The sequence below is a fragment of the Strongylocentrotus purpuratus genome, unplaced genomic scaffold (assembly GCF_000002235.5).
Source record: "Strongylocentrotus purpuratus isolate Spur 01 unplaced genomic scaffold, Spur_5.0 spur5_scaffold_7, whole genome shotgun sequence".
NCBI lineage: Eukaryota > Metazoa > Echinodermata > Echinoidea > Camarodonta > Strongylocentrotidae > Strongylocentrotus > Strongylocentrotus purpuratus.
This window is the reverse complement of record NW_022145613.1, coordinates 27,900,541-28,160,799: the sequence shown is the minus strand read 5'-3', so window position 1 is coordinate 28,160,799 and position 260,259 is coordinate 27,900,541. Positions and strand designations below refer to the sequence as shown.

The following is a 260,259-nucleotide window of genomic DNA, read 5'->3' as shown; positions in this document are numbered from 1 at the left end:
ATCAGCCGAGCCGACTCCATTGTTCACCGACTCCAAACGACCGATCCTTGTCCATGGAAGGTAAGGTTTGTCTGGTCTTTTGTTGGTCAGTGGGCCCTTTCTTACACACAGCTGCGATTAATAGCAACTGTTACAAGACCGGTGCCATGGTGTCGATCCCCGTTCGTGTGACTTGGGTTTTCATTTCACTTTCTCGGTTCAGAACACAAGCCAGGCAGAAGCACGAGTCTGAGATGTGTTTTGAATGGTTGATGTTGACTGAATTTCCAAGTGTCTTGCCACCAAAAAATCTTCACCCAGTCCCTAGAAATGTTTCTAGCACTATCGGAAAGGCTGTCATGAACCAAATCAAGGGTAAATTAAATTGCCTATGTCATAGGACCTCTCCATTTCCCCAAAATATAAATGCAGTAAATTTAAAAATGCAATTTTTTGTTTGTCTTCCTCAAATGTATAAATTACTATTAAGATTTGTTTATTACAAATGTTACTGTTTTGTAGGGGGCATTTAATTGCTTTTCAGTGTACCTCTCCATTTCCTCAAAATATAAATGCAGTTAAATTTATATTTAAAAAATACAAAAATAAATAAATAAAATAAATCAATTTTTGTCTTACTCAAATGTATAAATAACTATTAAGATTTGTTTATTACAAACGTAACTGTTCTGTATAGATTTTACATTGTATTCGTTATTATGTATCGTTTCTGTTAGAAATGAAAAAATAAAATGAAATGAAATGAAATGAAATTGCCTGTAGAAATCATCGGCATTCAAAAAGCGCTAAACAATTCAATTAACATTGTCTTAGGTTGTTTGCTTTTTTCTTTATATTGATTTTTTTTTTTTTTTTTTCTTTGGTTGTTTTTTTTGCATTGTCTAGTTTGGTTTTTTAAAGTCTTTGAGATCGTGTTTTCCATTCATGTTCTATTAAACGTGAGATATTAAGAATGACATGTATTTTTAAAGAATTTATCAACATCATTGAACCAAAGGATGATACACACATATATCAGTAGTACAAATGTACCCTCGAGACCCGGACTAAAATATACCAAGCCCACGTACATATTTCATGAATTGCTTACGTCACATAGGTGTGGTCATTATACACCCCCTATAGCTCATACCCACATCGACCAGATGCATACGATTAATATCATATTCTTTTAAAGAACGAATAGTAGCACGAGTCGAGACTCTCAACAATTATTTATTCTTTTCTTGATAGTTTCCGAGTCTAAGAAAGATTAATCCTTGTCATAACTTTGCTGCCGTATTCTCAAAAAATGAAATAGAATGAAAAATAAACGCAACATAAGTTTGTCTTCTTCACCGACATAACTATAACCATTATAATGTCATCAGGGAAAGGAGAAATATAACAAAAAAATATGTGGAAGGAAGTGACATTGCTATATTGATGTCATTGGTATACTGATGTCATAAGCGCTGTTTTATAATCTCCAGAAAAAGGGGCGTACTCTCTTTTACTTCAAATGTTACTTTATATCTCTGTACCTATCTATCTATCTATCTATCCATCTGTCTGCCTGTCTACCCATCCATCCATCTATATATCTATCTTTCTATTTCCATCTATCTATCTATATATTGCCATCTCTCTCTCTCTCTCTCTCTCGCTCTCTCCGACTCTTTATCTATCTATCTATCTAACAAGAGCACATATTTTCACTATACGAATTGTGCTTTATAAGTCAATGAGTATGACCTACTCGCCCATATCTTTGATTGAGATATCGGCATCATAGGCCTATGAAAAGGTCTCTGTAACGTTAAAGACTGTCGCAGTAGCAACAACACAAACAAAGGCCCATAAGCAAGAGTCTCACATTGTCCGTCTACCAACTAGATACCATCAATCTAATAACGAACAGGCCTCTTCTTCCTATTAAAGAGAACGTTGTGATCTGGTAAGAGTGAGCAATCTTCGTGAGCTTTCACATTCTTTCGCTTTAGGCCAGTTTGAGAGAACATCTTAAAACAAAATAAAGTCCTTTGAAAAAGGACAGCTCTACAAAAGCCCTCATATTTGAAATAATATGACTAGAAAAAAAAGGAAAGCTTAAACTAAGTATTCATGTTAAATGTGTTTGTAGTCCCATATACCTTTGCGGTGTGCAGTCAATGTAATATTAAGCAAGACTGCGTCCATTTCTGATTGTTTTGATCAATCAGTGTCAATTCTGAAATGTATTCACTACAAACTTAATCTTCCTAGCTGCTTCCGGACAGTTTATGTCACAATGTTCGCTTGACTACTTTCCGGCTTTACCTTTAAACTTGTCTATCGCATCTCACTTTCTCAAACATGCGCGAAGCGAGTATAGCATCATCACGTTTTAAACTGGGAGCTTTAGAGGTTAAGTTCAAGTCCTGCATACCAGGCGTGCCTACCGCATCACGTCCGTTGGAAACTACTCGGCAGTGATACCTTAACCATCTGTTGTGTGCTGTGTGTCTTCATTCCAAATCTCCCATGTGATATTATACAAGATGGTGACTTTAGTGGGGGAGGGGCGGGAGGGGGGGGGGGCAGATCCCTCTCCCCATGGGGTGCATTGGGACCTCAGTCACACCAACCAAACCAACACTATATTGACAACTGTACACACCGAACAATACCCCCAATGGAAAGAATCGAGCGGTATGGGATCGACGTGGACTTGGTTTGGCGATGTGACTTAGGCATCACACGGATATGTCAAAGGCAAAGGCACCCCAACACCAGTTTTCGATCGAAGATTGTGTTTGTGGTTTTATTATTATTGGCCCTGTTTGAGCCTTTCAAATCTTTAGGAATTACTAACGTAATCGACATGAACAAGATTGCAAAGATTCTCAAAACATTAATATGATCAGCATCAGGCAATTTCCCAGCCGAGTGCTGTCTGTTTATATGTTGCGAACATGAAAATTAAATTGCTTACAACCCGAACATGATTTCTATAAGCAACATGCCTACAATATGGTTTGAGATTGCACTTGAGTCGATTTCTATAAAGTCTTTGCGCTCGTTTTACTACATAGAATACGTATACATCAGAATGAAGCTGTCGAAACCTGCTAATGAAAAATTGATAAATGGAGAACACACTACAGAACTTGTTTTTTTCCAATACAACATTATATCCATCCGGTGGCCCACGGGCTGAATTACATGAGATGTACAATATGAAAGCAAAGAAAAGAAGATATGGTACAATTTGTCCTTGTTTCCACGAAGTGACGGTAGTGAGGAAAATCGTAACGTCGTAACCGTCACTTCGTGAAACAGCGACGTATATTGTTGTTATTATAAAAGTATATTGTGTGTTTTATCGTCAAATCATATTTTTGAGGCAATTTCCGCATAAACATTTGTTTCAATAGCTAAGCAAATACCTCCCACGAACACACACACGCACACACACACACGCACACCCACGCGCGCACACATACACACCACCACCCACATACACAATTTAGGAATAATGAACATAGGCAATAGTTTCGATAATCAAATTCATTTATATATCCCTTGATCTAGTGAAGGACATCATCCTCAATCGATGATCGATATTCAAACTGCCTGGTATTTACGAAAGACTAAATTCTTATCAGAAATGACATTGGCATTTCGGCTATCGCTCATCGCTCCACATCCGACAAACTGGTTTCACTCAATGATCATATTTATTATGAGAATTTTCTGCAAAATTAAGCCTGTTTTGTTACCAATTTAACGCGAACCAACGCATCAAAAGTCAGTGGTATGTTTTTTTATAACAGTTTTACTGTGTTTGCGATACGGCAGAATGTGGCAGTCCTTATAAAATAAATATTACAAAGACCGATGACGTTTGCGTTTTACTTATAACATTCAGCCTGTTTACATGAGTAAAGAAAATAGCATGAACGTGAAACAGAGTGCACCTCCGGATCTTATTATGGATAAAGGCCTAGGCCTATTTATCTTTTACATAGCCTAATACTTAACATTCTCCATGTACCAAAATCCTTGACGACTGTTACAAAAAGAAAGGGAAAATATCAAGTAAGTAACGTGATTATTATCAGGACTCTCTTGTAAGTTGTAACTTGATCATTTCTAACAGGGAAAACTTCACAGCATCTTAGAACTGTGAGTATCTTGTCCAAGGTAATTGACTGATTTTGCAATTCATTTCGAGGTGGGGCCTACGCCCAAAGTATGCAGTTTGATACAAGATAACCAACGCATAAAAGGAAATTAAATATATTTTGTGAATAATGCTTTTGATATATTGAACATCGTTTTTGCTAACTTCCATCAAAAAACGTTTCAAACATTATAACTGAAAGGAATAGTGAAACTTCACAGGCTATAGTACATTCTTGGGAATACGTGTAAGAGAGAGAGAGAGAGAGAGAGAGAGAGAGATGAGAGGGAGAATTCTGTGTCATTTAGACATCATAAATCATAGGAAATAATGGAAATAATGAATTCTCTACGCAAAAGTGGTGACAAGTTTGAAATCGTACATAACGTTCAATTGCAAGCACAACAAAGATACAGCATAACTTTTTTTATAAACAACAGAAAAAGAGAAGAAGAAAAAAAAAATGCAAGGATTATCATTAATTTCATCGATGAGAAAGGAGATAAATAACGACATTCCTAAATACTCACCTAAAAATAGTGACGAATAGAGAAGAAAGCCAATAATAACAATCCGCATTGGATAGCGCAAGAGTCCCTGTAAATCCATCTTTAGATCAGCTGCTATTCAACACAAGCTCACAGGAGCAAGACTTCTGGTTTTCTCTACGAACAAAACACCGAAAAGTCAATCCAAAAATCACAAGAAGTATTATCCAATCACGAATTTGGTCAGTTGAGTTCGAGTGATATTTAGTCGTCGCTAAAGCTCAGTGATATCCTCCACCATAATGTTTCATGACTGCCAATGCCAGGTGGTTGGCACAGGTTAAAAAAAACAAAAGTCAACACATTCAGCAAATTGTCAGACTGGCCGAGATAGAATGAAGATCGAGATCAAACATCACCCGACCCTCCCCAATCTCTAACGAGTTTCAGCGACAACAAACTTTCGCACGTAAAGAAGTTTTGCGCGCTCGTGCCAGTCGTGTGTCGTCTGTGTGGATTGTGCAAGTATTTAATCCGCTGAATTGTGCGAGGCTGCCCTATTGGTTAGTGAAATGATAACGCGCGCGTGCGTGACAGTTCCATTTCCGTCTAGCGGTCATGCACATCGCCAACTTTCAAAGTTTCTTAATCGGTCGATTCGCCACTCTGCAACTTGTATGACTAAAGAAAGACAGGTGGTAGGCAACTTTAATAGAGGCATAATGTATACTAGTGTAGTGTTCAAAAGCTTACATGTATGTTTTCATGCAACTGGAAAACTTCTCTCAACAGTGGTGAAAATTGTACAGACATAACAATTGATTGCGGAATAGAGGAAGTATTAGTCGGACATTGATTAGAGAAAACATGTAGTTCGCGCCCATTATACTTGCACAAATCTCTCGCCTAATCGCAAGGGCATGCTATCGTCTGGAAATTGAAGTTCATTACGTTTGTCATGAACGGGCTGTGTGAATGGTACTGATGTTGTTATTTGATACAGACATCTGGCGTGTTCAGTCTAGAGCCGACAGTACAACTATGTTTGTGTCTAGCCGTTGAAACGGGGTAGGCCCATACTTTTACATGATATTTTTTTTTTCTCGAAGTATAGAAGATGGTTTTGTTAAACGGAGCGAAAGTTCTCATAGAATACGAAGATGATGGGCATAGCCATGTGAAGAATGACCTATAAAGTCGATAGATAAATGAATTAAATGAAAATAATGACATTTTCCAGCTAAACATCAGAGTGATAATGACATTGAACATAATATTAGCATTATCAATGTAATCGTTAGTCATTAAAAAAAGTCATAAAATGTTCGAATTAATGTCACTTTTCTACCTTATCCAAGAAAGGAACAAAATTGAGCGTTTCCAATCTTATTTCGATGATTTTTTGCCAGCACCTTGCAGGAAAATGTTCATATTAAATGATTCATTAACCAGTTGCATTTCACAATTTTGCTCCAGAATGGACATGGGATCGGAATGTATAGTCCTACATGTTGACAATTGGAACAGTGGCCTTAATTCGTCAAAGCTACGGCGTTCAGGTAACATTTGGGTGAATGTTCGCTTAAAATCAGGGTTAGGTATAGTGTTTTGTCCAGGGAGGTTGAAGTTTGGAATTCAATTAGTGCAGGCAGGCATGGACAGTGGCATGTCACGTAACCCAACCATGATTTATACAGGCATTGCAGTAGGGTATTGCCCCTAGGCTGATTTCTCGAAAGTTTGGGCAATCGTGTTTGCAGGAAAGGTCTGCCAATGTGAACATGATGACAAAATAATAATCCATAAACGCACTCTAAGCTGTTCAATCTAATTTTGTTAACGGAAGAGCAATGGTAGAAAGAAGATCAAAATGCTCTCGAGGATATTCTTCGTACTGTATTCTAACGGTTTCCCATTCATTGATTTGCGGGGGGGGGGGGGCTAGAAATATCACCGCTGCGTCTGGGTCAGATAGATACACATGTTCCTATCCGTCTAGCCGCTTTCCTCTTGAGTTACATTTGTTCCAAATTACACTAGAATCCGCTCCGTATATATCGTTTACGAGTGGATATCACTCGCAAAAGCGGTATCAACTCGCAATGTCATCAACAACATAAATACACAGTTCTTTCTGTGTTTTTCTTGACATTGCACTCCAAACAGGAATCCTTAATGGAAAATCTAACCTAAATAGACAACTACTCCAAAAGAAAGCAGGACAACCAGAGAAGCAAACTAATAAAGGCTTCAATTAAATTTGACTCAATATAACAAAGTTATGATTTTTTTTTTAAAGTAGTAATCATTGTACGTATGGGCACTTCAAATTGACTGAAGCGGTAATGTTAATGGGTTGTACCGCCGGATTACTTTACCGTTTGTACCAACATATAAAATGACTAAAGATAATGGCTCAGGAGGGTCTATTATTTTTAGAGGACCTATGATACTTGCTATCTATAATATATTTTTGAGTAGTGTCCCAGGGGAGAAGGAACTTACGAGAAAAACAGAAAGTATTGATGTGTTTGTACACGGCAATGGGAGAGTTATCCACGTCCTACGCGTCACAATCCACTGACCAACCTACCAATTTGAGATTCGCAAAGACTAAGAGATCTCCTATTTCAAACGTTAATAACTTCCTTACTGTTGGTTCGATTCATTTCAAACTTTTTTTCATTCTGTTTCTGTTATTTTTTCTGCTTTCATACAAAAACCAACTTGTGACAAGGGTTGGATTGCCCTTACATGAACCCCCCCCCCCCCCCCCCCCCCTCCCGAAAGTGGAATTCCACTCCTGGACATTGAGAGAGTGTGAGAGATGATAAGTGGTAGGCCTGTTACTAAAGATGGGCTGTGATTGATAGAAATCAATGTGAACAAGTCTATAACTACATTTATCATGTTTAATTCACCATTGTCTGTAGGATGAAGTTTATTCACAAAAACCTTACAACACTCTGACTGCAAGCATGCTCTATTTTGCATTGCCAAGGAGGAGGGTTTGGTCCTCCAAAGTACACGTAGTTCATTCGGTAGCACGTGATAGGAAAGAGAAAAGGGGTACTTTGAGAAGTGGGTATGGGTTTTCCTTTCAACCTTTCATGAACCTCCTCAAGGATATTGCCTTCCACCTAAGAGTCTCTCTCTCTCTCTCTCTCTCTCTCTCTCTCTCTCTCTCTCTCTCTTTCTCTCTCTCTCTCTCTCCGTCGTCTGTCTGTCTTTCTACTTCTTCCCCCAGAATTTGTCTTCCTCCTGAAATGCAGCAAGTCGTTGGTGGGCGATATCCTCTGTCGGAATGAACCTTCGCACGCAAAGATAAACTTACAATTATAGCCTATCATTTACACTCCCATTTTATCCAGAACCATGGACAAATTCTGCAAGTTCGTAAACTAATAGAACTTTTGAAAGTGCTATTTTATCAAGTGTGGATCCGGGACTTTGTAAATGGGGACACAATTCCGAAGAAATACATGTGACAATAACTGTTTTTTTTTATCTCGTTTTGAACTGAAGTTATGCCAATATCAGGTTCCAAAAGGGAGCACTGGTCATTAGTGCCTCCAAAAAAAATTATCCACCTTTAACATTTCTATATTTTGATGCCAGCACCCGAGAAGATGCTAAAGAAGTGGCAAGGCTAGCTTGACCCCTTTTAGGATCATTTTTAGAGAGTAGCACATTTTTAAGAAAGGAATATAATCGATCATTGTAAAAAGTTAAGGACAGGCATTTTACATACAAACAGTCAATACATTCTCACATGCAGTTATTTTATCCCTAGACTTAAAAATCAGAAGTCCTAAAGAAAAAATGTTTTTTGTGGTAATGTTTTGTTTTTCTTCATATTTTGTTCGTTAATATATGAACGTTTATACATGAATTTAGACTTTTGCTGAATGTATGAACATATACCGCGCTTCGTCTTACTACTTTTTTTCAGATATGGTGGAAGTCAACGAGTGATGTCAATATTCATTGGGTTACTTACTTCTCCTTATGGAGCAAAGAGGATGGGATGGAGCCGTTTGCAGTTTTTATTGGCCCAACCTGAATTTTTTCTATCACATTAAAGATTCCTGCAATAGTTTTTAGTACTCTAATATTCAACGACATATGTAAATTTCGAGTGAGAAATTCCATTTGACCTTCAGGCAGCATGGCTCGGAATGCACCCCCGAGATTTCCCGCCAACGAGCTGCAGCTGATTCAGAATATCCTCTTTCTTGTTAAAGTCCAGTTGGCACTTCTTCCTTCCTACGTCACCAGCGATTCCTCCACAGACTACTTAACGTCTGCTACAGTATCCCATCCAGAAGACTGATGTCTTGGGGTACAGCGCAGAGACGTGTTCTCGAGTCTCTGGATAGTGCTTAGATTCCCAGGGTCAAGGTATCCCAACACTGCCAACATCCAGGGCGCTGCTATCGACCATTTTGAACGGGGGTACAGGACCAAACTATACGACTTTATCGTCCTTTTCATTCTCCTATGGAAGAATACCACAGTAGGAATGTCATCTGAAAAAGGATTCCTATTCAAATCTTATTCAATGAATACAATTAGTTTGGACCAAACATCTTTGTGTAGTCCCACATGCCCATTTTGTGTGTCAGTGATAAAAACTGTATGTGATTATCAGCGAGTTCTAGTTAAGATTTGGCCATTTTCGATATTTAAAAACCTCCATAAACATACTACATGAAATTACATACTACATAATTATGATATATTTCACAATGGTTCTTTTCCAGGGCAATCACATCCTTATGCCAACATCCACGAGTGGAACCAACATGTTTTGTGACTTCCTTACACAACATTTTGATGGGGTGTATCACATCTCTAACATTCCTTCCCTTCCTCTGGCGACGGCCGTGCTAACACCGTGTAAAAGATGCCATAGAAAAAAGAAACATATTAACTTTAATATATAAAATACATGCGCTATGGAAAAAGAAAAATTTATTAAGAGGGCTAACAATTATCCAAATATTCCCTACACTTTGTACATAACGAACTCAATTTCTCTTTCGAAATAAAACGCGAATATTTTCCAGTAAGAGGCCAAAGACCATTCAATAAGGGAGTTTACAGATAGCACATGGTACAAATGACCCCAAATATCCACAGATCTTTTACACATGGAGAAGTTCCACTTTGAGCATCTTAGAATAATAACTGCCAAAGTCCTAGATGTGCTTCATGAATACCTTTTGTTTGACCTCTTGAAAAGAATACTTCCACCTGCGTATCATAGAATGTACCGTTGGTGCATAAATGAATGATGTTACATAACTTTCATGAGCACATATTCAGTATTCATCTCTGTGGGTTTTACCATTTTGGTACAAATGACCTTTATCTGCCCATGCGCAAACTGTATTTGTGAACTGGCTTATTGGGGAGAAACGTTCATTTTAGGCGAAACTTCAAGTACACAAGTACTATTACAATTTTCTTATAAAGCACTTTTATGTTGATTGTTGGTATGTATCAGAACATGTGGAATGTTAGGTGTGCGTTGTATTTTAAGATCTAGCAACTACTCTTTTTCCCTATTCAAAAAATTGTTTGGAAATTGAATTGGTCTTACTTTATATTTGTATCATGCTAATTTTCTGTCAAGCCATGCTCTTGATGTGCTGTGCACTATACACACTAAGAAATAAGTGTTGCACCCTTATTTTTTGTAAGTGTGTATTTTAATGTAACTGCTATTGCAACTGAAGAACTGAAACCTTGAGGAAAAAAATGTTTCATGAGAGCAAATGAACGGGTTAAAAAATGTCATGGGCCATGGGAGTAAGGAAGGAACGTATGGGAAATTGGGCATACGTGGTCACAAACAGTCCGTTGTGTTTTCCCTGTAATTTTCACTCTGGAGAATCGTCTCCTCATAGTGGAAATATTGACAGGAGTGATATCCGATCATTCCATTTACCGTCTTTGACAAACCCAGGATTGGGGGTTCAGTGGCAGTTCAGGTAGCAATTGGGACAAGAAACTCCGGAGATTCTCCCTAAGGCACCTATCAATTGCTTTTCAATTGAGGTATCCTTTTAGACGTAACCATGGTAACAGGATGAGATACCTATTCTATCGAGGGACAAAAGTGACGCTTTATGTCAGTTGTTAACCATATTGAAGGGCAAGGTTAGATAATCATGTTCGAAACAAAGAATTTGTGGTGGTTGGTCTAATTGATACAATCTAGTTTCGCTCGTATTTCTCTTGTTAAAACATGTTATGTTTAATGAAAGCATGTTATGAAAGCACATTCTGTATAGGCATAATAGTTTTAGAACGGTAGTCACCGTGTATCGATATTGATAAATGAAGTGACGTATGACCTTTTTGCCCCCTTAATACTAGTAATTGTTTCGCTAATTATTTCTTCTTCGCCGAAACGGTGATGGGTTGATGTTTTGATTAATTTGAATTCGATGCCGTTGAGTCAACACTCAACAATAACATTTATGAAGATTGCATTTAAGTCATTTTGTGTGAAGGAGCATGTTGAAGAGTTGCCGATGTTATGTTGCAGTGAATTACCAATTTTTTTCCACTTTCGCATACTCTGTTTAGGAGATTTAACATTTCGAAAATTGATAACTTTCTCATTATTTCTCGGATTTTGTTAAAATGTCCGCAGTATGTTTTTTGGTTTTTCCTGCTTTTCTAGATATATAGTAACCAATTACCACTTATTATGAGTAGGAAAGCCATCGTATAAACTAGAATTTAAGCATGGCAATAAAAATATCAATGACAGATCAGCCCGAAATCCCTAGGCTTTGAGATGAATTTCACCATCCCCTATCCCCCTCCCCCAAAACAAAATAATAGTTCAGAAAGATAAGCGACAATCAAAATTCATGCGAGTAATCTTTCTGAATCAATGATGTTCTTAGAATAATGATGAAATCGTCATGACGCAAATAAAAATCTCTAATATGTTTCCCTTCAGCTCCAAAAGAAACTGATTTTTTTTTTGACGAACCACCCACGGGAAACAAAAATTTTAGGAAACACATATAGCATGTCTGTTTCTCGATAATTTTATGATTCATTATTTTTTAATTGAATATAAAGTTGGGTACCGGTCATGCAAGTATATTGTGAAAGATTACAAGTTTAAAGGATGATTATGTAGAACAGAGGGATTGTTGTATAATATTAGGTTTTGGACTCATTAAAATAACAAAAAGGTGACTAATTCTTGCATAAAAAAGACAAGAAAATGACATGCACTACACACAGAAGTTGGTACAACATATGTGACTACACACACTTTGGTTCAAACTTTAAGCTATTTCTTGTCTTATTTCGATTATGAATCTATTTAAATACCATTTTTTTATAGGACATTTCTACTTCCAAACAGACAGACGAAGAATGACAAAGCTCACAAATCATTTTCATCTTTAAAGGAACTGAAACCTCAATGGTTCAAGGACATTTCTAACTATTCCTGAGCTTGATCTAGAATGATTTGTGAATACATTTCCATTCACCAAGCATCATCACCTTTCGCTTGTGCTCACCCATCCGGATGATTAAAGGGTAGATGGGAAGCAGCGAAACGGTTTCCCAGCTGCCGTTGGTCATGAACCTGACGTGAAGACAGATGACAAGAGTAGGAAATTACATTAGTCTTGTTGCAAATCTAGCTGATTTCTGTAATTTTGCTGTACAATTTGATATAATTTCGGTACATTTCATTAGTTTAAAAATTGAAAAACTTAATTTTGTTTTCTATAATCCATTTTTTGTTCACGCTTTACTTAACATCTGTCTTTAATTTTGTTCTTCCATTAATCTCTAAGTTCCCTTTTTTCTCGTTCATACCACTGCAAATAAGTGATCGGAGAACTACGTTGTCTTACGTTGTCCTATATGTTCATGATCATTATCACCCTCATTAACGTAGGATCACGAGTGGAAGATATAATCTAAGCATCTGAGCGGTAGGCTAGAAAATACTTTTATGAAAAATGGGACGGAATGAACTGACAAATATTATCCGTGACGTAATCATTCATCGCTGTCGTTATTACGAGAAGAAAGGATGAAAGCTGGTAAGACAGGCACTGTGAAATGGAGTTCGAAATTACTGTAATGATAGATGATGACGGTATTGAAGATGTTTAATTTCCTGCGACTTGGGGCAAGTGTGGAATCGATATCCCTTGTCGGCGGATACGATTCCGCATAAGATTGTTTAGATGTTCTATTTTTTTCTTCTTTGGGGTAGAGGTGAGAGGTAGCAGTTTCAGGAGTGTAGAAGATCGCCGTGATTATACGGTTTGGTGTATAAGAATATGCCAAGTGATAAGACACTACTGATTAGCAAACCCACACTAGTTTGCTGGAATGAAGACCAATAATGCCTAAAATGCTATAAAAAGAAGAAAACACAGATAACCACTACCTCTATCTACCGGTACAATCAAAATATCATTTAAAATACCTTTCTTTAAAACTAATTGAAATCTTATAACTTCTTTGTACAAATATTGTTATCTAACTCCAAATGCGTGACAGGCATATACAGTATGACTTTTTATTCTTGTTTGTTTCTAAATGATCTACAAGTATAGATATATATACAATTAGAGAGGGGGGAAGTAAAATTATTAACTGTTTCATGAAGATATAATATCCTTTGAGGTCACAGATGGCGTGTGTCCAAGTGACCTCTCACGTCATTGTGATATGATGATATGTGTAGTCCACTAGAGTAATGATGATTCATACACGAAAACAACGGTGAGTCCTCTTTTAAAGGTACTATGTCCCTTTTGCTGCCAACCTCAAATGCTGTAGAACTTTGCAGGAATTATGAATATGTCACGTATGTCCTATCTGTGAAATTTAAACGTTAGCAGTGTCCTCATATTCAAATTATGCAAGGAAACCCGTTTACTTGCTAGACTTCACTGTCAGACACATTTGAGTGACTGACTGGCTTTTTTTCTTCTTTGGTAATAACATACATGAAAAGAGTTGTAAAGGGTACTTGAGCATTTGTCTACATCAATAACCCACTTCTTGTGATGGCCAAGATTAAACTGATTGATCTTTGCGCAGCATAAAACGTATGACCATTCGGTACAATTGTCTGAAAATCAAGACTATTACTTTTGGGCTCTATAGCCCTAAAGTCGATTTGACAACTAATAGTCGTTATTTTCCCACTTGAAGACATTTTCAAGCCCCACCTATTTTAGGGAAGTTCTAAATTAGTATTATCTTTCAAATGCAGTTGGAATTTAACTTTTTCATTTTTTTGGGCCTGCAAATGGGACATAGTACCTTTAAGACAATGGGTTTTGCGGGTGTAACATTTTATAATTCGGCGTAAAGTGCTCAATTAGCATGATAATAGTTGCGTTCACACGAAATGTCGTTATATTAATAGTTTAGTGTATGGTAAGAGCTGTCGATTTTTGAAATCGTCCCCCCCCCCCCGGAAAATTTGAAAAAGTGCAAAAAAATAATGTACATATGGAAACGTTGTATCATCCGCTCAATCTGACTTGCGTGCATAAAACAAATACGCATGAAAAAGTGAAGTTTTCTAAAATGTGCGTTTCTTTCAAACATTGGGGCGCCCGGAAGTCACTCGGGTAACATTTCATAAAGTATACTATAAAAAGACCATATGAAAATTGTCTGTACTTTTGTCGGAAAAAATACATTTATCCAGCACAATGTCGTCTCTTTTTGCGTTGGAGAAGAGCAAATAGCGAGTTTCAATCACACTTTGGCCGCTTTCGCAAGCTCTCACTCGTTTCACTGTGGTCAAGCGACTTTGGGGCAAGCGTTAATGAAAATACTAATCGTTAGCTTTCTTCTGGTATTAAACTTGTTTTGATTGATTGTATAATTATGTCGGAATAAAGGAAACAAAAGGCTTGTCCAATAACTTATCAGCGTCTGAATTGACCTTTTGACCTTGAATTCCCTGATGCAAGCGCACTAATGACGTCATCTTCGCTAAATCGGTGTCTTTTATCGTAAAATGCTACACTTTCACAATGTTTATAAATCTTTTTTTAATTATTAGTAAGATATAACATATTTTGTCTGATATCACTGCAGTTTTGGGTTGTATTTAATGAGTAATTTTAAAACAAGAGCCATTTTACTGTTTTAATTTACTGGAACGTACCATTAAAGCCGCAGGGGTAGAAAGATTTTCTTAAAAGGGCTCGTGTTGTTAAGAATCCACTGCTCACTGGTCCACCAAACGTCCACATGCATGGTCGTTTATCAACTAAATTATTCAAATTCATGGATGCTTCCTTCCCAGGTGTTTGTGTTGTTGAAGCATTTCATTCACTTGCTATCTTTCTTTGTACTCCAATTGCCAGAACGCAAATTACATTTTGGTTTTATAGTTTTATCGGAGTCGTTTACCAACTAAATTATTCACATTTATGAATGCTTCCTCCCCAGGTGTTTGTGGTGTTTATACATTTCATTCACCTGTTTTATTGTTTGTACTCCAATTGTTAGAATACAAAAAGCATTTTGGTTTTATAGTTTCAAGTCAATAAAAAAGTATGATCTGCACAATAAAAAAAATGTGTGTCCCTATTGCACAATGTGTCCCCTCATTTCGTAATAGTTAATTTACCCATTCACATAATGGAACTACCTCCCCGATGAAGCCAGTGGCTCGTGACCCCTGAGCACTCAACACCGTGTGGGAGTCAGTTTACGGTCAACTTCTTTTATGAGACAAATACAAGCAAACGTTTCCATATGAGCAAATTAATACTGACTAAAGACTGCAACATACTATTAGGCTTTGGAGTCCCAACAGTGCAGCGTTTAGACAAATAAAAATGCAAAAATATTCTGGCTCGGATGCTATGCTTCCTCGCACAAGTAAATATGGTAGAAAAGTGAAGTGTGAAAAAAGTACATTGTTTGTTTCCATACAATAGTTTTGCTAGGGAATATAATTTTGTAATACAACAAAACTTCAAAACCTGTGAGGGGGTAGTCACTTTCGTCACCTTCACCCCTCTCATTCACTATGCTCACTCACTCGGGCTTGGGGCACTCCTCCCCCCCCCCCCCCCCCTCCCGATAAAATTCAAACGTGGTTTATTTCTAATTCGATACCAGTGACAAATTTACAAATGTTGCTGAATTGCCATGATTTTCCCTGGGCCTCCGGGGGCTCTGCCCTCTGTACCCCACCAAGGGCCCTAAGGCGGGCCCCTAGTTGCTCAGTTGACCATAATTAAATGCCTAAAACACCTGAGCTTCCGGGGGTCCGCCCCCTGGACCCCACCAGGGCCCTAAGCAGGCCACTGGATGCTCATATGACCATATTCAAAAGCCGAAAACCCTGAGCTTCTGGGGGCTCCGCCCCTAGACCCCACCAAGGGCCCTAAGGCGGCCCCTGGATGCTCATCTGATCTTTATTTAATGCCTAAAACCGCTGAGCTTCTGGGGCTTCGCCCCCTAGACCCCAATCCGATTAGTGACCTGCATGCAAGTGTCACAAAAAAGGTATCAAAATATGCTCATCTGACCCTTATTAAATGCCTAAAAACTCTGAGCTTCATGGGGCTCCACCCCTGGACCCCATGCCAATTAGTACCCCACTTGCTTTGCTCTATCTGATCGCAAATACTTTACCCCCTCCCCCCACTCCCACTTTAAAAAACGTTCCGCGGGGCCTGCATGTAACATGTACGAGCGGTGATGATGCGCATTTTTTTCTTTCTCCCCCCCCCCCCAAAAAAAAAAGTTTTTGCTCATTATGTTACTACTCCTACATTTCTCGAATTTCTCCCCCCCCCCCCCCCCCCGGGTCATAAAAATAAATCGCCGCTCCTGGTGGTACGTATCATTCACCTAGCGCACACCACGATCGAGAAATCAGCAGTGGAAGAACCCAATCATCTTCGGTCAGGACTTGGCGTGTCGGCAAGGCTCATCAGCCATCTCTGAGTCATTCATTCCCTTGACTTGTCGCAGCTTCTTGAAATATCTTTGAAGTAGAACAAAAGTGAATAAATAAAAATATTTATATTGTTTAGTTGCAAGTATTGTCCATCTGCCGAGGAAATTAGCGACGAATCATGACGTATTGGGAATGCACGTAGCAAGTCTGACTAAGTAACGGAGAGACGATCTTTCCTACATTGTTCAACCTGTTGAGAACTTTTTTATGATATCAACAAAAATATTCATTAAAATATCATGGTCAGGTGACTGATTATACTTCACCCCCGTACTAAATAGGGGTTCGGGGGGGGGGGTCCCTTCTTTTTTTGTGCTCAAGAGTGGGAGGTGGTGTTGATTTAAAACAAATGGTGCTTTATGCCCTCCTCTCCATTTTGAGAAAAAAAATAGTGCTCAATACCCCCCCCCCCCCCTTCCCCCGCTTATTCGCCGGCTGATTCGCCACTAAATATTTTCTCGTGAAGAAAACAAATTAAGTGCTCCTTACCCCCTCGGCCTTAGTCGCTTTGCTCCCTCACAATGTCTCACTTTCACCTCTGGCTCAAAGCTGGCAACCCTTAGAACCCCCTAAAAACAAGCTTGTACGGGCTGTCACTTACATCCATATCTTAACGAATAATAACATTTTAATTGTTTTTGTTTTTTTACTGCTAGTCAACATACTTCTGACTAAGACTTGATTTACTCAATATTTCATACAGCTCCGACAATAATTAACCTGAACATGTATGAATTGTTTATTCGGAAGTGATTAATATTTGTTAGGATCATGCACTTCCAGTGGAAAGGGGTTGCGAAAGCATAGATGAAGAGACCTTTCGATATTTCAAACACACACATGGAAATATCTTTTTATAATCCTCCAGTCTCATATTCCTGCAAACCTTCCTAATTCCAAATTCCAAATTTTATTAACAGATCTTTCCATTTCAGAATTCATTCATTCGCTTTAATAACTTTAGAGAAGCCCTATCTAGCATGACCACAATTCGCCCATAGCAATGCTTCATTGTGTCAACTTTTAAAGATAAACTTGAGTTCTGGTAAAAAAAAGTAAATAAATTCTCACAGAATCAAACGAAACTTGCACTGAATGTTCAAGATTACAAATAAATGTCATTTGTCAAACCATTTTGGTAGAAAATGTATAATGGCTGAGAAATGAGCATAGAAAGATAAGGAAATCAAGGTGTCAGGCCCCGACACCATACATCTTTCTGTGTAAAACGCTTGTTACTTTACCAAGACTGGGCCAAATTTATTATTATTTTGATGACTCCAGAACCTTGCAGTAAACACCATTACTTATATGCTAGATGATCGATTCCACAACGTTTCTTTTATAATGCAATCGCATGACCAGAACTGGTCTATATCTTTAAGCGTTTCAGGATTTTGTCCACTACAAATTAATAGATGGTTTCCCGGCAAAATTTGTATCATCACGTATTGATAGTCAAAACATATTCTTTCACATGATTGGTGATAAGAGCTTCCATTTCATTTTTTGAGAGGGGGCGTTTCTAAAACTGGTCTATACCTTTAACATGTTTCATGTCTTTTTTAGGGGGCATCCCTGTGATGAACTGTATGAATTGTCTTTCGTCGCCACTGAGGCCAAGGTCTAGATACATGTACGTTACTAATGAAAAGCGAATGTAAAAGAAAAAGGAGACGATTCTACATTCGCTGCAAAATTGAAGATAGTCATCACAATAATCGATACTACGGCCATGCCATGTATGATCAAGTCCAGTTATCACGAGAATTCAAGTCCTAGCCTTTGATCCCGATAATCCCCATTCACACGTAAAACTACCACAGACAGGATGTTTCACACGGAAGCTAAATAATAACTCAAGTCTAGTCTACGTATAGACATAACTCATAACAGATATATCATAGCCAACCTGTCTACTTCAACCATGGACCTATCTCGATACGACCTTCATTGGGAAAATGGAAATGTAGTACAATCCTCAATGTTTTAAATTGACTTAAGACAAGTTTTTTTTTAAATAATGTTATAATTGATGTCATTTTATTCTTCAAATCACTTGAATACAAACAAAAAACATAACAAGCACAATATTCAACAAGGGCTGAAGAGAACATTTATGTTGCCCCCAGACATAAGCTACATCACCCTGAACAAGAATCACATTACCGAGTTGGCTCAGTCAGTAGAGCGTCCGCCTCACAACCGGGAGGTCGTGGGTTCGAACCCCGGCCGCGTCATACCAAAAGACGTTAAAAGTTGGGGGTTGTTGCTACCTTGTTTGGCGTTCAACAATAAGGGATAGAGCAACGTCGATCTGGCGCTGCTCAGTGGCTGCCGGGCTCACGATCAATTGGGCAAAAGAATTTCCGTTTCGGTTTAATAAAATTTGGAGTGGACTATTATTATTAAAAAAAAAAAAAATCAGTTAACCTTTTATGTTAATGTCCCCTGAAAATGGATTGCTCATTCTAGTGCCTTCATATTCGAAATATGACAAGAAATGATCAGAATATTTGGACGAAACTGTGTTGGTGCCGTCCGATATATATATATTTATATGTGCAGCAAGACAGTGTCATTTTCTTTAATACACATGTATTTTGATGATTCCAAAACCTCATAAAATCTACGGCCTATTGTTAACAACAAAATTAAGCTTTTTCGAATAGCTTTCATTACAGTTTCTTTCATAATACAGTCGCATGACCAGAAGTCAGTTTTATCTTTAATCATGCAAAAAAAAATAGCAGATGTTTCTGCATTTATTGATAAATCAAATATAAAACATTCAAATAACAATAATAGTATATAATATAATTGATTTACATAAAGAGTGACAACTTAAATACACACAAATAGAAAATACATAATTCAAAGCTTGAAAATATCGAGGTAAGTAAAAATAGTCAAGATAAATGCAGAGGCCAACTATCATAAGCAAGAATGCTTGAGTCGATAATTCACGACAGTACCACGATTATTGTTATTAAACTATCCACCTGAAACCGTATACAGTCAACACAGATTCCATTCAAGGTCTCCGGATACCCAAGCACGTGTGTGATGAGATTCAATGAGGCTTAATAAGGCGACCGACCCCAAAATCTAAAAATCTACGATTGGCTTTTTATTGAAATTGAGTTTTTTTTACCGTTTTTTGGAGAGAAAAAAAACGTTTAATGTTTTTTTAAAAATGTGTTGAAGCCTTCAAAACTGAAAAATATCAGCCCGAAAAGGGAAGAAAAAAAAATCGACCTACCGAGCCACGTAATACAACATCTCTTTTTTAAAGGCCTAATCGTCAATAGGATTGTTCTAGAAATCACATCATCATTATTAAAGGTGACGTCCACCCTGATATTAAGTTGGTTTTAAGAGAAGCAGAAAAATGAGAGGAATAGGTCAGCAAAAGTTTGAGCAAATTTCCGATTAAAATTAAGGTTATGAATGTTTGAAGTTGCGATCAATCAAACACAAATTGGCAACACTGCGAAGCATGTTACAAGGTCCTCTCAGCTGCCTATACAATTTCATAAACTTTAATTTCTTCATTATTGAATATTGGTGATACGAGTTGGACATGGCTGCCGACACATCGGGACATTATGAGCAGCAGATGGCAGTATATTATGTAAATATGAAGCAGTGTCGGTAGAATATCCTGCCTTCATTTAGGAAATGATCCGTATCAAAGTTGTACCCTACAAAAGTAGATTTCCTCTCCTCTGCATTTTAAAGCCAGAAGCAATCATTATTCTCAGGCTGTCAGTATCTATCTCAAGCTGGTATTCATGTTTTATGAATGCAAATTCTATATGCGTTCTAGTCTGTCTTGATGTAATGTATGTTCCCATCGTTTTGTTATGCATTACATGAAACTGATTGAAAATTGTACAATGTCACGGTTATCATATATTTTTACTGTCATACTTATTTCTTCTAGAGGTAGACGTGGATAGCGGTATCAGCGTCTTCTGGATATCCCCTTCTGCACTCCCCACTGGCGTACTGATAGGAAGCGGGGGCTTGGGGTGGGGAGGGGGGGCAGTTGCCCCTAAATAAAATTCAAACGTGATTTAATTCTAATTCGCTACCAGCGATTTACAAATGTTGATGAAATGAAATGATTTTCCGGGATTTTTTCTCATTTTTTTAAAAATTATACTTTCGTATGAGTTTGCTCCGCGCCTTTACCCTCGTCGGGGATTTTCACCTGGATCTCACTCCCACTCGCTACGCTCTTCCTGATGGTAAATACTTTAGCCCCCCCCCCCCCCCACCTTGAAAAAAACGTTCCGCGGGCCTGCATGTAACATGAAAAACGCCACTGAATCCCCCCCCCCCCCCCCTAAGAAAAAAAGTGCAAGAAATCGTTTGTGGAGTCGAATGTTCATCAAATCGCCGGAAATTTCAGATCTTTTTGGGGGACAGCCCCATTCCCCGCTAGAAAAATAGAAGACAAAACGTAGCACAGTCGAGTAAGCAATCACCACCCCTCCGACCTCCCCCCCCCCCCCCCATCTTTAAAACTGACTGAATGTAATAAGTATAGATGGTGACTTAAAGAAAACAGAATATAGAAAGGAAGAGGTGTACAATAAAAAGGATACATATTTAACAGTAAGGAGGATTTTAAAAAATACTGATAAAGGCGGGATCAAAAAGACAAAAGCAAACACAAAATTGAATGACAATCAAAGTCTACGGATCATGATCCAGGCCTGTAAAGTTACTTATCAATACAAGTCCCATCGAGTAATAATATGCCTTGAGCATCGCTGAATATTACTAAAGAAGACGTTGCAAATTTGGCTTTTTCGATGAGAAATGGCAGGTTTGATAGAACGCTTTGCATGACTGCGGATCGGTCATCATGCCCGCTAGAACTAATTATGAAATCAAGCACGTCTATGGACCAAGCGGTCATTCACTTGGCCATATGGTTACTTGTACACAACGTTCATGTCCTACTTCTTTTGGATTAACGTCATGGTTATCTCCCAATGACAGACTAAAAGCTTCTGCAAGACGTCCTCTACACGCTCCAAATTCTCTAACGTGTAACTATTAAGATACACTGTACAAAGTTGGTATGATCGAGTGGCGGGTATGGCGGGCGGAACGTGCCGTATTCATGACAACTATACAACTATACATCCATCGAATGGATGTATAGTTTTAACCAATCAGAACGCAGGAAACTGTACAATTAAACAACTATATGACTATACGGCTAAGCATCCATCGAACGCATGTATAGTTTCCAGCGTGCGGGCCGAAGTGCCATAACTGTACGACTATACAACTATACAACCATTCGACTACACGACTGTACAGCCATCGAATGGACGAATAGTTTTAACCAATCAGAACGCAGGAAACTGTTCGTGTTTATAAAATTGTATAGTTGTAAAACAAGTAAAGTCTAGTTGTAAACACGAATAGTCTAGTTGTAAACAAGTATGAACGGGTCTGCGCGAGCAGAAAGAAACTACTGCACGTGCAGTAGTTAAAACCCCTGATCAGGAGTTTCTCTGCTCGCGCAGAGAGAAACTACAGCACGTGCAGTAATTTTTTTTTCTGCTCGCGCAGTGAGAAAATACTGCACGTGTTGTAGTAAAAACTCATAATAAGGGGTTTCTCTGCTGGTGCGGTAGTTGAAACCCCTGATCGGTGGTTTCTCTTTGCACGAGCCCCGCCCCCCCCCCCCCCACTCAGTGTTATCTAGGGTACGCATATGCTTGTTCCCTCTTTTTGAAAGCACCCCCTATCTGAGGACTGCCAACATTTTCAAACCCCCCTTTCGCGAGCTTTTTCTGCCTTGGAGACCCCCATTAATTAGGAAAAATGCTTTATGTACCCCCCTAAATTTGGAATAATTTCTCAGGAGTCCAAAGAGATGAGAGAGAGAAAAAAAAACACCCCCTTTTTAAAGAAATCTCCGGGGGGGGGGGAAGTCAAATAAACCCTTTTTTTTTTACAATTCTCGGGCCGGACTTTGTCGCACGAAAGGTACCCCTTTACCGGACATTTTGGCAACACGCATGCGGTCATTCCGACCTCTGAGTGGGGGGGGGGGGGGGGGGGGGGGGGGGGGGGGCACGAGCAGAGAGATGTTACTGCACGTGCAGACGTAGTTAAAACCCCTGATCAGTCATTTCTCTTTGCACGAGCAGAGAGAAACTACTGCACGTGCAGTAATTAAAATTCCTGATCAGGAGTTTCTCTGCTCGCGTAGAGAGAAATTACTACTGCACGTGCAGTAGTTGTTTTCTGCTCTTTTATACATCCATCGAATGGATGTATGGTTGTATAGTTGTCATGAATATGGCACATTCCGCCCGCCATAACTGGGGTGGGGCTGAATTGTATTGCGTTTAATTTCTTTATGAAAAAAAGTTGACATGGATTGTTCGTTTTACAACTGACTAAACAAAATTCATCACATTATAAGAAAATCATGAAGACAGTGTAATATGATATGAAAGTAAAGTTCTACACAAATCCATATAAAATTAAGACACTTAATTCAGAGAAAGGGTTCAAGAAAGGGGATCAAGGGGCACACCGCCTCCCCTATTTTGATGCCGAAAGAACAATTACAAGACAACGAATTGTTAAAAAGAATTGGAGAGGAGGACAAAGAAACATGGGAATATATGATGACATGAACCTCACCTCGATCTTGACCCATACACCCCCTCGCCTTTATCCCTCATTATATTTTCACGCTCAAAAATCAAATTTAAACTCACATTTATTGATTAAAATCCAAACATGTGCATTCTCAATTTTTTTTTAAACGAAGGATAACAGAAATCAAAATTGTAGAATAACAAAGATAATTGGGTGCAAATGGCAAATGTACAATAAGCAGTAATAGCCAAAATTTACGTACTACAATATGCCTCGTAGGGAATAAAATAGAGAAATTATAATAAATAACCTAATTCTCAAAGTATTTTGTACAAATTTCAGTGATAAAGATATTTTTCAAATATAAATTATATGAATTGGCATTTTATATAAATAAGAAGAAAACAAATATTATTAGATCCCCGAACCTCCATCTCACCCCCCCCCCCCCAAAAAAAAAAAAAATCAAAAAAAAAAATCGAATTCCAATTGATTTTTATGTTGCTTTAAATACAAATTTCTAAGGGCATTCTTAATAATATACTGTTTACGTATGATAATGTAGTATAAAAATAGTGGAAAAAGTACCGTTAACATGAATTGCAAACAAAGGGTAGTTCCAAGGGCCACGGGCCTCTTCGGAAATAACTGAAGAAGATAGATCTGGAAGCGCGAATTTGGTATATAGAGCAGCATAAACCATTGCTGGCGCTGTTAAAGGATATTTCGCAGTACAGTTGGAGTGTCAGGAAGTATAAAGAGAACACCAAGCAGCCTGAGGGCCGTCATTCCAGGCTGATGAAATTCGCTTTGAAATGTTAGTAGCGGAGGCGGACAGGTAATGGGTGTATTACGTTACTTTTTGATCAACGAACTGGCTCTTAAGCCAAAATTTCGCGCGGCCAATGGGTAAAAATCCCCAAACTCCCTATGGGCAATCTGGCAATGTTGTTTTTGTCTTTTCTTTTATTTTGATATGTAAAATGTATTTGCAAAAGAAAATAGGAAAAAGGATATTACATGTATACTGAAGGCGGGAGGAAAGATGGGAAGTGGTCATTGGCTAGATAGAGCAAGACAGAAAAGAAGAAACATATTAAAAACAGGGGAAAAGGAAGAGGCATAGCTAGCTAAAGTTAATAGCTTAAATTTAGGAAGTAGGAGCGAGGGTTATGTATGTATGTGCATCATGGTGTATGTGTATCGGTATGTGTGATAGGGAACAGAACGAGGGAGAAAGGTGACGTAGGGGAAAGGGAGATATGAGAGAGAGAGGAAGAAAGTTGGTTTTCACAGTTTATATACCTGAATACTTAGTTTATACCGTGTAGCATTCGTCAGCGATTTTAGATTTACCTAATTGTGTTTGTGCATAACAAGCGCTAGTGGCATGGCAGCCATACAATGATGTATCGTTTATTTTTTAACGCGATGGATTCCATTTATAATCACATAGCTATAGCTTTCAAAGAAAACGGCGGTAAATTTGCCGATCATAATTGTGAAGCCTTTGTGCCTACTCACTAGTGGTAATATTAAATTGAACGCATGCCAAACCTCAGGATTTACACAGTATGTGTCTTATCATTACATGTTCAATGTTGCATCCAATCAATGTTATTATCACTCAATAGCTGTTGTTATGGAGACAAATGTAAACTGCATTATTATTCAATAAAACGCTCTACTGTGGGGGGGGGGGACACAACCAAAACAAAACCCAAAAGGAATTTCGTCAATTGAAAAATGCATAAAAGATTATAATTATTCTGCTTGCACAGAAACCCCAAACTCCCTACTAGTCCAGTAGACGGTACCATATACCATGTACATGACCTGGAAGTACAAGTTTTTTTGTATTTGTGTTAAAGATGGGTATTAAAGTAAATTCAGCTTGGTTGCCAGCTTGGCAACCTTGGGCAACTTTTTTTATAGCCATATTAGCATAATAATCTAATTAACATAAGTGCAATATGTAATAATGTTGCTAATCTCAATCCAGGAAGCCTGAAAACATGGATAATACGACTTTTTAAGGGAGTTCTATGACGAGGAATTCATTTATGGCACCAGTTTTTCATTCCAAGTAATGCAATTGTCTTAAATAGCATAATTAGCATATGTACAATGTATGGACTTCATTGCCATTGTTTATCTATATAAAGCCTAAAATTGGTGCAATGCAACATTGTAAATCACTTTTGAAAGACTAATCATTAACTCATGTGAAGATATTACATGTATATGTAGTATACTTAGCATAATCATCTAATTAGCATATATGTGCAGTATGTAATAATGTTGCTAATCTTAAACCAGGAAGCCTGGAAATATGGATAATTTGACTTTTCAAGGATTTTCCATGATGAGGAATTCATTTATGACACCAGTATTTATTTTTAAGTAATGCAATTGTCTTAAATAGCATAACGAGCTAATTAGCATATGGACTTCATTGTCATTGTTTATCTATAAAGCCTTAAAATGGTGCAATGCAACATTGTAAATCACCTTTTGAAAGACTACACATTAATTCATGAGAAGGTATTCCATGTAGATAATAATTAGCACATACACATTATGTACAATATGTAATAATGTTGCTAATTGGCTTAATATGTAATAATTGTACCAATAGGCCTAATTACCATACATGTAGAATATCAATCATTTGGGACTCTATTTAGCTTCACAAATTGTATGTCCAATGTACAGTGGGGGTTATCTTGGTCGCAGGGCAATGTTGTCGAACCTCATGAATGTCTAGGAAATGACGGGGTCATCGTACGCATTGATGGCTGGGCTTCAGTCATTGGATTTAGAGAGACTGTCGGAAACACACTGAAGATGGTTAAAGGCCAAATCCACTTCAGAAATAACTTACTTTCAATAGAAGCAGAAAAATCAGACAAAACCAATCAAAACGAGTTTGAGCAAAATCGGATAACTAATACGAAAGTTGTGATTTTTTAATGACATGAAAAACTTTGAAAATCACTAGACAAATTGGCAACTCACTCATGAGTCTGTGACGTCATGTCCTCACTATCCACTAATTATTTTTTTTATATTGATAATACAAATTTCCTATTTTCTCCCTAATAATCTTTTTTCTTCACACCAGCATCCAAGTTAGATTGATAGTAATATGTTTTTGTGTGGATGCACTAATATAGAGTAATTTTTTCCAGTTCATTCAGGAAAAATTTGGATTTTGATAAACTATTTATATAAAAATCAATAATTATGAATATACAATTTTCAGAAAATAGTATTAATATTTTGTCAAATGTCAGGCACGCAATATGATACAAATCAGATAACCTGGGCAAAGGCATGGGGAAATCAAGTTTTGGGGGATAAAAAGGGAAATTTATGGGATTAAACTATGTAATGCTGCCAAGGGAGTGGAGAATGTGCATACATGACCGGGGTAATAATAGGTTTTGCAGGGCCCTCAGGGAGAACAGTATGAATACTGATGAGGTACCCTGGATAAACAAGACATATAATTATTATTATTATTAAAGCAATTGATAAATAGTGAGGACAAGACGTCACAAACTGATAACCATACTGGCAATTTATTTTGTGATTCCTATTGTTCCTTAATAGTTTTACATACTTTTTCAAAAATTCATAACTTTCTTATTAGTTATCCGATTTTTCTCAAACTTGTTTTGATTGGTTTGTCTGTTTTTCTGCTTCTATTGAAAGTAAGTTATTTTTGGAGTGGACTTGTCCTATGATAATGATGAAATTGATGATGTGGTGAGACATGTACTACATAGGCCAGGGATGTTGAATACAACAGTGCAAACTATGATCTGTCTATGTTTACCAAAGCCAGAACCATTGAGAGTACAAGCCCGACGTTGCTCGAGCTGGTGACAGAATTCCTGGAAGAGTCATATTATCCATTTTTTCGGGCTTCCTGGATTAAGATTAGTAACATTTTTACATATCGCACATATATGCTAATAAGATTATTTTGCTAATTAGGCTAATTATACTACATAATTATACATGTAATATCTTCTCATGAATTAATGATTAGTCTTTCAAAAGTGATTTACAATTTTGCATTACATCATTTTTAGGCTTTATAGATAAACAATGACAATGAAGTCCATACATTGTACATATGATAATTATGCTATTTATGACAATTGCATTACTTGGAATAAAAAAAAACTGGTGCCATAAATGAATTCCTCGTCATAGAAAACCCTTGAAAAGTCGTATTATCCATGTTTTCAGGCTTCCTGGATTGAGATTAGCAACATTATTACATATTGCACATAATAGATGATTATGCTCATATGGCTATTAAAAAAGTTGCCCAAGGTTGCCAAGCTGGCAACCAAGCTGAATTTACTTCAATACCCATCTATAACACAAATACAAAAGAGAGCGTTGCGGATAATTTTTCGTAGGGATTATTTAACTATACAATTTCACTTGCAGAATCTCAATTACAAAGATTAGATGAAAGACGCCAATATTTATGTGTTACTTTCTTTCAAAAAACATTATCACTCACTGATCAATTTAAACAATTTCTCCAACAAAAACATTGTACTAGAACACTTAGAAATTCAAAGAAAATTCCGGATTTTAAATGTAAAACCAGTCGCATGCAAAATAGTCCTATTCCAAATTTGTATATCGTACCGGTATGTTTTAATGATATTGAATTGCTTTTTACTTTTAAAAATGAATAATTATTTCAATGAAGTCCAAATGGGAGCCAAAATTCAAGGAACCTGCATAAACATCTTACGTTTGGCAGACGACATCGTCTTGATAGCCGGGACTACAGAGGAACTGCAGACACTGGTTGATAAAGTCTACAAGGCAAGCTGTGACCTTGGTCTCAAGGTGAACATAGCAAAGACAGAAGTGCAAGCTATTAGCAAAAGCAAGTGCAACCTCAAACTTGACATAGCCAACGACAGACTAAAACAGGTGGAAGATTTTGTGTACCTGGGAGGGAAAATAGCAGAAAACGGCTCAAGTACAAGTAACATTAAGAATCAAATCAGGAAAGCAGGGGCAGCTTTCCAAAGGCTAAATAACATATGGACATCAAAAAGCATTAGTAGTCACACGAAGATGCAACTGTACCAATCGCTTATCCTCTCTATACTGCTTTATGGGGCAGAATCCTGGACAGTTAAAAAAGAAGATTTGAAATGGCATGCCTTCGTCGCATAATGGGGGTGACAAGACTAGATAAGATCCGTAACACACACATCAAAAAATCCCTCAACCTCGATCAAGACGTTATGGACAAAGTCTCCACTAAAAGACTCAAATATTTCGGCCACGTCCTAAGAATGAAACCTACAAGATACCCCAAAATTGCAGTGGAAGGAAAGGTCAAGGAAATCGACCCAGAGGCCGTCCACCCAAAAGATGGCTTGACTGCATCTCAGAGGACTGCAAAGCAAGATCTATACCAAGGTTGACAGATGCATCAAGACTGGCTGCGGACAGAAAAACTTGGCATACCATCACCATACAGAAGCCATCACGAGGCCCCTGGCCTGCTCGGACGGCATAACTCAAGTCAAGTCAATTATTTCAAATATTACTAAATGTTCATAAACCCTGCTCTTGCCCCTATCCTTGATTATTTTGCCACTATACCCACAACTGCAATATTGTAACATGACGAACTGTTGTATAATTTGCCTTAGTCCATATTATGTTGGCATGTAATTATGTTTATACCTTTTTTTCCTCTTTCTTTGGTAGAAATTATGTTTATTATGTGTTTTTTAATTGTTTATGGTATTTAGGCAGTATAGTAACGTGACACGTTTGAATAATTTTTATCAAAATGTTATGTAAGTTTTTTACAATGTATATATCCAATTCGTGTAATTCATGTGCAATTCAGTTGTGAAACTGCCATTCATGAAAGATGCAATAAAATACCATTTATCTATCTATCTCTCTATCAAATCTACAACAAAACCTAGTACTTATCAACTTTTTAAGGTCTGAAAAACTTCTACAGGACTATACGGGCAATCTGCCATTGTTGTTTTTGTCTTTTCTTTTATCTTGATATGTAAAATGTGTTTGGAAAATAAAATAGGAAAAAGGATATTACATGTAAACTGAAGGCGGGAGGGAGATGGCCGGGAGTGGCCACTGGCTAGATGGAGCAAGACAGAAAAGAAGAAACAGAGGAAAGGCAGGGGAAAGGGAAGAGGCATAGCTAGTGAAAGTTAATAGCTTCAATTTGGGAAGTAAGAGCGGTGTTTGGGTGTGTGTGTGATTAGGAAGAGAACAAGTGAGAAAGGTGACGGAGGGGGAAGGATATATGAGAGAGAGAGAGGGAGAGAGAGAGAGGGAGAGCGAGCGAGCGAGGATGAAAGAACAAGAACAGTTATAGACTTAATCACACAATGCCTTAAATAAGAAAAAGAAGAATCACCATCAATTCATTGGCTTGCAGGAAGAAAGTTGGTGCTCACAGTTTATATACCTACATACTTAGTTTATAACACATAGTTACCGTGTAGCATTCGTCAGCGATTTGAGATTTACTTAATTTTGTTTGTGCATAACAAGCGCTAGTGGCGTGGCAGTCATACAATGATGTATCGGAATTCTTTTTTTGACGCGATGCATTCCATTTATAATCACATAGCTTTCAAAAAAAAACGGCTGTAAGTGCCAATCATAATTTTGAAGCCTTTGTGCATACTCCGTAGTGGTAATATTAAATTGGAAGCATGCCAAACCTCAGGAATTACACAGTAATGTGTCTTATTATTACATGTTCAATGTTGCATCCAGTCATTGTTATTATCACTCAATAGCTGTTGTTATGAAGAAAAATGTAAACTGCATTATTATTCAATAAAACGCTCTACTGTTGGGGAGGGGGGGGGGGGCGAACACAACCAAAACAAAACCCCAAAGGAATTTCGTCAATTGAAAACCACAAAAGATTATAAGTATTCTGCTTGCACAGAAACCCCAAACTCCCTACGGGCAATCTGCCATTGTTGTTTTTGTCTTTTCTTTTATCTTGATATGTAAAATGTGTTTGGAAAATAAAATAGGAAAAAGGATATTACATGCAGCGCTCAAAATACACGGGGGCGGTGGGCGATTCGCCCCCGTGAGCTCCATAATCGCCCCCGTCAGGTTGCTCACGGGGGCGATTGCAAAATTAAAAATCGCCCCCGTGGAATTATAAAATTAAGATTATCTTTTCTGATATAACTTTAACACAATATTGAGTATTAATTTTCAAACCTTAAACCAATGAAATGGAACTTAGATGGCGCTTTCTCTACCATCTCTACGAGTATTTCCGATACAAACAACGGAAGCTCGCGGTGCGGCCGTCAGCACAGTGGCTATACTGCGCTGGTAGTACCGGTGTGCACGCTGACGCCCAGTATCTGCTGGAGCTGAAGATCGACAATCGCCCAAGGACTGAAACATGGAGAAGTTTTTCGTTGTGAAAGTTTGAATCCTCTGAAATCTGGTGATTCTTAAAGACCAGCAAATAATGTAACCCGACCAGTAAATCAATATTGAGAAGAAGAAAAAGGCATAAGATGTTGCAGGGGCGGATCTAGGCGGTTTAGGAGGTTTAATCCCCCCCCCCCTCCCCCTTGGGCTGCCAAGGAAAAATGTGATGCGCACATAAAAATGATATCATGTGTCCAGACCTACACAGTATTAGTAGATGTCAGTAGATGCCAGGAAAACATCACTAACGGGGGTTCAAAATAGCAACAACAAAAATCGCATCGCCGCTACGCGGCTCGTTGACGATGCTCTACATCGTATTTGGGGTACCCCACCACCTTAGCAAAAAGCTTGATCCGCCCCTATGTTTTGGAAGGATATGGTAAAGACTAAAAGTAAAGAAAGAATGTAAATAAGGTTGCTCCGAATAATGAGGAGGAAATTATGTGCAGAACGGGAAGAAATGGAGAAAATGTCCTCATGGGGATAAAAGTCAATAACAACTATGTAACAAGTAAATTTCTAAGAGGAAAAATACCGACATAAATAAATGGTAATGATAAAATACCAAGGAGTTTCATGGGTACCAATTCAATGGAAATTTGTATTAAAATAAGAGCCCCCGTCAGCACTAAAAGCGCCCCCGTGAGAAGGCTCACGGGGGCTCTTTTTTTTTTGGAAGAGCCCCCGTGGGCAAAAAATTAATTTGAGCCCTGATTACATGTAAACTGAAGGCGGGAGGGAGATGGCCGGGAGTGGCCACTGGCTAGATGGAGCAAGACAGAAAAGAAAAAACAGAGGAAAGGCAGGGGAAAGGGAAGAGGCATAGCTAGTGAAAGTTAATAGCTTCAATTTGGGAAGTAAGAGCGGTGTTTGGGTGTGTGTGATTAGGAAGAGAACAAGTGAGAAAGGTGACGGAGGGGGAAGGATATATGAGAGAGAGAGAGAGGGAGAGAGAGAGAGGGAGAGCGAGCGAGCGAGGATGAAAGAACAAGAACAGTTATGGACTAAATCACACAATGCCTTAAATAAGAAAAAGAAGAATCACCATCAATTCATTGGCTTGCAGGAAGAAAGTTGGTGCTCACAGTTTATATACCTACATACTTAGTTTATAACACATAGTTACCGTGTAGCATTCGTCAGCGATTTGAGATTTACTTAATTTTGTTTGTGCATAACAAGCGCTAGTGGCGTGGCAGTCATACAATGATGTATCGGATTTCTTTTTTTGACGCGATGCATTCCATTTATAATCACATAGCTTTCAAAGAAAACGGCTGTAAGTGCCAATCATAATTTTGAAGCCTTTGTGCATACTCCGTAGTGGTAATATTAAATTGGAAGCATGCCAAACCTCAGGAATTACACAGTAATGTGTCTTATTATTACATGTTCAATGTTGCATCCAGTCATTGTTATTATCACTCAATAGCTGTTGTTATGAAGAAAAATGTAAACTGCATTATTATTCAATAAAACGCTCTACTGTTGGGGAGGGGGGGGGGGGGCGAACACAACCAAAACAAAACCCCAAAGGAATTTCGTCAATTGAAAACCACAAAAGATTATAAGTATTCTGCTTGCACAGAAACCCCAAACTCCCTACGGGCAATCTGCCATTGTTGTTTTTGTCTTTTATTTTATTTTTATATGTGAAATGTATTTGGAAAATAAAATAGGAAAAAGGATATTACATGTATACTGAAGACGGGAGGGAGATGGCCGGGAGTGGCCACTGGCTAGATGGAGCAAGACAGAAAAGAAGAGACAGAGGAAAGGCAGGGGAAAGGGAAGAGGCATAGCTAGTGAAAGTTGATAGCTTCAATTTGGGAAGTAGGAACGACGGGTATGTGTGTGTGTGGGTGTGTGCGTGTGCGTGTGTGTGTGTGTGTGGTGTGTGTGGGTGTGTGTGATTGGGAAGAGAACAAGTGAGAAAGGTGACGGAGGGGAAAGGGTACATGAGAGCAAGAGAGAGAGAGAGAGAGAGGGGGAGAGCGAGCGAGCGAGAAAGAAAGAACGAGAACAGTTTAATGCCTTGAATAAGAAAAAGAAGAATAACCATCAATTTATTGGCTTGCAGGAAGAAAGTTGGTGGTCACAGTTTATATATACCTGAATACTTAGTTTTTAACACATGAAGTTACCGTGTAGCATTCGTCAGCTATTCGAGATTTACTTCATTTTGTGCATAACAAGCGCCAGTGGCGTAGCAGCCATAAAATGATGTATCGTATTTTATTTTTAACGCGATGCATTCCATTTATAATCACATAGCTTTCAAATAAAACGGCTGTAAATTTGCCGATCATAATCATGCTTTGAAGCCTTTGTGCATATTCCGTGGTGGAAATATTAAATTGGAAGCATGACAAAGCTAAGGAATTTAATCAATTGAAAAATGCACAAAAGCTTATAATTATTCTGCTTGTACAGAACTTGAGTGTGCTTCATCCGAGAAGAATTTATTTCTATGTAATGAATTTATTTATCGGACTGTGGGGAAATACAAGTATCAAGCAGGCGTTGCAAGAATATACGAAAATATGTCAGCAATCATGGGTGTCGATCTGTAACTGATACCTATTCATCAGGGAGAATGATCTATTCATTCATCCCCCCCCTGATGAATATGTATTACGTAAGGATCGACACCCATGTCAGCAATATTCCTTTGCTCCGTGTTTTCCAGTGTCGATGATTTAAGTAATTGATCTTTGGGCTGCTATTTAAGAACCATGATACTTCGTTACTAAAGCTTTATTCTTATACTTTTTGTTAATAGCACGATTGTAAAAATAAAGCAGCAATTAATTAAAGAAAACATTCTTTTGTACAGACGGATATTAAACACAATAAGCCCTTATGTCTGTACATATCCATGTATTCAAAGCAAATTCCTGACATATTTTTTTAATCCCAAAAAGGATACTACGTATTTGACATGATTTGTTTTGCTATATACTCTTAAAGCTCTAATCTTGAGCTATGGGCCCTGTCTTATAAATAGTTGCGATTGATCCAAATCAATCGTAATTCCTCAAACCAATCGCATGTATTCAATTCCCTATTCTCTTATTTACATAGTTATGATCGTTATCAATCGCATCTCCTTATAAGACGAGGGCCCATTTTGGATTTGTTTGTGTGTGTATGTCTATTTTTCTAGTGCGCCTCGGAATAGCATTGTCTAGATAGACGACGCTATACAAATGCCTATTGTTATTATTATTATTATTATTATGTAAGATAGTGATATATTCGCTTTCAATTATCATTGTAATTCCATCATACCTTGTAGGTTATGGTACACAATATAACCAAAACAAAATTGGATCTGCCCTATTCCAATTTGAGGCTTGTTTCGTGTTTCGTGGACACGATCTGCCTGTTCAGAGACATTTGTGTTCAATAATAACCAACCTAAAATGCCGTAAATTTTGCCAACCATAAAAAGCTATCGTGCAAATTCTATGACGAAAATATTAAATATGTACCATTACTAAACCTCAGGAATTCCATAGCGTAAGCATGCGGGTCCGCGTGCTATTCGTAAGGACTGTTATTCATAAGGACCACCATTCGTAAGGAACGCTATTCATAAGTACCGCTATTCATAATTTGAGAAAAGGGGTCATTATTCATGATACGAGAAGATTGAAGACGAATATGGACCCTCATTTCGTATTATGTATAGCGGTCCTTACGAGTAATGACTCTCAATAAAAATTATGAATAGCGCCCCTTCGTCTTGCTTATGAATAGGGACCCTCATTTCGTATTATGAATAGCGGTCCTCAAGAGTCTCAATGTGAATTATGAATAGCGACCATTATCTCACGTTATGAATAGTGGTCCTTGTCAATAACGGTCGTTAGGCGTTTATGCAATATTAGTGAACCCCTTTCTGTTTTATGAATAGCGGTCTTCACGCAGAGGAAGTTCCGCGTTATGAATAGCGTTTTTTATGAATAGCAGGTTCTTATTTTTTATTTTATTTTTTATTTATTTATTTTTTCCACATATGGGAAGGATCACCCTTTTCAGCTAAAAGCTGGTCTTCAAAGGGGTCCATCCACAAGATAAAAATACAAATTGTTGATAAAATACATTTGAAATATGATTACAATGATAAACAAGAAAAAAAAAATTATTATATATACATAAAGAAAAACAGAAATGTGCAGGATAGGGGAAAGAAAGAAACAAGAAATAGAGAGGTGAGAGAGAAAACAAAATATAAAATTATTGCGTATAAAACAATCAAAAAATAATAAATGAAATCATTTGATGGAGTTACTCTGAAGGAAGGGTTTAAATGCTTGAATTGAGACTATTGATTGAGCGATGGTACTAAGTGAATTCCACAGTTTTGAACCTCGATAGGCAAGTGATCGTTTACCGTAATTTGTTTTGGGCTGGGAAAGTTTCAATTTACGTGGGCCAAATCTTGTATTATATTTTGATTGGTGGAAAGAAAAAAAAATTCTAAGATAGGTTGGGCAGAGTTGGTGAATTGATCGGTACATGATACAAGCTAGGTGTTTTGACCATCGCTCATTCAGACGGTCTAGTTTTAGTAATCGTTATAAATCATTTGAAGGAAACATATAATCCACTTTTAACACTGTACGGAGAGCTCTATTTTGTAGAATTTGTAATTTTCCAAGATATGTTTTACAGGTATTTGTCCAAACAGGACTGCAGTAATCAAAATGGCTTTGCAATATGGTTTTGTAGAACAACAGTGTCGTATTTTTGGTTAATGTATGGTCGGAGCCGTCTCAGAAGATAAATATACTTTATAAATTTTTTCTTAACATATTCAACGTGATTTTTCCACTGCAAATTCCAATCAATAACGACTCCCAAATATTTACAACATTCGACTTGTTGAATTTTTATGCCATCGATAAAGATATCAGAGTTATCAAATACATGTTGCATTTTCTTCAGACGTTGAGCTGTTCCCATGAACATGGCCTCACATTTTTTTCAGATTAACTATCAACTTATTTTCAGACAACCAATTAGATAAACTTATAAGGTCATTATTCAAATTACCTACAGCTTCCTGTAGATCTTTTGTTGATGTATATAAACATGTATCGTCAGCGTACAGTGCGATTTCACAACAGTTAATACATTTTGGCATATCATTTACAAAAAGAGTGAATAACAGTGGGCCCAGAAGTGAGCCCTGCGGGACACCACAAATAATTTGTCCCTTTTCAGATAAATAACCATTCACAGATGTAAACTGATATCGTTCATTGAAGTAATTTTTAAACCATTCTAAAGACAATTTATCAAATCCATACATTTCTAATTTTTAGCAATAAAATAGAGTGATCGACCGTATCAAACGCTTTTTTAAAGTCTATCATCACCAAGCCAACAATATTTCCCTTATCAATTACATCCAACCATTTATCTGTAAAGTTAAGAAGGGCACTCACAGTAGAATGTAAAGGCCTAAATCCCGACTGACAATCAGATAGAATTGCATTATTGGTTAGATAATCTTGAATCTGATTGTAGACAACCTTTTCCATAATTTTCGCAAATATAGGAATAACTGATATAGGTCGATAATTCTCCATGCAAGTTTTGTCACCTGACTTGTAAATTGGCGTGACACGTGCATGTTTCCATTGACTGGGCACAACGCCCATGCGTAGTGATCGATTCAAAATATGTGTTTACAATGGAGCAATGGTTGTGGCAATAGGCCTTAAGAGTTTTGCTGGGATATTATCCGGACCAGTAGCCTTATTCACTGGGAGTGTCCTTAATATGTTTTCAACCTCACTAGTTAGTACATCCCTAAATTCGGACAAAATTGCATGAGGGTACATAAATCGTGTAGGTTCAGTTCATCTACAGAGTGTCCCGAAAAAAACTATACACTTTTGAAATGGCTGCCGAATAAAAAATATATGATTCTAGGGGAAAAAGTTGTATATGTATGGAAAGCCCATAAACTCAACTTTCATATGACACCAACAAGTTTGAAAAAAATTCATGCTTGGGTGAGCACTGCTCACTTTTGTAAAGGGTATGAAAATTAGGTTGCGCAGGAATTAGCCTTCCAATGTGTGAGAGGTAAATCCTTTGGAGCTTACAACATTGAGGGTGATATGATAAATTCATGATTTGCTGAGTGAATTCCATGGTTTATTAAACCAAACTTTTATGCACGGAACAGGAATTTCATTTTTCTATTGTAGCATTGTAACTTTCCCTGGTAGACTCAGTGGTGTGTTCATGGGAGTCAGGATGGGGTGATGGTACATGTTGTAATTTCCATGTTACAAACTGTTATTTTTTACATTTGTGACTTTGAATAAAAACCTTCACCCCACATTTCAGTTACCATTTACCTGAAGAATAAGTAGCCGACATCTTGGACATTCCTTTTTTCAACAAACCGTATTTGAATATTCGATTTACATTATCCCTACCTGGGTATTGAATAAATGAATGAGATGTTCAACTAATCTTACAATTGAAATGTGGGGTGAAGGTTTTTATTCAAAGTCACAGATGTAAGAGAATAACAGTTTGTAACATGGAAATTACAACATGTACCATCACCCCATCCTGACTCCCATGAACACACCACTGAGTCTAACAGGGAAGTTACAGTGCTACAATAAAAAATGCAATTCCTGTTCACTCATGCATAAAATGTTAATCCCATAAACCAAACATTTCACTCAGCAAACCCAAACTCATCACAATTGATCATAAATTGGTCATATCATCCTCAATCCTCAAAAGCTCCAAAGGATTTACCTCTCACACATTGGAAGGCTAATTCCTGCGCAACCTAATTTTCATACCCTTTACAAAAGTGAGCAGTGCTCACCCGAGCATGAATTATTTTCGCAACTTTTGGTGTCATATGAAAGTTGAGTATATGAGCTTTCCATACATATATAACTTTCCCCCTAGAATCATATATTTGTTATTCGGCAGCCATTTCAAAAGTGTATAGTTTTTTTCGGGACACACTGTATAGGGTAAATATGTTTTGTGATTAAATACAAAGCTTTGGTATTTTACACTAAATAAAAGATAAAGAATTATATAACGTAATATTTACAAAAAGGCAAGAACCTTGGTTCAAAGTTAAAAACAATTATTCTATTAACATTTGTGATATTATAGTTCTACGAAAGCAAGACACTGATGCTTTCTTCCGTACTGATAGGGGTAGATCATTCCAATAGCGTGTGCCTCTGAATGACATTGAAATTTTACCCTGCGTTGTCCTTACTTTAGGCACACTCAACTTCTTGCTTTCTCTTTGTCTAGTCTCATAGTTGTGCTCTATGAAACAGCAATACTGAATTAGAGACTGCGGCAATTTATCATTCAATAATTGATACATGGCTGAATTACCCTCAAGGCCACGTGGGTTGGTGCGTTAGAGGCTGTAAGCTTGCATGTATAGCTCTTTGGATTGGGGTCTTAGGTGTGGACCCACGTCAGTAGAGGTTTTACCACTTTGACACTTTGTGATCACGGGTGTGCACCTCCAAACGTGGACTGTTTCCTCTGTAAAGAGCGTCATAGGGTTGTATATCTCATAGACATCGATCGAGTTTTTAAGTCGTTTAAAGCCGAAAGACGAGGAAGATTTTGACGAGCGTGATTCTTTAGAGATTACCTCTTTTTGTACCTGTATCACATCAGGGCAAGGGGAAGAGTAGCCATGGATATAGAACGTTCCTTCAGGGTTTTAACTTGGGTATCATTGATTTGTATTATAGTGAACCTACGTACCACAGCAGCCCCAGGAGATTCACGTAAGTATAACATACGGGATATTGTTCCCCTCGTTGTCGATATCTTTTAAAATGCATATCTTGTTGTTGTGCATGGTTAGTATTTTTTTTTTAAGCAAAGAAGAAATTGTAATAGTTTGTATTTTTAACCATACCATTTCTGTAATAGTTTGCTGTAAATTATGTCAGTTTCCCCCCTAAACCCCAAGTAATCCAGGACTCTATGGCAAGATTGATTAACCCGAACTAAGAAATACTCTCACAAATGTCTTAAAGCAGTAATACACTGGCTCCTAGTCCGGTCAAGAATTTTTTTTTTTTTTGGTTATCAGTTTGTGACGTCATGTCCTCACTATATATAAATTGCTTTATATAGTTTAATCCCATTTATTTCCATTTTTCCCTCAGAATCTTATTTCTTTACACCAGCATCCAAGTTAGATTAATGGTGATATGTTTTTGTGTGGATGCACTAATATAGAGTCATTTTTTTCCAGTTAAATCATGAAAAATGTAAATTTTGATAACTATTGATATAAAAATCAATAATTATTAATATACAATATTCAGAAAATAGTATAAATTCTTCAAAGTTCATAAAAGATTTTATGAAATTCCATGCATACAATATGATAAAAATCATATAACCTGGGCAAAGACATGGGGAAATCAAGTTTTGGGGAATAAAAAGGGAAATTAATGGGATTAAACTATATAAAGCAATTGATCAATAGTAAGGACATGACGTCACAAACTGATTACCAAAATAGCAATTTGTGTTGTGATTCTCATTGTTCCATAGTTTTACATACCTTTCCAAAAATTCATAACTTTCTTATTAGTTATCCGATTTTGCTCAAACTGTTATTGATTTGTTTGTCTGATTTTTCTGCTTCTATTGAAAGTAAGTTATTTTGGAGTGGACTTGCCCTTTAAAGCAGTAATACACTGGCACCCAGTCCGGTCACTTCTTTCAAACTACTTCTACTGACTTTTCAGTGTCTTCATCCAATAGCCCCAGAATATCTTAATGAGTCGTTGGTAAAGCACGTATGCATCCTCACGCACTCCTGGATCATCTCAGACAAATCTCGTGCAATGTCGTTTTTGTTCAGACCAAGTTTTGTAGCGAGTGATCATCAGCTCATGCTGCCGCTTTACTTTACATCACCCCTTTACATATGAAGGAATCATCCACTATCTATAAATTTAGAAACCAATGTTTGAACAGCATTTTTGAATGAGTTTCGGTCAGGCAATTACAGCCCCTGCCTTTTATGTGTGTGTGTGTGTGTGTGTGTGTGTGTGTTTTATTTCACAAGCGCACAGAGAAGCTACGGCAGTGATATGCGCATAGTATTAGTATAATTATCGCTATATTCATATTTTGACACCTATAAAAAGTAACTACTCTTTAGTTGATCTTTATATTTAAAGATGCAATTTAAATAGGATTTACGTTATTGACCGTTCAGAACATATGCCTTGAACATTTTCATTGATAATATGTAGAGACTATAGACATTTCTTTTTAAATCGTAATATCTATTAATTAATCTTATATTGAAGTATAATATACAGAAGGTAATTCGGTAACAACTTTGCGGTAACGTCATCAAATTTAGCCAAACGTGGCAGACAGTTGTCACGTGCATGGATACTATTACGTCTGCCAAGTTTAATTGATGCCAAGTTTGATTTTCCTTCAAGATTTAAGAAATGAGAAATTGAAAGTTCAAATGATTAAAACACGTTTGAACGCTTTTGCATATGGAGAAAAACCTTCGAAGTTTTTCCTTAATCTGGAAAAGAAACAAAATATTGAAAAAACAATGTCATCCATAACTTTAAATAATGGATTAGTTGTTAACAATCCAAAAGAAATTACAAACGAATGCAAGAATTTCTATTCAAAATTGTTTTGTGATAAAGACTCTGTTTTGGATATTGAAGCTATTAACGATATTCTAACAACATTTAAAATAAACAAATTAGAAGATTATACAATAGATACACTAGGTGGGCCTTTAACTTCTGAAGAAGTGACTAAAAGTTTCAGAAAAATGAAGAATAGAAAGACTCCTGGACGGTTTCAGAACGAAATTCTATAAGCATTGGCTCATGTTTTTGTAAGAGCAATCTTCTTTATTAATATTCCTAAAAATTCAAGAAACTTTCTAATTCTCAAAAAATGGGGATTATTTATTTAATGCCCAAAGGAGACAAACCTAGGCAATATTTACAAAATTGGAGACCTATCACTCTTCTAAATACATCCTATACAATTGCATCTTCGGCTATTGCTCATAGAATTAAAAAGATATAGCACCTAATTATCCATGAAGATCAAAAAGGATTCATGGAAAATATATATACAGGTATTGGAGAAGACATTCGTATAATTTATGACAGTCTTTACGAAACTGAAGAATATAATATTCCTGGGATGTTGTTATTACTTGACTTCGCATTCGATTCGGTCTCACAGAGATGTTTGTACAAAACATTAGAAATATTCAATTTGGGGTCTTTATTTAGTCAATGGATTAAAACTTTCTATAATGAAAACAAGTCTTCAGTTTACATCAATGGGCATTTATCTGAACGTTTTTCTATAAGAAGAGGTTGTAGACAAGGAGATCCATTATCGCCATATCTATTTGTGAGGTGTTCTGAAATTTTGGCCATTACAAAATTAATATATTAAAGGTATAGATATTGCAGGAAATGTCAAAAAAAAAAATTAAAGTATGTTGATGACGGATAAAATAAAATTTGTCAAATACATTTTTTTTCAATTAATTTTTTTTTTGGAATAAGATATGTCAAATAAAAGGTGTTAAGTAAAATTTATGTCGAATACAATTTATGTAAATTATTGTTTTTTGTTAAATAAGATATGTCAAATAAAATTTGTTGTTAAATCAAACTTGTCAAAAAGTTTCTGAAAGTGTTCAATACATAATTTGAGTGAAATATATTTTTTGAAAGTGTCGCATATATTTATTTGTTTCCCTAAATACGTGCCATAGACGATACAACCCTTTTTTTTAGATGGTTTAAACGAGTCTCTGCACAGTTCCCTTTCCGTGATTGTGAAAAAAAAATTCACGATTAAAAATTAATGAAATTAAAACAAAAGTAGTTTGGATTGGATCAAAAAGTACAGCCCTTATATACAGAATAAAAACCAGAAAGAAATTATTTTGGGTTGACGATGATTGCTTCACATCTTCAGGACTTAATTTTTCTTTAAATTTAGATAACATGGTATCTTTAAATAATATGCCAGCATTGAATAAAGTGAAACGAATAATCCAAGTTTGGTCAAATAGGAACATAAACCCATTAGGTAAAGTAACTCTTGTTAAAAGACTTTTTCTTTCACAATTTAAGTTTCTAATTCTATCCTTGCCAAACCCGTCACCATTATTCATTATTAAGAGCTTGACAAACTCTTATTCAGTTTTTTGTGGAGAAGGAAACCTGATCGTATCAAAAGAAGTCAGATATGTAACTCATATATGGATGCTGGTGTGAAGATGGTCAATACGGAATGTTTCTTTTCTTCGCTAAAAATAACTTGGATACGAAGAATGTATATTGGATTCATTGACAGTATATGTTTAATATCTCTTCTGATGTATGTCCCATTCTCAGATTGTAATTGTTTACTTTACGGTTATAGTTATTTAGAAAAGTGTATTGACTTAATAATAAATCCTTTTTGGAAATATGTAGTTTCTTCGTGGTGTATTTTGGGCATAGCAAATAGATGCTCCAGCTAAGAAGGTTTTTGCTCTGAACTCCTTTTCGACAATGAAGACAATGTAATAAATAAAAACCTTGTTATTTGTTGACACTGCAACCAGAAGGGTGTAAGATTTGTAAATGACTTAATCGGGGCTGATGGTCAAGTTTTAAGCAGACAAAAAAAAATCATTGAAACCTAACATATTTCATTAATAATGTGTTATGGTTATAGCTTTGTAAGCACAGTGGAGAGTATGCAGATCGTGCAATGCGATATCCACACACTGATCTTCCCCCTGAACCTAGACTGACAGGCAGACCAAACAAGAGAATGTTTTGACACAAGAGTCTGGTAGGACAATGACAGGGATCAAAGATGTCAGCATTCTGTCATTGTTATGGCACATCAACATTATAAGTAGCTTTATTCCAGACTACATGCATGCTGTATGTCTGGGTGTGGTCAAAAGATTCCGTTATATGTGGATTGACTCTGCAAATAGGCATGATGAATATTATATTGGGAACAAAAATAATGTTATTGATAACAGAATCAAATCAGTTCAAGGGACAAAAGAAATCACAAGACTAACAAGGTCCCTTATTGATTGCAAATTTTGGAAAGCTAATGCATGGAGGACATATATGTATTTTTCTCCTACACTTTTGAAAGGTATTTTGCGTGTCAAATATCTAGCCCATTGGTCTATGTTGGTGATTGCCATATTTATACTTAATTCGAATCATATAACAAGACAGAGTCTGAGGTACAGTGATTGTTTTGCTCCGCAAGTTTGTGATATGTTGAACCGTTATATGGCAAACGAGAATGTACTTACAACGTACACCTACGTATGCACATGGCAGATAGTGTAAACAATTGGGGCCATTGTCTTCGAGTCATTTAAAGGGTACATGAAAACATTATTTTCAGGCACTAGGTTCTAGCCTCAACAAATTTTTCAATCAATTTGTCGAACTCAGGATTTAGTAGCAAATGTATCGCATATTACTTTACCAGCTGCTGCAGAATATGTCCCTAAAATGATGAGCGGCCATAATCTTGTTAAACATGTAGAGAAAATTAGAAATGGCTTCGATGAAGTTGTTTGTTTAGGCAGGTCAAGACTCTTGAAATTAAGTCAATTGCATATAGGACTGCACTGGGAGAATTTTTAGGAGAGATTCTGATAATAGACCTTGTAGACTGCTTCCATAGATTTGTAGTAAAAATGTTCTTTTCACAACAAAGCTGTATTCCAGCAAATATAATCGCATTGATTCAATCATTGGTGCAGGAGAGCTTTTGGGAGAAATTCTTTACCTTATCTCTTTTAAAAATCACAACTGTGATGATCGTCACCACTGTAGATGTACTAAACACGTTGTGATGTTAGTGGAAAGAATATCTGTACTAGATCCTGAACTAGGATGTGCAATTTACTTTATCAGTGAGGTTCCAGGGGAGATATGTTTGTTATGAATTGTAGTGACATGTCTAAGAAATGTATGCTCATGAAAACCGATGATACAGAGTATGTAGTAGATTTGCCCAACTTAATAGAAGGTGAATAGAATTTTACCTGTTATTTCACTTAATGATGATCTTCGTTGAAGGAATTTTTATAAATATATGCATTCCTATCAGTTTTTATCAACTCATAGGTCAAAGAGTTAATGACTTTTATGTTGTATTCATTATTGTTATAACCATATACTTTAAATCAATGATAAAACCAAATGCAAGGTGTTAAACACAGTATTAGGTGTAGTGTATCATATGATTACATGTTTAATGTTAGTACTCATGTTCATGTTTATGTGACTATTTTTACTCGATTTTCCACTGCGCCATGGGCATCACTATTGCGATGGATACCGTCGCATTATAAGTGTTCATAATCTTCATATTATTTTTTTATTATTCTCAGGTAAAGAGCCATGTAAATTCATATTCAACTAACGAGGGTTTATTAGAGTTTATATATACAACATTATACATTCCATTGTTGTTTTTTGTATATGTATAAAATCTACTGGTGATATGTGAACAAAATTCTATGACACATAAATTCAAAGATATTTTGAATATTTTGAAGCATGTGAGGAAATATAAAGACTTACATTTCTCAAAGCTATCAATGCAACAAGATTATACTCAGCCTAAAGGAGAAGTCCCCCTGATAATTTGGTGGGTTTTTAAAAAAAATTAATATATATATATGTAAATGAGAGAAACAGATTAACTTGGAAACATTGGAAAATGTTTTTAAAAATTGTATTCAACTTGTTAATAATGTAACTGCTGTGAGTTAACCATCATTCTTGTAGTAATGTTTAGTATGTAACGTGTTAGTGGACCACTGATGTAATCGTATGCAATGCAAATCTTCAACATATCAAAATGATCATGTCACTTCAATGGAAGAAAGAACAACATATAATAAATTGTACAAGTTATAAATGGAACATCACACATGAATTTCCTTGTTTTTCGTCTCACAAGTAATGTGTATTTCACAGCAATGTTGATGTGGAAATATTGCTGTGTGTACATGTTTTAGGAAGTTAGTTCAATAAAGAAACAAAATCAAGAGAAACAAATATGTTGAAATGTGAAGAATAGAGTCCAATAAAGGAATTTCAAAGGTTCAAATTAATGATTTCATTTGATCTGTTGTAAAAAATTCATACATTTCTTGTTTCTTGAATTTATTTGATCATATATGTGTCTTATTTATTTACATATAGGACACATGAGTTTCAAAACCTCATTACAACAATTATTATCAACCAATAACATTAAGAATTCAGAATGTTCGTACATTTAAAAGAAGGATATAGATCTTGCATAAATTTATTATGCTTTATTGGATTTTCTTGAAACTTTCACATTTTAATTTATCCGTTTTGCCGTGAATACAATTAGAGAATGATAAATAAAATAATAAATTGAAACGTAAAAAAATGTAAACGTAAAAGTACATGTAATGAAATTAAATAATATTTTTCCAGATTGATCTGTTCTAAAGGACTCCCTGCGAAAACACACACGAAAAATGACATCACACGTTTTGCGTTCACGATAACTGAGGAACATATTTGAAGTCAAGCATTTTTGTGTATATATAATACAATGGAAGTACCAGTAATACCACGGAAATACAAAGATAATTACCACGGTCGTACCATACAGGTGTATCGGTAATGCGGTACTACCATCATAGTACCTGTGATTTTCCACACATATCACAAATTAAGTACCTAATGTTATGTACACTATGCTCCCTCGTCCCTCGCATTTCGACCCCCCCCCCCCCCCCCTGGTCATGAAAAGAATTCGCCGCCCTGCTTTCGCGGTACTGATGGTAACCGCGAAAGCAGGGGCGGCGAATTCTTTTCATAACGGGGGGGGGGGGTCGAAATGCGGGGGACGAGGGAGCATAGTGAACGAGAGGGGCGAAGGTGGTGGAAGTGACTACCCCCTCACAGGTTTTTAAAGATTTATTGTATTAAAAATTACATTTCTTAGCAAAACTTTAGTATTAAAAAAAGCAATTTACTTTTTTGCACACACTTCACTTTTACTTTGCCGTTAATTAGTGTGCAGTCCAAAAGGTTGTAATTTTATATTTCCCCTTTTTACTCGTACATTATGAAGGATATTATGCGAGGGAGCGTACGTAGCGACCGAGCAAGATTATTTTTACACTTTTATTAGTCTAAACGCTGCACTCTTGGGCCCTCGAGCATAAAAAGTGTGTTGCAGTCTTTAGTCACTTTTTGCTATTTGCTATACATTTGTTTTGGCACTTTTTCAAATTTTCCGGGGGGAGGGGGCAAGATCCCCCCTAAAAAACATATAGCTCCGTTTAGTCTCATTTGACAACGCCCCCTATCGTCAGAGTCAGCAGCCTAACATGTTAGCCTATGGACTTTTACCCAAAAAAAATCGTTAAAAATTCATTTTTTGTTTAAACGAAAAGCACATCCACCCCGACGTACGTTATCACTAGCTCTTTCATTGGAACCCTCATGTCTCATTGACTTTTTAAAGTTCACCCACCGTAATTTCATCAAAATAGGTCGCAAGCTCGCCATTGCCTATATAACACATGTACAACAAGTCGAACTTTGGACTCAATTTATCACGCGATTGAAAAATTATAAGTCAAGTTCACGAAGGATAACAAACATGAATTATCATAGATCAGTTCTGATTTGTTCATTATGTCCATTTCATCCAACCCTCACCGTAATTTTTCCATTTAGTAAAGGCAAGCAATTTGCCGAGGTAAGCAAAAACATGAATATTCATGAACGGTCAGACAATACAGCCTTCTAGTACGTAACGTATAGTTAATGGGAATGGGCGATGATACGTCCAGGAGGTAGAGGTCAGTGGTTTGTGCTGGCAATGTTCCAGCGAGCGAAAATGAGACAACCGGAGGAATATGTGGAGGGGGAACGAGCCCCCCCCCCCCCCTGATCGCCTCCCCTGCACGACAGTACCATGTTAACACGATAGAAAACTATGGGTACCACGTGTACCATAGATGTACCATCTTTGAAGCTTAGTCTAACCATCGTTACCTTTGTTTTTATAACCATATTTAACTTTATAAATGTTAGAACAAAGAGATACCTCTTTGGTTGGAATCAGATCATGGCAACACAAAAAAAAATGCAATCGTGTCAGAACGATGTGCGTGCAATGACGCCATGTTTCTACGTGTGAAACGAAAGAACATCTTTCGGACTAGTTATGCAGAGTATGAAATAGCATTTAAAATGGCCTTCTTGGCAGATTTAAAAAATCCTGCTTCGAGATGCTCTGCACTTGGCCACTTAGAATGTGCCTGTCCAATAACAAGAAAAATAAAGATCGTTCTGGGGGCCAAAAGCGTGAACCCGATTTGCCCCACAGACAATGCGTGTAATGCATGAGCGAAAAACGTACAGGATCTGTATTATGACTGGACTTAAATTGTTTTTTTTTTTCTCTCTCTCTTTATGTCTCTTTATGGGCGGTATTTGGTATTATTGGAAAGAAAATTTCATGTTTGTTATTGTAAACCAATTTATTTTTTTCTATGATAATCCTATCGAAACACGTGATTTAAAATAGATTTATAGGACAAAATGACGTCTTAAATGGCCCCCTTGACCAATTTTTAAAAATCCGGCTTCAAGGTACCCTGCGTGTTGCAACTCGGAATGTCACTGCAAATTTTCAAGGAAAGAAAAGGATTTTTAGGGGGCGAAAAGCGGGCTGAAAAAATGATGTCATGGCCGATAAGTGTTATAATCGGGCGGAAACTCGGTTGAATTCGTATAGTGGCCCTTGTTCAAATGCGATTTACTCACAATTTTCTGTTTGAACATATACCATACTTGGTATCATTCGAAATGGCACTTCATTGCGGTCAGTTTGACACCATTGTCATCTGCGCGCAACGTACTACACGCATCAAACGCGCTATTACGTAATGCATAGTAAATTCATCATTTTTGGCGATAACATTGCGCTGACGTATTCGAATTTTACCAAACTTGGCAGACAGTTGTCACGTATATGGATACATGTGTCCGTCAAGTTATGTAGGTATAACATATGAACAAATTTTGGGCATCGATCTGCTCACGCGGTCTCGCTCCGCGGTCTACAACTAGTGATATCGTCTTTGAAAATGCGTTTAATGTGCAAAGAAATGCTCCTACGAGGTAAACAAACTTTGATTACACACCATCTCGGGTGGAAATCACATATTCAAATACTGTTCTTTCCACTGATACCAATTTCGAACTGATTTGAATACCGGAAAATAGGGCCTTTTCGTCTTCAAAAATGGACAACGATCATTCAATTTGTGATTTCTCTATGGAGGTCACAGGAAAATTCGTCTTTTTCACTGGGGTTGTGTACTTCAAGGAGCTAATGCTCGTAACTGCGACTTAATGTTATTGGGCCATTTCGGGCGCCAAATCATAGGGTATGATATAATCCCGTGTCGTCTGATGTAAGACATAATTTGATTGGTTGTCGAGAAATTAGGGCCAATTTCAATCCAATAAAAAGAAGCTTTCAGAAATTTACGCATCGACCTCCGTAATGTATGCATTGTGCGTAAGCGAGGTTTTTACACAGCGGACAATGAGGCTTACACACCGTGCTCGCAGCCGTGCGTATTTCGACCATCAAATTTGACTCAGCTCCGCGGCGATGGAAAAGACACATTTTATGTTAATTTCAGCAATTTACTGAAGGGAATTTAGATATTATTGACGATATGTTACAAAAAAAGATGTGTAGGGATTAGATTATATCTCTCACGAGACACTGAATTCTTTAGTTTTCCTGAAATTTAGCAAATTAGTGGCACTCTGAACTCGCTTTATGAGCAAATCCATATATTCATGGTCGATCTGCTAGTGAAGGAATCGCGTATTCATATTGCAGGGTGATCCCGCCCATCTTAGACGGAGGGATGACAATGGACTTATGCATTGTGATGTGCATCTGCATTTACTAGACTAACCAAGGAGTGTAGTAACTCCTTGGACTAACATATATAATTTCCTGATTTGTTTTCTTTTTTTCGGGAGAAGAAGAGGGAAGAGAGAGAGACACACACACACACACAGAGTTGACAAGTCACGCTCGCACAGCGGTGTTGACATTCACACTCTCACCAGTTTTCTACGATAAACCCCTATTTCATATCGACGAGTCAGGTACCTTGGTGTTACGCTCTAGTGCACTCGAACGTTCGTCGTCTGTGTGGGAGGTACACAAAATGCCTCATTGATCTTTTGGCCGAATGTGGGTCAAATTAGTTCATATGAGATCGCAATTTTAGAGTAAGTTGAAGTTATTTCGGAATTTTCTTGTAATGGCGAATTTGGAGGGCATTTTTCTCAAATTTGGTCAGTGTTAGCTAGCTGGAAAGGGCATATCTTCAAGCAGGGCACTCACCTCCCTACTTCAAGTATCTAAATCCAAATGAGAGATTTTTGACGGAGTCGGTTTCAGATTTGAATTTTGAGTACGAAGATGGCATTTTGAAGGTCACGTTATACGTCGCAGATAAAAAAAGATTTAAACGCAACTCCCCCAAAATCAAGCGCAACTCTGGCGTTTAACTATGCAGTTGCGTTCAATCCTGTTGCAAGAAAGTTGCGTTTAAACGCTAAACCCCAAAATCAAGCGCAACTCAGGCGTTTAATCGCAGATCAAGCGCAACTTTGCAATAAATTTGGAGGTAGCGCAAAATTTGCAACTGATTTGGCAGTTGATTGCAATTCTTCAAAATGGCGGCTGCAAATGAAGGAGCTAGGAGAATTGTGGAGGATAAAATAGATCCCTTTGAGCAGCTATCCGACAAGAAATTCAAGAAGAAGTTCCGATTTTATAAAGAAGAAGTCAATAAGATTTGCGGCATGCTGAATGAAGAAGATCTCGACAGAAAAACAGCAAGGAGTAAAGCCCTTACCAAAGAATTGCAAGTGTGCATTGCACTCAACTTCTTTGCTAATTAGGGCTCGATTTTTCGACGAAATTGCCACAAATTATTGTGTAGATGTGGCAACAGTTAGCCGCAGTCCCGCCCCCCCCCCACTTAGTGTTATTTAGGGTACGCATATGCTCGTTCCATCTTTTTGAAAGCACCCCCTATCTGAGGACTGCCAACATTTCCGAACCCCCCTTTCGCGGGCTTTTTGCGGGCTTTTCCTGCATTGGAGATAGTGCGGCTCAGGCTCTATGCAACATCAAGAAAGATGTGAGTATTCATTATGATGTTAATAAATTTATTAATTATCAACAAAATTGTTGAAAAACCAACAATAGTATGGTGGTCATGGTAACTAGCTCAGTTGTGTACAATTTTTGTAACTCATTCATTGATGAGACTCCTTCACTCTCAAGTCTCAGTCTTAATTCTTAATTGTCATTAATTTAGACTAGGGGTTTATCTACACTTATTTTTGTAATTGTAGCAATGATTTTCCACAAAGCAAGGAATGTACTAGTCTAGCCTACCCTTAAATGGGTTATATTCTTGGCCCCCAGAGAAAAAATAAAACTGAGAAAAACCTGAGGGGGTCTTGCTTTTGTACGATCACAGTAGGCCTACCCAGCTCTCCCTGGCCCGTCGGGCAGGCAGCGAGGGATAACTGCGTTATACTCCTTGCACGGCCGTGGCAACTGCCAGGCACTAGGATCTACACGCTCAGTATGCAGCGTTCGGAAATCTTACTTTAGGGATCTAGAAAACATGTCCTAATTCCATGATTGGGAAACAAACTGTTGATAAAAATTAGAATAGTGTCTTACCAAGTAGATGACAGTTCACTTCTTAAAGAGAAGGTTGAGTTCTGGGAAGAGGTGAAAAATAATTTGTGAGCATAATCATTCTTATTATGCGAGTGTGGAAGAACATCAAATAAGACATGTTCCCTGAAAAGCATGGCTCTTCAAATGCCTTCATATTCGAAATATGTCATGTAACATCGTAAAACTCGGGGGTAGGATTTTTACGCCACGTGTTAGTGTAGTCCCATATACATCTTTCTGTGTACAGTGTTTGTATTAACTTACCAAGACTTGGCCAAATTTCTGATTATTTTGATGATTCCAGAACCTTGCAATACACAAAAATTCTTATATGCTAGATGATCAACCTTTTCTGGTCGATTCCACACCGATGCTTTCACAATGCAATCGCATGACCATGCAGAACTCAACTTCATCTTTAAGTTCTAAAGACGCTGAAAAGCTAAACAAATGGCACGATATCAACCTAGTCTAGTGACTGTTTTTTTTTTCTACCTACTCCATCTATAAAACTGTAACACAAGTACAGGTGTCGGTACGAACTTATATTCATCCGTACGTACGGGACCGGGGGCGTCTTTTATGGTATGAAAAAAATAAGACGCGATCGGGGCCGGAGGCGCCAAAAACTAAGCTGCCAAGTCGATGGCTGGGGGCCCAGGAGATTTTTTATCAGACCAGGACAATTACCCCCTGAACAATCACCTCTGGAAAACACCCCCCCCCCCCCGCAAGGACAATTACCTCCATTACACACACATACAGCTCAGGCTTCTAGTTAATACATCAGTATTTTTTATTTTTTTTTGTGTGTGTATGTTTTTATTTATTTATTAGTTTGTATTTTGTATTTACTTTTTCCACTTTTTTTCCCCCCAGTTTTGTTTAATACCGGTAATTTTTCTATTTATTTGTTATTATTATGATTATCATTATTGTTTTGATAGGGGGTTAATAGTATATTTAAAGGATCAGTTCACTCAAACATATCAGGTGGCTAGGTAATACATCAACGAATGGGGGGGGGGGCTATGCCGCTATGGGGTATTACAAGTATACTGAATAATTAACTTGAATGAAATATGAACCATTTGGTAATGGTATGGGCAAATATTGGATCAATTAGATCAGATCCCCCACCCAAAAGATCAATAAAATGATTATCAATATAAGTAAGGGGAATAATGTAGATTAAAATGTTAATTAAAATAATTACAACCTAAGGAGAGTTACACAGAAGTTCAGCTTATCATGGATTATTGTTATAAAGGTAGACCTGCAAACAATTGTGATTGGTTAAATTGTGTTAATTATGACTCATTACTAATAGCGATAATTCACAAATTGTTATGTAACCATCATTCTCAGGTCTATGTTGCACAAATGGGTTATCTTTATATATTTTTACATTGGGGTGGGAGCTAAATTCCCTGGATTTGTCACGAACACAGATGCACTTTAACCATGATTTATAATGAATATTCAGTTTTTATTATAGTTATATGTACTCTCTTAATTTCTAGGACTTAAATTTTAAATCCATTTTGAGACTTAAAATATTTCAAGTCTTTAAGACTTAATAAATTGGGAATTCGACTAAAAATTTTATCGAAACCAGCTTCTAGATATAAATCTTGGAAAGACTTAAACTTCTCGCCAATAAGATGTGCATATTTCCAGTTGCACCTGTTGATGACTGACTGTTGGCATATTTCCAGTTGAACCAGCTGACACCAATTAATTTGCATATTGAATATGGGGTGCGTGCAGATCTATGTTTTTTTAACAATTTTTCTGAATTTACAGCATATTTCTTAATTACTGATGATTTAGGTATATGCAATTCATTTCGAAAATACTACAAATATAAATTACAAGTTATTAGGACATTTCGCTACTTCGTATGAATTCCATTTAATTAAACATGAATAAGGGAAACATTAACTATGAACTAAAATAATTTCAATAAAATACAAGTATATGAAAAAAAATTCGATTAATTAAATTATGTATAAGTCTACTTATTACCGATGCCTTTACATTGATAATACAGACGTACCAGTATTGAAGTGTTGTTGCCGTTCAATTGGTTGGAAGTTTTACCAAATGGTTCTAATGGCTTAGCTAGACCAGTAAATCTAAAAGACTTGAAATATAAATACAATTGACTTAAACTTTAAATCTTTCAGGGACTTAAAATTTTAAGTCTTAGCATAGATTTATTTTTGAAATGAATCCAAGAAAGGTTTAAATAAATATTAAAAGACTTGAAATATAAATCCAATTGACTTAAATTTTAAACCTTTTCAGGGACTTAAAATTTCAAGTCTTAGCTTAGACTTATTTTAAATCCCAAAGGGTTCGTCACTAATATCAGTCTCTGTTAGATTTAAAAGTAAGACTTTAAGATTTAAAATAAGACTTTCAAATTTAGAGAGTACACAAAATAATACTCAGTATATCATCTTATATTAATCATAAATATATACATGCACAGTATACAAACACAGATATACATGAATTATAAAGTGAGATTCATCGTTTCGTTAAACATTTAAATTTATATTAAGAACAATTATTTTTCTTTCCCTAAAGGTCATCAAGTTCCCAAAAGAAGACGAGGAAGTGCAAAGAAATATGGCCGATTTCCACCAAACTGCTGGTTTTCCACGAATATCGGGTGTCATTGACTGTACGCATGTTGGCTTGCATGGTACGAAACTTGGTGAACACGAATACCAAAACCGGCATCCAGGCGCGGATCCAGAGGGGGGACCGAGCGGGCCTTGGCCCCCTCCCCCCCCCCCCCCGCAACAAAACAAAAAAAAAAAAAAGGAGAGAGAGAGAAGGAAAGAAGGAAAAGGTAAAGAGGAGAGAAAGGGAAAAAAGAAGAGGAAGAAGAAAAGAAAAGAGGGCAGAAGTAGATCGGGGGGGGGGCAAAAGGACTTGCCTCCCAGGCTGTCCCCCCCCCCCCCCCAATCAAAAAATAAAAGAGAAGGAAGGAAAGGGAAAGAAAAAAGGAAAAGAGGAGATACAAGAAAGGAAAAAAGAGGAAGAAGAAAAGAAAAAAAGGGATAACGACACAACAAATCGTCTTCTTTCTATAATGATTTAATGAAACGTAAGCTTCCGCTTAGCGCGGGAGGGGGAAAACTCAATTCAGATGAGGATTATTTTTTGGGAACGGTACAACAAATCGTCTTCTTTCTCTAATAATTTATTGAAATGTCAAAGCTTCCGCGTTTCGCGGAGGAGGGAGGGGGAAACTCGCCCCTCCGTCCCTGCACCCACCCACCCCCAATTACGTCACTGCTGGTCACCATTACGAACCAATATTTGGCTCGCATAATTTCAAATTTCCCCCCCCCCCCCCCCAAGAAATCCTGGATCCGCGCCTGATGTATATACAACGCAACAGTTTCAATATAAAATGTAAGTTCTTCTTACTTAAATCATTGGTCTGGAAACAATTATTTGCCCATTGTTGTGTATTGTATTACATTTTCACTGACAATGAATTCACATTGTAATGCAATTTTCAAGTTTCCCAGGCTTATTTAGGAGAACAGAAGATTGATATTGTTTAGTTGTACGATAAAATCACTCAGTTTGATTTGATTTGATTGGAGATATATCTCATTAAAAACAGAGTAAAGGCTATACAGTTTCAAACAAACCTACACCATTAAACTTCAAGCTCACTCACACATGATTTATTGCGACACTTTCAAGGCTACTTATTTTCTCAAGTTCATGTATATACAAAGGGCAACAGCTTCAATATTAAACGTAATTAAATTAATGGTCTGGAAAATGTTAATGCCCATTGTTGTATATTATACAACATTTTCCATAACGATGAATATACATTGTATAATGCAATTTTCAGGAAAACCATACTTGTCATTACTGTTATATTTGTTATATGATACTAAAGCAAATCGTTTCGCTAATCGATAAGATAAATCAATGTGAAGTACGTGTCAAATAATGAAATCATTACGTGCTATTTTTAACCGGACTAGACATTTGAAACGTATAAAAAATGTATACACTATTGACAGCAAGCAAGTTTTTTAAACAAAGAATTCAGAAATTGAACAACATTGCACATTTTAGTCTACACGGCATGCTCTACACCCTTAGCTGGACTGTAAACAGTTGTCTTCTTAAGTCTTCCATATAAATATAAATTTAAAGGAGGTCAATAATCATTATGAAAACACCATTTTCGTAAGGTTGACACATCAATATATATTGTGCACACATGTAACAGTGTGATAATTTTTTTCTTGGGGGGGGGGGGGACGGGAGGAGGGCAATCCAAAAAGGGACTGATATGTGAACATTAATATTGATAGGTCGCTTCACAAAAGGGGCATACATAGTCCTTTCTTGTGGATAGTTTTTTGAGCAAAACACAAAATAGGTGGAAGGACGGGGTACACGTCTTTCCTCAATTTTCTGAGGGGGATCGTCCCCCATGGATAATTTGAAAAAGTGCACACCAACAAAATGTATAGCAAATACTGACTAAAGACTGCAACACGCTTTAAGGCTCTGGTGGGCCCAAGAGTACAGCGTTTAGACTAATAGATATGCTAAAATCTTCTCGCTCGGTCGCTAAGCTCCTTCGCATAATATCCTAAAAATATACAAGTAAATATTGAAGAAAATATGTATTCTGTTGGTATCACGTATGTACAAAATACACTGTATGTTAACAAGATTAAACGTTATAGAAATAGATCAGTGTTCCAAAAATGAATATTCAGCTTGCTCTTTTAAGAAGTCCCTTCCTGCTCAGTCAAACTAAAATTTACCTAGTAAATATTTACAACCCTTCGGACTGCACACTAGATATCGGCAAAGTAAAAGTGAAGCGTGAAAAAGTATATTGCTTGTTTTTATGCTGTAGTTTTGCTAAAGAATGTAATTTTGTAACACAACAAAACTTCAAAAACCTGTGAGGGGTTTACATATAAGACTTATCATACAGCTTTATGGGGGTAGTCCCTTCCGTCACCTCCGCCTCTTTCACTGGCGTACTGATGGGGGGGGGGGCATTAACCCCCCCCCCCCCAATACAATTTAAACATGGGTTATTTTTAATTTGATACCAGTGATTTACAAGTATTGCTAAAATGGCAGTATTTTTCCATGAGCTCCCGGGGGCTCTACCCCCTGGAACCCACCAAGGGCCCTAAGGCGGGCCCCTGTTTGCTCATCTGGCCGTAATTAAATGCCTAAAGTCCTTGAGCTTTCGGGGGCTCTGCCCTCTGGACTCAACCAAGGGGCCTAAGGCGGGTCCCTAGATGCGTAATTTGGTGCCTAAAAGCCCTTCCGTTATGTATTTCTTTGTCTTTCTTTCTCCATGTCCTCTGCACTCTCCTTATGTATTTTTTTTTTGTTTTCCCTTTTCTATTACCTTCTCTTCCCTGGGTATACGTGCTTGCACATGTACTATATATGGCTAAACAGTTTTGTAAAAAAAATATGCGTGAACGGTCAAGGAGTAAGAAGAAGGCAAAAAGAGAACAAAGACGGCATCCATGGAAGCCATGTGAGAGTGTCCACTTTTTTCGCTTTTACTTTCACCCTTGTATTCTTTCCTGAATCAGAGTTTTCTCACACCTTGTAGACTCGTGCAGGTTATGATCTTGTGTGTGTGTGTGTGTGTGTGTGTGTGTGCGTGTGTGTGTGTGTGCGTGCGGGTGTGTGTGTGTGTGTGTGTGTTAAGATTAATTAAGATTTGCTTTCTTCTCCACCGTGAGCCTGTTAAAAGCGTAACTCGATTTTGCGGCCTGGATAACTTATTTAGTATATTTTTCTTGAGTTGAGAATGTTGGCAGACATCCACTGAGTGAGTACTGTGTGTGTGTGGGGGGGGGTGAGTATGTGTGTGGGTGGGTGAGTATGTTTGTGTGATAGAGGGTGAGTATGTTTGTGTGATAGAGGGGGCAGGGAGGGGGCAGGATTGTTTCAGTAAAATTACCTCCAGATTTGTTTAAGTTTTTTTTTTGTAATATATAAGTAAATAACATTTACAATTGACATATTATGTTTAGGTACTTATACGTTTACTTTGTTGCTAAGTTATATTATACTGCAAATAAGTTTGTGTTTAATTATGTTTATGTAAAAGCATCAATATTGAACACGTTTATTTTATTCAATTGTATGTCATGGTTTGTATTACACATCTGGAGAAATAAAACAAAATTGTTGAAAAAAAAAGTGTGTGCGGGTGTGTGTGCGCGTGTGTTTGTGTGTGTTCGTGTAACGAAATAACGTATACCATAGCTTGGCAATTATCATGGTCTTGAGATACAATGTGAAAGGAAATGAGAGAATAATGGTCGCGTAGCTTAAATCAAAGTTCCCCATCGCAGTCCTCTCTTTTTGGATATTTTTGCATTTTGTTTTTGTAAGAGGTGTAGCGCCAGAAGAAAGAGGAAGAAGAAAAGAAACGGGTGAAGAAGGAGATCGGGGGGGGCGAAAGGGCCTTGCCTCCCAGGCTGTTGCACCCCCCCCCCCCCCCTCCAATAAAAAAAATAAGAGAGAAGGAAGGAAAGGGTAAGGGTAAGATGAGATAAAGGGAAGGAAAAAGAAGAAAAGAAAAGAAAGGGGATATCATTTGCAATTTTCCCGCCGGTGGATCGAGGAGGGACAAAAGGCCCTTACCTCCCCCCGACCCCGCTATATCAAAGAGAGAAAGAAGGAAAAGGGAAAGAGGAGAGCTAAAAGGGAACAAAAAAGAGGAAGAAGAAAAGAAAAGGGTAAAAGAACGGGAGATCAGTTCCGGTTAATCCCGCCAACAACGTGTGGATCGGGGTGGGGGCCGAAAGGCCCTTGCCCCCCCCCCCCCCCTCGGCAAACCTTAAGGAGGAGAGAAAGGGAAGGAAGAAAAAAGAGAAAGAAGAAAAGGGGGCACTGGCGTACTGATAGGGGGGGCTTGGGGGAATTCAAATTGAAACGTGGTTTATTTTCTAATTCCATAACGGTGGCTTACAAATAATGCTTAATTCATTCCGAGATTTTTCCTCAGTTTTTAGTAAATTATACTTTTGTATGCGTTTGTTGGATAATGACAAATTCCTAAATTTACAGCCAGACAAGAAATATGATTCTTGAGAAAAGTTAGGGCCCGGGGATCGGCTGGAATCGCAAGCCTCGAGCTCCCCCCCCCCCCCCCCACCTCCAATTTTTGTTAAAAGGTATAGTAAAGAGAAATAGAAATAAAGAGAGCAAGAAAGAAAGAATAATTAACTAGCTGCTCATCTGGCCGAAATTAAACGCCTAAAAACCCCTGAGCTTCCGGGGTTCCGTCCCTTGCACCCCGCCTAGGGCCCTAGACTCCCCTGGATGCTAATCTGACGGAAATGTAATGCCTAAAACCCCTGTTTTCTGGGGGCTTTGCCCGCTGGACCTCACGCCAATTAGTGTCCTGCCAGTGTCACAAATAAGGTATGAAAATATGTTCATCTGACCGTAATCAAATGCCTAAAACCCCCGAGCTTCTCGGGTCGGACAAGGTATCAAAATTTGTTTATCTGACCGCAGGCGCGTAGCCAGGGGGGGGGGATAGAAAAAAAATAGAGAGGAGAGGAAAGGAAGAGGACGTAGGGAGAAAAGGAGCAGACAAAAAACATCTTTGAAATTCAGACAAGAATTAAGAGTATAGAGAACGGTACAACGAATCGTCTTCTATCTCTAATAATTTAATGAAACGTCAAAGCTTCCGAGCTTCGCGGAGGGGGGAGACTGAATTAAGGCAAGGATTAAGAGTCGAGAACGATACAACGAATCGTTTTTTTTCTCTAATGATTTAATGAAACGTAAAAGCTTCCGCGCTTCGCGCGAGACGGGGGGGGGGGGGGGGGGCTGAATTAAGACAAGGATTAAGAGTCGAGAACGGTACAACGAATCGTTTTCTTTCGTCAATGATTTAATGAAACGTAAAAGTTTCCGCGCTTCGCGCGGGAGGGGAAAATTGCATTCAAACGAGAATAATTTTCGAGAACGCTATAACGAATCGTCTTCTTTCAATAATAGTTTAATGAAACGTCAAAGCTTCCGCGCTGCGCGGAGGGGGGCTGAATTAAGAGAAGGAATAAGAGTCGAGAACGGTACAACGAATTGTCTTCTTTCTCTAATACTTTAATGACCGTCATATATATATCTTCCGCGCTTTGCAGAGGGAGGGGGGAACTCGCCCCTCCCTACATCCCCCTGCATTACGTCACTGCTGGTCACCATTACGTACCAATATTTGGCTCGCATAATTTCAAATTTGGGCCCTCCCCCCCCCCCCCCCTAAGAAATCCTGGATCCGCACCTGCCGGCATCAACATTATTCCATCAATGTACAACTCGTGTGTGATTCCCACTACAAAATAACCAATGTCGTCGCTCGTTGGCCAGGTTCGACACACGACAGCCGGATCTTGCAGGTACTTTTAATATATGTGATTGTTTAGTTATCATTATACATTGCAATTGTTGGCAGATTCACAAGTGTTTTTCATAATAATGAAGGAATCAATTACAATATAATACGTTAGTTTTTTATAATTAATGTACAAAAATTATCCATATAAGACATGGAATATAGAATGAATGAATAAATTAGTATATATTATTAATATATAAATAACTTCAGGAAATATTTCAGTACTGATTAAATTATATTTCTATCCATTAACTTTTTTGTGCTCTCTATCATTACATTACAGAACAGCAGGCTAGCAGCCAAATTTGAAGGAGGCATGCTTCACGGAATATTACTGGACGATTCAGGATATCCCCTTCTCCCATGGCTCATGAACCCGATACTGAATCCCAAGACTCCTGCAGAGAATGCTTACAACACGTAAGATGAATTGAATTCTCACGTTTTTCATTTCCCTAAAAGTCAATAGGAAATTCAATTAAGCAATAATTTTTTTTTTTTTAATGCCTTAAAGGGACTTTGTAACATTGTTCAGATGAGATAGTGGTGCTAAGGTAGTGACTTCAATGCTAGATGTACAATTAAAGATAATCTGAAAATTTGAGTGAAAACGGATCCTTATTCATGGTACAAATTGGGAAAAACTGATCTGATCGATTCCTTAATTCTCCCAACTATATTATTCTACTTCTTTTCTGCTACTTGTCAAAGCCTGTTCAACATCAAGACAAGGACAATTTAATTACATTTTAGGTGAATGTAAATCGTCACAAAGCAATAAAATGGCTCTACATTCCATTCCAGAGAGTTAAGTGTTGACAGATTTGTATAGCCTGTTTTATGTATTTTTGTCATGGAAAAACGGTTGGGAAAATTCAAAAATGGTTGGGAGAATTTACTGTTAATCACTGTAAGAGGGTGCCTCACATCGACGCCTTCAAAGGAAACTATAGATATCTTTGTGGTTTGAGAATTTGTTCAGGATTTTTTGCATGTCAGAGGGTTAGTATAGTAAAAGGAATATAGTAAGTAACATTTTATACAAAAATTAAGCAATTTTTTTCATCAACCTTCAACAATGTTACCGAGTCACTTTAAGTGGCTCACCATGTCTGAAGTAAAGTCAACTTTGCTTAAGTCGATCATGAGGAGACTGAATGAAATGCGTCAACTTCAGGCGTTCCTCAACTTGGGCCATTTCAATTCAATGCTTTTTTTTCGGATATGTTCTGGGTATTTGATAAAGTTGTGTGATTACTCGACACCTGCGGCTTCGACTTGAGCGAGGTTGACAGTATATCTCACACAAATCAAGCATTTTGTTTCATTTGTGATCCTTTAATACTTAATAAATAGTTATTAAGTTAACATGAGAAAATGGCTATTTTTTTTATCTAAATTTAGGGAAGATAGTAAGTTGGTTGTAAAAGAAACAGAAAAATGAAAAGCACCGGTCAGTGAGAGTTTAAGCAATTTCCGATTAAAAAATAAGAAAGGTACATATTTCTGAAGTTGTGATTAATCAAACACAAATTGCCAAATCTGTGTCGTCCCTTCCATGTGCTCTGTACATCTACATAGATTCCATAAAAACTTTGTTTTCTTCACTTTGGATGATGAAATGTTTTCTTCCTGAAAAGAAATAAAAATTTATAATGTCTTAGAACTAAGAAAATGGGTAGGGCGCTCATATGATATGTTATTACTAATCATGGCCCTGAAATTTTGTGTTTTCATTTGTTTAACTTTCAGAGCACACAGGAAGACCCGTGTCATTATTGAAGACGTTAACGGGCAAATCAAGAACAAGTTTAGGTGTCTCTTGGGACATGGCATGCAAATTCAGCCACAGCGTGCATGTCCTATCATCACGGCTTGCTGCGTGCTTTTTAACATCAGCAAAGATCTGCAAAAGGAAGCTGCAACTGGCGAGGATAGCGATAATGATGATGGTGAGAGGCAGAGGGAGGAGGAGAGATGCGCCGACAATGGACATGACGTAAACAGGGAGATGGACCCCACAGGCATAGCTGCGCGTGCAGAAATTGTTAGAACCTTCAAGACCTAATTTTGTCTAGCCTTGCAATGAGATGGTGGTCTAAAGAATTTTGTATACAAAGGAGTTTTAAGAGCTGGAGTCCCAACTGCCAACAAACTATTTCAATTAGCAGCCTTACATTGTATAATATGAGTTCTAATTTGTGAAAAAAAGTAAAATTGTATAATCCTAAAACCTGCAATTTGACACTTTACTAAATACTTTCAGCACACAAAAATTAAAAAGTGAATTTGCCTCTGTATAATTCTTTATGATGTTATATTTTTAGATAAGTGCCCACACATGCTACGGGAGAAAATATGAAAGAAAATTGAATGTTTTTGATTTCTTTTATTTCTTTAACACTCATTTTCAAACTTTTTTTCAAGGATATTCTGTATTTTTTCGACTGCGCATACCTCCCTCTCTCGTAACAAGAGGCATTTTTGTCTACCCCCAGCCCGGCCCCCACTCAGTGTTATTTAGGGTACGCATATGCCTGTTCCCTCTTTTTGAAAGCACCCCCTATCTGAGGACTGCCAACATTTCTGAACCCCCCTTTCGCAGGGTTTTCCTGCCTTGGAGAACCCCCTAAATCATGAAAAATGCTCACTGTACCCCCCTAAATTCGGAATAATTTCTCAGGAGTCCAAAGAGATGAGAGAAAGAAAAAAAAAACCTTTTTAAAGAAATCTCCGGATGAAAAGTTAATACACCCCATTTTTTTTTATAGTTCTCGGGCCGGACTTTGTCGCACGAAAAGTACCCCTTTACCGGACATGTTGGTAACACGCATGGGGTCCGTCCGTTCTCGGAGTGGGGGCCCGAGACCTCCAGTCTTTCTTTTTTTATTCTAAGACACTCCTCCTCAAATGAAGAAAATCTTTTCTGTCTCATGTTGGTAGCTGTCTTCTTGTTGGTTGCTGTCTTGTTGGTTGCTGCCGTTATGTTGGTAGATGTAGTCTTCGATGTGGATGCTGTCATGTTTGTGGCTGCTGTGAAGATGGCGGCTGGAGTGCCCGACATCACTGCCAATATGTTCGTCGCTGCATCATCATCTGTTTCCTGTACCCCCCCCCCCCAAACAAAACAAAAAAAACACACAACAACAACAACAAAACAAAACAAAACAAAACAAAACAAAAGCAATAATATAATTTTGAAAGTGAATGTAATTTATACCATGAACCTCCATGATGCTTTTTGACCTGATAATTATCAAAAACAGCTTTTAAAGTGACTCGGTAACATTGTTGAAGGTTGATGAAAAAATAGCTTAATTTTTGTATAAAATGTTACTTACTATATTCCTTCTACTATACTAACCCTCTGACATGCAAAAAAATCCTGAGCAAATTCTCAAACCACAAAGATATCTATGGTTTTCTTTGAAGGCGTCGATGTGAGGCACCCTCTAACAGTGATTAACAGTAAATTCTCCCAACCATTTTTGAATTTTCCCAACCGTTTTTCCATGACAAAAATACATAAAACAGGCTATACAAATCTGTCAACACTTAACTCTCTGGAATGGAATGTAGAGCCATTTTATTGCTTTGTACGATTTACATTCACCTAAAATGTAATTAAATTGTCTTGATGCTGAACAGGCTTTGACAAGTAGCAGAATAGAAGTAGAATAATATAGTTAGAAAAATTAAGGAATCGATCAGATCAGTTTTTCCCAATTTGTACCATGAATAATGATCCGTTTTCACTCAAATTTTCAGATTATCTTTAATTGTACATCTAGCATTGAGGTCACTACCTTAGCACCACTATCGCTCATCTGAACAATGTTACAAAGTCCCTTTAAGCAATTATGGTGATTTTTTTTTCAGGAAAAGTTGCAAAAGTCATAGCTGAAGATGAAACGTCCAGGCATTTTCTGCAAAACAGAGCGTATAATTGTATTCCCAGAGTGGGCTCAAAATTTCACTGTGAACTCACAACTCTTGCATCAGTTTGAAAATAACTATGGCTTAAGAGACAATATTATAGTTCTGTCAACTAAATTAAATTGCTTAAGATGTCTGTCACCATTTACTTGCACACAGTAAAAGAAGATGCCATTATAGACCTACAAAATAATGACTTAACATTGCTCAAAATTGTGCCATGTGACTCTTTCTATGGGCATATTTATTGCTGTTTTATAGGGGAAAAGAATTGGTTAAATTGACTTCTTCATCATGAATCTCTAAAAAAGGGCGTATTGGTTCTTGTTATTTAGGACGAACATGTACAGGATTTTAATTTTCATATAGGAGTAAAATTATTTATAATTCATTCTCTCTGTTGGTGTAAATTATTCAACACATCAATGATGTATGGGTGGGGGGAGGCAGTTTGGTGAATCTAACTGTATTTTAAAAATAAAGCTTCAATTCACCTGGGATGAAAGCAGGCCTGCTTCTGTGTTACTTCCCAACACGCCCACGATTGCTTGTGGACACTGTGCCTGCAGGACTGCCTCGAACGTAGGATGTACGGAGAAGGGCCCGCCACCTATGTAGTCAGTGAGAAAATGATGATAAATAAAACACTTGTTAGCTAATTATTTTATACTGGTTCACATGTCTAAATGAGAAATGTGTGAAACATGCTTCATTAAAAAAAATTGTATACAAAATATAAATGTTTTCTTCTTCAGTATTTGATTCATACATGTACATTTGTAAAACCTGATATAGTTTTGAAAACAAACAATTGATATAATACTCTATTGGGGGAGGGGGGGGTAAGTAGAAAGAGATAAAGACAGATCAATGTTTTTTCTATCTGCTATATGTAACCATTCAATTCTGGCTACAAATGAGAATAATGTAAGATAAATTTATATGGAATAAATTGCAAAATATAATGCACATATTCAACATTGCTACTTCCTTCCTCTGTTATGTTTTGTTTATATATTGTAAAGAATTAGGAATATTTACCTGTCTTGCTCTTCTTGGTGAGGTATTTGTTGGCCCTCACCTTCAAGTCAGTCCACTTCCGCTTGATATCCTCCCACCTTCTCTCCCTTAGCTTCTAGCAGCCGGGCGCACTGCTCCCACGTCTTACGTTTTCGCTCTTCAACCTGCACCAGATAGAACATAAATATCACAGTGATTCTATCACATTTCACTGCAGTGGGAAAGGAATTATAAACACAATTCATAAAAAACATCAGTTCTCTACAGATTAAAAATAACATTATCAACATTTAAATTTTAAAAAAGGACATAATGTCAAATTCCAGACCAGTGCATTAGAACGACACTAGCCACTGCTGCATCACAAGTATCTTGAAATTAAGACCTATTTCACAAAGTACTTTTAAATTAATAGCAATTAATTCCAACATAATAAAATATGATCTTTTCAAGTCATGAAATTTTCTCAAAGCTCTTCCTTCTCTTCAGGGGAAAAAATACACGGGGGCTCGGAGCGAATTAGCCCCAGAAATGCCCAAAAGAGCCCCCGAAAGTCTTAAAAGAGCCCCCAATTTTGCATAGAGTTCAAAGCAATACAAATTAAAGAGTGTTATTGCAAGCAAGCTTGAAAAGGGGCCCCCAAAATTGATATGGGTATCTGAGGCAAACTAAAGAGATATTAAATTTTGCTGTATTAAAAAAAAGATACAAGAAAAAGCTAGAATATAAGTTTGCAATTTCACACACATCAAATATCTAATTTCTTGCATTTACTCTGCAAGTATCTATGGTAAAATGTACGATACTTACTGTTTGTGTGCAGTGGCCTGTGTTTCCAAACAGGCTGGAATGGTGCTCTGACCCCGCCCCCCCCCCCCCCCCCCCCACTCAGGGTTCGAAATGACCGCATGCGTGTTGGCATAATGTCCGGTAAAGGGGTACTTTTCGTGCGACAAAGTCCGGCCCGAGAATTGTAAAAAAAGGGGTGTATTAAGGGGGTGTTTTTTTTCTTTCCTCTCTCATCTCTTTGCACTCCTAAGAAATTATTCCGAATTAAGGGGGGTACATTGACCATTTTTCATGATTTAGGGGGGTCTCCAAGGCAGGAAAAGCCCGCGAAAAGCCCGCGAAAGGGGGGTTCGGAAATGTTGGCAGTCCTCAGATAGGGGGTGCTTTCAAAAAGAGGGAACGAGCATATGCGTACCCTAAATAACACTGAGTGGGGGGGGGGGCGGGGCTCTGACACAAAGGTGCAGAGTCCTAGCACCTCACTGTCGCTCCAGTTGGGATTTCTTTTTTTTCCCTGTAGGAAAATAGTGGATAAAATTTCATCATCTCCTCATTCCACGTTCTCCTGTTATCTGTTATATTGGCTGGTATGGCTTGGGACTGCACTATCTTGCTGTTGGATTTCATCTCTATATGACACAATTTGCTTGATTTTGCTGAATATTTCATATAGTCATACTTCAATGTGTCGCCTAGGCTCTGTTTTGGATGAATCTGCCACCCATGTATGCTGTGTTTCTATTTTTATTTGAATGTGAACTTTGGCACGTGAGCACACTTGGAACACATGTCCTGTTTATACTGCCCCATGCACATACCCGTTTTTGTGTTAGGTGAGTTAGTTGACTTGATATTATTGAAAGAACATTGAAAGATTGTTTAGAGCAATGGCAAAGGTAGCAACAAGTTTCAGGCTCTCCCCGTAGAAGATGATGTTGATATCACCTCCAAAATCGAAGATGTGGTAGCTAGTGCAATGGCACTCATTCCTGATCGTCCACGTGGAAGGGGTACTGCCGCTAATACTCGTGATTCCAGCAAGGAGCTGGTCGGCGATATCGTGAAGGCTGTTGTGGCTGCCGTCCTGCCCATGATCCACTCTTTGTCAACACAGATTGCAACCACCACCCACATATCGAAGGAAAAAACCCAAGCTGTTTTCCCGGTGGGGTCACTCCCCTGCAAAGAGTGACAATATGACCGTTACCACCAATGCATATAACCCCCTTTTGCGGTCAATTTCAGGACTTTTGTGAAATTTAACCCCCTTTTTTACGTCAAAACAGGCACAAAATCGTACTTTGGATACCCTATTATAGATTGTAAGGACACTTTCGCAAATTTACCCCTATTTAACATATTTCAAGGACAAGACTCGGCTCCGAGAATTTTTCTTCCCCCGTTTTCTCTTTTCCATCCCGGGTTTTCTCTTTTCCCTTTTCCTGACCCCTATTTATTAATTTCGGGATATTTTGTCCGCGGACATTGCTTGAAATCTTTTTCGCGATTTTGGTAACGGTCATGCGGTGAAGTCACATTGAGTGACTGTTTTACAGCTTCACGACAACAGCTCGACGATGTTGAGCAATTTCAAGACGGTAACGTATTTTTTCGAGGGGTGCCTGAAAAAGATGTTGAATCAACAACTGCAGTGGTGATGAAAAATATCAGCGAAGGCTGGTGTTACTCTCAGCGAGGCCGACATCAGCACTATAGCCACCGCGTCGGCAGGCCACAACCATCAAAGCCCCGCCCAATCGTAGCCCGCTTTGTTAGAAGGGATGCCCGCACCGCTTTACTGCGGAAGAAGAGACAGCTGCGGGATACCGAATACAAGGACTTATGCTGGGTGAGCATTTGGCCCCATCACGCGCCAATTAAGCTCCTTCATGTCGTTAAACGAGATGAAGAAACTGAGAAAGTGTGGACAGTAGACTGCAAGATCTTCTGCACTCTAAAGAAGGATCCGCAAACGAAATATGTACTTTCCTCTCCAGAAGACCTGTTCAAACAGTTAGGATGGGGGGAGGAGAAGCTCAAAAGCTCAGGTCTCTTCATTGATGTCTCTGGCTAGGGAAACGAAGACCCCCTTTTTACATGTCTTACCACAGCCGTTTCTGTACATAGCCCTATCTTGCTTTCTGTTGTAGCATTAAATGTTAATGGTTTGACCAGTAAGCTAAATGCTGGTATAATTGATGTGTATTTGAAAACTTATGATATTATTTGTCTCTCGGAAACTTTAACTGATTCTATTGATCTGTCTAACTCCTTTTTACATGATTTTGAGTGTTACTGTTTGTCTAGAAGAAGTGAACAGAGATTAGGAGGGTTTGTGTATATTAATGAAAAAACATATTTTTGCGTATTCAGAAAGGTTATGTGATACCATTTCCCCTTCAATTATTTGGGTCAAGATCCAAAGAGAAATCTTAGGTTTTGAGTTTATATTGGGTGCGGTATATCTACCCTGCGAAGGCTCAATTTATCACAACTATGAGGTCTTTGATCGTTTGGTACAGGATATTATTAACATTAAAAGTAAATTTAATGTTCCATTTTGTTTAGTTGGGGATTTCAATGCTCGCACAGGGTTTCCTGCTGATTATTTAGATATTGATGATAATGCTGTATCTGACCTACTTGGTTTGAACTTTTGTGATGATTCCAGTCTGTCACCTAGTACATGTATGGATAAGTCATATATGCCCATCAGACGTAAAAATATGGATGTTAAGGTAAATAACAATGGTAGTCATGTAATTGACATATGTAAAACTTTAGGTCTTGCTATCGTCAATGGTATGATAATGGATTTCACATGTTTCAATAAGAATGGGGGTTGTAGCACAATTGATTATGCTATTGTTTCTCATGAATTGTTTTATAACATACAAAACTTCCAGGTTTACTTATTTGACAAGTGTTTATCGGACGTTCATTGTCCTATTGTTATGACTTTGCAATCAAATCATACACACCAAGAAATACATGATGTTAATACCATTTGTGACTCGTCTAAACCCAGGTACATGTCTTTTAAGTGGGATCGTGAAAATGCAAATGAATACTCTGATAGGCTGCACACAGATTACCTTACAATTGTCAGAAATTATGGAAAATATTCATGGAAATTTAAGTAAGGAATCGGTAGATCATTGCTACTCTGAGATCTGTAACTCTTTTTTACAGGCTGCACATGATATTGGTGTGTGTAAGTGGAAACAGTCAAAGACAGCAAGGAGTCATAAAGAACAATTATGGTGAATTCGGCATCACAATTATGGTTTGATGCCGATTGTGAAGCTGCCCGTAAAGAGTATCTTAAAGATAAACTTTAGTACTGATAATGCAATTGCATTGTGAAAGAAAAGGTGTGGAAAGGATCAGAAACAGTTGATCATGTAGCATGTAAGTATTGGTGTGCACTGCAAGGTTTTGGAGTCATCAAAATCATAATAAATTTGACCGAGTCTTGGTAAAGTAACAAGCACTCACATAGAAAGCTATATATGGGACAACACACATGTTGTCGGGGCTAGTACTACCTTGATTTCCTTGTCTTTCTATGCTCATTACTCAGCCAGTATACATTTTCTTCCAACATTGTTTGGCACATGTCATTTATTTGTAATCATGAACATTCAGTGTAAGTTTCGTTTGATTCTGTGACAATTTTTTTTTTTTTTTTACCAGTACTGGAGTTTATCTTTAATTTAAGGAATAGGCTAAGCAGGAAAATTCAGCTAGGTAGAAGATTAGATGTTCAAGTAACAGATATTGATGTTTTACAAAGTGACTTTCTTTTGGCAAGTAAAAATATAAAAAATTGCTAAGGTACAAAAGGAGACGGTATGGTAAAGACTTTAGTGCCTCTTTACGGTCCTTGAAAAAACAAGGAAACCCTAGAGCCTTTTGGGATTTATTAAACAATAATGGTCGTCGAACTAAAAGTGTAGTCAATGTTTTTTTGGGGATCTTGTACAGCATTTTAAATCTCTAGGAAATGTATGTAAATCAGAGGATAATTTAGAGGAAAGGATGCCTTTGGATGCTGATAATGTAACGATACAAAATGATAGTTTGAATGAACCTATCACATTAGAAGAGGTTGAATTAATGGTTAATAAATTGAAAAATGCCAAAGCTTGCGGTAAAGATTTGATCAGAAATGAATTTTTGAAAAGTTGCCCCTTAGAAATGCGTAGGGTTATTGTTGATTTGTTCAATATTGTTTTAGATAGTGAAATCGTTCCTTCTGAATGGTGTATAGGAGTGATTATCCCAATTGTTAAGAATAAAGGTGAAAACACAAATCCAGATAATTATCGTGGAATTACCTTGCTAAGTTGCCTTGGTAAACTGTTTACCTCAGTCTTGAATAAAAGAATTTTTAGATTTCTTGATAGTAATCGTATGTTAGGTGAGGACAGGCGCGTACGCAGGATTTTTTCAAGGGGGGGGGGGTTAACATTTATAAGTCGGTCCGAAAATTTCGCAACGACTCAGCCAGCGGCTGAATAAGCGGAAGGGGGGGGGGGGGGTAAGAGGACACTTTTTTGTTGTTTTTTTGGTCTCGAAATTTGGAAATTTGACATTTTGCTCAGTTGGGGGGGGGGGGTAAGGTCACCTTTTTTAGGTCGGCCGTGGAAGTATTTTTTTTTTTTTTTTTTTAAATCAAAGGGGGGGGTGGTTTTAGGTTGTTTTTTTTTAGGGGGTTTACATACATAAAATTACCAAAGGGGGGTTAACCCCCAACCCCCCCCCCCCCCACCCCCTCCCCTGCGTACGCGCCTGGGCGAGGAACAAGCTGGGTTTCGTTCAACATATTCAACCATTGATCATGTGTTTGTTTTGAAGACTATTATCGATTTTTACCTACAGAAAAGGAAACGCTTATATTGTGCTTTTATAGATTATAAAAAAGCGTTTGATTTAATTGATAGAAAGTTTTCTTCATTTGTTTTGGAAGAAGACAATACTTGATATATTTAATTCTATTATAATCATTTATAATGTAGAAAAGTGCTATCAAATTTTTAAATTTCCATTAACTTCCTACATATGAATATGAAGTGTACCGGTACTCAATATCAGATGAGAACCTAGGGATATGCCCTTTACACAAATTGACAACGTCACATCTCTCCGATTGGAATGATAGGTTTAATACCAATAGGGTGAACATAGAATCTATTCAAATTGATAGTGTGAAAAAGTCATGGAAATAATCATAACTTTGCCTGTAGTTTATCACATTTTTTCAAAAACATTCATTAAACATTTAAATTTACAAATTTTAACACATCATAGCCCTATCATGTTTCTAGATTGCCACTCTGCAATCCCGTTTGAATTCTTCAGGTACTCACTTCAGGTTTGGGACACGGAGCCTCTGCCTGCGAATCCCGCCCCCCCCCCCCCCCCCCTCAGTGTTATTTAGGGTACGCATATGCGTGTTCCAACCGACCCCCCCCCCCCTTTTCAGCAAAAGTCCGGTGTGTAAAGTCAATACGGCTCGACCTTTTTCTTTTGTATACGAGCCTTTTTCAGCACCCCCCCCCCCCCCACCCCTTTTCAGCAAAAGTCCGGTGTGTAAAGTCAATACTGGTCGACCTTTTTCTTTTGTTACGAAAAGGACATTTTGGCAACACGCATGGGGTCCGTCCGTTCTTGGAGTGGGGGGGGGGGGGCCGGGCTGCGAATCCATAATTCTGCAAAACAAATAATATTGAATGTTATCATTTATCTATAACCCAACCTATTACCTAATATTGGTGCTTATTAAATTGTGGATGAGACAACAATTATAGCTTCATTCCTTTCAACTTTCTTGGAGCTTCACTGGATTTTGATTTGTATTGTTAAAAATTGGAATGCCCCCCCCCCCCCTCAAATAAAAGTTTATCTATTTTCAAAAAATTATTTATTTGTGTTTTATGATATTGCAGTTGTTCTTTTGTTCCAATACTTTCTTGATGATGAAATGACATCTTTTTAATTTATGGTTTTAGTATGCATATTTTAATGCCACATGTTTAGGCAGTGCATGCCATTAAAAAGTGGAAGGGGTGCTTAGATCCTGGGGCGGATCCAGTCGGCGACAAGGGGAGGGGCCAAATATTGAGAGAAAAAATTAGTGGGATGGGTAGTAAGAGCACTTAATATTATTTTTTTTTGGTCCAGTTTTTGAGGAAAAATTTAGCACTGACTCATCTGATCAGTGAATAAGCGGGGGGGGGGGAGGGGGGTATTAAAGAGCATGTATTTTTGTTTTCCCAATTTTTGGAGAAAATATTTAGCAGCGATTCATCAAGCCGGTGAATGATCTTATTTTGAAAATGTGAATAAAAGTTTTTTCAATGATAAATAACATATTTCATCTTTCAACTTGTTACCGTAATCTTCACCACCCCTCCAACATTTTAAAACCGCATCAGTGTATTTGTTGGGGGGGGGGGGTGCAGAAAAAATGAAATAAAAAGTAATCTAGGCTAAATTTTGTTGGGAGATTCTTTTTGTTAGAAATTCTGACAAGCACACACACAAGCAAAATTATCAAGATTGTTAGGTCTATTTTTCTTCTGAAATTCTCATCACTCCCAACATCCTCACCAATGTAGGGGGGGGGGGCTGTAGGCCTGTAGGCCCAGGGTTGGCTGAATTAAAGTACTTTTTTTTACAATAAAATTCTTTCCCACTCTTGCACACACACTGACACAGAAATGAATTCTACCCATTTCAGCAAATCTATTCTCAAGACCAAATCAAGGCAAGCCTCGAAACTGAGGTTGTCTTTTATGTCTAAAAGTAAAACCCTGAACTGCCCGTTAATAGACTTTGGCACTTTTGTCTTGAGTTGAAAGTTGAATTTGTAATGAATTGTTGCCTTTTGTTTTGCAGTGTTGTCAACAATTTCAACACAGGTCAAAATGACACTACCTTCATTCTTCTGAAAATGACATTGTTTGTTTTTTAATTTTTAAAAAAATGTGACACTGACACAGTGACAGTGACAGATTAACAAGTTGAAAGATGAAATAGGTCTAGGATCTAGATCTAGACATTACTCTGTCAGGAATAGGGGTCTAATATAACATTAAGCAATAGACCTATTAGTACTAGAGGAATCAGAGATAATTTCTTGTTGAAATCCAATTCAAATGTAGGCCTATAGATTCTAGATCTAGGCTGAGGCCAAGGCCTACATCAGAATATATACGAGATGCAAAAAAAAAAAAAAAAAACTAGATCTAGACAATCTATATCTAACACAAATAGCTATATGTAGGACAATAATTAAGGAAATGTGTATGGAAGGAGTTTTCGCGACGACCAAATTCTCCCAGCGATATAAAAAATATTCTCCAATATTTCAAGATAAATCTATTCCAGAAATAGGCAAAAAATATAGTTTTTTTGTATAAAGCATACACGATGAAGCGAAAATACGATCGAAATTGAATATTTTTCCATTTACTCTGCTCAGAATCAAAGAGATCGCTCAGTCAAAGGAAACAGCAGACAAGTGCTCCCGCCGGCCGCGCTTGCGAATTGCACATAAAATTGAGAAATTTGCTGGGCTCGGCCATCCAGTCGTTTTCACAAATACAAAATAACGCCGATCAGTTGCAAATCAGTTGCAACTTGCATTTGATTGCTAGCCCGCCCCCCCCCCCCCCCCCCCTCAGTGTTATTTAGGGTACGCATATGCGTGTTCCAACCGACCCCCCCCCCCCCCCTTTTTTTCAGCAAAAGTCCGGTGTGTAAAGTTAATACGGCTCGACCTTTTTCTTTTGTATACGAGCCTTTTTCAGCAAAAGTCCGGTGTGTAAAGTCAATACGGGTCGACCTTTTTCTTTTGTTACGAAAAGGACATTTTGGCAACACGCATGGGGTTCGTCCGTTCTCGGAGTGGGGGGGGGCCGGGATTGCTAGCTAGCTTTCTTGCAACAGAAAGTAGCAATTGATTGCAACACAACTTTCTTGCAACGCCCCATTAGACTATCTAGAGGAATTTGTTAAAAGTTTGTAGGATCTAGGACAGTGAAGATAGGAAGGAAGAAAGAAAGGCCTTAAAATGGACCAGAAATGGACAAAATGGCGCCTGGACGGTTATGAGTGATTTCGAAAATCGAAGAATGTAGTGACCTTGATAAGATGTTAGAGACTATGCCTATGAAATTTGAAAGGAAGGGACATGAGGAAAGCACCTAACTAGGAATAACAAGCAGTATATCCCATACTAAGAATCTTGCAATCTGATTGGTCTAAACGAGGTCACATGATAAAATATAGATAAGTACTATCTACCTAATTTTTTGCTGCTACCCCACTTGCCCACCCTTGCCCATTGAATACGCATAGCAAAGTAGGTTACGCGCAATGTCAAAGTCAATGCCAATGTCAAATGAGCGCGCATCGACTGTATTACATGTATGCATGTTGCGCTTTGTAAAATCTAGCTGAAGCTAAACTGTCTGCAGAATCAGTTCTTATTATTATGTAAAATTCACTTTAAATAGACCTTTAATTGCCGATGTGGGATATAAAACAAATATTAACCTCCTTTACTCGGGCAATGGATACAAATTATCATCGCCTCGGTGATCTCGGGGCTACCATCATCCCTTCCCTCGCCTTGCGGCTCGGGATGATAGTAGCCCCGAGATCACATCGGCGATGATAATTGCACCATTACCCTCGTAGTCGATTAATATTTGCTTACTATGTGCAAAACGAAAGTGATTTCCTGACGATAAGGAATATAAGGAGAATATTAATGGGGCAAAATGTGAACGAAAACAAGGCAGTGACGAAGGTCGTCATTGCAAACACGGGTACTACGTGTACCATTATTGTTACGACCCTCCATCTTAGAACGGGTCCTGGATACTGAGGGCTGGCCTGTCCCTTGCCTTTATCACCGTCATCTGACGAAGAATGTGCCATCCTGAATAATGCGAGCAGCTTCTATTTCGCTTGTAGTTTAGAGGCCCGGACGTACGTGGCTCCGTTTTCCCAAAATACATGAGTGTGGAGATGAGAGGTGTTTTGGATAGGTGGATGTGTATTCTCTATGAGAGGGTTATATTACGTCAGTCTATGGAGACTCAACTAATAACACGTTATGAAAGGATGGATTGTTTAACTGTATACTTAATAATACAAACATAAGTCAACTTCTCCAACACGCTATCATAGTTAACACCGACACCAATTACCTGGATTAATCTCAACAAGTAGTTAAGGCAGGGATTGCCTTTTGTAGGAACTCTATTTCTCGCTTCCAGTCCTTTTCCTTATTTTAGCTCAGTTGGAGCAAAGCGGAGAGTTCGCTATCTGACCAAGACGAGAGCCAGCGTCGAGTGACGAAATTACCGTGAAATACCCAGCGCGTAGCCACGGGGGGGGGGGGGGGGGGGGGGCACGGGGGGGCACGTGCCCCCCTAAAATTTCCAGGATCGGTTGAAATTTTGTAGACCCCTTTTTTGACCTCGATCGATTACATGTATGTGCCCCCCCAAACATCAAACTCTGGCTACGCGCCTGGAATACCGCTATTTATAGCCTCTGAGACGCTCTGAGAGCTGCTATACGCATGGTGCGTCCGTAATCGCGCTCTGAGCCCTTACGCCCCAAAAGCTTACTGCGCCCTCTACGTTTTCTGAAAGATAACTTAAATTGTGGCGAACTGGTTCGTTACAATATATTTACCATGCGGGTACCATAGTTGTACCGTGGTTACCATGGTACATTTTAAAAGGGAAGAAGCACAACTTTGGGTAATTTTGTTAAAATAGATTCGTGAAATATGGTTCGAATTCATCTATACATTGATATTCTAGCCTCAATGCCACCCTTAGGCTGTTGTAAAGCGCTGTGATACACATGTATGTCTGTAAGAGCGCTATATAAATGCCAATATTATTATTATTATTATTATTATTATAGGCCCGTTGCTGGTATATAATTAAATGACACTCATGGATGTAGATCTAAAGCTAAGGGTCCCGCGCCGGCCGCCCCCCCCCCCCCCCCCCTCCCCTTTTAATCCAACACGGGCTTATTTATATTATAGTACGCAAGATTAATGTTGTCATTGTTGTTTGCCGATATTTTTTTCGTATAGCTCTATGCCCCGCACTTTATAGAACCATTATATAGATCCGCCCATGCCATATGGTTCAGACTAACGATTTTCCTTTTTCCCTTTTCTCTTTTATTATAGCATGTACAACTAATACGGCCTACATCGACCTTGCTGTAGAAAGCAACATCACTATAGAATACCATTCGCCACGAATAAGTGGAAAATTTTGGAGAGCTTAAACCTCCCACCAACTCATTGTTCCCGTCGGAAAGGCCAGTTTGGAGGTTACCTTTGGTCCTAATCCATTATATACCGTAACATGCACGCATTACGTTCGGGTAATAGGTAAGTATTACAGCGTGTCCACACACAAAACAATTGATCCCGAAACTCTATAACGAAACGTCGTATATAAAAATCATCGTTTAAATTGCAGGGTGTCCACACAAAAGAAACGTCGTATAAAGAATCATCGTATAAATACTAGGATGTCCACACACAGAAGAAAGTAATCCTGAAACTCTACAGCGAAATGTCGTATAGGTGCTTAGGTTGCTACTGCGATCATGAAATGGAAACGGAAATGAGAGGTCAGGTCTCCTTTCGCTCGAGGTCACGTTATATAATTAAGCCCCGCCCAGTTACACCGTTCTATAGTTCGACTAGTTATACTAGTTACGTCCATGCACACACAACACATTCCGTGAATTAGGCGTGACTATTTATACGTCGTATAACGAAACGCGTCCACACACAAAATGTCATCGTATAACTATCCCGAAATGGTATAACTATCCCGAAACAGTATAACTAATCACGCCTTATCACGGAAAAATGTGTGTGTGGACACGGGATTACAAGTATACTATATTTTTTAGTGAAAATGAATCTTTTATTGTAAAGTAGGTTAGCCTACAATACATGTTTTTCCTTTTTCCATGTTTTACTTTCAACATTTTCTTCGCCAAGGAAGAGTCACTTCGGTATTGTGATGATAGTATTAAATTTAACCTGCGCTTAAAGGTAATACAAAGTTTTGGGAATATTTCATCAGGATTGGATCATGAAATTTAAAATTTGCATTACTATTGTGAAACATAGTGTTAGAACAACCAACTCTAAAATAAATTGGGCTCTAAAAAGCTTTTGATTTGGAGTAATTAAAAAAATTAAAATAAAAAAAATTACCGGTACTCCCGGTAAATTTGTATAGCTCCCTCTCAGTTCGAAAATTTACTTGTCTTCTGAACAGCATAATACATATATAGCACTATTGTCAAAGTGTAATAATTAACATGTTTTGACACCAAATCATATTACCAGACTTTAACAATATATATAATCGTGCAGATAATTATTTTAAAGTCGAGTTGCCTTAGTGTAAGATTTTTAAACTGTCTTCTAAATTTGAAGAAAAAAAACACTTGTCTGTACACTGTAATCGCAATATATAATTTTTATAATCGATCGGACCGCCGCCATCTTTACTGTACTTACGTACGTTAATCTATGTATTTCCTGCGCGGGCCGGAATATTCTGTGTTGTTCTCTTCAACTCATTTTTCCATTTCCCTCTCTTAATCGTTTCTGTGTTTTCAACTTTGAAATGCATTTGTTATTGCTCGACTTTGATAAAATTGTTGTTCGCCAGCTCTGTGAACGAACGCACATATTGCCTGTATTTTGGTCAAGTCAAGTGGTCGTGATGAATTGCAATGATCTTGCATTGATCCCTGTGCATGTGTATTCGACGGCTTTCATCGAAAGGGTGCGGTGCGGTGCGGCGCGTGTGTGTTGCTCAACGCACCCATTCGATAAAAGAGGGGGGCCTTTTCTCGAAAGGGTGCGTTGAGAGCGGAGTACCGTTTTAACACACCCTTTCGATGAAAGCGGGGGGGGGGGCTTTCCTCGAAAGGGTGCGTCGACTAGTCTTTCGCATCAGTCGTTTAAAATGAGGATCTCGGACAGAAGGTAATAGTTGCCAATTTAAGTATATCGAAAATGTATTAAATAAAATGGAATGGTCTGATTACAGAGTGGTCTCTTTCGTTATTACTATGTTGATGGGGGAGACAGAGAGACGGAAAAAAGGGAAAGGGAAAGGGAAGATAAAGGAAAGAAAAAATAAGAAGAGAAGAGGGAAAGGGCGAAGGGCTTTTGCCTCCTCCCCCCCCCCCCCCCACAAATAAATAGTAGAGAGAGAGAGAGAGAGAGATAGAGAGAAGGGAAAGGGAAAGGGAAAGAAAATATAAAAGGAAAGAAAGAAGAAGAAGAAGGAAAGAGGGAAACGGGGGAAGGGCGAAAGGGAGAGAGAGAGAGAGAGAAGGGAAAGGGAAATGGAAAGAGAATATAAAAGGAAAGAAAGAAGAAGAAGAAGAATAAAAAGAAAAGAGGGAAACGGGGGCGAAGGGCTCTTGCCTCCTCCCCCCCCCCCCCCGCCAACAAATAAATAGGAGAGAGAGAAAAAGAGAGAGAAGGGAAAGGGAAGAAATATTAAAAGGAAAGAAAGAAGAGAAGAAGGAAAGAGGGAAATGGGGGAAGGGCAAAAGGCTCTTGCCTCCTCCTCCCCCCCCCCCCCCCACCAAAAAAAAATAGAGAGAGAGAGAGAAGAGAGGGAAAGGAAAGAGAAAGGGAAAAAGGAAAAGAAAAAAAAAAGGAAAGAAAGAAAGGAAAGAGAAAAAAAGAGGGACACGGGGCGAAGGGCTCTTGCCCTCCCCCCCCCCCCCCCCCCCCCCCAAAAAAAACAAATAAGAGAGAGAGAGAGAGAGAGAGAGAGAGAAAAGGGAAAGGGAAAGAGAATATAAAAGAAAGAAAGAAGAATAAGAAGAAAAGAGGGAAACGGGGGCGAAGGGCTCTTGCCTCCTCCCCCCCCCCGCCAACAAATAAATAGGAGAGAGAGAGAGAGAGAGAGAGAAAGGGAAAAGGAAAGAGAATATAAAAGGAAAGAAAGAAGAATAAGAAGAAAAGAGGGAAACGAGGGCGAAGGGCTCTTGCCTCCCTCCCCCCCCCCCCCCCCGCCAACAAATAAATAGGAGAGAGAGAGAAGAGAGAGAGAGAAGGGAAAGGAAAAGAAAATATAAAAGGAAAGAAAGAAGAAGAAGAAGGAAAGATGATACGGAGGAAGGGCGAAAGGTTCTTACCTCCCCCCCCCCCCCACCCCCTCCCGCCAAAAAAATAAATAACAGAGAGAGAAGGGAGAGGGAAAGAAAATCTAAAAGGAAAGAAAGAAGAGGAAAAGAATAAGAAAAGAGGGAAACGGGGGCGAAGGGCTGTTGCCTCCTCCCCCCCCCCCCGGGCAAAAATAAATAAGAGAGAGAGAGAGAGAGAGAAGGGAAAGGGAAAGGGAAAGAGAAGATAAAAGGAAAGGAAAAAGGGGGAAACGGGGCGAAGGGCTCTTGCCCCCCCCCCCGGCAAAAAATAAATAAGAGAGAGAGAGAGAGAGAGAGAGAGAAGGGAAAGGGAAAGGGAAAGAGAAGATAAAGGAAAGGAAAAAGGGGGAAACGGGGGCGAAGGGCTCTTGCCCCCCCCCCCCCCCGGCAAAAAATAAATAAGAGAGAAAGAGAGAAGGAAAGGGAAAGAGAAAAGGAATATAAAAGGAAAAAAAAGAAGAAGAAGAAGGAAGAAAAACGGGGGAAGGGCGAAAAGCTTTTACCCCCCCCCCCCCCCTCCCGCCAAAAAAAAAAAAATAAGAGGGGAGAGAGAAGGGAGAGGGAAAGAAAATATAAAAGGAAAGAAAGAAGAGGAAAAGAATAAGAAAAGTGGGAAACGGGGGCGAAGGGCTCTTGCCTCCTCCCTCCCCCCCCCCCCCCCCGCCAAAAATAAATAAGAGAGAAAGAGAGAAGGAAAGGGAAAGAGAAGATAAAAGGAAGGAAAGAAGAGGAAGAAGAAGAAAAGAGGGTAACGGGGGCAAAGGGCTCTTGCCTCCTTTCTTTCCTGTTCTCCCGCTTTTTCGTTTTTCTCTTTCTTTCTTTTCTTTCTTCTCTTTTCTTTCCTTTCTTTTCTTTTTTTTTTTTCTTTTCTTTTCTTTTTTTCTTTTCTTTCCCTTTTACTCTCTTTTTTCCCCTCCCCCTTTTCTCTTTTTTCCCGACGGCAGCGCAATTTTACCGACAATATCTTGACAGATGGGGGGGGTGTCGCACCCCCACACCCCTTTGGAGACGCCCCTGCCTTCGCCACTGTTGGCGACCACAAGGCTATCAATACAAATTAAGACATATTAATGAAGATTCTTTTTTATGTTGCAGAGAGATAAGTATTATCTCTATGAACTTGTTTAATGGACAATAAATAATATTAAAAACATGAATACTATAGCGGTATAATGGTGAGAGAGATGATTTAAGTCATACTTTTTTTCAATGTGATTGGAGTGGACTTGAGGGTGGGGTGGGGGTCCCCCTAAGATCTCGGCCGTTTCACAACCGATCGCCGCGAAAATGCATATTTATGGTAATTTATGCAAACAAGGTCAGAGAATTCACATTTTTACCCATAAATCATATATAATTCATATTCGAGCGTTCTTTTCACTTCATATATTCGTTAGAATAATAATACGACAACAAAGTTGGAAGAGCCAGTTTATCCCTATGTTATCTCTTGTTTTGATAATTTGTATTTATGTATTATATTATTTTGTTATTTCATTTCATTTCTAACCACAATTCCAACTATTTTTACCCAAAATCAAACATTAACTTGAAACGAGACCAAATAACCAATGTTTTTCTTTTTTTTTTAAAGAATAAATGGTATTTCCATATGTTTGGTACATAAATCACAAAAATGAGCGATTTAGGGCTGACATGCAAAACAAAAAGGTCACGTGACTCCGCAATTATACGTCCGATTTTCAACAAAAAAATGTTTCAAAAGATGCGTAAGACTCGAAAGAAAAAAGTCATGAAAGAAAAACTTTATATCTGCCGCGGTTCCGGAGTAGTCGCGAAATTACTAGAGAGCACTAATCTTTTTGGGGGCCCTCAAAAATTTGAAAAATCGTACCCCCCCCCCAAACGCCAGGGGGGGGGGGGTATCTCCCAAAAACGGTAAAAATTAACGTGTTTTTTTTACACGTTTTTTTTCACAGGGCGGAGCCCTCAGAAGCTCAGGGGTATTAAACATCAAAATTAACGTCGGATGAGCATAATTTTATACCTTATTTGTGACAGTGGCAGGACACAATTTGGCGTTGGGTCCAGGGGGCGGAGCCCCCAGAAGCTCAGGAGTTTTGTCCATTAATTTTTGTGACACAGGGGTCACGAATTGGTGTGGGGTCCAGGGGGTGATCACCGGAAGCTCAGGGGTTTTGGGCAATAAATAACGGTCAGATGAGCATATTTTTATATCTATTTGTGACACTGGAAGGACACAGATTGGTGTTGGATCCAAGGGCGGAGCCCCAAGAAGGTGAGGGTTTTATACATCAAATTATCGTCAGATGAGCATATTTTATATATCTTGTGACACTGGCAGAACACAAATTCTTCTTCCTCTTCCTCTTCTTTCTTTCCTTTTATCTTCTCTTTCCCTCTTCTTCTCCAACATAAGATGCAAGACGGATATATATCGACTCACCTTCTTTCCAAGAACCATACGGGCCTGGAATTTACTTTCCCCCCCCCCCCCCCCCCCCCAGCATCTTTGCCTGCGACGCAGTCGAAACCTTCAAAGCCAGACTCTGGGAAGCCATCCAAGGGGGTAATATAATCATAGTCCCTCCCCACAACTGCAATGTGATGGGACTTAATTCTAAAATGTTCTAGAAGCAACAAACACTCTCTCTCGAACGATAACGTTCTTATTGGTCATCTTTATATCCCTCTTGAGGATCAGGACCAAGATCAGAACAGATTCTCTCTCTCTCTCTCTCTTATTTATTTTTTGGGGGGGGGGGAGGGAGGAGGCAAGAGCCCTTCGCCCCTGTTTCCCTCTTTTCTTATTCTTTTTCCTCTTCTTTCTTTCCTTTTATATTTTCTTTCCCTTTCCCTCCACTCTCTCTCTCTTATTTATTTTGTTGGCGAGGGGGGGGGCAAGAGCCCTTCGCCCTTCCCCCGTTTTCCCTCTTTCCTTCTTATTCCTCTTCTTTCTTTCCTTTTATATTTTCTTTCCCTCTCCCTTCTCTCTCTCTTATTTACTTTTGGCGGGGGGAGGCAAGAGCCCTTCGCCCCCGTTTACCTCTTTTCTTCTTCTTCTTCCTCTTCTTTCTTTCCTTTTATCTTCTCTTTCCCTTTCCCTTCTCTCTTTCTCTTATTTATTTTGTTGGCAAGAGCCCTTCGCCCCCTTTCCCCTCTTTTCTAATTCTTTTTCCTCTTCTTTCTTTCCTTTTAGATTTTCTTTCCCTCTCCCTTTCTCTCTCTCTCTCTCTTATTAATTTTTTTGGCGGGAAGGGGGGGGGTAGAACCTTTCGCCCTTCCTCCGTATCCATCTTTCCTTCTTCTTCTTCTTTCTTTCCTTTTATATTTTCTTTTCCTTTCCCTTCTCTCTCTCTCTCTCTCTCTCTCTCCTATTTATTTGTTGGCGGGGGGGGGGGGAGGAGGCAAGAGCCCTTCGCCCCGTTTCCCTCTTTTCTTCTTATATTCTTCTTTCTTTCCTTTTATTTCTCTTTCCTTTTCCCTTCTCTCTCTCTCTCTCTCTCTCTCCTATTTATTTGTTGGCGGGGGGGAGGAGGCAAGAGCCCTTAGCCCCCGTTTCCCTCTTTTCTTCTTATTCTTCTTTCTTTCCTTTTATATTCTCTTTCCCTTTCCTTTTCCTTTCTCTCTATCGCTCTCTCTCTCCTATTTATTTGTTGGTGGGGGAGGAGGCAAAAGTCCTTTGCCCACGTTTCCCTCTTTCCTTCTTCTTCTTCTTTCTTTCCTTTTATCTTCTCTTTCCCTTTCCCTTCTCTCTCTCTGATTTATTTTTTGGCGGGGGGGGGGGCAAGAGTCCTTCGCCCCCCCCCCCGTTTCCCTCTTCTCTTCTTATTCTTCTTTCTTCCCTTTTATCTTCCCTTTCCCTTTTTTCCTTCTCTCTGTCTCCCCCATCAACATAGTAATAACGAAAGAGACCACTCTGTAATCAAGACCATTCCATTTTATTTAATACATTTTCGATATACTTAGATTGGCAACTATTACCTTCTGTCCGAGATCCTCATTTTAAACGACTGATGCGAAGACTAGTCGACGCACCCTTTCGAGAAAGCCTCGACGCACCCCACTGGCTGAGTCGTTTATCGAAAGGGTGTGTTAAAACGGTACTCCGCTCTCAACGCACCCTTTCGAGAAAAGGCCCCCCTCTTTTATCGAATGGGTGCGTTGAGCACACCACACCGCGCCGCACCGCAACGCACCCTTTCGATGAAAGCCCCTGATATCTCCTCACTTGCATGCGGATCTGTGTGTTAATCTTGTGTATATACCCACCTCCCTCCTGACAGCGATTGTTTCCCCTGACTGTCCGGAGAACGTGATGGTATACGAAGAGGGTGGCCCCGGTATTGCAGTATCAGCAAGCTGGCAACCTGCTACTTCGACACTCGGTGAAGAGTTCCCCATTAGCTACACTCCAGCCAATCGGTCCTCCTTTTCCTCTTTGGAAACCATACTGTCACTGCTTATCTGACTTGTTATCACACACAACTACAACTGTAACTTCACGGTCACTGTAGTGGGTGAGTGTGTGTTCATAACCACATATTAGAGAAAGAATCATATTGAAGTGTAATCATAAGAACGTATTATTTAGATCTAGAGGTCTGTAGCATATGGCACAACAAACATATTTTTTCAATAGTTATTAGATGATGTAGCCTTCCTCCCGTCTTATGATCTTCTGTTACCATCTACTTCATAAATTCAGGGATTGGCATTCCAAGCATCTTGTTGGCAGATAAATCAGTGTTTTCTGGGAGGCCTACTATCATGCATCATATAATCTAAAGAATTTGACATATCTAGGAAATTGGTGGTACAAAACAAATGTTTTTAAAAAGGCCAACTTAAACATAATACGTGAATTAAGTTATGAAGTAAACAGAAGGTTCTCTTATAATCCCCACTTTTGAAACTTGAACCTCCTTGGTTTTCACAAGTTATTATTTGCCCAATATCAAACTTTCGCAAACTTCCTTTTTTCACTCATTTTTGCCAATTCGATCTGTAATCGCAATCAAAGGCAGTTCTCTTTGACATCCCTCTGAATACCTCTCCCATTTGAGCACCAAAATCGGTAGCCTATATTGCAGCACCTTGAGAGGTGGATATGTGTGCTGTATAAATATTAAATATTATTATTACAATTTTCTGAAATTCTTTCTTTGATAATATGATAGTGATACTCATTTGTAATGCTTATAATAATTCAAAAAATCATTTACAGGGTGAATTATTGATTAAACCATTTACCAACCTACTTCATTCCAACCACTTTCCGCGATGGCAGCCCAACATCCACTTTTTCATGTCAAACTTTGGTTGAATTAATGACGTTCCAACATCAATTCTCTAACCATTTACCGACCAAGAGTATATTAAGTAGTAGTAGTAGTACGGTGGGTAGTAGTAGGAGTACATTAAGCAGTAGTAGTAGTGGTAGTAGTAGTAGCAGTACAGTAGTCACTAGAGGGCGATATTCAATTTGATGTCATCATTTGAGGACAACTCTTCATGCCTTTTGTACATCAAATTTCACAATTCTTTCGTTTTTTTTTGTTGTATTTATTTGTGTTCTTGATAGGATTTCATAACATGTGAAGTAGAATATCATCTTGCATTCTATTATCTCAATCACTAGAAAGAAGGAAAAACATGAAATTTGATGTACAAAAGGCATGGAGAGTTTTCCAATGATGTCATCAAATTGAATATCGCCCTCTAGTGACTAGTCATTTAAAAAAACTTGAACTTCCTTATTCCTTGCCCGATTTTGTTCTAATTTTCACTGATTTTATTCAAATATCTTAAACTTTACAATAAAAGTAACTTGTATGAAGGTTTTGGTTCCCAGTTGCTAATTACAATATTCATGAATACCTATTAATTAGCATATGAACAAAATGCCCTTTGTTTGGGTGTGTAAATGTATGCAGTGAGGATTTTACAAATCTGTTTGTGTGTTCCTATTATGATTTTGTGCTGCTAATTATTCAGAACAATATTTTTAGTTATGAGGCTAAAAACCAAGTAAAATTATTAATAAATAGAGAATTAATATCATATTTCCCGTTTTTTACATATTTACCGGACGCGCATCTTATTTACCGGTATTAACAGCCACCGGTATTTACCGCCCAACCCTGTCGATCATATCATTAGATCTACCTGATATCTCCTCACTTGCATGCGGATCTGTGTGTTAATCTTGTGTACATGTATATACCCACCTCCCTCCTTACAGCCATTGTTTCCCCTGACTGTCCGGAGAACGTGATGGTAGAGGGTGGCCCCGGTATTGCAGTATCAGCAAACTGGCAACTTGCTACTTCGACACACGGTAATGTGTTCCCCATTCTCTACACTCCGGCCGATGGGTCCTCCTTTTCTCTTGGAAACCATACTGTCACTGCTTATCTGACTGGTTATCCACACTACAACTGTAACTTCACGGTCACTGTAGTGGGTGAGTGTGTGTTCATAACCACGTTTTAGAGAAACAATCATATAGTGTAATCATAAGAACGTATTATTTAGATCTAGAGGTTTGTAGCATATGGCACAACAAACATATTTTTTCAATAGTTATTAGATGATGTAGCCTTCCTCCCGTCTTATGATCTTCTGTTACCATCTACTTCATAAATTCAGGGATTGGCATTCAAGCATCTTGTTGGCAGATATTATATAAATCAGTGTTTTCTGGGAGGCCTAGTATCATGCATCATAATCTAAAGAATTTGACATATCTAGGAAATTGGTGGTACAAAACAAATGTTTTTAAAAAGGCCAACTTAAACATAATACGTGAAGTTATGAAGTAAACAGAAGGTTCTCTAATAATCCCCACTTTTGAAACTTGAACCTTGAACCTCCTTGGTTTTCATAAGTTATTATTTGCCCAATATCAAACTTTCGCAAACTTCCTTTTTTCACTCATTTTTGCCAAATTCGATCTGTAATCGCAATCAAAGGCAGTTCTCTTTGACATCCTTCTGAATACCTCTCCCATTTGAGCACCAAAATCGGTAGCCTATATTGCAGCACCTTGAGAGGTGGATATGTGTGCTGTATAAATATTAAATATTATTATTACAATTTTCTGAAATTCTTTCTTTGATAATATGATAGTGATACTCATTTGTAATGCTTATAATAATTCAAAAAATCATTTACAGGGTGAATTATTGATTAAACCATTTACCAACCTACTTCATTCCAACCACTTTCCGCGATGGCAGCCCAACATCCACTTTTTCATGTCAAACTTTGGTTGAATTAATGACGTTCCAACATCAATTCTCTAACCATTTACCGACCAAGAGTATATTAAGTAGTAGTAGTAGTACGGTGGTAGTAGTAGGAGTACATTAAGCAGTAGTAGTAGTGGTAGTAGTAGTAGCAGTACAGTTGTAGCAGCAGCAGCAGTAGTAGTAGTAGTAGTAGTAGTAGTAGTAGAAGTAGCACAGTGGTGGTAGTAATAGTAGTAGAAGTAGTAGTATAAGTAGTACATGTACTTAAAGTAGTAGTAGTACGGTATTAGCTGTAGTAGTCATAGGAGGAGTACATAGCGTAATATTATATAACGGTGGTAGTAGTAGTAATAATAGTTATTGTTGTAGTAGTAGCACGGTAGTAGGAGACTAGGAATACATAAAGTAGTAGTAGTACGGTAGAAGTAGTAGTAGTAGTAGTAGTAGTAGTAGTAGTAGTACGGTAGTAGTAGTAGTAGTAGCAGTAGTAGGAGACTAGGAATACATAAAGTAGTCGTAGTAGAAGAAGAAGTTGTAGTAGTGTTATACTAGTAGCAGTACATAGTAGTATAGTCGTTGTTGTTGTTGTTTGATTAACTCAATGGTTTTGTGATTTTGTCAAAACCTGAACAATGCTAACTTTCCAAACGCCTTCACTCATTAACCCTAATTAGCCATTTTTTACAATAATTTTTCAACGCCAAAGAATCTTTGAAAAATTGGACCTACCGTTGCAAAGTCACATGACCTTTCGTCTTTGCATGTCAGCCCCAAAATCGCTCATTTTCGTGACTTGTGTACTAAACATGGAAATTTAATTTTTCCAACAAAGATATAAAACATTGGTAATTTGGTCTTGTTTTGAAATTACATGGGGTTCAAAATAGTTGAATTATAGTTAGAATTAATATATAATTTTTTTTTAACAATGAAATACATTAATTAAAAAATCAAAGAGATACATAAGAAACTATCAAATTAATAGATAAGGAATAACCTGGCTCTTCCAATTTCTTTTGTTGTATTATTATCCCAAATGATCTGAAGAATATATGTAGTGAAAAATAATGTTTAAATACACAGAATATATGATTTATGGGTAAAAATGAGAATTTCATTACCTTATTTGCATAAATTACCATAAATATGCAAATGAGTCAATTTTGCCCCCCCCCCCCCCCAAAAAAAAAAAAAAAAAAATTAAGAAATTACCATAGTAATCTATGCACTTCACTTGACATGCATGCACATTTCCGCGACTGAGATCATAGGGGCCCCCCCGGCTATGTATTTTTTTAAAACCCCGGTCTAGATAGGGTTAACCATATTATAATGTTGTGTACAATTGTTGTAGGAAATCCATTACCCTGACTAATGCCATTGAGCAATCTCTCTATAAGTTTATTCAATTTTGTTCATGAAAATTATCGTAAAATTAGAATGAGGTTCCTTAAAATCCTTTAAATGTTGGTTCCTCATTTGTGTAGCATGTACAGTACGTTAAAGAGTGATGACAAGACATCTTTTAAGGAAGCTCTTTTTTGCCCAAAAATAATTAAATGGATGAAGCTAGGTACCGGTAATAATTCTTTAATAATTATATATGAAAAGCTCTCGTTAAAAAATACCCGAACACTATAACACAGGAACCACTTTTTTTGAAAAAGTATATTAAAGAGAAATAGAAAGAAAGAGAGCAAGAAAGAAAGAATAGTGAACTGCCAGTGTCACAAAATAATAAAGTATCAAAATATGCTCCTCTGACCGTGATTAAATACCTAAAACCCCTGGGCTTCTGGGGGCTCTGCCCCCCGGATTCCACCTAGAGCCCTAAGGTGGGGCCCTTAGATATTCATCTGACGGTAATTAAATGCCTAAAACCCTTAAAATTCAGGGGGCTCCGCCCCTTGGACCCAACGCCAAATAGTGTCCCGCCAGTGTCACAAAATAATAAGGTATCAAAAAATGCTTATCTGACAAGAATTTAAACGCCTAAAAACCCTGAGCTTCAGGGGGATCCGCCCCCTGAGCCCACGCCAATAAGTTACCTGCCATTGTCACAATGACCGTAAGTAAATGCCCATACCCCTGAGCCAGGGCTTTGTCCCTAGACCCCACGCCAAATTACGCTACGCTCTACCTGATCGTAAATACCCCCACCCACTTTGAAAAACGTTCAGCGGGGCCTGCATGTTAGAGAATGGGGTGATGCAGAGTTTTTTTAATGCCTCCCAAACGTTTTTGCTCGTTACGTCACTGCTGTTCACCATTACGTACCAATATTTAGCTCGCATAATTTCAAATTTGGCCCCACCCTTAAAAATCCTGGATCCGCGCCTGATGTCATTATCGTGGCCTGTTCCGGTTGACCGACAGTCGATCGTAAACACAGATAGAAAGCATGCTGCAAAGTTGACATATACTTCCTTGGTCTATCTGCACAGTGTGATGAGCAGTGGCTAGGCTTGAAATGAGCGAGAATTAATCAGCATCGATGAAAAATCTCTTGAACGCTTTCCCGCAGTAACCATGTTTTTTAACGACCTTTTGATTTGTGATTCGTGATTCTAGCTTCAAAAAATCGCTTGAACGCACCCTGTATCAGGCGTGTACACAGGATTTTTTTGAAGGGGGGGGGGTTTGAAATTTGAAAATCGCGCTGCAAATTTCGTAACGACTGAATAAGCGCTGGGGGGGGGGGGGTAAAAGCACACATTTAAAAAAATAATTTTGGTCCAGGATTTGATGAAAAATTTCGCAATGACTCAGCCAGCCGCTGAATAAGCGCGGGAGGGGGGGGGAACACATTTTTTTTCTTTTGGCCGATCAATATTTTGTTCCGTTGGAGGGGGGGGGGGGGTCACCTTTTTTGGGTCACTCATTAGCACAATTTTTTTGAAATTATTTTTTAATTAAAACAATGAGGGGGGGTTTCGTCCAAAATACACAACAACAAAAATTGGAGTGGGGGGTTTCGACTGCCAACCCCCCTCCCCCCCCCCCCCCCCCCCCCCCCCCGAGTACGCGCCTTCCCTGTATCACCCCATCAAGGTCTTGGCGGGGGGGGGGGTTATTACAGCGCTAGTGATTACTTAGGACTTATCACAATCTCAGCTCTACGTAGTAGTGATGATTTTGAATGCTAGATTCTTGCAATAAACATTGAAATAAATTTACCATCATAAAAAGCATGTTCTTCAAGCAATGTGTGATTGAAAAGATGTTTTTGCCACTAATGAGACATGGGCACAGCAAGAGTTAGGGCTTTTATTATATCATAATCATCATCATCATCATCATCATCGATATCGATCAGTATTAGTGCCTATATACTGTTAACTTTACGTGTGGTCATCGGCAGGCGACTGAGAGGGCATATAACACAATCCAAACCATACCTCATGAATATAAACATTTACAAGAAAGTAGAATTCACTGAAAGGAAAGTGTTATTTGGGGTGTGTATGGCCTATCCCCCGCCCCTTCCCCCGGAGGTCGCTCCTATAGTAGGCTATAAAGTACCGAAGCTTCGACATCATGAAAATATATTTTTACAATATTTCCATTTTTTCTCAATTTTCCAAAAGAGCATCAAAAATAATGTCTGAATGTCCATCTGAATAAATATATGTCCTACAGGAACTCAGTGTTATATTGCTCCGGCTCGTAATGTTATGAACCAGAGCATATAACACTGAGTTCTTTTAGGAAATCTATTTATTCAGATGGTCATATCTCAGCCAGTACTTAACATATTCAATTGGTTTTCAACATTCGGACATTATTATTGATGCTCTTTCGGAAAATGAAGAAAAAAATTGAGAAATTCCAAAAATAGATTTTTTGATGACGTCACACTTCACCACTCTATAGCTGCTGAAGAAGCACACCTTTTAGTGATATTGCATGAAATGGTTTTGTAAAATGGTTTGGATTCATCTTTATGTTGATATTCTAGCCTCAATACCCCCCATATCTCAGGCCTGTATACAGTATATAATTCAATTTTAAATTCAATTTGACACTGTTGGATGTAAAAGGGAATAGTCAGCCTCTGCCCACCTCCCTTAGCATAGCATTCCTTAAAGGGAGTCACTTGTCAGTTTCCATGTGGAGAAGGCCATAATTTGCTGACACCAGACTTGGTGGATAATAAAAATCATAAACGTGTGTACAGGTATTAGGCCTGCACACAGCGAACCCGGTGGCCAATCGAGAAATACCCCCTCGTCTATTGAGAGTCTTCGGGTGTCGGGAAAGTGAGATAATGACTTTACCATGGGGGGGAATGCGTGGGAAACGCAGTACGTTACATAAGGCCTGGTGTTCATAAAACTGATGGCTAATTCTGGTAATTGACAGCACCTCTTATTGGGTACACCCGAACGGTGTTGAATTCCCCATGAGAGCTAACTACTGAGTGTCTTTAAGTACGCAAGAGCAATGTTAGTATTGTTGATTGTTGGATATTTTTCGTATATGTCCAATGCTTACAGAACCCTAGATCCGCCCTAGTTGTGAGAGTAACGATTTTCCCTTTTCTCTTTATTTAGCACCATGTGAAACTAATACGGCCTACATCAACCTTGCTGTAGAAAGCAACATCACTGTAGACTACCAATACACTAGCGCATACGCACCAGGGTCATCAATTTCCGCATTTGTGGCAGCTGATCCCCCAACCAATTCATCGTTCTCCATCGGAGTTACCACTGTGAACGTTACCTATGGTGGTTTGAGTAATTACTCCTGCATCTTTAACGTTAGTGTAATAGGTAAGTAACAGGTATACTTTATTTCCAAGTGAAAAATGAAGTGGAAATTCTTTTATTGTAACGTAGGTTACATGTATTTCCTTTTCCTTTCCTTCAGGGCACTTTGATTTCAAATGATTATTTCATTAATAAGTTGTGAAATAAAGTAACATATGAATGGTAAATATCCACATGGCAGTCACATAGCCCAGATACCTGACAATCTCCTCCAGTATGTCTTGTAAAACGAATACATATTTTCAATGGGTGTGTTAACACAATTCTGTCCCCAAAAATGGGAAATATAAGTTTACAGTTCAATCACTTACTAATCAATCGATCATTTGACATCAAATTGCACCTTAAAGCTTATCTGCCGTAGTTTACAGGAGGGATTAGAACGCCCTGCAAGGTCACTGGACAGGTGGTTATCTCATCAAATCAGCTCTCAGTTAACATAAGAAAAGGAGGATCATGGGGGACCAATGGTCACCGATTAGGCATTGTTTGTTATTTAGAGGGCGCAAGTAGCTACAAGTAGTGCAGTGGGCCTTTAAAGAACTATAATATTATAAAACTCGGATTTGCTCATTGTAAATTTGAACTGAATTGAGTTATACACTTTTTGAGTTATTTAAAGGTAGGAGAAAGTTTTGTAAGGGGTCATGAATTTGGTTAAAATGAACATACTGGAATCATTTGTGATTTTACAATATTCAATGATTTTTGTTGCGGTTGAAATCAAGTCTAAAGTGATGACATTGTAAATAATAAACTCTTTATGTTGCATAGATTCCTCTCAAGACTGAAATTGCTTTAGATTTAAAGGCATATCGACCGATTTGCTATTTCCGTTTGGAAATTACAAATCAGATCTGCATATTCTGAGATTTTCATGGTCGCAGCTACAATGTACATGTACCATGGAATAGCCTTAGGCTATTTAAAATTCACCTGGAGCACCGACAAATTTTTGATTATTCAATTTCTCGAAACTTGAAGTGTTTTAGGGGCTAAATTTTCTAGTGCTTATAATCCATCTACAGGGCATCCAAATATCAAAATTTTTAAAAATTACTATCCATCACGTTTTCAAAATTTGCCAAAACTGTGCACTAGGTCAGAATGTAAATTTAAAAAATTCTGTACAACAGATCATGTTAGGGCAGCAAACCTTGGTTTAAGGGTACTTTGGTGTATTCTTCTGGGGATTGTTACAGCCCCTACCCGATAGAAAACTTTGTCTGTTTTTGTTGTTGTAATGTACATACAGCCATAGCTCTTCTTTCTGACAAAATTTGGTGAATGGGGTTTAACCCCAGGCGAAGATCCCCCTCCCCCCCCCCCTCCACCCCACTGAGCAAAATGAACAGTCCCAAGCGATTTTCAAATTGCCGGGGGCAAAAAAAAAAAAAATATTCTCACCCCCCCCCCCCCCCCACCCCGACTGAGCGAAATATTGGTTGGAGCAATTTTCAAATTTAAGTCCCCCTTATTGGCAAATCCTGGATCCGCCACTGCTTTACCCTATCTAGCCTGGGGGGAGGGGGCAGGCGTTTTAGAACCTCCCCCTACACTTTTGCACTAATTTTTTAACGCAAAAGAATGTTGTGCTGCAATTTTATTACTTTTTTTCTTTCCAGTCTTGCGCATCTTTTGAAGTAATTTTTTTGAAAATCGGACCTACCGTTACAAAGTCATGTGACCTTTTGTCTTTGCATTTTAGCCAGAAAATCGCTCATTTTCGTGATTTGTGTACAAAAAACATGGAACTCTCATTCTTCCAAAAAAAAGAGATGAAAAACATCAGGTATTAGGTCTTGTTTATAGTTTAAGTTCAAAATAGTTGAATTATAGTTAGAAATTAAATAAAACAACAAAAACATCAAAATACATAATTAAAACAAAAGATATACATACACTGTATCAAAACAGTAGATAACATAAGGAATAACCTGGCTCTTTCAATTGTATTTCTTTTAATTATTATCCCAAATGGTTGAAAGAATATATGTAGTGAAAATTAATGTTTAAATATTATTGGATATAAGATTGATTCCTTATTTGCATAAACTACCATTAATATGCAAATGAGTGAAAATTAAATTACCATAGTAATCTATGCACTTCACTTGACATGTATGCAAATTTTTGTGGCAATCACCCGATTCACGGCTGACCTCATAGGAGGGGGACCTTAGTTGGTTTCTCACACTCGACTTTATGATCACATTAGCCCAGTTTTAGAAAAAATCCATTGGCTGCCAGTAAAACAACAGATTCATTTAAAGATTTGGACACTGGTGTTCTTGTGCATGCAAGGATAAGGCCCTGATTACTTACAACAATTGATAACAAAATTTTGCCCGGCAAGAAACCTTCGCTCTCAGTCAAAATCCTTGTTAGTTCCTCCCTCAATATCAACACATTACTATGGTGCAAGACCCTTTCAACTGGCACCTGCACATGGAATACATTACCTAGTCATCTTGAGCAGGTTGATTCAGTTAAACATTTCAAGAGTCTCTTATAGACACATTTGTTGGTTTGTTAAATTAGTACAATGTTATGATAAAGCAGTTATTCTTTCTCGTCTTTTCCCTCAAGTCTGCTATTATCTCTTTTTTCTTTGTTATGACCGCATAGGGACTTAATTTATTTTTGTGATATGCACTATATAAGAATGGTTTATCATTATTATCATTATTAGAAGCCCCCCCCCCCCCAAAAAAAAAACTACGCATTTTCAAAATAGCCCGGGCTAGATAGGGTTAACCCTAATAAGGCCGGGCTATTTGAAGTCTTACTACGGCCGGGGGGGGGCCATTATGGCCCCCCCCCCCCCTAAGATCTCGGCCGTGAAACGGCCGATCTCCGCGAAAATTTGCACGCATGTCAAGTGAAGTGTATAGAACAATATGATAATTTCAATTTTTTGAAAAAAATTCCTCATTTGCATATTTATGGTAATTTATGCAAATAACGTCATAAAATCACATTTTTACCCATAAATCCTATATTATTCATATTTAAGCATTCTTTTTCACTACATATATTCATTAGACCATTTGGAACAATAATACGACAAAAAAAAATTGGAAGAGCCAGCTTATTCCTTATGTTATCTCTTGTTTTGATAACTTCTTATGTATTTCATTGTTTTTTTAACTTATTTATGTTATTGTTTTTTGTTTTTTTTCATTTCTTCCTACAATTCAATTATTTTGACTCCCAAAACAACTACTTAAACTTTAAACAAGACCCAATAACCAATGTTTGATCTATTTTTAGGAAAAATGACATTTCCATATGTTTTGTACACAAATCACAAAAATGAGCGATTTTCGGGGTGACATGCAAAGACAAAAGGTCACGTGACCTTGTAACTATAGGTCCGATTTTTTTTTTTTTTTTTTTAAAGATGCGCAAGACTCTAAAGAAAAAAGTCAGCGAGCGGCGAGGCGCCATCCATATGCGTTCTCGAACAATCAGAAAAATCGTGGAGGGGGGGGGGCATAATGGCCCCCCCCCCCCCCGGCCTTATTAGGGTTAAGGGCCAGACAAAATAATTGACCCTGATTTTTTAAGGGCGGTCAGACAACCCATCCTTATCGTAATTTTGGCCAATTTGTTGGGGTGTTTTGTGATGGCCAGTCGAACTACTTCCTACTGACAAAGTGGTGCATGGGCTAGATGGAGTAAAATCGACCCTACTACCGACAATTTTTTTTTTTTTTTTTTTTAAATGTCAAAATCAGGGGTGCGGCCTATGCGGCGGTGCGGCCTTATCGCCAATACGGTACATTATTATTAGAACCGATGGACGGATTACCATTAGACTTGGGTCATGTATATCTTGCAGAGCTACCAATGAAGTGATTAGATTTTGAGCTCATGAAGTCGAAGTTCAAAGGTCATGAGGCTCATTATGTATGCAAAAATAGCTTGTGAACATTATCAATAGGACCGACAGATGGATTACTATCAAACTCCAGACATGTATGGCCTATATACCTCAGAACAAGTTACCTCCATTAGACTACATTATATACCTCACTTAAGAAATCCAGCAATCTGATTGGTCGAAATTGCATTCATAAACTTTAACTGTTCCCGAAAATTCCCAGTAACCATGGTTAAAACAGTTCTAAAATCCCAATAACCATGGTTATTGGGAAAATAGGTCAGTCTCCATGGTTACCCCATAGGTTTACATGTTAAAAAATGGTTTGAGCGATTGAGGATACCGTACGTGTGCGAAGATTTGGTCGGTAATTTCAATACAATTGAATCTCGATCGATCTTACCGACAATTTTATCTTGCATTGTTGACATGAAGACGAAAATAAACTTCCAAAACAAAAAAACAACATCTGCCGATAGATCTTGATCTAAGTTTGTGCCAATATGCATTGCAAAAGTAAAAGAAGGGCCCGTTTAATGGAGCTTTTGCGAAGCATCCATCACGCGAATCCGTTTTCAATTCATTTTAATGTATATATTGGAGAAAACTGCCAAACATGTTAACAGTGCGCGATGGCCGAGTGGTCTACGGCGTTGTTTGAAGATACATCACCTAATGTACGCAAGAGATCGAGTCCCATCTTCGACCAAAAAAAAAAAAAAAAAAAAATTATTTTTTAGTCTATTTTTTTTTGGCATATAAAAGTATTAATGACTGCTTTAATATTCGAGAAATAGTTGTTTTTATAGGCTCTCGGGAAGGTTACAATTGGGCTATTCCTCTCGGCACGCCTCGGGGAAATAGCACAATTCAAACCTTCCCTTGAGCGTATAAAAACAACTTATTTCTCTCAAAGCAGTCATTAATACTATACTATTATATTACTAGGCAAGGAAGTTAACCACATATTCTCATAATAATTAGGTGTTTTTGCATATTTAATGAGCTATGACCTTTCACCTTGAGGGGGTAACGGGGTTGATTTTTCCCCCAATGAAGGTGATCGAAGCCATTATGTTACTGCACGATATTACCTCACTGGCATGCCTCTGTGTGGTAATCTTATGTATATACCCACCTCCTTCCTTACAGCGATTGTTTCCCCTGACTGTCCGGAGAACGTGATGGTAGAGGGTGGCCCCGGTATTGCAGTACCAGCAAGCTGGCAACCTGCTACTTCGACACACGGTGTAGAGTTCCCCATTCTCTACACTCGAGCCAGTGGGTCCTCCTTTTCTCTTGGAGACCATACTGTCACTGTTTATCTGACTGGTTATCCAAACATCAGCTGTAACTTCAGGGTCACTGTAGTGGGTGAGTGTGTGTTAAAGAAATGGTCATAGTGAAGTGTAATATAAGAACGTATCATTTAGCTCTAGAGGTAAGTGTAGATCGCTACATGTATTCACGCATAGTAGTGGATTCTTCATTGGGAATTTGACACCAATCTGGTGTTTATACCCAATAACAGGTATTTTGTCAGTTACCAAGAGTGGAGATCAGTTGCAGATCTTGTGTAAAGCACTAACTGTGCCCTAGCCTAGCTATCACCGTATGGAATTCTCATCATCATATCAAATTTCCCTCACCCTCGAGATATAGGCAAATTGGAGTATTTTCTGATGGGACCACAGGTTCGCTGCTTCAAAGACCTTTGCACATACAGAAAAATCAATTGGTAATTTAACCAAATCTAGTGTCAGCGAATTACGATGCACATGGACGCTAACTACCCTGTGGCTTTAACAAGCATTGTCAAAGTCCTTTTGGACCTTAAGGTGAATAGACCTAGTTCTAGAGAGAGTCAGCCATTGGCAGATTGACATGCCCATGCATGCCCCCCCCCCCACCATATTTGAAACCCAAGTATCTCCTGGAGTCAAAAACATGTGTAACTGCTACATGAATCTGTAGCATATGGCACAACAAATGTATTATTTCAATAGTGAAAGAGTATTTGCATCTTGTTAACCATTACAAAAATGTGTGGCCCTATTACTGTCTTAATCATGATCTTCTGTTACCATCTATTTCATAAATTCAGGAAATTGTACCAACGTCAATTCTCTGACCATTTACCTACCAAGAGTATATAAAGCAATAGTAGTAGTACAGTAGTAGTAGTAGTAGTAGTAGTAGTAGTAGTAGTAGTAGTAGTAACAGTAGAAGTGTAGTAGTATAGTTGTAGTAGTAGTAGTAGTAGTAGTAGTAGTAGTAGTAGTAGTAGTAGTAGTGCGGTAGTAGTAGTAGTATAGTACACAAATTTATCGATTGATCATGAATACTGGTAGAATTCCTCATCTTTGGAAATTCTCAATTATATATTATTCCAGTTCCTATAAGATGAAAAACCCTAGTTAACTGAATCAGTATAGACCAGTAGCTCTTACATGCAATCCTATGAAATGTTATTGCTGGTAACGGTTACTGGTAACGGTTGCTGTTAAGATCGACATCTGAGAAACCAGGTTGATATTTTTGACAAGACTCCGTTTGCATATATCAGAATAATAGAGGTGTAGAAGAAGCAGAACTTGTTTTTCTACAGGGTCTGTATCAGCATTTGGATACTCCTAGGTCTAATGTTAGGTCTGTGTTCATAGATTTCTCAAGTTCCTTTAATACGATTGGACCTCACATACTGATAGATAAGCTACTAAATATGAATGTCACACCCTGTCTTGTTTATAGGATGATTCATAATATTCTTATCGATAGACAACAGTGGGTTAAGTGCAATAATCTGAACTCTATCATCAAATGTCTGAATCTTGGTGCTCCTCAAGGATGTGTAATTTCACCAATTCTCTTCTCGCTCTATATTAGTGACTATACCATCACCAATGCTAATCTATAATAAAAATTTTAGGAGCTCCATCGGTCCGATTGTGGGCGGTCCAATGACGTCTTTCGCGTCACTTAACGAGGGTCATGCTCGACATCGGGAGAGTTATCTCCTCCCGGACGACGGGTCGAGGGGGGAAGGGAACCAGACCCGGGGGTGAGGAATTCTTTGCTACAAGGCAACGACCGGGTTTTAAACCATTACATTGCGCCATCGACCAGGAAATCGTCAATAAACGATGTGACACGCTTAGGAATAGTATGCATGACCCTGTTGCATGTATTCATGAGCCTCGAACTGTTTCAATCCATCGTCCCTAAAAAATTGTTCTTATTCTGACTTGATATTGTTCTAACAAAAAATATTCAAAAATTGAAGAACATGTTTTTATTAAGTTCATACAGTCATGAGGCCACATGACTTCGAGCTGAACGGACGGTTTGAGCGGAGCTCCTGCCACCCATTAAGATTACACGTTACACAACGCAAATTATGGCATCCCATGGCCCGAGGCCCACTACCCGACAAACAGCAAGTAAGCAGCCGGCCCCATCGGCTCCCCCGACTGACAAAGTTCGTTCGCCTACCTCGACTGACAAAGTTCGTTCGCCTACCACCCCGGATCCCTCTAATGCGGTTTTACAACGAGACATTGCAGACTTTTCAGATAAAATATTATCTAAACTTGATAATATCAATACCGAGCTACAATCATTTCATCGTCGCCTAACAGATGTGGAATCTTCAGTTGAATTTAACTCTGCCAAAATATCTGAAGTAGAAAATTCCATACCAGCTAGCATCGCGCCCCTTCAAGAGGAGATATCTAATCTAAAAGAAAAACTTCTTCTGATGGAAATCTACAACAGAAAACCAAATCTACTATTCTACGGGGTTGAAAGCGAACCAAACGAGGATATCTATCGCACGCTTTGTAAAGTTTTCATCCATCTTGGAATAAATGAGGAAACCGCCAAACAGATCCAAATGATCAACGCCCACAGATTACCCTATCGCAACCAACCTAGGACCCCAGACGCCGGTGCCCCAGCCCGTTCCCGACCCGCTCCGATAATCGCTAAATTCATCAAGATGCCAGACAGAGATCTCATTCTTTCTTCTTTTGAGAACCTAAGACGCCCGAAGGAAACATCGCAGCAACTAGGAAACGCAGCGGAAATGCGACATGCACCACCGCCTGCCCCTCGCATAACGGTCAGGACGGACCTCCCTCCCACCCTGAAGGCTCATCGCGGCCATCTTGCTGAAATTGGTTACAAGTTGCGAAAGGAGAAAAACCAATCTACGAGAATAAAGTTGCAAGGTGCTAAAATCGTCCTCCAATGGAAGGAGAAAGGTTCTACCACATGGAATCCCTACAGAGAATGAGCAAAATCAACGTTTTACCAGGTGACACAAACAATTATTCATCTTTTAATTTGAGGTCCGAAAAACGAAATTTGATATAAGTGAGTAAAGTAAACGAGAAGTTTATGAATCATACTTATAATTATATTCTATGTCACTTTAATATCACTGTACATTGCTTGCATCGAGTTTCAAATGCCTTGCTTAGAAATAACAATAATACATGAAAAGTAAATCTTTGTTTTGAATTTTGAATTTCTGAAGCAATTTTGTAATCAGGACTCTGATTTTTGCTTATGCTCTAAGATAAAACTAAAGTGCTTCCTTTTTTCATATTTTTTGTTACAAAAACCATGAATTTGGTCGATATATTTACAGGAAGCCATTTCATGTAACGTGTGAAGAAAAAAAGGGGAAAAAGAAAGAAAGAAAGAAAAAAATAAATAATACTGTTAAAACCCTAGAGATCAACGAAAAGTACACCCGTTAGGTTGGAGGCATGTATTTTCCATCGCTGTACTTGATGAATGGAAAGTTTAAACCCAAGCATTTGCCAACTCCAAACTCTTTACCAAATGTTGGAGGTATTACATTATATTATTACTGCAATTTCCAGTGGTAAAACCTGATTATAAACATCATTCAATTCGCAGTCCACTGCAGGATATATTTATAACTAAGAATGTACATGTAGCTCTGTATATTTTTGGCCCCGCCCACCTTTTTTCTCATGGGGTATAGACCACCCTATAGACCGTAGAGTAGTACATGGCCGATAAAGCTACCATCTAACCATGGACCCTTGGACGTCACTTAATTCGCAGGTTAGAAGTTACATATTTTCCAACCCCTCCCCACCCCCACCCCCACCCCCGTTGGGTTATGGGCAAGTATTTGTGTCAAAGTACATCTTGCTTTGAATTACGGAAGCTTTTTGTAACAGGATTTTGATTCGTGTTAACCCCTCTCTTTTACAGCATATTTCCACGTTAGATTGTTCCATTTACAGCAACATTAACCTTGAATATAGTCGTTAAAGCAATATATAAACCCTTGGACTTAAATACATGTATCTGAACGGGTAACCGACCATGGGAATCATTGCATACTAGACCATTAATGTCACCCAATTATGGTTAAATTTGCATGCCGACAGAAAGGTTTAAAGAAAATCTTTGTTTTGCAGGGTCACCTGTATCAATCACAAAGCCTATATTTGTATGAAACGCTTATCAAACTGTATCAAATATTTGGGCTCGTCGTTCAAGTGCGTGTTACGTTGGAACAGGGCGCGGCTTTTCCGCGCCACGGCTGACCGATCCTCACATCGGTCCGCTGTGACGCCCTATCACAAAGATAATTGACGCTTTGAGCGACGGGTTCATTAATTGAGCAGCCTAACCTTCATTTCAAATCTGCATTTAAAAAAGAAAAAGAAAGGATGTTTTTTGTGTGCGTGTTTTACTTTTTTGTGACTGGAAAATTCTGGAAAATTTTGAAAAATTCGATTGTCCAAATACGTAAAGCAGTCGAACCCTGGAAGAATTGTACGTTGTCACGAATACTAAATTGTCATGATTGTATACCTTTCAGGAGTCATACGGTAACATTTTTTTTTTTTTTTAATCATACAGGAATTTATTGCATACCCTCCACTGGGCTGGGGGCTGGAGACAAGTTTTTTTTTAAATGTTTTTTTGTTATCAACCTTTGATCTTGATTACTGGGTTTGTCAAGAACGAACTCCTAACTCTGGGTCAATAATTATTATCTGTATAGCATTCAATTGTTTTGGGTCCATCTGTTTTATTGTAGTTGACTGAACTTGTTTTGATGACCGGGAATTCATGTCAAAACCCTCTTTGCCACTTAATAATTGTACTCCGAATTGTCATTGCTATCAAGCATTATGTCATGGTCTGCTTTAGCATGCACGAATATTTTTCGTCTGCACAACGAATCTCTTAGTTTTGCAAAACACCCGTGTCAGTCACGCGATTCGTATATGATGGGCTTATTAAAATGTAACAAATACATGGGCTTATCGTTCACATGTGTCTAACGTTTGGGCGTGGCTTCTCCGCGCCACGGCTGACCAATCTTCATGTTGGTCCGCAGTGGTGCTCTATCTCAGAAATACTCGACGCATGGGTGCGATGGGTCCATTGTTTGACCAGCCTAACTTTCTTTTCAAAACCGCATTAAATGTGTTAAGCTTTTGAATCTTAAGAGAATTGTATTGTTGTCACTAATCTCAAATTGTCATGACCTTTCGGGGGTCATGCAGCTCCATTTTGTATCATGCAGGAATGTATAGCTTACCCTCCACTGGCCTCGGGGTCGTAGACAAATTTGTATTAACCTTTGATCTTGATTACTGGGATTGTCAAGAACGAATTCCTCACCCTTTATCAATAATTATCTGTATAGCGTTCAACTGTTTTGGATCCATCTGTTTTATTGTGGTTGACTGAAATTGTTTTGATGACCGGGAATTCATGTCAAAACCCTCTTTGCCACTTATTGTACTCCGAATTGTCATGCTATCAAACATTATGTCATAGTCTGCTTTAGCATGCATGAATATTTCTCATCTGCACAACGAATCTCTTTGAATTGCAAAACACCCGTGTCAGTCACGCGATTCGTATATGATGGGCTTATTAAAATGTAACAAATACATGGGCTTATCGTTCACATGTGTCTAACGTTTGGGCGTGGCTTCTCCGCGCCACGGCTGACCAATCTTCATGTTGGTCCGCAGTGGTGCTCTATCTCAGAAATACTCGACGCATGGGTGCGATGGGTCCATTGTTTGACCAGCCTAAGTTTCTTTTCAAAACCGCATTAAATGTGTAAAGCTTTTGAATCTTAAGAGAATTGTATTGTTGTCACTAATCTCAAATTGTCATGACCTTTCGGGGGTCATGCAGCTCCATTTTGTATCATGCAGGAATGTATAGCTTACCCTCCACTGCCCTAGGGGTCGTAGACAAATTTGTATTAACCTTTGATCTTGATTACTGGGATTGTCAAGAACGAATTCCTCACCCTTTATCAATAATTATTTGTATAGCGTTCAACTGTTTGGATCCATCTGTTTTATTGTGGTTGACTGAAATTGTTTTGATGACCGGGAATTCATGTCAAAACCCTCTTTGCCACTTAATAATTGTACTCCGAATTGTCATGCTATCAAACATTATGTCATAGTCTGCTTTAGCATGCATGAATATTTCTCTGCACAACGAATCTCTTTGATTTGCAAAACACCCGTGTCAGTCACGCGATTCGTATATGATGGGCTTATTAAAATGTAACAAATACATGGACTTATCGTTCGCATGTGTCTAACGTTTGGGCGTGGCTTCTCCGCGCCACGGCTGACCAATCTTCATGTTGGTCCGCAGTGGTGCTCTAGATCTCAGAAATACTCGACGCATGGGTGCGATGGGTCCATTGTTTGACCAGCCTAACTTTCTTTTCAAAACCACAACGAATCTCTTTGATTTGCAAAACACCCGTGTCAGTCACGCGATTCGTATATGATTGGCTTATTAAAATGTAACAAATACATGGACTTATCGTTCGCATGTGTCTAACGTTTGGGCGTGGCTTCTCCGCGCCACGGCTGACCAATCTTCATGTTGGTCCGCAGTGGTGCTCTATCTCAGAAATACTCGACGCATGGGTGCGATGGGTCCATTGTTTGACCAGCCTAACTTTCTTTTCAAAACCACATTAAATGTGTAAAGCTTTTGAATCTTGAGAGAATTGTATTGTTGTCACTAATCTCAAATTGTCATGACCTTTCGGGGGTCATGCAGCTCCATTTTGTATCATGCAGGAATGTATAGCTTACCCTCCACTGCCCTAGGGGTCGTAGACAAATTTGTATTAACCTTTGATCTTGATTACTGGGATTGTCAAGAACGAATTCCTCACCCTTTATCAATAATTATTTGTATAGCGTTCAACTGTTTTGGATCCATCTGTTTTATTGTGGTTGACTGAAATTGTTTTGATGACCGGGAATTCATGTCAAAACCCTCTTTGCCACTTAATAATTGTACTCCGAATTGTCATGCTATCAAACATTATGTCATAGTCTGCTTTAGCATGCATGAATATTTCTCTGCACAACGAATCTCTTTGATTTGCAAAACACCCGTGTCAGTCACGCGATTCGTATATGATGGGCTTATTAAAATGTAACAAATACATGGACTTATCGTTCGCATGTGTCTAACGTCTGGGCGTGGCTTCTCCGCGCCACGGCTGACCAATCTTCATGTTGGTCCGCAGTGGTGCTCTAGATCTCAGAAATACTCGACGCATGGGTGCGATGGGTCCATTGTTTGACCAGCCTAACTTTCTTTTCAAAACCACAACGAATCTCTTTGATTTGCAAAACACCCGTGTCAGTCACGCGATTCGTATATGATTGGCTTATTAAAATGTAACAAATACATGGACTTATCGTTCGCATGTGTCTAACGTTTGGGCGTGGCTTCTCCGCGCCACGGCTGACCAATCTTCATGTTGGTCCGCAGTGGTGCTCTATCTCAGAAATACTCGACGCATGGGTGCGATGGGTCCATTGTTTGACCAGCCTAACTTTCTTTTCAAAACCACATTAAATGTGTAAAGCTTTTGAATCTTGAGAGAATTGTATTGTTGTCACTAATCTCAAATTGTCATGACCTTTCGGGGGTCATGCAGCTCCATTTTGTATCATGCAGGAATGTATAGCTTACCCTCCACTGGCCTCGGGGTCGTAGACAAATTTGTATTAACCTTTGATCTTGATCACTGGGATTGTCAAGAACGAATTCCTCACCCTTTATCAATAATTATTTGTATAGCGTTCAACTGTTTTGGATCCATCTGTTTTATTGTGGTTGACTGAAATTGTTTTGATGACCGGGAATTCATGTCAAAACCCTCTTTGCCACTTAATAATTGTACTCCGAATTGTCATGCTATCAAACATTATGTCATGGTCTGCTTTAGCATGCATGAATATTTCTCATCTGCACAACGAATCTCTTTGATTTGCAAAACACCCGTGTCAGTCACGCGATTCGTATATGATGGGCTTATTAAAATGTAACAAATACATGGACTTATCGTTCACATGTGTCTAACGTTTGGGCGTGGCTTCTCCGCGCCACGGCTGACCAATCTTCATGTTGGTCCGCAGTGGTGCTCTATCTCAGAAATACTCGACGCATGGGTGCGATGGGTCCATTGTTTGACAAGCCTAACTTTCTTCTCAAAACTCAATTTATTTGTTTATTTTTATTTTTTTGGTTTTTGTATGTGACAATTATCATGATGGAAAATTCGATTGTCCAAATGGGTAAAGCATTTGAATCTTGAAAGAATTGTACGGTTGTCACTAATCCTAAATTGTCATGATTGTATTCCTTCCAGGGGACATGCAGTAGAACTTTGTATCATGCAGGAATGTATTCTTTACCCTCAAATGGGCTTGAGACAAGTATTCGTTATCCTTTGATCTTGACGACTGGTATTATCAAGACCGAAGTCCTCACTCTTTATCAATAATTATTATCTGTATAGCATTCCAAAAATTTGAGTCTATATGTTATATTGTAATTGACTGAACTTTTTTTTGTTTTTTGAGCGGGAATGTCAAAACCCTCTTTGCCATTTAATATTATTGTACTCCGAAATGACGTTATTGCTATTAAGCATCATCTCAGAGTCTGCTTTAACATGCATACATTTTTCTCCTCCGCACAACAAATCTCTTTGTTTTGCAAAACTCCTGTGTCAATCACAAAATCCATTGTTATAGACTGAACTAGTTTTGATGAGCGGGAATGTCAAATCCCTCTTTGCCATTTAATAATCGTACTCCGATTTGTCATTATTGTTATCAAGCATTTTGTTTCTTCCCAGCCCCTCTATTTTGCGTGTCAAAAATACACCCTTTACTCGGGCGGTCGGGCTCCGCTCTGTTGCTCCTAAGCAATTATTGTAACTGTGACCAAGATGGGTCTTATTGTATTTTTATTTGTGTTATATTTTGAAGTTACCCGCACACTTGCACTTCGTACACACACAAACGCACCAGCATCACACATGCAGTTGTTCATCCTCCAAATTTTCGGTACTTTACATAATACGTATCGTTAAATGAATTCGCACGCGCACACTCCCGATATTCTTGTCGACGATATAAACGAGAGCAAATACTACACACCCCAAGAATTCAAAAATTCATTTTCTTACAAACCAGACAATATTTCACTTTTACATATAAACTCCAGAAGTCTGAACAAAAATTTCGAATACGTTGAAAACCTTTTACACTCTTTAAATAATTTTGCATTTTCCGTCATTGGAATAAGTGAGACTTGGTTACATCAGAATTCTCCAGATATGTTCAATTTGCCTAATTATAAGTTGATTAGGGCGGACCGCAAAGGAAGAAGAGGTGGCGGTGTTGCGTTTTATATTACACAAAACATAAACTTCAAAATCCGTTCAGATATTAAACTAACACAAGCTGAATCTTTATTTATCGAAATTAATAACTCAAATGCCAAAAACGTCATCATAGGTTTGATTTATAGACCCCCTGATTCTAATTGTGATTTATTCTGTGACGAACTGGATTTTTATCTTCATAAAATAGGGGATGAAAATAAACACAATTTTATCCTTGGTGACTTTAATATCAACTTCTCACCCTCATCTGATAACAGTAACTCAACCAATTGTATGCAGTTGATGCATTCATACGGCTTTTTTTCGATTATTAATAAACCCACCAGAATAAATCCACATTCATCAACTCAGATTGACAATATTTTTTCAAACGTACATAACAACAAAACCATCGGTGGAATATTGTGTTCTGAAGTGTCGGATCACCTACCCATATTTTTAACTTGTGAATGCAAACTATCTGGCCGTAAATCATTTGATGAGCTTATATATCGCAAAGAATCCAAACGTAATATAGAATTGCTGAAACAGGATTTATTTTTCGAGGGATGGACTGAGGTATATAGTGTAAATGATGTCAATACTGCATATAAACATTTTAGTAACAAATTGCAATATTATTATGAAAAGAATATTCCTTTAGGCAAAATGAGTAATAAGCGAAATAAACCCAGGAATCCTTGGATAACTAAAGGTTTATTGAAATCAATACAAACACGCAATCGCCTCTACAAATTACATTTACACAATCCAACTGACACTAACCTAAACACATATAAAATTTATCGAAACAAATTAACAAAACTTATCCGTACATCCCGTAGATTGCATTTTTCTAATAAAATAAAAAAGGCCAGTTCAAACACAACTGCAACTTGGAAAATTATCAAAGAGGTAATGGGAAAAAAAAACGAATCCCCCACCCACGGATAATATCACATTAAATGGCACTAAAATACATGATCCTAGTCTTCATGCAAATTCATTTAATTCATTTTTTACGAATATCGGCCCAGAACTCGCCAGCAAAATTAATAGAACTCACGCACACTTTAAAGACTATCTTTCCAATCAAAACCAAGAGTCCCTCTTTTTAAATCCGACAAATCCTAGCGAAATTATTAACATTACCCAATCTCTTAACAACTCAAAATCGCACGGTTTTGATAAAATAAGTATGTCTCTCCTAAAAGAAATAATGTATCCACTTGCAAAGCCTTTAACTCACATATTTAATCACTCGTTATCGCAAGGTGTTTTCCCTGATTTATTAAAACTAGCTAAAGTCAACCCCATTCTCAAAAAAGATGATCCTCACGAAATTAGTAACTATCGTCCAATTTCCCTACTCCCAAGTATATCTAAAGTCTTAGAAAAGATCGTTCATAATAGGCTACACAAATTTATCACTAAACACAAAATACTCAATTCAAATCAATATGGCTTCAGAAAAAATTACTCAACTGACTTAGCATTAATTCAAATTTATGACAAAATTACAAGTGCCATAGCTAACAAAGAGCATGTTATAGGTATATTCTGTGACTTGAGTAAAGCATTTGATACGCTCAATCACGCTATTCTACTCTCCAAACTCAGTCATTACGGAATTCGGGGTCAGCCACTCTTATGGTTTAAAGATTATTTAACAAACAGAAGACAATATGTTACATTTAATAGTTATGATTCTGATCCTCTTTTAATTCAATGCGGTGTTCCTCAAGGCTCCATCTTAGGTCCACTGTTATTTCTTCTTTATGTAAATGATATTATCAATACATCCCCCCTTCTTTCTTTTATCTTATTTGCCGATGATACAAATATCTTTTATTCCCATAAAGACCTTAATTCGTTAAACAATACTTTGAATTATGAAATTAACAAAGTATCAGATTGGTTTAAATCCAATAAACTTTCACTTAATACAAAAAAGACTCATTTCATGTATTTTAAACATCATTCTCATAATACAGAAACACCTATATATATTAAAATCGATGGTATGCTACTAGAGAAGAAAACTAATTCCAAGTTTTTGGGTGTTCTTATAGATGAAACCTTGACTTGGAATGATCATTTACACCAAGTTACAATGTGCATTTCCAAAAGTATTGGAATAATCTCCAAGTTAAAGTTTCTTCTACCCCATGCAACCTTATTCCTACTATATAATTCGCTAGTTCTCCCGTATATAACATATTGTAATAGTGTATGGGCAAATTGTGGTTCGACAAAAATCAATTCTATTTTCAAACTGCAAAAGAAAGCCATACGTATTTGTACAGGTTCGCATTTCTTAGCTCACACTGATCCTTTATTCTATAAACTTAAAACACTAAAAATTTTCGATCTGAACACTACTCAAGTAGCAGTTATTATGTTTAAGTACATTAATAATCTGCTTCCACCATCCTTTGATAACATGTTTAGGTTTAATAATTCCGTTCATTCATACTCTACTCGCATATCTGGAAACTTCCATCTTACAAACCCCAAATTATCAATAACACACAAATCTGTTAGACATTCTGGCCCGGACATTTGGAATGATTTACCCGACAACATAAAGTCTTGTTCAACCATCTACTCCTTAAAAGCTACACTTAAACGACAAATAATACAATCATACGCTCCCCCTCTCTAAATTAGTATAACAAAACCGTGACTTATTTATTCTTTATCATGCAACTGCTCACTGCACCTGCACTTGCACCGCACCCTCTTGGTCACTCAGTTTTTCGAAGAGAGTTATGTCGCCAATTCTTTTTACGAGGCCGCCATCCATCTCCAGCCTAACCGCTCACGATGGCGGTCTCCTGCGTTCCAAATTACCTCTCTAATTTATTGAAAATATTTCATATTTCTTATGTTATTGTATGCTTCGTACATGTTTATCGAATGATATAATTGAACATGATTTTTCATTTAATTACTTTTGTAAACATTGTATTCATTGTATTTGTTATTGTTCGAAATTTTGTACTTTGAATTTGAATTTGTATATTTTTGAACGCAGAAATAAAATCAATCAAACAAACAAACAAATAACAATAACAATTGACAACAGACTTAACTCCGTTTCGTTGACAATCAGCCATGCATGAAGTCTTTCTTCTACGGCTGATTGTCAACGAAATGGAGTAAAGTCTTTTGTCAACTCTGTTTGTTGCTACGGCAGGCACCCAGTGAAAACGAATTTGTTTGATAACATTTTGGAAATGCAAGCACTACTTTAAACAAACAACTTTGTCATTCCTTGCTCATTTTTCCTAATTGAGGTGTCATATGAAAGGGCAGAAACTCAACTTTCTAGAAATGTGATTTTCTCCTTGAAATTCAGATACCATCTGTCAAATTACTTTTTGATTTCCTCTCTTCAAATTCATTTTAATCACTCATGCGTGAAATATGTATTATATGAGTTGCATCTTATGAAAGAGGAGGATCTAAGCTTTGCAAATATACGCAAGATCAATGTTGTTATTGTTGATTGTTGGATATTTTGTGTAATGTCCCCTGCACTTACAGAACCCTAGATCTGCCCTAGTTGTAAGAGTAACAATTTTTTCTTTCTCTTTATTTAGCACCATGTAAAACTAATACGGCCTACATCGACCTTACTGTAGAAAGCAGCATCACTGTAGACTACCAATACACTAGCGCATACGGACCACGATCATTACTTTACACATATGTGGAAGCTGATCCCCTACCCAATACATTGTTCAACGTCGGAGTTACACCGGTGAACGTTATGTACGGTGCTCAGATCAATTACTCGTGCATCTTAAACGTAAATGTAATAGGTAAGTATTAAACAGGTATACTATATTTTCAAGTGAACAATGGAGTCAAAAATCTTTTATTGTAAAGTATTAAGTTACATGTATTTCCTCTTGCATTCCTTCAGGGCATTTTGGTGTCAAATGATTATTTCATTAATAAGTTAGAGATAAAGCTTGTGTGCGTAGTATAGTACGTGTAGAGGTTAAAGGGCTCGTGTGCATGGGCCTATTCTTGCGCGCGCAGCACTATGCGTAAATGGGTATAGAGGTAAGTGCGCTTGCTATATCTATAGCTATGTGTGCGCACTAAAGTAAGCCGTATTAAACTTGAAATTTATTTGTCAACCATATACTGTCACGAAACAATCTTGAATTCTTTTTACATCAAATAACAAGGATGTAGGAGTTTCACTGTATAAAACTCATTCGTTCATTCTACGATCTATCCGCCCTCGTTGATGCTGTGTGTTTCTATCGCACTCACCCTAACGGCTTCGTGCAATAGATACACAAAGCCTCAACTTGAGTGCGGATAGATCGTATATTGAACTCATGCGCATGCATCATTTGTATACTATTCGCTTTTCATAAGGACCATTATTCATAAGGACCGCTATTTATAAGGACCGCTATTCATAACGTGTAACTTCCCATAACGGCAGGTCCGCTATTCATATTGGGAGAAGAGGGTCACTGTTCATAAAGAAATAGGGTTCGTTGATCATAAGGATTCATAATGTGAGATGAGAGTTGCTATTCATAATTCATATTTAGGGTCATTAATCATAAGGACCGCTATTCATAAGGTGAGATGAGGGTCGCTATTCATTATTCATATTGAGGGTCATTAATCATAAGGACCGCTATTCATAATATGAAATCGGGGTCGCTATTCTTAAAACGAGAAGAGGGTCGCTATTCATAATTTAAATTAGGGGTCACTACTCATAAGGATCGCAATGAGGGTCTCTTTTCATAATACGAATAGAGGCCCTTTGATGGCAACGCTGCTACCCCTATCGCCCCCCTCCCCCGTGAAACACACACAGAGGCTACGCCATCAAGAATTGGCGGTCATATGCACTTGTACCAAGGAAATACTTCGGGGAGGGTGGGTCGAATGGTGCAGCGTGGTTGAAATGATGAGGGGGGGGGGGGGGGGCTGGGGCCGGGATGATGGGTCATGTATATATTACAATATGTTTTCAATAAATGTTTTCTACAGATATTCGGGGCCATGTGGCGTCTCCCCCCCCCCCCCATGCCTAAGCCACAACAGTTGGGTGTCCCACATCCATCATTTTGCTTTCTTATTATCATTTTATGAATAGCGACCCTCTGATCGTATTATGAATAGCGACCCTCTTCTTGTGTTATGAATAGCGCCCCTTTTCTAGTATTATGAATAGCGACCCTTTTGAATAACGACCCCGATTTCGTATTATCAATAGCGACCCTCTTCTCATATTATGAATACCAACCCTCTTCTTAAATTATGAATAGCGCTCCTTATGAATAATGACCCTTATGAACAATGACCCTTTTCTCAAATTATGAAAAGCGGTCCTTATGAATAGCGGTCATTATGAATAGCGACATTGACCCGAGTGAGTTACCAGGCCTGCATGGCAAAGCAGCGATGGACCATTTTCACGTGTGGCTTTTGTCTTTCATATTAAATACAGCAGGGATTCACATTATTAGTATTATTTGTAACTATCATATAATTAAGTTTTAATTTTGTTAGATTTTCTATGTACATGTAGGTTATTGTTGTTGGTGTTGTTTTGTCCGTACGTCTGTACGTCCCATTCTCGTGATTGCGTTATCTCAAGAACCAATTGATGGATTACCACCAAGTTTAATTGGGTCCTGTATGTATCTTGCAGAGCTTAAGAATTGATTAGATTTTGGAGTCACAAGGTAAAAGGTTAAAGGTCACAGGGCTTATGTATGCAAAACTGGCTTGTGATCACGTTATCTCAAGAACCGATAGATGGATTACCGCCAAACTTGGGTCATGTATGTATCTTGCAGAGCCAATATAAACTGATTAGATTTTGAGGTCAAAGGTCATGGGGCTCATTATGTATATGAAAAATTGCTTGTAAATAAGATATTCTGTGAACCTGTTAATGGATTACAATCAAACTTGAATTTTTTTGTAATTGCTTGTATCCAATATTCTGTGAACTTGTTAATAAAATCAAACTTGATTTTTTTTTTATTGCTTCTGTTTTGGGTTTGTAAAATCGCTCTATGGCAGAGGCATCTTTTTTGACTGCGTGCAGTCGAGCATTTATCTAGTTATTTTCATCATCATCACTATCGTCATCAATGATCATCACTGTCGTCATCATTATAGGCCTACCTGATATCACCTCACTTGCATGCCTCTGTGACCTGCTCTGTGTGTTAATAATCTTGTGTACAACTGTATATACCCACCTCCCTCCTTACAGCGATTGTTTCCCCTGACTGTCCGGAGAACGTGATGGTAGAGGTTGGCCCCGGTATTAGAACAGCATCAGTATCAGCAAACTGGCAACTTGCTACTTCGACACACGGTAATGTGTTCCCCATTCTCTACACTCCGGCCGATGGGTCCTCCTTTTCTCTTGGAAACCATACTGTCACTGCTTATCTGACTGGTTATCCACACTACAACTGTAACTTCACGGTCACTGTAGTGGGTGAGTGTGTGTTCATAACCATGTTTTAGAGAAAAACGGTCATTTATTGAAGTGTGATATAAGAACGTATTATTTAAATCTAGAGGTCTATACACGAATAAACAGTGTTTATACTTATAGGTAAATGTAGATCGCTACATGTATTCAAGCATAGTAGTGCGTTCGTCATGGGGAATTTGACACCAATCTGGTGTATATACCCAATAACAGGTATTGTCAGTTACCCAGAGTGGACTTCAGTTGCAGATCTTGTTGCTTATCTGGTCTTCATTGGTTATAAGTCTCAAAAAGAATTATGTATAAGCTATTACTCATTACTTACAAAACACTTGTTCATTTTTCGCCATTACTTGTATCAGATTTTGAAACCGCACACCCCACAACGGAATTTACTTTTAGGTTCACAGCTCCAGTTATGTACACCCAAAACCCATAACAAATGGGGGGACAGGGCTTTTGCTAACGTTGTACCCAAATCATGGAACACTTTACCATTATAAGACAATCATCATCAATTGAAATATTTAAGAAGAAACTTAAGCACCATTTGTTTATGTCGTAGTTTTAATATTGTTATAAATATTTTGATGTTGTACAACAGCGCCTTGAGCAGTCTTTTAGAATGGATATGTGCGCTTTATAAGTTGACATTATTATTATTTTTAAAGCACTAGCTGTGCCCTAGCTTATCACCGTATGGAATTCTCATCATCATATCAAATTTCCCTCACCCTCAAGATATAGGCAAATTGGAGTATTTTCTGATGGGACCACAGGTTCGCCGCTTCAGAGACCTTTGCACATACAGACAAATTAATTGGTAATTTGACCAAATCTAGTGTCAGCAAATTATACGATGCACATGGACGCTAACTACCCTGTGGCTTTAACAAGCACGGTCAAAGTCGTTTTGGACCTTAAGGTGAATTGACCTAGTGCTAGAGAGAGTCAACAATTAGCAGATTGACATGCCCATGCATGCCTCCCCCCCCCCCCCCCCACCACTACCCTTTTAGAAACCCAAGTATCTCCTGGAGTCAAAAACATGTAACACTGCTACATGAATTTGTAGGATAGGGCACAACAAACATATTATTTCAATAATGAAAGAATATTTGAACCTTGTTTAACCATTACGAAATTATGTAGATGATGTAGCCCTTCTCCTGTCTTAATCATGATCTTCTGCTACCATCTATTTCATATTTTCAGGAATTAGCACTTCAAACATCTTGTTGGAAGATATAAAAATCAGTGTTTTCTGGTAGGCATCCTATCATGCATCATATGTTCTAAAGAATTAGACATAAAAGGACATTTTTGATGCAAAACAAAATTTTAAAAATAGTTCAATTCAAACATAACTTGTGAATTAAGAACTTAATGAGAAGGTTCTCTAATAATCCCCAATCACAAAAATTGAACCTTTTTTGCTCTCATAAGTTATTATTTGCCCAAAATCAAACTTTCGCAAACTTCCTTTTTCCACTCATTCTGTAATCAATCAAAGGCAGTTCTCTTTGACATCCTTCTGAATACCTCTCCCATTTGAGCACCGAAATCGGTAGCCTTTCAGAGCGGGGGCAATATTGCAGCACCTTGAGCGCCTTCTGTGGGGCATATGCGCGCTGTATGAATATCCAATATTATTATTACAACTTTCTGAAGTTCTTTCTTATGGTTCATAATCACACTGTGCCACATTGTATGTACCTTGGCACCATGAACTTGTATGATCTAATGCAAGTTAACATTTAATATTTCTTTAATCTTAAGTATGTTGAATATTAATTTAAATTATTTGTATTCGCCTTGAGCATCTCTAGAGATGGATGTGTTGTGCTTTATAAATATTGTTATTATTATTATTATTATCAAATTTTCTTCCAACTGTCACTGATTTGTGCCTCTCATTTGTTTATACTTTAAATAATGCAAGATTGTTTTTTAATTCTCAACTCACTAATGGTTTATCTCATTTTCTTCAAATTTTGACTGATTTGTATGTGCCTCAAACTCAAATTTGGTTATGCTTGTAATAATGCAAAATCATTTACAGGGTAAATTATTAATTAAACATGACTTGTACTCTCACTTCTTTATTAACTCTTTCCATTATTATAGAGGATTTGTCACCACCGGTGTTCTCGACGGACTTAGATGTTTTAACTTTTCACAATTCCCAAGCACCAAGTTGGGTACTGACTGCCAGTGATAACTTGGGTGTTGTCACGCTGACATCATCACCTAGTCCTGGCTCATACTTTCCTCTAGGCGAGACCGAGGTGACTGTTACGGCCACCGACAATGCCATGTTTACCTCAACCGAAATATTTACAGTCCGTGTCGTATGTAAGTTATTCACAAGATTCCTGGGAACTGCGGGAATTGAATACAATATAGTGAAGCAAGCACTTACCGTTTTTGACAGTTTTGAAACTGTTCATCCCAAGATCATTTCAGTGATTCTTTTTTTTTAAAGATTTACTCTGGATTTTATGTTATTTTAAGTCATATATTATTAAGAAATGTGTGTCTCATCAGCTAGAGAATTGAAATGAAAAGTAAGCTTGTTAGATACATGTTTGTGAGAAAAAAAATCTTAGTAGTAGTAAAAACTCAATCAGTATTATTTCCTATCATTGATATCATTAGCTGACGGTTCACCACAAACGACAAACTGTCCAGAAGATCAACTGCACAAGGTCGCACCGTCTGAAGTACCTCGTGCAGTTACCTGGTCAGTGCCAAGTGCCACAGGATCAGGGACTATTACAACCACCAGCAACTATAGTCCGAATGACATGTTTAGAGAAGGCACGACCAAAGTCACCTACAAATTCACAGATGATGCTGGCAGGAGTTCCAAATGCTTTTTTTACATCAAAATCACAAGTATGTGCATATCCAGTATTTATACTTGGTGATATCCACCATGGTCCTCATGTTATAAAACAATGAGGAAGAAAAAGCTTAGTATATGAGATACTTTGGAATACTATGATGGTACAATTTCAGGGTATTAATTAGATACTGTTAGATAGCCTTCAACTCTACAGAATTTACCTACTTCGTTTTTTAGCTTAAATGAAAGAATGAATAAATAAATGAATGATTATTATAAAAAAGATAGATGAATAGATGGAAAAATGAATTAATTGAAAAATGAAGGACTAAATAAATAAGTAAATAACTAACTGGCTAAAATTAAGGAATAAAGTAATATTTTGAATAGATGTATTTCAAAATTTGTGAATTTCACCAAAACCTAATTCCGTTTCCTCGTCAATAAAGGATGTGTTTATTTATCTTCTTGAAACACAGAAAAATTACTGGACGCATGAAATAATTCTTTTTTAAATCAAAAAATTATACAAAAATATTTTTTTAAAGGGATATCGATGGTATCGCTTCCCGATATTGCGAGCATCCAGTAAAATTATCTACATAGTAATTGACCAATCCAATTGCAGGGATTCTTCTACCCATCATTCTATAACATGTCTTTATCCATCAGTAAATGCTGACGTAATAACACCAGACGTCACTTGTCCTGGCGATGTGACAGTTACGAAGCCCGCAGGGACGGTACTTGCCTCAGTCACCTGGAACGAGCCTGTGTTCAACAACCTTGTAAGTCGTGCTGATCTCGTTTATATACAGCAGTCAAAGCAATCCGGTTCAAGCTTTACCGAAGGCTCCACTGAGGTGCTGTACTCGGCTCTGGATGGAAAGTTTAACAGGGCATTGTACTGCATGTTTACAGTGACTGTAAATTGTGAGTATTATTGTACCTATACATGTGTTAGTGGCGGATATGTAACAAGCAGGCCTGATAATTCCCATAAATCTCCATGTATAAGATGCACTTTTTCCCGCCGAAAAAAAAAATCGAAAGTGGGGTACAATTTTTTTTATTTTTTTAAAGTTTTGATTTATGCCCTCCACCTGGCAATGTCCCCCAGCTCAGTCATACCACTCGAAAACTAGAACAACACTACCTGAATGTCAGGATTTGTGTTTGGACTTAGAGGAAAATTTGTCTGTCATCTTTAGCTTTAAAAACTAATTATCAGAATAATGAACATTTGTTTTTATAACTAAATGTTCATTATTATGATACCTTCATTGTTACTAAATGTTCATTATTCTGATAACTTCTTTGTTACTATTTTTTGTGACGAGATCATTATTCTGATAACTTTATTGTTACTATTATTTGCGACAAGTTCACAAGCAAAAAATTGGCGTCTCCAACTGCACCTCGCAGTAAAATGAAGGTCCTTCCCCGCATACGTTTTTGAACACAGACCTGGCTTACTGGCTACGAAGTCGGGCAAAAAACCTTTAAAGACCCAACTATATGCCATATTTGCCAACAGAAATACATTTCATGAAGTGATATTTACATATATACAAGAAGAGAAAAATTGGCTGTTAAAGGGGGTCAGTTAAGTATATATTGACTGCTATGAGATGCATCTCTGTTTCTATAGACTCGATGTGCGCCGTTATACATGTACATGTACCTAGAATATTAAAGCAGTCCATATATCTTTTAAATACCAAATTCATGAACAAATGTACAAAGAATTCTTACCTTATCCTTTTCTTGAGTAAAGAATAATTAAATCTTTACAGAAAATTTGAGACACTGTCTGTAAATCTTCGCTAGAAAGTTGCCTGAATGTTACGATCATTTGGGAATTGCACACACACTTTACTGTAAGGTATCCGCGCTCGCTAAAAGAAACTTATTACACGTAAAGCAATTTAACCATTCGGCCCGGCATCTTTTCTCATTAATTATTGACCGTTAGGCGGGCATGGCTAAAATCACGGCTCCAATTTTGACCAATCATGATGACCAGATTTATTCAACATACTAAAGAGAGGTATATAACACATGTTAGCGCTAGTCGAACCTAACCCCATACAGCTAAACAAAGTATTCAGGTACTAGTATAAAGACTATTTTCATTCATGATTTGTTCAATGTGTTGTAACAGAATTCTGACACCTATTTATAAATCTAGTTAAGCTGACATTAATAGGTACCGGTAATCTATTCCAAAATTCACTGCCCACAAAAGAAAATGATTATTAACCATGTGTTGTTCTAAATTTTGGAAGACATAATTGTCCACCAAAATCTTGCCCCAACCTCTCCTCTCCTTTGCCCTTTGTGTCCCCCCCCCCCCCCCCCCCCCCCCCCCTTACTGAGAAAATATGCAAACATGTTATTTCTTATTTGTCAGAGATTTTTCAGAGTTTTGCCACCCCACCCTAGCTTGTAGACAGGTGTACTGAAGGTATGCCACTTTGGATTTTAAGGGGGGGTATAAGCCAGTTGTGCCCCCCCCCCCCCGCCCCACAGCCTCACATCCACCAGTGGTCCTAAGAGAGCTAATGTACTTCTTGTGCAGATTAAGGAGCTGAGTTGTAGAATTGATTCGGAAAGTAAATGAATAGATAAAAATTAAGCCTTTCACTCTTTAATGTAAAAACTTTCCTAAGCAGTCAGTTGAGTTAACTCCTTTGAAAATTTCTTTTTCAGTGGTGGAAGACAACGATAAACCTGTGATCGTAGGTTGCCCTCAAAACTTCACTCACTGGGTCACTGCTGGACAGACCACGGCACCCGTTTCATGGGTAGCTCCGGATATTACCGACAATTCTAGCTTCACCGTTCAAGTCTCTCATGAACCAGGCAGCGAGTTTACAGTCGGAATGGACACCGTTGTGTCCTACGTTGCTACAGATGTTGTCAACAACATGGAAGACTGTACCTTCACCATATCTGTCAGAGGTTAGTTACCCAAGTCATATTTCCTCTGGAATTAACAATTGATTGTTTCACAAAATCCCTTGCAATATTAGCATCTTGTACAAGTTTCGAATTTAACCTCAGCATCTTACAATCCTATTTTCCATTTAAACATCGCTCCATCAGACTGTGTTCATGTTGAATGATGTCAAAGGGAATCATATCATAAAGGAAATTGATATAACTTAATTTACTATAAACAAGAGGAATCCTATATATCCAAACTGGATTTATATACATCTGCCTGGATTTAATAATTCTTTCAAAAGAATTTGCAAGAAACATCTTCTCTCTCTTTATAACGCATAATTTATTTAAGACCACACCTATATTACTAATACTCCTCCTTTTTATTTTTCCTTCTTTTTTTTCCTTTTTTTTTTTCTTCAAGTATATGTTATTATTACTTCTGCGCCTGGTGCATTCAATTGTCAAGCCTTACTGGCTTTTACGGATGCACCATTTTCCATTTTATATTTTGAATGCTGTTATGTCAATTTTATATGTAATTTTGATATTGTTACATGTTATGAAATTCCATATTTTATCTTTGTATATATTGTCATGATGATGGAAATAAATTTCAATTCAATTCAATTCAATTCAAACATTTATTTTCAGCAGAATAATGATATTGGCAAAAATTGAAGAGCCCTAGAGAGTTCAATCATTCTGAACAAGCGAGTTTTGAAATAATTATAAGGCGGTACAAATGATAAATAAAATTATTATAAAAAAATCAGTACAAGATATTAAATACTAGTGAACATTGTATGGCAAATATGGGACAAGAATTTGGGACAAGGGAGTGTGGAAATGATCATAAGGTGATAACTAAACAAAATCATATGACAATTTCCTTCTTTTCAGCGGATGCTGATGATCCGATGCTTCAATGTCCATCCAATGTCAATATTCGTGTGACCCTGGATATGACTGACCAAGTTGTAACCTGGCCGACTCCAAATGCCACTGACAACTCCGGGGGTGTCACTGTCAACTCAAACCCGGAGTCTGGGGCAGCATTCCAGGCATCAGTGGCTGGGCAAAATGACACAGTGACTGTCACGGCTGCCGATGCTTACGGAAATTCTGATACGTGTACCTTCCTCGTAAATGTCCGTTGTACGTATGAAAAACACTTTAGGCTCTTTGTTGCAGTCATATCAAAAGTGTGCATCTCTCATTAATATCTTTTCCAACATAACTCACTTCAGGTAGGTTTTAATATGGACGAGATCTCCCTACTTTGTGCCATTTTAAGAAATGCAGCATGTGTATCATGTTTACTAGCCTTCAAAACGTTGGCTTGAACACTTGATTTGTATCGATTGGTTTAATACGCAAGTCCACTTTAGTATAAAATCATATATTTATATTTGTTTGTGGCAGAAGGTTATATTCCTCCTTCATCCAGTTCAACTTGTAGGATTTCCATTTTAGAAATTAAAACCATGAATGTAGTCTTAATTTAAATTGATACCACTTCCCTCTCTGTTCAGATGATGTTCAACCAGTGCTGACTTGCCCCGATGTCAGTCAAGAAACAGCACCTGGTCAACGGGATGCCACAGTTACATGGCCAGATGTAGTTATTACTGATGACTATACTAGTGTCTCAGCGCTAGTGGTAAGAAAATCATTCCATTTCTATTCTAATAATAATAATAATATAATAATAATAGCCTAATAGTCCACTCCAAATTTTATTAAACCGAAACGGAAATTCTTTTTGCCCAATTGATCGTGAGCCCGGCAGCCACTGAGCAGCGCCAGATCGACGTTGCTCTATCCCCTTATTGTTGAACGCCAAACAAGGTAGCAACAACTCCCATCTTTTAACGTCTTTTGGTATGACGCGGTCGGGATTCGAACCCACGACCTCCCGGTTGTGAGGCGGACGCTCTACTGACTGAGCCAACACTCCGGTTAAATCCTTTTCAGCTACTATGTTTGACCTCACTGGGCCCCTTGTTTTGTGTCCCTTCTGAAATCATTCGAGTCGGAAGGGTGTAGGAATCGGGAATTGTGTTCCCTTCTGAAATTATTCAAGTCGAAAGGGTGAAGGATGGGGCCCACGGGGTGTGTATATACGGCCCTTCTGAAATCATTCAAGTCAGAAAAGTTTACATGTCCCAAGCCTAATGGGCTTATACATGTATATGCCAAACCTGCTCATTATTTATGCAAAAATAGCTTGTGATCTCAAGAACCAATTGATAGATTCCTGCCAAACTAGGTCATGCATGTATGTATCTTGCAGAGCCAATGATTTGATTAGATATCGGGGTCAAAGGTCACAGTGCTCATTATGTATGCACAAATAGCTTGTGATCACGTTATCTCAAGAACCAATTGATGGATTCCTCCCAAACTTGTCATGTATGTATCTTGTAGAGCCAACAAATTAATTAGATTTGGGGGTCACAAGGTCAAAGGTCACAAGGCTCATTATGTATGCATAAATAGCTTGTGATAGCATCATTAGGACCGATGGACATATTACTATCAAACACAGGACATGTATGTTTCTTGCTAAGCCAATGAATTGATTAGATTTCATGGGGTCATGAGGTCAAAGGTCATGGGGCTCATATATGCAATAATAGCTTGTGATCGCATTATTATTAGAACCGATGGACGGATTACCATCAAAGTCATGTATCTTGCAAAGCCAATAAACTGGTTAGATTTTAGGGTCATGAGGTCAAAGATAAAAGGGTCATACATGTATATGAAAATAAGCTTGTAATCACGATATTCTGAGAACCTGTTAATAGATTACAATTAAACTTGAATTTGAATAATTGCTTCTGTTTTGGTTAGTGAAATCGCTCTATGGCGGAGGCATCATTTTTTTTACTGCGCAGTCAAAGTTCCATCTAGTTACATCTAGAAATATTCAGCCCAAAGTTCATGTTGATCAAGTAGCAGATTCAGATATCTTATCGTTCTTGCCAGTGTTAAATAGCACAATGAGAATGGAAACAAAGGTAAAGAGAATATTTCAGAGTATATATGCCCAGATAGAAAACTCTTGGAGTATCAGGAAGGCGATTTCAGATGAGGTGGCTGCCGTAATTGAACATGCCTTAAAAAGATCACGGTTAGACTGTAAGGCTGTACATAACCCTTGAGTGGTGAGTTGACCAGAGATGCCAACCAGTACAATTAAATTGTATTTAGTACGATAATAAGAATGAAATACGATATTACGATATCACCTCTTAAAATAAGATTTTTCATCTGTAAAAGAAAAGAAAAAAAGCCATATTTACTGGGGTAAGTCAAATTTTGTTATGTCACTAGTCAGCATGATAAAGATAAGAATAATAATATTATTTGTCTTTGTTTTCATGTGATACAAGATTATGTTGCTCTTGCCATGACAATATTGGACTCGTCTCCGACTCGTGCAATATTGTCATAGCTCGAGCAATATATTCTTGTATCACACTCCAGGGGGGTGCAAAACAGCCGCGGGCCCCCTCCCCCCCCCCCTATTGGCAGCGCCAAAAAAAAGAGGAAGAAAGGAGAAGAGAAAAAAAAAGAGGAATAAAGGAGAAGAGAAAAAAAAAGACAGAGACAACGGGATCGATATCCCTGAATTTTGGATGCGTACGATACGCCGCGATGACACTCCCCGTCCAGCCAGCCCGCACCGAGCCAGCGACCCGTGGATTAGTTGAGCATGCTATTGTTCTCGCCTGGCAGGCGAGCCGACAAACGAAAATCACAAGCGATATTATTTTCCATACTATACCCGCAATGAGTAATATATTTAGCTTCATGTATGAATATTGGTTCAATTTGTAATAAATAAGATATATATAGGCTGATCATTTGATAATTTGACCATATATGCTTCAAAATAAAAAAAGTCTTATTGAATTGAACACATTGTTGCAACAAAATCTCTTTTTTTTGTTTATAAAAGCAAAACGAAGCAAAAAAACATGGTGCTGAGCGCTTTCTCAGATCATCTTTTGGAGCTCAATCCTTGAATTGCGCTTTACTTAGACCAAGAGTGTTGCGATAACAAATAAGCAATCAAGTTAGAGACCATCACTGGTGTGAGCTAGAACTTCTGAGTGGACCTGAGCTGTAACTACGCTAGTCAAGCTTCTTGAAGAGTGATCTTGGACGTACGTTTATTGGCTAGCCAACACAATAATGTCGGTATCTGTTGTTTCTGACGAGTAAGGGCCAATTGTTGCTCAAAGCTAGGTCAGCGGGTGGGCTCTGCGTGTTGTCGGTAGCTAGACTTCGGTCGCGAGGAGATGCGTGTTGCAGACCTGCCAACCAGTACGATTTAGTCGTATTTAGTACGATTTTTAGAAGCAAATACGACAGTACGATTTTCCTTAATAAAATACGATTTTCAACAACAACAAAAAAAAAAAAAAAAAAAAGTGTTTTTTTTTATTTTTTTTATATTTTTTTTTTAATTAATATTTTGTGTGTGCGTCCGCCATTTTCAATGGCAAAATGTGCATTCTGTCCTGTACAGTATCCTACAAGCATATCACATCAGCGATTTGGGGATGTTCATTGGTTCATCGAACACACCAGTCATGACGAAATCATGCATATTCAACCAATGATCAATAAAAAAAATTCTTCCTGTAGGTAAAAACTGTAAGAGGCATTTATCCGCGTAACAATCCGTGTTTATTTTCAAGAATACAACTTTTGTCAGTAAAATACAACTTTTGGGACTAAAGAATACAGTTTTTGAACTCCAGAGGTTGGCAGGTCTGGTGTTGTGTAGATGTGCCTTCATGGGTTGGGGATCCAGCCTAGAAAGGGGCAGGCATTCCACGGCTATCTCTCCATTTACCAGCAGAAAAATGTAGTGTATCCTTCCATTTCAATAAAAAAAATTCTTCCTGTAGGTAAAAACTGTAAGAGGCATTTATCCGCGTAACAATCCGTGTTTATTTTCAAGAATACAACTTTTGTCAGTAAAATACAACTTTTGGGACTAAAGAATACAGTTTTTGAACTCCAGAGGTTGGCAGGTCTGGTGTTGTGTAGATGTGCCTTCATGGGTTGGGGATCCAGCCTAGAAAGGGGCAGGCATTCCACGGCTATCTCTCCATTTACCAGCAGAAAAATGTAGTGTATCCTTCCATTTCTTTTTCTCTTCTCTATCTAACTTGGTAAGATCATCAATCACAAGGGCTCATCGTAACGGTCCTAAAGATAAGGATTTTCGAAGACATATGTTGTTGAAAATGCTAAATATGAACATCCCAAATGGGATGTTCAATCATTTTTAACTGCATTAACTAAAAATGAACTGTGCAGATGTAGATTAACATTTTTAATGCAAAGTACATTTTTTGCCATAATTTAATTGAGGTGATTGGAAATATAGTCACAGTTTGTTAAAACATAAGGAAAAACTGTGGGCATCCTATCTGGCACTTCATATTCAAGTCGTTCATAAATTCATGCGTACCTTTACGAACAGCTTTATGAAACACCCCCCTGATTTAATAGCATTTTCACCAACATATGTCTAGGAAAATCTCTTATCTTTAGGACCATTACGATGAGCCCTCTCGATTACGTCAAGTGCAATTTTTTAGGGTTTCAATATTACACCCTATCACAGACACTGATAACATGTATGGCCATGCATCTAATCAATTATACCTTTTCAAACGAAGTCCAAATACATGGTTGACTGGTTATCCCTCTTGGCCATAGTGATTGCTGTGTATTAATAGAGCTCCCACGTACACACCTCGACTTGAAAGCCAATGTAAGCCAATGTAACGTTTTGTTATTATTATTCTTGTCCTGCAGATCACCAAGTCCCACGGGTCAATGATTGCCAACATGCAGTACGATGCCGACCTGGTAACCGTCACCTTAACAGCTCAAGATGAGCTGGGTAACATAGGGAGATGCACATTCACTGTTGATGTTGTAGGTGAGTGGGAAGGACTTGATGGAATCCATAGGTGTATTTACGAGATGGGGTTAAGCTTTGCCCCCTTAGACAGAATCTATTAAATTGAATTGAATCCTGACTTGAATTGAACTAAAATGCATTGAATGGAAATTAGTTTGAGTTGAATTAAAATTATCGAACTGATTTGAATGCAAGTGAATTGAATTGAATTAAATTAAATTTATTCAACTTTCTCATAAGAAACATGCAGAGGCGAAAAATCCATTAAAGATTTCCCACAAATATAGTCAAACAGTTGTGGTTGGATTTATTTATATATACCAGCCCAATCACACTTTAAAAAGGTGATGCTCCAAAGGTATAGGGGACATTCGATACTGTGCCCCCTCCCACCACCAAGTTTAGGAAAAGCCTAATTAGCATGAGGGGAACTTGCATGAAATCAAGAATAGTTATGTTTTATGATAAAAGCATAGTCTTCATACACAAGAAAGCAATTGCTAGTCACTTGGAAACGTTTGCTTAGCTTTTGTATCAAGTGTTAAGCTCTCTTAGCTAAACGAATTTGGCCCAATTTGATTCAACCTTGTTTTACACAGACACAGAGAAACCAGTGTGGTCAGCGTGTCCCATGAACGTTACTGAAATGGCCGAAATTGGAACTAACTCCAAAGTTGTATCTTGGGACGACCTTCTGTTAGTGATAACTCAGGCAAGGATCCCATCGAGACTAACAACCCTCCAACCTCTCAGCTCTTCTCAGGGGGTACTTGGCCTGTGGTCTATACGGCTACTGATGACTCCGGTAATACTGGAACATGCGAGTTCTACGTCACTGTGATTGGTACATACTTATATTTAGTTCAATTTTAATATAAAATTAAACTTTTTTTTTAACAGCAATCGATGTGCAGGATATGATTACAAGAAATGTATGTTCGCCGGGGACATAGATCTGCACACTACAGGAAAATTCAATAAATTTGTGTGCATGGCAATTAATGCCCAAAGCATGCTTTACTAGCTTTTGATTTCTAAAATGAGCAAAAGAAGACAGACTACAATAAAGAATACACAGATACCATTGTAAAACAAACAATATTTCTGAATATTTCATTAGGCCTCATTGTCAATGTCATGTAATTGAGTTGGAAATTCATGTCAACAGATTTTGCAATTTAATTTTATGATATGGATGCTAATTTTGATATTCCTTTCAATTTAGAACATTGATATTTCCATTCAATATCCTCCATTATTCTAGTCGACGATGATGTGCCAGAATTCACCAACTGTCCGACGAGTCCAGTGAGATTTAACTCGGACGCGAACACCAACTCAGCCGTAGTCGACTGGGGTGATATCACTGCTACAGACAACTCTGGGACCCCTACGGTAACATCCAACTATGCCAGGAATCAGCGTCTTGACATCGGATCATACGACTTGGTGTACCAAGCTCGAGATATCCATGGCAATGTAGCATTCTGTAGATTCAACGTCTTAGTGATTGGTGAGTAGTTCAGCCACAGCAGTCCAGAGTTTTCTGCAGCTCTACATAAATCAGCGTTTCCTCCTCAAAGTGGCAGCAAATTTTGTGTTTTTTCAAGTCTTTTATTTTTTTGTTTTTAAATGTATATTATATGAAACAGTGTGAAGGAAAATTACCACAAATCAAACGAAAAATAGTTTTGTAAACAAAAATTAGTGATCATAAATTCCTGTGTACGTTGCCAATTTAGAGGCTTCAATGATTATTTTGGATTAAATCATCCTTGTTCAAAAATGATACAATATACTGCAAGAAAAAAGTTTTATTGTGATTTGTTCACATTTTGCACATGTACAAGTTGTAATTCAGAACATTCTGGATCAAATGATAAACTTAAAATGGTACTGAAAGGTTACACTAAATTGCTCTGGGTTCCAGGGGAATGTTAGCCCCAGCTTCCTTGTCATGGATGAAGAATCCTGCCCAAGACTTTAATGTGTTCCAATGAAGAATGACTGCATGTCTGTTTCTACCTTAAAGGTACTACGGGATAATGTCCCATTTGCAGCCAACGTCAAATTCTGTAGAACTTTGCACGAATTATGAATATATATATATGTAAGGTATGTCCTATCTGTGAAATTTAAACGTTAGCAGTGTCCTATGATTCAAGTTATGCAAAGAAATTAACCCGTTTACTTTCCAGACTTCACTGTCAGACACTATTGAGCAACTGATTAACTTCTTTTTTTCCTTGGTAATAATTCAACATATATAAAATGAGCTAAAAGGGTACATAAAGCATTTGTCTACATCAATAACCCACTTCTTTTAATGGCCTAAATTAAACTAATCGAATCGTTGCGCAGCACAGATGGTACGACCATTAGGTACAAGGGTCTGAAAATCAGACAATTGCAATCACTAAAGTCAATTCGATTCAGTGGTTTTTTCCCCCCAAAAGACGTTTTCAAGCCCTTTCTTTTTGAAGGAAGCTCTAACTTAGTATTATCTTTTAAATGCCATTGGAATTTAACCTTTTCATTTTTGGGGGGCCTGCAAATGGGATGTATACCTGTAAGGCACAGTTTCACCTTTTTCACTTTATTTGAATGAAATAGAATTCGATAGTCAAACAAAGACCTAAAAAACATGAGCAATTGTTTGGATAACGATTGTTGCTGGCTGGTCGATCGTATAACGATGCTGACCGGCTTTGATTTCGGTTTTCAAACACCCTGAAATAAGTACAGTGGGCTTTACGTGAAGTAGATGGTCTCCAAGTATGAGTTTCGATGTCAATTATAAAACACTGTTCAAAGGTTCACTGTTCAACAAAAAATAGATAGGTGATCTTCCTGTATTGGTATATCTATGCTAAAGCAGGTTGCACATTCCTCTCTGTCTCTCTCTTTCTCTCTTTCTTTCTCTCTCTCTCTCTCTCTCTCTCTCTTTCTCCCTCTCTTTCTCTTACTATCCCTCTCTCTCTCTCTCTTTCAGATGGTGAGGCCCCAGGATTTGTTGCATGCCCCGATTCATTCAGTGTATTCATTCTCAGCTCACAGCCTTCAGTCAGAGTCACGTGGACAGAACCAATGTTCATGGACAACTCGTTTGCGGGTCCCGTCACAGCAATGCCATCACCCGGCAGTAGTCTACCAGGATCACAACTGGCTCCTGGCGCACATCTCATTGAATACATGGCAATGGATGCCCAAGGAAACACTGCCTCCACCTGCTCATTCACTGTCAATGTCATAGTTCAGACAGGTACTCATGTCACTTTCTTTATCTTTTGTCTGTGTTCTAAGTGCTACTGCCATCATCATAATAATCAGGTTAAATATGATAATAATATAAATATAATGACTGCTATGAGACAGATAGTTGTTTTTATAGGCTCAAGGGGACGTTGCATCCTGCTATCACTTGAGGCACGCCGAGGGGTGATAGCAGGATATAAAGTCTCTGAGAGCCTATGAAAACAAATATGCCTCAAATATTAAAGCAGTCTTTATATCCTTTATATACCTAATTCATAACAAAATCTATAAAGAACTCTTACCTTATCCTTTCCTAATTGAGTAAAGACTGGTTAAAACATCACAGAAAATCGGAGTTGTTTGAATGTTGTTTGAATGGTACAATCATTCAGGAATTGCACACATTCTGCACTGTATTTTGTCTCCGCACTCACACAAAGAATCTTTTCACACGTAAACCAATGGGGATCTCACCAAAAATTATTTATGCAGCCAGTTAACCGGGGCATGCGGGGATCTTTTAAAAGACTATTGACCGTTAGGCGGGCATGCCGGCATCTTTTAAAAGACTATTGATCGGTAGGCGGGCATGCAGGCATCTTTTAAGAGACTATTGATCAGTAGGCGGGCATGCAGGCATCTTTTAAAAGACTATTGACTGGTAGGCAGATATGCCTAAAATCACGACTCTAATTTTGACCAATCAGAAGGCTAGGTTTCTAAAGAGAAGTACATTACATTAATTATGATATTGTTAATATGATGGTGATAGTACTGAGTATAGTACAAAGACTATAGGGGCTTGATGCATCCCCCCCCCCCCCCCCCCCCCCCCCCTCAGATTTAGGAAAAAATGTCATGAAAGTTGAAGAGAATTTTACGCGTGTCTAAGTACCAGTATTCGCATACTTTTTCGAGCGGGAGAGATGCTTGAGGCCCTGATCATTTGTCAGGGCTAACCTATTGAGCCACATTTATTGATCTGTAGTTTTCATTGTGATTATGAATTTACTAGTCATACAGAAAGGCAACTCAATGGCAATGGCTAAACACATTTATATTGTTTTCACACTGGCAAAATTTTGCTTAACCCTGGACTATAGGGGGGGGGGGTCTTAAGCCCACCTATAGTCCGGGGTTATAAGCTTATTCCACTTTCTGTTAAGACACAAATTTACCAAAGCAGGCTAGCCCCACCTTTAGTACAGGGTTAGCTGGCCCTGCTAAAAAGCAGGGCTACCCCTGCAATTGTGGTGCTAACTCCACAATTGCGGTGCCAAGCAAATGAATGAGAACAGAAATGAAAAATAGTCTGGTACTACACAATGGAGCATATCGGAGCTGGCAAGATGCGAAGCAAGGAAGCTACTGTCTAACCAGAGATGACATATTCATGAATAAACATTTCCTGTAAAGCACTAATTGTGCGAAAGGTCAATATGTTAATCGCGCTTATTGTATACTAAACGTACTATTCATTAAGTTAAGCAAAACTAGTGTGAAAAGAGTATTACACACACTGTTGTCAAGTTTATTCTTCTTTGATATTGGAGACACTGAAAACAGATGTATATTTCTCTTTATTTCTGTTTTACAGATACCATTGAACTGGATGGTGAACTCTTGCTTGATAGCGTGCGTGGAATCAATGGCCAATTCAGCCCTACGGTAGCTCGACTAGGTAGCCTGTGGAACGACGTAAGCTGAAGATTTATGTTGTTATATTTATATCATAATCGTAAGATGTGATAAGAAGTAGAGGGGATTGATTGGGAAAGCTTGATGAGGTAGTAGTTACATAGGAGAGAGGAATATAGAGGAAGCAATTCAAACTTTTCTTTTACCATTATTCATGAATAATAATAATAATAATAATAATCCGGTTTTTTATATAGCGCTCAATACACCGATCCAACGATGTACCTAAGCACTTTACAGATATATTATTACCCCGGTCATCGGATTCAGGCTTACCCGCACACAATGTGTGCACATTTTCCACTCCCTGGGGAGCATTCCAGCTAGTCGCCATTTTACAGGCCGGCGCACACTTGCTCGTTCAACCACATGAACGTTCGCATCCTACCGGGTACCCATTTAACACCTGGGTGGAGAGTAGCAAGTGCAGGTAAATATCTTGCCAAAGGATATTAGTGCCGTGTCGGGATTTGAACCCTCAACCTTCGCATCTACAGTCTAGCGCCTTAAACCACTCGACCACGACACTCCCATGAATGGAATAAATTCAAAAGAAGGATATGAAAATTTAAGAGTGACATCAGGTACTTTTATCAGAAGGATTAGTTTGAGTTGAACCATCATTTATAGCATGTGAGAATGGATAGAGAAAATAGAAATGATACTCACTATGTGGCATGATCAAATAATCATCAAGAGGAATGGATTTGAATGCAATATTTCTAAGAGGACGAAAGTTTGAAAGAGTGACAAATAGTTATCAAAAGCCCTAGTATTGATTTGAAAAATCTTTGTGACATGTTGTGATAGAGAAAAGGGAAAAGATATAGACACATTATTCAAAGGACAGAAGGAAATATTGAGAAAGAAATGTTTGGGAGAAATGAGTGATCACAGACCTTTCAGGTGTACGTGTAGTTCATATGTGTTGATCCCAAAAAAACATTTCTTCAATCTCTTTCCCTACAGCTCGACGATCTCTTCAGAATCTCCTCTAGCTTAGCCGTAAGTTTTGTGGGAATAGAAATCCTTACTTCAAGTTTTGATACATCGAGTAACTTCCAGATCCAGTTCCGTCTTCATCTCAGTAATCCGTCATACTACAATGGAGAAGAAATTAAGCAAGCATTTTACTCGGCTCTTACTGACAACCTTCACTTTGCCACCACTAATACGATTGTACCAGAGTCATTCAATTTACGTAAGTTTAATTCTGTATTTGAATTGATGTTGGTGCATTTACTATTATAGCTTTAAAAAGTTATTTATCATTAAATTATTAAAGGAGAATACAAAAATATTTGCAGAAGTTACCTCGCTCACATACTTTTTATCTCCACTTTACTGTGCTTGACATACAACAAAAAACACAGTTCACTGCAGCACCCTGAATGTGAACACGCCTTATAGGCTTGTTGAGTGGCGTCATTTCATTTCACTTCATGATTTAACTCTGTGATTTGTTTTAGGTGTAAGGGAATTCCGCGGCCAGATTACCCTGAGGCAAATTGTATCTTCACCAACAACTGAGGTGGACTTTGTTACCTGTTGCGGAGATCTAACCAGTCCTCAATATCTTGCTTTGGAAGAAAGAATTCATGAAAAAGTAAGTTTTAACTTCTTTTAATATATATACTGTACAATTGCAAACAACAGTCATTCAGGTATCAACAAGGTTGTGTGGAAAGCTGATCACACCAGCAGTGCTTGTAAGGAGAGTCCAAAAAAGGCCAATCAAGTTTGTTTGCTGCTGCTCAGATGATGTTATGTGCCACTAATCTGTTAGGGGAAAAAGTAAGTAAACATTACTAATACCTTTTAATATAGGGAATTACACAAGGTAATAGTGTGAAAATGCATGACCTCAAAAAAGCCTGACATTACCAGAAGAAAAATAAAGAAACAAAAAGTAAACAACACCAGGTGTTAATGGACTATGCGCGTACACAAACAGCAGAGTTTAAAAGAAACTTAATATGTTGGTACATTGTACATTGTAGGTTATATCTTTTCTGCTGAAAACATTTTATTATTTTTGTAACCATTATTTTTAGACATACCTTCCTTAATTACTTCTGACGTTTAATACAATCATGAAATATTGTATATACCGTTACACATGATCTCACATGAATTTATTTGATAATGTGTAATCATTTGATTGTAGCACATTGTTATTCATATATTTATGCATCAGATTCTACAGTTTCTTTAACTTTGTGTACATTATTTCTACCATTATCTATTGTATTTTTATTTGTATTTGAAATCCAACCTAAGGTTTTGGTTGCAGTAAAGAAATGATTAATTAATAATATAAAATTATTTCATTTCTTAAGTTTTAAGTCACGCTAAAAGGATCAGGCTGATGTGCATGGACAATGTTGTGTTGCATTTGACATATCATCTTAACTGTCCTGGTCTTAGGACTATCCAGGAACAGGAAGATGGTATTTGATTCGAAAGGGTCAAATAAATTACAGACTTATACCAGTATTCTACTGATAAATAAACCCGACGTTGGGTTTAGGCTTTCGTTCAAAAAGATCAGGAAATTAGTGTGAGGTCTAAATTTTCCTCTTGTAACACACGATTTTTGACCAAGGGTCGGGTTTATAAAGTGAAATAGTAGATTATGGTCCTTTCATGAATTTGCTTTGTAATCATGTCTGTGTGTTCATGATTCTTTCCATAGTTGTGGTCAACCTTTAGGGGCTTGGGGAACTTCAGGATGGTGAAATCACTTCGGTTTAGATCCGGCAGCGTCGTTGTACCCTTCACGGTAACACTAAGTGATGATTCAACGGCAACCACCCAACAGGCTGATACTTTCTTTACCAATGCCATTGATGGGTCTTCCCTGGAGTGGATGCCGGGTGGAGTGTCATCAGAGCTTTTCCTTGTAACCCTTTCACCACCTAATGTACTTCCGATCACAGGTTAGATGATATCGGTTGATGTTCCTTATACAGTGAAACATGTGTATGAAAACCACCTGAGGGAAACATAAATTAAGTGCTCCAAGATTTGCTTTGCTGACAATTGCACTAGATGGCTTTTTTATGTCAGCATTATACGGTTTAGGTTTATGTTGCAATGTGGTATTAGGTTAGGTTTAGGGTAAGGGTTAGGATTACGTTGGATCAAGGGTTGAAGTTAGAAAATCGGTTGGTGTATAGGAAATTATGCTGGAGCAATTGTCGCAAGAGCAAGTTTGTCGTAGGAGCAAGTACGTTTGTTGTCAAACCAAATAAAAAGGGGATCTTTTGTACAACATCTGCTCCATGCAGTGACGATTACTCCGTGGTTAATTTCTATCTCTAACCAAGTCTTCAAAATTCAACCTGGTTCCAAATAACATAACTAATCCTAATCTTAACCAATATCCTATATGTAAAAAAACCTACTTGAAGACTGATCCTAACACCAACCCCTATCCTACATGTAAAAACCCAATGTGAAGATTGATCCTATATCCCTATACAGTGTATCATAAACAAAATCAATCTTTGAGGGAATGTTGTGGAAGCATGTACTGCTTGAGCATCTTTTATAGCTAAATAGTAGAACTCTTCTAGAGGTTTCTATAATACATGTACACGTTCCAATCATAAAAACTTTTCAAAGGAAACAAAAAATGTTGTCCATGGTCTTCATACAGGTGAATTTTATATACAGGGCCTTGTTGCATAACACTTCCCATCAATATCATGTGTTATAAGTCTTTGACAACTTTGCTCTCACCCAATCAAGTGCAGAGGTTTCAGTAGCTTATAACAGTTATTATGACGCCTTATTAATGGCAGATTTTATTAAACAGATTCCAGGGGGTCGCTATAGCAGGTTGACTCTACAATGATGGGTATATGCATGAAAAGTGCTTCTCCAAATTTTATGTTAAAGAGGCATAGTAGTGGGCTCTCACATGATACTCCCGAAGGCTCTCCGAGAGACTATAACCCCGTGTCCACACACAACAAATTTAATCGTATAGTTAATTGGGATAGTTATACGATGAAATTGTGCGTCTGTACGCTTACTATAAACGATATGTCGTATAACGAAACGCGGGTCTGGGCATTGTTTCTGACTAGAACTCGATAAAAATTCATGGAATGTGTTGTGTGTGGATGTAAGTAGTGTAACTGGTCGAACTAGAACTGTATAACTGGGCAGGGCTTAACATGACCGCGTGCGAAAGGAGACCTGACCTCTTGTTTCCGCTTCCGTTTCACGACCGCAGTAGCAAACTGCGCACCTATACAACGTTTCGCTGTAGAGTTTCGGGATTACTTTCTTTTATGTATGGACGCCCTGGAATTTATACGATGATTCTTTATACAACGTTTCTTTATAGAGTTACGGGATAAAAAAAATTGTGTGTGGACACGCTATGAGGGGTATTTCGTGATGGGACCACAAGTTTGCTGTTCGCGAGACATGTACACCCAGTGTTTCCACTGAGTCTGGCGTCAGTGAATTATGACCTACTGCACTTGGAAACTGACTACCATGTCCCTTTAATATTATATATACTGAAAAGTCCATTGAGGATATTCTCGTTTCTTTATAGCCTGGTCGATTTAAATATCATCGAGAGCAAGATATCTTTGCTTTTTGTGTCTTTTACATGTACTATAATTGTTGTGTATTTAAAGATTTACATGATTTTCACATTACTCTCCCCCCTATCCCCCCCCCCCCAAAAAAAGAAGTAAAATGTGTGATATTCTTTCTCCTCTATAAACTGGTAAATTTGATTCAGTGTATCTCTCTCCTCTTCTCTACATTCCCCATATTTCGTAATCAATCGCTCATTAACTGTCTCATTTCTCTTGTTGGAAACTGTTATCACTTTCCTTCTCTTCTTTTTCTCCTCAGAGGTTTGCCCTTCTTCATTCGACTGTTTATCAAATGGAGGAACATGTACTATCTTGAATCATATTGAAGTCTATGACCACGAATGCAGGTATGATTGTTAAACCCATAACAGTTTTGTGTGCCTTTAAAGGGGAAATCCACCCAGACATTAAGTTAGTTTTAATAGAATCAGAAAATGAGAGGATAGTTTAAGAAAATTCCTAATAAAAAAAGAAAGTTTGAATTTTTGAATTGTTGCAATCAATCAATCAAAAATTGACAACACTGTGACGTATCTTACAAGCTTCCTTCCCATTCGCTATGTACTAACAAAATAATTCAAATTATTTTTTCCCTCAAGAAATTTTCAGTCATACATTGCACCCTAAATATAATCATTGGAAATATGTGTTTTCATTAATCCACTGTATGGAAACAAATCTATTCCGTCAACAATAGCAAAGAAATTGAAAATTTATGAAATGTTATTTAAATTACTTTTTGCCTTCCAAGAATACAACCATTTTTGCAGATCTCATAAGCATTCCTAAGAAATGAAAACGTGACACAACTTTGCTTTAACCCTATTTAGCCCGGGCTATTTTGAAACTGCATAGCCCGGGGGAGGGGGCTTCTAAGGCCCCCCCCCCCCCCCCCCCCATGATCTCGGCCACGAAACGCCTGGTCGCCGCGAAAATTTGCATACATGTTAAGTGAAGTGTATAGAATACTATGGTAATTTCAATTTTTTGAAAAGTTCACTCATTTGCATATTTATGGTAATTTATGCAAATAAGGTCATAAAATTCACATTTTTGCCCATAAATCAGACATTATTCATATTTAAGCATTCTTTCTCACAACATATATTTTGGAATAATAATACAACACACAAAATTGAAAAACCAGGGTTATTCCTTATGTTATCTATTGTTATGATAATTTCTTATGTATTTCTTTTTTTTTAACTTATGTATTTTATAGTTTTTGTTGTTTTATTTCATTTCCAACTATAATTCAACTATTTTGACCCCAAAATAAACACCTAAACTATAAACAAGACCAAATAACCAAAGTTTTATCTCTTTATTTGAAAAATGAGATTTCCATATGTTTGTACACAAATAAAAAAAAATGAGCGATTTTCGGGCTGACATGCAAAGACAAAAGGACACGTGACTTTGTAATGAAAGGTCCGATTTTCGAAAAATTTCTTTCAAAAGATGCGCAAGACTCGAAAGAAAAAAGTCAACAAATTTCAGTGCAAGATTTTCTTGCGTTAAAAAATTATTGCGAAAAATGTCGTGATCGCGTTATCTGAAGAACCGATTGATGGATTCCTGCCAAACTTTGATCATGTATGTATCTTGCAGAGCCAATGAACTGAGTAGATTCTTGGGTCATGAGGTCAAAGGTCAAATGTCATGGGCTCATTATGTATGCAAAAATAGCTTGTGAACGCATTCTCATTAGAACTGACAGATGGATTACTATTTAACTCAAAACATCTTGCAGAGCCAGTGAACTGAGTAGATTTTAGGGTCATGAGGTCAAAGATCAAAGGGTCATACATATGTATATGAAAAAATTGCTTGTAATCACGATATTCTGAGAACCTGTTAATGGATTACAATTGAACTTGAATTTGAAATATTTCTTTTGGTTTGTAAAATTGCTCTATGACGGAGGCATCATTTTTCGACTGCGTGCAGTCGAAGTTCCATCTCGTTAAATTTACATTAATGATCTTACACATTCAGCTGCACCTCGCACTTAAAGGATTTTTTTTTTTTTTTTTAAGGGCGAAAAAGAGGGGTGGGGTTAATACACAAGGGCGGTTTATACACCGTTAATTACGGTATATAGATACCCAGTATAAAACTAACTGCACATTTGCTCATTTTGTTGCGCCTGATTTTTTCGTTTTATGTCAATGTGTTTTGTTTTTTTTGTATTGTTTTTGCTTTCTTTTTTTGAACAATTATTCAACATGGGATAATAATATTATAATTTTTTCGTTCTGTGTTCCATATTGATGCAGCTGTCCGTCTGGTAGATCGGGAGAAAATTGTGAAAATGGTAAGTAAAGGCAATAAGCTCTCATTACAAAAAAAAACTCTTTAAACTTACCAATAACTTTCATGAATAATCATGTAATACTGTATTAGCCAATGTTTTGCGTAAAGATATTTGCAGATTAAGGGTTCAAGGACAGATTTGTGAATTATTAGATTCATGTAAAGCCACAACCTGCAACCACAACCAATTATATGCTTTTCAATATTATCAATCTATTTCCGTGGATCGTAATATTGTGTACAGTAATATGCATGACTTAAGGCTTAATAAAAGAGAATATGGTACAAGCTTTATATGAAGGTTTTATATTTTCAAGCTTGCCTCATTTAGTATCTTATAAAGGAAATTGTATAAGCAAAGTCATCACAATACAAGTAATTTCACATTTTAATGATTACAAACATTAAGAATCTCTAATTTTACCATGAAGTTGATTAATTTTTGTCATCTTTTCATCCCATTAGAAGCTGATCTGAGCACAGTGGCGAACATAGGAATTGCAGTGGGCGTGGCCACTTTCATCCTTCTCTTTCTCTTCATCTGCTGCTGTCTGTACTTTTTTGGAGCAAGAAACTCCAAGGATCCCAAGTATGGTCGGAAACCAGCTCCGCTCATGCTCATGCCAATTAGAGTAGGTATTCAGTATTAGTAGTAGTAGCATTAGTAATGGAAATGGTAATAGTAATAGTAATGGTAATAGTAGCAGTGATAGTTGTAGTAGTAGTAGTAGTAGTAGTAGTAGTAGTAGTAAAAGTAATAATTTTTAATGATATTTGATATTGATAATGATAATGATGATGAAGATAATAATAATCACAATAATAATAAATAACAATTATAATGATAATAATTATAATAATAATATTGATAATGATAATAATAGCAATGTTATTGATGATAATGAAAAATGCATAGAATAATACTAATGAATTAATGATAAAAATAATAGCCATAATAATAATACTGGTACCAATAATAATGATAATGATAATAATATGCAAATAATAATATTAATTATGACAACATCAACAATAATAGTAATAATGATGAAAATGATAATGATAATAATAATAACAACAATAATTCTAATTATAACATGGGTAACATTAACAAAATTAATGATAACAGTAACAATAATGATAATAAAAACAACAACAATATAATAATGATAATCATAACAGTAAAATTAACAATAACAAAAATAACAAAAACAGTTATAATAATTATTATAATTATAGTATTAATAGTTATAAAAAATAATAGTAATAATAATAATGATAATAATAATAGGGGAAGGAAAAAAGAACCTTGTGATATTTAACACTTCAATATGAACTATAAACTCTGAAGCAAAGAAAATGGTTATTATCCATCCAAAAATAGGACCAGCTAAATACACCAGCTAAAATTCAAGACATGCTAGTGACACTGTATGTTCCATGTGTAAAATATGTGGGAAATAAGTCATGATGCCCTAGCCCCTTCCCTAACTTCTGGTCATTCCCCTTCTCCTCCCCCTCCCTTCCTTAATGCGGAACTACATGTATATCCACCATTGTCTAATGTCTAAACTTTTTTAAACTACAGTAACATCTAAATAATAACAAAATAACCACAAAACACAATGATTTCCATCTAGGACGACTACTATTATCGTCGACCCCCAATCATGGATCGACATGGCCCGATCATCACCGAGATGGAAGAGGGGCTCGAAGGCCCTTTTTTCCATCACGAGAGAGAGGACTACCATGCCCCAGCCCCTCTTCCATTTGCCATCGAACCCGCGCCATTCCTCCAAATCCCTCGTCCTGCCATAATTGGTCCACAATGTCAGCACGAGTATGGGGATGCTTATCGTGCACCTCGACGAGAACGCTCCAGGAGGAATCGCTCTCGGGACGTGCTTCCGGTGAGACCCAATGGAACCAATCCAATCTTTGTTTAAAACCAGTCATTACTTTCTTTGTTTGAGTTAAGATTTCCCAATAAATGCATGTATATGCCCCAACAAGAAAATAATATTAACCATGTACAACAATTTATCAAACCTCAATGTATGCCTACAGAGTAATTATAACTATCAATATTATGAATGTATCTGTTATGGATAACGCGATGCAAATTAAAGAGATGAGGGTAGAGCTGATGTACACCTGTACAGCATCTATGTTATCATGACAATAACGATAATAATAACAGTAATAATAATTATTATAATTATAGTATTAATAGTTATAAAAATAATAGTAATAATAATAACTAGACTTTAATTCGTCACTTTGACGAATTAGGTGATACGTAGCTATTTTTGTATCATGAAAGTGTGCCGATGATGATCTAATGATAATATTCATAAATACGATGATGATGATTTTTGGGTTTTAAATGACGATGACCATGATGAAAAGTGGTATAGCGCCCCCTTCAGGTATTCGATAGAGAATTGTTATATGATTAAACTATTTATTTACTAAACAAGCTCAAATTTTCGCCTGATTGCAGAGCCTACCAATCATTGAATTTCGACGCACTACATACGCAACATAATGAACAAGTCTAGACTGGAATGTAGTATCAATCACCTCCAATAGGCATAAGACGCATATTAAGCAAAAATCTAATGACGTCATCAAAATGAATAAATATTGGTAATAATCTTGTGAAGAATTGTCTCAGCTACAACATATCAAAATTTAGAAGAAAATTGATCAATATTTGCAGAGATACAATCATTTTCCGTAAGTATGTTGACGTCATAATATGCAAATTCGTATTTTGAGTTCCAAGGTCAATATGATTATGTAAAAATATACTTAATGGCCAAATGAGACATGAAATCATATGTCCGACTCATACTCTATCTAAATATGAACAAAAAATGGCAGTCCTTATTCATCCCGATGTACTTTTTATAGGCATGTTTTTGCCCATATATGCTATGTAATACATGAGCTCGCACACACAGATATTTATCTTCAACGGACGCTCATTTCCGTTATTAATAGTGATAAAGAGATGAACATGGTATCAAATTGTTCAGAAAAGTATGAGGAATATCCTGTCAAAAAAATTTTGGGTTAATTATTTTTTGTTCGGCCGTGACGAACGAAAACGCGCAAAATGCGTGTTTTGCGCAATTTTTTTTTATGAAAAGCTTATAATGGCCTAAAACGTATGCAAAAAAAATTTAAGACGATTTTGAGCAATTTAAAATTTTACGCGCGCGTTAACGCGTGCACAAACGCGTACGCGCATTTTTGCGCGCATTTATTGACCTGAAATTGACCGGACGGATATTGATTCTAATCCTGATAATTATAAATGAGAAATTCCTTTCCGTTATAAAGATATGATCATAAGTTAATTTTCACAAAATGGCGCCTGGATGACGTCACAATAACTGACTCTCTAAAAAATCATGCCGTTCTATGTTAGACTAAGATCTATCTATAATAGCTTTATTCAGTCTTGAGATATCCTGCGAACAAATTCGAGGAAGAATAATAATAAATAAATAATAAATAAATAATAAAAATCTTGACGAAATCAAAAGGTGATACGTCTACGTACGTTTCACCTAATGATGATAATAATAGGGGAAGGAAAAAAGAACCCTGTGATATTTAACACTTCAATATGAACTATAAACTCTGAAGCAAAGAAAATGGTTATTAATAGATCCTCAGTCTTTTTTTCACTCTTTTACTTGCCCATCCAAAAATAGGACCAGCTAAATACACCAGCTAAAATTCAAGACATCCAAATCCCTCGTCCTGCCATGATTGGTCCACAATTTCAGCACGAGTATGGGGATGCTTATCGTGCACCTCGAAGAGAACGCTCCAGGAGGAATCGCTCTCGGGACGTGCTTCCGGTGAGACCCAATGGAACCAATCCAATCTTTGTTTAAAACCAGTCATTACTTTCTTTGTTTGAGTTAAGATAACCCAATAAATGCATGTATATGCCCCAACAAGAAAATAATATTAACCATGTACAACAATTTATCAAACCTCAATGTATGACTACAGAGTAATTATAACTATCGATATTATGAATGTATCTGTTATGGATAATGCGATGCAAATTAAAGAGACGAGGGTAGAGCTGATGTACACCTGTACAGCATCTATGTTATGACATACTTCTACACACTGAAAAATGGACTTACAAACATTATACATGTAGTAAAACTAAACAAAATGCAAAGTCTTGTTCATTCACAATAATCTTTATTTTTTAGGTGTACTGTATATGTACAACCCGCTTCAGTTTGCCTTCTAAAAGTAGCAATAGGCTTATTTTTAACATGTGAAAAGTTTTGATAGTAAACAACTTTCTCAAATAGATATATCTTTATTTTTGTTCTTTACTGATACTCAGGAGCGTCTTCAAGGAGGTCGATATCGAGATCATGAGGGACGTCACTACCAGCGGGACTCTATGCCTGAGAGGGTATGTCTTAAGCCTTTACTTTTAAATGGCCCAAGGGTTATAAACCTGTGCAGGTCCATATTAAGCTATATGCACCATGCAAAGACACTCAATGCCGCGCTTACAGAACTTCTGAGGTGACTGAGCAATGAATATATCATTGAGGTTTGCCCTTTAAATATTGAAATTTTCTTATATATCTCGCCATATTATCAATACCGGTAGTTTTAAAATCAAGGTGAAATTCACATTAGTCAGCCGCAAAAATAAAGATTTACATTCATTTAAAGGTAATACAAAGTTTTGGGAAAGTTTGAGAATTGGGTGGATAGTGATTTTTTACAATTTTGATATATTTGGATGCCCCTGTGGATGTATTATAAGCACTAGAAATTCAGCCCCTAAAACACTTGTGCTTTCAAGAAAAATTGAATATAAAAATTTACCGGTGCTTCCGGTAAATTTTGATGAATTTGAAATGGCGCCTACGGCCATTCAATGGTAGCTGCCACCATGAAAATCTCAGAATATGTAGTTGTGATATATAATTTCCAAACGGGAATAGCTAATTGGTCGATTTTAGTCAAGAAACATTGTTTTTTAGCTTAATTAATATCTTGACCTTGAGAGGGAGCTATACAACATACAGGTAAAGAGTTAATTATGTACAATTCATAACTTTAGACTCGAATATGCATCCAATATGTTCATTTGAACCAAATTCATGACCCCATACCAACACTTTGTATTACCTTTCCATGTGCGTAGCTTATGCCCCCCCCCCCCAGTCATACATGTACACCTACTAACATACAGGAATATGGAAACGGTAATGTTTTATGTTCAATATATGCCTCAAAATATGCGAGAGAGGATAGATCCTATATTTTACTCCTATACTTTTACAGGATATTACCCCAAAAAAGTGTATTATGCTTATAATAGTAACTGCCTTAACATATCCTTTACCAAACAAAAGCATTAGCATGATTGTGTTAATGAGCTCTTCGGTTAATTTGATTTTTAGCCCTTGTACATGTACTTTTAAAAAGGTCAGCTTAGAATTTTTTTAATAATAATAACAAATAATATATTTGCAAAATGGTCTACCAATAGAAACATGATCAAATATGGACAGAAATCTAAATTTCATTAAAGTAAAACAAGGCATATTTTATGTAAAGGCTGTCAAGAGGAATTAAGGTGCCCAGAAAAAAGTATATACACATGTAAGTCTACTGTCTAAAATCTTATTGTGGTTAAGGAAAGCCAATCTCGCAAATATTTCCGGTATTTGATGTACTATGTTCTATTATGTAATAGAAAAGGTCAGATTATATCATGCGTTATGCCCCAGCGGTGCGGCCGGGCCGACTACGGACCGGCGGGGGAGGGAGGGGCTATAAATGTTCTTTACTTCTTGGCCTCTCTCTTTCCATTTGGTGTCGGTCTGATGGTCGTATCGTCTATGCGGCCGGGGTATACAGAAGTATCATGCTATGTTTTTTAATGTTACACTGAAATGTGAAATCACAAGATTGTAAGTGTGAAACAATATGATTATTCATTATTTTTTTACAAAACGATATAACACATATTTTGTAAATCATTGTGTTTTCTGACCAATAAAACTTATCAAGATAAAAAAAAAAAAAAAACGCTAATATAATATGTAGGCATAGGATCTATGAAATCCTCGTTCTACAGAGTTTGTTTTGTATCTTAATCCTTTCATAAAAAAACTATTGTGCAAAAGTTGATTTATTTTGTCCCTCTTTTTTTGCTAGATGGAAGATATGAAGCAGCGGCTGTTCCAAGAATTCAACTACTAGACAAGACATCTTATCAAGAGACCCAGTGTGAAAGGCTCACCGCTGAACCACTCCCTGAAATACTGTCTTCCTTTTCAAAATCTTTCAAAAGTGTTTGATAATTTTTTTCTTTTGATATGAAGCTGTATTAACAGCAGCAGTTTTTTTAAACTACATGTAAATGAATGGTAATCGCAAAAAACAATGGTCCTTTACTATGCACTATTCACTGAACTCTATTTTACTAGAGATTAGAGAAATTTAAAGTATTTTTCACTACCGCTAATATATATATATACATTTTTAAGTGCAGCAGTTCACTGCATCATATATGAATGAGGCCTAAAAAGTGAATGTTACAATTACTATAAAAAAAAATTAAGTTACTGTTTGGTATTTCAGATTCTTTTTTTTTTCCTTTTTTTTGCAGGTCTAATAATTACATCTCAAAGGTCAACGCTTTAATGCCAACACATTTCAATTTTAGATTCTTTTTGTTCAATTGTAATATATGAATGCATATCAAAATGAGCATATATTTTTAAGGTTTGGCTCTGCATTCTGTTGAACACACATAAAACAGTATTTACTTTTGTACTTTCATTCATTTTTTGGGATTTTTTTATTTTTTGCTTTACATGTACAATGTACAATTCTTATTTTGGTTGTGGGGACTAAATATGATACATGTACATTGTAAGTAGTGAAATTCGTAGTGAGCTGTAGTATGGCGTTTTACTTGTTTTAGGTAGATGTCTTGCTATCCTGCAGGAAACATTTATCTTTCTGTTTTATAGGAAAGTGCGGTGGAGGAAATGGTAAATTTTTGTTTTATTTCAATAAGAAAGAGTATTTTGAAACTGCACAGCCTAAGGGTGGGGCTTTTTATTCAATTGTAGTATGACAATGCATACGAAAATGAGCATATATTTTTAAGGTTTGGAATTGCATTCTGCTTTATACATAAAGACAATCTATATTTTTGTACTTGCATTCCTTTTTTTGATTTTGTTTGGATATTTTACATGAACAATGTACAATTCTTATTTTGGTTGTGGGGATTAAATAGAGGCCTATGTTACATGTACATATACATCGTAAGTAATGAATTTCGCAGTGAGCTGTTATATGTCATTTTACTTTTTTTTAGCTAGACGTCATGCTACCCTGCAAGCAGGAAACATATAACTTTCTGCTTTATAGGAGATTGCGGTGGAGGAAATGGTAAATTTCAGTTTGATGAAACTTAAAAAAGAAAGAGTAACAAAATCACCCCTTTTTAGCCAGGAATCAAGTTTTTAAAGTGTCTCAAAGATACTTGATTAAATATTGGCAATGATGGCATTTCATGGTTCCATCTACAGCTTTGTACCCAACAGTTTTGAACCCCCGCACTGATCTTTGATCAAAAAAGCAACCGTCACGTTGATATATCACATATCCAGAGATGCCACAAAAAAAACAGACTGAATATCCTAAAAATCAAATTTTGGGAAGAAAAATCAGATATTCATGAAAACTCGACACTGCCACATGGCCCGTTGGCCCGGGCCAGTGAAAATTCAAAAAAATGTTTCACTTTTAAGAACGGTCAAGTCAAATGTTTGCTCTTTCATTAAGATTTAATGAGAAAATTATAAAGCAAAGTTTTGTTGGGGGTTGCGGGAGGTTGACTTGTACATTTTTCTATGCGATTCTGCGTTTTTTATGGGTTTCTATTGTTTTTGGTTTTTTTAATTGAAATTTTTTTTAAATTGCATTATCGTATTTCACTCTTATTGTATTAAATGCGATTTTAGCGCAAGATATTTTTTGCGCTTAAAGATTATTGCAAAACATGTAGAGAGGGGGTGCATTATCGACCCCCCTCTATTATTGAGTTGATGCTTACACATTACACTTTAACATTCTTTTTATTCAATTGTAGTATGAGAAAGCATACGAAATTGAGCATATATTTTTAAGGTTTGGAATTGCATTTTGCTTTATACATAAAGACAATCTATATTTTTGTACTTGCATTCCTTTTTTGGATTTTGTTTGGATATTTTACATGAACAATGTACAATTCTTATTTTGGTTGTGGGGATTACATGTAAATAGGCCTATGTTACATGTACATATACCTCGTAAGTAATGAATTTCGCAGTGAGCTGTTATATGTCATTTTACTTGTTTAAGGTAGACATCACGCTAACCTACAGGAAACATTTAACTTTCTGTTTTATAGGAGAGTGCGGTGGAGGGAGAAGAAAAAAAATCAAAAAAAAAAAAAATCAAAAAAAAAAATTGTATCATCATATTTCACACTTATTATTGTACTAAATGCGATTTAATCGTACTGGTTGGCATCTCTGCATACAAAACGTTTTTAGATGATGAGTATATGCCTGTTCGCTGGTGGCTGTTTTAATTTCTTTTCTCAAAAAATGTGAATTAGTGGTTCTTTTGAGGGTGGTTGCTTTCAATTTCTTTTTTGGGGTGTAAACTACTCAAGCATATATACAAAGTATCCACAGTATGTTAAATACAATATCTTTACAACACTATGTTAACAGCAGCCTACAACTGAATGATCCATATTCTACTAACTGTAAAGTAGATGCTGGGTTTAACCCTATATAGCCTGGGCTATTTTGAAACTGCATAGCCGGGGGGGGGGGGGGGGGGCTTCTAATCCCCCCCCCCCCATGATTTCGGCCGTGAAACAACCGATCGCCGCGACAATTTGCATACAAGTGAAGTGTATAAAATACTATGGTACATGTAATTTCAATATTTTGAAAAAGACACTCGTTTTCATATTTATATGGTAGTTTATTCAATTAAGGTCATAAAATTCACATTTGTACCCATAAAATGTTCTTCATATTTAAACATTTGTGTTCACTACATACAGTGTGAGTCCAAAAAAAGTTTACACCTAGAAAATTGCTAATTATTCTAAAAATCATCTGTGAACAGTAAATTAGTATACATCTTATGAAAGAGTGTTTTATCCAGAATCATTTAGTATCATTTTGTGTGGTTTGTGTTCACGCTTGGATGAACAGGAGGCATTGTTTTCGAGAGTGCAAAAATCGACTTGCACCAAAGTTGCATATGTTTGAATAAAACAATTGAGATTTGGGTATAATTTCAGATACAAATAACATCCCTAACAAATTTAATCATGCTACACATTTCAAATATCGAATATCAAATATCAACCAACGTGTGTGTGTGTGTGTGTGACTTTGCTTCTGCAAAAAGCATATGCAATGCATCATTTGATACGTTCAATTCATTCTCTCACTCCGCTAATCCCAATATAATACATACTGTATCAGTTTGGCGCAAGTCGATTTTTGCACTCTCGCAAACAATGCCTCCTGTTCATCCAAGCGTGAACATATACCACACAAAAATGATACCAAATGATTTGGGATAAAACACTCTTACATAAGATGTATAATAATTTACTGTTCATAGCTGATTTTTAAAGTAATTAGCAATTTTCCAGGTGTAAACTTTGTTTGACTCACACTGTATATGCTTAAGACTATTTGGAATAATAATACAACAACAAAATTTGGAAGAGCCAGGTTATTCCTCATGTTATCTATTGTTTTGATAATTTCTTATGTATTTCCCTTTTTTATACTTATGTACAGTATATGTATTTTATTGCTTTTGTTGTTTTATTACATTTTTAACTATAATTCAACTATTTTGACCCCCAAAACAACACCTAAACTACAAACAAGACCAAATAACCAATGTTTTATCTCACCTTTCGAAAAATGATATTTCCATATGTTCTGTACACAAATCACTAAAATCGCTGGGCTGACTAAAGGGCATGTGAGTTTGTAACGGTAGCTCCAATTTTCAAAAAAATTGTTTCAAAATATGTGCAAGACTCGAATGAAAAAAGTCTTTAAATTTCAGGGCAAGATTCTATTGCGTTAACAAATTTTGCAAAAAATGTAGAGGAAGGGGGCTTCTAAAGCACCCCCCCCCCCCCCCCCACCTCCAGGCTATATTGGGTTAAACTTGATCTAAAGTAAATTTTAACAAATTTAAGGAAGATTGACTGAGGTTTTCTACCTGTTCTCAGATACTAGTAAACACAAATTATTGTATACAGTCCCCCTCAGTATATTTTACCCTAATGTTGACATCACAAATCAATAAACAAACTTTTGGATACACTAAATAGTTATGCATTTGTGTATTTCGATGTTATTACTTTACAAAATCTCTGAAAAGTTACATGTTATGAACCGAAAGGAGAACAAGAGATGTCGAGATGAAGCAAAGGAAGAAATGGAGGGACAGATAGGGAGAGAGAGAGAAAGAGAGAAGGGAGAGCTGGAAACAATAACTGGAGAGAGAAAGGAGAGAGGTAGTAGATCCAACACTGAAAAAGAGAAGGGGAGTAATGACAGCCGAGGAAGGAAGACAGAGAGAAAGAGAGAGATATATGAAAAGGGATGACCGCTAACATTGAAAAAATAGAGCTTTAGAGATACATTTTATCCCATTATATGCATAATATACACAATTAACTAAATTATTCATACCTTCTGTAAATTTGAAGTATTTTTTTTCCTTCATAACTTTAGCATGAAAGGTGGGCTGATTGAATTAGGGCCTTTAATAGTTGAATACCTAATGAATGATTTAGTTGCTATTAAACTGTACACACACTATGAACATGACGGACAAAGAAAGCGGCAAAATGTTCCTCATTCTACCCTCAACAATTGCTATGGTAGACAAAGGAACATCCCTTCACTTCTATTATGTAAAAATGTGTAGAACAGGTGAATATGCATGTGACACCTGTTCTACAGATTTTTACATGATAGCAGTGAAGGGCCGATGTTCCTTTGTCTACCAATGAGGATCGAGGAACTGTATATTTTGTCCGCTTTCTTTGTCCGTCATATTCATAGTGACATGCACTGTAGGATAGAATTGTGGATGGTTCTGAAAGGAAGGGCTTGTTTTGGTTTCAACAATTCAACAAAATCTTTGGTAGATTGTGAATATACTCCAAGGACTATACATATCAAACCCTCAAAAAAAGTTCTGCAATTCAAGTTTTAGCGTTAATATCTCTCTTGTTACTATGTCATTATACCTGATGTTGGTATCAGTGAATAGCCTGTTAATTCCCCTTCACAATAATGCCCTAGTTATAATGATTATGTGTTTGTGGACTGTGCAGTACCGTAGTCCTGAATATGGAGCCAAGTCAAAGGTGATATTTTGCAAAAAATACATTGTTATTGTCAATGGTGAATTCTTCAGACAGGGGTGGAAAGGAGTTTGCCTGCACTGATGCTCGAGTGCAGAACAACTTGTAGAGGTGTTGTGGTCTAGTGGACAAGTCTCCAGACTGTGCACCACAAGGTCCGCGGTTTGAATCCCTGCCGTAACACTAATGTTCTTTGGCAAGACATCGATCTACATTTGCCACACTCGACCCAAGTGTAGTAAGTGGGTACCTGGTAGGATTTATTCCTTGAATGCACTGAGCGCTAAGTTTGCCAGAGCTACAGCCAGAGTGATATAATATGTCAAGTCCTTTGGAAGCGCATAGAGACATAATATCGTAATGTGATATGCGCTATACGAGAAAGGCATACATGTATTATCATTATCATAGTAGTAAATGAGCCTACGGTATCCACTTCAAATATATGAAACGAAAACAAAAATTACGATGCCAGAGAAGAGGTCGACTAAGTTGCACAACCAAGTTATTTTTATTGTTTTCTTGTTTCAAAATTCAATTGAAAACACATTACTTTTCGTATATCCATATGTTCATAAATAATTCATTGACAGAAACAATACAAACTAACAAAAGATTTATTTACATGTAACCAACATTAACAATGTACCTAGAAATTCTATGTAAAGATATTACATTTTGTTTACACATATACATGATTACAAGTCATACTTATATTTTGTCTATATATTATGTTTTAAGCCTTTAAAATTAGAGTATCTTATTTGACACTCTAGACTTATTATCTTTATATATGTAACACAATATATTCGCATTTTAGAACAATTATACCTGTACCTACATGGGCAAGTAAATTTAATCTAATGGATACATACCAGAGTATATCATGTGGATTACATCAACATTTTATTGAATAACTAGTAATTTATATTTTTTTTTCCTACACCAACATTCATCCCTAGATCAACTAAAAAGTTTGCAAAGTACCAAAGCAATTTAATCGCATCTAGTGTATTCAAGAAGTGTTCCAACAGTATACAATTGAATTGCAAGTTCATACAGTACGATTCAGTCCCCGACTGGTAAGATTTACGGCCTAAAATTGAAAGATGCTTCATGAAAGAAATTTCTAAAAATTGAATTCACCATTTCATCAGGTCAGAAAGAAGTAAAGTTTATATACAAAACTGTGTGTTCATGGCATTCTCTATTCTAAAACTATGAAAATATTCTCAATTTTTGTATTCATACATGTGTATGGCTTCATATAAAGTAGATATACATGTATATGTAAAAAATGCATGATTACGAATGGGAGAGGGTTTTGTTTTCTTCATATTAATTTTATTTCCAAGAAAACTTTAATAACTGAACTGTGTCTAGATTGATATAAAATTACAATAAATGTTACCATTATTCACTGTCATATGGTTTGTCAGTGACTTAACATTGGTTTCCATTATTGTCTTTATAGACGCATTGCTTTCAGCTTTAAAAAAAAAAGAAATGGTGTTCTAATACAATCCCCCAAATATGAATTATCCTGTTTTCACTGCATACATGCATATTTTAATTTTTCAATCATCATAATTCCCTCAAATATAATAACAATTATAATGTACCAATAAACTAATATTTTTAACATTAAATACAAAAAAGAACTGAATGGATCTTTACAACACAATCAAAATGTATATCAAAAGAAACATAAACAATCTGTAAAACACAAGTAGAAAAGCTTATAAAAAGTACAGTGTAATTATGTCAAAAACAAAAAAACATACCGTATTGAAGAGCACTTTGATGTATGCATGTGTAAAATGAATGAAAAAATACTGACTTTTTGTCTCTCACACCATTACATCTTCCACTTCTCTAAATTGCACAAAATGCCATATTAGTGCAGTATCAATTAACCAGCTTAACTGGGAAAATGATGTAGTTTCTGGTCAGACAATCAAAGTGGCATTCATAACAGATCCTACAGTTGAAAGTTCATTCTTCAGCCACTTGTTCCTAATTCGCATCCAAGCTTAAAGGTTCTACTTATGATTTTAAAGGCATCGTTAAACAATGTAAAATCTGAGATGCACGGCCCTTCGTGTTATTAGTGTCTCTGATATGGTGTACCGGTAATATTGAAGCCCTAAAAAAATTGCGCTTCAAAATGATCAAGAAGTGCCTCAAAAAAGGAAAAATCTGTGAGTGACCGGTTGTACCAAACCGTACTCGTTTTCCCCAATACCGGTAGGCTGTAGTGTTATGAAAACCTGTTAGGAAAACGCAAAATTTGATTTTGATTTCCAATCATAAATATTTTGATAATCAGACAGGCAATCGGCTTGTAAAAGTCATGGGGTTCCTGACTGACCTAAAAATTTATAAGTATCATTGCAGGATGAGCTAAATCCAGGATTTTGTTTCAGAATTTGAGACAAAGTTACCCAATCCCTTTAAGCAAAACAGGTCTAAAATGGTTTGGGCAAAATGATACCTAAACACCAACAGCATTTCTATGAGTTTACTTCCTACACTTCCTCCCGACCTAGCAGCAAAGAAAATAAATGATCCTGTCTTTCATCCTTTTTTGATATGACAAAGGTCTGAAAAATACTTATTGAAGAACATAATAAAGCACACATTGGTTTCCTTACATCATTCTGTATAAATTATTTAGAATTTGGGGATTTCTTTCAACAACTAAAAAGAAAAGATAATACATTATACTACCACACAAAAGAAAGACTCCTCCGAACGACCCACCCCCGTAGTTATAACCTTGATAATTTCAACCTTATAAGGTTTGCATAGAGGTTCTTAAAGATGGGAAATTCCAATGTAATTTTACTTAAAGATCTATTTCATTCTAAATACTCGCCGTCTTATGGGACTAGATCATTATGAATGATGAAGCATGGGTCCAAACTGGCCAACAGGTAATACAATGTAATCTTATTATAATTCTATTACGAGCAAAGGAAAGAGTCTTCAAATATCGAATTTGCAGACATGAGGGCTTTTTTAAAAGAAACATTATTGAATTGCTTATAAAAATTACTTGCATGCCTAAAGAAATATTTGAATAGGTTTGGGTGTAAAATTCCCCATCCTCCCAATGATGAAAGACCCTGGACAAATATATTAGAAAGTAGCTACACTATTAATTTACTTCTGGGCACTGTTGCATAAAACTTACCACTGATGGTAACTTTGCCATCAGTATTAACTTTCGTGGCAACATCACTCAACAGCCAATCAAATTAAGGTTTCCATGGAAGTTACCATTAATGACAAAGTTACGATCATTACCATTAAGTTTTATGCGACAAGGCTCAGAAGTATATACATAGTACAAATGCTTCCCATTCAACATATTTGCAAGACTGCAAATCTTTAGGTTTGTTCTACAAATCGTGTTTAATAAGATGATTAAGATCAAAGTTACACTTTTAATCTCAGTACAAAATCTTAACCTCCAAAATGTTGAGCTATTCAGCTCAGGGGTTATAGTGAGTTACGATCAGTTATACATGTATATAAATGATGAAGCATGCACGTCTTGTTATATATATTTTGACCTGTCTCTGAACAAGGTTCATCTTTCATTCAAATTATTCTATAGCTTTATACTCAGCAATAATGGACATTGGAAAGAACTTGAGATTACTCTCCACTAATATGTGACCCCATGCAACATTATTACATTTATCTTTCAACTTACACCTTCTATATGCATGATATCGTATCCTGACAGCCAGAAGGCCCTTAACCCTCTCAGGTCAGGAATCATTTTTAGGACTTAATTGATCACATAATGTTCTTCAAATTGGCAACAATAATATTTTTTTTTCTTTTATTGCTACATTGTTGAAATAAAATCTAAAACCAAGTAAGTGGGTGAGAATAATGTCAAAAGGTTGGGGAAAAATGCAAAGTTGTATTGAAAAGCAATGATTTTGAACCTCTCAACAAGTTGCCAATTTAAGGATTAAAGATTTTATTTTGCTTTGTACAATTCCTGGCATGAAACGCAATGTAGTCATGAAATAAACATGGATACAGTGTGTGCATTAGTTTTAGCTCTTTCTACGCATGCATCTGGGATAATTTGTATGGCTCTGAATCAAAAGATGTTTTATAATCAAACCACAAAAAAGTGGAATGATTGTCGCGAAAAAGTTAACTCGTATCCTTTTCTCCCTTTAGCTCTGAACAAATAATATACCGTAAATCTCCATGTATAAGCGCACCCCTATTTTGGGGGCAAACAAAACAAAAAAAAATGTTTGTTGTTGTTGTTGTTTTGTTGCCGAAAACCCACGCGAGGAAGGACCTTCATTTTACATCGAGGTGCAGTTGAAGGTGTGAACTTGTCAAAAATAATAGTAACAACAGTCTAAGGCTTCATGATACCAAGTGTCCCACACCAGCCTCCTCACATCACCTAGCAGAAGCACTGTGTTCTATGCCAAATATCAATAGTCATGCATGATATGAATAGCATCCTCTAAATTTCTGACAATGGAGTACCTAGGATAGAACCTTGTGGTACACCATTTGTTATAGAAAAAAAATTGAGGAATTTTTATTATAAACTACATATTGAGATCTATTAGAAAGATTACTTTCAAACCAAGATGACAGACAAACTTGAGTGTTGTTGTAGTTTCCGAGTGGTGAGTCACCACACTGATTACTGAGCTAGGAGACATTGCCAGGCATAGCGCCATAAATCAAAACTAAAAAAAAAAAAAAAAAAAAAAAAACTTTTTTTTTCTGTACCTGTGTATAAGACCAACCCCTGACTTTCAAATTTTTTCGGCGGCAAAAAAGTGCGCCTTATACACGGAGATTTACGGTACATGTATTACATGTATCTTTCAAACATACATCTACTACATGCACATCTGCCAAAAGACAATAGGGCTTTACTTGTATTCTTATAGACATGAGCGCTATACAAGAACCCACTATTATTATTATTATTATTATTATTATACACACAGCTAATGCCCTTCTCACTCTCAATGAAAGATACATTGCAAATTTAAATCTTTGTGAATCTCAAATGATACAGTATGGAAGAATGTTGAACGAGTATATTATGTCAAAAGACATTCTGTGGAATGATAGTACTTAAAGCTTTATCTGGTCTCTCCCCTCTATGATGAAAGCATTGAAAAACAGACTGCACCAAATACCAGGGCCCTGTTTCATAGAACTTGTTATCAATAACAAGTTGCAATAGCTGTTATAAGCTACTGAAATTGCTGCATTTGATTGGCGGAGAGCAAATTTGTTTTAGAAATGTGACACTTGATATTGATATCAAGTCTTGTGAAACAGGGTCCAGTATATCAGGTATCCTTGTACATGAACACCTGTCAATAAACCCCTAAAATATGGACACTTCTGACTGAATAGGAAGTTTTCTGTATTAATAACCATATCAAAACTGTTACTAGATAAAAAGATGCTGCACCATATTCTTCATTTTATATATATATATATATGTAGATATAGGAGTTGGAAGGTTACACTTTATTGGTACGAGTTATACAGACTGTTTCGCCAGAAGGCTCATCAGTAACTAAATACATAATACAATCATGGCGAAGTTAAAAACACTCATGTGCAGTCAGGCAAGAATACAAAAGAGACACAAATAATACCCAAGTAAGGGCGAACGCAATAATACAATAGTGGAATTAAGGGGTTTAAGGGTAAGGGGAAAGGTCATGGTGGTACAGGGGGGGGGAGGGGTTTAACCATATTCAGAGAGTAGAAACTTTCTCTTATGTTTACATGTGGAAATGAGTTCAGTTCTAGAGTTAAGGATGGTGGATTTCTCAGCAGTGATGATGTGGTACTTTTCCCATAGGCAGAGATTGCAGCGATTTGTTCTGGGTGAGTATGGTTGGGCGTGCCGGATGATTCTCCATGATATTGTGTAGGGTATCCCGTCGTCTTTCAGCATCCAGGTGTGTTTACTTAGCTCGGTCTGGTATCTCTTTTCTTGGTGGGTGAAGCTTGCTTTATGAGTTGCATATCTGGCTTTGAAGGATGTGGATGTGAGTCCAATGTAGAGTTTCTCATCGTTGGGGGTCACAACCTTGGCTTCATAGACGATATTTTTGGTTGTGCATTTTCCTGGGAGGGGGCAGTCGTCTTTCTTTCTGCAGTTGCAGGTTTCTGGGTCTCGGTTGGGGTTGTGGTTGATGATTCTATTGTTGTGGGCCTTGGTTATGGTTGCTATGTTATCCATGCAGCTGTAGCTGATCTTCAGTGTGTTCCTATTGCAGATTTTGTGTAGTTGGTGTTCCTTTGGGAAGTGCTGGTCTACGAGAGCGAGGAACCTTCTGCCAATATTCGTCTTCGCGTGCTTGCTATATGGGGGGTTGAACCAGGTTATGTTGCGTTTTCGTTTGTGGTGCTCTTTGTTGTTGATGTCACTGGTCTTGGGTGTGTAGGTTAAGTTGGTGTTGTGGCCGGCATCACGGAGTGCTTTTTCATACTCCGGTTTCGCCTCGTTGAATACCTCTGCGCTGCTGGAGATCGTGGATAGGCGGGTTTGTATGGAGTGCGGAATCTTCTTGGTGACGGTTGGCGGGTGGTTGGATTCTACCCCTTAATTCCACTATTGTATTATTGCGTTCGCCCTTACTTGGGTATTATTTGTGTCTCTTTTGTATTCTTGCCTGACTGCACATGAGTGTTTTTAACTTCGCCATGATTGTATTATGTATTTAGTTACTGATGAGCCTTCTGGCGAAACAGTCTGTATAACTCGTACCAATAAAGTGTAACCTTCCAACTCCTATATCTACATTTGCTCCTACAGTTGAGCACTGTCAGAAATTGCAGTTTCACTAAACTTGCTTATATATATATGTATATATATTTTTTTTTTTTAAATCAAAGTATGGACTACTGCTCAGAAGTTATCAATGTGACCCTACCTGTATATGCAAGTGATATAACACCTGCCTAGATCAAAAAGGGCATTTTTAAACTCTAAACTCTAACTCTAGACCGGTGTTGCATGAAGCTACTATTCTTTATCCCCACTTGCCAATATTCCACAAAAACAAAAAAAAATGCTGAGGTTTACCGGGTCATCTGTGAATGAGCCTTTGGTTTAGAAATCAGTTGTAAAGTTTATTTACTAGAGAAATAAATGATAATCTTAGGTAGATTCATACCGGGACTTAGTTGACAAATGACAGCACCTGTATCGAAACACTCGAATGCACATGTATTAAATACACACATTCCACTTTTATATTAACAAGTACAGTAGAACCTGGTTATAACGAGGTTTAGGGAACCATGGAAATCACCTTTTAATATTAGGAATCCTGTTGTATCAGAGTTTTTATAAAAGATATAAAGAGCTGGGACCAGCAAAATCCCCTTGTTATAACAGAAACCTTGTTACATCAGTGCTCTTTATGAGGTTCCATTGTTCTTATATAAGAGGAATCTTAAATGAAGAAATGAGCCCCACTTATCATACTTTATGTCTAATTTATCCAAATAACAACCGTCACGTCTGGGGCAAGTTTGACGATCCGACTCAATGAATTTCATCAAGCTCAGATCAAGTCCAAACATGATTATGGACACATGGGACTAATAGCCCATGGAAATGAAATAAGATACTACATGATCGCAATAAGAAAAATATAGAAACAAATGTCAAATTGTTGGTACTGGTGAAAGATTTGGTTGGAACAGAATTCCTGATTTTGAAAAATGCTTCTCTAAAGATGTTCATCTTCTCATGATGGATAGATACTTTCTAATCCAAAAATATATCTATACAAAATATTACTGATTCAAATTATAGACATGTACGTTTCTAGCACTCATTCATGACTATACTCCACTATTGTCTTTATTTCTAGGAAAAATACAAAATTTGAGAGTTATGCTGTGACCAGGTTACAATCTCAAAATTACTTTCAGTCAAATTGAAAATATGTTAACATAGTCTGTCTCTGTTCAGGTACCAGAGTATTCTCTTCATGTACAAACATTAAATGCTACTGACATCAAATGGAGTGGGTGGGACCAAGTGCGAGGGAAGAAGACTACACAGATTGGAGTGCACGGGACTGGAAGTGGCAAGCATGGGTCAGTCGATGACATGTACAAAGCACACAGGAAACACCCCTCTCCGTGACGGTTTGCCTTCTATCTCTCCAATCTGGAAATGGAAAAGAAAAGAGTGGTTAAATTGAGAAAAGTAAATGACATTGTCAATGATTATCTGTTCATTTTGTTTCCCAGACTTTATATTTACATTTTTTTCTCTTTCTGTTTTATTGATATTCTGACAAACACATTTATCCTCCTTCACCCTTTAATCATCTTCATCTCCCCAACTTCCTCTTCTACTTTCTTTTCTTATCCTCTTTGAGCTTAATAAAACAATTTCTTCTCCTTTATTTCTATTCTATGTTGTATATTTTAATCTTTCTTTTGCTCTTGCTTTTTTTTTCCTCTCTTTCTTCTTTTCCCTTTTCAATGACTTTCTATCCTCCTACCTAACCCCCCTCGCTCTTTCTCTCTCTCTCTCTCTCTCTCCCCCCCCTCCCCCCTCCCCCTCCCTCCCTCCTCCTCCTCCTCCTCCTCCTCCTCCTCCTCCTCCTCCTCCTCCTCCTCCTCCTCCTCCTCAAGCCGATTATCAAGATGATAATCTCCTGTCACTAATATAGTCTCTCCTTCTTCAGATTACTCACCCACCACTCTGCATCAGCCTCTCCTGTCACTAATATAGTCTCTCCTTCTTCAAATGTGAGCTCATCTTGATAATCGGCTTGACAGTCATACAGTGCCCTCACTCTCTTTGGTCTCTAGAACAGGAAAGAACAAAACTATGTGAAAAGGGTAAGTTTAGCCCGTTGCCTACAGGACACAGTGCCCCTATATCAAAGTCTACGCTTGTACATGTATGGGAATGAGAGGGACTTGGTAACATTGTTCAGATGAGAGATAATGGTGCTAAGGTAGTGACTACAATGTTAGATGTACAATTAAAGATAATCTGAAGTTAGGGGGAAAACAGACCATTATTAATGATAACAATTGGGAAAAACTGATCTGATCAATTCCTTAATTCTCCCAACTATATTATTACAATTAAATTACGGTACATGTTACATGTAGGTGAATGCAAATCGTCAAAAATTAATGAATTGGCTCTATATACCATTCCAGACATTTAACTGTTGAAAGATTTTTAAAAGCCTGGTTTATGTCTTATTTTCATGGAAAACGGTTGGGAAAATTCAAAAAATGATTGGGAGAATTTACCGTCAGAGGGTGTCGCACAGTGACGCCTTCAAAGAAAACCGTAAATATCTTTGTGGTTTGAGATTTGTTCAGGATTTTTTGCGTGTTAGAGGGTTAGTACAGTATCAGATATATAATAAGTAACATTTCATACAAAAATTACACAGTTTTTTCATCAACCTTCATCAATGTTAACGAGTCACTTTGAGAGATTGACCACAGAAGAGTTGTCATCACAGCACACGTGTGGAATGCTCCCCAGGGAGTAGAGAATGTGCATACATTGTGTGCGGGTAAGCCTGAATCCTATGACCGGGGTAATAATATATATATATATATATATATATATATATATATATATATATATCTATATATCTGTAAAGCGCTTTGAGAGGGCCTTCGGTGCTGAAAAGCGCTATATAAGAACTAGCTATTATTATTATCCAAGAAAGGGAAGAGTAATCATCTCTCACCGTCTTGGCGCCCCTTGGTGCTGGGGTAGGTGGACCACTGCTGCTACTCTTGCTACTGGATGCATCATCAGTGGAGCTGCCGTGACGACTCTGTGAACGGCTACCGGGCGTGGTCGGCAGGTCCTGTTGGCTGTTTGGTCTACTATTAGAATGGAAGCTGGCCTGGGAACCTGGTCTGCTACTGGCACCCATCGCTGTCCCATTGCTGTCGGATGTCAAGTATTTCTTTGGTGGAACTGGAAGAAGGGCAAGGAGAAAGGAAGTGATCTCTATCTCTGGTTTATTACGAGATCAATTATACTTCACACTTTATAAATAAATAAATAATAATAAATAATAAATACAAACGTTACTTATAAAGCGCTTACCACCGAAGTCTCTAAGCGCTAAGCTGCTAACCATTTCAATAACATGTCAGTCACTTCGATGAGACAGACACCAGACTGACAAAATACCAAACAAATATCACGTTATCATGAATGGCCAATAATTGGTTGATTTAGAGTTGGCGTAGAGTCAAGATGGCAGTGTGACTAAAGTTTTACTATTAGAGTAAATCACATGCATATTTTTTTTAACAAGTACAACTGTCACACTTACCCTTAAAGGTACTACATGTATGTTTCATTTGCGGGCCAAAAAAATGAAATGGTTAAATTCCAAAGGCATTCGAAAGATAATACTAATTTAGAACTTCTCTCAAAACGAAAGGGCTTCAAAATGTCTTTTAGCAAGAAAATAACGAGCATTAGTTGTCATTTGACTTTAGTGATTGCAATCACCTAAGTAATAGTCTGATTTTCAGAACCTCGTACCGAAAGGTTGTACGCTTTCTGCTGTGCAAAGATTTACAGCTCATTTTATGTACGTTATTACCAAAGAAGAAAAAAAAAGTCAGCCAGTCAGTCACTCAATAGTGTCTGACAGTGAAGTCTAGAAAGTAAACAGGTTTCCTTACATAATTTGAATAATAGGACACTGCTAACGTTAAAATTTCACAGACAGGACATACGTGACATATTCCTAATTTCTGCAAAGTTCTACAGAATTTGATATTGGCTGCAAATGGGACATACCGGGTAGTACCTTTAACATAAATGTATTCTTGGCCATATATACATGAAGCTATGGTAAACTTTCTAGAAAAGTCAATAACACTCGCACACACACAAAAAATCAAATTATTATATGCACCTGAACAGTATGATTAAAATTTTGCTATGTCGAAATATTTCATATGGTACTTCATTCATAAGCTCTACTTTATGCTCATATTCTTAACATCCTCTTTCCTCTTTTATAATATCCGGCTAATATTCTATGAATAATTTATTTAAAAGCATTAATTCCTTCCAGCATATGCTATCAACATAAGATATTAAGTCAAGTGAGACTTACTTGCTGGAGGGCTGTCAACGCTCGGTGGCCGTGGTAATAACTCTGGTCTTGAGCTGTTGAAAACAATTCAGAATATTAAAAAAAAAATTGCAAAAATACAAATATCTTATGACGTAATGTTTGGATTATAAATCTTATACTTAAAACTATGTTTTAATGATGAAAATTTGATGCTGCCTTCAATGCCACAGAATTGTTGACCTTGGATGACCTTTGATATCAAAGAAATGGCTATGTATGGCAATCAATGGGTATCACAGATGTGTGACATCAAAGGATTATACATGTTATACGTATCTCCCATGTTATGCATTGTAAACAGGCCTGTAAAGTACATTACTGTATGAATGAGTTTAAACAATCTCAAACTACATGTACAATTGCGTTACAGTCAATTTTATGTACCGGTAACTTGATTGTTCTTCCAAACTGGCACTTAAATTCAATTATTTAGTTATCTTTGTTATTTGTTTTGGGCAATGGAATAGACAATATTTTTCTTCAAATTTCCACCTTTGATGATTAACGGGATAGAAATACACGAAATACACACTGTATAAGAAAATAATGAAAATTACAAGGGCAAGATGCATCAAGCCATGCTTTAATATGTTAATAGAGTCAGTTTGCAAGAAGCATATTAATCAGGCGTTGGCTTAAGAGCACACATTGAGTCTACCTGCTGACATTTGAGGTGGGATTGTTTAACTTTGTCATTATGTGCAATGACAGAGAGGAATGGAAGGTAGGAAGGATTATAGTGCAGCTAGCCACAGCTCTGCGGGTGCGAAGTACAAGAGTGCAATAAATAGAAGGGCCCTGACAGTGTGGAAAGTATACTCCAATGGAGGGGGGGGGGTGTTTCACAAAGATCCTAAGTCAAACTTAACTCTAAAGTTGGACTTGAAAAATTATGGAGAGCCATTTGTAGCCTTAAAGTAAAATATATTAAAAAGCAAAAATTGAAGTATTTTAAACTTTCCATAAATTCTGCATCAAGAACATGAAATCAACATTTTATGCCTTTAAAAAAAACTTTTACAAAATATTTTCAAAGATGCTAATGGCTTTTCATAATTATTAAGTCCAACTTAGAGATAAGTTCAACTTAAAATCTTTGTGAAACACCCCCATGTACAAGTTCAAGTACCTTGATGAATTGGTTGGTTTGGCAGTATGATAGAGCTATGAACACCTTTCAGGGCCTGTATTCAATTCAATACTGTCAATAATGTCAGAAATCTGAGTATTTCATTCAGTTTCTGAATTAGGTTAAATGCTTAGCTAGCTTTGGTATTCAGCCGCAGCTTTTGGCTAAGTAATTTACCCTAAGTTTAAGAACTTTGAGCAAAATACTTTTGAGGTCTTGATTTGCAGACATATGGTTTTCATATGCAGTCATCATAAGCTCATTAGCTGAGCAAAATTGTATTTGCGCAGATTTAATGTGATACGTAATAATTGATAAATAATTGGATTGACAATATGAAGTCATAATGATTGTCGTTAAGTATTTTACTTTAAAGGTAATACAAAGTTTTGGTAAATTTTGGCTGGATAATGATACTTTACAATTTTGATATATTTTGATGCCCCTGTGGATGTTTTATATGCACTAGAAAATTTAGCCCCTAAAAACTACCTAAAATGGTAGCTGCCACCATGAAAATCTCAGAAAATGCAGTTGTGATATATAATTTCCAAATGGGAATAGCCAATCGGTCGATTAAGTCATGAAACATTGTTTTATAGCTAGATTAATATCTTGACCTTGAGAGGGAGCTATACAACACGAAGGATGGTATTCCGGTAGTGGATACTAAGTTAGCACGTACTAAGTTAGTCCACACTTTTATGGAGTGCCTGTTGCCAATCCTTTTACCCTGTACAGATTATTTTAATCCTGCAATGAAAAGTGTCCACAAAATTAAATTTGCAATGAAATGGGAAGAAAAAGATAATATGAGTGTGGACTGAATTTCAAGAAAGTCTTTGGTAGATTATCTTTGTCATGAATATTGAAGGAGGAAGATGACACCTACATGTAGCATTCCATAGAAGTGTGAACTAATATTCTTGTTTAGTCTGGACTTAGTCCCTGCTTTACTTATGAGAATACCACCAAAAGAGTTTATTATTTACTATTTCATCACATTAGACTTGACTTTAACCGCGACATCGATCACTGATTACTGTAGGATCGCATATGCTTCCAATATGTTCATTTGAACTGAATTCATGACCCCATACCAAAACTTTGTATTACCTTTAAAAGTCGGCTTGCTAAAAAATTAATGCTTAGATGTGATCTGAAATAAGAGCCAAGACATATTACTTAGGCAAATAAAATGCTAAGTAAAATGCTGATTTAATCAACATTTCAACAGGTAGTGGAAAACTTGGTTGCTGTCAAAATGCAACAAATAAAAAGAGCGATTCAGAAACAAAAGTATTTGGCCTGTGAAAAGTGTAATGAGGTGCTAAGACTTTAGAAAAGAATTACAAGAGAGACAAAACTGAAACAAAAGAAATAATTTTTTTCACTTTTTAAACTTTTAGCATACAGCAGTACAGGTTTTGTAACAATTATTTTTCTCAGGAATGTTCATATTGACCTTGTCTCATTTGGTCATATTTTTGCAGATGACAATTGATAAAGAGTTTAACATTATTTTTTTCTTTTTTTGTCATCTCAATTATTCAAAATATCAATGTACATGTATATTTCACGTCAGTGTATTCATAAACTGTTGTCTCTTTCGAATGACTTATGGAAAGTTTGACTTAAACATGATTCAGTCGTAGGTAACGCCTAAAAAACAAACAGGATGGTTACATAATCTGAGCAGACAATATATATCCCAGTGAACTAAGGTCAGAATAGTACTATAAAACTGAAATGAAATGTGTGACGATCAACTGCCATTTTGTACTGGTTTTGCTCAAAGGAAAGTCACATGCACATGCACTACAAGGCTGGAAAAAAAAATGATGTCAAAAAAAGTTTGAAAGCACACATGTAAAAGTAGACTTGCCATATTGTATAGCTATAAAGAAAGATGGGAACTCGGTATAACTTTTTACATGTAATCTGTCTTAAACGATATACATGTACAATTTATGATAGTCACACTATTAGTTGTTCTGATATAACTCCCGACAATAGCAAAATCTTGCAATTGTCAATCATTGGCATCATTGAACATTCCCTCACTGCTTCACACTGTGCAAAAAAAATTAGGCTTTAAACAAATCAAAAGTCTCTGAGGCAAAATCATATTTCAAAGCTTTTGAAGTATTTTCTTTTTAAGAAAAAAGAAAGAAAAAAAGCATAATTCTGCAATTGGCAACAATTACAGTCTCCGTGCAAGACAGAAGCTCAAATACAGATGCAGTGATTACCAGCGGCCATAGGAGTGGGAGTATGAAGCTCGTCTATTTTCCCAGCTGTTTGTTGATACATGGAGGAGGGAGGATGACAAGGGGAAAGGGGGTCGTTGTCATGGAAACAGGATAGGTACATGTATTAGAACATGGACCCTACCACAAGAAGATAGGGTTGACTTTACAGCATCACCTTTAGCAACAACTATTTGGTGAACTTTGACCTTCTAAATCATTCAGTACATAATTTGATCTTGAGATATTAAAATAATGAAGTAATCTGATTAAATAAACATTTCTTTCGATTTAAAAAAAAAATCTTCCTAATATGAGAGGTGTACAAATGTTTGACATTTTAGAAGAAAAAATATAATTTCATTGAAATCATCACAGACAATGATCAAAATCCTCTGAAATTTGTAAAGGTGATACCATGTTATGATGTCATGTCATGCAGATGAATACATTCCACAATCCATAGACATGTGTGTGAACAAACATGGCACATGTATTTGTGAGTACGGAATACATTTAAATGCCTGGGTGCAATTGCAAGACAATGGGGGTATTGCATCATCAGTTCATAGGGCTTTCCAACATCCCAAATTTCCCAATTTACAGAGATACAATCACTAAAAAGGAACTAAGCTACCATCTTCTCAAGGCTAAGCTATTATGCTAAATATATACATGCTTTAATAGTTATTGTTTATTGGCCATTCATTTTATCTAAAAGCACAACTGTTATGCATAATATGTGAAGTACTTGTAGGTACCGGTATGCCTAACTATACATGGTAACATGACCAGTCAATTTGTCTGGAGGCTAATGTATTATAATGAAACATGAATAGGTACATGAATGCATATTAATAATTTCATAATGATGGCTCAATTTTCACAAGGCAGTATTGATTTGCTTGAATATCTATGCTTAAGCTACGGTCACAAATGTTCGTACGGACGATGCGTTCTTCCGAATCTCCGTTTTTTTCTTCCCGAATTTCTATTGTCTGAAAATCGTTCGTACGGCGTTCATAGCGGTTCGTAATGGCATTTGTGACCGGGGCTTTAGATGTAGTTGAGGTTAAATTATCTTCCCTGCTCATTCTAATGTACATTTTTCAAGTTGCATACAGGTTAGATTAATTCTCTCTTCATAAATGATTGCAGTTAATTTAGCTTGATTAAGAATGATTAGATCAATAAATAATGAGCCTCAACAAGACTACTGGATGAGGATGGAACAGTATAGAGAAAAGTCTACATAGTACAAGAAAGGAGAACAGAGAAGATTTAAAAAAATTGCATTGCTTTGCCTGTAGAAATGAATGAAAAAGGTAAAAGGGAGAGAAAGGATAAGATAAGAAATACATTAACGAGAAATATATGAAGAAATGTATAAAGAAGAGGAAGAAAAAGAAAGATAAGGAGGAGAAGGAGGATGTGAAGAAGAAGAAGATGATCATCATCATCATGAAGAAAAATGAGGAGAGGAAGACAAAGATGAAGAAGAAGAAGAAGAAGAAGAAGAAGAAGAAGAAGAAGAAGAAGAAGAAGAAGAAGAAGAAAAAGAAAGATTAGGAGGAGGAGAAGGAGGATGTGAAGAAGAAGATGACGATGATCATGATGAAGAAAAATGAGGAGAGGTAGACAAAGATGAAGAAGAAGAAGAAGTAGAAGAAGTAGAAGAAGAAGGAGAGGAAGAAGAAGATAAAGAAGAAGAAGAAGGAAAAAAGAAGAAAAGGGAGAAGGAGAGGGAGAAGGAGAAGGAGGAGGTGAAGAAGAAGATGACGATGATCATGACAAAGAAAAATGAGGAGAGAAAGAAAAATGAGGAGAGAAAGAAAAATGAGGAGAGGAAGAAAAATGAGGAGAGGAAGACAAAGATGAAGAAGATCATATAGAAGAAGAAGAAGGAAAAGAAGAAGGAAAAGAAGAAGGAAAAGAAGAAGGAAAAGAAGAAGGAAAGAAGAAGAAAAGGGAGAAGGAGAAGGAGAAGAACTACTTACGCAAGGAACTGTTTCATCTGCTCTACTTGGCTGTTTGACTTTGGGATTGGAGGCGGTGCGGAAGATGATGAGGATGAAGTAGAATCTGATGGTTTGGCTAGAAGTAAAAAAACATGAAAAGAAAGTCAAACATATTGCTATATGCATGCAAGATAAGACAGAAACATATCTACACATTACTAGAGTAAGATGCCACATAACGCATACATTAGGATTCTGCATATAAAAAACATGTACTTGTATTGCTAACTGCAATTACTGTACAAGACAGTATACACAAGATTAAAATAGAAAGGGGAATAAAAACAATTGATTTGGTTGTTGTTTCCTTTACATTTCATATTTCTCACATGATATAATCCCTCTTTCTCTTTCTCTCTCTTTCTCTCTCTCTCTCTGTCTTTGTCTTTCTTTCTTTCTCTCTCTCTCTCTCCCTCTCCCTCTCCCTCAATTTATCTCAAATACACTGCTCTAAACTTTGCAAGAGAGTAGCTACAATTCACTTACCATGAATTAAGAAACAAGATTCTTTTCACATTTTCAAACAAGCCTCTTCCCTTTATAATACTACTTTATTTCAAAATAAAGCAAAGCTTAAGATTCATATAATATTCAACCATCTACTGCTATTAGATGATCACTTCAGTCACTTAGACTGGCCAATGAGAAACTGGGACAATGGACATTTTTGCTTTCTTTTGGGCACAGTCTGTCCATCAAAACGCAGGGGCGAGACCCCAAAATTCCCTCTTCAAATGTTTTTAATCTTCATCAATCATATAGGCATGAACCCAATAGTTTATATGAAAACAACAAACAAGTTTGCAAAGTTTGCAGAATTTCATTGTAAAAGCATGAACATCAGCAATGATAATTTTTTAATCTAAATGCAAAATGCAGAACTCCTACTGCAACACCATTAAGTTGCTGACAAGCAAAATTTTACATCTTATGATGTCTTCTAAAACCCACTGGCAGAACTACAAACAAAAATACAAGTTGCAGCATTTGTATGTCTTCAAGGCATAGATATCAGCATCTTACTTCTCTCTCATTTAAATGCATACAAGGAGGACTTCCTACTACCAACAACAAAAGCAAATCACTCTGTTTGTCTTTCCTTTTTTCAATTTAGTGATGTCACTTACTTTATATACTATTTGTCAGGTATTGTGTTTTGTTTTCCTAATGTTAAGGCTGACTGGCCATGGATATGATATGCTATCCACACAATATTTACATCAATAAAATCATATCATGTGATTTGATTAATACTATCTCATTATCATACTTAATGAAAACAGCAATAATTAAAGAACCAATTTTAAGGTTTACCCATGAATAATTAACTATCCCATTTAGCCCATTTCAGAAACAACATGTAATAGCAATTATCTGCTCATAATCATATGAACTACTTGCATCCAAAAAAATTAATTTTGTTTTATTTCAATATTGGTTTTATTTTTGGGAAAAAATATTAGTGTAACTGGAATGGCACAGAGAGCACTACAAGGTACCGTAATAACAAAGCTGCATGATAACTTCTTATCATATCAACAGGAAAATTTGTGTTAGTTAACTTAAGTTTACAGCTACAATAACAAGAAATGCATCTCAAGAAGGAAAATATTTTCACAAACCCACAAAACTCTCTTCTTTGCCTGCATTGTTGTCGCAATAACACAATCTCTAAGACTTTCAAAATATCAACCGAAGGAAATTTCAAGAACCTTGTCCATCATCATTTGAACTGGGCATACATTGCAAAGATATTTTATGCAAGATTAATGAGATTTCTATGGGACATACAATAGGGCTTTAAAACCGCCTTGAGTTGATTTCTTGAAGGTCTTTGTGATCATGTTCCAGTAAATATGGAAATAGTAATATATATATTCAATGTTTAACTCCTGGATGATACCTTTTACCCAAAGCATGACCCCAATAACAATATGATAACTTAAAATTTATGAAAACAAAAAATATAAAAAACCAAGTTCATGTACTAGGTGATATGAATATTCATGGGCTGTATTGAAAAAAGAAAAAAAAATATTTCTTTTGTTTTTTTGAATCAGACAGAGCTCTACTAACTGATGTATTGCTTTATGAATGATAAGATTTCTTAACTTAGCAAATATAAAAATTAAAATATATAAATAACTTTTTTTAAATATATACCGGTAATCACTGCTACAGGAACAGAACCAATGCAAGACTTAAAAACATTCGTTTGTCATTCTTTTTTAAATCATGAGCTCAATGAAAAGTAGATACTTTGGAAATTGTACATTGTTCAATCTACATAGAGCAAAACAAAAATTGTTGTGAAATGTTAATAAAGACCAACAGCTCTACCTACAGGTGATATCAACAGCATATCTTGCATTAAAAAATATCCAAATTGTTACAGATGCTACTCCATAATTCTTTGATTCAATAAGCATGAAACAAATTTTAAAAAGTTTGCAGTATCCAGTACATGTATTTTAAATATTGCAACTATCCAGCTCAGCTAATGAATATAAGAATTTAAGTATGCACTATTTTAGCAGATATCCTTAATACGAAGGAAAATAAAAATGTAAATTTTGTATCATATAAACATCCCAGTAATCATATGAAGTAAGCTCATAGTTGGCTTTAATAAAGCAGATACTCAAAGGCGCATGTACTATTCAAAATATCCCACTACAGATCTAAATAAAGAATAGAAGATGCTAAATAATGCATTATATTGCTTGAAAAACACAAGTTTCAGTGAAATGATCACCTATAACTGTACATGAAAAGCTTTTTTTCTTTCTTCTAAATTATACTATTATTCTCGGGTAGATTTGAAAAAAAAAGCAAATGGATAAATATCTCAATGTACATGTACATGTAAAGCTAATATATTTTTTTCTTCAGACATTTCACTAAATATTGGTTCAAATTTATCTTAATACCGATAATGCATATATAGATTGGTTATTTCACCACAGCCTTCAAAGATTGATTTTTAATATGATAGAGAAAGCACCAATGTTTTTAATTGCTCACCAGTACCAAACAAATCCAAGAAATATTTTGAAAGAAGAAAATAAATGCAGATACTTAAATGAATATATGCCACGATGGTTACAATACTTGTTTTTCCTAAATAATAAAGCAAAAGAATGAATCGTATTTCTACCTGCTTCTGGTACTTCAGTACCTAAGGTTGCTAGAAAGAGGCAAATAAATATATGCAAAAACAAACAAAAAGGTAAAAATGATTGCTTACATTTAATGATCATTAGTAGGCCTAAGTACTAAAATGGTCAATGAACCTGTGATATCAAATGCTAAAAATGCAAGATGTCTTCAATATACAGTAATAAACATAGTGATATTGATTTCTAACAAAGACCCTACCAGGTAATCTTAACATATTATGCTGTGTTACTGATGGAGAGAAAAAATACTGATGAAAAAAGGAAACAGTTCATAAAAAGGGTAGTTAGTACATTTGAATCATTGAATGAATCTTTAACAAGCCATACATACATGTATCAATACATTCAACCATTTCATTTGAAGAAAAAGAAAAATGAGAAAACATTATGTGAAACGAAAGAAAAAAAAGTTGGAAAATAATATACATGCAAAATATTGCTTTATACTTGATTACTCATTAAAACATACTATGTAGTAGTACTGCATAACATTGCGGGTAAAGACAGAGCCATGATTGGGAAAAGAAATAAATTAAATTTAGCATGAAAACACAAAATTATCAGAGGTGAATTCATTTTGTACATGTACCTGAATCCTACTGATTAGACGATTTGAAATCATCTAAACTCACAGTGACAAATAACTTTACCATCATGGTAAAACCTTAAGCAAAGTGCTTGCACAAGTATACTTAATCTTGATTGACCAATGTTTGGACAGCTGAGTTTGAATGCAACAGAATATTTGCTGCTTATTGACTAATGCAGTGGATATTGACAGCTGTGTTTGATTGTAACAAAAATCTCGGTTCCTGATTGGTTAATAAAGAGAAATTGGATACGCGTGGTTAATTGTAACAGAAACCTTTACTCCTAAAAAACTTATACAGTGAACTTTGAAAGCTATGTTTGAAAATTAACATCAATCATTGTTCCTGATGGTCAATATAGTGGACTTGGAGAGCTGTGTTTGGATGTACAAGTTACCTAAAGCTTTGTTCCTCACTGATAGGACAGCTGTGTCTGATTGTTAGCCAATCTTTTGATTCTGATTGGCTAATACAAAGTACTGGGATAGCTGTTTTTGATTGCAACAAAAACCCTTGCTCCTGATTGGGTAGCCGTGTTTGATTGCAACAGAAACCTCAGTTCCTGGTTGGGTAGCTATTTCTGATTGTAACATAAACTTTTATTTCTGATTGGCTAATACAAAGTACTGGGATAGCTGTGTTTGATTGCAACAAAAACCCTTGCTCCTGATTGGGTAGTCGTGTTTGATTGCAACAGAAACCTTTGTCCCTGACTGGCTAATACAAAGTACTTGGATTGCTGTGTTTGTAACAGAAACCCTTGTTCCAGATTGGCTACCAGTAATACAAAATACTTTGAAAGCTGAAACTTATTCTAACAAAATCTTTGTTCCTGATTTGCTAATTCTTCAAATGAGGGGTCTGATTGTAAATGACAATTTTGGCCTTATTATCTCGTGCTTGGACAGCTGACATTGATTGTAACAGAAACCTCTGGTTAAGATGGGCTAGTACTTAAGAGTTGAATTTTGAAATGGTCAATATTTCAAGCCTAGTTTAATTTTTAATTTCTACAACAAATACTTTCTTCCTCATGAGCTAATAATGTATTTGGATAGATAGTTTTGACTGTGAAAGAAACCCAAATTCCTGAATGTCTTATACTGGAAAAATTATCACCGACTCCTGAGTAAAAACATGAAATAAATCTGCCTGTGCTCTGGATAAGAAGATAGCTCCATGAAGAACGGAGAATGGAGATGGATCAAATGGTTGTAGGACATATGCTCCTGTGACAATCGCTCCATGGTAATTTCCTACACAAACTGAATGCCTAACTTCAACCGTAGACAAAATTCTATATCTTACCCCCAATCTTAACCTTAATATTAACTCTAGTATACTTAACCTAAAGAGAAGTTGCAACCCCAACCCTGATCCTTTACTTTTGATAATAAAAATAAAGCCGAGAGCAATTGTCGACGGAGCAATGCCAGATCACAGGAACAAACTTTATGCGTACTCCGAGCACTGATGACAGGAATGTAATCAATTTATTATAAATACATTAGTATGCAGCATTAGGCAGGCATTGCCATTATTCATACAGTATGAATGATAAAGAGAGCACAAGTTCATGAGATTGACTGCAAGATAAGCAAAGAGTACAATCAAACCTGATGGATCTATCCAAGAAGACCAACGTTGCAAGAAATCTACAGAGGATCATACAAGATGTACAATAGAACAAACAGTGACATGGCAATGCATGATTTACCAGAGACATTTAAGATTAATTGACATCTAAATTCAAGAATCATTTTAATAGCTATGGTGTTATAGTGAGTGCAATAAAGTATTTTGCTGCTGCAAATGTTAACTAAATCTGCAAAAACCTAGCACTGATGGTTATTGGACAATGGATACATTGTTATAGGGGAAAGTTTTAAAAGGATTAGAAATGTTTTACTTGATGCAGAGAATTAGTGAAGATGGTACACAGTCATGAAATTTGCAAAATATTAGCAATATTTTGGAGGGTGAAGTACCATGAGTACTTCCGCTAAAATTGGCATGGTAGGGTACAGTGTACGTACATAAAGATGGAATGCTATAAACGTAGATCATAAAAAATGAAAATAATATGACAGATGAGATGAAATGTTGGCCCAGAGACAGATGATAAGAGGCACGATGGCTCAGTGCTAGGGCAGGGGTCTCGTAACCGGGAGGTTCAAAGTTTCAAAACCAAGGTGATGCGCTTGTGCCCTCTGGTAAGGCATTGATCCTCATTACAAGATCCCATGGTGAGGAATAAAGCCATTGGTTCCCTGGTGGCTTACTTAAAAGCATACACATGCTTTTCTAGCCGTCAGGTAAAAACTGACCAACCAAGCAAGCAATTTCATAGCCAAATCTCAGAGCTAATTTCAATGCACTGTAGTAAAGCAGTTTATCAAGATACAGTCGTAAATGAATATGTGGAATACACCCATGGAAAGGACATGGTAGAAGTTAGGTTAAATAACCCTTAATGTAAGTTTACCGATAATATTGAATATAGCTGGGAGCACACTTTACCCATAGATAACAATTAACCATTTACAGCATTTTATATAACAATTTGTGGTTGAATTGTTAAATTTGAAAAGTACTTGGAATTTAGCCAAGGACCAAATGTTGCTGGAGCATAGTAGTGTTGCGCAATCAGTAATTCTAGTCATTAATGGTTAATAGTTATGACTTTAATTACTTATCGTTATTTAAATGAACCCTCAATTCAAGCTGTATATTCAATATAGTCTGGAGCACATCTTTCCTATTATTGCGCAACACTACTATGCTCCATCAACTTTTGGTCTTTGGCCAAATTCCAAGCACTTTTTAAATTTAACAATTCAACCACGAACCCCACAAAACATACTACCTAACCCTAACTATCGACCTAACCTAAACCTAATCTTAAATCTAATTGCAACCCAAATCCATCAATTCTAATCCCTGTTCTAATATTTTACATGAGGAGGCTTACCTAGAAGGAAACCAAACTGGGGCTGTCGTATTATCAAGCAATCTGCTTAAAATGACAGTCCTTCTTCCGCAAACAATTTTATGTTTGAGGAAATTTACTATTTATGACAGTCTATCATTTCGTTTTTGAAAATAACAATTTTCATATATATATATATATATTCGCTCTTTTATGATTCAATGTCAGAAAAATACTTATTGTACTTTATATTATTATTGTTATCGAAAAACTGTGTACTTACATGAATGCAGAAGAAGATCAAATCAAATCAAATCAAAAACATAACATCTACTTTTGCCACTCAAGATCCGGGTCTTAATTGAGTACCTGGCAGGTTTGCTCATGTAATAATTGGTGAGCTTACTTAATCATTTTCAAAGCACTTTGGAAGCACATTAAAATGCAATATGCAAAATCAAGATATATATTTTATGCAGGTTTGATAGACTAAAAGACATTCCTAATGATGATTCTCCACACAAGCTAGCATGTCACAACTTACCCTTAAAGGTAATACAAAGTTTTGGTATGGGGTCATGAATTTGGTTGAAATGAAAATATTGGAAGCATATGCCATCCAACAATATTAAGTGATCGTTGTCGCAGTTGAAATCGAGTCTAAAGTTATGAAATTGTAAATAATAAACTCTTTATGTTGTATAGCTCCCTCTCAAGGTCAAGATATTAATTAAGCTATAAAACAATGTTTCATGACTAATATCAACCGATAAGCTATTTCCATTTGGAAACTATATATCACAACTACATATTCTGAGATTTTCATGGATGCAGCTACCATTGTACAGCCGTAGGCGCTATTTAAATTTTTTTTTAATTTACCAGGAGCACCGGTAAATTTGTATATTCAATTTATTTCGAAACCAGAAGCGTTTTAGGGGCTAAATTTTCTAGTGCTTATAATACATCCACAGGGGCATCCAAATATATCAAATTTGTAAAGAATCACTATCCGCCCCCATTTTCGAAATTTTCCAAAACTTTGTATTACCTTTACTTGTGAATTCAGTCTTTATCACATCAATCCCAACATACAATATCCCACGACAATCACACATCAGCTATGGAGAATTCTAATTCTACATACCCCATGCATCACAATGATAAGACACAATAGCCACACAATACCTTACAAGAACAAAATGCTATGAATTAGGGTCAACTCTTTGAATTTGCAAAAAGAAGTATTACTGATCATGTGCAATTTTCAACAAACAAAACAAAGACTTACAGTTCGCTATAAAGAACTCGACAATTTTGAACCACTTAACTTAATACCTGAAGATAGGTAATTTCAAAATACATGTACTCAGATGAGCCAACCCTCCCCCCCCCCCCCCTTTTCCCTGTAATATGATATCTTGTGAAAATATTGTTCTCATAATGCATTTCAGTGCTAAAACTCAAATGACTTAATTTACAACTTAAACCTTGGAAATTATCATCTAATACTGGAGTATTGAGAATAATTAGATTTATTAGTCTATCATTAGTTAACACAAAATCCTTTTCATTTTTCATTTAAGGCTTTTCTGCCTCTATTTGTAATGTGAAATGACTAATATAGCAACATCTCCATTTATCACAATATTCAAATAATGAGGTATAGTCAAAGTGTCTTGCTAATGATTCATCTTTTAAATTAATTTTATGAACTTTGCGCTGAAAATTTTAAAATGCAAACCCATATGCTCATAAATATGAATAAATACACCCCAAAAAATAATATGCCTCTACATGTATATAAGTTCAAGATCACATGATACTGTTCTAGTCCTGTCTAGCACATTTTTTCTACTCTCACTACTCTAACATGTACTTGAATTATCAAGTTACTTTTCAAAACATCTTTTTTTATAATTCTTTTCTTTTGGATCAGCATGCTAATTGATCTGTGTTTCTCAAAATAGCTCATGCATGAATTTATTAGCTATGTGCATATAATTAAAATTCTTTTTCACATGCACTCAATTTGATTAAATTTGTGTTGTAAAATCTTTCCAATGGTCTCACACACAATCCAAAACAGGATATGATTTACAAAAACAATCCATAAGAAATAATAGCCTGATTAAAGGTACTCTAATAAAATTTAGATTATATGTTTGTAAATAAATCCAAAAGATAAAAGGGAAATAAGATTATATGGAAATTCACAAAGGTATGACATTTCTTCAAAACTATTCCTCTAATTCAATACAATGTTTACAATTTTACGATTTTTTCCTTCCTGTGGTAGAAACATAATTTGATATACTTATTGAAAACACTACTTTCATCACTTTTTTAATACTAAACATTGATCTGATATTCTAAATTGAATAATGACTCCTTTTATGATCATGCCAGAATGTTGCGTGCAGCATTTAGGATTCTACAGAAACATACCTACATGCTACATGAATAAGAGCAATCAACAGCAAAATGTAAAGAAATACAAAATCTTTTTAAAAGGTCAAAACAAATGCATGGGATTTTTTTTATTTGTTATTATGCTACATTTTTTTTTTTTTTCTTTTTATCATTTCGTCTTTTTCATTTAAAAGAGCATCTGTTTAGCCTTAAAAAGTAAATTAATGATGTCACAATCAAACAAATCTATTTTAGACACACTGCTTCCACTACACACTAAACACTAAACACATCATGCATGTTTTTGTTAGGACAGCAAACCACTCCCCACAAGCCAAGAGACAATAGCGTATTGAAAGCGATAGTTGTGACACATGCACATCTATGCTTTTGCAGTAAATCATGTTGCTCCAAATAGCTCCCTCCCACTACACGTACAATCTTTATGTGAGGGAACTACTTGGAGCTTAATGAAATGACCGACTAATAAATCAGAAGCAACTTCCGATGGCCTAACTATCTCTCTCAAGTAGTTATGCAACAGACCTGATACCCCCTTCCCCTCCCCCTCTCGGCGATAGCTTTTAACAATGCCTGGGGGGTGTTTCACAAAGATTCTGAGTAAAACTTAACTCTATTAAATTTAGACTTAAATATTATGGAGAGCCATTTGTAGCCTTACAATGAGATATATTCAAAAGAAAAAAATCAAGTATTTTTCGACTTTTCATAAATTCCACTTGAAAAACATGAAATCTCCCATGAATGATTTGAATCAACATTTAATGCCTTTTAAAATAACTTTTACAAAACATTTTCAAGGATGCTAATGGCTTTCCATAATTGTTAAGTCCAACTCATGGATAAGTTCAGCTTAGGATATTTGTGAAACACCCCCCTGCTTAGGTACTCCAATGGTAGACCGAGGGTGTTCTGAGCTTGCAGACTCCAGAGCGTAAGCTTTCCTACTATAAAACCAGAAATGTTCGCGCACATGAAATGTTCTCACTTTGCGAGTGGTTCAGATTTGCTAAAGTTTCATGCTGTAAAATCTGAATCACAATTGACACAACACTAAACTTCTTGCATTTTACATAAGTGTGTTGATGTGAAAATGGTCATCCTGAAGGATTCCCGACAGTGTCAGGTCGTGAAAGTTTCTGGAAGTAGGTCTTACAGTATCTCATACATCCCTTATATTCAGACATTTTCTGCCACCTCCCAGTTAGCAAGTTTGCTCATCAATAAAGAGACTTTGGTTAAAATATACAAATGAACTCACAGCTTTGCTTCTTACTATCAGCACAGACCATGCATTGTGAGTACCGTAGCCCTTTCTATCAAAGTAGAAAGGCTCTTTTCAAAGGCTACCTAGCTCAGCAGCTAATGCTGGTTCCAAATCTTCTGCAAATTTTCTTCTCGTGCACTTTTTCATGATCACAACACAAGATGCCAAAAGACAACACGCACAATCGTGAGTGCAGAATACTCATGCATAAAAAGTAGAGAGTGAAATAATCTGGTTGACGTACCCTGGTCGCGTATGGACGTGATCCTTTCAGGTGGCTTAGGGGGTGTGCTATTGAAAGCATGAGGGTCGGACGAAGTTCTCTTGTGGCCCAAATCCACGGGGGGAGGGGGCGCTTTTTTCTTGACACTCGCCGCTGTATTATACACGCACACACACATACATTTATGAATGACCACAAATGAATGGGGAGATGAAGGTAAGAACACATATGTGAAGGGGAAGGAGTGGGAGAGAAGGGTAATAGATGGGGAGGGGGGTGGGGTAGGGGGGAGTGGGGTAGGGGGGAGTGGGGTAGGGGTGGGGTGGGGTAGGGGTGGGGTGGAGAAGGTATGGGTATGGGGGTATAGTATAGTTTGGGAAAATAGATATAGATATATTTTGAAAGGGGGTTTAGAAATGACATGTCAAACATAAAACATGGACAGAGTTAAGATAGTAAATGAACATTGGATACAAAGATAGAAGGAAATAATCGAAAAGAAACGAGGTAAAGGAAGAAAGAAGAACGGAAGAAGTTAAAATGGATAAGGAAGGTTAATTGATACGGATGAAAAAAGAATGAAGGAAGGTATAGGAATATAGAGTAATGTTTATTGATGGTTTATCCAATGTTAGGAAATGAATGGCAGTACCAAGATAGATGAAATGTAAATAAAAGTCATTAATGAAAGAGTTTTTTCAGTGCAGAAAATGTAGGAGTGAACAAGAGATTGGAGATTTGAGGAACAGCGTAGCATTTGAGATACATGTTAGACGGAAAGGAATGATGTAGATTGTTACAACAAATCACCACAAATAACAAAAGAACAGAAGATAAAAATGGGAGAGGTAATTGAAAAGAGAGGGGGAGGGGAGAAAAGAACAATGATATTGGGATGAGTATGAATGAATAAGACCAAATTATTACATGACTCAAATCATGGATTCTGTTACCAAAATAATCATTATGACATGTTAAAGAATATTCAGATTAAACTCATGGAGGGATGGGGGTTAATGGGTGAGACTGAACTATTTTAGGATGAGGGGGAAAGGGCTGATTGGGGACTCATGTACCTCAGGGTGTGGGAATAAGGGGGAGGGAGAAAGGGCCGAGTGGGGACTCATATACCCCAGGGTGTGGGAATAAGGGGGAGGGAGAAAGGGCCGTCTGGGGAATCATATACCTCAGGGTGTGGGAATAAGGGGGAGGGGGAAAGGGCCGAGTGGGAACTCATGTACCTCAGGGAGTGGGAATAAGGGGGAGGGGGAAAGAGCCGAGTGGGAACTCATGTACCTCAGGGTGTGGGAATAAGGGGGAGGGGGAAAGGGCCGAGTGGGAACTCATGTACCTCAGGGTGTGGGAATAAGGGGGAGGGGGAAAGGGCCGAGTGGGAACTCATGTACCTCAGGGAGTAGGAATAAGGGGGAGGGGGAAAGGGCCGAGTGGGGACTCGTGTACCTCAGGGTGTGGGAATAAGGGGAAAGGGCCGAGTGAGGACTCATGTACCTCAGGGTGTGGGAATAAGGGGGAGGGAGAAAGGGCCGAGTGAGGACTCATGTACCTCAGGGTGTGGGAATAAGGGGGAGGGAGAAAGGGCCGAGTGGGGAATCATGTACCTCAGGGTGTGGGAATAAGGGGGAGGGGGAAAGGGCCGAGTGAGGACTCATGTACCTCAGGGTGTGGGAATAAGGGGGAGGGAGAAAGGGCCGAGTGAGGACTCATGTACCTCAGGGTTTGGGAATAAGGGGGAGGGGGAAAGGGCCGAGTGAGGACTCATGTACCTCAGGGTGCGGGAATAAGGGGGAGGGGAAGGGCTGAGTGGGGACTCATGTACCTCAGGGTGTGGGAATAAGGGGGAGGGGGAAAGGGCCGAGTGGGGACTCATGTACCTCAGGGTGTGGGAATAAGGGGGAGGGGGAAAGGGCCGAGTGAGGACTCATGTACCTCAGGGTGTGGGAATAAGGGGGAGGGGGAAAGGGCCGAGTGGGGACTCATGTACCTCAGGGTGTGGGAATAAGGGGGAGGGGGAAAGGGCCGAGTGAGGACTCATGTACCTCAGGGTGTGGGAATAAGGGGGAGGGGGAAAGGGCCGAGTGAGGACTCATGTACCTCAGGGTGCGGGAATAAGGGGGAGGGGAAGGGCTGAGTGGGGACTCATGTACCTCAGGGTGTGGGAATAAGGGGAGGGGGAAAGGGCCGAGTGGGGACTCATGTACCTCAGGGTGTGGGAATAAGGGGGAGGGGGAAAGGGCCGAGTGAGGACTCATGTACCTCAGGGTGTGGGAATAAGGGGGAGGGGGAAAGGGCCGAGTGAGGACTCATGTACCTCAGGGTGCGGGAATAAGGGGGAGGGGAAGGGCTGAGTGGGGACTCATGTACCTCAGGGTGTGGGAATAAGGGGGAGGGGGAAAGGGCCGAGTGGGGACTCATGTACCTCAGGGTGTGGGAATAAGGGGGAGGGGGAAAGGGCCGAGTGAGGACTCATGTACCTCAGGGTGTGGGAATAAGGGGGAGGGGGAAAGGGCCGAGTGGGAACTCATGTACCTCAGGGTATGGGAATAAGGGAGAGGGGAAAAGATGCAGCATGCATTGATTTCAACATAGAAGGGTAAAAAAAATGCCCTCACGCATAAAAAATTCATTTATATCATAACTCATCATCTAGCAGTTACTGACAAAACAATGACACTGAAGCACTTAAATCAAGTCAAGATGCATGCATGGTCAATGTTATCAAACATTAAACCTGATTTTCTGACATACATCTACTCTAAACTATGGGTATTAAAAGTGCTCCTACATTTTGTAGTTTATTTATGTTGGTATGTTCACTGAGACTTTATTTTACGAGAGCCTACATGTAAATGCATGTATTCTTCTTGACTACCGAGTACATCTTCTCGTACATGTATCTTAGACAGATGTGAATATTTGTATACATATAGCCGTAAGTCATTTTCTTACATTGCCACTCCTTTGAACAGAAGGAAATGCTATGACATAGACTGAAATGTAATACTTTGGTCGAGTATTATTAGGCAAATGTTTGCCATGTGGTTGGTAAGTATGTTCATATTTTAGACGATATCTACAATACCTATAACCAACCCTGATTGAATGTTTATGTTATGATTGTTGCTCTAAATCAATAAAATATACTATACTTTCTCATTGAAGAAGGATGGGATCAATTGTATTCTATTCTAGAATGCTTTATCAATACTCATGAACCCAAAGCAAGTGAAGAGTTCAAATCTTAGTCATCTAGACAAATAAACCAGATGGACTGTCTAAATAAGTTAACAGAGAAAAGGAATATGAAGTCCCAGTATTCTTGGCATTTAAGTATTGATCTATCAAAAGTCTGTTATTGAAAATACACGTACAAAAGTGATACATATGTAGGCCAAATACTAATAAACCTTGCTCTTAAAAAGATGCTAGTACTAACCCAAATCAATATCCCCATACAACCCTTATGCTCAGTACTACCAAAAACAGATACATGCAAACTCAGATATAAGAAGAAAAACGTTCATATCGAGGTTAACTCGGCTATGTCAAGGGTCTTGAAGGTCTATGATTTTTTTAACAATTACAAACGAAAAATTCTCGACACTACCCCTAAAATAACATACACGTCAATGTAATCATCAACGTACCATTTAATTCCCTCAGAAAAAAATACTAAGAGGATTGCTAGCATGCATGTTTCACACTAAAAAGGAATTACCAAGTTTCCAAAATCAAAAAAGAAGAAAATGTGAACAAAATATTACTAAACAGAATGAAATTTTTTTAAATAACGCTGACCCTTACATCATCAGTGTGTATCTCTGGGGGTACGGATATAACTACTTTGAACAAATCTTAACAAAATAAATCTTAGAATGACAATAAAATAAGGAAAATACCCAACTGCTGACTTAAAATTTGGAAAACATGAATGGAAAAAAAAGGAGAAAAAATAATCCATGAACGGTGTGTGTTTAAAACCATATGAAAGGGTACATGTACATGTACATGTATAACAGGTAGGAACGGGGGAAGGGGTATATCTTTACTGGTGAAACACTAATCAACTGAAGTTAGCATACAAATTGTTTGTGAGTAAAGGTGGGAAGGTAAGGGATGTACAATAAACTAGTTCTGTTTAAGACCAACTAAGATGTTAGACCTGTATCTATGCTAAAAAACAATAAACTTTCATGCCTGAAATCATAAGATATTTCAACAATTCAAAATCATACACGAGACATGGACATAGAAAACAGGTATGAAACCATGCAGATTGAACTGAAATAAGCGCTTCACCTCTCCTGCCCCTCCTATGGCTCCCTTCGCGTGGCAAACACAAAAAGAAATTTTTTGAGGAAAAAAAACAAAACATAATGGCACATGAATGCAAAGCTTGAATAATTTCTGCCAGTGAAATGGGCTTGCAAAGAAACTCTGCGAGAGCATGATATAGTCACAGCAAGTCTGGGCCGATATTCAATTCAATACCTAAGTCAGAAATATGAGTATTTTACTCGGTGTTCAGCTTAGATAAAATACTTAGCCAACTTCAGTATTCATTGGATGCTTCTGGCTAAGTATCTTACCCTAAATTTAAGAAAGCTCCCTAGCAGTCTTAATCCAATTATTTTGGAAGCATTGATTGGCAGGCTTATGGTTTTCATACGCAGTCATCTTAAGTTGGGCACAATTATATTAGCCATATTTAGTGTGACGCATTAATTGAATCTTTTTTTTTAAATTGACCATGTGACGTCTGGATGCTAAATCAGTAATTTGCATTAAAGTTGGCTTGTGAAAGTAAAATGCTTGCTTAATCCACATACTGAATTGAATAGGGGCACCAGATGTTTCATCTGTAATGGCTTTAAGTAGCAATAAAAAGGCAGCAATGTCAATGAAATCAAGATCACTAGAAATTAGGTCGATCAAAGCTCAGCATCAAAACATAACAGGCACAAAATTGTTGGTACACTGTAGTCCTACCAACCAAATCAATATATATATATAAATATTTTTAATGAATTACATGAATGAAATAAATGATTTAATGATGGCAACTGTATATTAGCACCTTCCTATAGGACAGGGAAAATAAGCCCTTTCTGATTTTCACTGTTAAAAAAAAAAAAAACGACAACTTACAATTAACGCAAGTACAACAATTTTATCAAATAGACAAGTGTATGTAACTGAAAGCTTTAGAATTTACTACATTACTTCAATAAAAACATTTCAGAGAATAATTCTCCTAGGAAAATAGTCATCAGATGCATCTAAACACAAGTGGGTTCCTGTTTCAGGGGAATGTAGATTCACAATGCACTTCCCTAAACAAGACAATCTGAACACCCACAGAAACAGATCACATGCAAAACATACACTGCACATTTGCATGCGACATAAGAAAGGGAATTTCCCCCTCTCATTTTTTCAGGGTAATTAACAAGAAATGGTCAGAGTAGGGCTTATTGCTTCCTACGACTTAAAGAGTACATGGGACTCTCTTATCACAAATAAATTTCAGTTTTATTGATTAAAAATCCAAAACATTAAGGATCATTTTTATCTATAAGATAAATTGAATGGCTTTAAAGTGTTAGTTTGTTTTTTTGGTGTGCGTGTTTTGTTTTGTTTGTTTGTCGGGGGGGGGGGGGTCTGAGGGGATCAAAATCAAGCTAATTTAATCCTTGAATACAGGGTACTACTCATGATACTATATTGATGTGATGGCAAATAATTAAACTCTATTCCTAAAATTGAAGACTAAATGTGACTCTAATTTATCAAATCTTACTATTTCCTGCAGTTACTAGATCCATGATTTGTGTTTTAAGTTCATGCAAAGGTCAGAAAGGGAAGAAAAATCGATGAAATGCAAAGCACTTTTAAAGTGAATCTTCTTTCCCTAAAATTTACACATGGAAATTGAAAACTACACATTGATAAATATTCTGTGATTTATTGGTAACTTGGAAACTTGAACAAATTTTTTTTTTATCCAGTCCTACTTCAATCATCAAGGTGAAAGGAACAAGACATGCAACATGCAGGCATGGATGCAAAGAAAAACAAAAATTCTAAGTTTCAAAAGGTCATTAATAATTAAAATGGTCTTAACCCCTTCTGCCATTCTCTCTTCCATCCAGTCAGATATACACATAAAAGGACAACAACAACAAATCTTTCTTTCCACTTCCCTATTTCCCTAGAATCATTTAAACAATCCCCTACTTAAACGAAGAGACACCGACTACAAATTGAACAAAAAATACTAAACATAATATTTCTGACTCAGAATTTATAATGCCCTTGCAAATCAATGAAACTAAACTGAAGAATCATTGATCATCCTCTATATCTTTTCATTCCCAAATGAACTCCAAAAATATCAGTCATGACAATTCACAGCCCCTTGGATTATGATGTTTATTTCTTCTTTTCTTTTTTTGGGGGTGGGGGGGGGGGGTGGGAGGGAGTATGGGGGAAGTACATAATTATTTTCCTACAAACAACCCAGCCCAAGATATCCCCCCAACATAGTATTCAACAAGTAAACAGTAATGGCAAAATAAATGGGAGCTAATCAATTTGTCAAGCCCAATCTTTGCACACAGACCAACTATTGGATACATGCTCAACAAGTCCTAATTGTACATGTACATGGCCTTTCTACACAGGTGTAAATGCAGTCTCTTGGTATTAGATAAAAATCTTTTCAGTGAAAATCGCCACTGAAGCACATTTTTCCAGCCCTTTTAAAATACATATTCCGTTCCCAAGCTAGATGTTGTAATCACTTACTACTTCAAAGGAAAATGTTGGAAATCTCATATTTCATACTTTTGCATAACAGGCTGCACTTTAACCCAACTAACCAAAAAATGCACCTCCAAAATGCGTGATCCTGATTGGTGGAAATCTAAGTTGCATGTATCAGTGATTCATTTAGCTGCATTTTATCACAACTTTTGATATGCAAGAGGACCCAAAAGCTATTCTGATTTATGGCAGGTTGGTTTGAGAAAGAAATAGGCCAATGACAATAAATTTGGTGGTTTGAAACAGCAGAACAAAATCATAGGCAAACTAAATCAAGCAAACAAGGCAACTAAAGTAGGGGGAAAAAATGCTAGAATTGAAAGTGAACCAATGGGATTAATCATGCAGGATTAAAGGCCCCAACAATTTTCACTCTAGACTCAAAATTAAGGACCCCATGTGTAACAAGTTAATGTGGAGCCCTGATATAAGTGTATTTTGTGTCACATCTGGGGCCTCCTATTTGTATTAGTGCATTGGTCTAAAGAAAGTAGTTAGAACCTTTGATACAAGAGACCTGTGCTTTACACCAGAGCCTTACATACATTGTGTTGCCTATCTGGTTCCAGTGAGGCAACACAAAAGTATCTACAGTTAGGTTGGCCAAACTCTGTGAAAAGAAGGCTCTGGGACTTATTACAAAAATGATTTAATTATTCTAAAGGGGGATACTGGCAGGTTATAAACTCCACAGGTTCAACAAAACATAGAACTTCCTACAGTAACAGAGTTTGGCCAATCAAATGATATCGCATGCTGAAAGCTTAAAGGACATAAGTTCCCATTTTATTAATGCACATTCAATGCCCTTTTGGCTGTTATTGGATGGTGTACTGTTTGATCCACTGAGTTTATCATAATACCTTACTGTGAGAGTGAGAAGCCAAATACCATGTATAAGAAGGCTCTGCTTAATATACACTTAACTCTCACCCTCTATAGGAAAGTTGGTTCATTCTCAAGCTAACTACAAGTAGAAGGAGCAAGCTCAATTGGTTCACTTTCAGTCTAACTAAAGGGAGCAAGATAACGTGAATGCCTTGCATAGCAGCAGCAGAAATCATACCAGAGTAAGACCAATGATGGTGATGACCAAACGGAAGACAAAACATCACTGAGAAAAAACAAAATTTCACCAAAATCATTCTGGACATCTTACAAAGGCTTTAAAATCAACATTAAAACCAGCAATAATCGCTAATTCTGGATGTATACAGGAAGAAGATACATGTACATCACTAGAGCACAAACTTTCATTCAAACTTCCCTATAAATAGAGGTTGGAAAGAGTTATGGGCAAAGATTTACATTAAAGAAGGGTGTGTCTTGGTCCAAAGTAACCTTTAAAAGGGCTGAACTTCCCTGTAGTAATCTACTCATATGTCTATACAAAAATGTTAATATATCAACAAAACAATCAAAACAAATCAATTGAGTCTGGATAAATTACAAACAATAGTATCAATTTCTTTATGTAAATATTTCAAACTGTTCTAGCATTTTTATTTCTTTTGTTGGGGGGGGGGGGGTAAACAATCAGTTCAACTTGAAGTGAGATAGTTTAAGTATCATTTCAGATACATTTTTTCTTCAAATTGTGAAAATATGTTCACTCTTTTGTATCACACTGTTCCTTCATACAAAATGGATTCCATTGCAAAGCATTTTTTGTAATACATTACTCCATACTTTTGAAAGTGCAAATAGTGCATTTGTGATAGTAAAAGCAAATAAAGCTGGACATGAAGAAGTATGAAATGCGTTTACAGCAGCAAGAGGCTTGAGAAAAAACATGTTATGTTTATTTAGTTATATGATTATCATGAGCAGCAACAAAATATTTACATTTGTTAAAATAAAAAACAAAAACAAAAGAGCAGATGGCAATGTTTTGTGATTTGCAGTGGATCTTCAAAGCACAAGCCTGATCTGCTCTTAACACAAAACAGGTACAGACTTAGCATTAAATGTAAAGATAAACAATAACTAGAATCATATTTCCATAAATCAATGAAAGCTCTTAGTCCTCAATTCCTTAAAAGCATAACAAGGGTTGGTTCTTGAAGCATAAAGACCTGTATGCTTTTAAAATGTTAACCCAATGCTGGGCTTAAGCTTTTGTTCAAAATCGGTTTTACCAGAGGAAGTTAGTCCGAGGTCAAAGTTTACCTCTGTTAAACATGATCTCAGATTTGACTGAATTAGTAGAATACTGGCCAAAGATACATCTGTCCTTACAACAAACATATTTACTTCCAATAGGGGCTGAATCACATACACATGAATGTAAGAATCTTCATGAATTTGGTGTTTCTTCGAGAATCAAAAAATTATCTCTACATAATCCATAATAATCCTTTTTTTTTTATAAATAATCTAAATGACGTGCTTTCCCCCGCTATGATTGCTATACTCACTTCTCCTTGGCGGGATAGGTGGGGGCGGCATTTTGAGTTTATCTGAGGTGCTATGGTCCCCTTTGTTGACGTTTGCCATCAGCATATCGGAGAAGCGATCCCGTGATGATCTAGGCAACGTGCTAACAGGTGAGTTTGGCAACGTCTGTGGTCTGCTGTTTGGTCTTCTCGGACTCTGTGAGGTAAAAAAAACAAGAAAAAGAAAACAGTGGTAAAAGTACTCCTTTGGGGCTACAGCCTACGAGACCGACGTGAGCCTTGTGACAATTCATCACAGAGTTCATGCGACCGTCGGACAAGGAAACTGACCAGTCAGTCTCATGGACATTGTTACCACTTTTCAGGAGAGGGTTCCTTGGGTCTACTAGGATGTCTTCGTTTTGTTCCCCCCAAGAAGATGCTTTGCTCACCCAATGTTTTCTCCAAAATAAGATTTTGCACATTTTCCATACTTTGAATGAGTTCATCTAAATCACTTCCAACACACACATGTAAAACAGTACTTTTGTTCTTTTTTTTAAATGCCCCATGCACTTTTACATGTACTATTAATACAGGAGATACATCATATATGCTGACTGTCAGTCCATCTGCCACATACGGAATACAAAGCTAAAATGCAGAGTCTTGTTTTTTTTTTATTGATATGGTAATTAAACAGAAATAACAACTCATTTCTCAAACCTGCAATGGCTTTTTTTCCCGATCGTCAAGATCATCATCGCTGAAGTCTACTCCATCCTCGTTACCCATCATGCCCCAGCAGAACTCAACATGTTCACACTGTGTGACCTTGCCTGACGTAGCAGAACGCAGCACGTCCTCACACTGATTGTTGCCACATTTTATAGCGATGTCTAAAGCCGTCTCCTTTGCTTTATTTACTGCAGTTCAAAGCAAAGCAAAGCAAATGGTGATTTAATATGGGATAAAACAAAAAAAATTATTCTGTTTTAATTTCTCTACTTTTGTTGGCATAACCTTTAGTTAAGAATGATTCACTGCTGGCTACTTGTACAATATATCTCTGCCACACAAGAAGGGTAATGCTGCTCCACTATCATTTCAGTATTGGTGAAATATTCACACTGCTCAAAGCATTTAATTATTATTTTTTCTACAAAGTACCCATTTATCCAACCGGGTTTGGAGAAAAATTTTCAAGCAAATGCCTGTCAGTTTTTCAGTTTCATTTTTAACTAAACATTTTACAGACAGCAAGTTTGTCTGTAAACACTCCTTTTCCTGAGTTTTTTGGAACAACCTGGACACCCAAATAGATATACAAGGCACTTTACACCAGACTCATACCTGCCAACCTTTTACAGCAAATATACAGTAGGGAATCTTTCAAGGCAAAATGAGGAAGATTTCAAAAAAAGGAAGGAATCTAGGGTTTCTAACATTATTCTGAAGGCCAAAAAATAGGGGGAGGGGAATCACTCAGGGGTTTTAGTGAGAGTTTAAAAAAAAGAATAAAGGTTTTACTATCCATTTTTGGAGGGAATAAATCCACAAAAAATCCACAAACACAAAAAATAATCAGGAAACTGATTTAAATCAGGAAATTATCAGGCTATATCACTCCTTTAAAATAGGATTGGTTGAGAGCTACATGTATGAAGAGTGTTAAGCAGGTGCGGCATCTCTCACATATTTCTATATTGGCACTTCCTCGTAGCAGTAGCTTGACGCATTCCACCTTGTCATACTTTGCAGCCAGGTGGAGGGCGGTGTTACCATCAGTCATCTGCTGGTCAGCGACGGTCGTATTCTGGATGATGAAGTCTACGATGTGGAGGTTGACATCGTCCTGCTGTTCGACCGCTAGATGTAAGGCTGTCTTATTACCAGCCTGGATGGTATATGTAGGGAACACATGAAATAGAATAGATTCAGCATGTATGACAAGTTAAAAGATGTTTCATGAATGTTCAGACTAAACTAATCATGTATTTGAATATAATACAGTCTATTCAAACATTCACTACCCTCCAATCCTTTCTTTTCCAACATAAAGGCTAGACTACATATTCCCTAAGATATGACTTCTGAATACACTTGAGGGCCACTCACTGCTTTCAGGACATCATATGCAGTTATAATAAAAACCACACGCTAGTCAGAAACAAAGTAACTTATCAGGCTCGGATGAGGTCCAAATTTGTCTCCATTCTCAGCAAAGACCATGGTAATCTAGAATCCCAGTAATATTAAATTCAACCAGACAATCAACTCCTTCATAACGAACTATTTTTGAAAGAGCCATCCGGAGGATGACACCCTTGACCATGCGAGTCGTGAAAGTCATTAAATTACTTTAAGTGGGCGTGGTAGGAGTACTGGAAGTGTAGAATTAGGGAAGGGGTAGTGGTAAGGGGTGGGAAAGTATTTGTGGTAGAGAACGAGCAGATATAGATATAGAAGTTGTGGTAGCAGTCTTAATTGAATAGCAGATTTATAACAGGGCTATTCTGCCTCAAGGACACCGACTCCAAATCAGCATCCTGGATAGAATACAGTCACACAAACCACAAAACAACCAAGTAACTCACCACATTTGGAAGAGGTGCAACAAGATCGACCCCTTCCGCAAAGACCCGTAAGACCTGGATGATCTCAGAGAGGAGCACAGCCTGCCGAAGGTCAAACAGAAGCTGACTGGGTTGCGCCGCTGTCTTCAGGACAAATTTCTTCTTCTCATACTTTGCCCTGATAAACTCTTTCCTAGTGTCCCTGCAGGTCAAAGGTCAATGGTCAATAAGGTGTCGTGGGGGGGGGGGGGACGGCAGCACATTTCCGAGCATTGTACATTTTAAAAAAATTCATATTGTCACTCAATTTCTGATTGTAAAAAAAATTCTTATAGCTTTCCCTTACTAATGCCACTCCTGCAATTTCTACAAAGATAATATTCAGTTTTGATGGCAGGAAGGAAATAGGAAAGAAACATATTCAACATGCTTTCCTTTTCTCCTATCATATAATAAATACGCCAGATATCATACATGTGACATATATTGAGATGTTCAAAGGTAATAAAAATCAAATCTATCGCTCAACTCTGCTTCTCCTAAACCTCATCGCACTGCAACCTGCTGGGGAGAAGAGTTTGACTTACATGGAGCTGGTGTGCGTGGGCTTGTTTCCTTCTAATGTCGCTTCATAAACCTCATTAAAATCTTCATTCCCTACAGTTATTGCAAGCTGCGGACAACAACAAAATAGAGGAAAACATACATAAAACATTACAAAATGCATGAGCAAGAAAATGTAATACATGCTCCCATACGTCATGGCAAATAATACAGCAAATTTTCAATGAAATTGAGCAGCTGATTAGTTAAGAGTCATCTTTAACTGTCTGATATATAGCTAGCCTGAGCAGGAATGCACCATTTATGATGATTTATACGGATTATAAAGATCATAGATAGGAAAGACAAATGTGATAGGACAGATGCGTTTTTTTATCTAAAAGCTTTCACTCTTACCTGCCACTAAAATTGGCTAAGGTACTTCACACATAAGCCTTTCACAGACCATAAGTCCTTAGCATTATGATTATCCTTTACAAGAAATGAGAGACAATGTAAACTGTACTTCTGAAAAGGGTCATGCAAAACATGTCAGGGTATGGAAACGTATATATCCTTTTTAATTATCACCAGTTCAATCAAAATCAAAATCAAAATCAAAATCCTCTAAAAACACTGCATCGACCGAATGTCTTTGGGCATGAGTGAAACTCACCAGTAGTTGTGCCGTGCTGAGTCTATCAAGTTCTAAAGACTGTACTCTTGATATGTGGACACCCATCTCTCTATGGACACCTGAACATTCTATACACGTCAGGATACCTAGATTAGTAGACAACCACTGCGGATCTGCAAACAAGCAAGAAATAAAAACATAACCAGTAAGAGTAAAAAAGAACAGAATTGAATGAATAGGATAAAAGTGATATTTTTGCTCCATCATCAATATATACATGTAGAAGATGAATATGAAGAATTGGAGAAAGAATTTTCTGCAAATCATGCTACCGTGAGAAAAGTAATCCTGAAGTTATTCAAAGATACCTGAAAGAATTTACCACATATAAAAACATTCATGAGTCTTGCAGAGCTGTAACAGCTGTTCATTTTGTTTTCTAGTGTTTAGATTCTGAAAAGATTGAACTAGCCATGACTGCCAACCTTCCATTGAAAAAAAATTAGGAAACTCTTTAGAAAATATTAGGATACAGAGTATTCTGTATGTTTTCACAAAGAGGTTTGTATGGTACATACCCTTCCAACAATTGCTCGGCAGTCCATTTATGTAACACGAACCGCTTCTCTAACTCCAACAATGAACCTAATACCATATCTAACCCTCCTCCACCTACACACCTGAGCCTAACTTAACACCCAACCCAAGCCCTAACTTTATGACTTTGACAAAATAAAGCTCAGAGTGTCCCAGCAGAAAATACTGGATCACCATCACAAGACATTTTCCCACCTGCTGCGGTGCAATCACAGCATATGTTGTTGCCGGGCAACCGCTTGACTTCTTTCACGATGCTCTGTGTGAGATCCTGCAGCCCTCTATTGGCGACCTCCGAAGGCGATGACCCCTCGTTAAAGACTGCTTCCAGGGCAAACTTCTTGCTGTTGTTGAGAACCGAGATCCACTCCTCCGCCTCCTCCTCTGTATCTGCCATGAAGTGGTACGTTCTATCTTCTGCAAATCGGAGAAGAACAGCAACACAACATTTTGTGTTATGGTAATAAGGAGATGTTTTAAGGCATCAGGATAGTACAGATGGATAAGAGCATCATATTTCATAGAATACCAATCTACTATATCTTTAATCTCTAAATATGAAATAAATTCTTTCTCACAAGCAAAATAGCCGTGTCAGAATGAATCTCATTTCGGGGAGAGGGTAATCATACAATTTGAATGATTGCTTTCAAGCGCTTTCAAGCAAATTAATCTTCAAAAACACAGTTTCATGATTTGCTTCAAATATTCATTACAAAATATGACATTTTTAAATGACATATCTCTCTTATTCATCCTACAGGAATGAAAGAACTCATGAGTTATGGGTAATAAGAAATTAAAAACCTATCTTTTTAGAACTAGCCAATTCATTTCATTATAACAATATCTATGCATGCATTCCTGACATAGTATAAAATAGTTAAGTTTGCTGTAACTTTGAAGTAAAGGCTCATGACCACTTACGCGCAACAAGGTCAAAGTACTTGCGGCTGGACTCTTCCGGAGACGGTTTGACCTGACAGGTGAGGAGGTTGAGCTTGGCTGGGGCACGGCTCGGCGTGGAATGTGATATTTGGAGGTAGCCATCGCAGACATCACACTTGCGCTTCTGGTAGACCTTGCGCAGTCCCTCGGTGCGCTTGTGGAGGTAGCCGGTCTTCTCCGTGCCAACCTCGTTGTTGGTCTCGAGCTGATGCAGACTGTAGCCTTGCTTCTCTGGTGGAGTCTACAGGAGATAGAATTTGAGATTCAAGAGTCGAATTTTATTGGCCATAAGAAGAATAATAACAATAGTAGGCAATTGTATTGCGCCATCTATCTAAAATGAGCACAAGGAAAAATAATCAATGTTGTTTCATCAAGTCTTTATTTCAAAAGAACTTGTCATCTATAGATAACAGGAGAATGGACACATTCCAGACTCATGGCAGGTCATACAAGTTTTACAATACTATACAAACCCGTAACATTATTAGTAGTATTATTATTCTTACCTCTTTTTCTATATTCAAACTATTCTTGAGGGTCAATTTCAGCTCTAACAGCTGCCTTCTCTCTTCATCTTGGCGTGCCTTGATTTTGGAGACATGTGAGGAGAGCTCATCGATGTACGACTGGAAGTGCTCAACGGTCTTTAAGCCATCTCGGAAGTAGCTGTAAGCGGAACGTGAAGAGAGAAATGAAGAAGATAAAATGGACAGCAGGGAATGATTGACTGGCACATCATTTGTTATTCATAACACAAAAGAGCATTGTTCAAACTTGGGGGTGTTTCACAAAGATCCTAAGTTGAACTTATCTCTAAGTTGGACTTAACAATTATGGAAAGCCATTAGCATCCTTGAAAATATTTTGTAAAAGTTATTTTAAAGGGCATAAAATGTTGATTCAGATCATTCATATTTTGTATTATCATGGAAGATTTCATGTTCTTGATGTGGAATTTATGAAAAGTCTAAAATACTTCAATTTTTGCTTTTGAATATATTTCATTATAAGGCTACAAATGGCTCTCCATAATATTTAAGTCCAACTTAGAGTAAAGTTCAACTTAGAATCTTTGTGAAACACCCCCCGGACTCATTAAATCATATCCAAGACAACCAAGGCACAATGAAAGTCACTTTAGGTGTAAATGAATGGCAGGTGGAGATGGAAAGATGCAACAAGGGCCCCTGAGTGCATCTTATCTGTGTGTTTAACAAAAAATTGAAGTGTGAAGCAAATTATGCTAATTCCATTTCATTCTAAAACCAGAACTTTCGAAACATGAACTCTTGTGGATTATCAGTGACTGCAAATTTTACACCAAAAACAGAGATGCCAACCCTATAAGATGGTTGTCGGGAACATTTTTCAGGAAAAAATTCCTTGAAACGCAGCGCGCGTAACAGCTGCACTGCTAAAGCCAAGGTAATTATGCTGCGTTATTGTAGAGCGCTTAGAGACTTCTGATAAAGTAAGTTTTGGGCGCTATACAAGCAATTATAATTATTATTATTTCCGGAACACAACACAACGCAGCATGTTTTTCACGCAAAAACGCACACAAACACCCAATCACTCTTATTACTGCATTTTGCACCTACCATTTTTAAGTTCAAAATAAAGATGTGCATCAAAACGTTACATGAGATGGCAGCGGACGATCTGTTGGTGGCATCATAGACCATGTGCGCAATAAGCGTGTCGTGAGCGAAAGTGCCCATCCAATGTAGTCAAATTCAGTGAACTTGTGAGTGAATGTGTGCGACATGCAGCGCCGTACCGAGCTGTGTACGGAGGCTATGTGTAGATAGGCAGCATACGCTATATTGTACTTATTTATCATTTCCCCGTAAACGTTTGGTTGTTTACCGTAACACCGGAATAAGAATCTTCCATGAATCACAAACAATTACCGGTGATTCAATTATTTCACAACATGAAAATTTCACAAATCCATTTCCTCAACTTTCCTCAACCTAATAATCTATTCTTTGTAGCATTTCATAGCAACAGACCTGCTAACCTCTGGAGTTCAAAAACTGTATTCTTTAATCCGAAAAGTTGTATTTTACTGACAAAAGTTGTATTCTCAAAAATAAACACGGACTGTTATATGGATCAATGCCTCTTACAGTTCCTACATACAGGAAGAATTTTTGTATGGATCATTGGTTGAATATGCATGACTTCGTCACGACTGGTGTGTTCGATGAACCAATGAACATCCCCAAATGGGGGGATGGGCATTTATGGCGCACACATAAACAAAATTTAAAGAAGAAAAAGAAAAAAAAAAGAAATGCGACTAAATCGTACTGGTTGGCAGATCTGTAGCAACTGACCTGTTTTCTACTCTGTAGTACTCCACTAGATGTTGTACAAGCTAATATAATAATCTATTCTTCTATATATTTCATAGCAACTCACCTGTTTTCTGCTCTGTAGTACTCCACTAGATGTTGTACAAGCTCCGCTCCTTTCTTTGCCTTGATCTCGTTAACTTTGAATAAGTACTGTGGGGTCAAAGGTTTTTTTAAAAAATGCTCAGTTTTACAAATGCAAGAAGTTTAAAATCACAAAAATTATATGAAGAATAAATGCAAATTGTCTCCTTTAGTCTCACTGTAGTTGATCCATTCAGGGGTGATGTGTTCATCCTTTTTGTGCCATAACTGTGATTTTGCACAGATTAAACACAAGTCTCATTGAATAGTATTTGTTCTGGCATTTTAAGATTTCAGGACTCATTAAAGCAGCTTTTCCTCTTTAAATTGGCAATAACATTTTACTGTTGATAATGCCCTGCTAAAAAAAAAATATGCAAAGAGAATGAATGTTCATGGATACGCAATCTATAAAGCAGCACGAAACAGCAACTTGTGTAAAAAGTACAAGCAAACAATTTTACATTAAATGCTTGTGAGTGTTGCCATATTAAAATTTGCGACGATTTCAGAGAATTTATTTGGAACCACAAGCATTGTAAAAGAAACAAGCATGTATTTTCTGGTGCATGTTGCTCTTTTCCCCTGTAAATTCTGTAGTTTATGCTATCTCATTCAAATGATAAAGGATCAAAGGTCTGCCTTTTTCATTGATCTTCTGTCATAGGATATGTAGCAGCTTACAGGGACAAAGCAAGATCAGCGAGCCAGGTTTTCACTGATGGGTTTCCCCCTACAACTCTAGTAAACATCCTGGTAGAAATTGAGTAACTTGGTGCTATGAAGAACTATGAACAATGAATTTGAAAGTGCAAACATGTACCTTGCCTCAATTTTATACATATTTTGCTACTAGACCTACAGCTTATCTAAAACACTGTATCCAACCCCCCCCCCCCCCCCCGAAAAAATTTGGGGCAGGAGGGGAAGACATTTGCTTTAAAGCACCTGTGCGCAATTCTTTGAAAATGCAAAAATATCCAAATTGCTTTCCTCGAATTCTCCACTCCAGAAAAGCAAAGAGGAACTTGTTAATTAAAAACTGAAATCTTAGTTCCTGAATTTGTCAACTCTCAACATGTCATGCATATCACAAAAACAACAAAATTGCATTATCTTGAGGCAGAAATGTCTAAATCTACATGTAAATGGCTTTTCTTCTTTTTTAAGTGTGGTATTCAAGTCTCTGTGTTGCCTCTAAGAAACATACACATACCATTCTCATTTAACATTTCAAACCTGTGCAACTAGATTTAATATTCATCTTACTGCTCTCACCTCACACATTTGTAGTTGGAACATTCTCCTTTCTTTCTCCATCTCTTCTGCAACCTAGAATAAAGACAAAAAAGGATGCACACAAATTAATTTACTAATTAAAAGGTAATGCAAAGTTGTGGGAAATTTCGAAAATTGGATGGATAGTAATGCTTTAAAATGTTGATATATTTGGATGCCCCTGTGGATGTATTATAAGCACTAGAAAATTTAGCCCCTAAAACACTTCTGCTTTCGAGAAATGGAATAATCAAAAATTTACCTCCCAATAAATTTCAAATATTTCAAATAGTGCCTAGTGCCATTCTAGCTGCGTCCATGAAAATCTCAGAATATGCAGTTCTAATACATATTTTCTGAACGGGAATAGCAAATCGGTCGATTGTAGTAATAAAAAATAAAAACATTGTTTTAAAGCTAATGTAATATCAGTCTTGAGAGAAGGCTATACAACATAAAGCTTTGAATATTTACAATTTACAACGAACATAATGTAAAATCGCATATGCTTCCAATATGTCCATTCGAACCAAATTCATGACCCCATACCAAAACCTAGTATTACCTTTAATCAATGGAATTGTTTGGGTGGCCTTAGAAAGAAATCCACTGAGCATCACTTGGCCCATTCTGTTCTATAATTACTCATTCTTAGGTTTCGTATCCCTATATTCTGTAATCGACCTGATTGGCTTCATTAATGATAATGTAAGTCAATTTACAGGATATTAACAAGTAGGCTACATTAACAATTAGATCCTGGCTCATATGGTTTCTATGCATTTGACATTATGAAGAGATGGAACAAAGGTCATTGTATAGCCAACTTTAAAAAAATACAAATTCCACTTCAAGGTTCATTGAATTAAAAACTTTGAGTTTCACTAAATGATCTTTATTTCATTCATAATGAAAACATCATTAAAAAACATGAAATACAAAACATAGTGTACTGTACAAGTTAAAGAAAAATGTTTACAATAGAATACACAACGACAAAAATGTCATATGAATGTGGAGACAGCTATGAAAGCCAAAGGCTTTAATGGTGCTACCACCAAAACAGTATAAGTATAATATTGATGTTTAAAAAGGTGATTTAAAAAAATAACAATAATAATGCCTAAATAGAGGGGGGAAAAACAAAAACAAAACAAAAACCTGTACAGAAAAAATCTTTATTTCTATTGTTGGATTAAAAATGATTTCCATTTCTGTAAGACTGTAATTATCCCACCCTCATGAAAAGAGGACTACACATGTATACAAGACACTACATGTACAGTGTACATCGTTACAGTCATGATAACAAGTCAATAAGGAGTATATACATACATGTACATCCCTGTGCAATAACAGCTTCCATTCCAACAAAAACTCCTACAGATATAACCCTACATCAAAACATCAAAATATAGTTATAATTATACAGGGCAAAGCAATGCCCTGTACCAATGCCCTGTACCAACCCCCCCCCCCCCCCCCCTTAACCCCAGCCATCGGCCCAGCTGGGCTCAAAGCTCCACAATAATACATCAGTCTTGTCACCGACTGACTTTAATTAATTGACCGGGTAACTCTGCTTAATAACATGTTTCCTTACCTAGGGGGGAAGTGTGGCATTAGGTACATGCTTAAGGTTACACCAAGATTCCTCTGTATGGTTTACATTGCCAAGACACTCCCGTAAATTTCGCGGAACAATTGACCGCGCTAGGTTATCCTGGATTCAGGCAGCTAGCAAAGGTAGGTGAAATAATTCCCTGGTTCAGCTAGGCAAGTCAGACTGCCTGCGGTCTACTTCTGACGTAACCACTTCATCAACATGGCATGGAGTAACACTGACGTTGTTACATGACTGGGTATCAAGGGGCGTGGACAGAAGGGAAGGTACTGTATGTGCTATGGGTCGAGAGAGACTCTCCCCCCACCCCCCTCACCCCCACCCCCTTCAATATTTTCCTTTGGCTTATCTAAAATGTTTATAAGCTGTCTGCAAATCTAAACAAATTGTGACAAATTTTTCCTTCTTTTTTTGTTTCCTTTTTCTTGAATACATGATCCGACTGACAGGTCTTTTGACAATCTATCTGTATTAAACCCCACATCAAGCAAAAGCATAATCTGCTTGTCAAATTGGCAATGCATCTTCTAACAACAGAAGGTTTTGACTCCTTTAAATCCAATCTTTCTGTACATGTTCAAATTTAATTAATACAAAACTTGATGAAAAGAGATAGCTCGATAGCTGACTTTTGTTTTCCCCACGAATGTAGATTCTTCTTCCGTGTAGATATCCCTGACAGATAGTCAAGTCCTTGGTAATATAAAGCCTTGATCATTGCGGCCTAATACCCCCATTAGAGACAATTTAATATTTCTGAGAGACCATTTGGCCTATATCATCATGTCACTGTTACGAGACAGTCAACCTACTTCTTGAAAGGTTAACTACAAGTTAAAGCTCCAGTACTAGTCAACTTTTAAAAACACTATCAAAAATGTGATGGGGAAGCAGGATAATATGGACGGCAATAAACCCAATAAAACCATTTATATTCCTTCAAAATTACTTATCTTGATGATATCTAAATGTACTAAAACGGAGCTGTACGTACAGCAATACAATCTAATTATCTTTATTCATACTAAAGATGGATACTAATATTCCCTTACTATTTTTACTAGCATTTCCTTAAAAAAATTGGGAACTGCTTTTGCTTACATTCTGAAATAACTAACAAACAACTATTAAATGTACATGTACATGTACATTCATGACTGTATCAAAAATGTTGGTGTTGGGTATGGGCTATCTGGGGTTTTTTCTCCACAGAGAAGCATAGTTGTACCATTTGCAACATTTGTCAGGACACTTCATGTTATATGCCTGACTATACATGTTATATTCCTTCCCATAATGACTTTTCTCTCCAATGCAAAGCAAATATGCAGATATTAGAAATGATTTCACAAGGAATTCTATTAAAATATTCCAATGTTCTGGGCAATTTCAAACATAGCTTACTAATTGCTCAATGTATTAAAGTACTGGTATGTCAAATTGAACATTCTATCAGAATTTTATGACTGTTGAAGCATTCATAATCATATTAGTCCTACAGAAAGCAAGGTATACAAAATATTTTGTATTAATATAAAATCGTTGAGAGAACTTTATTAATTTCCAAAAAATAGATCGTAAAAATGCTATTGTATAAATAAATGCAAAGAGATATGACTGTGTGTACAAGACATTACAAACATTATAATAATCTAACTCTAAGCATCGATCAAAAATGTAACAGTGTATAAACAGACTAACTAACTTGAAACAAACAACAACAAAATGAAAAGAGCATTTCATGTGTATGTGGGTAAAATTTAGTAAACGTGGTGGGCTGTGGGTTTAGCTTTCTTATCATTTTATTTTACTACATTTTAACATTACATGTACAGGTAACTCTTGTCATTCTTTGAAATAGGTCAGTTTTTATTTATTTTCTTCTTTTTTGTGGTGACAGTTTAGAAGGTCAAAGGTACAGGTACAGGTATGCCATTTTTTTAAATAATTATTTGCTGTTAGTAAATATATATATACTCAAACTCGAATATGTGAATGAAATATCAAACCTGGAATTAATAATAGATACATTTACTTTTGCTATTTCATTTAGTAAGCTATACCCCTCAGATAATACACTGTAGGTTCATGTCTTCTTGTATGCGTGTACATTCACTGTGAATCTGTCTGGTTTCTTTGCTGTGAGAAGAATGAGACCGTTTTCTTTTTCATTTGGCTGTTAGTCAGGAAATTACCCTCTATCCAGAACTTCATTTCCTTCCTATCTTCCTCACTCCATCCACCAATGTACCATTGGGGCGTGATGTGCATGGACTTTGACAGTTCCTATCAGCGGCATGGGGATGGACTTTTATAGCGCTTATACTACCCGTCTGTACGACAGTGTTTTTGTTCTTTCTGCTAGGCTCTGTATGAATTTCATGGGGAAGAAAGACCGGTGGTGCTTCTCATAGGGTTAGCTGTTCTATCAGATGTATTAATTAATCATATTTATATTAGCAACATGTTCAAAAATGTGGATATTAATTCTTCACAAGGAGATGTAAATGCAGGAAAGGGATTCCATTCTTAACTTTCTTTGTACTCCTTATCTGTTTAGCCCATAGAAAGCCAGATAAAGTTGTTTTGTTTTAGATTAATAAAACGTTCTAGCTGTATACAAATCCCTTTTTTTTTCTCTTTTTTTCTCTTTTTTTCTCTTTTTTTTTAGGCAATTGGTACACTTTCAACAAGATCTTACTCTTCATGAATTAAACAAAAAAAATCCATTATAGGTTTGGGTAAGTACCAAATGATGATCATTTTTGTGAGTTTTCCCCCAAAAAGTACATCCAGGCCGAAGGTTAAAAAAAGGTCGACGAAGCTGTTCATGCATCTCACCAGGCGGGCATCTGGGAAATTGAACTTCTGAGAACAGGCAGACAGCTGGATAACTACGAATGAACCATGTGTTCCGCAGATGCAATGGCAACTGCAAATTAATGAGTCTCATGATCCTCTGAAAACCAAGTAATTTGTGAAATTGCTCCATCATATGGCCAATCTGTATTAAACTAAGAGGTGCATTTACATTAGCCCGAACAATCCTCTGAAAACCAGGTAATTTGTGAAATTGCTCCATCATATGGCCAATCTGTATTAAACTAAAAGGTGCATTTACATTAGCTCGAACAATCCTCTGAAAAACCAGGTAATTTGTGAAATTGCTCCTTCATATGGCCAATCTGTAAACTAAGGAAGCATTTACATTAGCCTCAACAAGGTATTAGACCAATTAGTGCTTCCCTAGAAAAAGGCTCAACTTGAATTTCTCCATCTCCATTATCCCAAGTCAAGCAATGCCTACTAATAGACTCAAGCTCCAGAGCATAGCATTGACCTAGTGCATCAACTTACATTGTAGTTCATCATCACCTGCAAAATATACTTTGGGCTAAATAAATGAATAGCCAGCTATTTTATAAATGAAATCTACTTTGCTTTAGGTAATAGCTTTAAGGTATTAAAGGTATCTAATGTGCAAAGGTAAAATGGCCCACCATTGTTGTCTTTGATGTGGATTAGCTCAAGCTAGTTGTGATCTAAGGAGAATTTTTCCTGATCGGAATAAGCAAGATATTTTGACAACTTTGGCTAATGAAAATGGGCCTACATATGTATGTTTCAGTACAGAAATCCCCTGTTGGCAAAGTGCAAGACCATCAGGAACAGGAAAGTAAATCCTTCCATGGATTCTATAGGAACTGTATGTAACACTGTATATAGTTTGTGTGTGCTATTGTCAGTTTAAACCACCCACATTTTGATGAGGTACCTGGCATTCTTGAGCAGAGAAGAGCTTGAATGAATCTATCATCAAACTTGCTACTCAGACCACAATTTCCTCTTTTATCACTTCTAGAGTGCCTCTTCAAAACTTTGTTTGACATTCTACAGAAATTAATCAATCTATCTACAGTACATTTTCCAATAAAATGGGATGTGATCCTTACTGGAAGCTTCATGTAGAACGGTGTTAACTCACTCAAGTACACAGACTTGACACCCTTCTGGCTCCTAACAGATAATCTTTTTCCCCTCTCAGTTAAATCAAGCAATATAAAATATTTTGTCTTATTCTCAAACTTAAATGTATTTTGTAAACTTATTTGATTACGAACATACTTGTCAGTATTTCGTTACTTGTATAATTCATTTGTTCTATTATATATATTGTATTACTGTATGGTTTATATACCGTAATTAACGGTGTATAAACCGCCCTCGTGTATTAACCGCACCCCTCTTTTTCGCCGACTTTTTTTTTTTGCCGACTTAAAAAACAGTAGAGGACCTAGGATAGAACCTTGTGGTACGCCGTGTAATAGAAGAAAAATTGGAGGAATTATTATTATAAACTACATATTGAAATCTATCAGAAAGATTATTTTCAAACCAAGATGACAGACAAATTTGAGAGTTGTTCTAGTTTCCGAGTAGTGAGTCAACACACCGATTACTGAGCTGGGAGACATTGCCAGGCATAGCGCCAGGTGGAGGGGCATAAATCGAAACTTTTTTTTTTAAAAGGTGCGGTTAGTACACCGTTAATTACGGTATGTCATTTGATTTATGGATATTTGAGTGGAAATAAATCAAATCAAATCAAATCAAATCAAATCTCTACTTGTCATTTGCAAAGAGCCAGAAGGGCATTAACTCGTAAAAATCACTTTTACATTGCAGACAATATACTTGGTTTACTAGTGGGCTACGTGTATCGTGGAGTACCTGTCATGTTACTATTAATACAACCAGGCTTCCCTTGGAACTCCTTTCCACTGACTCACTTTCCGTGTTTAAATAGTCAAGTCTGAGAGCAAGCACTGATGGATGGATATTTCATCGCCGTGGGCTTGCACCATGCAGACACCGTATGGGATTCCCATTCCTGCATACGTACAAGACTTTGGTGAAGCCAGCAGTCGTTTGAAGAAAAAAAACATAGTCTGGCCTAGGCAAATTGACTGGTCCCATTCGAAAGGCTTGAATGAACCATTTGCTGTATTTTACAGAAGGGATGGGTATAGACTGGATCTTAGATATATGGCTATTCCTCCCATGTTGGTTTAGTAACCATTCTGTTTATTGACTGATATGAATATGATCTAAATTTCTTTTGGCTCATGCATGATGTATAATTATCTACAATATATCATAATCCAAAGCCATTTTGATTCTAAATTTCCAACTTTTCAGTCAACTGATGCATTATTGGAACAACAAGTATTTTATCACCTGATGAAGTGTAGCAGCGGCACACAAAACGTTGTGATCTTTTAGATCCCTTGTTGACCATATATTGCGAGACAAACAACTGTCACTAGCGATATTATTTTTGATACTATATCCGCAATGAGTAATATATTTAGCATTTACAAGTATTTTACTATTTTAAATGGAAGGCATTTATCAGCACAGGAAATTAAAGATTCATATATAGTTTAAACAATATTTTAAAAGAATTATGCAGATTTTCCTCAATGAAGAATTGACCTTATGCAAATGAGATGACCCATATATGCAAATGACTTGTCAAGAGAGATGACCCATAGAAGAAGATGGAACATAATAGATTCTTACCTCTGGCCCAGATACAACTTGTCTGATGAGACCAGCATCTTTGGCTTGCTGTTTCTTCTCCCTCTCTATCTTTGAGCTGGAGAGAAAAGTAAGAGATGAGAACAAAAAAAGACAGACCACAAGTTAAAAGTACTGCAGTACTGTCTACTTTTATACACACGTACCTTTCAAAGAGTTTTTAATATAAACTGAAATAATATGCATTCAAAGCCCCCGAAAATACATCATTCAATGTCATGCTTCAGTAGGCATCGTGTATACATCTACATATATTTAGTTTCAACTTTCAAGGTGGAAGCATTTTGATGTCATGACTCCATTACAAGCAAAAAAGCAGGGCATTTTTCAAATTACTCCGCATTCAACACAGACTTTGTTTGTACAGTCCCACATACTCAGATAAATGTGTGTCTCAATAAGTATCCTCCCACGCTTGAGTTGTATTACTCTGACAATCCATTCATCACATTTCCAGCTTCCAGCCCCAAACATTGCTTCCATCTAGCCTGTCTTACAAGACCAGTGTTTTTTGTTCAGTTTTCAATAATTAATTACACTGTATTTTCCTGGAGTCTGGAGAAAAGCCTCAACCAACACTACCACACTTTTCATACTATCTTTAGAGGGAAAAGAGAAGGATGCCTAGTTTATATTAGTTTTTATTCCAGTCTTGGCAAGCTGAGGCTTGGGACAGAGCTGTCTGAGTGGCAACAGAAACAAATAATCACTCCTCCTGGAAGACAGGCCATTACTAACAGACCATGTGATTGGTAACGACCAAATAAAGACATCAGGAGAACTCCACTCTCCATAGCGGTATTCATTTACAACCAAAACACATTCATCATGTACAGAGAGGCTTTGCAATATAAATGTCAGGCATAATTAATTCCAAACTGGCTGGTGGCTGGAAGAAACAAGTTCCTGTATACTGTAGGCAGCAGACATACATTTAGTCCATTTATTTTTCACATTGACTTTGAAGTAATTAATTTTAACTCCTTATGATCTGTTTGTGTTTTATACTGTAAAAGTGTCATTCCAGATATGAGAAATAAACACAAGGAGAAACTAGGTCCAAGAAAAGGAAGCTCAAAGGTATAGCATATATTAAAATGAACTTTATTTTTATTTTTTTTATATAATCTAGCATGTATTGAAAATATTTCAAACAAAAAATACTGTCAAGAGGTGTAGTACCGGTATGTGACATTTCATCCATCTATTTCCCTCTGGTCTAACAAAGTTGACCATTGCATAGCATAATTTCTTCTTTTCAACTACCTTTTGGAAAACTCCAGGACTCATGTGAAATGAATGGAAAAATATTAAGTGAAATTATATTTGTCTGCCAATGAAAATGTTTGAAAGGGGGAAACAAATGGTTTTATATTGGAGCAGGAACATGCTGTGTCAATTCTCTTCCACTTCCCCTTTTGAGTGAAGAGCACATGTTCTTCCACAATTTCTCCCTCTCTCTTTGAATGAAAAATGAAAGTCCATTAATGTTACTTTACCCCCCCCCCCCCCACCCTTATTCAGTATGGCTGAACAGAGACTTTACAGAACATCATTTCTAATGTCTTGAAGTAAAGTGATGTGACCTGAACTGGAATTTACTCTAAGGTCATCACATTACCTCCTATGCTATCATCATAAATGATGTACATGTATCTATTAAAGTATTTATGTCTAAATGTGAATGCCAATGTATGTCATTGCCATCATAAAACAATACACCTGTTTTTTCAACCTCATAGGCCCGAATTCACAAAGGAGGTTAGGTTTGTCCACAAACCTCCTTTGTGAATTCGGGACAGACATAAGGCGCGTCTTCATCATCTCGAGATTGCCAAATAGGCCGCTATTTCTGCAGTTGTGAGTCGGTCAAAGGAGGTGCACACCGTCTTATTTTTTGTTTGTTCGATCCTATGTTTGATCCTATGTTTGACCTCTTGTATGTATGTTTGTTTGATCTCACTCTTATCTTATTTTTTATTATTATATATGCATGATTTATTGAATAAAGAACAGATGTGTAAGTTGTGTGTTTATTATAAGTTTTGGTAAATAATTGTTAAGTCAGAATATGGTGCACTTAGAGACACCAGTATTAAGCGCCTTATAAATATTGTTTATTATTATTATTATTATTTCTGATTTGGGAAATAATCCCGAAGTTACAAATTGCGTCTTCATTAGCTCGAGATTCGACCTCGAAACTAGAAACTCAACCGTGAGAAATTAGCTTGAGATATTTTGCTCAGCATTAGCGCATAATGCGAAGTCTTCAGTCTAGTGAAGACGCACAGGACAAATAGCTGGATATTTTGCCAAATAGTGGGATACTTTGCAAACTATCCCAAGATATCTTGGAAAGACAATCCCGACCAAATATCCTTCTAATTGCTACTTCGGTCTGATGAAGACGCAAATTAGCTGGATATTTCAAATAGCTGGATATTTGGCAATCTCGAGATAGTGAGGACAGGCCTATTGAGTTTTGTTTTGGGTTTTTTCAACTACAAACAACACCATCCTAAGCCACAGTGTATCTAGTGTTTATTTTTAGCATTTTCAAGGGAACAAATGTCTTCTTGTTAGTAATACTAGTTTTAAAAGGGAAGAGTATCCCTGTATGCTGTTCATATTCCCTATCAATTATGTATTTATATTTTGTTCTTCTTCTTCATACAAAAACAATTGTGAAGGTTTAATATGTTTACAGCATTTACAAAACCAATCAATGCCACCAGTTATATTAAATTTAATAATAATAGAAAATGTAATCATCAAATTCTTAAATCAATTTCAATTAAATTTAAAAATTGAAAATGACATACAGTTGTTCTGGCTCAGAAAAGGTTTTCCTCCATTTTGGAAGGAAAAAATGAAATACTGCTAGAAGCAAATTGGTGTTAAATTCAATTTCGTTTTCTTTCACTCAAACCCCTGTCTGAAAAGTGCATAATGAAGCATCTGCTGCCCATCTGAATCATACACTGAAAGTATAATCAACTCCTCGCCCATCTGGACTTACCCTTTATCCCACCTACCAATAATATTAGTATGGTACCAATGTCTAAAATAGCATTCTGGATTGAATTAAAACCCTGTCTAAACACCATCATCTTGTGTGAACACAGCTCCAATAATAGTAGTAAGATCAGTTCCATCTTAACATTATCCAGAGCTGCCAACCTCCAGAACAGAAAATCAGTAATCACAAGGCTCAAAATCAGTAATTTGGGGTATAAATCAGTAATTTCTTATGCGGCGCTATGAATCTAAAAAAACGGCACGCCAACACTGCGCGGACGCATGATTATCTGAAATTTTCGGTGATTTTACTCACACAAAGATGTTAAATATTGAATTTCAGGTCATCACAACACAGTTTATCATGAAACATGGCTTCTATTCACAGCACTCGCTACGATAAATCATATTTAATTTATTTTTAAAAAAAAATAAAAAAAAAAAAAAAAAAAAAAAAAAAAAAACTTTTTTTTTTTAAAATCCGTAATTTGAGACAACATTCCGTAATGGTCGTTAATTTCCGTACCAATTACGGGAAATCCGTACTAGTTGGCAGCTCTGATTATCCCTTATCCCACCTTCCAATTTGTATGATACCGATGTGTAATACAGCATTCTGGATCAAATTAAAACACTGTCTGAACACCCCATCTTGTGTGAACACAGCTCCAATAATAGTAGTAAGATCAGTTCCATCTTAACATTACCCTTTATGTCACCTTCCAATTTGTATGATACCGATGTGTAATACAGCATTCCAAATCAAATTAAAACTCTGTCTGAACACCCCGTCTTGTGTGAACGCAGCTCCACTAATAGCAGTCAGATGAGTCATAATCTCCCCCATCCCAATAGATGTAGATATATATGTGCGTTTCTCCGTATCCCCCCTTTTCTGGTCCCTTGTTTTGGTTGAGTGCAGCACAAAGTAATTTATGGCGGCATTAGAATGACAGATAAATAATTGCGCCTCCGGGTCCTACTCTACTGATATGAACGAGTTTTTTTATCAAGGTATCTCCATCGTGCTAGGATCAGAATTAGTGCGTATGAAAGAGAGAAATCAATCTACTGGCCTCTTCCTACAATAGAGATTTATGAATAAAGCAATTAATGTGAATGAATACACTTCACATCAATAAAAGTATAGGGTAAACAAACTATGCTGTATCTTTATACAGTTGTAAATAAACAACCAGTATTTCTCTCGCGATTCCATTCAGTATTTCAGTATCGTTTAGAATAAATCTATTTTGCATACCTCTATGATAGCTTCATTCATAAGAATTTCATGCCCAATGCATCCCGTAACAGCTAATCTAGTTTCACTCAGTATGCTCAATACAGTCAAACCTGTCCATAGCGACCGCTCAAGGGAAACACACAAAGTGGTCTTTGTAGACAGGTTCCTTTAGTACATGATTCAATGAGAAACCATTTTCAAGGGAAACACAAAATGTGGCCTTTGTAGACAGATGGTCACTAAAGCAGGTTTGACTGTACATGCAAAACATGAAGGTCACCCTGAGATTCATCAGAAATATGGATTCCTATACTTTCTTTAAAGCTGTACATAAGACATGAAAGTTCCTTTACATCATTATATATTAATAATAATATTGCTAGTGTTCACCTAATTGTTCTGTTCTTGTGGAGAGAAAAACATAAAAATATGAATTTAACCAATATTTTCCTGCAAATTGTACAGCTTCAGACTATTAAAGTACTAGATACAAGACAAGACATGAATATACTTACTACTTTGATTCATAGTCTTTCCAAGCCTTCTCAAAAGGTTTTTTGAGGTCACCCTTCTGTCCCTTTAAATCTCCTTTCAAGAGTGAATCCAGAGGAAACATGATGATATTGTTGATGTTCTGGACCTGCAGAGACAAAACAGCACATCATAAGCATTGATTGTAGTTCAAGCACTTTGATGAGGGGAGGGGGGCACAACCAACTTCTAACCCTCCTTCATAAAACCTTAGAGGCATACCCTTACAGTACATAAAGGAAAGTGTGTGTCCAAGCACCCTAGTTGTGTTCTTGTATCCCCTTTCAAAATTTTAGATCCAAAAGGGAGCTGCAAAACTTGTAAGAGAGAAAGAGACTTTTAAGAATTGTGCAAGATGTGTGAAACTGTGGGAAACTTCCAAAGTACATGAGCATATCAATAAACTTGGATTTATCTGGAAACTGACCTATCCTGCAAAGATTAATAGTGGTATTTATAAAGAAATCAGTCTCAGAGAAGTTGATATCCTTACCAGATTCTTGAGGAGTGCTGCGAGCTCTTTGGTGACGACAGAAAACTTGAGGAAGGCGGCTCCCAGGTCAGGCTCCCTCTCCCTGGTGAGGGAATTGGATCCAAGCTTCTCTAGGTTCTCAGAGAAAGACAGCAGGTTTCCTACGTATGCTGCAAGAACAAGGAAAATTACGCAAACGTGAACAAAAAATATATGTATTAAAGAGCAATAATCGATTCTATAATCAAGTACAAAGAATAAAATATATCTTTCAAGTTCTCTAAAACATGCATGAAATTAACTTTACAGAATACTTAAGGAGACGCAATAGCTCAGTCGGTAGAGCAGTGGTCTTGTAATCCGGTGACCCGGGTTCGAAACCAAGGCGATGCGCTAGTGCCCTTTGGTAAGGCATTAGTCCTCAATACCAGGTCCCTCGGAGAGGACCTAAAGCCGTCGGCCGTCTGGTTGCTTACTTGCTTTCTTTTAGCAGTCAGGTAAAATAACCACCACCATTCATTCATTCATTCATTCATTCATTCACCATCTATACTATCTAACTCCACTGTTTGACAACTTATTGAATTTCATGAGTATGTATAGTTTTTTTTTATTCTATACGGTTAAATGTACATATAGAATATATTTTAAAATCAAATTCCCCTCATTGTTTTAATCTTATTTGCATGTTATACAAATTACGATTGTATAAAAAAATGACCATATTATTATCCCCCTGTCCACACACAACATTTTCCGTGATTAGGCGTGATTAGCTATACCGTTTCGCGATAGTTTTACGATGACATTGTGTGTGAGGACGCTCACTAACGATACGTCGTATAACGAAACTAGTCTAACGAAACGCAGGTTTGGGCATCGTTTCTAACTGAAATTCAATAACTAATCATGCCTAATCACGGAAAATGTTGTGTGTGGACAGGGGGGCTTATATAACGTGACCTCGAGCGAAAAGAAACCAGACCTCTCATTTCCGCTTCCATTTGACCGCAGTAGAAAACTGCGCACCTATACGACATTTCGCTCTAGAGTTTCAGGATTACTTTCTTTTGTGTGTGGACATCCTGGAATTTATACGATGATTATTTATACAACTTTTCTAGTGTGTAGACACTCTCAAATTTATACGATGATTCTTTATACGACGTTTCGTTATAGAGTTTCGGGATAAATTGTTTTGTGTGTGGACACGCTGTATGAAACGGCTTGGAAAGTCTAGCGGCAGGTTATGAAGAGCATTGCAGTTCTTTATTTTAGTAGGTATGTTTGACATGAATGAACAACATGTTCATGTAAACAAATCTTGGATTCTTAATGTTGCCAGGGACACAGTCGGATCAGTTACAGGTACCAGCACATAAAATTTACTTGCACTTCCGTCAACCATGGACCTACTTCAACGTGCCACTGTATGCCCTTCATACTGTACTTATGTGTGCCTGTCAACTTTCCCCTTTCAAAACCTAAGATATTTTCTGAGCATTCATAAGATTTGGTCTTGGGAGAGCTGCACCCTCATGCCAGACATTTGACCGTTACATGTACATCCCCCCCCCCCTTCCCCCACTCACTGTTATAAAGGGTACGTGTATGCATGTTCCCTCCCTTTGAAAGCACCCCCTATCTCCGGTGTGTAAAGTCAATATGGGCGGGATTTTTGTGTATTACAGGCAGGACTTTGTTACCCCTTTACCAGAGATTTTGGGAACACGAATGCAGTCCCTCTGACCCCGGAGTGGGGGGGGGGCCGGGATGTACATGTATCTTGGTCTTGATTTTGCTTGCTTTGGGTTTCTAGCATTTAAACATACACTGCATGTTCAATAATGTTGTTTCATTTTGTGAGATGGGACTTGGGAGTATACATGTACATGTATGTACAGTATTTCAATCCTACACTGTCGATACAATATTAGAATATTCTGTACACAGCTAGAAGGGCATCAACTCTGAGCTACAGCATATGAGTTAAAAACCTTCTGGCTGTATTAAGTGTAAACTGAGTATGTATTCTGCCGTATGAAAGACAGGAGGGTGTTAGTACACACAGTCGACCCCTCCTGGCTTTCAGCGGATGATGGATATCTAGCTTATCTAAAAATCTTTCAAACGATATTACATGATTAAGGCTGATTGAAAACCCAATTTGTTTACAGGTCATTAGCAAACTGATGATGCAGAGATTTGATTGAGGGATATACCCTTGACAGAATAGATTATGGTAGTACCATCTACAGGGCCTGCATGTACATTGGGTGTGTTTATAGTACATTTTTTTTTGCCTAGAATCAGCGTTTTCAAACGTCTTTCAGGCAATTTTCAAGGTGATAAACGCAAACCCTTTTTCAAACGTCTTTAGATAGGGTATATTGAAACGCCGAAAGAAGTGTGTTTTGAATGTGACATAGAGCCAGAATAATGATTTTGAGAGATGATAAACGCACCCATTATTAAATAAATTCTCAATAAAGGAGTACACATTATTATTTTTAAGAACCGTAAATACTTGTGTGTGTGGGAGGAAGAAATCCTTAGAACCATAGCAACTGTTGATTTATATTAAAATATGTTACCATGTCAGTGATATTGAAAATATTACTACCAGTATCAGCCCATCATACAATTGTTCACTGCATGAAGTACAAGATAATACTGATTTGCTAGAATAATCATAGCTGTAACATTTACATTATTATATGCAAATTACGGACATTTAGGCAAACAATAAGTACTGGCCCTAGTAACACTACATCTTTAGGCAGTTACGGGCTTTGGAGTTATTTATTATCTATATTAAAGGTAAAGACCAGTATTGGAAACGCCCCAATTTCAAAAAATGAAATGGAAGCTCTCATTATCAATCATGTGAAAGAATATGTTTTGAATAATACATGATGATAAAAAATTTGCCGGGAAACCGCCTACTAATTCATATATTTGGTAAATTTGTTTCTCTCATGGTCTGTGAGAGATATAGGGTAGTCCCACATACATCTTTCAGTGTATAGTGCTTGTAACTTTATGAAGAATGGGCCAAATTTCTTATCATTTTGATGATTCCAGAACCTTGCAGATGCTAGATGCTAGATGATCAACCTTTTCTGATCGATTCCACAACGTTTCTTTCACAATGCAATCACATGACCATAACTGGTCTTTACCTTTAAGGCTTCCAAGTGGTACAATAAATCAGTGTATTTCATATATTTAGCGCAGTACCCGGATGACAGATCAATATTATTTTCGTATTGCTCTGTCATCCAGGAAATTCAACTGTCGATACAATATTGCTTGATTATTGAAAACCAACAACACTTTTGCTGGTACTCGGTCACTCTACCCAATGTGCAAATTGATTGGAACATTTACTGAGGTAAGTCAAATTTTTGTATTTTGCTAGCTAGTCAGCCTGATAATGATATTCATGTAGGTAATACTAATAATATTTGATGGCTTTTTTTTTGTATGATACTATATAAATATTGTCATAGCTCGAGCAATATATTCTTGTATCACACTCAAAGCCGTCCAATATTAAGTATTGTACAGCCTACATCATATTCTTCAGTTCTTAACCCCTATTTCACAATTTATATATTTTTAATTTAAATGCATGGCAAGAAGTCTTCAAACATGATTCTATACTCTGTATGATACATGTATTGAACATACAGAGGCCATCATCATATGTCTTTACACAATGCTGTGACATAATAATATACATACACAATGTATCGCATGGACCATTACAAATCTGTGCATTACATACAATGTACTTATTATACTTAGTGGGTTTGGCAGTGTCATGATCAATAAATATGCCTCCATGAAAATGTTGCAGTGCTAATTAATTGCCATTTCCTGTCCATGAATAAGGAGATATGACAGTGGATTACACACAGGGATTATATGTGGCTGGGGAGTTGCCCAATGTACATTGCATTTATAACACAGTAGGTCTACTCTGTTCAAATGAATTTTGCTTGGAGTTTGAGCCAACGATTTCCTCTCCTACAGTTGTAAATATCACCTAAAGACAATAGACCAGGTCACGCTTAGCACACGTCCCAAATGACCCCGAACATATCCACAGATCTTCAAAACATGAAGAGGTCACACTTTGTACATTTTGAAATAAAGTAATTTGCCGCCCATTACAAGAGATGACGTAATTTACATGAACCATGAAAATACTACCCCAGTATTCAATATTTTGGGATTTTACAGATTGCTATTTTAGGAAGATATATGATAACAATGTACCTCCACTGACCTAGTGGTAACATAAAAAATAAAAAATAAAACATAATGCAGAAATGGTAAGTACTTACTAAGTAGTCAGATTTCTATTATGTGTCATCATCGGACTAACTGAATTTTTAAAAACATTAAAAGACTTTAAAAGATATCATCATGTTGTATGCATACATAATGTCTGGATGTGATTGTAAATGTCAAAGAAATGCATTTATTGAATCAAACCAAATTTCTAAATAACTTTTCATGTTTTTTAATAGAAATAACATCTGTTATTCTGTATAACATTTATTCTTTTTTTTTTTTAATTACTCCACACTGTTTATATTTTGTGAAAAAAGTAATTTTTGCAAATTTAAAAATTTGTTTGCTGAAAAAAAAGATAAATCTGCAGCCATTTCCATGTCATAGATCGCCTTGGGTCATGAATTATTTCATATCTATTATTGATGGTTTAAGCAATTCATCTAAAGAAGTACATCAGGACCACATATTGACTTACATGAGAGTACTCTATGGAAAAGTTACATCAATATTTTTTGTACAGAAATAGCCTCATCTGACTTTCATGAGAAACCGCGATTGATTTTGAGGCTGAGTGCACCACAACACGAGTTTGTAAAACAGTGCAGGTCAAAATCATGCAATTCTAATGCTAAAGTTTAGTATTGGAATAATTCATGTGAATATGTCTGTGGCTACATGTAGGCCATGAATTCAAATGATTTGATGGTTTTAAAAACTAACAAAGCTATCAATCATCATGTTTAAATTATTTAAATATTAAAGAAAAAACACTTTTATGTACTTTAATGTACAGTATGCATGTGTAATGTGTGCACAAGAAATACAAATTCAGTCCTCATATATCAGGAGTACTGTCACAAAGAAAACTAAGGAAAGTTTTATTCTGTAATAAATTTAGAATTAGTACTATTTACAAGCTGTATACATGTAAAGTACCCTACAGTGTTCACATCTTACAAGCTAAACTGTAAAATCTACTTGCATATATGGTTCAAAAGAACTTTTGTGGATTGCTTAAAACTTACTTCTCTTGCAGCATGATACATTCGTCACCATATTACATTTGTGCTTGCTGTCATTTTTCTTCACAGCACTTATTTAACAAGTTTTCCAAAACAATCTTAGAGCTTTCAAGAGCTACAAGTACATGTGTACATGTATGTTTAATTTTTATCATTCTATTCATTTTCAATTCCAAATAGGGCTAAAAAATATGAATGCACCTTTGTGAAATACCAAACTTTGTTTTTAATACAAAAGATATATGTAATCATAGTATAATCATAACAATAATAATATTAATAATAATGATAATTTTAAAAATGAATAATAATAATAATAATAGTCAGAACAATAATAATAACAGCTATAATAAACATAATGTAAGTAATGATAATAATAATAATAATTAATAATAACAGATGTTTTGTATTTTTATTTTTATTCAGCATTTGAAAGAATTAAAAAAACACACATAATGAATTCAAAATCAATATAGATATTGGCCTGCTTCTCTAAACTTTCGGCAGAACATGCATGCACGCACCAGTAATGAATAATCCCACATCTTCCCAGCTATCTAGCAAGGGATAGCGCTCTTTTGTTTTGATTTCAAAGGGGCCCTAATCCTTTGCATGCTTCACCGCCAATGCAAATTCAAGGGAAAAAATCAATACCAGAAAATTGTCACGTGTGAAAAGAGGCTCCATGTCGAGATACTGTATATTCCCTGGGTACAGATATCTCATATTCATTATAGGCTACATGTAGATCATTAGTTGAAAACAGGATTTATATCTATATCTATGTTGGCCAGTGGCCTTGGCTAGTAGTAGTAGCAGTAGAAGTAGAAGTAGTAGAAGTAGAAGTAGTAGAAGTAGTAGTAGTAGTAGTAGTAGTAGTAGTAGTAGAACTAGTAGTAGTAGTAACATTAGCAGTAGCAGCAGCAGCAGCAGCAGCATCAGCAGCAGCAGCAGTAGTAGTACTTAGTGGTAGTGGTAGTGGTAGTGGTAGTGGTAGTGGTAGTGGTAGTGGTAGTGGTAGTGGTAGTGGTAGTAGTAGTAGTAGTAGTACACAAAGTTCAAAGTTAGGCATGTATTAAAGCCTGCGTTTTTCTTTTCTTTTTATTGGGGGGGGGGGCAAATATCACATAGAAATTCTTAACAATTCCTGAGTTTTAAATAATTTCATTATGCACATGTTAAGAAATGGAGAAAAAATGTTTAGTAGTAGATGTAGGCCTATAATAACACTACAGTGTACATTACATCATTACTCTGTTTGTACTAACATTCTATCTTTGGAGATCAATTACAAGCTCATCTTCATTTAATAGCAATATCTTACTTTCCCCACTTGATAGTATTATCTAGCAGGGGAAATCAAATATTCATTGCATAAACTACACACAAAACTTGTAGACATGTTTCTTCCTCCATAATAGAAGTTGTCAGGGCAACTAAGCAGACATCAACCAGCAGTTCATTGCAGTATTTGCAAGATTAGGAAATTAATAGTGCATATAAAATCATAAAAACCTACAGTGCATGAACATATACTTGCAAATACTTACACAAATTAAAATATTCAAAATCAATTTCAGTTGATACCAACAAATTCCCAATGAGAAGGTACAATGTTAAAGATAATCATCTAAATTCTTTTCCCTTTTTTTAATGTCAGAATAATCTCAAATTTTCTGAAAAATGCAGAAATCACTGTAACATATTTACAGAGCAGATTTTCATCAACTGCTTTGTACTTAAAACGTCATGAATTTTAACTTTAGAGAAAAATAATACATCTATTCTCTTATCAACAACCAAGAAGAGGGATTATTTTGATAATACTTGAAAAAATGCAAAATAAACAAAGAGCTGCTCACAAGGGAATTCAAAGATGGAGTTGTTGAGGGATTACAACATATTAAACTAACTTTATTCAATTCTTTATTGTAAGTAAAACTGTTTCTCTCCTGTATTCTGTTTAAAATATATATATATATATATATATATATATATATATATATATATATATATATATCAAGGTGAACTGATTTCCCCTTTAAAAATCTAATAGACAGACTTAAAACAGGACTCTTTTACTATAAAAATACTCATTTTGCCTGCCTAACTATATCCAATATCACAATGTGATACGTGTAGGCCTTAATGCAAGTGTATGCAAGTCATGTGAACAATTTGGGTATCAAAATCACACTCCAAATACATACTTGTGGCAGTAGAGTGAAAAGGGGTATTCTAGTCACGGATATGATGAATATCAATTACCCACTTGTCACAGCCTCATGGCAATAGGTAAACTGACACTCGGGGTGTGGGTCTTATTTTTCTGTGCATTTTGTTGTAAAGTTAGACCTGTGTTTGTTACACCAAAATCAAAAGCTTTCTCAGGCCGTCCCAGACAGGTTTGGATTTGGTGTAAATGTAAACCTCTCCCACAAACCTACAAGTATCCAAGACAGCTTTTGAGTACTGCTACACAAGCACGAATGGAAAGATCACGTCTTGCAGGATGCCCTATAATGTACTGTACGCCATGCCTACGCAATACTACGCTACCCTACGCCAGTCCAACGAAGCAGTAAAAGCGTATAAAGGCCAATGGCCACACTCGCGGCTCCTACGAGCATCTATTGCGTTTTTGCACAGCACTTGCGCACACAGTAAGAAACCTTATACAACCGTAAGCAAATCTATGTACCCTTTAAGCCAGGCCTACATAAACGTACGCAACCCTTCGCCTATACGCAATCGTATGCGTAGGTACGCCAATTGCATACGACATAGATATTATTTTTACACTCCAACAGAGTTAATATACAGAAGAATCCAAACTATACTTACTGTTCCCTGTGTTGTATATTGCCTTGATGCTTTTTCTCATCTTATTTAACCCACTTCGGTCTGTGTCGAGGGTCTGGAAAGAGAAGAAAACAAAAACAAAACATTTATAACATAGTTCCTACTTCACAATACGGCATTGAACTCCGCCTCAATGAAAACATCCTGTTTGGCAAATTGATGAAGAACCCTTGTTTATGTAGTATCTTATTGTCAAATGTTAGTGATTTGAAGAGTACTAATTAAACTAAGCTGTCAGTTTTATGATGCATTTTACAATATAATTTGATAAAACCTAAACTTCATAATTCAGTTTCAGAATGTCATTAATTCTGCTATTTATTCATTAACTTGCCCTTAGTAAAACCAGGAAACAAGGACAATGTAGATGTACTTTACATGTAGATAGGCCTGACCGGTAGGCCGTCTTAGAACTTCCCTGTTCTAGGATTAAAGAAAGACGTTCAGTTCAGTTCATTTTATTCAACCATTTAAAATCAAAGATACAAAGCATGTAATACAAATAAGAATACCACCAAAAAAAAATGGTTAGGATGCCCCTAAAATCCAAGGCTTCATAAAATGGAGCACCCAATAGAAAGAATTATACAACAAAAATACATAAAACATTACACACTATTAAGAAAACAGGAAGAAGAAAAAGGGAAAGGGGGAAACAGAGTAGGAGATGGAGAAAGAGTGAAAGTGAAAGAGAGAGAGGGGAGGTGGAGGGGTGGGGGTATTAAGTGTAAGTGGAATGTTCATGTTTATTGGCAACTAGTTATTTTCATTGTTACTATTGATCATCACTAAATGCCATTAACAGAAGTCCTGCAAAACACCTACTGGGAACTTGTTTGCATCTTCTTGTTTTGCCGTCACGCAGCACATTAATTACATTAAAAATTAATCAAAAAATTGGTCAGAACTAAAACTTTCCACAAATGAACTAGCCCATAATAGCCACAGACTCATTCCAAAAGATAGCCATATAAATAATTTCATCTGTTGTTATTTCTTGTTTAAAGTCTCTAAATGTCCCGTACGTCACAATCCAAATAGCTTGGACCTGCCCATTTATTTAATTGATGGTGATAGATAAATGATTTTTTGAAAGACAACAAAATAATGATTGCAGGATGACAGTTAGCAGCAGGCCTACATTTTTTTTAAATGCCAATCAGTACTCTTGGAAGAAAAAAAGATATGTTGGAATCCAAATCAGGGATCCAAAATATTGTTTTCAGTGGTCCAGTATGCATGGGGCGCCTAGCTGCCACATTTTGGGGGCCGAGAGTTAACTTTTTTTGAGCCAACGGGTACCACGCATCTGCTAGTGTACTGAGCCCTGCCTGTGCGTCTATCATGCATACTAAGTGTGAACATTGTTGACAACGTAAAGCACACTGACGACGAGTGACTGACCCCTCCTCTAACACCTTAACTCTTATTGCCATAAGAGGCGTTAATTTTTCATCTGAGTCTCTCTGGCTGAATCGAGAAGAGGCAGGAAGATCCATCGACATAAATCCACAGTGGAGATTTGCAAGCTATTGCCTTGGCATCATTAATATTTAATCTAGGCTCGATGACGAAGAGAATTGGAATGGAGTGAAAATGAAAATGCTTGAAGGACAGTTGGCATTTGCATCTATTATTTCACGTACAACGTACAGTCGTACACTGATGCCACACCTTATTTCTTGCACAATAATAAATGCCAGTTTCTGTTCTACATGGGTTGCGACAGTGTACTTCCCTTACCTCAATTTTTTCCCCTCATACATCTAATCACACCAAAGTTTGTTTCTTTCTTTTTTTCTATCCCGATTTTTGTTTTTTATGAGAAAGCAGGAACAATGTCTTCACAAATAATCAATTCATACTGGTCTAACTGCCATGAATCAAGGACAGGAGGTTTAGCCATCTCAGTGCGTATTATCTGGTTCTCGTCTCTGATGATATCCCCCTCTTTTCCCCTATTTTGTAGTTACAAATTTGTTCATTTAATTATTCATTCTTCCTAAGTATCATTTGAGGGGTCCACAATTGTAAACGCATTGCTTTTTTAGTGGATCCCTCGGTTTTCAATACATATTCCTAAATTGTTGTAAATGTTTATAATTGATCTGTAATGTTTTGTTTCGAAACATAAATAAATTGAAATTGAAATCATAATCTCCTTGAAAGAAGTGCATATATATATATGTATGAAAGTTGATCATCTTACGAGTTTGCTGTCTCAAATATTACACTAGGGATGGTCTAGTATATTCTTTATCAATTTTTAATCAATTAGTAGAGATGCCTGTATTAGATATTAGCATGAAGGCTAACAGTGTACAGTGTTACCACCACCATGGTGCAAAACTGAAAGCTTGATAAATGATACATGGACAGATCACTTCCTTGTAACCTGAAAGACTATAACTTCAAGTTTAATTGGAGTTTGTCATTTCCAATATTACACTAGGGATGGTCTTGTATATATTCTTAATCAGTTTTTAGTCATTAATTAGAGATGCTTGTTTTCTGTCAAGATGTACACATGCGAACTTACAGTGTACAACGTGACCACCAATGTAGAGCAACACTGAAAGCTTGAGAAATGACACATGGACAAATCACTTCCTTGTAACCTGAAAGACTAACTTCAAGTTCAATTGAAGTGGGCGATACCCACAGCTGGTGAAGCCATCAGCGGGATAGAAGGAGATGAAGAGGATGATGATTGGTAGTGGGCTCAAACAGCCTGTTCAGACGAGAGGACATTTATACCAAACTTGCATTTGAAACATTGTATAAAGAACCATATTATACTAGCGAAAGGGGTGTACAAACTCAATAACAACATGGTATTAAAGGTAAAGATCAGTTTTGGAAACGCCCCCCTCTCAAAAATATGAAATGGTAGCTCTTATTACAAATCATGTGAAAGAATATGTTTTGACTATTAATACGTAATGATACAGATTTTGCCGGGAAACCGCCTACTAATTGATCCGGCCTGGATAGATATCGCGTAGTCCCATATACATGTGTCTGTGTACAGTGCTTGTAACTTGACCAAGACTGGGCCAAATTACTTATCACTTTGATGATTCCAGAACCTTGCAGTACACCTCAATACTTACATGTACATGTATGCTAGATGATCAACCTTTTCTGATCGATTCCACAACGTTTCTTTCACAATGCAATCGCATGACCAGAACTGGTCTATACCTTTAAGTTTGTATAAACTAGCTTTGAATAGGTCATTTGACACTACAGTTGCCCAATCACAGGTGCATGCTCTCACGACAAGCCTCCCCTAGTTCCAGGGTTTTGTAGTTCAGAATACAAAACTTGTGATTCTTTATCCACTTTCCATTCAAAATGATATTCGAACATCCATTTTACTGCATTAACATGTTTCTATACAAGGTTCATGAAAGACCAATCTGAATTACATATACCGTATTTGCCGGCGATAAGGCCGCAGCGCCGTATAGGCCGCACCCCCGATTTTGACATTTAAAAAAAAAAAAAAAAAAAAAGTGTCAAAGTCAGGATTTGTTGATCTCTTGCGTACAAATGTTGATGTGACTAAAATCACCGCATAAGACCGCTCGGAAAAAAAAAAAAAAAAACTTTTTGTTGAAGTCTGGATTCGATCTCTTGCGTTCAAATGTTGATGTGACTATAATCAGCGCCTTAGACTGCTCGGCCATGCCGCACTGATGCTAGCATATGGAGTTTTCTGTGATGTACATGTATACATTGCGCCTCTCTCTTGTGTATTGAAATGGATTCAAAATAGCGACTTCGCGTGCGAGATGCTTCGCGGCAGCTCCGTTAAACGCGCCCTTCTTTTACTTTTGCAATGCATTGGCACGAACTTAGATCAAGATCTATCGGCGGATGTTGTTTTTGGAAGTTCATTTTCGTCTTCATGTCAACAATGCAAGATAAAATTGTCGGTAAGATGTGTGGAAATGTATAGTTATTGTACTGTTCGTAGATCTAGTCCCATATGTGCAAATTCGTGTTGGTTTTGACTTACTTTTTAAATTTTTTTTTACTCTTTCGCCGCATAGGCCGCACACAAACTTTTTGATATTTTCTCTACCAAAAATACTGCGGCCTTTACGCCAGCAAATACGGTATTTACATATTAGCTACAGTCAATCCTGTGTTAGTGGTCACCTCTCTATAAAGGTCACCTGCTTATACTGACCATTCGTTTTGTCTCCCACGAGAGAGAGAGAGGAATGTTTGTTGTAGAACCTGTCAAGAAAGGTCGCCTGTCTACAGTGGCCGTCTTCTCTGTTTTCCTTTGGTTGCCTTAATAGACAGGTTTGACTGTATTTGGTTTGTGTCTTAAAGCTAAATGTATACAATGAATGTTTGTAGTGTGAATGGGACGGGGGATGCTTTCTAGCAAGTGTGAATGTCAGCAGGTGGAGGTTGTTGCTAGCTTGGCCATCAAACTACTCTACCAGATGGACCAGTGCATGGGATGGGTTATTTTCATCTTCATCTCAATGGAAGTGATTTCAGCTGGGAGTTGGGAAGAGTCACCTGAGCCCAAAGTGTTATTCATTCTCGAGAGAGGAAAAGGGGCATGGGTATTACATTTTGTGATCTTGACTTTCCAAAATCCACAACTGTATGAATATGATTTATACCGTAACTCAACTTCTAAAGTATTGTTTTTGCTGATTATTCTACTTTTGTTTTAGCTATATTAGAAACATCTCCACATGGAGGTTTAAATCTGAAAGGAGAAAAGCATAGATAGTTTGCACATGAAAAAAAACATGTAGACCCAACATCCTACAGTGTACATCAAATTCCATTTCCAAAGATGTAAGTAAAATGATAACCTTGCAAATTATACAATTTGATTAATTGTAAAAAGGCATAAATTTCACAACAAAACTCGTTCTCATTGATCTTATAATGCAATGTTGCACAGATCGATACAGGAGTCCTACAAAACTACATTTAAACATATAATTAGTTGGAAAAATATGCTAATGGCAGAACATGTATGTCTAAAAGGAAAACAATAATATTCAAAGGTTTCTTTCTCTGACTAATTGAAAAACTGACATAAATATTCTTTTAAAAAGGGCCTTTTATCGTAATTATAATTATGAAGATGGGCCATCATCACATCTACATGTAGCTATCAGATCAAAATGGCATGTCCCTTGCATGCATGGTTGACTAGAGTACCAGTAGATAGTAAAACAAAGCATGTTGCAGATCATTTCGCATCCAACGTGAGATACAAGGCAAGGGACTGAGAAGCGTAAATCATTTATGTGATGCTACACTGTAGCTCTGCCTAATGTCATGTGAAAGGAGACAATACTCGCCGCTCACTTCTCGCCCGACCGAAACCCTGAGGCGTTCTTCGGCAGATGGACCCAGCATTGATGGGATCAGTCTTGTCGCAACCATGTACCATTATACCTTTGTTTTTAAATGAGTGTTTAGAATAGATGCCAGTTAAACAGGCATCCTAGCATACGTTTTTCACTTGTTTGTATTCCAACTTGAAGCACAATTGATAAATCGTATCTGTCACATTACATTAGACTTTTTTTAATTTATGAATAATTACTGAAAGATTACGAACTATGTGGAACCTACAAGTGAAAGAGATATTATGTAGACCCTAAAAAAATATGGAACATCAATACATTTTTTAAGATCACCTTCAGTTCAAATGCCCCTCCCCCCAAAAAGGCATCCTCAAAATGACCTCATACAGTACGTTTTCAATAGAATTATGTCAAAGTCAATAAAACTCAAGAGGGGGTAATTATAAAAAAAAAAAGGACCATTTCTGTTTCTGCTGATTTTGATAATCTATAACATATGTCTCTGCATTCGCACTGCAAAATTAAAGTAAGCGGCAACCCTTTTCATTCTTAATAGTATATTACGTATGTTTTAAATCAGATTTGCGAAGGGGTGAAACACGCTGAATGTAAACACAGCAGCTCAACGAGCTATCAAAATGGGGGTTATTTATGGGCAGATGGATCAGAGGATTATCATGATGCATGTCCTATCTTTCTAATTGTGCATATTTTATGGGAACAAAGGGCTTTTAGGGTAATAAATCTTCATCAAAACTCTCTTTAAAAATGCAGGCCATGGACTGCACATAGTCATTGATATATTGCTTTAATACTTCTGTATTTTATTAAAATATACTACAGTGTAAGCAGTATTCTGAAATCTATGACTTTGAAACAGTTACTGTATGTAAATAATGTATTAAAATTTCTATTAACTGAGGTGCAACTCTATTTCTATTACTTCTGATTAATGTACAGTATAAACATGTCCATAGGCTAGATTGGTCATTTTGATGACGGTGTTTTGATCTGAGGGTATGCATCTTACATACATGTATATTTCCCATTAACATCCAGGTCTAATTAGCACCTCTATGGGCTCCACAAGCCATCAAATATTAACGACCTCTCATTTCTTCCTCCCTCCATCCATTATGCAATCAAGCTTTCCTTGAAAACTAATTAAGAAATTTACTTGTAACAGTGATAATACAGGCATCTGATAGTACAGTATGTCTATGTCTTAATGGATTCAAGAGAGTCTGAAAGCATTCTATTGGATAATTCAAGCAACATGTATAATGTGACAATTTCGTATGTATTCAACATTATCTTCATAATAAAAATTTCATTTTCCCAGCAGTGTAGTCGCCTTATAATTCACTCGAGATTCCCAAACGATATTGTCTTATATTAGTCAAAGCAACACTCCCTCTAAACCATTTGAAAGAAATTGATGTTAAAAAATACATTTGATTCCATGTACACCTTTAAAACACTCTTTCACTCCTTTTATTTAAGATTATTTCATTATCTATTCCTTTCCTTTGAAAAAGTTGAATATGGTGCAATTACACGATGTATGTTGATATGAGATTCTCTACATTTCCACACTTTAAAAAATGGTTCTCTCTTATTCACCGATATGATTCTAGAAACTTTGATATTCTAAATTAAACTTTTAAAGGGGGAGTCCACGCCCATAGTAAGTTGGTTTTATTAGAACTTAGAAGCAGAAAATGAGAGGAACAAGTCAGTGAAAGTTTGAGCAAATTCTGATTAAAAACCAGAAAGTTGAAGTTGCGATCAATCAAACACAAAATTGGCACCTCTGTGATGCGATGTACTGTATGTCGCGAGCTTCCCTCCCATTTGCTCTGTAAAACAAAAATCAGAACTTTCTTTTTCATTTTCCTCAAGAAAGTTTTCAATCATACATATGTCCCCTAAATATATTTATTACAAATATGTTTCTGTTCAACCCCTGTATGAAATAAAAATCTATGCCGTCATCAACAATGAAGGAAATTAAAGTTCATGAAATATTAGAGTGGACAACCCTTTAAGTTCAAGTAGAGGAGACAGATGTAGCAAAGGTAATCATATTGGCAACTTCACAGCTTGGAGTACATTGGATGTGTATTTCCAAGGTCATCTCCCATACGGAGAGGGTTAATTACAAGCAATCATGGACTGTAATACACAGCAATCAATGGAATAACGAATAACAATGAATTGAAATCCTTTTCATCTGCAAGAGTCTATTGACTTCATTCATACACGATTTCAATTCAAAGAGGCACGCTCTGATTTGAGACGTTTTTTATGATCATAAATTTGACTAAGCAATATGTACCTTTAACTGCAGTTGGATTTTGTTTCATAAGATGGTATACCGGTAATGAACGTGATTGAGAGGAAAGTGTGCAGTTGTGAATAATTTTATTTTTATTCATCAAAAAGACAAAAAACCTTTATTCAATTTTTGTCAAAGTATTTACTGGTAATACCTAAATATCTGTTACATACATATATTTTGCTACATTCTCACATATGAAAATATCATTGTATAAATTGTGTCCCTGTCACTGAAGAACTCATCTAAATGTAAGACTGTCTAGACAAAGCCTCATACTTCTTCCTTATGAACACAGAGATGGACACACTTCATCACACAGAAGCCACACGAAAACCGCCATAGACTAGCAATGATAGACAGGAGCCATTGATGCATCGGTAAATATGATAACAATAGGTGGTAGGGAGACCAGGACATATGCTAGCTTGAATCATATCATCGGCATGATATCACTGCAGCTTCGCTTTCATAAAGAGATTGAATTACTGCTTTTTCTTTTGTGTACTCTGTGTCTCCTTTGTATATAAGTTATCATCATGTATGCTCTACAGTATGTATGTATGTATGCCAGTTGCCCTGGGTTTACTTCAAATCCCTTTCATTTTTAATGAGGATTTTTTTTTTTTTTCTTTTCATAAGGAAAAATGTATCATCACCACGATATAAGAAATGTCATTACATCCTACACATGTAGATTTAAGAAGAGGCTGTTTTTCACATTTATGATCAATACATACAGTTTGTACATTGCCTACACCATTTATAATGTACTATATTTTTAGAATTTGGTACTGATTAACACTTTTTTTGGTAGTTGAATTGACTCTCTCACTCTCTCTCTCTCTCTCTCTCTCTCTCTCTCAGCATATTTTGGCTTATAAGTAGTTTTGGGCCGATTTGATAGCAATGTAAAAATAAAGTCCATGAACTCTATTAAACTACAGCATATGAATGAAGTTAATGAACTGTCACCTAAGCCTACATTTATAAATACCACTATATGAATAAAGCAATAACATCAATGTCAACAGTCCTTAAACACTCCACAATAAATCCTCATCAAATTAAAAGAGTCCAGCATACCAAATTCCCAATCAGCTCCAAGCTGGCTTTGTTTTTTAATTGGATTCGGCATGCAATTAGAGAGAGATCCCGATCTCATTATCCCGCAGCCTAGTCTTCATTAGGCACTAGTCTCCATTAAGGTAGATAGACTTGATGCATCTATATGCATTAAAGGCAGTCATCTGTAATTGATTTCCCCGGCGAGGATATGTCGAACTGTCGATGATGAGCTTTGGAAGCTATTTTGACTGGTTCTGATCCCTAGGATGATGATTGGGGAGGATTGGGTGATGAGGGCGGGGTCAATATGGAATAATAGGTTTACCATAGTGAACAGGCATATTGCCAGAATCGGGGCCCTGTTTCATAGAACTTGATATCAATAACAAGTTACAAGCTACTGTTATAAGCTACTGAAATCATGGCATCTGATTGGCTGAGAGCAAATTTGTCATAGAAATTTAGCAGTTGTTATAGAAAACAAGCTTTATGAAACAGGGCCCTGAGATATGATGAGGGAGGGTGGGTGGAGCTGCTGTTAGGAAATGACAAAAGAAGTAGAGATGCCAAACATGTACATGTAAATGTAGTTTGCTGGCATAGTCTACCAACTTTGATGAGGGTAGGGCAGCTGATGGGAATTGAAAATGGAGATGCTGTTCACGTCATTGGCGGACAAATAACCCTCTGCATTTTAGGATCGGATAAGGGTGGGGCTGCTAATTACAGAAAACAACAACTAATTATAGAGATGTCATGGTTTGCTGTGGAAAAAAAAATATTTGTAGAATTCTCGGCAGTCAATGATAGCATGAGGGTGGGGCTGCAAAAGGGAAGTGAGAATATACATGTAGGTACCAAACATTGAAGTCTGTAGGCACGTAATCCGCAGCATTCATCACGCATGATCCCGGCTCTCTGTACTCAATGTGATTTCATGGAAATGAAGATTGTAGACCTACCTCCACTTACAGGTATAAGAATGCAGAAATTGAATGCCTCCCTAGAAGTCATATTACATTGTACATTTCAATCTGTAATATGGGGAAGGAAAATTGAATCTGGAAACTAGGCTAGCTCCTTCAATATAAAGACAAGATAATTATGAGTATTGGTACAGAGTAGGACTTCCCAATTCTCACTTCCCCCCCCCCCCCCCCCCTCCCCTCAAATTTAAGACCAACAAAATTCTATCGATTGGAAAGTACATGTACATGTATTAGCTTTGAACTAAAAGATGCTTGAAAACCGAAAGACAACTAGCAAAACTGACACACACACACACACAAGGGTCGTCAGACCTGCAAAACTAGAAGACGAAATCTCAATGATAACAACTACACAGAAAGAAAGGCTTGTTCACACATAAATGTATATGAAGCAGTGAAACTATCTCATTTTTTTATGGCGTTTACAAGTGTAACATGCTTCACAATATCTCTATCTTATGATTAGATAGTGAGTTTACACGCATTGCTCACATGTAGATAATTTTGATCAACTCCACTTGCCATTCATCAGCGCCTACACAAAAAGCAACGGTTACTGTCACGTTTTCCTGCACCATGTGAATGAGCCATAAGCTAGGAGAATTCCCAGATGATGTACATGTACATGATGTACCTAGCATCTATAGAAGGGCCCCATCCATAAATAATTCATGCAATCATGCTTACTATTGGCCTTCTAGAAACTCCCCCAGTGAAGGATGACTCATAGACTTTACCTGGCTGTCTTCAACTTAAAGTAAGAGGATTGTTTTATAATTCATCGCGCTACAACTTGGGACAACAAATTGTGCCAAATCAGGCAAAAACAAGCAATGTACAACATGTACAGCCTTCATCCCTCAGCGCCGCTGTCACGATGAACTCCTCCAAGTCATCCATGGGAAAACTCTTTAATTCTACTTATGTTCACATAATACAGAGATTCATACAAGGCATAAGAACAGAAGGATGCACATCATAATCTTCTTGTAGCTGTAAAAATGCAGGATGAACAAAACCTTGTAGAATTTGTTCATAGCTTGGAAAACGATTTGGTTTATATTTGTCTAGATTCACCCACACTGTATTACCCAGGTTACAAACATGATTCGCACGGATGAGATTTCATGAGATGACTTTTAAATTATGCTTGCTTTCTTCATTATTCAGTTGTTTATACGAAATCAACCGGATTTTAAAAAAGACAAGCGCTTGGTCCTAGTTTGCTAGATAAAATATAAAAACTGTGGGTAATTTATAACTTTTTACCTCCCTAGGCCCTACACATGTAACAAAATGGTTAATTTGGGTGATGAGTAAACTGATTTTCAATCCATACAGGTTTTTTTTTTTTTATTGAGGTACACTACTACACTGTTTGCTATTCAACCCAGGTGATGTACATGTAAATGGGTACCTGGCAGGAATATTCCTTGAAATGCTAGAGTGCCGTAATGGCCGACTTGCTAAAGCCAGGGTAATAATCGGGGCAGCGCCAGGAGCGTCACAACGTGACGAACATGTGCGCTATATTAGAAGCCACCATTATTATTATTATATGTAGTTCACTAACTTATCATGGGGAATGAAGTAAAAATTTGGAAAGTTTTTCTTTCTAGTTTTCATTTTTTTGAAGGGTGGGCGTGGCTACAGATAATAACATGTACATGTAGTAGGGCCTAATGGAAAACAAATTATCATGCATGGTATGCTTTCCATGTAAACAAACTTGTGTGTAGGCCTACACACAATGTACAGTAAGCCTACAAATGTTCTGTACAAGAAAACCTACAAAAACAAGGCTTACAAGTGCAATTTGTCTGCAGGCTAACATATACTTTCTAGAAGTTCTAACAAAATAGGAAGAGCATTCATGTGACCTCGATCAACAAACATTCATGAATGGCCCTACTCCATACTCAAAGGACAATTAATACATATAGTCTATAGACGGACAGTGTACTTCCTGAAGTTTGTTTGTGCACAGGTAAGAAATAAGGAAGTGATTGCAAAGGTATTCTATACATACATGTACATTGTATTTGTGTCAGGGCTTTTTCTCAAGCTTGTAGGTGTCTGAAGATGGTATACAGGGATATAAAAAAAAACATACAGGTTTGTTTCAAGAGTTAAAGGCCTTGGCGCATGAATAGACTTAAGGATTCGCATGGATTATTTACAAGTTTGGGATATGAAACTAAGTGCAGTTCAATAGAAGGAAATCATCAAGATTAATAGCTACTCTGCTCATACTGTTTATAATAATGAGCTTTTGGGTCACAAATGTTCACATTAGCTTTTTAATCCAGACCTAATCCTCTTCTTCCCTTCATCCAACATCTCATCATCATTGATATTAGCTTTTGGATCCGTGCTCGACCCTCTTCTATCTCTAAATGTGAAATGAGTATATTAAAGAGAAAGTGAGAGTAAGCCTTTCACCTTAGTTTCATTTGGGTCCAAACCAGACCAGATCCTCTTCTATCCTTCACATAATAGGTCCAGACTTGACCCTTTTTGACCTCTAATGGGGTGTAAGAGATAGTGAGAGTAAGCCTTTCACATTAGCTTCATTTGGATCCAGACCCGATCCTCTTCTATCCTTAATACCATTCATATTAGGTCCAGACTCTAATATGAAAGGGGTATAAGAGAAAGTGAGAGTACCATAAGCCTTTCACATTAGCTTCATTTGGGTCCAAACCAGGTCCAAACCAGACCAGATCCTCTTCTATCCTTCATATTAGGTCCAGACTTGACCCTTTCCAACCTCTAATATGAAAGGGGTATAAGAGAAAGTAAGAGTAGGGAAGGGATCTGGGGTGAACTAGACAGAGAGGTCATAAGGTGATCCAATGAAAGCAGGAAACCTGTAGGGAGTAGCAGGAAATTTCAGAGGAAGACAGTCAACTATGTGCTAACGTGTTATGTGTGAGCACTTGCAAGCAGTCTGATACATGCACATCAGAAAGAGTAGCAGACAGTTCCAACTTGACACAGAACTTGCTATGCCGTCGAGTGAGATGCACTATATTCCATTCACTTTAATTCACTCACTATATCTATGCAGGTCTTCACACCCTCTTTCCGCACTGGAATTCTGGGTTGAATGTGTTTTTTTAAGTCTTTGTGCAAGAGGAACAATTTTTTTTTTATTTTGAAAGCTTTGGGTTCAAGAGCATCAACCTCTTCATCCTGGAATCCACTACCATTGAGAATATTTTTTTAAAGTCTCCATGAAAATCAATCTCATTTTCATTTCACGACCGAATTCCTTCTTCCTTTTTTATGTGCGTGTTATTTACAGTGTACATGTACAAGTAAGGGTTGGAACAAGGCCTTCCATTATTCAGTGGTCTAAAGTTATGCTAAAATAATTTTAAGCTGCCATCAACTCATAATATGGGCCTAATGTACATATACATGCAAATTTAGTTCTAATGAACATCTGACTCATTTGATTGGACTGAGGGTCTTTTTATTACTGTCTGTGCATACAGGCCAATGAGGCTATTTACACAAATGACCAAGGAAATGCTGTTTAATCTAGATACAATAACAACTAAAGCCTTTTTGAGGTCAAGTCTATTTGATCTAGGCTACTTCCTGCTATTTTACACAATTAACCAACAAGCTCCTATTCCTACAGTACTTTGACAGAACAGCTTTGCATTGAAGTTTCAAAGTGCTAACCAAATATAGACAATGCCACAAAAGTGCTCCGGAGTGAGTAGTGTTTAGTGTTTAGATAACACCATATGCCAGGGAATACCTTCATACGGGATGTACACAGGGGGGTTGTATTTGTTTGTAAACAAAAAGTGTAACATTCATGTATATATTGAAATGAAGTCAACGGTACATGCACAGTGATGCGCAAGGACACGTCCTTATTTATCGAAACTGTAGGTCTTAGTAAATAACTTATAACAAACATTTGACAATTCTATTTAAAAAGAGATAATAAGTGCATTTAAACATACAGCACATGTACTGTACATTTATGAAAAAAATTGGGTAAATTCTCTTCAAAAAGAAAATGAGAAGTCCATTTCAAGGACTCTAAATTACATGAAATTAATGAAAATGTACCGGTAAATGTATATCTCTCTCTATCTCTCTCTTTTTTGTTTTTTTAATCAGTGTATCATATCGTTTTGACTAATGTGATAAAAATCACTGATTGAATCGCAAATTCTTTTTTTAGTTTTTACTGTAATACTTTTTTATCACAAATCGTGTGTAGGATTCCTGTTTCTTCTCTGTATTTTGCCACTTCCTAGTTTAAAAAAATATACATGTATATCAATCTTTATTTTAGATGAATAGTGCAATGACCTGGAAAATACAGATGATGATTTCTGCATAAAAAAAATAGTCAATTGATTATCATTAATATTGGGTTACTTTTCTACTCTATCAAGCGCACATTAATCTGCATTTCCCGCTTTGATGGACAAGCGCACAATGCAAACATATTTCTGTGAAAATCATATCATATTCTTATCTCTTTTTGAGTTCATTTAGAAAAGACAATAACAATCACCATGATGTCGATCATACAGCATGCATGTTTCTACAAGAGACCAGGAAAGTAGCAGTAATGTTTGCAGAACAGACCCAGAAAGTCATCTCCCTATTAGAATATTTAAAGGGGCATGTTCCCCATATTCCAGAGGACGTTCAAAATACGTATCCGCTGGCGGACGGTGCTAGCTGCCTATTGACACCAACAGAATACAGCTCTTACGCAGATGGCATGTTCCAAATGCCCGAACAATGCCGATTATCGCATACATGTGCCGAAGTAATACCAATCGCAGTTCGGCTCTAAGATTCGGCTGCTGTTTCCGCCCACTTTCGTGACATCACAATCGGCAGCGATCAGCTGGCTTGGCGAAGGCAGGCCAGGATGCGCGTACTTTGATTGACAGCTGTATGCAAATAAGAAGTCGATCTTCGGAACCAAAATGGCGATGACTAGAGCAGCGATAACTACACTGGCGGGAACGTGCCCCTTTAAGAACGGACTCAATAGAAACTGTGATAAACCACATATTCATACAGCTAACCAAATTTTCCTAGTATTGTATACTGTAAGATGCCCCGAAAAGTGGGCGTTGCGTGCAATATTACATACATTGTGAAGGGCTGGAAGCCCCAGGAATTTGATGGCAAAATTTCACTTAAATCGTATCATAATGTGAAAGAGGATGTCATTTAAAGGTAATATAAAGTTTTGGTATGGGGTCATGAATTTGGTTCAAATGAACTTATTGAAAGCATACATGTATGCGATCCTACAATATTCAGTGATCGTTGTCGCGGTTGAAATCGAGTCAAAAGTTATGAAATTCTAAATAATAAACTCTTTTAGTTGTATAGCTCCCTCTCAAGGCCAAGATATAAATTAAGCTATAAAACAATGTTTCTTAACTAAAATCGACCGATTAGCTATTCCCGTTTGGAAATTATATATTGCAAGTTTGCAACTACATATTCTGAGATTTTCATGGTCGCAGCTACCATTGTACGGCCTTAGGCGCTATTTGAAATTTATTAACATTTACCGGGAGCACCGGTAAATTTTTATATTTAATTTTTCTCGAAAGCAGAAGTGTTTTAGGGGCTAAATTTTCTAGTGCTTTTAACACGTACACAGGGGCATCCAAATATATCAAAATTGTAAAGAATGACTATCCACCCAAATTTCAAAATTTCCCAAAACTTTGTATTACCTTTAAGACATATTTCTTGAAGGACTTTCAAATCAAATGTATTTGAAACTTTGAAGTCCAATATTGATGAAAAAATACAAACTTTAGGTTTTCTGTGTACAACAGACAATCCAATTTTAGACCCTATGTATTCTTAATTTCTTTTCTCAATATTTGTCTTCAAATACATTTTTGGGGGGAAAATCTTTGCAGAAAATGACATTCTCTTTCACATTATGAAACAATTTAGGTGAAATTTTGCCATCAAATTTTTGAAGAATTTGGGGCTCCCATGCCTCCCAACACTTTAGAAGGGCCTTAAATAATTGCTTAGGCCTACATTAATTGAACTCTTTGCAAAAACTCAAACAGCAAGTAGCCACGTAAAAAAATTACATTAAGAGATGGGTATGCTCTTCCATGACCGGAATAGCTTAATGGGATTATTGTGTTTTTCTACAGAAGGGTATACCAGTACCTAAAACTAATAGTAGATCTATGTTGGCCTTGGAAAGTTAAAGAAAATACCTGTAGGGCCTTGTAGAAACACTATGTCGATCCATAAGTCAGGATATAACGCCAAGGTTACTTGGGTGTGCAGGTGCAGGTGCAGGTGCAGGTGGACCACTACACAGGGGTTCCCCCTACTCTTAGACGAATAGTTCAGTGGGTTCTTAACATCCTATCCGAGGACCAAGGAACTGATTGTTTTTCAATTTAACATAGCCTGCGTCTATGAAACAAGGGGAGGGGCATGCTAACACACAATGCAGGCTTCAGTTATCCGCCTGGGTAGAATTCGAGATCTTTGGTTTGACAGGCAGACGCTTTAACGACTGAGCCAACTTGCCTCCTGCACTGATACAAATTCACATAATTTTTCCTAAATCCCTAATATAAACTGAATAAAAGATAAATACAACAGTTTCCAGAGTAAGGCTTAGAGTACTGCCGGGCGAATTGCATCAAAATTCAAACGTGATTGTGAATGTGATCACAAATTAAAATTGACGAAACTGCTGATAATCATCCAAGCATTTGTATCACTATCAATCATGCTAGAAAAAATGATAAAAATAGTTTCTAGCCAGTAACAGAAGATGGAGTTTCATAAAGTTTAATTCTAATAATCCGACATGTACATCTATAGAGTCTAGAAGTACTGCAGGTCGAGTGCCATATCCAGGCATCATCACATCACACATTCATTTCAATCATTAGAATCAGCACTAAATCTGTGTGACTCGACTGTGCATCATTCATGCATCAGAATCTATCGACTGCAACCCACCTCTTCTAACGCGGAAACAACATTTCGGCAGGCTCCCATCCGAGCCACAAAATTCGACGTCGTCGGCGAACTGATGTCATCTGTGGTCTCCGCCAAAAACTCGGCGACGGTGATGGTGTCCGGCATGATTTCCACATCAGAAATTGCACTAAAAATGGAAGAAATCCTTCAATTTTCCCAATAATTTTAGAACGCTTCCTGTACCGTTATCGCACAGAAAATGTACGAGCAGCGCCTATTTATTTCGCCGACTATACTTTTACATAGCTAGCTAGCTAACTAGTCTGGGGCCACTAGATGGCGCTATACTTTTTTGCGAATATGTTGGGTTTTTTGCGTGTGAGGTTATGTTTATCGGGGAGGAGATTTTTCTTTCGGGGGGATCCGTCGTTTAGATATACATCTTTTGTCATAAATTAAATAAGTCCAAATGTAGGTAAGCCAGCACATCAACCTCTTATAACATGTTTAACAACAGAACATATGATGTGTTGAGACAGGGGCGGCGGAGCAACTTCCAAAGGGAGGCACCAACAAAAAGGGCACTTTCTGGAGAAAAAAATGGGCACATACGAAGGGAAATCTCAAAGCGAAAATACACCATTTTGAATACATTAGTATATACCCCTGTAATTTTATTACATTATCAGGGATGATTTCAATATTTGTTTCTCTTATAAGCATCATACTTTGCAGTTGAGTGTGATGGTCTGAATATTTATTTGCAAGCGAGCGAGGACAAATTTTGAGATTTGTGAGGTCGCAATACGAAAAAATCTTATAAAGAGGAAAACGCAATCCTGATGGCACAGACTGGAAAGACCTTTGATAAGTAAAACAATTATATGCTCCATAAATGCGGGCGTGTGTAGCAAGCAAGCTTTGGGGGAAATTGCTCTTAGTCGCTTTAAATTAGGGGCACGTTTGATGATGACAGGAAAAGGAGACACTTATCAAAAGGGATCAGATACGTAAAAGAAAAGAAAAGGAGCATGTGTCAAAGTCAAAATACAAAGGGTTGTTATCGGAGGTAAAAATGGGACACTTCTTACACCTGAAAACAAACACTAACCTGGGATGAAGAAAGGCACTTATGAGAGTGGGAAATGGGCATTTGTCGACGGAAAGGGGCACCCATCATTTGTTGATAGGGGCATTTATAAGAGGTGACAAGGGGCATTTATGAAAAGGGGCTAGGTACCTTATTTATAAGAAAGGAAAGTGGCATGTATCATTGTTAAAAGGGGAATTATCAGAAGTAAAAAGGGGCACTTATCGCACCTGAAAAGGGGCACTGACCAAATATGAAAAGGGGCACTTATGAGAATGGAAAAGGGGCATTTTTTTTTAAAGAAAAAAAAAGTGCATTTTTAAAAAAAAGAGGCACCGATCAGATTTTAATAGGAGCATTTATCGGTAATGAAAGAGGGCTTTTATGAGAAGGGAGAAGTGGCTTTTATTAAAAAGAAAAGGAGGCACATGTTAAAATAAACGGGGCATTTATCAGAGATGAAAAGGGGTAATTATGAGGAGGAGCACTTATAAGAAGGAAAAAGAGCAATTATTAGAGGTGAAAAGGGCCACTCATCGGATATGAAAAGAGCACTTATCCGGAAGGGAAGGGGCACTTGTCAAAGTAAAACGAGCATCTCTCATATTTGAATAGGGGCAATTATTCGAGATGAAGGGGGCATATCTGAAATGAAAAGGAATATAACTTCTCGTACCTGAAAAGGGTCATTTACCAGAGATGAAAAGGGGCACTAATGAGAATGAAATAGGGGCATTTATGAGAAGGGAAGGGTTCTTTTTTTAATTTAATGGGGGCGCATATCATAAAGAAATGGGGCACATGTGAAAATAAAAGGTGCGCTTATCCGAGTTAAAAGGTGTATATGTATAGTTATTAGAAAGGGGAGGGGAACTTTTCACAAAGGAAAAGTGGCACTTGTGAAAGTAAAAGATACGCCTCTCAGATTTGAATAGGGCAAATATCATAGGTGAAGGGGGCGCTTATTAAAAGTGGAAAGGGGCACTTCTCGTACCTAAAAAGAGGTACCTACTAGAGATTAAAAATGGCACTTATGAGAATGGAAAATGGACACTAATTGCAAAAGAAAATGGGGACTTATCGATGGAAAAGGGGCACGTGTCGAAACAAAGGGAGCGCTTATTAAAGGTGAAAGGGGGAAGGGGCACCTTTACAAAGTAACAGAGGCACTTCTTAAAAACTTAACAGGGCACTTTTCCTATGTTAAAAAGGGCTCTTTGGAGTATTTAAAAAATGGGGGACTGTGCCCCTACCCCCTTTCCCTTGTGCGATGAGGTTACTTTAACTTTATGGCCGTAACAGAGATTTGTATTTATTTATTTTTTCATAACACGAGGGTTATAATTCTTCCGATGACTGAACTTTTGGAAATTTCTCGCCCAAATTTGGTAATCATTTTTTGCTAAATTATGCTAAAGGAGATATGCTCGAAGCCATAATAATGAGAAGGAAAAGTGGACGGTAAACATGGAAGAGGTAGACCAATAATTGGGATGGTGCCAGACTTGACAGGGGAAATATCGTATGACAAAATAAAGACGAAGATAGAGAGGGGTCGAGAAAGAACTAAAGCGGACCTGCCCTTGGTAGATTACACCTGGAAAAAAAAGAGAAAGAGAAAGAGAGAGAGAGAGAGAGAGAGAGAGAGAGAGAGAGAGAGAGAGAGAGAGAGAGAGGGAGGGAGGGAGAGAGAGAGAGAGAGAGAGAGAGAGAGAGGGGGGGGGGGGGAGAGAGAGAGAGAGATGGTAAAACAGGAAATTGTTCCAAAATGAACAAAGTCACCGTTATCCAAGTTGGACTCGTCGTTACCATCGACTTAAAAAACTTTTTATTTCCAATAATATATAGACCCTTTATATATGTTTATAATATACCAGTACATATATATAATAAAGAGAAGATAGTGTTCTGCGACGGAGGAGATTTAGAATAAGACTCAACAAAATATCTTTAAAAAAACTCGGTTAACATAATGGTGTAACAATAAGGATCATGGAGTTTCACTATTACACCGTTTTCACCATCAATATACTTTTTTTATTTTTTTTATTTTTAGAGTGACATTTCTCTTTCTGTAATAAAACGAAACATACACCCACAAAAAAGGGAATTTGAAAAGGGCAAGGTCTTTTCCACTTTTTCAAATTACTCTTTTTTTTTTAGAATGGAGATCTAAAAATGAGTGGGATGATTGAGGATTCTCATCCCATTCTTAGACAAATCATGCAAGTTATTCACTTCGGTAGAGCAATGGTCTCGTAATCCGGTGACCCGGGTTTGAAGCCAAGGCGATGCGCTAGTGCCCTTTGGCCACGGCATTAATCCGCATTACCAGGTCCCTCGGAGAGGACCTCAAGCCATAGGTCCTCTGGTTGATTACTAACAACAAGCATTTATGCTTTCTTAGCAGTCATGTAAAATAATATCTACCATCCCCATTTCACTTTCCCCGTTCTTAGAATAATGAATGACTTGGACGTAAATTTCTTCTTTCTCTTTTTCATTTATATGTTATTATTCCTCCCCAATTGCCTTGCACCTGTAGCATCTTACTTACTTTCAGGAATTTACATTTCTGTTTTTTAAACATAAAATTAAGGGGAATTTTTTTTTAAACAAGAGACTCCTCGTATTTCTGCTTCAACCTTGTGAAAAATGTGAATCCCTCACCTTGCAAATCTTATCGTTTATTTCCATTTGCTTGGGTTTTATTCTCTTTTATATTCTCTTTTCTCTCTCCCAATAGCAGTCAAACATATACATTTTTTTTGGCAAGACAAGGTTTCATAGAACATGCCATGTTGGCAGCGTCACATATACTGGATGTTTAGAACGTTATCGCTCTCTTTATCTAGTACTTTACTACCCTTCTCCTTCACTCTTCCCCTATCCCCAATTTGCATTAGTTTACGTTCCTCTCAGGAAGTCACTCCTTTATCTACCCACCCCCCCCCCCCCCTCTTGAATTTTTCATTGTCCACCTGCCTTCCTCCTTCTCTTCTATTTCTCTCCTTCTCTCAAAATATGTCAGTCTCACAAAACTGCATAACAAAAGCTGTAAAATGGTGAAGAGATGAACAATAAGGAAAGAGAAAATAAAACAGGGGAGTGGAAAGGAGAGACAGAGGTTAAGATACAATGGAATGAAAGATAGATGGACAATGGGATGAAGGATATATTAATAGAAAGATGGATTGACAGAAAGACGGAAGACAGAAAGACGGAAGACAGATGGATATACAAGGGAGAGATGAGGTTTTTTTTTTATATACATGTATTTTTCAACTTCTAATCAGTGTAAGTTTCTCATTAAATCAGCCCATATGAAGACACACACGATTTATGTTTTCAACTTTATTTTAAAAAGACAATTCCACATGTAGTAATCAATTATTTTTTTACATATTGACATGATAACAAATTAGCATATTCTCTTTAAAAAAAAATGTAATGCATCAGTCTGGTTGCTTTGATTCATTTTAAGTTTGAAATCTTGACATCAAAATCAAAATCTTGAAGTGAAGGAACAAAAATAAATATATTACTTGAACAAATCATTGTTTAACAAGAAAAATTGTAAAACAGAGGCATGTGGTTGATCTCTACCGAATGTTTAGTTCATGGCATATAAAAGAAAGTCAGATGAAACTTCCTCAATCTATAAAATCTACACTGTCAATTAACCAGATACAAATACATGTACATCTAACTTATATGTGGGCCTATTTTGATCTGTGATGATTAATAGTATTGAAGAAAGATCCATTGAATCTAAACAGAAATTGGTCTTGCAATTCCAAAAGAGCTACTGGAGTCCGCTCTACTTGAAGCTCATGATGTTAGTGAACAGAAAGGTTTGATTTAACTCTTCCTCTACAACCTCAGTTTGTGACAAGAACAACAAAGCCATTATGTTAATACCAGCTATTGCCTATTCAATATTAAAGGCTTATCCACTACTTCCCTGTTCTCTTCTTTCATGTACTCGTTAATTTCCTTTAATCTGCTGTGTTTGGTTTATGCAATACAATGTACATGGTCTTTCAAGCTCATCAATAGAACAGCCTATGGCACTGGTTTTTTTTAACTATGACCAAATACCTAAATGGCCTTTTGAGAGCCTGAAACTTTTCAAAGATAAAGAATTAGAAATCAATTACAATTTTTTTCTTGTAGCATGGACCTAGATTGACCTCCCATAGCTTAATGAAAAATTTTCAACATTGCTTTATGTGCATCAGCTATCCCTGAACAGCCAATTGTTTACGGAATTTTGTAACAAAATTGACATACCTTTTTGGTTGGAGCCGAAAAAAATATATACCCACTAACAATATGTTTTTTTTCTATTGATGATTAATGAGCATGGGTGGATCTTAAAGAAAGTTAACAGTAATCTGAATTAACTCCTGTATTTTGATGGAACAGTGCAATTGAAAATGGTGTTTCGGACGTTACATCTTCCGTAAACAATGTAGACCCTCATTTAACCCACTAGAACAATAAATTAATGAGATTGTTTATGGTTTGAATAAGCTTATTAGTTACTCCAAGTCATTAAATTAAAAGAAAATATAATTTAATTGTAGTAGCGCTTATACTAGAAATATACTCAAAATTTGAAAAAGTTGTCTCATTTTCCGTAAACAATTTTGTAACGTCCGAAACAACTTTCAATTTGAAGTAGCAGGAAATATATGAACTGCACGACCTTTTTCTTGTAACATTTATTAAACATTTCATGGCGGCTACCCACCCCGAAAAAGAAATTTGCAATACATCATTACAATACTATTTTATAGTTAAAACCAATTTTCCGTTAACAGTTGTAACGTCCGAAACAAATGTAACGTCCGAAACAAAAAATACCAAATAAATGATGATAATCCATATTTGAGGGTATCTGGAGTGAATAAATCATTATGAAATATGTTATTATAAGTCTTAACATAAGTCAAGACACAAATCAGGTCTTTCAAATCCAATAATTTTGTGTAAGCTCAAGAAGGGTGTTTCGGACGTTACACTATTTGATTGTTAACACATAGTTTGCAAATTTCAACTAATTATCGATCATATGTGCAAGTAACGGTTTCACAATGCACACTCCTGTTAAAAACACTATTTTGAGAATTTCATTTAGATCTAAATATAAGAATATGAAGAAATATGATGCAAAAAATGAAATTCTCCGTAAAATATCTGAATTTTCTGCAAATTGACTTATAAAACATCAAATTGAAGCCACACATTGTGATGCAAGGCATGGCTGGCTGCTTAAGTATATCCTTAATTGTAATTTATCAGAAAAAATCTCAATAAAAGTGACTCATAAAAAATATTCAGCCATTTTAACAGCACTTTCTGGTATGCTGTTAGCACGTTTCGGACGTTACATTAAACTGTTAACAGACATTTTCATACTTTAACTAGTTCAAATGAGGGGCAAAGATAGATGTGAAAATAGCAAATTTCAATTTTTCAACCTCTCCTCTTGCTATTTACATTGCTGTGTGTTTGCAAATCATCAGGTTTTCATTTTTACAGAGGTTGTTTCAAATTATGTCATATAACCAAAGATTGTATGGTCAATCTAAACTATTTGGTAGGTTACAAAAGCTCAACATTATCCACTTAAGCAATACCCAGTGTACATGTACATGACACGGGTATTGATACAGGTACATACAGTTGATAAAATCAAGCAAATTAAAATGTTTGTCTAAAAATTTATGGGAAATATGGATTTTCATTTGAAAATACCTTTTAAAAGGGGCACTCAGTACACGTAACTAATCTATGTAGAAAGTACATACATCTATAAAAGAATAAGACATTACATTAATAACTTATTTCATGATCCTAAACATATAGTCAGGGACGGATCCAGGAATTTCTTCCCGGGGGGGGGGGGGGGGGGGGGGGGGGGGGGGGGGGTACACACGAGTGGTGAGAGGACATATAAATATTTTTGTATTGGTCCCCCAAAATCGCAACGACTCAGCCAGCCGCTGAATAAGCGGAGGGGGGGGGGGGGGGGGGGGGGGGGGGATTGGTAAGAGCACATTTATTTTTTTTGTTTTTTGCTCCCAAATATTAGAAAATCGCGCTGGCCGCAAATTCGCTCAGTGGGGCGGGTCGGGGAGGAGTGCGGACTAATTTATTTTATTTTTTATTTTGGGGGGCCCGGGGGGAGGAGGGCACGTCCCTGTTTGCCAGTACATTTTGGGCGAATTTGGGGCTGATTTCAACATTTTTGTTTTGGCCGGGGGGGGGGGGGGGGTACATGCCCCCTGAGCCCCCCCCCCCCCCTGGATCCACCAATGGTAGTATCTTCCTTAAATTTATGCATACATACAAAATGTATAAGCTAGTGTAAAATATAAATGGGCTGTCCGTTTTTATTTTCCCTCTATGAAATGTCAAAGTTGGGGGTGCGGCGCTGCGGCCTTATCGCCGGTAAATACGGTACATGTTTAACCTACACTGTATACTGTTTGTCACCTGTGATATTGGCACAGCACGAGTTAAGATCTATCAACCAACCAACCAACCAACCAACCAACCAATCAATCCATCCATTCATCAATCGGTTATCAAGTAAATAAATAAATAAATACTTATTTAAGAGCATTACAAAATGTTGTCGTTTGAAACAGCCTCCTAATACAAATAGTGGTAAAGGATGATTGTTACTACAGTAGTATTATAACCTAAAACATACACAATTTGAAAATACATCTGAAATGTCTCATTCTTGAGATGTACATAAATTAGGATTCACCTATTTCTTATTACTTACAGGACTGGGGGTACTTTTTTTTTTATAGTTTTACTTTTAAAAAGATTTGTCAATGTTTTGCTTACATACATGTATGTGTTAGTGATATTATTGAATGACACACTATATAGTTGAAGGACATTAGCAAGCTGATTAAACATCTATTGTAGAGTTTATAGAAATTGATGATCTCATTGAAATGTTAACATTGTGTAACATCCGAAACAAAACATAGCATGCATGTACATTTCACACTGTTGTTCATAACATGCAATAAAGAGTATGTTTCTAAGTGAATTTTCTAAGGAGTTTTGATGACGACAATTGCTATTAACTTCATATTTCACTTTTAGATCACATAAGCACTTTTAAATACCGGTACACGTTCTTGAAAAGAATAATATACCTTACATAAATTGAGTGGTCGATGAAGAAAAACTTGGTATACATGTACGGTATGTGCTAAACTAATTAAAACTGAAGAAAAAAATCCATAAATGTTACAGAAGTATTATTCTGCAAACAATTAATGTAAATGAGGTCAATAATACCTAAAGAAAAGCAATTAACTTGGATAAAGTTATGATGTTAACAGTGTGTAACGTCCGAAACATCAGTGGTGTGACATATGAAAATTATTATGCAATGCACTGGTTCCCAATTTTTTTTGCATGTATTTACCTTATATCATCAGTTGTTATAATAAAATAAGTTTGACCTAAGAAAAAGTATTTTACCTATTGAAATTAAAACTTGTTATTGTCAAAACCCAAATTTAGAGCTATTTTTCACTTTCAAGGTATACATAATCTGTATTTTTTAAGATAGAAACTCAAAAATTTGCATGAATAATCTCTGAAACATATTCTTAAAGACCCAACATATTTAAAGGTGTAGTTAATAGCAAATGAGTTTTATATCACAGTTATTAGATATGCTATAGTTCACAATAAAATTGTAAGAACTCATAGTATTCATATCTGGTGAATAAATAAGGAGATAGATTAAGCTCCAAAATTTGCATTTCTCATAAATATGAATAGTCCTGATCCTAAAAATACACGTTTGAAGTAAGCAAACATAATTTCATTTTTGACCCTTTTGTGGACACATTTGGTATATGTTAAAAAAACCAGTGCCCTATACAAGTCAATACAGAATCTTTGGTCAAGTGAAATACTGATGATTCAGTGGTAGGATTGTTTCCCATGCTATTCCTCATGAAAATCTGAACAAGCCCCGTTGCTGTCATTTAATTACTATACAATTCTTCTAGCAGATAGCGACTGGTATCGTTTCTATGGTTTTACAAACAAATGAATCTGCACAGCATTGTTTTAAACTGTGAGGGTCATGGGAAAAAGTTTGAACTCATAAAGACCATTATAACATTATTTGAGATCTTGAGGAAAACAAATTTTAAAGATCATTTTCTGTATTCCCTATACAATATATAACATACCAAATGTACAAGCTGTAAATGATTTAAATGATACATTGTACTTTCTTTCACTAGAAATCGTTCACAGAGAAGCTTCCCCAGATTCATGATTTTTTTTAAAAGCTGTTATCAAAACATCAAAACCATGAAGTAAAGAAACAAAATACATCAGAGAAGGAAATAAAATTGAACAAATGTTGACTCATGGAATCTGGGTACAGCACAATATACTTCTTTAGAATCCCTCCCCAAAGCTCCCTCACATTTATCAACAATGCAATCAACAGTTTCTTACATATTGTTAATATAAAGAAAACACTGAAATGCACAAGAGGGCACTTGACCGTGCAGGTATCTGTGAACATTTGGCGACAAACATGATACACATTCATGAAGACAGGAACTGAAGTGATTATTTACATAAAGAGTAAGAGCCTGGTGAGGTGTTGTCATCTGGCATCAAACACCACCACTGTAACACAAAGATGAGTTAAGGACAACAACAATAGTATCAAATGTTTTACTTAGATTTCTCTTCTAAAAGCACACTTCTTAGCTGTCGAGAGGGGCATCTGCAACAAAAGAACACACACCGTTGATGACTGAATACATTTTTGAATTGAAATGATGTTTTGGCAATATACATAACTCTTACTATAATAATTACGACGCTAGGAATGGCACGGACATTTTAAAATTAATATATATATATATGTGGACCTATACTTTACCTTATGAAAAGAAGAAGAAAAAAAAATTCTCCCATGAAAGAAAAAAAAAGCTTTATGATCAACAAATGCATGTAGTTAACTTGGTGATTAAGGAACATTTCAACTTCTACTCATTAATGGTGAAAATAATCCAATAATCATTACTTCTGCCTTGTTCAAAATGTGTTCTTCATCATTAATTCATTCTGCAATAGTAAATGAGATCTAAAGTTGTTTCTATTTCTTTACATGAAATATACAAATATAATAATTAAACCTCAAAACATTTAAATAGAGCTAAATATAAGGGAAATATTGCTAGAACACGCTAACAATTTTCTTCCTTATACATGTCAGTGAAATATATTCACTAAAAAGGATACTTCTCTTGGTGCGTTTCTTGTACATGATGCGATAGCCACATTCTCTGCATCGGATGGGATCCCTTGCTCGAATCTCATTTTCTTGATGGCATTCTGGAGAAGAAAAAAACAGGACAAAAAAACATGAACTTGACATACATTTCATGTCTTTAGCCTGTTATCGAATTTATTTTCATGGGTATTTAGCTGCCACTCTTCTTTCCATAGTCTATGACTTCCTATTTGATTAAAAATTATTACATAAATCCATTATTTTGTGATTGACAAAATTACAAAAATCAGAGCTGTTTTTTTTCTAAAATTATATGACCCTGCTCTCTTTATAAAGGAAATAAACATTGGAATGGATGATATCTTTTCCATACTAGTAATGATTTTAAGTTTTTAACAGACTGGAAAGACAAACCTTCCAAACAGTGAATAAGATGTTAACTCTATGAGCCCTCATGACCACATACTAACCTCCACATATGTATATCATTGTGGCAGTCTTGTTAGCAGCGCCTGGAGTACTGCCTCCATCTCCTTTTGGTGTATCCATCCTCTTATTCTCTGTTCAACTTTTCTGGATCTGGAGAGCAAAATGTAAAATAAAATGTAAAAACAGTTTAAAAAAAATGAGAATAAAGAAAGGATAATTTATTTCATCAATATATCTTTTGATAGAAACATTGGTGAGTCTTGAAATTTGAAATGGGTTTTTCTGAGAAGTTGATTTTTTCAGACACCCTAGAATGCTAGAGGCTAAAGACAAGTTAAGAGTAAGACTTCCAAGTTCTAGTCAATGTAGAGTAGACACTAGACAGTACTTCTAGTTATAATAATAGTAGTACCAACCCACAACACAACACAACTTCACACAAATTATCGATGGCATCATCATCATCATTCATATTCATGGCAACTGGGGCCTGTTTCTCGAAACCGTCATAAGTCTAACTTATTGACTAAATCAGCATTAGTAAGCTACTTATCCGCTAGGTGTTTTACGAAGCCCTCTTTGCCAAGATAAAAGACAACATCCTGACTAAGTAGTTATGACACTACCGACCTTGTCATATCTCTGTCAAAACTTTTTAGTTGATGGGCAGCGCCTTCACATGTCATTAATTTGGTAGACTATGGCTGGAAAAAAAGGACAAATATCCTTCAGCTTTGATCTTTCTACACAATTCACTTGAACAGGGAGTTATTGTTTTCTATATTTGAAATCTTATGAAAATATGCCTCGTTTTTATCTAATGCTTTTTCCACTTACTAAACTGATTATACGCGTTTATTTCCACATTGTAAAATCCTTAAAGGGATTGGTAATCTGCCACGGCAGGCAAGCCATAGTCAGAAGTGTATTCTCTAGTTTTCAGACCCATATTAATTTCAAATGTGTAAACTGAAATGTTTGAAACATGTGTTATAACAATTGGAATGTTGAATTTTCATCATTTTTATAATGTGCTGATGCCTGAAACATTTGACAAAACTTTTATAACATCTTATTTTTAACCAAGAATAACATCAGGGTGCATTTTTATAAATGTAGTGGTACGCTGATTTGGGCAACACATTGACCTAAAGGGGGCGCTAGAGCCATAGAAGAGCCAGGTTGGGTTGATTAATTGTACGGTTATTAGTTTGACTTGGTATACACCTAAATGTTAAAGAGCATTGATTATGTTTCCAATAGTATGCAGGGAACGGGTAAACAACCCCTGGTTTTGAATTCTTGCATTAGATTAAAGTGTTCATTTCGATAAGCACGTTGGAAATGAATTCCTGCATTAAGATGTACAGGAGTTCATTTCCGACAACACGTTAGACAATAGACTGTTTTTCCGGGGACCTGACATTCTCGCGAAGAGATAGACTCCTCCCATTTTTGTCGGTGACTAGTTCAAATCACTCTTATATATTATGCTTTGTCATTGGTTATAATTAATTAAATTAACTCCTCTCTTAATTGGTCGGATGACCTAAGGGTAATTTTATATATCCTGTCTTGTAATTGGTTGGCTTCATAAGGGTCATCCTATTTGGTTGGGTATATCATGTGCTATCAAAGCCTCGTCGGGTGCCAGGGTATTTAAATGCCATGTGCGGGATTTTTTTTTAATCGCTCAAAAGACTATCAAACTGTATTGTCATGATCATTAGGGGTGCTGGTCCGAGAATAAGGATCGTCTTCGTAAATGCAGACCGATGCTGATGCTTATCGCAGAAGTTTCATATTTTTGATCGGCAGATTAGTGATGCGAAAAACAGTTCCGCATTAAATATGAGTGATAAATCCTCAGGAAGACAGACAACCCATAAAGTAGACGGTGTAGTAGGTTTATTTTCTCACACAAATCCATTTTTTGCATCGCCAGCAGGCGGTTTGTTAACCCGAAACCCGCAGAGCACCGATGAACAAAAAACATCTGCGAAAAATCCAGACGATTCTCATTTTTTAGGATGCATTTTGTACGCGTTTACGAGCACGATACTCATTCTCAGACGAGCCCCCCTACTCACTACTGATGATAGTGATGATGTATGTGTACGCACTTGCACCAAGGACAGTTAGAGCTTCGCCACCGGCCAACGCTCCAGAGGCCGTCAGCTCGGCGGCGGAGCTGAGCCCAAGGCAAGCGCCCAAATAGGTCTAGGGTCTAGTCCTCGTCACACTCACACAGTCACAGCATAACCACACAGATTTGGACATGTGGGTCAACACACTATTCGCACTGCTCTCGTGCACGCCATAGATCTAGATGTATTGCTCTCTTAATAACCCCGTCCACATTCTCATCACTTTATGGCCAGTTATTAAAATTCCGGAGTTAATAAAATGTGAAATATCCACAATATTATTTAATTGTAACATAACTTTACCAATTTTAGTTGAAGTGGTGGAATAATAGACGCTCCTTTTTTAGTCTCGTGTGATGTGACACCAATTTAACAATTTTGTTCATGAAGAAAAGATTAGGCGATATTTAATGTATAGGTTTCATTCATTTTGAATAAAAATAAAATATTTGTTATAGTAAATAGCCTAGACCCCTTAATATATTTTTTCAGTTGTCAATGTAATAAAGCTTTTTTATTTTTCCTAAACTGTTTTGAAAAATCTCAATCTACATCTAGATCTCCAAATTTGCACAATTAATCGCTGAGAAGTTCGGCCTTAATTCAACCTCTGACCCGAATTTCTAGTTGCGCCAAATTTGAGGTAACCCAAATTTGAGGACGAGGAGCTTTATAATTTTTGCCGCGATCACCCGGGAAACTTTCAAAAAACTGCAGTTGGCTTTCTGATTTGAAGGAGGGAAATAACAAATGAGAAATGCAAGCGACTAGCAGGGTCAAATTCAGAATAAAGACTACAATAATGTTTACAGTTTTAGTCATAATAATAGCCTAGATGTAGTATTCTATCCTATTTTACCCACGATTTCTTCAGACTTTAGCCAACACCTTACAGTGCGGCCGATGCCGCCCCGACTCTCAGTCTCAAGACACTGCACATTGCATCGGAGGCTACAGGTGCAGGTGTAGGCGGAGCTGAGCTGAGCTGAGGCGACTAGACTGGCGCTAGCAGAGTGGACGTGGTGCTTGGCTTTATGATTTTCATGTAAACGTAGCTTTAAAAAAATGAGGTGACTATTATTTATTAACTGTATTACTGTAGACTCTATCAAGATCTAGCCTACTATAGACATGGGCCCACCATTCCCATGGCTTGGGCTTGGCCGTTGGCTTTGGAATTAATTGGGTTTGGCATCGTTTCATGAAACCGTCGCTTATGGACTCCAGGAATCTCCAAAACAGTGGAGGGATCAACTAAGAAGAAGAAGAAGAAGATCATCATCTGTCATGACTTAGTTAACTCAAACTTAAAGGGACGTTGTAACAACTAACATTGTTCAGATGAGAGAAATGGTGCTGAAGTGACTTCAATGCTTGATGTACAATTAAACATAGACCCTAATTTGAAAGTTTGAGTGAAATTAAAGACCAAATTAAGCAGCAGCTTTCGAAAAGATTTCCTTTTGCGACAGCTGACACTTTGTGACAGCAACCTAAAATTTACAGTATGTGAGCGCTAAACCTGCACATGCGCTCACATGCACCATTTGGGTTAGTGATAGGGTTATATAATACTGAAGATTTGTTCATTATTATTTATAATAACCCTAACGGGATGCTGTAAATTTTAGTTATCTGATTTTGTTCAAACTTTTTTGATTGGTTCATAGTAAATTGTCTGATTCTTCTCCTTCTATTTAAAGTAAATTATTTTTGGATTAGACTTGACTGACTTTTAGAGTTCCCCAGTAGACTTCTACCACCACTTTACAAGAAAATCAGAAATCATAGTCACAGAAATAGTGTTAATTGTTTCAGTGTTTGTTTAATTTTGTTTGTTGCAATGTTGTTGTGACTTTTGCCCTTTTTTCCTCACTTTTCTACATGACTAGATCAAGATCTGACTTGTTAGATCTTGATTAATGTTAGACTTCAAAATTAGTTTATTTTACAATTACACAATCTGATCACTGAGTGACTGAGTAAAAGATGCCATAAAATTAAATAACCATTATTTCAAATTCTATTTTGTTTTTGTTTTTGAGATCTAGACCAAATTATTTCGTATTCATAGGTCTGATCTACTCTGTTGTTCTCATTTTTATTATACACCTTTTATCTTTTTTTCTGGACAGATCTTAATCTTCCAGTCTGAACTCAAAGTCTGGAGTCTGGAACTTTGTGGAAATGCTGCATGCAAGGTTTTCTCAGCTGAAGCTTAAACAGAGAACTGCACCGGATATTGATAGAGACAAGATTGCAATGGCAATGGAGCTTGTCAAAGATGAGACCAAACAAGCTGATCAGCCAAATGAAGGTGGCTTTCTTGTTCCAGACCTTTCAACTAGTTCCTGTTTGGATAGTATGAAGAAGAATCTAGAAAGGATGAAGCATTTTAGGTCTACTCCAACTCCTAGACCAAGTCCTAAAAAGTGGTTGGATCAGAATGGGATGGGCCTTGAACTTGAAGAAAGAGATATTTCTCCTCTTGCTTTCAGAAGAGGGCCATTTCTAAGTCCAAACTCCTCAATAGGAAAGCCCCCAATATCTGAAGAGCTGGCTCAACTCTGTACAGAATCCCCAATGTCTCCTTTCAAGTCTGATTCTGACAACTCTTCATGCCTTTTTGCGGATGATTCATTTTTGTCATCAGCTGCTTTTGCAGATGATGTCTTTGGTGATGGCAATGTTTCGCTGTCCAATTCCAGAGATGGAAGATCATACACTGAACAACTCCCCTGGAGTGAGCATAAACCTGAGCTGTCAGCCAAATTTGAGACTTACGTGAGAGAAAATCAATCTGCAGTGTGTAAAGGAGCGTCGATTGCAGGCAGTCCAAGCAAGAAAAGGCACAAAAATCAGCGATTAGTCCGACGCGTCAAGAGTGCGTCATCCTTTCGCTTTAGTCCTTTTAAGTCCTCTCCAGAAAAGGCTAAACCAACATGGTCCGGAACAAGGTGGTATAAAGCTCCGACAGACACCCGGCTCTATGAAGTTAGGAGGAGAGAAATCAAAGACTTTGACCAAGCTGCAGCTGACACCATCACCTTGCCAAAAAGGGTCTTGCAATTTGGAGATTGTGACAATAAAACAGATAAACAAGATCAACTTGTTGAAAAAGCCAAGACTGAAATCCATGTTGAGTTAGCTACTTGTAGAACTGACACTCCAGAATCGGGCTACGGTTCGCTCAACTCTTCTCGCCAAACTCCTGATTTGGCACGAGGCGAGACCCCAGTGGCAAGATTTTCATCAATATCGCCATTTCTAAGAGCTAATCAGTATGTGCCTTCTCCGAACAGTGTCTCATACAAGAACAATAACTGTGCTATCCCTTTTCTTGAAAAGTTTGACATTGTGTCCAGATTATTCCGTATCGCCCCTCATCTTGTGAAAAAGATATTCACCTATTTGGATCCAAAAGACCTTGTGCTGTAAGTAGTTTTAGTCCTCTTGCCTACTATATTTTATATTTGTCTATTTTTTCCCTATTTTTTCATAGTTCATACATATTTTAAGTAATGCTAATCAAAGCATCTCTTAGGTTCTATTATTATTCTGCTTGTAATAGAGTTGAACATATTTAAATCCATTCTTGTGTTCAATATTAGAGTATGTGTTTTTTGTACATTTTCCAAACTTCATATTCTCAAAAGTCAAAATTATTGAGAAATATAATTTTGTTTTGGGAAGAACTATCTTTAATCATGTTGAATTTGCCAGTTTGTAACTCTGTAATCTTGGTAATTTCCATACAAGTTATAAAGATGGAAGAAAAAATTGTTCAGTACTTGCTCTGGGCCTGATGTTAAAAGATTTTAGATCCCCATGCCCTAATTCAATGACCAACTTGTTATTAAAGAAAAGATTAACCAATTGTTTACAGGAACCAGGCGGTCTCTGTGCATTAGTGTTAAGTCTATTGGAATGAGTTGAGTTTATAAACGTTAACAAGAGTAAACAACAGCAGAAGAAGAAAAAGAGCAACACACAGAATGAATGACAAAGTACAGGTCTCTCAAATCCACTAATCTGATAAATGGCCTTTTGTTCATTGTGGTAAGAATAGTACTGGTAGTGCTTTTGTGTTTCATCTGACCAATACTTTTATTCACAATGATCTTCAATTAGTCTCCTTTGTATTGGTGACCAACACCTCATAACAGAGTCTTCTGGCTTACTTAAACACCATGTCTCAGAACTGAAAGATGAAATGGATGAATTATATATCAACGGAAAGCTGAATAAGCCATAGATTACAATGATATCAATTACATGCTATTTTAATGTCTGTCAGAACTCAGAAGAGTATCAGCTCACTCAAAACTCAAAACCTACTGTCAACCTACAGTAACCAAATTACCAATATTAATAATCATTGCATCATTCCTCCTTTACCTGATGATCCAGATTCTCTTCAGTCAGCCCTCAATGGCGATGGATATGCTCATCCCATCCTCCTACTAAAAAGACCAGAGATGACTACCTCAAAGCTAAGAAGAGGGAATTCCTAAATTGGAAGGTGAGCCAAGCTTTCCTTTGCAGTCCACAATGTTATTTACAATGCAAAAACTTTCAGTTTATGAATTGGAATGTTCATTTATTTTCAGATATATATTGTAGGTCATAGATTTAGTGAATGGGGGTAATCAAGAGTATAAAATGAAACAAATTTTTCAAAATGTAGACTGTGTACTAGTACATGATAGACAGATAAACACATTGGCTAGGTTACTGGCAATGAATTTATTTATTAGTTGTAAAAAATGAACATATATAATATAAACAACAATTAAAACAAATATCAAAAAATGAACATTTCGATGTTGCTTCACCTATAACAACTTCATCAGTAATTTAAATTATTGTTTTCTAGGGACATCACACCTTTCACAAATAATTTTATGAAATTATTACCCCGAGAGGGTTTCACAGTTCTTTGAACATAGTGATGATTATACTTGCCACTCACACTAGGCAGTATAGGCACTGTTACTTGATCATTTTTTTTAGACAATACAGGTGTCATAATGTTCAACATTACCGGTATGTTTGTGGTATTAATATATCAACAACTGAGTTAAGATCAAAGTGGATTCTTTTCCTCTTTACAGGAGAACATTCCATCCTCCTTATCAAGGAGTGGACGTCATGTGACAGGGCCAGGTACTCCACTGTCTTCTGTGCAGTGGTTAGGTACACCAACGGCTGCAAGCACCCCAACAATGAAAGCAACCAACTTTGACAAATTCTGCGAGGTAAGTCAAATGTTGTTCATTCATTTTGTTTCCAGTTCTCGTTAAAAATACATTCAACAATATGTTACACATATAACAAATTATATAAACAATACAAAGAATATGGAGGAGCTAGCAGAGGCCATTGGCCTTTCCAAGGCTGGGCTCCAATGGCCACAGATAATTCTACAAAGTAAAGAGAAAAGAAAGAGTTGGTAGTACATGCACAAATGTGTACAGGCTAATTAAACATAATTAAGATTGAAATTCCTTCATTAGATGACGTTTATATTATATTTCCAAATAATGTTTATGTTATTGGAAACAAAATTTTTATGATAATAAAGGATTCCAAATTTTTAAGGTTTCACCTGGTGTCAGGCATTGTCATCTCTCTTTCAGCTGCTTCAGATTGTTTCAAGCTTCTTTTTTTTTATAGATTTCCTATCGCAAAGATCATACAGGGCTCCAGCCTATATGAGTCTGTTTTCATGCTAGATATGATAAACACCAAATGTCCCTGTATAATGTCGAAAATCTTTTAGGATTCATTTTTAAATAAAAATAGATATTGGATCATTAATCTTTTCTAGTTTCATTTTGTAGACTTATTTACTTGAATTTTAGGATTTCCAAGGATTTAAACTGAAGAAATGTCAGTGGTGACTTTCAAAATTGAAAAGTAGACTTCTCTGTCCTTTATCTTTTGTTACTGTTCTTTTAAATTGCACTCTAATCTAAAGATTCCCCCCAAATATGACTCTGGTTGATTATATAATTAGTTTCATTTGGATTGTCGTATGTGACAGGTTGCAAAACAACTCAAGAAAGGTGAAAAGCTGGAGAGGTGCAAGTGTGGTTCGCCAGCTCTGATTGAAACCAAGACCAGGAAGGCTTCCTGCTCTGGTGTGCATTGCCAATTTGAATTCTGCGTCAAGTGCAAGATGAATTACCATGGCAACAGCCCTTGTTTGTCATCATCAGGAGCCAGGCGGGCAAGAGGACCTAGTGTTGGGTCGAAGAAGAGTAAGAAGAATTTACGACGTCACTCGCGCCTCTCTGCGAATGATTGATGAAATTTAGGTTCATGCTGACTGCATGTAGGGCCTCTTCTTTCTGTATTCAATCAATTCTTTGTTTATTTCAAAAGAATGAATGCCACAGTGAGGTAATACCTTAGTCACACCATCAACCGACTTCAAATTGACCCTAAAATGACAGACTGTTGGCCTTTCAGGATAATAAAATGTTTGCGCTTCCGTATATTCTCAGTCTGGTTTTGGTCTCATCGGTGTGACTAAGGTATCTACGGTGAACAATACAAGTCAGGCCAGCTGCACGTAGGGTCGAAGAGTCCAGCCAAATTTCTGTATACACTGTTTGTTTGGATTGCTAACTGCCAAATTTGCTAAGCTACCGGTAGTGTTCTGACAACACCAACTTTCAGACGAAACTTCTGTGAGGCCCCTTTTCCTCTTTGGTAAGAACTTGTGCATGTACCTAGAAACTGTGCCTGTACCGAGAGACTGTCTGGGCCTGCTCTGTGCATTAGCATGCCTGAATATCCTCAACTCTGGCAATAAAATAAACACCTTGTGTGCAGCTGACTTGTCTAGGTAACTCTTGATATTAAATGTAAACTAAAACATCAATTTTTCTCTTCCATCATTTTACAAAATTCACCTCAGTATTATGTTTTCTAAGATATATGTGCAGTTATTTTTATAATTGTGTATTTGATTCATATCTAGTTTGTGTTCATGGTCTGTTTGTGTGGGGTCTTCCTTGATATTCTTACCAGTACTTGTTTTTGTCTTCAGTTTTCAGTTGAACATGCACAATATCTGAAAACATTTAAAAAAATAACTTGTACGTCACCTGTTGAATTAGTAGGTATAGACCGATAATTGTTTATTTATATGAACATTGTGCCTTGCATTATTCACAGTTTGCATGGCCTTTGATCAAGAGACTGGTAATACATGTACATGACTCAAAGTGGCAATGAATATTGAATACCATTAATGTCAACATCGTTTTGTAAGCCCAAACAATCTTTGTGTGTGATAAAGCTCTGCATGAATCATTCCATTACATTATCTGTTTCATAATGTATCGGCACTATCAGGTACAAGTATTAACCAGAGGGTGAAAGAACAAAGAAAGGGCAATAAGCTTTTTTAATAATTTTCGTATTTTACTATTTATATTACTTGTATTGGGGTTTGTAATGGGATTTCTACATGTTATTGTGAAATGCACCTGTTTGTATTTGTTAAGGGTCATGAATGGAATTTAAAGCACAAGTTTATACCGTACTATCTTAAGTAATATTGTATAAATATAAAACATTAATGATGAATATAGAATAAGGAGTAATTTTTTAAAATGTACTAAGTATGGAATGTGTATTTAAAATGTGTTTTGATATGTAATTAAGAAAGGGAAGGTAGCACTACCTCTTGCACAGATTTAACATAGTTTTAGGTGAGCTTGCACATCACCTTTTGCACAACAATGATCTGTTATTAATTAGTGATTGCAATGCACAGGTATCCTCATAAAGTGGGATAGTGGTAAGATAGTTATCCAATTCTTAGGTTAAACCAAATCAATTTTAAATTGTTAATAGATCTATAAGCAGTTGGCTAATCATACTGAATATCTAATTTACTAGGAGGAAGAAATTTCCTTCTGAATCTTAATAATAGCTTTTTCTCTTAGTTTTTTCTTTTGTACAACTGTAGAAATTGACAATCCTCTCTGTAACTTCTTAATAGTGTGATTGAAATATCAACAAAGTTGCAATTTTCTAATTATCCATTTCAAAATGTTTTTAAAACTCTTAAATCAATTAAGAATAATGAATTGTTATTTGCATGACATATCAAACAAAGGGTTTATTATCTAGAAGGAATGCCAAATCACAGTGTTTATTTTTAAAGGTGGTCAACCTTTTTATCAAGTTGCTTTCAATAAAGGCAGGAAATAGATCAGTAAGAGTTTTAGGAAAATCAAGTGAATTCAAAGAAAGTTATGAATGTTAGAAATTAATCAATTAAAAGGCAAGTTGGCAACCCTCTGGTTTACCTTACAAGCACCTCTTCCATTTGTCTATACTAGTAAAAGAAAAAGTGCCATGAATTTCAACTTTCTTTCTTGATTGTTGGCAAGGGAAGTAGGAATAATTATATTTCATAGAGCAATTTGTAAAAGCACTAGTTCAAGAAGGATATGGAAGTTAATAAATGTTTTGGTATGGAGTGAATAGAAGAGGTGCTTGCAAAGAAAATCGCAGAGTTGAGAATTTTTGTTTGCTTGATTACTACTCATCTTTCTAATCCTTGAGCAGATTTTCCTCAAAATTTCACTGATCTGTTTTTCTCATTTTTAAGCCTTTATTAAAAGCAACTTAATATTAGGATGAATTAACCTTGACATATAAATGATGGCAGCTGAGTCTTTCATGTGCCTGTGCCATAATATTGCGTACAATCCTGTGTATTCCATTATAGCAGTACTGAATTGTTCATGTTTTTGTAACTTCTTATGAACCTTTATAATGTTTGTAATAAATACACTTTTTACTGTTGTAAAGAAGGTTATTGACTTAAATATGTATGTTTTTCTTCAAGTTAAAGGTTTGTAACATAACTAAATGATTACATAAAACTGAGTCGGAAATAAAAATAAATATAATTTATTTTTTGATTTGTGGGATGGAACACCCTGATCAGCACAAATGATGTTTGTCATAGAGTCCACTCACATTACAAAAAAAAATAAACAATACAATCAAGATATACAAAATATACAGAAATAGCAATCAATAAAAAATCAAAATCAAAATGAGACAAGGAAATAGAAATACACAAATTACCCTACACACTAATGGTGTGAATCAAGAGGGGATTGGAGTGGTAGGGAGAGAGAGAGAGAGAGAGAGAGAGAGAGAGAGAGAAAGGAATATTTTGTTAGGAGAGTGAAATATATTGAAATACAATTTTAGTAGTACTGTTGTTGCACTACTATACCAGAAAGAAAGAAAAAAAATGTATAAAGATCCTATTCCTTGATTAATTATTTCTCATACAAAGTTTGTATTTCCACTATCTGCTAATAGTTTCATTCTTTATATCATCCTATACTTGATCAGCCTACAAGGCTGTTTAATATAATATAAAGTATGACTTTCCTTTCAAATGTGACAACCGACTAATTTGGTAGAGATCGGTATGCGTATACGACCCCGTCAAACAAATGAACTCGCCCAAAACTTTTTGGAAGAGTGGTTGACAAACACATCTGTTGTAATTACATTTGTCTGTGGTGATTTCGCAATAACAATGGCGAATTTCCCTGGATTTGAGAGTCTCTTTGCCAGCATAGAATCGAAAATTACGTCGAATTACGATGGGTTGATTTGTTTCCTTCACTGGAATATAGTGAATAGGGGCTTCACATGTGTAGGTCATGGCGAAGATGTAAGTGACGTGCTCGGTAAATTGATAAATGGAGACATAGCCTGCAAACGATTTTGCCAAATATCAGTCCCACATGTGTGATTTGATGTAGGCCTACTAGCACAGCGCAGCAATTTACTTTTAATATATTTATTAATTTTGTCTTTACTTTACTGACTTTAACTAAGCAAAGGATTAGTGTACTTTTTGTGGATTAAAAACTGTTTAGACAACCTCTATTAGTCTATTGATTCTTAACATTTCAAAGACTAGACTCTACTTTAATATAAATAAGACTAGGGTCTAGATTCTAGAATCTAGATCTAGATCTAGACCACACATAGGAGCATCACTATCCTGGCTGTGTAGTAAAAGCTGTGCTTTTGATTCTCAACATTTCAAACACCACTGTACAAAACTCAACTGATTTTACTCAAAATCGGTACTTTAGTGACAATTGATGACACCTAAATAGCAGTAAAATTTTTTTTTTTTTAACTTACTGATGTTAAAAGAATAATTTAAAAAATCAAATTGTAAGCCTAGTGTCAAACTTTGCTTACAGCTGCATCGACATGATTGTGTACAGTCTATGCGATATTGTGTGGTGTGTATATTTGTGTATAGACTTCTAGGTCCCTGCCTCACAGCATGTATGCAGTGCTAGAGGTCAATACGTTTTATCATTGACTCTCTATGCTTTGCTGGAGTGATCCAGACTAGAGTCTAGATTCTAGGCCTAGACTAGTCTAGAGAATAGTGAGATGAGTGAGTGAAATGAAAAATTATACAATAAAGAATTTTATGATGGAATAGAGTATAGAGAGTGTTGCATGACTGATTGCAAGTGGTGAATAACAGTGAATTGGCATTATTATTAGACCTACAGAGGATAAGGTTAATCGTCCCCACAGTCTTCCGCTTTAATGTTGCTGTCCGTATTTTAATTCATATCTTTATTTATTGTTATGGCCCGTAAAAAAAAGGAAAGAAAGAAATATAAATTTTGAAAATATTATGTAGACTTCTAGATTGAATTCTACTGGGAAGCAGTTTTTATTTGGCCTAACGTGTACCCGATATGTTTCCTTATTTTATATTTTTGCATGCGCACCCACAAGCGAGCGGCATTAGGACAGGTCATAGGCGAAATAGGCAAGGAAAATACTTGCAGACGGCGCACTAGACTGACGATCGCTTACAATTTCAGTCGTAATTTTCGCTACAAATCAAGATACATTAGCGCCTTAAATTCATTTACAAAGAAGTTATCTGATTAAAACTGCCTAGCTAGCAAAAACCAAGCAGGCTATGGTATGTCGGCTGGATATGTAAACAAATTTGTATTTGATCTTTTTTATCCTTATTTTATTGTTAATTTTTGTTTTTAATTCAGACGTCATCATCAAGTAAGAAGAGTGAACTGTTGCCTGCCATGTGGAACAGCTCTCAGGAGGAGTATGCCATCAGATATGTTCCTCAAAACTCTGAGGACCAGTATCTGCTGAAATGCATTGTGATGGGGGACACTCTTCTCGTAAACTTTATGGTATGATGAATCTTAGGATTTCTACTCCATAAGAGTAAGAGATTACAGGCCACTGGCAGTGACTGAGGGGTTGGGACACAGCTAGGTCTAAAACAGTGTTGATTAGCAGAAGAAGAAAAAAAGTAAAAAAGAGGCTCAGACATTTTTCAGAAGCATAATAAAGTCTCAAATATTTGATTGGGTGGGGGAGGGGGCTGTGGATGATTCGGGGGAATACAAGTTCAACTTTATTCTAGAAGGTTGATCGGTTATGGCAGATTTCCTTTAGCTAGGGGATGCATATGTTCATTGTGCCCCCCCCCCCCCCCCCCCCCCTCCTCCCAACAATTTTCAAAATTTGTAAGGGAAATGCCAAACCCAGAGCTCAAATTTGTGTAGATGTTCATCTGTTTAATCTGGCTGCCTGGGATAGCTGTCTATACTTAAATTGATCTGACATTCACATCAGATCACTCAATGTATTGATCATTAAATCATTTGATGAATCACATTATCAGAGAGATGATTTCATTGGAGATTTTATATCTTAAAATGAACCAATTTCTCAGAATTTTCTTTCACATGTCATGAAGGAAGATTTACCTTATTATTGAACTTTCCAATAATGAATATATAGTTTAATACCTCATGGCTAGAAGAATTTACCTACTATAATTGTAGCATCACAGAATTTGTTGGTATTAATTTTCTCCAGAAATTGCAAAAAAATGAGCTCTCATTTGTTATGATTCTTTCAGAGGTTGAAGGATGAGAAGGTGAGCAGTCTTTCCCTTGATGTTGACCAGTATATAAACAAAGAACATCTTAAAGACTTTGATCGGTAGGTCAGTGAATGTCCTTTTAATTGATTTAAATTGTAGAGTATGCAGTAGGCCTACCCATATGCATTGATATTTTCTGTGGAAATAAGTGTATTGAAATAGTTTTGCATAAAGAGTAAAACCTGTATATTTAGACCACTCAAGGGAGACTGTCAATGGTTTTAACATGTGTTCCTTTAATTAACATTTCAAGGAGAAAAATTATCAGAGGAAAACTATTAAAAAAATATATATATATATTTTTGATAGACTTGTATTCTTTGTGTAGAGGTTGTTGTTAAAGCAGGTTTGACTTTATTTGTAATTTGCTGCTGTCACTATGTAGCACAAAAAAATGTTACACTAGAAAAAATACATGTTCTTCAGACGGGATATGATGTTTATAAAGTCAAATGATAACGACTTGAGCCCAATGATTTTATTAACAAAACACAAATCAGATGTTGAAATGTATATTTCTTTTTTGCTCTTGGGTCATTGAAATTGAAATGTGTGTGTATATATATATATATATATATATAACAATGCAGTCCGTTTTAGTGATATATTGAAACATGGTACAGCTCTTTTTGTATTTTTATGCTTATTGTGGCTGTACATTGTTTAGTTTCCTAGCTGGAATATGTTTCAAACCAAAGTACATGTATAGCAATTGATAGTACATTTGTTGTAGTAAAATTCATATCAAAATACTCATCAAGTTGACTAGTTGCGTTCTGTGTTTTGCCAAGTCCAAGCTATTTTATCGGATATGTTACCACATCTATGATTTACAGTATGATTTACAGTATATGCAGGTCAATATTAATAATAATAGTAATATGGATATTTATATAGTGCCTGTATCCGCCAGGCTCTGAGGCTTTACACATATTACCCTGGTTGTAGCCGAGCTGCCAAAGTAACTAGCGCTCAAGCATATCAGGTACCCATTTACACCTGGGTGGAGAGTGGCAAATGTAGATTAACGTCTTGCCAAAGGACATTAGTGCCGCGGCAGAAATTAAACCCCGTACCTTGTGATCTATAGTCCGGTGACTTATTCACTAGACAACAACACCTCTAATACCTGGTAAAGTATGGGACATACATGTAGCTTGGACTTGCCTGTACGTAGCATAACACTTCAGTCAAATGTAATGGTCATGTGTGCGAAGGATAGGATATAATTATCATTGAGGCCTTTTTCTTCTTACATGCTACCTCCAGTGTATACAGAGACAAAGCACTCCTTCACCAGCTGATTAACGATGATCTCATAGCACCATTGAACAAGAGTCAGACATCAACCACCACCACCACCACCACTACCAGGCAGAGGGACGAGGCGCAGTCAAGCAGACAGTCCACAGACCAGAGGCAGGGTAGGGAGAGGGAGACAGACCCTCTGAGGGACCCTGACCCACTCAGGGACATAGACCCCCTCAGAGTACCACCTAGACACCCAGGACAGGCTGGTCATCCGGAATGGTGAGTGATGATGGTGGTCAATTTCCCACTCTAACTGAATTCTAACGTCAGTTCTTGACGAAATGGACCTTTCCAGCCCTGACCATAACCTTACCATAAGCCTAATCTTAAACCCAATTGCGACCCTTTTCCTTACCCTAATCCTATAACTTTGACAAATGTGACCTGAGTGGAGGATGATTTCTACAATCAGAATTGTTATGAAACATGCATGAGGGGTATGTGCAAGTTACTGCTAAATGTACAAGTTTATCTTTCAAAGATAAACACATTTGAAAATCGTTACTATAACAGAATGGAGTGGTTGAAAGCACTTGCCTCTGTTATTTTACCAAGTTATCAATTGAATTTGAATTTGAAAGTAGCTAGTGTAGGAGTTAGTATAATACTTATATAATATTGGATGGCTTTGAGCGTGATACAAGAATATATTGCTTGAGCTATGACAATACTGGACGAGTCAAAGACGAGTCTAATATTGTCTTAGTGAGAGCAATATATTATTATATCACACAAAACAAAGCCATACAATATTATTATTATCTATATTAATCTGACTAGCGAAATTACGAAATTTGACTTAGTTCCTGGATGACTGAGCAGTACGAAAACAATATTGGTCAGTCATCTGGGTACTACGCTAAAGATATTGAATACGCTGATTTATTGTACCACTTGGACGCCTTATATAAATAATAATAATGCATATCACTGGTTTTGCACAACTGAGAACCAACATGGTAATGCAATAACTCATTTGTATTATTACAGTAATTTGTAGTCCCATGACATATTGTCTGCTGACGGCCAGAATGGCATTAACTCTATGTAAAAGTAAAAGATTCCAATACCCTTTAGGTGCTATGTTCCATTTTTTAATTCACAAAGTGTAGTGTATTAGTATATTTCACAAAGACCAATTAAGGTCAGGGATTTTAAACTATTTGACCTTCATGCATACTCTATTTGAACATAGGGGGCAGCCTAGGGATCCGTTTGCAGTTGGACGAGACGACCTGGATCCCTTTGGACCAGGTGGAGCAGGGATGTTGATGGATCCATTCCGAGGAGGCATGCCTCACAGAGGGATTGATCCTGGAATTGGAATGCCAGGAGGAAGACTACCTAGGTATAGTGTTTCAGTATTTTGAGGGGTCAGTGACACAAAGACGTAACTTCATTTTGGGTATTTTGAGAAAAAGTGGTTTATGTGTCACTGAGCACTTGGAACTTAAGGAGTTATTAAGTCTATGTTTCAATAGCCATGTCTTCAATGGGGTGTTGGGTGGACTTAAGTCTTTGAGTTTCTTGGAAAGCCCACATTTTTCTGAGGCAGAGTAGAAAAATCACAGTAGCAGATGGGTACAAATTTGAACTAAATCTAACAAACAAAAAGAGAGTTTCATTTTAAAAAGGTTTTCATCCCTCCACATATTGGAGTTTTTTCCAAATTAGCTGAATCACTAAACCGATAATCTCACTTGTATGTTATGGTGAAAAATTATCCCAAGTGTCCCTAAAGACTACCTGTATTCAAAATCATTAGAACATCAATATTTCCAAATGTGTTTCATAGGATCTTCCTCTAATAATGTGCTTCCCATGATATTTGAGGAAATAAATGCTTTAGCAAAAATAGTAGCAATTCTATTAACTAGCAATGTACTGTTATAACCTTTCTAGTTTATAATTGTTTTCTTGCTCTCTCTCTCTCTCTCTCTCTCTCTCTCTCTCTCTGTGTTCCTTCCCATCTGCAGAGGTGCGGTACCACCAGGTGCCCGGTTTGACCCCATCGGCCCGCCTCGACCCGGTGGGCCAGGAGGAGGACCTCAGGGAGGGTTCGACGGGGGTCCAGATCCCGATCACCTCCCCCCTCCTGGCTACGACGATATGTTCATGTGAAAGTCGGGTTGACCCAAAGACAGAAATGATGCAATTTCATCAACAAAGCTGAGGTTCATTCACACTCTGTGTGGTATAACGTTTAAAAATCCTGCAGCGAAATAAAGCCATTTAAGCTGGACTGCACTACTTGTAGCTACTTGCGCCCTCTATACAGCCAACAATGCCTAAGCGGTACCCATTGATCCCCCATGGTCCCCTTTTTCTGCCAGTAACCAAACTAGTGCAGATAGGCTTTAACATGTTATGGTAATGAAATGGCAATTGAGGGAGAGAAATGAGCAGCTGTTCCTCAGCAAAGGCTCCTCAATCCTTGTTCAGATATAAGGTGGCAAACTGGTGTTCGTTTTAATATGATGACATCAAGTATAATACGTTTCACATTTGACATTTATTTACACATTAAAAAAATGTGGCAACTTTTTGCAGCAGTTTATCGTGTCATATTTAAACGAGCCTTTGTTTTCTGATAGCTTGATGATGGTTTCTCTGGCTGTGATGGAATCTGTGTACGTGAACATTTTCCCTAGAATGCTTCTTTGAACATCTCGTTCATGTGTTGGAGGATATGATAGGCAGACTCCTTTCTTCAATTTTTCTTTGAAGTCTGCCCTACCTAAACTCCTGCTTTTAAACGTTCTTCCATGGTTTTGAAAATGTTCAAACTCCTTATTTTCCACTAGCTGGGGTATAAATTTACAGCTGATAAACATCTTGGTGTTTAATAAATTGTGAATGGAAATAATCGTCTTCTCAAACTACCAGTAAACGCGAAATACATTGTTTCTTGATATGAATTTCACTGACGTCCTGTATATTTGTTGGACTTTCAAGTATCTGTTGTTTTATAAATATGTCTTTATATCAGCTCCATTGATAATCATATTGGAGGATAAATGTTTATATACTTATGGAAAACTTATCCTTATCAATAAAGGGAACAACCTTATCACATGTTTATGCACTTGCTGTTTTATTGTTGGGTAAAGCACAAATTATTTGTTGCAAATCATTTTCCTAGATATAAGATGTTCTGTTGTCACTTTCCTTCTTATCAAATACATTCAGTCAAACCTCTCTATAATGGCCAACCCAGGGAAACACAACAAAATGGCCACTGTAGTTTCTAAGATGTTGTCCTTCATGTGCATAGAGATAAGCTTCTGAGACAGATTTTGAACAAAAATAAGGGATATTTTCAAATCTTAAAGGTAAAGACCTGTTTTGGAAATGCCCCCCTCTCAAAAAATGAAATTGAAGCTCTCTTATTACCAATCGTGTGAAAGAATATGTTTTGACTAATAAGAGATGATACAAATTTCACCTGGAAACTGCCTACTAATTGATATATTTGGTAAATTATTATATCTAATTGGACCTGATAGATATCGCGCATGTGTCGCGTATATACATCTTTCTGTGTACAGTGCTCCTAACTTTACCAAAACTAGGCCTACCATAAATCTCCGTGTATAAGGCGCACCTGTGTATAAGGCGCACCCCTATTTGGGGGAAGGAAAAAAAAAAAAAAAAAAAAAAAAAAAAAAAAAAAAAAAAAAAAAAAAAAAATCGTTTTTTGTTGTTGTTGTTTTGTTGCCGAAAACCCACGTGGGGAAGGACCTTCATTTTACATCGAGGTGCAGTTAAAGGCGCTGATTTGTGCTTGTGAACTTGTCACAAATAATAGTAACAATGTCGTTTTTAGAAGAATGTGTAAGATCATTAATGTAAATTAAAAACAAAAGAGTACATATGGTACCAGTGGTGCACCTTGTGGTACACCATTTGTTATAGAAAAAAATATTTGAGGAATTATTATTATAAACTACATATTGAGATCTATTAGAAAGATTACTTTCAAACCAAGATGACAGACAAATTTGAGTGTTGTTTTAGTTTCCGAGTGGTGAGTCAACACACTGATTACTGAGCTGGGTGACATTGCCAGGCATAGCGCCATAAATCGACACTAAAAAAAAAAAAATCTGTACCTGTGTATAAGGCGCACCCCCGACTTTCAAATTTTTTTCGGCGGCAAAAAAGTGCGCCTTATACACGGAGATTTACGGTAATTTCTTATCATTTTGATGATTCCAGAACCTTTCAGTACACACCAATATGCGAGATGATCAACCTTTTCTGATCAATTCCACGTTTCTTTCACAATGCAATCACACGACCAGAACTGATCTTTACCTTTAAGTGTTATTCCTTGCATCTTTGAAACCTTGTAAATAAAATAATTTCCAATTTCAAGCAAATACTCTCATTGTGTGGTTTCTAAGATTTCGTCCTTCATGTGCGTAGATATAAGCTTCTAAGCCAGTCTTGGAACACAAGTGATATTCTCAAATCTGATGTGTTATTCCTCGAAACTTTTTAAATAAATGGTTTCCAATTTCAAGCAAATACTCTTGTGTGGTTTCTAAGATTACGTCCTTCACCTGCGTAGTGGAGATAAGCTTCATAAATAGAATGTATGTTGTACAAATAATAATATAGCGGTAATTGTTCTATGAAGAAAAGATAATGGTTCTGAGAAAATCGGCGCAAAGGGCTCATTAGCCCAAGTTGGTGAGCTCCAATACATTTGTACAATTTCATAGACCACTTTGTTGTTAAAAATATGCCGATGATGATGGTGGTG

General features: G+C 37.0%; 6 protein-coding genes across 20 annotated transcripts; 5 read left to right on the top strand and 1 right to left on the bottom strand.

The window, feature by feature from the left end:
* Nucleotides 1-49,626: 49,626 nt before the first annotated feature.
* LOC115919898 (putative nuclease HARBI1) lies at nt 49,627-61,170 on the top strand. The gene is made up of 3 exons (XM_030974507.1): nt 49,627-49,821; nt 59,386-59,522; nt 60,855-61,170. The coding sequence occupies exons 1-3, from the start codon at nt 49,627-49,629 to the stop codon at nt 61,168-61,170; spliced, it is 648 nt and encodes a 215-aa protein (XP_030830367.1).
* A 21,122-nt stretch (nt 61,171-82,292) lies between these two features.
* LOC115918120 (hyalin-like) lies at nt 82,293-124,340 on the top strand. Of its 4 annotated transcripts, XM_030973955.1 has the most exons (15): nt 82,293-82,591; nt 84,316-84,537; nt 89,878-90,099; nt 95,135-95,356; nt 108,320-108,541; nt 110,983-111,213; nt 113,338-113,565; nt 113,869-114,108; nt 114,731-114,991; nt 116,771-117,022; nt 117,911-118,165; nt 118,543-118,670; nt 122,855-122,981; nt 123,563-123,807; nt 124,228-124,340. In XM_030973955.1, exons 2-14 carry the CDS (start codon nt 84,348-84,350, stop codon nt 123,802-123,804), a joined length of 2,820 nt encoding a protein of 939 aa, XP_030829815.1. In that variant the 5' UTR covers nt 82,293-82,591; nt 84,316-84,347; the 3' UTR covers nt 123,805-123,807; nt 124,228-124,340. The 4 variants fall into 4 exon arrangements, with proteins under 4 accessions (XP_030829815.1, XP_030829814.1, XP_030829816.1 ...); XM_030973954.1 differs by lacking the exon at nt 82,293-82,591 and having other exon boundaries at nt 84,167-84,537; XM_030973956.1 differs by lacking the exons at nt 82,293-82,591; nt 89,878-90,099 and having other exon boundaries at nt 84,167-84,537.
* On the top strand, nt 124,096-141,707 carry LOC763006. Its single transcript, XM_030974506.1, has 14 exons — nt 124,096-124,102; nt 124,228-124,476; nt 125,956-126,225; nt 127,816-127,916; nt 128,886-129,117; nt 129,386-129,522; nt 130,612-130,855; nt 132,798-132,885; nt 134,818-134,855; nt 135,320-135,486; nt 136,495-136,767; nt 138,583-138,732; nt 139,242-139,313; nt 141,080-141,707. The coding sequence occupies exons 1-14, from the start codon at nt 124,096-124,098 to the stop codon at nt 141,122-141,124; spliced, it is 2,073 nt and encodes a 690-aa protein (XP_030830366.1). The 3' UTR covers nt 141,125-141,707.
* An 11,541-nt stretch (nt 141,708-153,248) lies between these two features.
* On the bottom strand, nt 153,249-229,501 carry LOC577726 (arf-GAP with SH3 domain, ANK repeat and PH domain-containing protein 2). Of its 12 annotated transcripts, XM_011683262.2 has the most exons (26): nt 229,237-229,501; nt 212,462-212,534; nt 204,312-204,460; nt 203,803-203,927; nt 199,006-199,081; nt 191,799-191,852; nt 190,504-190,589; nt 188,583-188,742; nt 188,053-188,314; nt 187,321-187,542; nt 186,568-186,701; nt 185,936-186,021; nt 185,370-185,550; nt 184,468-184,669; nt 183,499-183,698; nt 182,815-182,989; nt 181,464-181,511; nt 177,872-177,895; nt 173,576-173,707; nt 166,091-166,120; nt 162,913-163,009; nt 160,919-160,963; nt 157,517-157,569; nt 156,119-156,354; nt 155,093-155,206; nt 153,249-154,557 (listed from the first exon to the last, which is right to left on the bottom strand). In XM_011683262.2, exons 1-26 carry the CDS (start codon nt 229,360-229,362, stop codon nt 154,486-154,488), a joined length of 3,162 nt encoding a protein of 1,053 aa, XP_011681564.1. In that variant the 5' UTR covers nt 229,363-229,501; the 3' UTR covers nt 153,249-154,485. The 12 variants fall into 12 exon arrangements, with proteins under 12 accessions (XP_011681564.1, XP_030830121.1, XP_011681565.1 ...); XM_030974261.1 differs by lacking the exon at nt 160,919-160,963; XM_011683263.2 differs by lacking the exon at nt 166,091-166,120.
* A 13,323-nt stretch (nt 229,502-242,824) lies between these two features.
* Nucleotides 242,825-251,007, top strand: LOC100891562. Its single transcript, XM_003727314.3, has 5 exons — nt 242,825-243,240; nt 244,306-245,604; nt 246,581-246,692; nt 247,285-247,428; nt 248,217-251,007. The coding sequence occupies exons 2-5, from the start codon at nt 244,358-244,360 to the stop codon at nt 248,478-248,480; spliced, it is 1,767 nt and encodes a 588-aa protein (XP_003727362.1). The 5' UTR covers nt 242,825-243,240; nt 244,306-244,357; the 3' UTR covers nt 248,481-251,007.
* Nucleotides 251,008-251,682: 675 nt separating this feature from the next.
* On the top strand, nt 251,683-258,561 carry LOC577551 (proteasome inhibitor PI31 subunit). Its single transcript, XM_777769.4, has 6 exons — nt 251,683-251,891; nt 253,267-253,419; nt 254,157-254,239; nt 255,450-255,710; nt 256,687-256,839; nt 257,468-258,561. Exons 1-6 carry the CDS (start codon nt 251,754-251,756, stop codon nt 257,610-257,612), a joined length of 933 nt encoding a protein of 310 aa, XP_782862.2. The 5' UTR covers nt 251,683-251,753; the 3' UTR covers nt 257,613-258,561.
* Nucleotides 258,562-260,259: the final 1,698 nt, after the last annotated feature.

Coding starts and splice junctions, on each gene's coding strand:
- LOC115919898 (XM_030974507.1), top strand. CDS start 49,627: ATGGCGGCTGCAAATGAAGGAGCTAGGAGAATTGTGGAGGATAAAATA. Junction 49,822..59,385: donor CCCTTACCAAAGAATTGCAA/GTGTGCATTGCA, acceptor ATTACATTACAG/AACAGCAGGCTAGCAGCCAA. Junction 59,523..60,854: donor GCAGAGAATGCTTACAACAC/GTAAGATGAATT, acceptor TTTAACTTTCAG/AGCACACAGGAAGACCCGTG.
- LOC763006 (XM_030974506.1), top strand. Junction 129,523..130,611: donor AAGAAAGAATTCATGAAAAA/GTAAGTTTTAAC, acceptor TTCTTTCCATAG/TTGTGGTCAACCTTTAGGGG. Junction 134,856..135,319: donor GGGAGAAAATTGTGAAAATG/GTAAGTAAAGGC, acceptor TCATCCCATTAG/AAGCTGATCTGAGCACAGTG.
- LOC115918120 (XM_030973954.1), top strand. CDS start 84,288: ATGTATATACCCACCTCCCTCCTTACAGCCATTGTTTCCCCTGACTGT. Junction 114,992..116,770: donor GTTTACAGTGACTGTAAATT/GTGAGTATTATT, acceptor TTTCTTTTTCAG/TGGTGGAAGACAACGATAAA. Junction 117,023..117,910: donor CTTCACCATATCTGTCAGAG/GTTAGTTACCCA, acceptor CCTTCTTTTCAG/CGGATGCTGATGATCCGATG.
- LOC577726 (XM_011683262.2), bottom strand. CDS start 229,362: ATGCCGGACACCATCACCGTCGCCGAGTTTTTGGCGGAGACCACAGAT. Junction 186,022..186,567: donor TCAGCACGGCACAACTACTG/GTGAGTTTCACT, acceptor TGTTGTCCGCAG/CTTGCAATAACTGTAGGGAA. Junction 160,964..162,912: donor CAGATGAAACAGTTCCTTGC/GTAAGTAGTTCT, acceptor ATCAACAAACAG/CTGGGAAAATAGACGAGCTT.
- LOC577551 (XM_777769.4), top strand. CDS start 251,754: ATGGCGAATTTCCCTGGATTTGAGAGTCTCTTTGCCAGCATAGAATCG. Junction 251,892..253,266: donor GTGTAGGTCATGGCGAAGAT/GTAAGTGACGTG, acceptor TTTTTAATTCAG/ACGTCATCATCAAGTAAGAA. Junction 255,711..256,686: donor CAGGCTGGTCATCCGGAATG/GTGAGTGATGAT, acceptor ATTTGAACATAG/GGGGCAGCCTAGGGATCCGT.
- LOC100891562 (XM_003727314.3), top strand. CDS start 244,358: ATGCTGCATGCAAGGTTTTCTCAGCTGAAGCTTAAACAGAGAACTGCA. Junction 246,693..247,284: donor GGGAATTCCTAAATTGGAAG/GTGAGCCAAGCT, acceptor TCCTCTTTACAG/GAGAACATTCCATCCTCCTT. Junction 247,429..248,216: donor ACTTTGACAAATTCTGCGAG/GTAAGTCAAATG, acceptor CGTATGTGACAG/GTTGCAAAACAACTCAAGAA.